At 51.8% G+C, this 286,782-nt stretch overlaps 3 protein-coding genes, 2 long non-coding RNA genes and 2 pseudogenes across 25 annotated transcripts; 5 read left to right on the top strand and 2 right to left on the bottom strand.

The window, feature by feature from the left end:
- Nucleotides 1-66,080: 66,080 nt before the first annotated feature.
- Nucleotides 66,081-67,684, top strand: LOC140711760 (uncharacterized). Its single transcript, XR_012093052.1, has 2 exons — nucleotides 66,081-66,385; nucleotides 67,565-67,684. It is a non-coding gene; the product is annotated as an uncharacterized lncRNA (long non-coding RNA).
- A 5,226-nt stretch (nucleotides 67,685-72,910) lies between these two features.
- LOC140711634 (uncharacterized) lies at nucleotides 72,911-80,008 on the top strand. The gene is given in 6 exon segments (XM_073014944.1): nucleotides 72,911-73,315; nucleotides 74,461-74,609; nucleotides 75,584-75,755; nucleotides 77,076-77,691; nucleotides 77,694-77,881; nucleotides 77,883-80,008. Coding segments are annotated over 6 exon segments (1,650 nt in total). The 3' UTR covers nucleotides 78,003-80,008.
- An 8,581-nt stretch (nucleotides 80,009-88,589) lies between these two features.
- BANP (BTG3 associated nuclear protein) lies at nucleotides 88,590-216,113 on the bottom strand. Of its 19 annotated transcripts, none has more exons than XM_038008163.2 (14): nucleotides 215,997-216,113; nucleotides 190,422-190,578; nucleotides 184,105-184,196; nucleotides 180,961-181,160; nucleotides 163,619-163,735; nucleotides 161,762-161,937; nucleotides 148,935-149,174; nucleotides 139,828-139,995; nucleotides 134,606-134,742; nucleotides 132,460-132,531; nucleotides 129,788-129,826; nucleotides 99,456-99,521; nucleotides 93,147-93,290; nucleotides 88,590-88,772 (listed from the first exon to the last, which is right to left on the bottom strand). In XM_038008163.2, exons 2-14 carry the CDS (start codon nucleotides 190,507-190,509, stop codon nucleotides 88,701-88,703), a joined length of 1,611 nt encoding a protein of 536 aa, XP_037864091.1. In that variant the 5' UTR covers nucleotides 190,510-190,578; nucleotides 215,997-216,113; the 3' UTR covers nucleotides 88,590-88,700. The 19 variants fall into 19 exon arrangements, with proteins under 19 accessions (XP_037864091.1, XP_037864085.1, XP_037864086.1 ...); XM_038008157.2 differs by lacking the exon at nucleotides 215,997-216,113 and adding an exon at nucleotides 215,231-215,966; XM_038008158.2 differs by lacking the exon at nucleotides 215,997-216,113 and adding an exon at nucleotides 215,289-215,966.
- On the bottom strand, nucleotides 93,300-95,296 carry LOC140711724 (uncharacterized; annotated as a pseudogene).
- A 74-nt stretch (nucleotides 216,114-216,187) lies between the features above and the next one.
- LOC140711716 (uncharacterized) lies at nucleotides 216,188-218,161 on the top strand. Its single transcript, XR_012093010.1, has 2 exons — nucleotides 216,188-216,759; nucleotides 217,995-218,161. It is a non-coding gene; the product is annotated as an uncharacterized lncRNA (long non-coding RNA).
- A 2,215-nt stretch (nucleotides 218,162-220,376) lies between these two features.
- LOC103233440 (small EDRK-rich factor 1 pseudogene) lies at nucleotides 220,377-223,076 on the top strand (annotated as a pseudogene).
- Nucleotides 223,077-224,445: 1,369 nt separating this feature from the next.
- On the top strand, nucleotides 224,446-278,995 carry CA5A (carbonic anhydrase 5A). Of its 3 annotated transcripts, none has more exons than XM_038008179.2 (7): nucleotides 224,446-224,584; nucleotides 233,148-233,345; nucleotides 254,935-255,053; nucleotides 258,476-258,571; nucleotides 259,025-259,087; nucleotides 269,312-269,466; nucleotides 278,498-278,995. In XM_038008179.2, the coding sequence occupies exons 1-7, from the start codon at nucleotides 224,446-224,448 to the stop codon at nucleotides 278,865-278,867; spliced, it is 1,140 nt and encodes a 379-aa protein (XP_037864107.2). In that variant the 3' UTR covers nucleotides 278,868-278,995. The 3 variants fall into 3 exon arrangements, with proteins under 3 accessions (XP_037864107.2, XP_007992511.2, XP_072871730.1); XM_007994320.3 differs by lacking the exon at nucleotides 278,498-278,995 and adding an exon at nucleotides 273,376-273,632 and having other exon boundaries at nucleotides 269,312-269,467; XM_073015629.1 differs by lacking the exons at nucleotides 224,446-224,584; nucleotides 233,148-233,345; nucleotides 278,498-278,995 and adding exons at nucleotides 238,024-238,592; nucleotides 273,376-273,632 and having other exon boundaries at nucleotides 269,312-269,467.
- Nucleotides 278,996-286,782: the final 7,787 nt, after the last annotated feature.

The raw sequence follows: 286,782 nt of genomic DNA, 5'->3' as shown, positions 1-286,782 counted from the left end.
TTAAGAATGTGATTATTTTTGTGTGTGTGTATCTGAAACCAAGATTGTGAGCCTGATACTCTTTGCATGTGTCATCCTGGCAGAAAGGTAGGGTTCCTGCTTCAGGAGCTTTCTGAGATGCAGCAGGGCAGGCTGGGCCTGGGGTGGCACCGTCAGGAGCAAGTTCTCACACTGAGCTCCTGGGGTGCAATCTCTGAAACATGCTCCACACAACTCCAGGTGTTCCTAGGCAAGTGCCTGGGGGCAGCGATCACTTCGCATTCTCAACATGCTCCTGGAACAGGTCGCAGATGGACCACCACTACCTGGGGTGGAGCTGGGGCTGGAACAGACCAAGGCACTTGGCATTATTTCAGGGATTCCCGAACCTCACTCACACGTGCACCCTCATGACTTGTGCCAAATCTCCATCATGCCTACCTCGTTAAATGCCTTCCTTGGTAAATGCCTACCTTGTTATTCATTTAACGTATTTCTTTAAAATTAGTTTGTCTCTTGAATTTAGATAAATGTATGTTTAAAAGACATTTGTGGCCAGGCGCGGTGGCTCACACCTGTAATCCCAGCACTTTGGGAGGCCGAGGCGGGCGGATCACGAGGTCAGGAGATCGAGACCATCCTGGCTAACATGGTGAAACCCCATCTCTACTAAAAATACAAGAAACTAGCCGGGCGTAGTGGCGGCGCCTGTAGTCCCAGCTACTCGGGAGGCTGAGGCAGGAGAATGGCGTGAACCCGGGAGGCGGAGCTTGCAGTGAGTGGAGATCACGTGGCTGCACTCCAGCCTGGGTGACAGAGCGAGACTCCGTCTCAAAAAAAAAAAAAAAAAAAAAAAGACATTTATACTCCTACCACGCTGAACTCCTAGAGGCTGTCCTGGGGTGAGTGTTGAACTATGACGCACTTCCCCTCCTGTGCCTGGACCCCAGCTTTCGCAGCAGCCTGGGGAAGTGCCACTGTCCCCGCTACCCCTGGCACTGGCTGTGGAGCGGCAACACTTGTTCACAGTGTGGGGAAGGTCAGTTAGCACAGCCCCCAGGGAGGACAGTAGGCAGGTTCCTCAAAACATGAAAAATAAAACCGCCATATGATCCTGCAATCCCATCAGCGGGTACCTATGCAAAGGAAAGGAAATCGGTACATCATCGAGACGTGTTGGCCCTGCTCACAACAGCCAAGAAAGGAACCATCCCAAGGGTTGCTCGGCAGATGAGCAGACAAGCAGGGCGTGGGGTAGACATAACAGAGCACGCTACAGCCTTTAAAAAGAAGGCAGTCCTGTCATCTGTGAGGACGTGGAGGAGGCTGGAGGACGTCATGCCAAATGAAATAAGCCAGGTGCAGAAAGACAAACACTGCACCATCTCACTTACATGTGGAATCTAAAAAAGTTGAACTCACGGAAGCAGAGAGTAGAGCTGTGGTTGCTGGGGCTGGGAAGAGGAAGGCAACGGAGAGGTGTCCATCAATGAGTGAGAACTGTCAGTTGTACAGTGAATATGTCCTGGGGATCTAATGCACAGCCTGACTCTAGTTCAGAATAATCGATTGTGTATGTGAAATTTGAGAAGAGCAGGTCCTAAGCGTTCTCACCACGCACAAAGGTCACTGTGGGGCGATGGATGTGACAATTAGTTGGATTGCGGTAATCATTTGGCAGTGTATACGCACACCAAAGCTTCACATTGCATGCCTTAAGTCTATTCAATTTCCATTTGTCAAATATAACTCTTTAGATAAAGGTGGAAAAGAAACACAGTGATAGGAAGTGAGGCTGAGAGAGGTTAAGTGACTCACCCACAGTCACATAGCCAGTCAGCAGCCACAAGTGGGACTCAGGTGCTCTGTCCTCCTCCAGCCTGTGCTCTCTGCACCACGCCCCCCATAAATGCATCCTAAAAACAGCAGCTGAAGTCCATGGAAGGTATACAACATCACTAGTCACTAGGGAAATACATCTCGGAACCCCAGCCAGGTGCCACTGCACCCCACTGGCAGGGACAACCCCAGAGAGACTGGTGGGCCCATGTGCCAGAGGCTGATGAGCCACGGGAACCCTCATGCACCACTGGTGGGAACGTGGCACGGCCATTCTGGAGAAGGGTTTGTTCAACATGCACACGCCAAAGTCCTTAAAAACATTCCTGGAACACTGGCTGGGTGCTGGGACAGAGGGAAAGACTGCCAACGTGAGCACGAAGGACCTGGGCACAAAGGCACACAGCAACTCTGTGTCCAATCGGCAGACCCGGAATCAGTCCAAACGTCCTTCGGCAGGTGGATTGACCACCACAGCTGGTGCCTCTAAACCCCAGGCTCAACTTAGGACTAAGAAGGATGGAGACAGGCTGCAACCTGGATTGCCAAACGCGCTGTGGTAGGTGAAAAGTTGCGTACTGGAGAACTCCACCTCCATGATGTTCTGGAACAGGCAAAATTGTCTCCAGGACAGAAATCAGAGGGGACTGCCAGAGGCTGGTTCAGGGGAGGGGCTGACTCCCAGGGCACGAGGGAGTCTGGGGGAGTGACAGAGCATCCTGCACCTCCGTTTCCATGTTGGTCACACAACTGTACACATTCACCAAAACTCAGAGAGCAGCAATTGAAACTGTGGATTTTACCGACGTAGATTACATACCAGCAAACCTGACTTCAGCAACAACAACAGGTACATTCTCCTGCACCAACGTCACCTCATCCCTCTGCCACGTGGCAGTCATGCGTGAGCTGGGCCCTATCCTCCTCCCCACGCTCTTCACGGCTGCCCCTCCCACCCACAGCTGCACATACTTCTGGCCTGTCCCCTGGTGTCCCAGGGACCCTAACACTCTGTCCCCTGACCTGAATGTTCGTCCTGTGCCCCTCCCCACATCCTTCCAGATGGCATCCTCCCTACCACACACGAGGAGGCCCCCTCCTGCCCTTTCAGATTCTAATTCTTATTTTTTGTAGAGGTGGGGTCTCACTGTGTTGTCCAGGCTGGTCTCAAACTCCTAGGCTCAAGCGATCCTCATGCCTTGGCCCCCCAAAGCTCTGGGATTACAGGCGCAGCCACCACAAAGCCCAGCCTCAGAGTCTTACTTTTCTGCTTAGCTGTCAGCTCCCATGTTGCTCTGCAGAAGGCCTCCCACGGTGCCATTTGCTAATCCCTGAAGCCCAGCCCTCGTCCCGGCGCTTGCCAAATGGCAGGTGTGCAATACAAATGATTGAAGAAGCCGGTGAATGAATGGACAGATAAACAGACTGTTCTGGAGAGGAGATGTGGACAAAACGACTTCTCTAAGCCCCGTTCTTTGGCAGGAGAAAAGAGACTATTAAAAAGAAAGAAGTTGCCCGGACACCTCTTGAACCCGCACAGGGTCACAGTCACACATGAGCGACCCCGCACAAGGTGACAATCACACATGAGTGACCCCGCACAAGGTCACAATCACACATGAGCGAGCCACACAAGGTCACAATCGCACATGAGCGAGCCACACAAGGTCACAATCGCACATGAGCGAGCCACACAAGGTCACAATCGCACATGAGCGACCCCACACAAGGTCACAATCGCACATAAGCGAGCCCAGACCCACAGTGGGCAGGTGGCAGGGAGGCCACGGAATTCCCAGCTCAAGGCTGTTGTCAACCTAGAAAACATGTGGGGAAAAAAACCCAGTTAAGTTTGCCTCGATTCCAGCATCTTTCCCAACTGCCTGGCTTTGCTCAGCCTCAAATCAGCAGAAAATGTTTGGCCAAGTTCAGTACCCCTCAGACACCCACACTCGGAGTTTCGGACCAAACTTCAGTCTTTTGAAGTTGAGGTCCTATTAACACTTGGCTCAAAACTAGAGAGATGGTAAGAGGCTTATAAAAAGATTTGAAAGGCTACCCCGGCGCCAATTAGCTCTTACAAAACTGTGTTTTGATGAACGGAGTGTAAATGAATCAGGGACACATGGCTCACGTCTCCCTGGAAACGCACATGGGGTTCATCGCGAAGCGGGCGGAGGGGGACCCGCCGGCCAAACCGCATGACAGGTCGTGCCAGATTCCAAATGTGTGGTGGGGGGGGCCGTGTTCAAGACACCTGGCTGACATCAAAACACTGCTGGATTCTTCCTTCCTTGACGCCAACATTATTCTCATTAAAACCTAATCAGATCATGTGCTGTAAGGAGCGGTTCGTCCTGGGAAGCCGTGCAGAGAATCCCTCTGTTACACAACAGCCACTCTTCCAGCAGCCAGAGGCGGGGGCTTGGTGGCCACACCCACCCCCCATTTGCAGCTCTGCCCCGGATGGGCGCCCCCATGACCGGAGAAATGAGGAAATGCCGCAGAATGGCTCCTGAGACGGACTCAGGGCTCCCCTGGGGCTAGGTCTCTGGGTCCTGCCCTCCCTCACCTGGAAACCTCCCCACCACATCCCTAACCAGGGCCAGGGCAGGAGGTGGCAACTTGCAGGCGTCCAGTGCGGGAGGGAAACCTAATGTGTCACTCGGCGGGCTGGGGGCAGCGGCGGTCAAGCAGCAGCCTGGACACCGCGGTGTGGGTGCCAGGTGGACACGGTTGGTATCAGCAACCAGCTGCCGAAGTCAAGGAGATTCTTCTTGCAATGCGGGGACCCATCTGGCCAATGGCAGGCGTGAAAAACAAACCTGTGAGCTGGGCGTGGGAGCTCACGCCTGTAATCCCAGCACTTTGAGAGGCCAAAGTGGGCGGATCACCTGAGGTCAGGAGTTCAAGACCATCCTGGCCAACATGGTGAAACTCCGTCCCTACTAAAAATACAAAAAAATTAGCCAGGCGTAGTGGTATGTACCTGTAATTCCAGCTACTCAGGAGACTGAGGCAGGATAATCACTTGAACCCAGGAGGCAGAGGTTACAGTGAGCCAAGAACGCACCACTGTACTCCAGCCTGGACAACAGGCTCAAAAAAAAAAAAAAAAGAATAAACCTGCAGTTTTCCAGAGAACAGGGAGTTGCACCTGAAGACCACAGCATGGATTCCGCCTGAGTGTCCTGCCTACCAGCACCTGCCACCCCTCGCCAGCCCCTACAGTTGCAAGAGAAAACTCCTAAAAATCACACATATAAGCTGGGCACAGTGGCTCACGCCTGTAACCCCATCACTTTGGGAGGCCAAGACGGGCGGATCACGAGGCCAGGAGATCAAGACCATCCTGACTAACACGGTGAAACCCCGTCTCTACTAAAAATACAAAAATTAACTGGGCGAGGTGGCGGGTGCCTGTAGTCACAGCTACACGGGAGGCTGAGGCAGGAGAATCGCGTGAACCCGGGAGGCGGAGCTTGCGGTGAGTGGAGATCGCGCCACCGCACTCCAGCCTGGGCGACAGAGTGAGACTCCGTCTCAAAAAAAAAAAATCACACATATAGAAATGATTTTACAGATATAATGCTATCTGTTATCAATGCTATGGATTTAGATATATATTATATATTTACATATTTTATATACATTTATACATATTTTTTATATGTGTGTGTATTTATGATTCTGATTCTCTGGAGAACCCTGATCCATGGAGTAGGAAAGGCGTGTCGGTTCCGAAACCCAGCCCTTGAAAAACGCCCTACCCAGTGGTGCTATCCATGGGTGGTTTCCAATGCAGACTCTGGCTTATATGCAGTTCTGGGACTAAAAAATCTATTTTTGATGAAACAGTCAGGACAATGGTTGCCTCAAGGGGTGGAGGAGGGACACGGATGGCCGGGAAGAACGGAGAGGGAACTTCCTGGGGTGGGAACAGTTCCACGTCTTGACTGGGGAGGGTGCTGAGCGGCGCTCACATTTGCCAAAACTTAGTGAACTGCACATCTAAGGCTTGTGCATTTCACCTCATGGAAGTTTCACTTAAAACATAAACAACGATTGCACTCTAGTTAATGAAATTGAGCTAAAAGTGTTTAGAGTGAATCATGCTTGTGTCCGCAGTTGTTTTCTGAAATGGATCCAAAAATAAGATGGATGGAGGGAGGGAAAGAGGGAGGGAGGCAGGAATGGAGATTTGATCAAAGTGAGTGTAGTTCACTGTTAATGGAATTTAGGTGGTGGGTTTGTGGGTGTTGACTGCAAAATTATTTCAACTTTACTGTATGTTTGAACTTCTTCATAATAAAATGCTGGAAAACAGAATGAATGCAGGCTCTGGGCCAGCCTGTCTGTCATGAATCTCGCTCCTCACGCAGTGACCATGGGAGGCGGGTCGGCCGCCTCACTGGCGTGTGCCTCAGTGGCCCCAGGGTGCGTGACAATAGTGCCCGCTTCTGGGGTTGTGCAAGGGTTTCAAAGTTAAAAAACACTACTCAGCCTTAAAAGGGAAGGAGATTCTGACACACCCCACGTGGATGAGTCTCAGGGGCTTTGTAATGACTGAAATAAGCCAGGCACCAAAAGACAAATGCCGCAGGATCCCACTTACACGAGGCTCCTGGAGGCATCAGACTCAGAGATGGAAAGGAGGCGGCGGGGCCGGGCTGGGGCAGGGAAAGCAGGGAGTTGGGGTTTAGTGGGGACACAGTTTCAGTTTGGAATCAAATAAGTGCAGGAGATGGATTCTGGTGAGGGTTGCACAGCATAAAGAAAGTACTGAGTCCCACGGAACTGTACCTTAAAAGTGGTTAAGATGGTATGTCTTATGTTACCACAATTTAAAAATTGGAAAAAAGTTAGTGTGCTGAAGCCCTGGCCCGCAGAGAGGGCGCAGCAGTCCCCAGAGATTTTTACCAGCTGTTTCATGCCCGAGAGCCCAGGAGCCCAGAGGCTGAGCAAGGCCTCAGACAGCAGAGCCCTGCGTTCCCACAGATTCTGGAAGTTGAGCCCGAGTGGGCCCTCCTGAAATGGTGCCTGGGAGAGAGCAGCAGACCCCCACAGCAATGTCCTCCTTCAACGGCCTTTCACAGCCACCGGGGACACCAGGTTGAAGGCACGGAGACTGGGAGGCACCAGAGAAGCCTCAGCTCCCTGGGGCGGCGTGAGTCGGGCGTTGGGAGCCAGGGCAGGCAGCACACGCTCTTCACGGGGAGGCAACAGGCAGCCTTTTGGGGAGGTGACTCCAGGGAAGTGCACATGGTGCCAGACAGGCCCTGCTGGGTGCCCTGAGCCAACTCACAGGAGCCCTGCTGCCTCTGCCTTTGGGTGAGGCCACTCTCGTTTGAACACAACTGAAAGCCACCCAGGGGATGAAAGGCACACTTGCCCACCGTGACCCTCCCTGCCGTCCCTTGGGACCGTTGGCATGGTGGGGCACACCACCTGCGGGGGGATAAAAGACACATGAGCCCACGATGGCCCTCCCTCCCTCAGGACCGTAGCATGGCGGGGCACACCACCGCCACCTGGCCCTGAGCCAATCTGGAAAGCACGCTTGGTGTAGACTGTGATCCTGCCCCCCAGAAAGTGTCCCTTGCTGGTCCTGCCTCCAGTGGACTCATGCACTGTTCAGTCACAGGGGATACTGTAGACCCACCGCCCAGAAATCCAAAGCCCAGCTGCTTCCCTGTGGGGGTTTAAGGGCTTTATTCTGACCTCATCCCGCTTTCTCACCCACTGCCCTGATGGCCAGGCCCTGTGATCCCCACTGGCAGAGTCATAAAGCACCATGAAATCAGCCAACGAAGACATTGTGCTGTCATGAACCAGAACCCATGCCAAACATAGAAAAGGAAAAAACTCAGAGTATCAAGAGTACCCTCCTCAACAACGAAGTTCAGGCCACATACCCACCCCATCTGTCCATCCACCCACACATTCGTCTGCCCATCCAAACATCTATCTACTCATCCAAGAATCTGGCCACCCATCTATCCATCCATCCACGCATCCATTCATCCACTTACCTACCTATCCATCCATCCATCCATCTGTACATCTACCATCCCTGCATCCATCCACCCATCCATTCACTCACCCATCTGTAATTCATCCACCCATCCATTCATCCATCTACCCATCCACATATCTGCCCACCTATCTACCCAACTATTCATCCACTTATCCCCTCATCTACTCACACACTCATCCATTCATCCATCCACCCACTCATCCATCCATCCATTCATCCATCCATCCATCCACCCACCCACCCATCCATCCATCCATCCATCCACCCATCCATCCATCCATCCATCCACCCATCCATCCATCCACCCATCCATCTACCCAACTATTCATCCACTTACTCTATTCATCCACCCACCCACCAATCCATACATTCATCCATACACCCACTCATCCATTCATCCATCCATCCATTCATCCATCTACCCATCCACATATCTGCCCACCCATCTACCCAACTATTCATCCACTCACCTGACTCATCCACCCACTCATTCATCTATCCATCCATTCATCCACCCATCCATTCATCCACTTACCTACCTATCCATCCACTCATCCATCTGTACAGCTACCATCCCTGCATCAATCCACCCATCCACTTTTCCACTTACCCACCCTTTCATGCATCTGTTCACCCATCCATTCACTCACCCATCCATCATTCATCCACCCATCCATTCATCCATCTGCCTATCCACATATCTGCCAACCCATCTACCCAACTATTCATCCATCCATCCATCCATCTACCCATCCACATATCTGCCCATCCATCTACCCTACTATTCATCCACTTACCCACTCATCTACCCATTTACCCATGCATCCATCCATCCATACATCCTTCCTTCCTTCTATTCGTCCATCCTTCTATCTATCCATCCACCCATCCATTCATCCATCTACCCATCTATTCATCCACTCACGCCATTCATCCATCCACCCACCCACCCATTCATTCATCCATCAACCCATTCATCCATCCATTCATCCATCCATCTATCCATCCACCCACCCATTCATCCAGCCACCCACCCACCCACCCATTCATTCATCCATCAACCCATTCATCCATCCATCTATCCACCCACCCACCCATTCATCCAGCCACCCACCCACCCACCCATCCATTCATCCAGTCACCCATCTATCCACACATCCATCTACCCTTTCATCCACCCACCCATCCATCCAACACCTACTTCCTCACCCACTGTCCATCCATCCAACTTTAAAGGGCCTTCTTTGGCTATACTCTTGCTACATGCTGAGTTTACAAAGTTCTAATACCTGGCTTAGAGTAGGCACTAAGGATTTTTTGGATAGCTGAATTGAGTGAATAATTAACACAAAAATAATTAAGATATCATTTGTACCTTTCAGAAGAAAGCGCAACAAAAGTGAACAAAATAATAATCATGCCACAAATGTGATGTACGACACACTGCCAGGGTGTCAGTGGAACCTGTCAAGCAAACCAAGACACTGAGAATAAAAGGGGGGAGGGGCACTAAAAAGAATTGTTAAGATAAATGCTTTTTTGAAATGCCTATTTATTTTCTGACATTTTTATGTATTTATTTTTATTGGCAGACTTATAAAACGGTTCTATTTAAAATCTACTGTCAAAAATAAATTATTTCAATAGATCTGTATATTGAAGCAAAATGTTTTTAAAAAATCCTTTGTACTGATTACACTTAAAAAACAAGCAGAATGGCCAGGCGCGGTGACTCACATCTGTAATCCCAGCACTTTGGGAGGCTGAGGCAGGCGGATCACGAGGTCAGGAGATCAAGACCATCCTGGCTAACACGGTGAAACCTTGTCTCTACTAAAAATACAAAAAAATCAACCGGGTGCAGTGGTGAGCACCTGTAGTCCCAGCTACTCGGGAGGCCGAGGCAGGTGAATGGTGCGAACCCATGAGGCGGAGCTTGCAGTGAGCCAAGATCGCACCACTGCACTCCAGCCTGGGTGACAAAGCAAGACTCCGTCTCAAAAAACAAAAACAAAAACAAAACAAACAAACAAAAAAACAAGCAGAATAATTATTCTTGCTACATATTTACAAACTTCATTTCAGTCTTCAAGCATTTCTGGCTCTAACACTATGTCATTGGTGTGGTTTTTTGTTTGTTTGTTTGAAGAATATCTTTTTTCATTATTTATTACTTTTATTTTTTCATAAAATATCCTCCAATTTTTTTTTCAATGTTGTATTTTGTGATGGATAAATTAAAATCTGTTGACAGTTTTGACTCTACTCTGTAGTGTGAAATATTTTATTGAAAAAATACCCTTCCTACAAGTCTGAGAGACCCAGGAAACTCAGGGCAAGTCGGCTAAATGGAGGATTTTCTCAGCTCTCATGTTTCCATGTGGAGATGTGTGGCTCTTTCAGCCTGGCTATTTGTGTACGTACCATCTTTTTGTCTCCATTCAGAGAACTTTTCACAAACAAAAAAAATTGGACGAATCTTCATGCAAAACTCTTCCAAAAAGTTGTCTCTATTTATGATTCTTTCCAATGTTTCACTAAATTTAAATGCTCTAAAATCATAGGCTGTCTCAACGGCATTCCATTTGAGTCCAGAATATAAATACATCCAACTTAAAAATGTGGACTCCATCAGAAGACTGTTGCCCAAGTGCAGGACATTCCACAGTGAAACTGGAACATTGCACGCCAAGTCCATCAGCCACGCAAGCTCACGTCATCTGGCTTCCTCAGCTGTCCCTCGGTTTGCAACGAAACATTTATCTCAGCTTCTTTTCTTTCCTTGAGCTAGTTTTTGTTTTGTTTTGTTTTTTTCTTTTACAAAACTGGTGTTTTCTGGCACAACGTTCATTGAATAATTGCAAGCTTCTCATGAAGTCCAAATAAAATGCAACCAAAATTTACAGAGCACTCACGTAAGAAAAGGTTCGATGCCATCATGAGCCACTTTGATTTACAGAGGCGAGGACGTTTTCTCTAAATGCTGACAGGTGACAGGCAACAAACAGAAAGCGCTGACTGAGCTGACGTTTGTTTCGTGTTTCCATTCAGCGTCAGTTTTCTCACACACATGCTGTGGTCTGGTCACTCTGCACCCACTGAAACCTCCGCTTTCCACTGTATTGGGGTAAGAGTCTGATGAGCACAGGCCTGCAGACAGCACCATCAGTTCCAAGCACGTTTCTGCCCCACAGGTCGTCGCCATTTAGGGAGAATGTTGTTTTTACCGTGATATTATGCTCCACCAGAATTGGTATTTGTATTATCACTGCAAAGATAAATCAATGTACCTTTAAGGCTGGACTTTTCAATGGAATTAATAAAGGCATTTTTTTTTTTTCAGCCAGGCTGGAGTGCAGTGGCGCGATCTTGGCTCATTGCAACCTCTGCCTCCCAGGTTCAAGTGATTCTCCTGCCTCAGCCTCTTGAGTAACTGGGATTATAGGTGCCTGCCACTGGCTGATTTTTGTATTTTTAGCACCTGGTTAATTTTGGTATTATTGGTAGAGACAGGGTTTCACCATGTTGGCCAGGCTGGTCTTGAACTCCTGACCTCAAATGATCCGTCCACCTCCGCCTCCCAAAGTGCTGGGATTACAGGCATGAGCCACCACACCTGGCCTTTAAAACCCTTTTTATTTCCTGTGCTGCTCACTGTTCCTGCCCACTGGCAGCTGGGTGGCTCAGTGCATCCCTCAGGCCGCCGGGTGGGAAAAGGTGCAATGTCGGGGGCCGGGCAGCAGGTGCCACACCTCTGCCACCACCATTGGGAGGCACGGCGGTGCCCCAACCCCACCAACAGCGGGAGGCACAGTGGTGCCCCAACCCCTTGTTCTGGACCCACCTGATGCCCCAGAGGGAAGATTTTAGCTAAGTTGTTGTGAAAAGCGTTGAGAAAAGGGAAAGGGTTGGTAGCTCCTCTCAGGCCTCACCAGGCCTCTGCCCATGGCCCACACGCCTCCCGCCTCCACAGGAAAGACTGCGATGGAGCCAGGAGCACAAGGTCAGAGTGCAAAGTGCGCAGGCAGCACCCCCTGCTCCCCAAGCACGTTCCAGTGCAGTGACCAACAGCAATGCCGCGTTAAAAATGCCGCTCTCGGACAGATGCCGGCCCTAACAAGGAAACCAGCATCTCTTGCTGTCAGCAGTGAGCAGTCACTTCAAAAATAAAATGGTTTAAAAACCTGTTACATTCTAGAGAGATCATCTTGCCCACCAAAGTCTCCGGACCTGATATTTGCTGTCTCTTTGCTCCAAAGGGAGATTGGCAAGCGACAGCCGTGGCTCCTTGGCCCCAGACCCGGTCTCCTTCCTTGTTGCAATCACAGGATTCGGAAGAAATGGCACGGGGGTCAGCACCCTTCCGTGGGTTCTGTGTGACTGATGAAGGCTGCATGGGTAGAATCATCCATATAGGATAGCAGAAAAGCCGGCAGAATTCACATTTCAGGAAACTGAGTCAGAAAAAGGGAAAATAAGCTACCCAAGGTGATCCAGGCAGCCTTGGGCCCAAATACCAGCCGCCTCCCTCTGCCATCAGACAGGCTGCCAGTTCAGATGGGGGAGGCAGCTTTTCTGCAGGATTCTCCCCCGAGCCTGTGCTGTCTCCTCACAGCCCTCACTCTCTCATCCCTCGGGGGCCATCCTCACTCTGTGGGATGACAGCCTCACTGGCCACCGCCGGTGACAAGGTACAGAGATGGCTGCCCATGTGTCTGTGAAGACGAGAAAGTTGTTGCATGACGGGAGGTGAGAAACAGCCCCGAGAATGCGGCAAATAATTTTAAATTATAGGAAAAGCGTTAATATAAACACTTAGAGGCTTTGAAGTAACGCAGCTCTGTTTCAAAGGAAAATGCAAAGTCAGAAAAGGAGGCTCAGCTGTTGTTTCTGTTTCAAGAAGCTGATTTAGAGACGAGAACACGTGGAGGGGCTGCCCCTTCCCACCCCTCTCTCCGTACGCCGCGCTCCACACTCACCCACCCGGGCCTGCCCTTCCCAGATCCCTGAAGCGTTTCCATGCACCACACGGACACGAGATCCACAGAGCCGTGGACTGTCCCCCAGGACTCTGAGAAGATGGGAGCAGATGGACCCGTGAGCCGTGGCGCAGAACAGACGGCTCCTCTGGGCGCTGCACACTGCACGGGACACACACAGGCACCATCGCTCGTGATCTTTTCCACAGTCTGCAGTGCCCTGAGACCACATGGGCAACCTCGAGGAAAACAAGGGTGCAGGGGAAAGAGCTCATGCAGACAGGCGCTGCCCAGCAGGACCAGGCCACTGGGAGGGAGGGCAGCAGCGGGAGTTGAGCAGAGGGGCTTCTGCCTGATTCTGGGGAGCCGGACTGCATTCCAGAGGATGGAAGAAGCCAGCAAGCCTTTCTCTGCCGGTGAGGGATGTGCTCAGATGCTGGGAAAACCACCGAGAGGCAGAGGGTTGGTGCCTTTAGTGCGCAGGGCTCCCACGCAGTTCCCTTCATTTCCACGTGAGTGCTGAGGTTTGCATGAAATTAGGGACGGGCCTCCAGCTCCTCCAAGGCCATCTCAAGCTGGGTGGGGCAGGGGGCAGCCTAGCGAGCAGCCGGGTTGTGGGCCCCCACCTGCTGGGGAGTCCCGAGATGTAGCCTGGACACTCTGAGGCTGGAGCACGTACAGGAGCACAGTGAGTCTGAGTTCTCCCAGAGGAGGACGGTGAGAGTGGCCCACACAGGCCTGTGAGCATCTGTGACCAGGGCGGTGAGAGTGACCTGCACGGCCGTGTGAGCACCCGTGACCAGGGCGGTGAGAGTGACCTGCACGGCCATGTGAGCATCCGTGACCAGGGCGGTGAGAGTGGCCTGCACGGCCGTGTGAGCATCCGTGACCAGGGCAGTGAGAGGGGCCCGCACAGCCGTGTGAGCACCCATGACCAGGGCAGTGGTAAGAAATCATCTCATAGGCCACAAGTTCTGTATGAACTGACCCCCGCCAGAGGAAGCCCCTCTGGCCCAGCACATGTGCACCTGGGGAGCCGAGGTCCCTGCCCCAGCGAGGTCCGGGGAAGGAGGATGGAGGAAGGCCCCAGGAAGTCTGGAACCACAACTCGATTCTAGGCCCCAGGAGTTGGAAAGGAGTCTTCCTGCAGAGCTCTGCGCCCCGCACCACCCAGTGCCCCCCAGACCCCAGTCCTGTCTGTGCTCTGACTCGGCCTCATTTCCTGCCATGGAGGGCGGGAGCTGCTGTCCACAGGCCACAGATCCACTTTAGAAGAGAGTAGTGGAGCTCCCCAGCAGAGGGGCCGCGGCGGCCACGTTCTCCCACCTCTTCCCCTGAAGTTTCCAGGCTCACGGTCCTGCCCTGCCAACAGCGGGCTTCAGCCAGGTTGTCTAGCCCGGAGTCCTGACCAAGAGGCTGCCAGGGACAGCAGAGATGAGGCCAGGCTTCTGCACAGAAGCAGGCACGTGCCCAAGTTCAAGGTATGGCAGGTGGTGCTTCCACTGTCGGAGTCCGAGGCCCCCAGCCTGAGCTCTCCCACCCTCCCCATGGGGTCCACAGCACCCCCAGATGGCAGGATGTGGCCTTGCAGCTCTGGATGGGTGGGGTTGCAACCCGGACACCCTTGCCATGGCCTGCCCCGGGGTCTCCCCATGCCCCCACCCCACTCTCCAGCAGCCAGAGCACAGAGCCTCAGCTTTGTCACAGCTGCCCACGCTCCCCAGCCTCCCAGCCCCTACCTCCCACCTCCCGCCTCCCTGCTGTGTGGCCCAGAGGCTGCCTCTAACCAGGGTTCTCACGGTGGGGCCCCAGCAGCAGCACGCCGGGGGACTTGCCAGAAGTGCACATTGTCAGGTCCCACCCTGGACCCTGAGTCTGTAGGGCTCAGGCAAGCAATAAGGCATCCCCTGGGGGGCGGCGGAAACTCCGACAGCAGCCCCCCGGAGCATCCCAGCAGCAGGACCTGACCACACTGCCGGCCCAGGTGGCCTTGGCCTTCAGCAAAGCACTTAGTCTCAGAGCCTCGTGTGTCATCCAGGCCTCAGAGCTGCCTCTCAGGGACAGGAGAGGATGAGGTGCCTGTGAACCCCAATGCAAGATCGCTGGTCATTCAGCAGAGACCCAGGCGTTTTCACCAGGTGCCTTCACCAGGTGCCAGCACTTTGCATGGACATGGCACCCAGCAGTGGCGAGGATGGCATGGTCACATCAAAATGACACACAAGCAGCCCCGACACGGAGCCCTTGACCCAGACTCGGGATGGGGTCTTGGGGAAGGCATCTGGGGCCCAGGAGGCCACCAGGAGTGGAAAGCTGGGCATTTCTTCACCAGCCCCACATCCAACCAAATAAACTTTCCTGAGAGAGTCTATCTGCTATGGCACTTCCAGCCCCTGAGAGGGTCTGTCATGGTGCAGTGGATGAGAACAGGTTTGGGGACCTTGGGAGGGGTTGGAGGAGAGAGGGGTGCTGTCCCACCCTCGCCATGGCTGGCAGACAAGGTTTGCTGCCCTCTGAGCTGCAGTGACATGGAGGAGAGCCCTCACCAGGACACGGCTCAAACTGTCTGCATGCGATTTTGCACAGGAGGTGGAATTGGTGCAAATGGATTCCTGGAATAGGAGAGAGGCTCAGAGTCCGGGCCTCCCTGAGGTGCGTCTTATATGGAAGAAAGTGAGTCCTGCGCCTGAGGCTGTAGGGCTCCACTGAGTCCAGCAGGCACTGAGTGTTCAGGGAGAAAGGACACTGAGACAGCAGGCCTTCCTGAGAGGGCCTGTGCGGGGGGCGGCGGGGGTGTCAGCTTCAGACCCGAGAGAGCAACGAGTGCGTGTCCCTCAGTGGCACCGGCTGCCTGTGTGCCCTGGTGCTTGTGAGTGATAGGTGCAGAGCCTCCAGGACACAGGAGCCCCACAGAGGGGCGGGACATCCCTGCATCATCTGCATGGGTCATGGGGGCCCAGTGAGGAAACCCAGGCGCTGAGGCCCATCTAGAGACGACTGTTGGGGCTGTGTTTTCTTAGAGGCTTTGTTACCAAGGACGTTTTGTTCCAAATCCCTGCCCCTCACCTGAGATCATCATCCATCTCTGTGAAAAGGCAGAATAATTATTTCCATCCCCGCTGGCCAGGTTGGGTGTTCGTGGGCCAGGCTGTTGTTGGCATGGCAACAAGACAGGGCTTGGAGTGGTGAAGCCTCTGCCTGCACACCCAGCTGGGTCATGCTGCTTGCTCCCCACCAGCGAGCCCCCAGCAGCACTTCAAGTCCCTCCGGGAGAGAACATCCCTGTCCTTCCTCCTCACCTTGTCATCACCTGGTACTCTAGGGGTCTGTGGGATGCCAGGGCATAGATAAGACACCCCTCCTGTGGATTACTTCATTCAACCCTTGTAATAGCAATATGATGCAGGTATTAACTTTTATCCTGATTGCAAAGATATAAATCCAACGCTTCAACCTCTCACATGTAGGTTCAATTGATTTTCAACAAAGGCACCAAGACTATTCAATGCAGAAAGAATAGTCTTCAACAAACAGTGCCAGGACACCTGGATATCCATGTCCAATAGGATGGAGCTGAACCCCTACCTCACACCATACACAGAAATGGACTCACAGTAGATCAAGGGTAAATGTAAGAGGTAAGACTATAAAATCCTTAGAAGAAAGCAAAGGTATTAATCTTTATCACCCTGGGTCAGGCAATGGTTTCTTATATACGACACCAAAAGCACCACAAGAAAAGAACAAATAAATAAACTGGGTCAAAATTAAAACTTCTGTGCAAAGGATATCATCAAGAAAGTGAAAAGACACACAATGGTAGAAACTACTTGCAAATTACACATCTGATAAGGAACTTGTATCTGGACTATATAAAGTACCTCTACAACTCAATAATAAAAAGACAGATAACCTAATTAATATGTGGGCAAAAGAACTAAATAGGCATTTTTCCAAAGCAGATACACAATGGCCAGCAAGCACATGGAAAGGTGCTGAGTGTCATCAGCCACCAGGGAAGTGCAAGTCACAATCATGCAAGAGGCAACTCACACCTACGAGTACAGCCGTGAGAAGAAAGCAGACAGCAGTGAGTGCTGATGAGAACATGGCGATGATGGGGCCCTCGTGCACTGCTAGTGGGAACATCATGGTGCAGCTTCTCAAGTTAAACACAGAGTCACCCTGCAATGCAGCAATTCCATTCCTCCGTGCACACCCAAGAACCGAAAGCCGACGCCCACATAGAAACTGACGCACCAGTGTTTGCAGCAGCATTATTTGTAATGGCCAAAAAGTGAAAATGACCTAAGTTCCCACCAAATTCATGCATAAACTGTGGTCCATCCACACCATGGAATATGATTCAGCCACACAAAGGAATGGGGTTCTGGTCCATGCTGCAACACAGATGAACCTTGAGAATGCCATTCGGAGTGAAAGGGCCAGAGCAGAGGCCACGTCGTTTGTGATCCCGGTTCTGTGAAACATCCTGAACAGGCAAATCCACAGAGGCAGAAACCAGGGGACTGGTTGCCGAGGGCTGGGGGATGAGAGGATGGGAGTGGCTGCTCAATGGGGACAGAGTTTCCTTTTGGGGCAACAAGAATGATCGAAAATTGATTTGGTGCTGTCTGCACACCTGTGTCTATAACCAATCATCACTGACTTGTACACTTTAAAAAGCTGAATTGTATGGCAGGAAAATTATGCCTCAATAAAGCCGTCATTCAAAACAGTGGAGGTTCAGTGGGGTCAACAGGTGGCTACGCGCACACCAATGGCAGAAGCAGGATTGAACTCAGCCCTGTGGGCCGGCACTTGCAGCTGGGCTCCAAGGCCCACTCTGGACTTGGAGGCTCTGCGTCTGTGTCCCCAGCTCTGCATCTCCTCATCTGTCCTCATCTGTGCCAGCCTAGCCCCGTGCCCTGTGGAATGCGATCTGTGAACCAGCAGCATCGTGGTGCCCAGGTCTGCTGGTGATGCAGAATCTCCAGCCCCGCCTGGACCTGTGGACGGGATCTGCATTTTGTCTGCCGCACAGGTGGCTCATGTCCGCATTAAAGCGTGGGTTGAACCCTGCCACCCACACCCCACTGCCCAGAAGCACTTGCCAGCTGTTCCTGGATGTGGATGAGTCACATGAGTCGCCAGCTTAGTGAGGAAAAAAGCCCACCATCTGGAGTAAGAAGACCCAGGCTCAGATCCCGGCCGTGCCACTCCCGTGCACCTGTGTGTCCCCATAAGCAAAGGTCAACCTCACCCTGTGGCGGGCAGGTGCATCCTTCTACCCACTTGGGAAAAATCCTCAGGGCAATGGGTAAAGTCTACCTTATTTTCCAGCCACTTTTTTTTTTTTTTCCAAAACACCAGGTAGCATCACTGACACCAAGGTGTTAGCATCAGAAGAGACAACGGAGACTCTTCTAGACCAGCCCACTGCTTTACACATGAAGAAATTCAGGGAGTAGCTGGGGTTAGGGTGCTCAGTGTGGAGCCCGGCACCACCGCAGGCCCCCTGCATGGTGGTGCAGCCATTCGGCCCCTTTACCTGGGTCCCAGGGTTGCAGAGAGAACTAGATTGGGCTGGAAATGGTACACCTCGTCCAGCCCGTGCTGGGCACTGTGCACACCCCCAGCCCCGCCGACCTGCCAGGGGCAGCAGGAGTTCAGAAAGAAATATCCTGTCGTGGGAGGGAACCCTCACGCCTCCGCCATCCTGCTGTCGTGGGAGGGAACCCTCACGCCTCCCCCATCCTGCTGTCATGGGAGGGAACCCTCACGCCTCCCCCCATCCAGTACAGAGCGTCACCACAGCAGCAGACGCCAGCCGGAGCCAGGGTGCTGGGGGCGCGCCCCGCCGGAGCCCTTCATGGCCAGCAAGGCGGAGGAGGCGGCGTTTGGAGCAGATCCCCTTGACAGAAACTTGCCCCGGCTCCAAAACCATTAATGCAAATGCAAATGGTTGAAGTCGGAGAAATCATTAGACGGCTGTTTGTGTCAGAAACACAAAGCGAATCACTGGGGCTGTGGCCTCCCTGGCAGCTCTGCAGTCCTTTTGACCCTTGCCGTCCCAGAAAGGGACAGTTTCTCTGGAAATGAAGAGAGGGAAGTGATTTAGCAACTGCTATGTAATGCTTACATTTGAAAAAAAAAAAAAAAAAAATCCATCCAGAGGCCCAGGTAGAGGCAAATGGTTTTTTCCAATTAGCACAGATGTAGGGATAAAGCACTGCACAGCGGGCCTGTGGACACCGGGACTCTGTCAGGGCTGGCACAGGGGCGCCCAACAGAAGACCCAGCCAGGGACAGATTTCACGGAGAGGCATCCAGTGGGCCAGGCAGACATCAGCAGCACGGATCCGGGACCGCGGGGGCAGCAAAAATCCACAGCTGCCAAGGCCCCGGCCCCAGCCCCGGCCAGCACCATGGAGGGAAAAGCAGCTACGCTCCCCCAGCACCAGAAGAACCCCTGCAGAGGAGTGTTGGAGACCTATGGAAACCAGAGCGTGCCTGTGGGCTGCTCACGGCCGCCCACGACTTTTCCAACGCCAAAGCCCATCTCAGAGGGCCATGCACTAGCGCCAGGGCAAGGCGGGGCCTGGTGCAGAATCTTAGCCAAATGGTGATTTTTTTCAACACATTTAAAATGAAATCTTCCTTTCGCTACAGTTCTCAGAATTGTTTTTGCATCCACAGCCTGAGACGCCTGCCCTCCTCCGCCCGCGGCCTCACCTCCAGCCCATCTTCTCCAAAGCCAGCTCTCTCCATGGGGCTTGCCCCACACCCTGCCCCTGAGAGCTGAGAAGCAGCGTTTCCATCTCTTCTATGTCAGAAGGGGGTGTCTATTGCTGGTGTGAGAACATCAGCTCCTCCCCAGAAACATCTTTTATGCAAGTATTTATTTATCAGAAAAGGGTTTTCTGAGTTTCTGGGTTCCCATGACTTTGTTGCTCAGAGCAATTCTGCACTTTTGCTGTGATGGATGCGGGGATGTCCTTACTAAGGTGCCTTAAAAATTGTTCGAGGCTTCCTGCCAAAGCCTGGGCTCGGGTTCTCAGAAGCTGTAGCTTGCAATTCAGAAGTGGCCAGAATGAGGATCCTTCTCAACCAGCAGGGTGGGTTACAGGGAACACTTACTGCAGCAGCCAACTGAGGGTGCACACAAGTATTGTTTGATTTTAAAAGAATGATTACGATACTAATGGTGCCTACCAATCCACACGGAAGACACTAGAAGCGGTGTGTGATGTACACTATTATATCAACAGCAAAGGACTGCAGCAGACGCCACCTTGGCAGGGGTCTCACCCAGAGCCCTGCGCATCTGTGGACTTTTCGACAATTGCTTACAGGTGAGCACCACAAAGTGAAATTGGTTGGAAGCAGGAGAGTCTGCGGCCATTTCTGACCCGTCGTTCCATCGGGACACTCATTCCCTGACACGCAGCCGCCCAGCGCTCCCCAGCTTCTGTGTTTTAAGCTGTGGCTGAGTCACCGAACACATCAGGCTGGCTGACCACGTGGACGCTCCCGGCTGACCACGGCCTGAGTCCGTGTGATCTGGGGTTGTCCCGGCTGACAGTTGAGGCCTGGATGAAGCCCGTCTGCTTCATGAAGCCCATGTGACATTGGGCACCAGCCCCCGGGCGGCCCCTGAGGGTTCCTATTTCAAAAGAATAACACTTTCTTTGCAGAGGGCCTGCCCTTGGACTGAGCCGGCGGAGTAGCTCGCGGAGGTCCCAGAAAGCTGCCCCCTGCGAGGCTTCACCTGGACGGGCACTGGCCCTGCGGTCGCGTGTTGCTTCTGTGCCATTTTCATTAGCGAGTCGTAAATGACACACAAGCACTCTCCTCTTGGACGTTTTAGGACGATACTTTTAAACTCCATGGCTCCAAACCCCTTCCTGGGGCCTGAGGAGTTCAAACCCCTGCCTCTACCCTCAGTTTCCGCAGCGTGTCAACTCACAACAGTGAGAGATGAATGACGTGGCACAGAATTCCACAGCCCGCCTCCTGGAACCCCACGGCGCTTCTGCGGCCGGGCCGGTCTCACGTGCTTCTTTAGAGGCTGCTTCCTCAAAATGAGCACGCTCCCCACCCCGCATCCTGAGTGCTGCCTCCCAAAGGCCTGAAAGTTGAACCTGGAAAGCCCAAAGTTCCCAAATCGGCCCCACCCAGTCCTGGTGCTTCCTGTTCACGGCACTTTTCCCAGGCAGGCAGGATTTTCACTGTGGGGTCCGAAGACCACCTGCAGCCAGTCGCCTGAAGGGCTGATTCACAATGCAGATTCCTGGGCACTGTTCCAGACAGAGTCCACCCAGAGGAGGGGGAGCTGCTATTTGCTGTCAGCAACCCTCCAGATGACCCTAACACCCCCCTAAACATAGAGGCAACTCAGAGGGCAAGTCTAGATTTGACCCAGATGCTATGGATTGCCCTTCGAAATATTTATACAAAAAACAAAAAACAGTTCTAACTGAATCGGGAGAGGAAAATGCCCCTAAATTGATTTTTGTAGCACATTTTGTAGTTTATTTGTTTGGTTTTTTGTTTGTTTTTTGAGACGGAGCCTCACCCTGTCACCCAGGCCGGAGTGCAGCGGTGCAATCTCGGTTCACTGCAACCTCCGCCTCCCGGGTTCAAGCAATTCTCCTGCCTCAGCCTCCTGAGTAGCTGGGATTACAGACATTTACCACTACACCCAGCTAATTTTTGTATTTTTAAAGTAGATACGGGGTTTCACCATGTTGGCCAGGCTGGTCACGAACTCCTGATCTCAGGTGATCCACCCGCCTCGGCCTCCCAAAGTGCTGGGATTATAGGCATGAGCCACCGCACCCAACCAACAAATGTTTTTTGAACCCAGTGATGTGCTGCGGGGCTGTGCCCCTACCTGACAGAGGTAGGCAACACCTGGCCAGCTCTATGGGGAGCACAGCAAAACCGAAGGATGGCAATGCCTATCTACCTGGAGAGGAGAGGCATGTGAGCAGGGCTTTGAAGACTAAGTAGGAGTTCACTGGGGACAAAGGAGTTTATAGACCAGTTCCACAGCCTGTTTTCTGAGGAGAAACCTGAAAGTGAAAGAGGGAAAGAGAGCCTGCCCAGCACGGGTCGGGGTAAAGCTGCATCATCCATGTCTCCGGGAGCTGCTGGGGGTGCAGGGAGTTCTTCAGTGGTGAGACCACCTAACAAATCAGTCCCCTTGCTACTTTTGGACTAAGTGCAAGACTAACCCACTGCTTACTAAATTCCACTCCCCAAGCCGGAGCCCTGCAAAGGGTGTCAGCAGAAGCAGAAAGGGTTGTTCGGGGATGTGCCCATCTCTGCACTCAGGCTGCGGTTGCACGGAGACGGGGCGGGAGAGGTGGGGGCCGACAAATGGCCTCTGCCAGGACACAGACACCGGCTCGACAGATAAGGGGCGGCTGGACGGCTTTGGTCTTTTCCATGAAAATGAATCCGTGGAAATCTCCCCCACCCAGCACACACCAGGGGAATTATCTCTGGCTGAGCGAAGGCCGGAGAGCCCACAGAGGTCTCCCATGTGGCCTGTGCACATCTCTTTCCAGCAATAGCACAAAGAAGCGGGCCTGGCTGCTGTCCTTCAAGGAGAACGTTCCACAATATCAGCTGATGTGGTACCAGGAGACCTTGTGTGACCTTGGAGGAAAGACTGTGAGCTCAGCTTCTGACTCTGAACAATGACAAATGAACCAGGCCCAGCCCCTCCTGACCCCGGGGAGCACAGGTGGCTTTGATTTAATAAATGGGGCAGGCACAAAGACAGCCAGAAGGGCCTGACCTCACCCTTGAGGACGTGCTACAGCGGCCCGCAGCGAGGGTCCCTGCCACCCAGCCACGGCCAGAGCACCTGCCACGTGCCAGGCACTATCTGAGTCCTGAGGACCCTGCAGTGTGTCCCACACACGACTCCCCCCGGCACACGAGGTCATGGCCACACAAGGGGATGCTCTGCTCCATGCTGGACTCAGGCCAACGGCCCAGTGAGAACAGAGTTGGCCCCAGCACGGCGCCTCCCACCAGCCCAGCCCCAGAGCGATGACAGCCTCACCGCCACCAAGGCAGGGTGGCGGCAGAAGGCCGAGGCAGGGTTGCCAAGCCCAGAGGGAGGAGCCCATCCAAGTCCCGGATCCGCTGACAGCTCCTGGACGGGCGTTTGCCTCAGGGACACCAGTGACCTGGGAGCTCAGGGTCCCCGGAGAAAGGGTCCCGTGAGCTCTAAGGAGCTGAGATTCAGAGACACTGGTGCCACAGCCAGGCTTCTGCATTGCCCCTCTGGCCAGTTCTGCCCCACAGGAGACCGCCTCCCTTAGGACTCATGATTAAAGAAACCCCCCCACCAAGTGGGATGCTGGCAGGAGGCACAGTGCCGGGGCCAACTCTACTCTCGTTGGGCCGTTGGCGTGTGTCTGGCATGGAGCAGGACATCCTCTTGTGTGGCTGGACCATGTGCAGAACACACTGCAGGCCCCATGGGGGTGGTGGACCTGGGAACGAGGCCCCGAGGGAGTCTCTGAAAGAGCAAAACACCGCCCGCCTCTGCCCCTCAGAGGGGCAAGTTGGTGAGTGAACACACATTGATCTATGGGAGGAACTGGGGGAAAGCCCCATTGCAGGCTGCAGAGCGGGGTACAAAGACGGGTGACCACCAGCGTACACACGACGAAGGAAGCCGCAATCACTGCCGCCTGGAGGCTGCAGAGCGGGGTGCCAAGACGGGTGACCGCCAGCGTACACACGACGAAAGAAGCCGCAATCGCTGCCGCCTGGAGGCTGCAGAGCGGGGTGCCAAGACAGGGGACCGCCAGCGTACACACAACGACAAAGGAAGCAGCAATGGCTGCTGCCTGGGGACGCCAGGCTGTGATTTCTCTTCGACACTCAGATTTCCTCCACGTGGGATATTCTCTGAGCTCAGCCACCTGGTCAGCTGCACATGGGCTGTGGAGGGCAGGAAGCCCGTGATGACCGGGAGGCCAGTGTGCATCCAACACCCTCACAGTCTAAGGGCTATGTGGGAATGGCCCAGGGCTGAGCAAGCAGCTGCCCGGGGACTCCCTAGCTGGCAGGGGGCACAGCGTCCTGTGACCACACCACACCCAGCAGGTGTTCTGTGCACCAGCCTCGAGGCCCCCACCTCCTGCAACTCAGAGGCCCCTCCCTGAGAGTGAAAGCAGCCTGGCCTCTCCTCCCAGCACCGACCAGAACCTCTCCCGGCTCCCACCCACAGTCCTGGGGGCTGGGATTCCATTGGCCTGAATTCGCAGCCCTGGACCCCAGCAGGTGCGCCCCACCCAAGAGCTTCCCGTGTCTCCCGCTGCTGCCAGAAGATGGCCACAGTCTCCATGGCTAAAACAACACAGACAGACTTTGACTCTGGAGGTCAGAGGTCGATGTGGGACTCCAGTCTCCCTGGGCTACGGCGAGGGCGTGGGTGGGCTGGCTGCTCCCGGAGGCTCCAGGGGAGACTCTTCCCCGCATTTCCAGCTTCCGAGGCCCTCGCATCCCTTGGCTCGTGGCCCCTCCTCCTCCATCAGAGCCAGCTGCGTGGCAGCTGCAGTCTCTCTGTGGCTTCATCTGCCTTGCTCTTCCAAGGACTTGAGAGGACAGGGAATCCAGGGTCCTCTCCCTGGAAAGGGAGCCTCAGTCACATCTGCAAAGTCTCTTTTGCCACGTCAGGGCATATGTTTGCAGGGTTCAGGGATCAGGACATGGGTGCCTCTGGGGCCATTATTCGGCCGACCCGTCCTGACGTGCGGACAGTTTCTCCAAGATTGGGACACCCCCAGGAGGCCACCCACGCTGTACCGTGGTGGAAGCCCCACTGTCCTCTCTTCCAGTGTGCTCTTCCGGCCCCTTCAGCCTCAGTCCACCCGTTGGTCACGTTCAGCCCAGGGGTCCCTTCCATCCTGGCAGCCCGGTGAGTGCCTTGGAGTCCTGCAGGACCTTCAGACAGCGGCCCCTTCTCTCAGGTGCAAATGGATCTCATGGGCTGGAAACCACCGTTGTGCTGTCTGGAAGGCCAGGGAGAGGCGTAAGGAATCCCCCCTACAAATGCGCAGCACACAGGAGCAGCCGTCCCCAGGGCAGAGGCCGGAGATGGCAGGAGAGAAGAGCTGTCCCCATCCCTGGGGTCCCTGCTTCGGGCCCTGGCCACCAGATTCTTTCTCAGGAGCCCAGAAAAACCCATGGGGGCTGAGACTGGTGGGGAACGGCTGCTCTCCCCGGGCCTCACCTTAGCTCCGTGCTGCGCCTGGGGGCAGGAGGCCCGGGTCCACAGGGAGGAAGGCTCCACCCACGGCTGCTGCGGCAGGTGGCATGGCTGTCCAGTCACCCGGGCCCGGGTGGGTCGTGGTGCTGCTGGTGCATGGATGCCTGAGCAGCCTGGACTGTGCCCAAGGAGCTGGTGGTTCCAGGATTACAGGCAGCAAGGAGGGGTGCACAGCCAGGGCGAGCAGGCCGGCCCTGCGCCAGGCGCCGTGTGGAGGGAGGCTGCTGTTCCTGTTCTCAAGTCCAGAAAACACAAAGCGGCTCAATCTCCCAACGCGGGACTGCAAGGCCGGCTGGGAAAATTCCAGCTTCTCGGCTGCTTCCCAGAGGCCAGACCGCTGGGTCCTGGTCTGAAGGCCCCGTCAGGACACTCACCACTCATCACTCCACGTCTGCCACCCACTGCCCTCATGGCCTCGGGTGGCTCTGGCAGCGGGGGGAGCCCGTCTGTCTCCCAAGCATCCTTCTGCAGAGCAGTTGCCCAGCACTGGGGGCTGGGGCAGCACCCTAAGCCTGCAGTGAGGGGGCAAGAGGTCCCCTGGGATCGGGAGTGAGGAGAACGTGAAAGCCCAGCCAGGACCCAACACCCGGCTCTGGTCTTCACTGGGCCCCTGGGGAGCCGGAGAGGGAAGCTCTTGCCAGAAGCAATTAGAAGACATTTGGAAGACCAGATCTGGCAGCAGAGCCGCTGCCCTGGGCCCATCGCAGGCGCCTCTGCACCAACAGCGGCAAACCCAACAGGGCAGCTCGGCCTGGTGAACAGCGGCCAAGCACGAGGCTCGCGGGGGCTGGATGGCAAAGCTAGTGCTGTGGGATTCCAATGCATGAGTTTGAGAAAGGCATCCGGGATTTGCCACCAATAGCCCAGTGGGAGGGGACGTGGGGGGAGCAGAGACAGCACGAGGGGCTGTGGTGGTGTGGCTGAGCCCCAGGTGGCATGCATTCATTATGTGTGTGTGTTTGAAGTGCTCCAAAATAATTGCTTTCAAAATGCTAGTTGGTTGACTGCAAAGCTATTTCCTTGAACATGACGCATCACCCTTCCCTGGGACTTAAGGTCACTTCAGGTTTAAAGATTTCTTTTTTTTTTTAACCGTTAAATAGGCAACAATGGGCCAGGTGCAGTGGATCATGCCTGTTTGGGAAGCCGAGGTGGGCGGATCACTTGAGGTCAGGAGTTCGAGACCAGCCTGGCCAACATGGTGAAACCCTGTCTCTACTAAAAATACAAGAATTAGCTGGATGTGACGGTGGGAGCCTATAATCCCAGCTACTCAGGAGGCTGAGGCATGAGAATTGCATGAGCCTGGGACGTGGAGGTTGCAGTGAGCCGAGATCACACCACTGCACTCCAGCCGGGGCAAAGAGCGAGACTCCGTCTCAAAAAAAAAAGGCAAAAACAAGGCGCATAACTTCCCAAGATAAGAGACTCTAGAATATGGACATGTCTAGAAAACAAGGTGAAAACAGCTACAAAGCCCAACATGTTGAACTTCTAACTTCACTCTCTGAGGCTGAAAAGCAAGGGTAGAGCTTCACCTTCTCCTTAGAGTTCAGGATTTCGCTGGGCCACACGGGTGATGACAGAAAGAACAAATGTCTTAAAGAGGCTTTGGAATCAAAGGCAAAAAATTAACCTAAAACATTTCAAATGCAGCACGCACTGTGACTATGACCTCATCTGTCCTTGAAAATAGAAATAGAAAAATGTGCCTCAAAGAGCAAGAAAAATCTTTAAATGTCACGTGTCACGGGCTGGGGTGGCGGGAGGGACGTGATGTCCTCTGTCCTCTCCACCAGGGCAGAGGCAGCCGGCGTTAATCACACCGGCCGCTTATCTCCACGCTGCCTCCTGATAGGACGTGAGACAGCTGCGCTGACGCCAGGCAGAGTCCGATTTTATTCTGGTTACGGCATCTCGTGGCCAACACTGTACATGGTTCTTGAAGTTAGGCATGTCCCGATCAACAAACAGATGCAGTAGTGCCTGGCAGCTCTGCGGGGACCAGAGAGATGACCCCGCCCTCCCCAGCACACCTTTGGCCTTGCTGTGGCCTCTGTCCTGCCAGCTGCTCACTGCCATCGGCTGGACCAAGCCTCTGCTCTGCTCCAGGATGGCCTGGATGTACCTCCTCCATCCCCTCCGCTGGGGTGTGAGACCACTTCCCACTCCTGTCTCCCCAGCAGGAGGGTTCTGCCTCTGACCCTGTGCCGTTTCCCCTGCGCCTGGCATGTGGCAGGCCCTCGTAAACACTGGCGATGGGCGGGAGGAAGGGCGCATGGGAGGCCCAGAGCCAGGGGTTCTTGGTGGCCTTGAGAAGAGGAAGGCAGCGAACACAGGGAAATAGCGGCGGGTCCTTGGTCTGGCGCTGCTGGCTGCCAGCCAGGCAGACAAGTGAAGATGCAGGAGACACAGAGCTGGTGCATGGCCTGGGCCGCCACAGGGAGGGTGCAGGCGGGAGCCACTCGGAGGACACAGCCAGCTGGGACAGCTCCCCTCAGGGAGGACGTGGGTGGGGACCGCTCAGAGGACACATCCAGCTGGGACAGCTCCCCCCAGGCTGTGGCTTGTTCACGGCGTTCCCTTAATTAGAGCAAACGTGTGTGATGTTTCTGACAAGCTGTCATCATTTAACAGCAAGAGACAGACGTCAGACACGAAGGCAGTATTTTCACCACGTCTGACACGTGTCAGCCCTGGGCCTGGGCCACCTCCTGGCTTTTTTCTCCCACTGCGGGGAGACGCATGGCCGTGGGCCATGCGTGGCGGGGAGCAGAGGCCCACGGGTGGGGGTGATCCCCACTTCCAGTTCCAGGCTGGTGGTTGCATCTTAGGGGGAAGGAGTTGGAGGGCATCTGTGTCCCACCAGCAACATGGAACACGACCTTGGCGCTCCACCCCGCTCTGGGCAGTGCCTCCTTAAGGCTGGAGACGGCCGTGAGTGCGTTAAGCACATTAACCTATTCCATCTTCATGGTGTCATACAGGTTGGAACTGCTAAAATCTCCACTGACACAGGGGGAAACTGAGGCACAAAACAATCAAGCACTTGCCCCGATCCCATGACTGAAGAAGCCCCAGGTGGGCGTCCTGTGGGCGGGCTGCTGCGCCCCCACCCCCCAGGGCTTCTCCAGGTGAGGATTTGGTGAGTGCTCACCAGGTGTTGGTGAAGTGCCTGGGGCTCTGTCTCAGGCTGTCTCCTCCCATCCCAATCACAGGCCGGTAAGGTGGGGATTCCCACCCCCAGTTTTCAGGCAGAGAAACTGAGATCTCTGCTTGCCTTTATTCCTGAGACTCTGACTCTGCCGCAGGGGCGCTCCCTGAGGGGCCCTGTGCGGGGAGGGTAACAATGCCATTCGTCCCACCCTCATGGGCCATGCTGGTCACAGGCTGCAGGTCCAGGTGAGGCTGGGGATTAAAGCTAGCACACAGGTGTGACCCACATCAGGGACCCTCGGGTGGGATCCTAGTAACGCAGCTACCGCCGGCTGACTCCCCACAGTTGTGAGCTGCTGAGCCTCCCCAAGCCTCAGTTTCCTCCTCTGTAAAATGGGGTGGTGACAACGTGTGCTTTGTAGACCGGGCAATAGAGTTCGACCCCCAGGGCCACACCTGGCACATCACACGTGCTCGGTAAACAGAAGGAGTTTTTCCAGCTCCTGAGACTTGAGGCTCACGCTGAGCTCTGTGCTATTGATCAGGACCCGCTCAGTCCTGAGGCTGGAGTGCAGTGCTTGAGGCTCACACTGGGCTCTGCACTGTTGATAAGGACCCACTTAGGCATCCCTCTGGGCTTCTCAAAGGGCTTCCTATCTATTTCCACCTTCGAGCCTCAGGGTAACGCTCGGAGGATTCTGGCCTGCCAACATCATCTGCCCAGCCTGGATGGCAGGGCCAGGGCCAGGGTCAGGGGGCAAAAAGGTTTCAGATCCACTTTTCACAGCATATGAAGTTCCTTGGGGCTCTGAGCCTCTTGGCCAGGCTCAATCCCAGCTTCCGGCCCGTGGGATGAAGAGCAATCTCCGCTCTGACCCTTGTCACAATTCTCAGGGTCTCCAAAACACCCTCTCATTTCACTCTTCATTTCTAGTCCTGAAAACTTTCCCAGTCTTTCTTACAAGCTTGTCTATGAATTTAAAATGTTACATGTTATATTTCCCCCAGCATGTCTATGTGTTTACAGTGTGAGAGGGTCCCCCCGTCAGCACAGCCTAGCGTTTCACCGGAGGCCTCCCTCTAGCATTTTCCAGGCAGCCAAATGGTGAATAGCCATGCTTATGCTGCTTATTTCTTTTTCTTGTCTTATTCCTTTGGCAGATACAACATGGAAAAGCAGCAGCAAGACCGACACCCTTGTTTTGCTACTGACTTTAGTGGAAATGCTTTAAATGTGTTTCCGTTAGGAATACTATCCTATGCAAGTTTACGAAGTTAAGAAGGCTGCTTTTTATTTCTAGTTTACTGAAATCAGGAAGAGGTGACTTTGGTCACATGGCATTTTGAATGGATTTAGAGGTTAATCTGGTGATGGTTTGTTACGTTCCTTTGCAGAGCCAACCTTGCATGACTGCAAATGTCCCTTTTACTTAGACACTGCCACATAACGTTTACTAATATTGTGTCTAGCTGCAGATTCCTTTTAAAAAGATTACTTTTCTACTATTCAATCAGGCTTATGTAGAAGGAAGATGAAAATTAGGGGGTTTATGTGTTGTTATTCCAAGAGGTAAGGAAGCTGGGGCTATGACTGTGTAATCATCCCATGACAACCCGCTGGACACTCCCAGGCAGGCACATTCCCTGCCAAGACTTTGGTGTGGCATTTGGGAAAGTGGGGTGAGGGCAGGGGAGGGGCCAATCCCAGCGCTAGGACATGGTTTAAACAGGATTGTGATTAGAAGACAAACAACAGTGAACTCTTGCCAGTGAGTAATGATTCGCCAAGTACTACAAAATTATGGCCAAGTGTGGAATAGTAAAGTCCCTGCTCTTGGATGCCAAAAGAGTCCATGGAACATTTTAGGATGGTTGATAGTTTCAACACACCTTGATAGTTTGTGTGCGTGATTCCAAGGTTCTGCTGTCCAATGTCACAGACACTGAGCAAGATGGGCACTCCCTTGGACCAGGAGTGGTGTTGATGAAAACAAGGAATGCTCTGTGACGGAGACCATGCCAGCTCCTCTCCAGGCTCTGCTGTTGCCTTAACCCAGCTCTATGGTCTTGGGTAAGACAGCGCCCCTAGAGCTTTCCAACCTCGTCTTGTTCTTCCCACCCTCTGTCTCCCTGGGCTAGCCATGGTCTCCCAGCCAAATCTGCAAACCCAGGGCTCTGCACCTCACATTGCTCCCTGAGCCTTGAACATGCCTCGTATCAAACATCTTTCTCCTCCTCAGTTGTAAAGAAGTTCTTCCTCTAAAGACTACAATAACTCCCTGGCTGTGTTTCCCTTGCCTCTTGCAATGAGCTACCATGGCTCATAGCGTAGTTATATACACACAGTTACATGCACACATAGTGGTATGCATACAGAGCTGTGCACACCCCATGGTGGTATGCACGCATAGCTGTATTCATGCACAGATGTATGTATGTGTAGCTGTACACATGCATGGTGGTATGCACACATAGCTGACACATGTGGTTGCATGCATGTGTGGAGGTATGCACACATGGTCATATGTGCACATAGCCATATACATGCATGATTTCATGCATGCATAGCTGCACACACACAGTTGCATGTGCATATAGCTGTCACACTTTTGGTTGTATGCACACATGACTATATGTACACATGGTGGTATGCACACATGACTGTTTACAGCTATACATGGCTATATGCATGCATAGCTGTACACAGGCATGGTTGTATGTATGCATAGCTGTATGCACACATGGTCTACACACATATGGTTTTACATACCTATGGCTCCATGCGTGTGTGGTGGTATACATGCATAGCTGTGTGCACACATGGTCTACACACACATGGTTTTACACACATACGGCTCTATGCGTGTGTGGTGGTATACATGCATAGCTGTGTGCACACATGGTCTACACACACATGGTTTTACACACATACGGCTCTATGCGTGTGGTGGTATACATGCATAGCTGTGTGCACACATGGTCTACACATACATGGTTTTACACACATACGGCTCTATGCGTGTGGTGGTATACATGCATAGCTGTGTGCACGTGTATTTGTATGCTCACATAGCCGTATGCACATATGGTTGTATGCACGCATGGCTATCTGCACACACAGCTGAACGTGCACATGACTGTATGCATGCATAGTTACATACATGCATGTCTGCCCAAGGATGCTGAAATCTTTGAGTGTGGAGGACAGAACTTACCTTTGCATCCTCCCCCCCGGTGGCCAGGCTCAGTACAAAGCCCTCCACAGTCATCACTCAGGTACAGACTGCACCAACCCAAGCACTCACCCAGTGCCCTGCTCTGTACTGGGCACGCTCAGTATGTGAGAATCATCTAATCTTCCCCACAAGGAAGGCAGAGCTGGCAGGACGGCAACTGGGGACAGACTCGTAATAGGCACGAGGAGATCTCTGGATGAGATGAGCCATCAGATGTCCGTCGTTCAGGCTCCAGGCCTCCTCTTTGACTAATTAGCAAAATGTCAACTGGTCTCCATGGGCAGGGCCCACGCTGCATCTGCTAGCTAGGTTTATTTGTGAAGGACACACAATACGGCAGGTGCTGCCGAGCAGGAGCGCACAACTCATTCATCTAAATGTTCAACCCAGCCTGGGGCTACGAACAGCCAGAAATAGACCCTGCTGCCGCCATCTGGACCCAGCCTCCTGGCCAAGCTGGAGACGGCTGCGGCACGCCATCCTCAAAGCTCCGAACAGCTGCATGCCTTGAACGTGCCTCTGCTTTATCCCAGCAATCTGAGTTTACAAAATGAGAATCACAGTAGTGAGAAGGATATCTGTGCCTGTAGGGTGGGCTGGATGGGATGAGGAGGAGGAGAGCAGGAGCCAGGCTAGAAGACAACACCAGAGGTGGCTCTACTCCTCGCAGCCTCCCCAGCGCAGAGGAACCTGACTTAACAGCAGTGGTTTGCATTTCATAACGCCTCTGGCACTGCTGTCCAGCTGCACTTTCTTAGGTCCAGGGACTAGGACGTGGATGACTGGGTGACCTTTGTCCAGCTGAACACATAGAATAAAACACGGCCGGCCGGGCGCAGTGGCTCACACCTGCAATCCCAGCACTTTGGGAGGCCGAGGTGGGTGGATCACAAGGTCAGGAGATCAAGACCGTCCTGGCTAACACGGTGAAACCCCATCTGTACTAAAATATACAAAAAATTAGCCGGGTGTGGTGGCGGGCACCTGTAGTCCCAGCTACTTGGGAGGCTGAGGCAGCAGAATGGTGTGAACCCGGGGGCAGAGCTTGCAGTGAGCCGAGATCGTGCCACTGCACTCTAGCCTGGGTGACAGAGCGAGACTCCGTCAAAAAAAAAAAAAAAAAAAAAGAATAAAACACGGCCAGCTTCACAGTGAGATCCCTGAAGACAGATCTGTGCCTGTGGATCACAGGTCCCAGCGCCAAGCCAGGGTTGCTGAGGAACCGAATGCCCAGGAATGAGGGGCCCCGGGTGTGGGTGCTCCCCCCGGTGTGAGTGCTCCCCTGGGCATTGGTGCTCCTCACCAACAGCTAACGTGCGCGGCCTTCCTCTGCACCAGTCAAGGTGACACGAACACCCCAAGTTTTCACCCCTCAGGCACCCATGAGACGGCCCCTGCCCGGGAAGCAACCTCGGGCTGGCACTGTTGGCCCAGACTGACCCTGGCCAACCCCGTCCCTCTGGAGTCAGCCCCATCTGGCGGCATCACTGACAACAGAGTCAACCAGCCCCAAATTCTCCCCAACAGATGACTTCTTAGTGAGCCTGGAATTCCAAACACTGAGCAGCAGAACAAAGCAGACGACAAATGATGTGTGCCAGAGAGGATTCCTCAGGGGAGACTGGGCTCGGCCAAGAGGCCTTATGAGATAAAGGAGGGGAGAAATGAGGACACTAAAGATTTACGGAGATGATTCCTCTGTAGCCCTGCCCCACGGAATGCTCGGGTCCCCAGGCCAATAGCCTTCCATTCCAGACACCAGCAGGGAGTGCCTATTCTTCCCAGGTGGTCAGGAGCCCCTGCTGCCCGAGGCCTCACGCTGGCTGTATGGGCGAGGCACGCACATGGAGGTGGACTGATCCCAGTCCAGGAGCTGCCTGCAGGGAGGAGCAGCCTAGGGACTTTCTTTTGGAAGAAGATGAAAACTCTGATGAAATGAATCAGTCAACAGAGAGAAAAATGGCAGTGGGTATACAGCAAGGAGTCAATATCCTCCATATAGAAAGAGCTCTTATAAATCAATAAGAAAAGACAAATCCATTTAAAATTTTAAAATAATATACACTGGCAATCAGCCAAAGAAAAAATGCAAACAGCTGTCAATCCTAACTCACAATCAATGACAGCTGCTTGCTTGAGGCACAGGCCACCCGCCAGGTGGCAGGGATTTACAAGCATGGCAACGCCCTGCTGTCAGGGTGAGAGGGGCAGGCACACCCACACGGGATCGGCAAATGGAAATGGATGCCTGCTTTTTAGGAGCTACTTGTACATCGGCCTGGATTTTAAATGTGCTTATTCTTGATTCTGTAATTCCACTTCCAGGAATTTATTCTAAATAATTAATAGATGCATATGCAAAGATGGATAAGTGAAGACATGCATTGCAACATGGTTCGTTGCAGAAAATAACTACACGGAATGATCTAGACCCATGCATAAGGGGTTTGTGAAATGGATGGTGGTGCATCCACGTAGACCTCTGTCCTCCTCACCGTGTCCCCAGCTCCCACCACATGGTTCCAGCACACAGCACATGGTTTGTAAACATTTGCCCAAAGAGTGAGTACAACAGTACACCGTGCAGCCGCGAAAAGGAATAAAGCAGTGTGTCCCGACGTGGAAGGATGGCCACAAAATACCACTGGCTGGAAAAAGTGGCTATAAAGCTAAATGCGAAGGGCAGCCCATTTAGATAACAATACATTCAGGAAGATGATACTCTAAACCTAATGACTGGGATCACTATGATGATTCCATTCATTCATTCATTCATTTGTTCATTCATTCATTTATTGATTCATTCATTTATTCATTCATTCATTTATTCATTCATTCATTTATTGAGATGGAGCCTTGCTCTGTCGCCCAGGCTGGAGTGCGGTGGCGTGATCTCAGTTCACTGCAACCTCCACGTCCTGGGGGGTTCGAGTGATTCTCCTGCCTCAGCCTCTCGAGTAGCTGGCATGACAGGTGCCTGCCACCATGCTCAGCTAATTTTTTGTATTTTTAGTAGAGATGGGGTTTCACTTTGTTGGCCAGGCTGGTCTCAAACTCCTGACTTCAGGTGATCCACTCGCCTTGGCCTCTCACAGTGCTGGGATTACAGGCATGAGCCACCGTGCCTGGCTGATGTTTCCATTTTTATGCATAATGTACAGTCAGAAAGCCAGGTCAAGGTATTTCCAATATTCAAAACACAAGAATTATATAACTTTAATATCCTATGAATGTTAAGTTAGTTAATTAATTTAATAATTATTTAATTTTATTTCTATTTATTTTATTTAGTTCTAATTTATTATTTTATTAATTTATTTATTAATTTATTGAGTTATTAAAATTATTGAATAATTTGTTGCTTGAATGGTTGAATTAATTTATTGTTTAAATCTGTTGGTTTTATTTACTTTTAATAATAAATGTAATACACAAATTATTAAATTAAATCTTCCTGTGAGAATCTGCGTCTGGCCTGGACTCAGAGCCCCGGGCGGGGTCTGTCATTCCCACTGTCTGTGTGAGCTGCAGTTTCCTCAGCCATTCCCTGACAGGCCCCAGGGGCTGCTTGACAGGGAGGGCTGAAAAGCAAAGATGTAATCCTGTATGCAAAAGACGTTCTCCAGCTGCCAAGCGCTGGGAACATGCAGGATCGCCAGCAGTAATGATTTGACCACAGGAATCATCAGAAGTAACCCTGTATTCTTAGGCTATCAGAAACAATACCAAGGACGAGGGCGGAAGGAGCCCTGGCAGGGCCCCGTCTCAGTGCCCGCCTTCCGCGTGAGGTGCTGTGGCCAGTGCGCTGAAATAATGCCAAGGACGAGGGCGGAAGGAGCCCTGGCAGGGCCCGTCTCAGTGCCCGCCTTCCGCGTGAGGTGCTGTGGCTGGTGCGCTGCAGCACAGCTGGTGGGTGATGCTGATCGCAGGCTGCACTCTGCCTCAAAACCAAGCTACACAAGCAGGGCGGCCCCCCGGCACCCACCTCAGTGTGTGGTGACCCTCCCATGGGAGCTGCCCACGGGTCTCCTTGCACCCCTCCCAGCGTGCCCACCGCTCCTGTGCCTACCTGGAGTGGCATGCCTTGGCTCTGTGAGCCCTTCACCTGTGGCAGTCAGCTTGGGGGTCCACAGTGCTGCCCAAGGCAGCTGCTCTGTGCAGGACCCTCAGCTGACCTGTTTATGTCCAAATTCGCTTCACCCTCCTGTAATTGATGCTTCACCTCTGACTTCACTAAAGAGGAAGTGTGGGCTGACACGGCGGACGGCCACTGCCCCAGGACACTCAGCCACATGCACGGCCACCAGGCCCAGGACAGCCGCACTTAGGTCTCCGTTTAGTTTGAAAACTTGAATCCGCTCTCGTAAGATGAAAGTTTGTCACCACTGAGAGCACAGGAAAGAATGTGACATGGATTATTTAAACAATTCTGAAAATGTTTTGCTGATGGTAGCAGAGCTGGGGCCAGCGTGTGTCTCCAAGACCCCAGGTTGTGTGAGTTCAGATGAGTTTGTGACATTGGACGGCCACGTCTTATTGGGAAAGACTCAGTCTCTCAAGCCACATGGAGTTGGAGAGATGGGGCCAGTCCCAGATCCAAGCCCCGCCCCCCGACTACGCGGCATGCCCTGGGTGGGCTGAGCACCCAGGAGGGAGCGATGGGGACGATGGAGCTGCAGCCTCTCTTCTGGGCAGCCAGTCGCCACGGGAAGCCAAAGGCCAGGGCATGGGGAGGAAAGAGAGAGCGTCGGTCCCCGAGCACCTAATGACTGGGATCACTTCCTGGGTGCAGGAAGGTGGGGGGTCAGGGGCCGAAAGCAACCTCCCCTTCCTGGGCAGGGGTGGGGACTGGTGCTGTGGCATGACCCCGAGTGCAGCCTGAGCCAGCTGAAGTCATCAGTACGGCCAGGGCCACAGACGGCGACGTCCAACACATGGGGAGGAGAGCGTCCATGAAGCATCAGAACTCCAGGCCGTAATTCAAAGCAGATGGAGAGGCCAGGAGTGCCATCCCACCACTGCCCAGCTTCCCACGGGCGGAGCACCGCTGCCCTGTCCTCAGCAGCCCCGGAGATGCGCCGGCCGGGCAGGAGTCATTAGGAGCTGGCAAGGCAGCATCCCACCCACAGCAGGCAGGTGGGTGCGGGCCGCTGGGGGCCCCAAGCCACCCACCAGAGGGGAATTCCCCACAGGAGGTCACAGAGCTGATCCCAAAGCCCAGCCGTGTCCCAGGGAAGCATCTAGGCAACAGCCAAACCCGTCCCTGACCCCACCCCTGGAAAGAGTGTCCACCAAAGACATGCAGTGGATGCCGTGCGGCCAGGTCAGCTCCTGCCTTCTGTGAGCGGCCCCTGCACCGGCACGTGGGGTCCAGGATCGCCTCAGCCTGCCTCGCCTCGCCAGCTCTGTGAAGTTAACAGGACACCCAAGCCCGAGGGGCATTCGGTGTTTTTTTCAGAACTGGGGAGAGATAAGACCTTCTCTGCCTATGAGAAGCCTGGGGAAGGGGTGGTTTAGGAGAAGTCCTGGGCCCCTGGGAGGGGAACGCTGAGAGGTTCTAACAGGCCCCTGGGAGGGGAACGCCGAGCGATCCTAACAGCCATCCCATCTGCATCCAGACAGGGGTCATGAGGGCTTAGGCGACACGTCAGGCTTTGTTTTGTTTTGCCTTCTTTTGTTTTGTTTTTCATTTTTTTCAACAGTCTCTGGCTGAGAAAAGCAGTCCCTTTTGAAATTTATTCAACGGGGTGTGATTCTGCGCGTTATTCAACATGGAATGGCCCAGACAGCCAGTTCTGCCGCACGTTTGTTTTGAAAATGCCAGTTGGTTCCAAAGCAATTGATTTGTAGGAGACGATCTGAACACAGTGCAAATTTGTTTTTGCCTTTGTTCAATTTCACCAGAAATGCCAGGCAAATGCCGCTGCTGCCCGCTGTGGAACCGAGCCACGTAGGAACAGGAGAAGCACACGCCCCTCGCACCCCCTGCCCCTGGCTGCTCGGGCACCTTGTCCTCATCAGGGCACGACATCCGCCTGTCTCTGCCGACACCCCACGGCCACTTCATACCCACCCTCCGCCGGGCCTTCCCACGTGCCCGCCATCCCAGGCAGTGTCACTTCCCAGCGCCGGTGCTGTGTCGAGACCAGCCTAGGCAACATCTGCATTGCCGTCTTTGTGTGTCTGAACCACTGAATGTGTGGGAGGCTATGCTGCCGTTTTTATTAGGTGCTTCTCCCTTTTTTTTTTTTTTTTTTTTTTTTTTTGAGACAGAGTTTCACTCTTATGGCATAGGCTGGAGTGCAATGGCACAATTTCGGCTCACTGCAAGCTCCGCCTCCCGGGTTCAAGTGATTCTCCTACCTCAGCCTCCCCAGTAGCTAGGACTACAGAGGCCTGCCACCACGCCCGGCTAATTTTTGTATTGTTAGTAGAGACAGGGTTTCACCATATTGGCCAGGCTGGTCTCGAACTCCTGACCTCAGGTGATCCACCCACCTTGGCCTCCACTCCCTTTATAACCTGGTGCTGGTGAAGTCCTTGAGTGCTGCACCCTTGGCTTCCCTTCCCCACACGCCCTGTGGTTTTTAACTGTGCCGCTCTGCCCGCGTGGTGGTTTCCAGGAAAGCAGATGTCACATTTCGGCAGAACCGACTATGCCTGCTGTGTCCGGCGTGTGGTTTGTCCAGAGCATACAGCGAGACCTCTCTGAAGACCCCCAGATGGCCTCGACCCCGGCTTTTGAGGGAGGGCTGGACAGCTCCGCCTCCCACTTCCCACGCACGCACCCCAATGCTGCAAGCTGGCATCTGGGAGGCTTGGCGTCCGGGTTAGAGACAAACAGCGCCCGAAGGTAACGGTCCTCGAGCCCGACTCCGTTGACCCCCGCATTCGGTTTAGTCCTCTTAATGCAGATCTAGAAATGTTTTTCACTGAAGAGAAAGCTACAGAAACCGCTCCCACTGCAGGACCAGGATTTGATCACAAGCAACAAAAGCTGAGTCTGAAACTGGTAACTCTTCCAAACCAAAGACCAAAGCATGCCAGGATTCCCTCAGAGGGGCTTCGGTGGCTGGTGCGGCAATAGCTTCCTTTTTCTTTTTTTCTTTTTTAGACAGAGTCTCGCTCTGTTGCCCAGGCTGCTGAAGTGCAATGGCGCGATCATGGCTCATTGCAGCCTTGATCTGGACTCAAGTGATCCTCCCACTTCAACCCTCCTGAGTAGCTGAGACTGCAGGCGTGCGCCACCACACCTGGCCAGTTTTTTGCATTCTTAGTAGGGATGGGGTCTCCCATGTTGCCTAGGCTGATCTCAAAATCTTGGGCTCAAGCAACCCTGCTGCCTCAGCCTCCCAAAGTGCTGGGATTATAGGCATGAGCCACCACACCCAGGCAGCTTCCATTTAGCAAAAATATATTTAACAAGAATAACCTATTGAAAATACATTTAACAAATAACTTATTGAATTCCAAGCACTGTGTTGAAAGAGGGCAGGACTCCAGATAAAGAAACAGATATTTGCATAAATCAATGCTGTGCAACGTAGAGCTTGTCGCAATAAAAAACTGTATGTGCAAAGTACAGAAGCAGAGGATGATGAGTTCTGTCTTCACAGCTCACAGATTCCAAGTAAGAACAGAGGCAGTGGCAAGATTCACTGAGGGCCTGCTGCCCACCAGACCCCGCCGAGAGCCTGCCGTGATGGCTTACCAGAGGCCGAGACAACCCCAAGGCTAACCCCACTTGAAGATGAGGAGTCTGAGGCTCACGTTAATTTGGTACCTTGCAAGGCGCAGAGGCAGAGCTGGGGAACTCATCTCTCTGACCTAGAGCTCATGGGGATGAGCTCCAGTTGGAATGAATGAGTCAGGTACTTTTTGATAGTCGGGGTTTAACGTTTTATCACTGTATTACCGAGTGTTTATCTTAACTCATTTTACATACTCTTCTCCACTTAATGCTGTATCTATAAGCACAGTACCATCATTCAGAGGAAACGTGTGTATTTCACACCTTCGTAGCGTGGTGCCGTTTCCAGTCATTGAAGGTTCTCTCCATTCTTGGTCATTCCTGTGAGCCAGGAGCTTTCTCAGCAGGGGCAGATGCTGGCGAGGGGAGTGCCTGCCCTGCGCTCTGCTCTGCCCACCTGCCTGCCCGCCAGATCCTCCCAGCCCAGGTGAGCAGAGCCCCCGGGATGCTCTGTCTGGACTGTCCCAGGAAGCTTAGCAGAGGCCTGGAGGGGCTGGTAGGGCCCCAGCTCTTGCCCAGCCAGCTTGGGGAACCCATAGCCTAGAGGGGTTTACGCGACCAGTGCGTCATGGGGAGCAGGCTCAGGGGCAAAGGGAGACCTGGGTCTGGAGGAGAAGCCCCTGCCTCTGCTGGAGGGGGTCTCTTGTCTGAGCTGTGGGCTTTCACACCCACAAAGGGAGTGCCCACACCTTTGCTTAGGAGTTCAGGTCCTTTCAGGTGGAGAAACCTCTAAGCAATGTGCGAAGTGTTCTGAACCACAATGGCGCCACTTCATGGAGGATTGATTGTATTTGAGGGTAGGAGGGTGAGAACAGCAAAAAATAATAATAATAATTCAACCAGTTGGTTATTAATGAACATCATTTTCATGTTTTTAAAAGTATATCATGGAATTCAATGTAAAACTTCAAGAGATGCCATCCTTGGAGAGGGCCGCACCAGCCTGTGCCCCAAGTTACCCAGGGGCACCCCCTACTTCTCCTGACGGCCCCCTGAGAAAGGCCTGCATTCGGGGCGATGTGGCCTTCAGGGGCTCAACCTTTGGCCTCGAGAGGGGCCACCCATCCTCAGCAGCTCTGGCATCTGTGCTGATGTCGTCTCGCCGTCTGGGTCACCCAACAGCTGCCATCCTCTGCCCTTCTCCCAGAGCCCAGGGAATAAAGGTCTCACTCCCACAGAACTCACACAAACCAGAGGCCAGTGGGCTGAGACCTAAATGGGTGCACAGCCCCTCCTGTGCAGAACCCTTGGCCTACACTCACTGCCGTGGCCACTGGCACAGGCAAGCCTCGTGCCTATGTGTCCCGGAGCTTGGTTCTGGGGAGGCGCTTTGGGAATAAACTCTGATCTTCAGTGTTGGGCTGCTCCTGTAAAGTCTCCCTTATTCTGAGGTGAGGAAATAGCAAAACCCTCTGGAAATGTGGAGTAGGTGTTGCTTCAAGAAACAGAGTTTTCCTTCTAAACACAGTTCTTGTTGTCACCAAATCCAACCTTCTTCATCTCAAATACAGAATTCAGATGGAAAGGAGGCCACCCCACCCTCAGCCCAGTGCTCAACTCACACAGCGGCTCCCAAGGTAGAGGGGAGACAGGGCATCCCCAGGCCCTCCCTGCCGCCTCTAGCACTGGTGGGGCTCATCACACCAGCCTTTCCACTCTCAACAAATGATTTCGCCGTATCTGAATACCACCCTCCTCCTCCCGCCCCGGAATGCTGTTCACTTCTTATCTTTCTTTAAACAGATTTGCTCATAAGCTGCAATGCACGTATTGAGAAATCAACCTTGATATTGCTACTGTGAAAGAAAAATCAGAATCGACCAACCAAATAGAAAGTCACCATAAAAACGAAAGCAATGAAATCAAGGTGATAATATTCTATTCTAGCGAGATCCTGGAAGCCAGATGGATTCGTTGCTGAATTCTATTAGACATTTAAGGAAGAGAATGATGTCAAACTCATACAAACTTCTTCAGAAAGTGAAGGAGGAGGGACTGTTTTCTCATCTCTGTTATGAGGCCTGTGACATGGACAACACTGGAAGGAACCTGCAGGCGAAAGCAGAGCAAGGCCCTCGTGAGCACGGCAACATTCTTCAACGAAAATGAGCAAATCCATCCCAGAAAACATGAAAATGGGCTGGGCACGGTGGCTGACGCCTATAATCCCAGCACTTTGGGAGGCCAAGGTGGGCGGATCACCTGAGGTCAGGAGTTCGGGACCAAACTGGCCAACATGGTGAAACCCTGTCTCTACTAAAAATACAAATTTTAGCTGGGCATGGTGGTGCTCGGGAGGCTGAGGCAGGAGAATCGCTTGAACCCAGGGGGCGGAGGGTGCAGTGAGCCGAGACTGTGCCACTGCACTCCAGCCTGGGTGACAGAGCAAGACTTTGTCTCAAAAAAACAAAAAACAAAAAACAAAAAAACATGAAAATAACATATTATCACCAAGTGAGATTCATCCCAAAAATACAGAGTTGGCATTCAAAAATCAGTCAACGCAATTCACTACGTAAGCAAAATAAGGAGAAAAACAATAAGATCATTGCAGAAGATTCAGTAAAGGCTTTAGCAAAACTCAGCATCCAGTTATGATTAAAAGCTCCAAGCACAACTGAGATAGAAAATAACTTCCTCAACTGATAAAGAACATCTCTGTAGAGTCTAGAGCTAACATCATCCTTAATGGTGAAATACAAGACGTTCCCCCCAAGGCCGGGACGTCTCCACATATCCCTTCTATCTCACATTGTACTAGGTTCCAACCAGTACAGTAAAGACAGAAACAAACAATAAAAAGCATGCAAGAGAGGAAGAAGTAAAACTGTTTTATCTACAGACAATGCAAATCTCTACTTGGATAATCCCAAGGAATTTTTTTTTTTTTTTTGAGATAGAGTCTCGCCCTGTTGCCTAGGCTAAAGTGCAATGGTGCAATCTTGGCTCACTGCAACCTCTGCCTCCCAGGTTCAAGCGATTCTCCTGTCTCAACCTCTCTAGTGGGATTACAGGCACCCACTACCACTCCCGGCTAATTTTGTGTATTTTAGTAGAGACGGAGTTTCACCATGTTGCCCAGGCTAGTCTCAAACTCCCAAGCTCAGGCATTCCACACGCCTCTGCCTTCCAAAGTGCTAGGATTACAGACATAAGCCACCGCACCCAGCCAGAATTTTTTAAAAACTTACTAGAACTAGAACTAAGCAGGGTCTCAGAATAAAGGCCAGTATGCAAATATTAATGATATTTCTGTCTATAAGCACAAGCAATTGCAAATTTTAATTTTTAAAAAATACCATTTGCAAAAAATTAAAATACCATTTACAAGTGAATCATGAAGTTCTTAGGGGTAAATTTAACAAAATATGAGCTAGTATACCCTGATTTGTCTTCAGGTCATATAAATCCTTCACCTTTCACAAAGTATGAGCTAGACCTGATAGTGAAAACTCTAAAATGCTGCTGCGAGAAATTAAAGGAGATCTAAATAAAAAGAGAGGCAAACTATGTTCATGGATTGGACTATTGGACAGAGCTAAGATGGCAACTCTTCCCAAATCGGTCAGTAGATTTAACTCATTCCAGTCAAAGCCATGCAGGCTGTTTTTGTAGAACCCGACATGCTGATGCTAAAATTTATATGGCTACATAGAATGACTTAGGGAGGATTCCCTCTTTCTCCATCTTTTGGAATAGTTTCAGTAGGATTGGTACCAATTCTTCTTTGAATGTCTGAAATACAAAGGATCTATAATAGCTAAAATAATTTTGAAAAGAAGAACAAATTTAAAAGACTTACTATCTTAAGATATAGTATAAAACCATGATAAGACAGCATGCCGGTGTAAAGATACATGTGTAGATCAATGAAAGAAGTCCAGAAATAGACCCACATGTAAATGGTCAATTTTCAACAAAATGCAAAAGCAATTCTGTGAGGAAAGAACATTCTTGTTAACCAATGGTGCTGGCACAACTGCAAATCCATATGGAAAAATATGAACCCCAACCCTTACCTCACAGCACACACAAATTATCTTGAAATGAAGCATAGATCTAATTATAAAAGCTTAATCTAGAAAACTTCTGGAAGCAAACACAGGAAAAATTATTCATGACCCTGGGATAGACACATATTTCTTGGATCGGACACAAAAAGCATTAAAAAAAGACTGATAAATTTAACATCAAAAATTTCTATTCTTGGCCAGGTGCGGTGGCTCACACCTGTAATCCCAGCACTTTCAGAGGCCGAGGCAGGCAGATCACCTGAGGTCAGGAGTTCGAGACCAGCCTGACCAACATGGAGAAACCCTGTCTCTACCAAAAATACAAAAGAAGCCAAGTGTGGTGACACACGCCTGTCATCCCAGCTACTCGGGACGCTGAGGCAGGAGAATCGTTTGAACCCGGGAGGCAGAGGTTGCAGTGAGCCAAGATCGCACCATTGCACTCCAGCCTGGGCAATAAGAGCAAAACTCTGTCTCAAAAACAAACAAACAAACAAAAAAACTTCTATTCTTCAAAACACATGATTAAGAAATGAAAAGGCCAGTCAGCCTGGGCATGGTGGCTCATGCCTGTTATCCCAGCATTTTGGGAAGCTGAGGCTGGTGGATTGCCTGAGCCCGATTCAAGCCCAGCATGGGGAACACGGTGAGGCCCTGTCTCCACAAAAACTACAAACCTTAGCAGGGTGTGGTGGCAGGTGTCTGAAGTCCCAGCTACTCGGGAGGCTGAGGTGGGAGGATCGCTTGAGCCCAGAAGGTGGAGGCTGCGGTGAGCCATGATCTCACCACTGCACTCCAGCGTGGGCGACACAGTGAGGCCCTGCCTCAAAAAATAAATAAAATAAAAATAAAAAGCAAGTCACAGAGTGGGAGAAAACTTTGGCCAAACAGATACCTGATAAAGGACTTGCATCCAGACCACAATCAAAAGCTTTTGAAACTCAGCACAAACATCCCCATAAAAAAGAGTGAAATTGGCCGGGCGTGTCGGCTCATGCCTGTAATCCCAGCACTTTGGGAGGCCGAGGCAGGCGGATCACTTGAGGTCGGGAGTTCGAGACCAGCCTGACCAACATGGAGAAACCCCGTCTCTACTAAAAATACAAAATTAGCTGGGTGTGGTGGTGCATGCCTGTAATCCAAGCTACTTAGGAGGCTGAGGCAGGAGAATCGCCTGAACCTGGGAAGTGGAGGTTGTGGTGAGCCGAGACCGCGCCATTGCACTCCAGCCTGGGTGACAAGAGTGAAAATCTGTCTAAAAAAAAAAAAGAGTAAAATATCTGAATAGACACTTCATCAAAAATTGCAAAGAGGTATAGGAAAAGATTCTCAAAATCATTAGTCACTAGAAAATGAAAAATAAATTAGAAAAACAAAAAATAAAACCATAATATGCCACCCACCCCTACATCTATCAGATGGAACAATCCCTTTGGCAAAGGTTTGGTGTTGCTGATACAGTCATACATATACTCATCACGTGGCCCAGCAATTCTTCTCCTGGGCCCTCACCCAAGAGAAATGCAAACCCAGGCACACACCGAGACTTGCTGTTAATATCCACGGCAGTTTATTCCAAACAACAGCCCGAAATGGAAAACAACCCAAATCTTCATCGATAGGCGCACATGCAAACAAACTGTAGTGCATCCACAAATGAAGCACTACTCAACAATAAAAGGAATGACCTTCTGAGAGGCAACACCACGTGGAGAAACCTCGATACTCCGCTGGGTGAAAGAACAGACACACAGCCAGTGCATGCTGCCCCACTTCACGGACACGAAACCCTGGAAAACCCTGTGTCATCCAAGTGAGGGAGGCAGATGGGTTGGGGCATAGATGGGGTGGAGTGGGGCCTTTCCAGGTGACGGGTAGTCTCAGCGTGGTGCTGGCTATGTGAGTGCAAAATGTGTCCGCACTTACCAGCACGTGCCATTGAAACCACTAAAATCATTTAGCAAAATACATCAATAAATGTGATAGCCAACAAAGAGGCAATTTGAGTATCAAAAATACAACAACTGCAGCCGGACCCAGTGGCAGGCACCTGTAGTCTCAGCTGCTCGGGAGGCTGAGGCAGGAGGATCACTGGAACCCAGGAGGATGAGGCTGCAGTGAGCTATGATTGCACCACTGCACACCAGCCTGGGGGACAAAGTGAGATGCCATCTCTAAAATATATATTTATATATACACACATATATACACACATAGAGTTAAGCATATATACACATATATTATATACACACAAATATACACAGAGCTAAGAATATACACATAAAGTATATATATGTACACACACATAAAACTGTGGTAGACTAAAGCATACAAATATGTGTACAAATCCTCCAGCTCCTGACCAAACTGACTGTGTTTGCCTTTTGGAGGTCACCGGCTCACACAGGGTAAATGCTGACCTCTCCATGTTATTGACCAAGTATCCAAGTGGCCGCCGTGGCCGTAGCGAGTGACAGAGTGAGATGTGAGTGGCCGCTGTGACCACAGAGAGTGACAGAGTGTCTACACTGTTTATTTGGCTTCTGTGGAAGTTTGGCAAAAGGGAGAGGAATCACTTTGGTGAGAGGACAGGGATGCACCATCTCTGTACGTGTTACCACGAGCCTCTGTTCTAGTGGCCAGTGAGTAAAAAAGAAGCATATTTTGACAAATAAATTCCTAATAATAAACAGTACACTTCAGCAAACCCGAGACCTAGTAGGCAAAAGTCTTTGCACAGTTACATCAGAACTGCGCAGTGTGGCCTGCAACCGCTGGGCCAATTTAGGATTAGGAAGTCAGGGCTTAAAAGTTACTGAACAACACACAAAATGATGTATGATTCCTTAGGTCATTGGAATAAGTTATAGATCAGCTTAAATAAGTATGGAATTTTACCTACTCAACTCTCGCAGCGGCCCAGGGCTGGATTTCAGCCTGGGAGCCGGGGTTGTGACGTGACAGCCAGACTTTAAGGGTGCATCTGGCCAAGGCTGAGCTCCCTTCAAGGTCAATTTTGTTTCTTTGCGAACAATGTTGTTCTGGAAGTTCACTGAGCCAGCCCCTCCGATGGCCAGAATCGATATTGAAATGTTTGGCCCATGACATGGCACTGGCGACAGCGGCTTAGTTTCTCCCTTTAACTCTCTGAGTATGTGTTTTTTTGTTTGGTTGGTTTTTGTTTTGAGATTTAATAATAGGGTGAACTCCTTGGAGGAATTGGACAAGGACCGAAGTCAGTGTAAGGAGAGTGCCAAGTGCAGTGCCTGCCCCCTGGCACCCCACCCCACCGTGCACGGTACATAGTGGGTGCCTCGTGCCACCACAGCGAAGGAGAGGGTGCAAAACACCCCGCACCTGTGGTGAGGCCTTTCCAGAACCTCACCCAATGCCAGCGGCCAAGAATGGCCCCAGGGCTGAGGGCCAAGAAACCACACAGCCTCCCACCCTCGGCTGAGGCCAGGCAGCGCCAGTGGACACAGCCAGCCCAGGCTCACGCCTGGATTCTAACTGCCCTCAACACGGGCGTCTCCTCCAGAATTCATGCAAGACGCCTTCAACAAGCTCCGTCCTCCAAGTTCCATTTTCCAGCCAGCGTTCTCAGGGCTCGGGCCTTCCGCCATGCTGGGAGCTGCTACGTGTCCTGACGTGTCCCAGAGCAGTGAGGCCCGGCCGGGAGCCGCAGTCACTCAGGCGCTCTGGTGGGTCTGGACGCTCCGTGGACAGGGCGGCTCTGTCCCTGGGTCGGGGCTGTCGCCTCCCTGCTGTGGCCTGCTGTGGAGCTCAGGCTGCAGGTCCAGCATCTGGCAGCCCGCAACCGCCCAGTCCAGGTGACCTTCCCAGTAACACCGCCCACACCCTCCAGCTGCCTGTGTTCTCCGAGGTGGGGCACGCCATCTCGCTTTCCCAGCCCTCTGGCTAATGCGTCCCGCCGGCCCGATGACATCACTCCGGGAAATGAGCGCCAAGCTCCGATGGAGGAATTAGTTTTATCATCTGCCATTTCTGAACGCACATGCGGCAAAGGCAGGGGCCTGGGCCTCCTGCACCGACCCCAGAGAAAGCAAGTGTCCCGAGGCTTTGCTGAGGCAGGCAGCGGCTCTCCTGGGCCCAGGGCTGCCCCGGAAAATTGCTCTCCTCCTCAGCAACCACGGGGCAGTTCTGCACTCCCTGGAAGCGGGGAAGCTGGAGAATGGCTGAGAGGCGATGCCTCCCCCTCCACGGGACACGTCCACCCACCCTGGCCCCAGCACACTCTCCCCAGCGCGGCCTCCACCCTCCCAGGTAGACTTGGGGGCCTCTTGATTGCATGTGGTTCCCCATCCCATTCTTCTCAGACGAGAGTGCTCTCCTCACAGCATGCACGGCGGCGGCAGACAGACCCAACGCCAGGACCCCACAGACCAGGATTCCACAGATGGCTCTCGCTTTGCAAATGTGGTCCAGCCGAACCATCCTGTCCCAAACAGTGGGCAGGATAGGAACCAGATGTCCCCATCTCTTCCCTAACCCCACTCCCTACAACACGTTTCCAGTTAACCAACACCAGGCTTCAGGGAGACGGGCAAAACCTTATCAGTCAGCCCTCGACTTCCCAGCAGAGAACCAGGAGAGGCAGCCGCCTGGGAACGGCCCCATCCCACACACCCAAAGCTGGGCCGGCTGGCATCCGCCCAAACGGCTGGGCCCGGTGGGGGACAGTTTCCGGCACCTGTGTCTCCATCGCCTCTACCCCACCCTCTGCGTAAAACATATCCAGGCTGCCGGCCCCGGGGCCCACCAGCAGTGTGGTTAATCAGCACACGTGGAGTGAGGCATCTGATGGAAACTTTGGTATTTGGTTGCTTCGAACAATTGGCTTGGAAGGAAAATTGGTGACCGAGAAGAAGGCTGAGTTGCTCCCAGCAGTGCAAGGTTATTCTCATCAGGATCACTTAATAATGACAAAAGCCCGGCACAGATGGGCCCTGAAGGTGCACCACAGGCTGAGGACCTGGCACAGATGGGCCCTGAAGGTGCACCACAGGCTGAGGACGGCCGGGGCTTCCGCACTGAGGGACATGGCCTTAAGGAAGAGTGTGGGGATGAAGCAAGGGAGGGAGATAAACCTACAGGAGATCATGAAACAGTGAATTTCAGACCCATTCCCAGGGCACCCAGAGCTAACCATGAGACCGCCTCGGCTGATACAAAGAAGCCTCTAGAAGACATTTCTTCACTCACTCTCTTTCTTTTCAAGCTCACAACTCCTCGAGGACTGGACAAACTTTATTTTCATTCCACAGATGGCAAAACAAGCCCAAGAGTTACGAGTGTCAGGGAAAATTGCAAAAGACTTTGAAACGAGCAAAAACAAACAGTGACTCAGTTCCTGCCTAGCGCCCTGCCTCTCACTGTCTTGGGGCTATTTTACAACTTCGTAAATTCTAGAAAAGTGAGAGCAACAGAAACACAGTGAACGGCATCTCCATGGACGGCAGCCGATGACCGCCTGGGGGTAAAGCAGCTCTGCATCTATTTGCAAACTCATCTCAGCATTCCTTATTGCTTAGCCGTGCGGTTCTCCGGAATTCTCTTCCAAATGCCGGAAACGTCTTACTGGTGCCTGCATTAGTTAATGAGTCAGATAAAATCATTGACATGTATGTATTCTGTATTTGTGAGTCAGAATTGTATCTTCTTTTAAAAGCAGTCCTTTGACACCAGGGCCACTCTGCTAAGGAAGCCGAAGAGTGGGGAATCTGAGCCTAGATCAGTGCACTCTGAAGGGAAGAAAAGAGGAAGATGGGCCTCCAGGAGCATCCAGGGCGCGCCTGACCCCCGCGCGCCATCATCCTCCTTCTGCAGAGGCGGAGGCGACAGTTGAGCTGACACAGAAAGCAGAGAGTCAGCCCAAATGGTGGACGTTGCTCCCATGGTTCTCTGGGCCCATAGTGGGCAGGACCAGGTCGAGCGGCTGAGACACTTGTGCCTCCTTTGCTGACACCGGCCCCATCCAAAGGGCTCCCATCCTCAGGGTGGGGCTGTGGAGAGCCCATGAAGAAACTCAAAAGGCTCCACCAAAACATTGTGAAGAATTCTAAACAGAACTTAGAAGAAATGTACAGACTTTAAAAGCTGTGAGGCAAGATTTCAATGAAAAGATGGGAGCCAGGTGTGGTGGCTCGCGCCTGTAATCCCAGCACTGTGGGAGGCCGAGGCAGGTGGATCACCTGAGGTCAGGAGTTCGAGACCAGCCTGGCCAACATGGAAAAACCCCGTCTCTACTAAAAATACAAAAAATTAGCCAGGTGTGGTGGCAGGCGTCTGTAGTCCCAGCCACTGGGGAGGCTGAGGCAGGAGAATGGCTTAAACCCAGGAGGCGGAGGTTGCAGTGAGCTGAGATTGCACCACTGCACTCCAGCCTGGGTGACAGAGCAAGACTCTGTCTCAAAAAACAAGCAAATAAAATCAGTGTGGCGCCTCCCCTCGCACTCCTCCTCCTGCTCTGCTGACGGGTGCTGTGTGCGGAGCTTCCCTTTGCCGGAGCTGCCGCTAATGACACGGCAGCCTCCCGCCTTCACATGGCTTCCCTCACAGTCGCTCCGACAGGTCCACCTCCCAGGTCACTCGCACATGACGACTGGGACTCCGAGAAGCTGGGTCCCAGCAAGAGTGCAGCAGCGTCAAGCCTTTCCCCAGGAAAAGCCCCTCTTCCACGGTCCCTGAAGACACGTGGCACTTCCACACGTGTGAACTGGCCTGAGCCTCAGAGCCCCAGCCCTCCCCGAGGTCTTCTAGGCAGTCAGTGGTTGAGTATTCAGAGACCTGAATTGTCTCTCCAAGTAAAAAAAGATCAAAGGGACAAAATAGGAATTTGCAGTGATTTTTTCATTTTTTTCTTTTTGTAAAAAACTTTTATTTTTGAAATAATTATAGATGCACAGGAAATTGCAGAGAAAGGCAGAGAGAGCCGCACACATCTGTCCTGGCTCTCACGCATCCCCAGCCTCACATACCCCCAGCTCTCACACATCCCCGGCTCTTGCACATCCCCAGCTCTCACACACCCCCAACTCTCACATGTCCCTGGCTCACATGCATCCCCAGCCCTCAGGCGTCCCCGGCCCTCACGCGTCCCCGGCCCTCACACGTCCCTGGCTCTCACACGCCCCTGGTTCTCACATGTCCCCGGCCCTCATGTGTCCCTGGCTCTCACTCCCACCCAGCCACACCCTTCAGAGCATCAGGTGTGCCAACACAGCAGCATGCCAGGCCATCAGCCTGGCATGACCCACAGGGCCCATTGAGATTCTCGCAGCTCTGCGTGCCCTGGTGTGTGTGTGTGTGTGTGTGTGTGAGTGTGTGTGCACGCACTTTGGGCAAGGCCATTTTCTCACACGTGTAGATTCGTGTAACTGCCGCCACCACCAAAGCACTAACGGTTCCCCTCATCACAGGCTGCTTCCAGCTGCCCCCTGCGGCTCCTCCTCCCCCCCACCCCCCATCCCCAGCCCTGGCAAACCACCGACATGTTTTCCGTCTCTGCTTTGATTATGCCGGTTACACAAACAGCATCATGGCATGTAGAGCCTCTTTGAGGTCGGCTTTTCCCACTCGGCAGAATTCTCTGGAGATGGTCCGAGTTGCTGTGTGCAGCTGGTCTGTTTGTTTTCACGGCTGAGTAGCGTTCCCCGGTGCGGCCCTGCGTGTGTCCACTGAAGGCGGCTTGCGTCGTCTCCACGTTCTGCCTGTTACAAATACAGCTGCACAGTTTTTGGCATGAAGATATATCTTCCTTTCTTTGGAATAAACGCCCCAAGAGTGTCATTGCGGGGTTGTACGTTAGTTGGGTGTTTAGTTTTGGGTAAAACCGTCAAGCTGGTGTTTAGAGTGGCCATGCCATGTGCATTCCTGCCAGCAATGGAGGTCCAGGCCCCGTGCCTACACTGCGGCATCACCGGTTCTGTGCTGGCCGCCCTGACGGGGGTGCGGCAATCTCTGCCTGTGGTCTCAGTGCATTTCCCGACGGCTGCGGGCGAGGGGCACCTGCCACGTCCTGATCTGCCGTCTGCATCCTCTTCAATGAAGAGCACCCCCACGTCTTGCCCATGCTCCTATCAGCTTGTTTTTTCACGGTTGAATTTTAAGAGTTCTCTACACAGTCTGGACCCCAGGGCTCTAGTCGGGCGTGTGTGTTTGTGAATATTTTCTCCTGCTCTGCAGCTTCTCTTTCCATCCCCATCACAGAGCCTTTCCCAGAGCGCACACTTTCCACTTGAGATGGGGAGGCCACCCTGGATGACCACGTATCCTTACACAAGAGAGACAGGGGACGCGAGCGGTTTGCCTCCAAAGATGAAGAGGCCAGTGAGGACAGAGGCAGAGATGGGAGCGAAGCGGCCACAAGCCCAGGAATGCCTGGAGTGCCCGGGAGCTGGGAGAGGCTGGAAGGGCCCAGAGTCCCCGGTGGGAGTACGGCTGGAAGGGCCCACCCCAGAGCCTCTGGAGGGAGTACGGCTCGGCTGGCCTCTTAATTTCCCTTCTGGCCTCCAGAACTAGAGCTAGGAAGTCCAGGAACACACAGGGCTCCCGAAGCCACAGGACTCTGGCACTTTTCTCTCTCTACTCCACCATCCTGGATGGTGAGTATCTTTAGTGGAGCCCATGGCCATCCCAGATAAACCAGGGTCACCTCAGGAGTTGTGTACACCACACAAAGCTGACATGAGCTGGAGGTGCACAGCGGTGACCCCGAGCTTCCCTGGAGGAGCAACCTTGGCTGATCAGCCAGGACACGTGAGTGTCACATATGTACTTGTCTTCCTAAAGCTTTTTATAATGTGTTTTTCTGATTATGAAAATAATATATATCTATGATATATATATCTAGATATAGATATCTACATATATATAATATATATTATTTATTATATTATATTGATATATAATATATAGATATATATTTAATATATATCTAGATATATTTAATATATATTTATATCTAGATATATTTGTATAATATATATTTATATCTAGATATATTTCTATAATACATAATAGATATATATCTATATCTATTATAGATAATAGATACATATCTATATTATAGAAAATAGATACATATCTATATATCTATTATATATAGCTATAGATATTTAATATATATTATATAGATATATATTTAATATATATCTATTATATATAGATATATGTAGATAAATCAGAAACGACAGCAATGCATAAAATAATCCAGCCCCTTGAAAATAAACACAGTGGCTGGTTTTGGTGTGCTTCCTGCCACGTTTCCCCTTTGCACATTGAGGTTTGGTTTAAGTATTAATTAAATGGAATCACACCCTGAACGCACAGAGCCCGGCACAGAAGAGCAGGCTGCAGGGTTAAGACAGGCTGGGCAGGGGCGGAACCAGCTGCGTTTTCTCACAGAGCCACCGTTCACTGCCCTGCGACCTGGAGGGTTGGTGGCTGTTTTTTAAGTCACCTCTGGGTTCTGTTTCCCCCACCCCAGAGACATCATCTCCACCAGAGGCCACGGCAAGAGAATGGTGGCTAAAGTTTTTTACAGACTGATAAGACATTTTCCCCCCGGCCTGTTTCCAGTGTCCACTTCCTCCCAAAGCAATGGCGCCCCAGAATTCTCAGTGTGGCGGCCACAAGGAACCAGGCTTGCTGGGCTTGTAGGTGGAGAGGGGAGGCACCTCGTCCCCAACAACCCCTCTGACCTCCCTGCCCCTCTGTGGGCCCAGCAAGCAGACTCACCACACACATGGCAGCGTCTAGGGGCCAGGCCTGCCCTCACCAGGCTGCAGAGAGGCTCAGACAGGGTCCCTGACGCCCAGGGCAACATTCGCAGAAGCTGGAGGCACAGAGGAGAAGGCGGCACCAGAACCACGGCTCCGTCTACCCTGGCTCACGGGCTGGTAAGTCAGCTGGGCGCTGCGCGTTCCCTGATCCATTCTCCCCTGAGACCCCCGCGGTGTGGCCCCTGTCATTCCCCACCCCAGAGACCCCCACAGTGAGTCTGGTCCCTGTCCTTCTCCCCCGAGACCCCCACAGTGAGTGTGGCCCTTATCGTTCTCCCCATTCACAGGTGGGCAGACTTAGGCACAGTGAGGTGGAGGGACTTGCAAAGGCCATGAAGCTGTGGGTTGGGGGCAGGACTGGCCATGGGGTGGGGGAGCCCCTTCCTTAGCCACCCGTGGTGCTCACCGGACATCATGGGACCACAGGACCTCCCATCGCACAGCCCACAGTCCTGCCCAGTGCAACCCTGACAGGAGCCGGGTGTCCCGTCCCATAGCACTCTCAGTGCAGCAAGAACTTTCCTCACACCCGGGAGTTTCTCCACTCTCTAGACCACACGGTGAACTTTTCAAAGCAAGAGGCTGCATGTGTATCTGATCTCCCTGCAGCCTGCACCGGGGGTGTCAAACCAGCTGTGTCAGGGAAATTAAGCAGAAGGGATGCACATCTCACAGCCAGGGTCCTGCGCTGCCTATCCTCGAGGGGCCACTTGTAACCCATTTAAGACAGGCCAGACGTGACCTACAACAGACTGTTTGGCTGCGAGAGCCTTTGTGCTTTCACCACAGTCTACGGAGGTAACTGAGACCCAAAAAGTGTGGTCTTGCCCATGCTTCCCTCGGGGAGGTAAACTGTTCCTCCCCGAGCCGGGCTTCAGCCACAGGTCCTCACGTCCTGCGTCCACAGGGCAGGATCCCTGCTCAGCAGGCTCTCCTGCCACCAGACGTCAAAGCGCCAGAAGCCATGAAAACTCGCCAGCTGGAAAAGCCGCCCATTACCCACGCACCTACAGTGAACTCACTTTCAACAAAGGTGCCAAGAATGTACATGGGGGAAAGTACAGTCTCTTCCGTAACCGGTGCTGGGAAGACTGGCTACGCGTCGCAGAGGAGTGAAACGAGACCCCTAGCTCTCGCCACATGCAAACATCAAACCAAAATGGATTAAAGTCTGGAATCCAAGACCTCAAACTATGAAACTACTATAAGAAAACACTGGGGAAAATCTCTAGGACATTGGCCTGGGCAAACGCTTCTCAAGCAATGCCCTCACACACAGGCAACCAAGGCAAATACCGACAAGTGGGGCCACCCCGAGTTAAAAAGCTTCTGCACAGCAAAGGAAGCAAGCCAGAGTCAAGAGACAGCCCAAAGAATGGGAGGAAATATTTTCAGACTACTCACCTGACAAGGGATTCATAACCAGAACATATACCGAGCTCAAACAACTCTATAGGAAAGCATCTAATCATCTGGTTAAAAATGGGCAAAAGATCTAAATAGACGTTTCTCAAAGGAGACACACAAATGGCAAACAGGCGTCTGAAAAGGAGCTCAACATCATTGATCATCAGAGAAGTGCCCATCAAAACTACCATGAGCTATCATCTCACTCCGGTTAAAATGGCCTTTATCCAAAAGACAGACAATCACAGATGCTGGCGAGGACGTGGGGAAAAGGGAGCCCTCGTACCCCGTTGGTGGGAATGTAAATTAATACGGCCACTCTGGAGAACAGTTTGGTGGTTCCCCAAAAAGCTAAAAATTGAGCTACCATAGGATCCAGTAATCCCACTGCTGGGTATGGACCCAAAAGAAAGGAATCAGTCTATCAAAGAGATGCCTGCAGTCCTGTGTTTACTGAACTCCTGACCTCAAGGGATCCGCCCACCTCAGCCTCCCAGAGTGCTGGGACTCAGGCGTGAGCCTCCGCGCCCGGCCGGCATGCCTATGTTCACTGCAGCACTGTTCACAGTAGCAAGATTTGGAAGTAACCTAAGTGCCCATCAACAGACGAACAGATAAAGAAAATGTGGCACATACACGACGGAGAACTATTCAGCCACGAAAAACAACGGGATCCTGTCATTCGAACAATGCGGATGGAACTGGAGGTCATTATGCTAAGTGATATAATCAAGGGATGGAAAGAAAAAACAACACGTTTTCACTTATTCGTGGGAGCTAAAACTCAAAACAATTGAACTCATGGACATAGAGAGTGGAAGGAGGGTTACCCGAGGCTGGGAAGGGGAGTGGGGGCTCGGTGGGAGGCGGTGGTTAATAGAAGAAATGAATAAGACCTATTATTTGATAGTGCCACAGGGTGAGCACAGCCAACAATAATTTGATTGTGCATTTTAAAATAACTAAAACAACTGGCTTGTTTGTAACAGAAAGGATAAATGCTTGAGGGGATGGAGACCCCATTCTCTCTGATGCGATTATTATGCATTGCATGCTTGTGTCAAAATACCTCATGTACCCCGTGAACATATGGGGTACCCACAAAAATGTCTTTAAAAAACAGCCCATTGCAGACTGGCCGCTGCGGGGAGAGGTTTTAGTTCAAAAGCCCTTCCTCACGCTGGCCACTTCGAAAGTGGCGTCACAGCCCTGTTGCTGCAGGAAATGGTTTGACGTGGGGCGGTGCGGGAGGGGCCCTGACAGTGGGGTTTGGGAAGCCCCATCCGGCCCCGGTACCTGGGGGCTGAAGACAAGCAAGGGGCCTTCAACACTGACTGCAACCGGTCTGGGTTGCAGCATCCTCATCTGTGAAGGGGGCTGGACCACAGGCTTCCTGAGCTTCCCTGCCACGGACACTGCGCCACGCAGGCCCGGGGCTGCAGTTTCTAAGGTTTCCCAGCGCCTGTCCAGAGGCCCCACGGAGCTCAGCTGCAGACATGTGTCTCCAGCGCGGCTACGCCCGGCCGAGCTGCACCTGCTGCCTGGGGCCCCTCGTGGAAATCCTTCTGCTAGAGCCCACCAGCACCTGCCCAACCCGCACAGCACTCCCTGGGTTGGAGGCCGTTTTTCTCCCCTCCCCACCTTCGATGGAAAAGGCGATTTTTTGTCTAGAGAAGGCACTTTAAGATGAGTGGTTCTGAATGACCATGATTCTGACCTGCAGGACGGCAGTCCACGCTGGGAGGACATCTCTCCGATACGGTTCACGCTGAGGCAGAGGGGCCTGGAGTCAGGAGGCTGCACCAGGGCTGGGGAAGCTACTTACACCATGTGGATGCGGAGGAACAGGAGAGGGGCCTTGGGTGTTACGTACAGACCCTGTAAGCAAACTGAATTGGAACGACCAGGCATTCGGTGACACCTGGGAGAGCCAGCCCCGGCCAGAGAAGACGGACGGAGACCGTGGCAGGCCAGGCGGCAACCAGCTCAGTGCGGCGTGAGCCAGAGTGGGCTCTCCAAGCGGGCCGGGCCGGCAGCGGTACCACCTGCAACTAGTCAGCAACGTGGAGCCTCAGGGCCCGCCCCAGGCTCCTGAATCACAAGCCCAGGAGGCGGCTCCCGGGGATCTGAACTCGCCTTCCAGGGGGTTCTGATGGGTACTGGCGTGGGGCGGCCTCGGCCTGGGTGATTTCGGGAGAGCCAGTTGGACTCATGACTCTGAAGCGGCTTCCAACTCTAAAGTGTCAATGATTTCACGCCTTTGTTTTCCTCAGAGTATTTGCATTCTATACGTGAGGAGTGAGGGGAAAAGCAGGCACGAATGGTGAGTCAGGCGTTCCGGTGCTCGGTTCCGGGTGCTAGGCCTCGGCACGCCCCTGTTGAGCCTCCCCACAGAGCTGCTGGCACATGGCGCTGGCCTCCCCTGGACCAGGTGGTCTTGGGGAGTGGGGGCAAGAAGCTATGGTGCCTATGATGACCTACCCTCAGCAAACACACGTGTGGCCCCCAATACAGTGGGCAAGGCCCCGAAAGAGGGTGAGTGCCAGGAAAGGAGGCCAACACCCTACAGTGTCACCACCACCTGCTTTCAGGGAAGTCACGCCAAAGTGACGACCCTGGAGCTGAGAGTTCTCCAGGGAAACAGAGGTGGGGAGAAGATCCTAGGACATCAGCAACTCAACCCCCAAAGATCCTCACCCCCAGAAGCCCCTGTCACCACGGCTTTGTGCAACGCGACAGCCTGTTTCTTCAGGATGGAAAGAGCAGTTGAATTCCAGGCAGCAACCCCAGAGCCCCGTCTTCTGCCTGCACCCTGGAGACGCTGGGCGTGGCCACAGAGTCTCAGTCCAGAATCGAGATGTGCTGCACCAGCAGCCAGCCCCGGATGCGCTGGCCCACGGGAACGGCCAGGGCCACAGTGCCATGGTGCAGGGCTCACCGGAAGACGTGCTGTGGCATGGCGGCTGTGGTCCCGGATCCTGCCCATCTGCGGACATCTCCATAAACACTCTTCAAATGTGGAATGCTCCATGCTCCTGCGACCCCAGGACTGCACCATGCCTCCAAGCCACCTGCAGTCTCTGGCTTTTCGGAGTCCAGAACCCCCCACCACTTCACGGGGAGGGGCACATGGGGTCCACGGTCTGCACGCCTCACGGGCTTTTGCTCCGGGGGCTGGCACTTACTGCTGCTGCTGCTGCTGCTGCTGATGCCACGGGGTTTGGAAATGCTCCGTGCACAGCCACACAGGCTCCATCCCTACTCGAATTTCACAGATGAGGAGAGCAAGGCGGGGGGCGAAAGCCACTGGTCCAAAGACGGCGCCAGCACCAGACCCAGCACTGGGGAAATGCAGGCCTCAGGCTGTGATGACCTACGTGCCCATCTCAGGCCAGGAGAATCTGCTTTCCCCAGACACTGGAGGAGCCTCAGCGACAGCTGCCCCCGCCCCTGCCCACGTGGCCACATGGCAGCATGCGGCCGCACTGTTCCCGCCTGGGCCTTTGTCCTGGTCCCGATGGAGTGACACCTCCTCTCTGCACAATGTGCACCTCTGTCCCCACGTCCCCACAGACGTGCACCTCCGTCCCCACGTCCCCACAGACGTGCACCTCCGTCCCCACGTCCCCACAGACGTGCACCTCCGTCCCCACGTCCCCACAGACGTGCACCTCCGTTCTCCCAGTGAGTCGTTCTCCCAGTGAGTTTCCTTGAATCATAATCGAGCCGAAACCCCAAAGCTTCGCGTGTGGAGCCGCGTGACAATGGAGGGCGACGCTAAGTGCCCACGCACAGAGGCCCCTGCACACACATGCCTGTTTCTGTTCCTGCTAACATGTGTCATGCTCTCTTCATGCAGCTCAGGTTAAACAGGGAAGAACCGGAATTACCTTCCCTTCCTCTGAGTGAGGATCCATGAAGCCACTCAGGTGTGGATCACTGCACCCTATTCATTTTCCAAGCTTCCTCTGCCCCAGCCTCTCCCGTCTTCCCCATCTCAGCCCAGCCCAGGTGGCACAGGAGGTGAGGCGCCCGTTGCTCAGATGTAACTGATGCTGGGCGGATGGCCAACCCAGGCTCCACAGCTCTGCCGGAGCAGAGCCCAGCGAGTCTCCCAGACCACGGTGGCACGTGCCGGCGGGGACAGGAGAGGGAGAGCCCCAGAGCCGGGGTCTCTTCTGCCTCCTTCCCCCCGGCCAGCAGGCGCAGAGGTGGGCTGGGGGTCTGCAGCCTCTCACCCACCAGAAGTGAGTGTAGGCTGAGGATGGGCAACAGGAGGGTGCTTCCCAAAGAAGGAAATGGCCTCATTTCTTCAAAGAGAAGGGGACAAAAATCTTGGAGAAAGTATTCTCTTGTCTACCCTGCATCCACCTCCAAATGACATACAGATCACACGGAGGAGCTCAGACCCCAGGGTCAGCGAGGCCTGCGTGCAGGGCATGGGAGGGTACTTCAGTCCTCAGCCATCGCCAGGCTCCTGGGCTGCCGTGACGTCACAAACCGAGGGCCTTAAAACTCGGCGTGGAGGCCGGAGCCCAACGTGGGCCCTGTGGGGACAAAGCCAAGGGCTGCAGGGCTGTGAGCTACCGAGGGTAATTCCTGCCTCTGCAAAGTCTGCAGCTCAGGTGTGCCCTGACTTGTGGCCGCTTCCCTGTAATCTCTGCCTCCACATCTGTGTCCCAGGGCCGTGGCTTCTGCGTGGGCCGAATCCTCCTCTGCCTCCTCTTTAAAAGGACCCTGCCATTATGTTGGGCCCAGCTGGATCATCTGGGAAGACCTAGCCTCGTGACCCTCAGCCACCAGCAGTGCTGTGCACGGCAGTGACATGGGCAGTTTCTGGGTCCCCACCCAGATCTCACCTCGAATTTAATCCCCATGATCCTCACGTGTGGAGGGAGAGCCCGGTGGGAGGTGACTGAATCACAGGGCAGTTCCTCCATGCTGTTCTCGTGGTAGTGAGCGAGTTCTCGTGAGAGCTGATGGTTTTATGAGGCTCTCCCACCTTTGCTCGGCATTGCTTCTTGCTGCTGCCTTGTGAAGAAGGTCCTTGCTTCTTCTTTGCCTTCTGCCATGATTGTCAGTTTCCTGAGGCCTCCCCAGGCATGCTGAATTGTGAGTCAATTAAACCTCTTTCCTTTATAAATTACCCCGTCTTGGACAGTTCTTCATAGCAGTGTGAAAATGGGCTAATCCAAGCCGGGCGTGGTGGCTCACACCTGTAATCCCAGCACTCTGGGGGACTGAGGCAGGAGGATGACAAGGTCAGGAGATGGAGACCATCCTGGCTAACACGGTGAAACCCCATCTCTATGAAAAATACAAAAAATCAGCTGGGCATGGTGGCGGGCACCTGTAGTCCCAGCTACTGGGGAGGCTGAGGCAGGAGAATGGCATGAACTCAGGAGGTGGAGCTTGCAGTGAGCCGAGATGGTGCCACTGCACTCCAGCCTGGGCGACAGAGCAAGACTCCATCTCAAAAAAAAAAAAAGAAAAAGAAAATGGGCTAATCCAGGCATCAAGCACAGGTTCTGGGGATCAGGGCATTTATTTAGGGGAGTCTTTTCCAGCTGGCCACGGTCAGCTTGTCTGAAGCCTGGGACAGTCGTGGCACCTCCTGCACAGGCCTGAGAGGGCCGAGGCACAGAGACCCCCGCCCGCCTGCCAGCACGCCCCAAAGGCAGAACTCGTGACCCTCGCTGCTGTTACTTGGTTATTACGATGGCTCTTCCCCCAATGAGGCTGAGCTGGCCATGGTGAGGGCCCAGTTTCTAGGATCTAGAGGGGTCTGTTTCTACCGAAAATCACCCTGGAGAGGCTGGCGTTGCTGCTGCCCTCCCTGAAGATAGTCAGTGGGATTCCCACCTGGGTGCGATGACTTCAGCTAAATTCTCCTCCTGGCCTGTGTGGCAGTGTGAGGTGGTGGCTGAGCTGAGCTCCATCCCGTGGCATCCCAGGCTGGTGGCCAGCAGCATCCATGCCCAGAGTGTGGTGCCACCCCCACCCCAGCCTGCACCTGAATGCCGTCACTGGGACCAAGAGCAGCCATGGCCCACCCAGCCTGCCTTGGCTCCCGTGGTGCAGAATAAACAGGGAAGCGTCTGTCAAGGCCACAGTGGGGGCTGCTCCGGGTACAGTGTCGTGGGAAAGCCCCTGGTTGGCCCAGACCCGTGGACACAGGCAGCCTGCTCCTTTCTGTTCACGTTTGCTGTCTGAATCGTTTTTTAAAGGGAAAAACCTAAACTTTCAAAAGAAACACATTAGGCAGGAGGCTGCAAAAATAAATAAGGTGACACCAAAAGAAAGTTCTAGAACACAAGAGTACACAGGGTCTCCTCTGCTAGACAGCCAATCTCATCTGCGGGAGTTTATCGTACGGCCTCGCGGATGGAGAAAATTTCCTTCAGGAATCCCTGTGCCGAGCGCCGTAGGTAAATCACGAGCAGGGAGAGGTGGGTGCAGGAGCTGCACGGAGGAAGAGGAGGGGCCGTCACGGCCCTGCAACACACTGACTCCAGGGAGTGGGGGCACGGGTGGAGGTGCCTGCTGGCTCCCAACCACACTGTCTCCCTCTGCAGGAACCCGGCTACCCAAGAAGGACACATGCTGTGCTGGGCCAGATGTTGCAGGTGTGGCAGGGCAATGGGGTCTGGTTTTTAAACCCTCCACTCTTCAGAGGTGGCTGACCTGAGAGGCAGCTCCTCCCAGACTCCCTGAAAGCAGCTTGCTGGGCCCACGCCAAGACCCAGTCAGCCCACAGCTTGCAACTGTGATGGACCCTCCCGGGCCAGGCCAGCCATCAACACACGAGGGGGTGTGAGCGCTTGCTTCCTAGGTGTGCCCACCCTGACTTCTGGAATCCAGGGACTTCTCCCACCCAACCAAATCTGTACCAGATGCCACCACATAGCACACATGCTGTTAACCCCCTACCCAGTCGTGGCAGACATCATCAATCAACCACCGAGCTCCCACCAGGGCTTCTGAGTCTTTACAACTTAGCACTCAGGCTTTCAGCTCTTCATCCATTCCCGATTATGCTTATTTACTAATCCTGCCTGGGGTCGCTGGGCTCACTGTGTCCCCCTGGGCCCTTTGAAAATACTGTCTGTGGTCAAGCACGGTGGCTCACACCATAATCCCAGCACTTTGGGAGGCCGAGGCAGGTGGATTGCCTGAGGTCAGGAGTTCAAGACCAGCCTGGCCAACACAGTGAAACTCCATCACTATTAAAAATACAAAAATTAGCCAGACTTGGTCACAGGCACCTGTAGTCCTAGCTACCTGGGAGACTGAGACAGGAGAATCACTTGAACCTGGGAGGCAGAGGTTGCAGCGAGCCAAGATTGTGCCACTGCACTCCAGCCTGGGCAACAAGAGCGAAACTCTGTCTCAAAAAAAAAAAAAAAAAAAGGAAAAAGAAAAGAAAATGCTGTATGTGTTATAGAGGCCTTTATAGTGTTGAGGATCAAAATTCCTCTTTCCTTTTTTTGAGACAGGGTCTCACTGTGTTGCCCTGGTTGGAGTGCAGTGGCACCATCATAGCTCTCACTGCAGCCTTGACCTCCACAGCTCAAGTGTTCCTCCCGCCTCAGCTTCCCAACTAGCTGGGACTATACACATGTATCACCACACCTGGCTAATTTTTTTAAATTGTTTCTTGTAGAGATAGGGTCTCACTATGTTGCCCAGGCTGGTCTCAAACTCCTGGGCTCAAGTGATCCTCCTGCCTCAGCCTCTCAAAGTGCTGAGATTACAGGCATGAGCCACTGCTGTGCCTGGCCAAAATTCCCCCTAATACTCAAGTACTCTCCAGGAAAAAAATAACCAGAGGTCCACATACTTATAGTGAAACGCAGGCCTGAAGGAAGTCTAGCTGGAGGCCTCCAGGTGTAGGAGAAAGGGAGGGATGGGGAGCACATTTTGTCAGGCTGTGGGGACAGGCAGAAAACGAGATCACAGAAGGGTAGCAGCGTCCACACTGGCTGGAGCCAGTGAAACTGAAGTTTCTAACCGTTCTTTAGGAATCTTCGTAGGCTCAGACAAGAACACCTGAGCTGTCATCTGGGGTGGTGCTGGCTACATGGACGGGCCCCCAGAATGTGATGCTGAGCGAGGGAGACACTCCCAAAGGGCCACACGTTGTGTGACCTGCGCATGGGACAGGACCAGAGCTGACAACTCCTGGACTGAAGCAGAGTGTGGCTGGCGGGGCCGGCAAGAGGCTGGGGGCTTCTGTCTGGGGTAATGAAAGTTTCTGAGTTGATAGGGGTCGTGGGAACTCATCTCTAAATGTTCTAAACGGAATTGCACTTTAACAGGTGAACGGTGTGGTACGTGAAGTGTCTCTCAATAAATCCCTTGTGTTTTGTTGTTGTTGTTGTTTGTTTGTTTTTTTAAGATACCATCCGGGAGGCAGATGACGTCCCCATCGGACAGTTCTGGTGCAGGCGAGGCCCGGAAGCTTCATGGCCAGGTGGCCCCTGGCCAGTGTCTTAACCTCTCTGAGGTCCCATTTCTTCAGCCGTGAAGGGTTAAACACTGTTTGCCTTGCTGGGCTTTGGCAAGGAGTGAAAACCACCCTATAAACTACCTGTGGCAGAGCAGACGCAGCCAACTCCCGTTCCTCACACAGCAGCCCTGGCGACGGTCACACGCACTGCAGCTAAGAGTGACGCGCACACTGACCCTCCTCGTGCCACGGAGGATTATTCCACCGTCCCCACCCAGCCTCGTCCCAAGGCTTCCGCCGGGTGAGAAGATGATCTGATTCACGCAGGAGAAATTCAACTAGGAACCCCCATTCTCCCGATACCCCCAGGGATTAGGGAGGGGGGCTTTGGGGAGGACAAGGAGGGCAGGCCCCCAAACTTGAGCGGTGACAGCACCAGCCAGGAGCCCCAGCACCGGGTCTTCACACTGGTCCCGTGGGCGAGTGGCTGGAAGCATTTCTGAGTTTCTGAGCCAAGGAACACTGGGCAGCCCCAGCAGGTGGAGAGCTCAGGCCAGCTTGGTGTGAAGGACAGAGAGCAGAGCCTCCAGTGCCCAGCCTTTGAGATCTCATGGCCCATGGACTGCTGTGGGGACAAACAGGACCAAAGCCAAAAGGTGGCCAGGAAGCTCTGCGTCCCTGAGGCAGCACACTGGGCGAGAGGCCCTGCCAATGTTTTTAACCAAAAAGCCACCGACAGCCTCTGTCCTGTTCCTGCTCTACCCAGGGGAGGGGAGCAGGGGAGGGACTGGGAGGGGCATCCACCAGAAACCAGCCACTGCAGTGGACGCACGAAGACAGCTGTAGCAACTGATGACGATCCCATTCTTGGCGCTGAAGGATCGCATAACATTACCATCGGGCACCACATAAAACACGAGAACAAAACTTCTATCCACATCTAAAGGGTTGGAGGAGATCCATGCCTGTCCTTGAAGAGTCTTTGAACACCCTCATCTTGGGACACCCTTTCCAGAGAAACCAAAGCCATGAGCACACACATTCTGCCACGTGTCACCACAGAGGCTCCACAGACACAAGACCAAGGGGCCAGGTCCTGGTGGATGGAGGCAGGGAGGCAGCGATCAGGGGCCCCGCAGCAGATGCTTTGGTAGCAAGTGACATCTACCCCCATCTACCCCCACCTACCCCCGCCTACCCCCGCCTACCCCATCTACCCCCGCCTACCCCATCTACCCCCACCTACCCCCGCCTACCCCCGCCTACCCCATCTACCCCCACATACCCCCATCTACTGCCATCTACCCCCACCTACCCCCATCTACCCCCGCCTACCCCCACCTACCCCCACATACCCCCACCTACCCCCACCTACCCCTAACTACCCCCATCTATCCCGGGCTCTTTCACAGCCCAATCCAAGTACTGGGTCTGCAAAGAAACTCTCCTTGAAGTCAGGAAGGACGAAGAGGGCCGTCGGTACCTTGTGATTTAGCCCCTGGACCGCTGTGAGGACAGATGGGACCAAAGCCGAAGGGTGGCCAGGAAGCTCTGCGTCCCTAAGCCACCACACGGGGCGAGAGGCCCTGCCCATGTTCTTTTGTTTGTTTTTGTTTGTTTTGTTTTTTGAGACAAAGTCTCACTCTTGGAGTGCAATGGCACGATCTCAGCTCACTGCAACCTCCACCTCCCAGGTTCAAGTGATTCTCCTGCCTCAGTCTCCCGAGTAGCTGGGATTACAGGCACCTGCCACCACACCCAGCTAATTTTTGTGTTTTTTAGTAGAGATGGAGTTTCACCACGTTGGCCAGGCTGCTCTACGAACTCCTGACCTCAGGTGATCCACCCGCCTCGGCCTCCCAAAGTGCTGGGATTACAGGCGTGAGCTACCACACCTGGCCGAGGCCCTATGTTTTTAACTAAAAAGCCACCGACGCCCTCTGTCCTGTTCCTGCTCAGGACACTGGAAGGCGTGACAAATCGCCATCACATGGGAATTCCACAGCAATATCTTAGATCACACCGGATTTCTGCACAAAGCGTAAAGACACTGGGCGGGGTCAGGGGGCAGAGGGAAGTCACTTCTGAGGCCGGCCTTTTGCTAAACTCAGCCATTTTTCTTCCCTGTTCTGTCGCTTAAGTCCCCTCCTGCAGTTTACAATCCTGACCTGCCACCCTCACCAGGATCACGACGGAGCCAAGACGCACCGGCGGCCGACCTCCCGGTGTGACGGCTTTCTGGTTATGTCTGCACGTCACAGAGGAGCCTTCTAAAGGAGTTTCAGGAAGTTTATGTTTGGAAGCCGTGATTATCACTTTCGTTCATGGCCCAGCTTTATAATGGGAAACAGACACCTCACAGAAGTGCCAGGAAGGGGTCTGCTTTGAAACGTGTTCAGATAAAAGGATTGAGGAGAGCCTAGTGCTTACAAATATCGTAAAGACATTTCATTATTGACGGTGCCTGCCTCACACTCACTGTGGACTTGCAAGCCCCAAACTCATCCTGCCCCTGGATGGCCGGGGCCCCCAGCCCTTCCGCCTCCATACTTTGTTTTTCTTTCCTTAAACAAAAAAAAAAAAAAAAAAAAAAAAAAAGCTGTAATGAGATGCACAATTAACAACATGTTTAGCTAACTGAGTCTGTCCACGGCATATCCCAACCCAGGCGCTGAGAGGTAAGTCTGTCACCTGGAGCGTGCCACAAAAAGGAGAAAAGGCAAAGTCAGCAGCTAATAGAAATCGTGACTCGGGGAGGACGCCCCTACCCACGTCAGATCAAAGACACAGACAGACTCTTCCCACCACATGAATTCGCCTCTGAGCTCTTGGCATTGGGTTCAGCACTCTGTACTATCAACTGGAAAGCAAAAGGCTTTGTTTTGCCTGAAAGACGTTCCCAGATGGCACATTCCCCTGCGTGCACCCCCTCGTTTGCGAGTCTGAAGGCATCGTGATCAACACCATGGTCAATCCAGATGGCCCAATCGCGTTGAATCCGGCCTGCGTGAAAACACTTCACTTCTGACCTCCTTGACACCAGCGCCCAGAGCCGCCCCAGACGCCGCACACTGCACTTACCCTGGAGCGAGCGGGCGTGACTGCCGGCGCTCATCCCCTGTGGCATGTGGCTGCAGAGGGACAGCTGCCCCGTGTCCGGCTCCACGCCCCAGGTGCCCGCAGCGGCAGCAGTGCGTTGGGGCTGTGTCTCCGCGCACTGGCTGGCTCTGGGCTGGGAAGTTTCAAGCATTCCCTTCTCCCCCTTCACACACTTAACCCTACCTTGTCTGGTCAAGAGGGATCCAGACAAAATCAACCTTCTGCGTCAAGAGCTGCGTCCGGCTGCCTCAGAGGCACAGAGTCTGTTCCCAGCCCCACCTGGCTTTCACCATAAACTAGAACGAGCGGCCAAGGCCCAGGACGCTGTGGCTTTGCAAGGGTGAGCGGCTTTTTCCTAACCCACTGGGCTTTTTTCCTCCCAGGCGGCAGAGGGGTGCACCTGCTCCAAGGAATTTGGGATGTCCAGCCCTCTGGTCTCTGGGGGGGTCACCCTCGGTGGGTGCTTCCCCTAGAGATTTTAACACTCAGACCCCACTCCAGGCTCAGCAAGGGGCACTGGTTGGGGGGGATTCCAGCCCACTCCTCAATTCTCTATGGGGACCCTCGGACAGCCTTGGTGCTTTCAGATCTCTGGTTTCCTCGTTCGTAGGAGATAAACAGCACCCAAAACTGAGCTGCCACCGAGGCAGGCTACTGCCGGGGGGGTGCAGGTGCATCAGTGACCCTGCCTGCCTTCCCCTGAGCCCCGAGTCGCCGTTCCATCCACTTAAGGCATCCTGGGCTCTCATGAGCTTCCATGGAAACCAAGTCACAGGAATTTAATCATGGCCAAAATTTAGCCCATAAATAGCTATTGAGCGGCTTCATGCCGGATGAGGCGATGTGATGGCGGGTGCAGGAGGAGGCATGGGCACGTGCCCTGAGGGCAGCAGCACACCTTGTGTTCTCAATTAGATCTGGACGGCAGATTTGCAGCACCTTTTCCCGCTTTCTACTTTCCTGTATTTTTGAAGTTTGCTACAATGAGCATACATTGCCTTTATAATGAGAAAACAGACATTTAAAAAACGTTTCAGAAGCCCGTCCTGACCGCCTCCTCATTTTCCCCAGACCTGCTTCCTTGGAAAGACCCTTCCATTGCTTCCACACTGCTGTTTTCACACTTGCCTTTCGACAGGCACCTCCCACAACCCGAGCGCCCCAGTTTCACACTCACCTTCTGACGGGCACCTCCCACGGCCCGAGCGCCCCAGCAGCCCCCTTTGCTCCCCTGAAGCAGGTGTGGCCAGTGAGGCTCCGGGAGGGAGATGTGCCCGTCTTTATGGGGCCTCCGGCCTGCGTTCCCCGCACCTACACAAAAACTGACTCTCGCTTCCAGGAAGCTTCTAGAAAGGGCCCCAGCACTGTGGTCAGAACACAGAATCCCAGCACACCAGTTGGTGCACCCTCAGCCACCCCTAAGTGAGGGGTCTGGCAGGGTCCACCTGGGTGACGCCCTACCCCTTCAAAGCCCCAGGCTGCCGGGGCACCATCCCATTCTTTTGGGGACTTCGTACAGGTCGTTGACTCCAGGAGGGCAGGAACAGCACCCGACTGGGAGTCTGCAAGTGTGTGGGGTATGACATTCATCTCACATGCACAGAGCACACCATGAGTAAAGAATTCTCATCCTCTGGTATTTCTCTTCCTGTTTTTTAAATTAAGGTGAAACTTACTGCACATAAAATTAAGGTTTTAGACTATGACACAGTAGGTGGCATGAGGCGCATGCTGTACTATGCCTTCCGTTTACTTCCAAAGTCTTTTCATCATCCCCAAAGACCACCCAATGACTGCCCATCCCCGCTAGCTCCGGACAACCACCCATGGGCCCCCGTCTGCTCTGCCATGTCACAGGGATGAAGCTGGCCACATGTGGCCCTCGCCTCTGGCTTCTTCCAGTTTCATGACATTCTCCAGGCTGGCCCACACCGCAGCATGGATGAAGCCCTCACTCCTCTGTGGCTGAGTCTTACTCCTCGGTGGGGAGAGACCTCATGTTAGGTAAGCAGGCATCAGTCCATCCAAGGACATCTGGGTTGACTCCACCTTTTGGCCATTGGGGGAACTGTAGAGATAGAAGTGCCATTTTCACCCCAACCCACAGTGCTCCCTCTGAAGTCTGAGTTGGAACCACCTACCTCTCAACGGGTCCAGATGGCCCTATTCCTCCAGCATTTCCAAGAACATGCCTGGCGCACATTGTCACCTAGTCTCAATCCCATGGAGGGACCCTGGAGTTGCTTCTAATCATTGTTCAATGTCTACCCTCTCTGTGCATGGCTCAGGAAGAAGGTGGGGTGGGGAAGAGAGATCTCTGAGTGATCAGGTTGTCATGGGGGCTCCGGACGCTGCTTCCAGTGTTGGTCGACGTTGGTGGATTCCAAGTTCTAGAGCCTCTGTCGGCTCAGATGAAATATCTGAAGTTGGCACAAATGCAGCCATCCTCAGGTGGGACCCCATCACCCTCAGGAAATCCCGGGCATCTCTGGGCAGCAGGAAGCTGGGCAGGTCCATCACCCTCAGGAAAGCCAGGGCATCTAGCCAGGAGCTAGACAGCATCACCCTCAGGAAAGCCAGAGGGTCTGGGCAGCACGGAGCTGGACAAGTCCATCACTCTCAGGAAAGCCAGGGGGTCTGGGCAGCAGGGAGCTGGGCGGGTCCCATCACCTTTGGGAAAGCCGGGGCACCTTTGGGCAGCAGGGAGCTGGGCGAGTGCATCACCTTCAGGAAATCCAGGGAGTCTGGGCAGCAGGGAGCTGGGCGGGTGCATCACCCTCAGGAAAGCCAGGGGATCTGGGCAGCAGGGAGCTGGGCGGGTGCATCACCCTCAGGAAAGCCAGGGGATCTGGGCAGCAGGGAGCTGGGTGGGTGGATCACCCTCAGGAAAGCCAGGGAGTCTGGGCAGCAGGGAGCTGGGTAGGTGCATCACCCTCAGGAAAGCCAGGGTGTCTGGGCAGCAGGGAGCTGGGTGGGTGCATCACCCTCAGGAAAGCCAGGGTGTCTTTGGGCAGCAGGGAGAGTCCCCCGTCATCCTGTGGACATCCTGTGGACATCTGTCATTTGTGCAGAAGCCTTGATGTAAGATAGAAGCAACATTTCCTGGAAGTTTCTTACAAACTTAAACCAAGGACAGAGGGTCCCAGAGGAACTGAGGGCTTTGCTGTCCACTTTAAGTGGAGGGAATTCTTTTTCATTCCTTTATCATCACTAAAAGTTGGATTTCAGAGCAAGTACTCAAGCACATGGAGGAAGATGAGGGAGGGAAGATGGGAGGAGGGTGAGGAAATATGGGCATCTGGTTCCTTGGCTGTGCACTCAGGGGACCCTGGGGGACCACCTGCTTAACAGGCAGATGCCTCTGTGTGTCGCCGTCAAAGTGAGGTTGTGGCTGAGCCCGGTTAACACTCGGGGCACCCATGCACGGCTGGAGCCTGTGCAGTCTCTTGGTGACAGCAGTGACCACATGGCGTCCTCCTGCAGGGACCATGTGGCTGGCTTTTATTCTCTCTATCCTTGGGTGGAAAGAGGAGGAAGAAGCGATGAGTCCTGGCCTTCTACCTTCAAGTAGGTCAGAAATGTTTTCATAAGATAAAAGTTACAACTGAAAGAAACAGCAGGTCTGGGCGTAAAAACCCTGTGTTTTCAGCCTCGAGTGTGTGTGGGAGAGCGGGAGCTCAGGATGTCTCTCCTGGGGGCCATGAAGCAGGAAGAAAGGGCTGTGGGGCCAACGCCAGCTCCACTTTACATCCGGGTGCTGGGGCTGCCACAGCAAAGTGCCACAAACTGGGGGGTCCATGTGACAGAAATTCGCCCTCTCCCTCACTGGAGGCCAAGTCTTAGATCCAGTTGTTCCAGGGCTGTGCACCCTCTGAGGGCCCCAAGGAGGCCCCTTCCTGCCTCCCCCAGCTCCCAGCGGCTCCCGGGGTGGGGTGAGGTGGGCAGCCACGTGTTCAGAGCTCCCAGGTGTCTCCAGGGCTCCACCAAGGCTGACACCCTGGTTGGCACTAGGACTCTGATTAGGATTTTGGACAAAGCATTTCCTCCACGGGCAGACACAGAGCACACCCCTGGGTAATAGCATGCCCAACTTTTTAGAAGAGTCACCAGTCAAACACTGGCCGTCCAAGTGAGAATCAGTGAGATTGCAAAGTGGTTGTCATTAGTGAGGGTGTCAGATGGCCTGGTGTGTTTAAGTAACCAAAAGCAAGTCCTTCTGATACCTTGCATGTTGGAGGGGATATTCCAGTGCTGGTTAGAATTAAAACCCAAAGCAGGTCATTGATTCTGATGGGAGTGCCCTGGCCCTAGGATCATTAAGAAGGGTTTCAGGGAGGAAAAACAGATGATATTGTCTGTCCCTGGTCCAAATTCATGGTGCATCCCCACTTCCATAGGAATTCCATGCAGGTCTTTTATATGCTGCTATATTTCATATCTGTTGCTGTGCTGCTACACACTCCAAAACTTAATGGCTTAGAGAGCAAAAAATCACTTTTTATCTCTCACAGACTATTAGCCAAGAAAGTGGGAAGTGCTCAGCAGGGTGGTGGCTGCATCACCTGAAGGCTCAACTGGGGCTGGTGGCTCCCTCACGAGGCAGGTGGGCTGGCACTGGCTGTTGGCTGAGGGCCCCAGTTACTCTCTGGGGCCTGCCTGAGTGTCCTCACCGCATGGTGGCTGGCTTCTTCTAGAGTGAGTGAGCCAACAGGCCAAGTGAAGGCTGCAATGCCATTATAATCCAGCCTCAAGGGGAAGTCACACGTTGACCACCACTGTACTCTATGCTGACCACATAGACCAGCCCTGCTGTGTGGGAGGGGAGCACCCATAGACAAATACAGGAGTTGGGGGGTCACTGGGGCCATCTGGGAGGCTTGCCACCATCACCCGTCCTGTTCCCTAAATGACCTGCATCCCCAGGTTTCCTATTCTCAGCATTATGTGCCACCTTGAGGGGCTGGGAATGAGAAAAAGTATTATTTTCAGACAGAAAGCATCTCTTTTATATTTAACAGCCCTTCCTTTAGTTTATCTCTTCCCTCTCTTTATTTAAAAGTAGCAAGAGGCCAGGTGTAGTGGCTTATGCCTGTAATCCCAACAGTTTGGGAGGCTGAGGCAGGTGGATTGCTTGAACCCAGAAGTTTGGGACCAGCCTGGGCAACATGGCAAAACCCCATCTCTATTTTATAATATTACTGTTTTTAAAAAATGAATAAATAAAATAAAATAAAGTGCAAGATATGCTACCCTCAGTGCCCTCCTTACAAAGCTTGCTAGCTTGATCATTCAGCTTGTTGAGCCACTTTCCACATTACTGCAGGCCATGGTCTTGCTGATAGAATAAGAGTGCCTATTTCTGGTGGGGTTTGACTGAGCATTCTTGCCTGAAGTCTCCTGAAGCTGTAGTCTTGCATTAGCTGGAGTTGCAGTCTCATTTGAAGGCCTGACTAGGGCTGGAGGAGCCACTTCCCAGGTCACTCCATCACACACTGGCCAGTGGTGCTGCTGGCCAGAACTCAGTTCTCTCCAAATGGACCCTGTCATGAGGCCACTTGAATATACAGCATGGTGGCTGGCTCCCCTCAGAGTGGATGACCTGAGAGACCAACACAGAAGCTGTGGTGCCTTGTACAGCTCAGTCACAGAAGTCACACGCTGTCAGCTCTGCCATGTTCCATGGGTCACATGCATCAGCCCTGAGTCAATGTAGGAAGATGATAAACCCCAGGAGGTATGGGTCAGTGGGTTCATCTTGGAGGCCACAGAGCTGTCCCAGCGCTGTCCCAGAGGGGGATTCAGTGACAGGGCCAAAGGGATTCCAATGACTCAACCCGAGAATGACCAGATTAGACAGGACTGATCAGGCTAAGATGATGAAAGGCCAGCTGACATGACACATGGGACAGGCCCCGGACAGAGCCCCTGGATTGAAGTCTCCACCCCAGCACTTCCCACCTGGGGTTTGGGCTTCATCCATCGGCAAGGCAGAGATGATAGCGAAACCCAGCCTTCCTCCCACCTGTGTGCGGGATGATCAAAGGAGCAAACAGAAAAAAAACAGGAAAGTGCCAAAGAGTCACATGATTATCATTTATTTTTGTTACTAGAATGATAAATCCCTTTAAAAATAAACAGCTTTCTTGGATATAATTAACATACTATACATTTCACCTGTGTGAAGTGCACAGTTCACTAGTCTTCAGTCTATTCAGAGTTGTGTGACCATCATCATTATAGAATAAGGTCTAATTGATGCTTAAGAGCTGACGACGATGATGATGATGATGGAGACAGAGTTTGCTCTGTCCACCAGGCTGGAGTGCAATGGTGCTATCGTAGCTTACTGCAGTGTCCACCTCCTGGGCTCAAGTGATCCTCCTGCCTTAGCCTTCCGAGGACTCCAGGCATGAGCCACCACACCCGGCAGATTTTTTTTTTTTTTTTTAGTAGAGGTGAAGATTTGCTATGTGGCCCAGGACTCAAACTTCTGTGCTCAAGCGATCCTCCTGCCTTGGCCTCCCAAAGTGCTGGGCTTATTTTTAGACCATAATGAAAAGTTTCAGTTGATGTTACAGGAAGTGAGCCAGGGAACGCTTTACCCCCAGGCTCTAGGAACCATCAAGGTCAAGCTAGAAAAGGGCATCGGCAAGAAGGGGTGTCTGCAGGCGTTAGGGCTGAGCTCTCTGTACAGAGAGAATTCCGCTGTGTGGAGCAGCTGCACTCCCTTAGGGGTGGCTGGGTATGAGGGCTATGGCCTGTCCTCGAGGGTCCCACCTCTTCCCCAACTCCCCGGCATCCTAGTCAAGATTCAGGGGATGGGACTTCCCCTGGAAACCTGGAAAGCAGGGAGCACCGACTGCCCATGGACACCGGGAAGGAGGGAGCGTTGCCGCCCGTGGTCCCTGAGGAGGGAGCGTTGCTGCCCGTGGACCCTGAGAAGGAGGGAGCGTTGCCGCCCGTGGTCCCTGAGAAGGAGGGAGCATTGCCACCCGTGGACACTGGGAAGGAGGGAGCGTTGCCACCCGTGGACCCTGAGAAGGAGGGAGCGTTGCCGCCCGTGGACGCCTGGAAGGAGGGAGCGTTGCCGCCCGTGGTCCCTGAGGAGGGAGCGTTGCCGCCCGTGGACCCTGAGAAGGAGGGAGCGTTGCCGCCCGTGGACCCTGAGAAGGAGGGAGCATTGCCACCCGTGGACACTGGGAAGGAGGGAGCGTTGCCGCCCGTGGACGCCAGGAAGGAGGGAGCGTTGCTGCCCGTGGTCCCTGGCTGCGTGCCCTACCCTTGGCTCCTCCACCCAAGAGGGAAGTCGAAGCTGTTTTTCCAAAGCTCTTTCTCCCCCACCTCCCCCAGCTTCCCTCTAAGAGTTCCTGCTGGTGTCCTCCGCCCCCAGTCCACCATCCAGGAGCCAAGAATTCGTGGCAGACCCCGAGCACAGCTCGCCAAATCATTCGCTCATTGTTAGACATCTGGGGTTTTCAACTGTTTGTTTTCATAAAGGACACTCTAAATGCCCCTGGGCAGCGGCTCCTCTGGAGCTCCAGTCCGAGAACCTCGGGTGTGAAATTCTGTTCTCAGCTCCACCCCTGCCCAGGCTGCTCTACCATCCCACGAGAGGCTGCAGTTGGAAGCCCCTTGACACCCCGGCCTCCATGGGTGTGAGCATCCCCAGCACCCAGACCTCGGCTTCTCGGTACCGTGTTCCATTCAAAGTGGCCAGGACTCCTGGGAGAAATGGCCAGCTCCAGTCTGGGAAGGGAAAACACCAGAGGCTTGTAGGAGATCGCCACCCTCCGGGGCTACGAGTCCGTGCCCGAGCACTCAGGAGCCTGCTCGATGTGGGGCGTGGGGGGTGGCAGCCAAGGGTGCCAGGAGATGGCCTGGGGCACAAGCAGCCCTACAGCTCAGTCTCAGACAAGCAGCTGGAAGCCTGGCGGTGCATGGACTTCCCACGACTTTAAAGGATGCCCCACAGAACATGGATTAATCATCATAGAGAGAAAGGACAACGTTGCAGGGGAGCCTGCAGACACAGCATCAATAAAACCGTCGGTGTTCATGTCACCAGAGACAGTCCAGGTGAGATTTTACACCCCCCGCCAGGACACCCGCGGAGCGCAGCCTCACCCACTGCTGTCCCTGCCCACCCAGGATCTCATCACCAGGAATCGAGAGGCAGACCCAGCCGAGGGTATCCTGCAAAGCAGCCCGAGTGCCCACAGCGTGGAGGGGCCAGGAGCCAGAACAGGCTGACAGAGATGGAGGAGAGAGGGCGGCTTGGAGCAGGGCGTGACGCCCGCAGATTCCCCTCTCAGAACCTCGTGGGGACAATGGCCGGGCGGCAGTGCGGCCTCGCATGGACCTGTCCATTCCCGGATTCTGACGGTGCTGAGGGCTTTCGAATGTCCTTGTGTGCAGGAAACACAACCCAAAGAGCTGGCTGTGTGGACCGCAGTGCAGCCCCCCACGGGCCTCTCCCAGCCTGAGCGGCGCCCTCCTGGCCACTGTCCACTGCTGCCTGAGACCCTGCCCCAGCAGAAGGCACAGGCTGGGGCGGGCCTGCAAGAGTGAACCAGGTTGGCGAGGAGGGGCCTCCCAGGGCCGAGGCATCTGAGCAGTGAAAATAGGTTTAGAAACTTAGAAACCTTTAAACCTATAGACTTAGAAACTTAGAAGCTTAGAAACTTAGAGACTTAGAAATTTATAGACTTAGAAGCTCAGAGACTTAGAGACTTAGAAACTTAGAAGTTTAGAAAAGCCACACCAGGTGGCTATCTAAAAGCACCCACCCAACGACCAGGTGGCCATCTAAAGCACCCGCCTGATGTCCGTGTGGCTATCTAAAACACCCACCCATATTCCTGGAACTCAAACAGAAGAACAAGTCCGGGAAATACCCCGCGCGGGTTCAAACCAGGTTCAAACCAACCAATTAAAGTAAGACATCTCGCTCAGGCCATAACCTGCTCCAATCATCTTGCGCCTCAAGCTTTGTAAAATTTTGTGGTTTTTTGCCTTTATAAACTGTCTGTAACAAGCATTCGGGGTCCTGTGGCCAACTTCGGACATAGGACCCTAGCGCGCTAGCAATAAATCTCTCCACTGTGACTTCCGTGTCGAGTGGTCTCTCGCGACGACCCCTGCCCAGGAAGGAATCTAAAAACTAGGTTCCTACAGCAGCACCCTGCAGGACGGGCAGGCCCCTCATGCCCCAGGCACCCGCACGGGGCCTGCGATCTCATGCATTCGAATGGTACTGCATGGGCCAGTGTGTCCCGGGGGATCCTGTCGGGTGCCCTCCTCAGCTCTTCCACCTTCCACAGTAAGTACTTCGACAGTACGGCTCATGGTCACCCCAAGTCCCCGAGAAGGAAAGAGAGCGATGCCATGGAGATGGGAGGCCAGTCCTGTGAAGGGCACCATAGTCCTGGGCACCACCTCTCCTGGGGAATGGGGGCTTGGGCACCTTCTTCTCCTCCTTCCTCCCTTCCTCCTCCCTTTGACTTGCACCCCCAAAATGACAGTATCACCCCCTCCCCAGTTGCAACAACCCCAAACATTCGGACATTGATTTGTGTTTCCTGCATGGGGGCAGAAACCCTCCTGTTCCAGAACCGCCGGGCCCCCACATTCCCCCACGGGCAGGGACCCATCTCACTCCCCCGACCCCCAGTAGCCCACAAGGCTCTGGCCCCCACCCCCATGGCTGCTTGGTGAAATGACAGCCCTGCTCTGCTGGGAGCCGGGAAAGAGGAAGGGGCTGGGGAAGGGAGTCCAGCTTGGGAGCCCTGTGAGCCCCTCTAGGAACCTGGCCCTGGCTGGAGAGAGAAGCACTGGGATGAAACACACTCTATTCACAGGGGCACAGGATTGCCATCTGCAGTGCTTGTGCTAAACTCTAGCAACGAGCAGATGCAGGCTTTCCTCGCTGGGTCAGCAGCCCGGGGCCTGGAATCAGCTACGCCCACTGCGCTGAGATCAGCTTTGAAAAGCCCCCATTGCAGACCTGCGGCAAAGGGGCAAAGGCCAGGGGAAGCTGGAAGCTATGCTAAGGCTGCTCTGCCGTGATCAGCCCGGCCTGGGGCGCCCTGGGGGATTCCTGAACTGCCTCCTAGACCCCTCCCCCACCCCCAGTATGAGGCCCTCCCTCAGGCATGCCTGGGCTGTGGAGGCGGAGAGCCTGGGACTGCACGGAGAAGCCGTGCCCTGCGCCCACTCGGCCTGGCCGGGAGCCCGGGACCTGTGTGGTCACACCCGGAGGGCCTCACCGGCAGCGGCGGGGGCAGACTCTGTGGGGGCACCCCCTCCTCCAGCAGGGCTGGCCCCAGTGGGGTGGGAGCATGTGGTGGAGGGCATGACCTCTAGGAGAAGTTTGGCTGGAGCAGCCCTGGGGGGCAGCCAACTGCCGGGCAGGGTCTCCGGTGGCCCATTTCCCATGACAGGTGGCCTGGCCGGGAGGGAAGCACAGTTTCCACCACCTGAGCCCAGCTCCCAACTCCGGGCGTTCAGATGGGCTCGTGGCCACCAGGCTGTTGGGTCCGAGGCGGCAGCCGGCAGGGTCTGAAGGCCACCGAAAGGGAAACGTGCCCCAACTCAGACCCCCTGGCCATGGGCAGGCGGCCTCGGCTCACTCCTCTACTCTGGGTCCTTTGCCCGCAGTGACACCTCCGCACCCAGCACCTTCCTGTGTAAGAAGTCAGGGAGTTCGAGACGAGATCGAGGCTGATCTGGGCCTTGTGTGGCTCCTGCTCATAGGATCCTGGGGGCCGTTTCAGGAAGAGCCTCAGGACATGGAGAATGCTCAGTATCCCGGCTGCCCCGCCAGGCAAGAGGTGGAGGGAATCCAGGGGGCGTGGTCCTCACCCACTGTCAGCGCTGGCAGACCCCAACACTCATCCCCCAGCCCCAGGCACACAACCTGCGCTGCCGCCCCTCTCCCAGCCCTGCTGCCCCTCTCCAGGCCCTGCTGCAGTGGGTGTGTTTGGTGCTGCTGGGGTGGGGTCAGGGGCCAGATCCCATCATGAATTTGACAGAAAAGGAAATGGGCTCCGAGAGCAGGTGAGGCTCAGCCAGGGCCCCGCAGCTCTCACCCAAGGGCTGAACTCCAACCTTCCCAGCCCGGCTCTGTTTCCCGAGCTGTGGAAAATGCCTCTGTCCACCCGGCATGGCTGGGTAGTGCCTGCTTCCCCCACACCAGCCACAGGCCAGCTCCCCAGTCCTCTGCGGGAGGGTTGCTGGTCTCTGTTAAAAACCCCCCGGGTGACTTGCATGCCGCCAGGACCTGTGCCCCCGGGAGACACTCTGGGGAGGGGTCACCACAAGGAAACCTCAGTCCAAGCTGCCCAGCCAAGGCCGGGCATGGCTGTGCCAGCACAGGAAGGCAGGGAGGGGTCTCCAGGGCAGGCAGCTCTCCCCTCGGCCCAGTCCCCTGTGTGAAGTGCTCAGCCCAGGCAGGAACGTGCTTCCCCCTCAGCCTCCTCCAAGCCGCTGCAGGTCCCGCTGGTTCCCCAAATGACTCCTGTCCTGAGCCGTGGGCTCCTGACCACGCACCTACCTTGCACGGCCTGAACAAGAGTCTGCGCCAGGGACCCCGCTCGGGAGGGGCACCGAGGAAGCCAAGGGCCCACACAGGTGAGGGGGTCTCGTGTCTGAGCTCACCCAGCCCAGGCTCAGCAGCAGCCTCAGAATTTCCTGGCATCTGCTTGCCTGTGTTGCAACCCAAGTGGGGTGTGCGCGCCGCCTGAGAGAGAAAACACTCGGGGAGGATTATGTAAGCGCTTTCCTCCCCAGCACAGGGCTGTCTTGGGCACATCAAGACCAGACCATGTGCAAAAGCACTTCGGGAGAGTGGCAGGAGCCGAGCTGTCTGGGAGGGATTAACCCCTTCCGGGATGCTGGTGGCTCGTCCTGGGGAACGTGGGACTGGTCAGGATTGCAGCACGCGGAGGGGTGGAGTGTGAATGTGGAGGCACCGGTGCTGTGTGATTTCCCACAAGTTGTCTAACCTCTCTGTGCCTTCATTGCCTGACTCAGCTGTTTCCAATGCAGCTGATTTTAACAGCACCTGTTTCATGAGGCCACAGCCAGGATTCTGGAAGGCAAAGCACAGAAAGCCCTCAATGCAGTTTGAGGCTCCAGGCAAGGCTCAGCTGACAGTAGCTGAAAACAGCAGTTCCAGCCACAGAGTCACCCACCCTGCCCACCACAGAACGAACAAGGATTTCCAACTTTGCTCGGATTTGTGGTGACCACTGGGTTTGGACTTTAGGAAAAGCTCATTTGCCTTTGGGCAGAAGCGACCGGAGCTGGGGTCACCTGAGGTGGGGGCAGGAACCTCTCGTTGGCTGATGCGGGAGCTGGGGAGGGGCCGTCTGTGTGGGGCAGCTCTGGACACAAACCTGTCGATACCTGTGAAACCTGTCAGGCTGAACCACCGTCCAGCAAGCGAAGAGACCACACTGGACCACGGTGCAGTCACTTGGCCAGCTCCCCTCCCCGGGTCCCCATAGCCCTCATGTGTGTCCCAACTCCGAGCAGGTGGCCGACAGTGCACCCTGACAAGGCACGCGTGTACCATCGGGAACACCTGCTTCTTTAAAGTGACCGGATGGTGCCCAGGACCACAAGAACCAGCCTCACAGCAGGGTGCCCAGCCTCCTTCTCCCTCCGCTGTTAACATTTTTGCCAAGATTCCAAAAATGAAGCTGCAGCTGAAAATAATTTCTTTTTCTTCTATAGCCCAAATGAATGATGGTGTAGAGATTTTCCCATCATGAGAACTGTGGGCTCCATTTGTAGTAGGCCCAGGGGGTGACATGTCTGAGGTTGGGGTGCCTTGGGGCCAGAGCCCAGAGGAGAACCCACGTTGGTGTTCTAGTAACGTGAACCCTCATAAGATCTTCAGGACAGCAGAGGCAGCAGAGACGCCGGTGGGCAGGGAGAGCCGGCCCAGCCAGCCCCTCAGGAATGAGGTTCAGTCCTATTCTAGCTCAAAGTGATAAACCTCATCTCAGACGGCTGCTTGTGACTCCAGGAGACCACCAGGCCCCGGTGACAGCCAGAGCGGTACCCAGTATATCAATCCTGCCCACCTGCCTGGCGTGGCTGGGAGACGCGGCCGGGTGCTCTCCGTCTCTCCCTCCCTCTTTCACTGCTCCCTGAAGGCAGCATCTAAAGAGGCTGAGGCTGTCCTGTTGCCGCCCTGACCTCTGGGGAGAAGCCCGCAGTTCTGATTACGGACCTCAGATGGGGAAGCGCACAGGAGGCCTCGGGTGGCCAGGCTATGCTGCTTCTCCCTGGATGGGCAGAGCTGGCACATAGGAGGCACTTCACAGGTGACTAAGGAGGCACAGACCCGAGGCCTGGGGGACTGCAGTGTCCCGTGGATCCCAGCTGCGGCTATCAGGCCCACGGGTGGGAGAGCCAAGGGAGGGGCTCAGCTGGGCAATGGGATGAGAGCGGTCGGGGACACTGCTGGGAACTCCCTTCACTGCAAGGCCAACAATGTGCGTAAGCGAACAGGGCGGGAGAGCTGCGTGTGGCCTCAGGCAGTCACTCGGCCTCTCCGCCCGTTTTCCTGGTCTGTAACATGGACCGAAATGCCCGCCCCGTGGTGTTCTTTGGGCAGTTTCTATAAATGCTTGGCCCAGCCTCCCCAGCACATGGCTGCTATCTGGGGTACTGTTCTGTTATTTTCATCCCTGCCCCTGCTGTTTGCTTAGACTTCCCCTGACTCCAGTGAAATCAGCCTCCACAGGCATTTCGTCAGCCCCTTGTTCATCCACAACACGGCTAGGCAGGTGTGCTCAGGAGGTCTGAGGCTTTTTTTTTTTTTTTTTTTTGAGACGGAGTCTCGCTCTATCGCCCAGGCTGGAGTGCCGGGGCCGGATCTCAGCTCACTGCAAGCTCTGCCTACCGGGTTCACGCCATTCTCCTGCCTCAGCCTCCTGAGTAGCTGGAACTACAGGCGCCGCCACCTCGCCCGGCTAGTTTTTTGTATTTTTCAGTAGAGACGGGGTTTCACCGTGTTAGCCAGGATGGTCTAGATCTCCTGACCTCGTGATCCGCTCGTCTCGGCCTCCCAAAGTGCTGGGATTACAGGCTTGAGCCACCGCGCCCAACCGGTCTGAGGCTTTAATGGACTTTAAATGTATGTCCCTACAGGAAACAGGTTTCTGTACAGCCCGAGAGCAGCCAGGTTCGGGGCTTGAGGGGCAAAGATCCTAAGGATGCTGGAGCCAGGGATGGGGCTGTGGTCACGGGGCTGTGGGGGAGCGGGGAAGGAGCGCCCACCCTGTCAGGACCTCCCACAGCCGAGTCCACTGGGAAGCCAGCCTGCAGGGCCCGGGGTGGGGGCACAGGGAGGCCACCCAGCAACACAGGGGCGACCCGGAAGTGGACAGAGAACCCCAGCGGCTCTATCACAAGGCCACACACGTGACACGCATCTCCCAGGACCGGGACTCCGGCTCTTGGAGGGCCACTTACAGAAAGGAGCCCTCTCCTTACACACAGTTTGCTACCCTCAGTTTCACCGCTGTGCCAAAGTTCAAAATCAGGACGGATTTCCTCCCCGCGCCGTGTGTAGAAATGCCTGGTGTTCTTTTTTTTTTTTTTTTTTTGAGACGGAGTCTCGCTCTGTAGCCCGGGCTGGAGTGCAGTGGCCGGATCTCAGCTCACTGCAAGCTCCGCCTCCCAGGTTTAGGCCATTCTCCTGCCTCAGCCTCCCGAGTAGCTGGGACTACAGGCGCCGCCACCTCGCCCGGCTAATTTTTTGTATTTTTTAGTAGAGACGGGGTTTCACCGTGTTAACCAGGATGGTCTCGATCTCCTGACCTGGTGATCCACCCATCTCGGCCTCCCAAAGTGCTGCGATTACAGGCTTGAGCCACCGCGCCCGGCCTGCCTGGTGTTCTTTAAACGTGTGATGTCGTTTCCCCACTGGGTGACTGGTCTCGGTTTTGCCATCATACTCACGGCTGCTGGATCCTGATGGCCTCAGATCAAACTCCCCGGCGAAGATGGGCTGGGCAATCTGTCATCCATGGCGAGCCTTCGAGCCGGATGCAGCCAAGGTCTAGTCTGACTCCAGGACCAGAGATGGAGGGGAGCTTGTCACAGCCCCCATGCCATTCTGCTGAGAGGCACCCCTGCCCGGTGCCAGGCCGACGTCCACACCTTCCTGCTGTTCCCACCAGCTGAGCTGACCCACTTTCCATGGCCATCTGCCGCCAAGCACCCAGAGAGCTTGCTCTCACCCATCTTCCTGCGGCCCAGCTGCTGGGGGAGCCAGGAGGACACCCGCCCATGTGGGGGAGCAGAGGGAGGCGAGCGCAGGGTGGTGGGGAAGTGGATGTGGCTGAGGTGCCTGTAGGGTTTCTTTTGATTGCTCTGGCTGCTGAACAGGGAGGCGTCCCCATCAGCGGAGTGGAGGTGGGGAGGCGATGCACAGGTTCAAGGCAAAGGGAAGGGAAGTGGGGCTGCCAGGCGGAATGAAGAGGTCGCCTGGAAGCCTGTGGTTTCACAGCAAAAATGCAACCAGGTGTGTGCTGCTTCTCCAGATCTCAGGTCCAGGGCAGGCGAAGGTTCATCTCATCTCAGTTTGGGGCTTTGTCTAGATGAGTCCTCGGAGGTGCGAAGGGGTGAGGGTGTGTCCATGCAGAGGGGAGCCGTGGGTCTGGGCCCCTGGCCCCGCTGAAGGGGAGCCAGCTACAGGGGAGACGGCAGGGCAGGGGTCAGCGCAATGTGCTCTGCAGTCCAAAGATGCGGGACGGGGCTCCCTTAATTTAGGTCTTCTTTAACCTCTTTCAGTAAAGTTTTATGATTTTTTTTCCCATAAACACTTTTCGCATCTTTAACGAGTTATTTCTTGACATTTCTATGTCTTAAAGCTTTTTGAACGGTGGCTTTTTAAAGTTTCCTTTTCGCATGACCGCTGATGACAGAAACGCAATGACACCTTGTATATTGACTTTGATTGATCCCCAAAAACATGCTGACGTCTCTTAATAGTTCTGATATTTATCCCTGGGAAATATTTTAGGTTATCTTTGGAAATTGCTTGGAGTTTTCTAGAACACAGTGACATCACCTGCGAATAGCGAGTTTTGTCTTTTCGTTTCCACAGTGTGCCTCTGGCTTGTTTTCTTTTTTCTCTGCTCCCAAGACCTCCACACAGCTGAACAGAAGCTGTGAGAACGGCACCCAGCCCCGCTCCCGACGTTGGGGACGCGTGCTGTGGCCGCAAGGCTTCTGTGGAATCTCTTGATCGAGTCAAGGGAATTCCCTTTTTTATTTTCTAGAATTCCTTTTTTTTTTTTGGAGACAGAGTCTCACTCTGTCACCCAGGCTGGAGTGCAGTGGCACGATCTCGGTTGATTGCAACCTCCACCTCCCAGATTCCAGTGATTCTCCTGCCTCAGCCTCCCAAGTAGCTGGGATTACAGGCACGCACCACATGCTTTGCTAATTTTTGTATTTTTAGTAGAGACGGTATTTTGCCATATTGGCCAGGATGGTCTCAAACTACTGACCTCAAGTGATCCGCCTGCCTCGGCCACATTTTCTTTATCCAGTCTCTCACTGATGGGCATTTCGGTTGGTTCCATGCCTTTGCTATTGTGAATAGTGCTGCAATAGACATACGCGTGCACGTAAATTAGTTCAGCCATTGTGGAAGACACGTGTCAGTTCCTCAAAGATCTAGAACCAGAAATACCATTTGATCCACCAATCCCGTTACTGGGTATATACCCAAAGGAATATAAATCATTCTATTATAAACATGGCAATTTCCACAAAAATCTCTGCTTGGATTTTCACTGAAATTGCAGTGAATGTACCATTTAAAGAAAAATGATCATCTTTATGATATTGAGGCTTGCATTCACCAACAGGCTACATGCCACCTCCATTTTTTTTGTTGTTGTTTTTTTTTGTTTTTTAGGTTTTCTTCACTTTCCTAATATTTTATAGCTTTCTATCCCAGACATCTTTTGTTAGATTTGTTTCTACATAGTTTAAATTTCTTAGTGTCTCTAATAACATTTGTAAGTGATTATTACTGTTTGTTTCTGGAATTTAGAAATATAATTAGTTTTTTGTATGTTGGCCTTGTGGGCAGGAATCTTGTAAATTCACTTATTAACGGTTTGCTTGTGAGTTCCTTTGGATTTTCTTCACATATAACCATATCACCTGCAAATACTGACAGTTTCGTTTCTCATTTTAAAGCCTTTTAAGCCTTTTTTTTTTTTTTTTTTTTTTTTTTTTTTTTTTTTTTTGAGACAGAGTTTCACTCTTGTTGCCCAGGCTGGAGTGCAATGGCACCATCTCGGCTCACCACAACCTCTGCCTCCTGGGTTCAAGTGATTCTCCTGCCTCAGCCTCCCGAGTAGCTGGGATTACAGGCATGTGCTACCACGCCCAGCTAATTTTGTGTTTTTAGTAGAGACGGGATTTCTCCATGTTGCTCAGGCTGGTCTTGAACTCCCAACCTCAGGTGATCCACCTGCCTCAGCCTCCCAAAGTGCTGGGATTACAGGCATGAGCCACTGCACCTGGCCCTTTTAAGCCTCTTTTCTTGCCTTGGTGTGCTAGCGCATTGTGGTGAGGGGCAGCCATCTTTGTCTGTTACATCTCAGGGAGTGGCGGGGGGTGGTGGGGGCAGCTCTCCGCTTTCCACCCTTGAATAGGCTGCTTGTTGTAGATTTCTATAGATACCTTTGATCAAATTAAGGAAGGTCCTTTCTATTCCTGGTTTGCTAAAGGTTCTCTTAACCCATTTCTGCCTGAGGTCGCCTACTGCTTGGCAATGAGCTCGAGCAGTAGGATATAAAGAACTCCCACATGCTTGGCGTTCCAATAATGGAACACTAGGCATAGTTCATCATGAATGGGTGTTGAAGTTTACAAATTACTTTTCTGCATTTATTAAGATAACCATATAGTTTACCTCTTTTGTTAGTGTGATGTAATACATTGACTTTTAAAATAGTATACCAACTTTTAAAATAGTATACCAACTTTGCATTCCTGGACCTAACTTGATCATGATAGATCATTAATGTCACTGGATCAGGGTTATTTATATTTTGTTTAGGGTTGCTTAGGATGTTCAAGAGAGACACTGGCCTGGAGTTTCTTTTTTTCTTTGAAACATCCTTGTTGGATTTTGGTGTCAGGGTTATGTTGCCTCATAAAACAAGATGAGAAATGAGAGTCTGGTGTTTTTTGTTTTTTTCGTAACAGTGAGATGCTGAGCCTGGAGTTCTTCTTTGTGGCAAGATACAGGTAAGATTTCCGAAAGACAGGAGCTAGTAAGATGTTCCGTTTCTTCTTGTAGCAGTTTTTTTCCCAGTAATTTGTCAATTGCATCTAACGTTTCCAACTGACTTTTGAGACAGTCTCAAGTTTTTATGTCTGAAGGGTTCGTAGATTCTGACATTGTAATTTGTCCCTGCTCTCTTTTCTCTGACTAGTGTACCAGGGCTTTCTCAAGTGTACCAGTCTTCTCAAAGAATCCTATTTGGTTTTGTTGGTTGTATCTACCCTACGTTTTGTGCCTCATTTCATTAATTTTTCCTTGTCTTTAAGCTTTTTTTTTTTTTTTTTCCTTGAGACGGAGTCTCGCTCTGTCACCCAGGCTGGAGTGCAGTGGCTGGATCTCAGCTCACTGCAAGCTCCGCCTCCCAGGTTCATGCCATTCTCCTGCCTCAGCCTCCCGAGTAGCTGGGACTACAGGCGCCCGCCACCTCGCCCGGCTAGTTTTTTTGTATTTTTGAACTAGAGGCAGGGTTTCACTGTGTTAGCCAGGATGGTCTCAATCTCCTGACCTCATGATCCGCCCGTCTCGGCCTCCCAAAGTGCTGAGATTACAAGGTTGAGCCACCGCACCCGGCCGTCTTTAAGCTTTTCTCTAACACAACTGTCGATAGTCCCCAAGTTTTGATCAACTTGCATTTGTCCTTCAATTACAAATACCTTCACATATCCAGTTTTCTTTCTTATCTGACCTACGAGTTACGTAAATGTTTGTTATTTAATTCCCAAACATTCAGGGATTTTCTACTTTTCTTCTCATTAATTTTTGCCTTAATTCAATTTGGTCACAAAACACATTCTGCAAGCTGCCATCCTGTGGTGTTGAGGTGGATTCACATTCTAGTGGTGGCAATTTGGAGAAGAGCGTGTTCCCTGAGGTTGTTGGGTGTGACATTCCTCACACGAGGCTTGGATCTAGGTGTTCATCATCTTGCTGCAGTACCTTGCATCTCTACAAACGTTTTCCATGCCTTGTTTCTGAAGTGTTTGTCATAGTGAATTCCAGGACTTAAAACTGCACGATCCTTGCTGGGCACAGTGGCACACGCCTGTAATCCCAGCTACTCAGAAGGCTGAGGTGGGAGAATCACCTGAACCCAGGAGGCAGAGGCTGCAGTGAGCTGAGATCGCACCACTGCACTCCAGCCTGGGCAACAAGTGCAAAACTCGGTCTCAAAACAAACAAACAAACAAACAAACAAAAACACAAGGCTGCGCGTGGTGGCTCATGCCTGTAATCCCAGCACTTTGGGAGGCCAACGCAGGTGGATCACGAGGTCAAGAGACTGAGACCATCCTGGCCAACATGGTGAAACCCCATCTCTACTAAAAATACAAAAATTAGCTGGGCGTGGTGGCGTGTGCCTGTAATTCCAGCTACTCGGGAGGCTGAGGTGGGAGAATCACTTGAACCCGGGAGGCAGAGGTTGCAGTGAGCCGAGATCATACCACTGCACTCCAGCCTGGGAGACAAGAGTGAAAACTCCATCTCTAAATAAATAAATAAATAATTGCACAGTCCTTCCAGCCTTTTTCTGCAGGGCAATACAGGGGCTTTAAAACAATTCACCTCCCTTCGTCCATGGCCCAAGTTACACAGTAATGTTTTCCAGTATTTTGTTTTTAAAGTTTCAATGAAACAATTTATGTATATTATTCTCTTTGTCCACCGCTCCATCTTACTCCAGGCACCTACCCTGGATTCATATTCCTGCTCTTGAAGAATATTCCTAACAATTCCCTGTAAAGAAGGTGCCATCAGAAATGATTTTTTTTTTTTTTGACAGGGTCTTTTCCTGTCACCCAGGCTGGAGTACAGTGGCATAATCATAGCTCACTTCAGCTCAACTTCTTGGGCTCAAGCGATACTCATGCTTCAGGAACTCAAGTAGCTGGGACCACAGGTGCGTGCCACCACACCCAGCTCATTGTTTTTGTATTGTTTTGTAGAGATGGAGTCTCACTATATTGCCCAGTCTGGTCTCTAACTCCTGGGCTCAAGCAATCCTCCCACCTCAGCCTCCCAAAGCGCTGGGCTTATAGGCGTGAGCCAGCACACCTGGCCTCAATTTTTGTTTATAAATTTTTGTTTATATACCACCTAATTCTTTATTTTTGTAATTTTGAGAAAATTTATATGCCAACAAATTCACCCTTTTAAGTGAAGGATTCAGTGACTTTCAGTGTAGGGTTGTGCACACGTCACCACTAATTCCACAACATTCTAATCACCCAAAAAGAAACCCCCTGCCCATTCGCAGTCACTTCCAATCCTGCCTCACCCCAGTCCCTGGCAAGCACAAATCGCTCTCTCTGCAATTGTCTTTTCAGGACATTTCATATCAATGGAATCAAACAGTAAGTGGTCCTCTGCACATGGCTTCACTCAGCATAGCTCCTCCGAGTGCTGGCCGGGCTGCAGCACGCATCCGTGCTCCATTCCTTCGCGTGGCTGGATTGACGTCCCATTCTTTGGACAGTCGGCTTTGTTTCTCCCTTCATCTGCTGATGGAAACCCAGGTTGCGTCTACCCTGTGGCTGAAGGAGCCATGCTGCTAGGCACATCTAAGCATAGGCGCACGTGTGAGCAGCTGTCTTGAGGGCTCCGGGGTGGATCCTACAAGTGGAACTGCTGGGTCAGCTGGTAGCGTGTCACCAGCATCTTCAACAACAGGTTCACTGAAGACCCAGCCCCAGACCGAGAGCTCTCTCCTCTGCGCCAGTGGCTCCCCCTCCACTCAGCACCCAGTGGGTGCCCACGCCTGCTGCCTTGCTTTCATCCCATCACAGGCATCTGTCCTTTCTCTCTGGCTGCTGTCAAAATGATCTTTGCCTGTGATACTTGCGTGTGTCGAAGCAGAGACTGATGTTCGTTTCTCCTGCTTGGGGTTCTGTTCTACTTCCTGAATCCCTGCAATGCGTCTTCCTTCTGTTTTCTCTATTCTCTCCTCTGGGATTCCAGTCAGATGTGTGTGGATTTCACATTCTACACCCCGCCTCCCAGCTGGTCCCTTCTGTCTCCTGGAGAGCGGCCACGCTCCGGTGACCTCCCGGGAGGCCTCGCCCGGCTCCTTGTGGAGGCCATCTTCGGAGGCGGCCCCCCAGCAATGGAGACACAGAACCCAAGAGCGCAGCCCCCCTTTCGAGAGCAGCTCACCCTAGACCCTCACCCCCAAGGGGACCCAGTCCAGGATCCTGACAGGGTGGGGCAGGCTGGAGCCACGACCGTCTGGATGGCAACACGGAACTCCTCCCAGAGAAAGCACAGAGAAGCCCTGCTCTAAGTCGGCGAAACTGGCACCACGCAGGCTCTTCCCAAGCCCCCAATGCATCCGCTGTAACGGTGTGGGCGGAGCAGGCCAGGCCCGGCTGGGCACCAGGGATGCAAACTGCCTCTGGCACTTCTATTTGCAGGTATTTTCTCTGCCTTAAAAAAATTTGTAGGTAGTAGGGTCTGCCCCTGTGGCTGCAACTTTCTCTAAGGACCCCAGGACTGTGCCTTCTGGAGCTGGCGGCGCTCTGTGGTTTACGAGAACAAGACGTTCCGTAGCTGTGTCCTAAACCACGTTTCCCCTCGACAGCTCCCACGCCACGGAAACAGAACTCGGACTGTCCCGGGGTGCCCACACCTACTGTCTGCACAGTGGAGAGGGTAGCAGTGTGGCCTGAAGCCCAGCAAGCCCAGCCCCCCAGGAACAGGCACTCTCTGGCGAACTGTCTCGCAGGAGGAAAAGCGTAAGGCTGTTGTGGTCATAAATACATTTTATTTAATTAGAAATGCATAATTACAGTGTTTGAGAGCATTTCCCCTAGAAAAGTAGGTCAGCAATACCCCATCGGAACCGAGAGCTGGCTTTGCAAACACCTGCCTCATGACACTGAACAGAGCACACAGCAAAGGGCTCCTGTCTCATGACAGTGGACAGAGCACACAGCAAAGGGCTCCTGCTACTCCCCTGGGATTTTTTTTTTCAAATTTTCTTTTTTGTTATAAACACCATAGCAAATTAAAAAAAGCTGTTTAAACAGAAAAATATCATAGTTCTTGATTTCCCGCGCATACGCGACGCTCTCCGCACTGTGCCTCCCCTCCGTCCTCCGACACCAACAGCGTGACTCAAACGAAAGGTCTCCGGCTGGGGGCGGCGGCGGCTGCTCTTTCAGTTGATAGGGCGCTCTTCCCCGCGGAGGCAGCAGCCTTCAGACGCACTTCAGCAGAATCCGTGCAGCCGCTGCCTGTGCTGAGGCCGAGAGAGCAGGGCGCATGGGGGCCGGGCCATGGGCGGAGCCAGCGAGGGGCTCCTGGTGCCGGGCGTTCCTGGAGCCGCGGGCACCGCTCACTGGATCTGGATGGCCCCGTGCTCGAGCTGCATCTCCGGCTGTAGCGTGGGCTGCAGGGCCTCGGCCGTCTGCAAAAGGGAGAAAGGAGGAACTTTCTAGGAAAATACCCAGCACTGCATGGCCAGGGGGTGTCATGAACAGCCAGCAACATTCAGGCAGAATCAGAAAGAGCACACAGGAGCGCGAAGGTGCCCTGACCACCCCAAGGCTCACCCGGCTTGGTACAGAACGCCTCTCTCCCAGCGGAAGGAAGTGCCCACAGGGCAGCTCCGGCCCATCCAGGCCCCGGCCCGCCCCCCACATGGCCTCGGCCACCCCGGCCGGTGTGGCAGCTGCTCCTGCCTCTCCACCCGGAACCCACCGCCTCACTGGGAAGTAACCCGAAAGTAGAGAACATCCTGGTCCTCCCTAAGATATTTCCCTGAAGCTTCAGGGACCATTTTGCCTTCCTATAAACACTGTCCCAACGTTTCAACAAAGGATTTTCGGGGCAGCTATGTTTCTTCCCTCAAAGTTAAATGTAAGGTCTGGTCAATGAGTTATAGATATTAAAAGGACTTAAGTACACAATCACAGCTTTATCTTAAAATGAGTTAAAGGCGGTTGGGTGCGGTGGCTCATGCCTATAATCCCAGGACTTTGGGAGGCTGAGGCGGGTGAATCACTTGAGGTCAGGAGTTCAAGACTAGCCTGGCCAATACAGTTAAACCTCATCTCTACAATAAATACAAAAATTAGCCAGGTGTGGTAGTGCACACCTGTAGTCCCAGCTGCTAGGGAAGCTGAGGCAGGAGAATCGCTTGAACCCAAGAGGCAGAGGCTGCAATGAGTTGAGATTGACCACTGCACTCCAGCCTGGGCAACAGAGCCAGACTCCGTCTCAAAAATAAATAAATAAATAAATAAAAGTAAAGGAAAAATATATAATCTTGGAATAAGTCACTCATCCTCCAGCTCAGCCACACAGAACATGCCCCAAGTGGAGGAGCTCACTCTAGGGCTTCCATGTACACTCCCAGAAGCTTCAGCTGGAGGGCACACAAACGAAGAGCCAGGAGAAGCCACGAGCCCACGGCCAACCCCACGGGAGGAAGACACCTGGTGACTTCTACTATAGTTAAGGTCCTGCTTCATTTTATTTTATTTTTTAAGAGATAGGGTCTTGCTCTGTTGCCCAGGCTGGAGTGCAGTGGTACAAACACAGCTCACAGCTGCCTCGACCTCATGGGCCCAAGTGATCCTCCCACCTCAGCCTCCCAAGTAGGTGGGACCACCAGTGCGCACCCCCATGCCTGGCTAAATTTTTTTGAGATGGAGTCTCACTCTGTCACCCAGGCTGGAGCACAGTGGTGCAATCTTGGCTCACCGCAACCTCCGCCTCCCAGGTTCAAGCGATTCTGCTGCCTCAGCCTCCCAAGCAGCTGGGATTACAGGCACCTGCCACCATGCCTGGCTTATTTTTGTATTTTTAGTAGAGATGGGGTTTCACCAGGTTGAGCAGGCTGGTCTCGAACTCCTGACCTCAGGTGATTGGCCTGCCTCAGCCTCCCAAAATGCTAGGATTACAGGCATGAGCCACTGTGCTTGGTCCCAGCTAATTTTTTTATGTTTTGTAGAGATGGGGGTCTCGCTACATTGCCCAGGCTGATCTTGAAGTCCTGGGCTCAAGCAACATCCCTGCCTCAGCCTCCCAAAGCACTGGGATTACAGGCATGAACCACCACATCTGGTCTAGGTTGTGCTTTTTCAAGACAAATGTCAAATGACACTCGATACACTGTTTCCTGGATGGAGGAAGAGCCTTCCAGGATAGGATGAGGGGTCAGTGCAGGGACTGTCTCCTGAGAGCCCGGCCACAGCTGGGAAGGCCTAATGGGAAGGGCGAGCCTGAGCTGGAATGGAGGAACCACACCAGGGCCCGGGGGTGGGTGGCTACAGGCCACAGGAGGCTGGGGTAGGGGGGGCCACTGCCTGGGATGCAACGCTCCTTCCCCTGGACAGCTGGAAAGGCAGCTAGGGACCAGGGTGGGTGAGGACAGTGGGGCACAGGTCTGGGCTGGCTGGGAGGGACTCACTTGCCCTCCAAGGATGGTGGCCAGACCCATGTTCCAGGCAGAGGCTGGTGGAGGCACTGCCCCTGCTACAGATGGTTCAGGGAGCCTATGACACCCGCAGGCCACCCTGCATTAAGACAAGTGTCTTCCCTGCAAATAGCACCCCCCTACCCTTCCAATCCACTGCTCCAGGGAACAGGCCCCACTCTCTACTTTGAGGATTGGCCACCCCCACAGGCCAGCGACCTGCCTTCCCTCCTAAGGGAACCCCATCTTCTCAGAGCCAGGCCCTCACAGCCGAGCCACAGGTTTTCCTAGAATTAGCTCATGTGTGTGACCCTGCTCTGACCAACGGAAGATGCCAGGCCATTCCCGAGCGTTGCTGGGGTAGGGGCTTCATGTGGATAAGGAGGCTCAACCAGAAACACGTCTCTGTTGGGTGCAGTCACGCCTGCAGGGTCACCATGAAGGCCTTCGGTCACTTCCCAGTGGGGCAGAGCTAGCCTGAGGACAAGCTGAGATGGTAAGGCAGAGAGCTGTGCAGCTGGTGACAAGCTACCGCACCCTGCAGCTGCCTGGCCTCGGATAGGCAAACCTGCTCACCACCAAGTCCAACCACACTGGGGTTTTCTGCAGGGAAAGCGGCCCGTTAAGCACACTGTCTTCCTTCGCTGTTACGACGGATCCTAATTAAATCATTCACCTGGGGCCTGCCAGGGAGAGCATGGTGACAGAGAAAGCTTACAGGAAGCTAGGGGTGTAAACACCAACCATGGGACACAGGTTTCTTCAATTGTGAAATCTGGAAATGACCAGAAACTTATAATGCAGCAGCAGCTCTCAGGCATGGCCCCCACATCTAGATTCCCAGGCGCGGACCTCACTGCCCTCCTGCAGCGCTCCTGTCTGGAACAGCACGAGGGGCCGCCAGGCGTCCTCAGCATGGGCTGACCACGCCTGGCTGTTCTTCACGGGCAGGTCAAGGTTCACACCACATAAAATAAGCGCTGCGCAACGAGTTTGCCTTCACCATCCCACCCACCCCCCACCTCCCGCCTGCCCATTCTGTGCCCATGACCCTCACGTGCTTCCAGCCCATCTCCAGTGGGGTCAGTGACAGTGTAGAACCAAACACCATGCAGAGTACAAGGCATGCCCGTGCGGGGGCCACCACACCCATGGGCACAGAGTACAGGGCGTGCCCGTGCGGGGGCCACCACACCCATAGGCACGGCAGGAAGGCTCAGGCTGGAGGAGGGGCCAAGCCTTCTACAGGACACGGGCCCTTAAACTCTGGGCCCACAGGTGCCGTGCTGTGAAGAAGATGTGACTGTCAGGTGAGCACTGACACCGTTGCGTGGCTGCTGTGGCTGAGGGGCTGCAGAACTGCCCAGCCGGGCGACCTGCACACCCTGGTGAGCGTGGGCTCTACTGAGCCCAATTCTTCGGCAAGCGCCTCCTGAGGAGGACTCCACTCCTCCTGAGGGCTGATGGGCACACCTACCCTCAGCAGCGCCTGGGGAGCAGGGAAAGGCTGCTCAGACATCTAGGATTTTAATTCTAAGCATTGAAGATGGATGGCATCAAGACACAGGTGGATCACCAGTGCTGGGTCCACAGGAAGGAGAGGAACAGACCCAGAGACAGCAGCCAGAATGTTCCCAAAGGGCTGGGCAGCAGTCAACCACCCAGCTGGAGGTAGAACAAGGAAAAGGTCCCGGTTGGGCACGTTCCCAAACCAGGTGGCACGGAGGCTGCGGGACCAAGCCTGCTCCGGGACACAGGGCCGCCTTCCGCCTCCTATGTTCAGAGCGAACAGCCCATGGCATCACGGGCTCTTGTCTGGGCCTCGGCCACCCTGGGGATGTCAGCACAGCCGCACCCTCAGGCGCTTCCGCCTGCGAGGTCTGGAGATGCTGGCCATGAGCCTACCAGGCCATCCACAGAGCACAGCAGACCTGCACTTTGTTTCGGCGGACGCCAGGGTCATGATGGCCCAAGGTGCTGGCTCTGCCCCAAGCTGAGGCCTTCGACAAGGGGCAGGGAGCTCTGGCGCTGACAGGGCCCGCATGCTCCCCAGCCCACAGGAAAGGGCTCCGTGGAGGGAGCACAGGGCAGAGCTTCACTTCTGCCCCTGAATTGACAAACATTTCCACAGGACAGTCTCCAGAATCAGTTGAAATTTAGAACTGGGGCAGGATCTACCTTCTCACCTTCACATTCATGGTGCGTGGGAGACGTGGAACCCTCAGATGGGCATCCGTGTCCGATCACATGCCCTCCGCACGGGAGGAGTCACGAGAAAGCCCTGGGGCCACGTGTGCCTGGTGGCAGCGGCAGGCGGCCGTGCCATCACTTCAGTGTCCCAGCGCGGGGCCCCAGACTCACCTGCGCCCCGGCTGTGTGGTCGCTCACTGGCGCCAGCTGCACGTACTGAACCTGGATGTCGCTGCCCTGGAGCGGCGATCCATCCACGCCCGCTGCCGCGGGGTCCGAGGAGGCCACGGCGATCAGCTGTGCGCCCTGCAGCACCTGGAGAGACACAGTCCCGTCAGTGGCATGGCCCACAACCCACGCGGCTCCGCAGACTGCACACCCTGAGCGGCAGGGACACGGCCTCAGGGCCACACCGAGGACTCTGTGGCACATCCTGTCTCCCCATCACTCTCGAGTCGCGTCAGATCCAGGGAGAGTGCCACTGAGTCTCTGCTGGATCTGTAACTCCCCCTCAAGCACCTACAGAGCGGACAAAAGGGGAAAAAAAAAAGCAAGGCAGAGCTTCCAGAGAGAGAGCAAAAGCCAATGCCACAGGGCCTCCTGGAAAAATCCCAACGGCAACCATGAAGAGCACAGGCTCCCAGAGCGCCAGTCAGGGCTCAGACCCAAGCCAGGACCATGAGGGAGGCTGAGACCCAAACCCTCCCCATTCCCAAGGCAGAGTCACCTCAAGGCCTCAGGGAGAGCAAAGGAGCTGCTAGTGGGCACTGAGAACTCAGGAGAAGCTCGCAGGAAAGGGAGGCCCAGTTCCAAGAGGGGCGGAAGTGACTCCTGGTGGCAGAGTCCCGCTGGCCCTCCCGACCTTGTACCGCCTCCCAGAGTGTGGGATAAGAATGAGGGACAGGTGAGGGGCCCCTGGGTGGGTTCTGGTGACCCTATCGCCTGTGAGCACCTACACCCACTTCCCACTCAATCCACCGGGTGCTCCAACAGTCAGGCAGGCAGCTCCGGGGTCAAGAGGGCCCAGGCAGGCAGGTGGGCGGCCCCAGCTCTGAGGCACTCAACATGGGCCGTGGGGTCTTCACTTGAGGCTGCGTCCCACTATGGGAGGGCCAGGAGACGCACCCCACAACTTCCACACAGAACCGCACTCTACGCACTGAGAGTCTCACTGGTGGCCCTGGGAAGAGCAGCAGCCCCTGTCCCAGGGCGCCCCACCCCACGGAGCCTGGCCACAGTGGCCCTCCCGTGGGACCTGCCCTGGATGACAGCAGCACTGCACAGAGCAAGCATGGCCCCTGCAAACACACTGCAGAGTCAGCCCCAGACCAGGGATTTCACCTACAAGTGCTTTAAAGACTAGACTTCACCTACATGTGCTTTTAAAAATAGTTACGTTTCTAAGCAAAGTTCACCTGCAATGCTAGAAGAGAAGCCTTTTAAAGACACAAAGTATAGTTTACTCTACACTGAGGCTAGCAAAGTACGGCGCCCAGATCAAACCTGCTGGCTGCTTTTGTACAGCTGTGAGCTGAGAATGGCTTTTAAATGATTTTTAATGACAGAAAAAAATGCAAAAAAAATTGTGTGCCACACGACAATTCTAGGAACCTCCATCTTCAGTGGGCATCTACAGGCCTGCAGGCCCGAGACCAGGTGTGCCCCCCAAAGCTGAAAACCCATCCCCTCTGTCCCTTTACAGACAAGCCTGGCAACCCTGCCAGCCACCACCTGCGAGCACACCAGCCTCGGGGGACCAGCCTCGGGGGATCAGCCTCAGGGTACCAGCCGAGCCAGCAGAATGAACCCAAGGAGCGTCAACCTTCTGCCTCGGGATTTTGTTCTCTCAAACAGATGCTATACTAGAAGGAATATGGCCAGAGTCAGAACGTCCTGCTGGACTGTGGGGTTTCTTTACCCGACGGTCCCTACTGCAGAGGCCTCTGAGTCCAGGTGTCGGACGCGGGCCCGGCGCGGTCCCGGGGATTAATTCATTGTGCAGCTGGCCCTTCAGCACCACAAGGGTTAGAGGCACTGACCCCTTGTGCAGCTGAAGTCACGTACAGCCTCTGACTCCCCAGAACTTAACTACTAATAGCCCGTTGACCAGTGGCCCTACCGAGAGCAGTCAGTGAGCAGGTATTTCATGTGCTGTGGTGCGTACCATCTACTGTATTCCTCTAATAGAGTAAGTGAGGAAAAATGTGGTATTCAGAAAGGCACAGGCAGGAGGAAATACGGCTGCTATTCATTAAGCAGAAGTGGGTCTTTATTAAGCGGAAGTGAATTGTCACCCAGGCCTTCATCCTCACTGTCCGCATGCTGACTGGGGCTGGGGGGAAGAGGAGGAACAGGAGGGGCTGGCCTTGCTCTCTCAGGGCAGCAGAGGCAGGAGAGAGAGAGGAGGTGGAAGAGGAGGCAGGCATGCTCAGTATAATTTTTATTGAAAAAAAATCCACGTATAAGTGGATCCTCATAGTTCAAACCCACATTGTTCAAGGGTGAACTGTAGTCTTCTTCCAAGGAACAAACGTTAGTCTTTTGGTGATGGACAGAAAGAGCAGAGCATTGTGAAGTACGTGCATTGACATCAGAACGCTGACAAAGGAGCTACTGGCCCTTGGGTCCAGGTGCCATTTACAGATGAGAAAGTGAGACCTGGGCAGGGGTAGGGGCAGTTTAGGGGCTGGACTTCCATCACACAGCAGGTGGGGGCAGAGGCCATACAGAAGCACCTGGGTTCCCGAGGTCCCACAGCGACAGCACGCCATTCGGAACCCAGCCTGACGACAAGCACACTGAGGTTTCTGGACGCTGTTTCACAGGACGGGGCAAGCCCACTGGAGCGCCATGCATCTGGGCCTGGGGCCGCAGCTGGGCTGGGTGCAGGGACAGGGTTAGGAGAGGGAGCAAGTCCCTATCAGCCGCAGAGACTGTGACTCAGACCATGAGGCTGGGGATGAGTGCCTAGGGAGGTGGAGCCCCTGGAGAGAGAACCTTCTTCCCGAGGAAGGAAGGGAGAGCAGACGTTCCTGCCAATGTGCAAACCCACCAGTAACTTTTCAGTGATGCCTGGGAATAGGCCGGGCAAGGCTGCACTTGGAAAGGGGGCAGGGGAGGAGCTCTGTACTCAGTTCCACCATGCACTAAGGCAGTCGCTCTGTCCTGGGTGGATCCACAGCCACCCACGTTCCTGCCCCAGACCTGGGCTGGTGCCCACTGGAGGAGGCAGCCAGCACCTGCACTGGTGGGCTCTTCTGTGAGGACCTACCAAACTGCATTTCCCACTCATCACAGCACAGGCCCCGAGAAAGTTCCAGAAAAAATATCCTCAGGGGCTGTCCCAGAGGTGTCTCAGGGCTGTGAATAAAGCAAGCTGCCTGAACCAGTGTTTCTCAACTATTCCTACCAGGCTGAGGCCTTGAAAACTCCTGACCTGCAGGAAACAGTCTGCCCGGCGCAGGGACTTGACTGGTAACTCCCAAGCGTCCACCTATCTGCCTGCCCTCCACGACAGCAGGGGGACCCTGGCGCAAGCCCAAGGTTCACGCCAACCAGGAGACCACCAGAAAAGCCAAGCCTTGGGCGAGCAGCAAAGGAGCACACGGCAAACCCGCGCCTCCTCCATCCCCAGCTCTCGGGAGCCTGTGCCACAGCCGGAGCTCTGCAGGGGCCACAGGTGGGACGAGTGCACGACGCTTTCCACTTCGGACACCTCTGTCGGACACCCAGCTCTAAACCACGTGTGAAAACGGAAACGAAGTGCGTGGCCACACGCAGAATGGTGCCACTCCAAGCACCTCCTCATCACATACGTGGCATGTCACAGACTGACGACAAGCAGGCAGACAACGGGGGGAGGGCACGTCTGTTGGGGATGGAGGGGGTACTGACACATTGGATGCTACAGGGAGGCCTCGAGCGACATGTAACTGTGGGAAAGCAAGGTTCAGCTGGGAACATTGCCAGGGTCCCCTCATCTCAGGGTGTAACCAGGCAGGAAGGACGGAGTGGGGAGTTTGACAGGTTGGGTGGAGACCTGGGGTTTACCCTGGGGTGGAGCAGGGCGAGGTCAGTGACACGGCGGAGGACCAGGACTGGGGCAGCTGGCCGTCCAGGGCAGGGATGGCTGGAGCATGGCAGGGTGAGTGCTGTGAGGCGCAGGGAGGGGCGGGCACTGGGGAGCAGCTCTGAATGGGAGCAGCAGCAGCTGACCCCTTAGATTTTGAAATACTGCCAAGGAAATATAGGACTCTGAAACTCTGGCATAAAATACCCACAAAGCATCTCAAATCAGGTTTGAGCAGTGGCAGTGCAACAAGTGCACTGGTGGGGCTGTCCTAGAGCCCCTCAGGACACAGCCCCTGGGTCCCGTCTTTGGCGGGGGGGCGGCGGCACACAGCAGGGCACAGGGTCACAGCCTGGTTCCAGCTCGAGTCTCCTCCCTGAGGGAGGCCCCGGCGCAGATGTGGTGTAGGTGGGAACCACCCAGCATTGGGCAAGACACCTGGGCGACATTGGCCGGGGGCTGAGAGGCCAAACAGCTGTGACGCCCCACACCCAGCCCAGCAACTCTGGCCCCCTCGGCCCCATGAGACCAGCCACACAGGCCAGTTGGCCACTCTACTGGCATCAAAGCAAAGAACACACTGAGTGGCAGGGGGCACAGAGCTGCAGAGGGTTAAAGGTCAGCGGTCTCAGCTTCCCCCACACAGCTAGGCCCTAGGACCCTGCCACGTGCTGTGTGCCCAACACCAATTAATAAAACAGTGAGTGTGCGTTCCTACAACTGGGTTTCCAGGCGAGTACAAAACTCAGCAGAGAATTTGCCTGGTACCTCCATCCAAAAATGTCTAGGTCGTTGTGGCAACGTGCCCCAGCCGACGGCTCTGACCTCTGACCTCTGACCCAGCCTCGCACAGCCACTGACAGCACCGCTGCCTCCCCTCCGCCCTGGAAGACCCTCAAGTCTCCCAAGGGAGTAAGAGGGAGCACCAGCACCACTGGGAGCGGCGTTTTGAAGGCTAATGGCAAAGACCCACACAGGCAACGTAGGCAAGGTTTGGCACCTTTCGGGGGGGAAAAACTGAACAAAATGATTCAATGTTTTGAGTTTTTCAAGAATCTATCAACAGAAATTTCTAGTTTCATCCTTGATCTATGGAGTAGGATCTTCTCATTTCTGCCTCAAAACTACATTTTTCCTGGCAATGTGGTTTTAGTTTACGTGAACACAGCTCAGCTGAAAATAAACACAATTTTAGGAAAAAGGAGCAGGAGGCACTTGTTTTTGGGAACAGAGGCCACAGTGTCAGAGACCGAGTCGAAGCTGGGTTCCTTTGAGCACCTCCTGGCTGTGGGCATGGCCGAGGCCCTTCACCAGGCAGCCAGGCCCACAGCGCCCAGCAATCCACAAGGCAGCACCAGTGCCACAGAGAGAAATGACACCGAACTCCCAAGTTTCACTCAAAGGAAAATTACCGCCTGCTGGTAATGTCAGCCTTGGGGGTGAGGAATGTTCCCTGGACATTTACTTCTCGTTCATACATTGATTGGGCAGTTCAGTTCCACATTCGTGAACCTCATCTCAGAGTCTAAAAGCTGTGTACTCTGAGCGACCCTCCGGCAGGGGGCCCTTTTGTGAGGAAAGGCTCTTTTGAGTCCTTGGTGCTCTAAGGAACGTGTCTGGAAGAAGCCCCATCTGCCCCGAGGCCACCTCGCATGGTCACAGCTCGCCCTGCACCTGCTGCAGTAGCGGGACGGCGGAGGCTGCTCGGACACTGTCCCAGGCGTGCAGAAGTCGCAGGCACAGGCGTACACCCTCTCCCGCTCCCGTCCCCACCAAGAACCCTAAGCTGGGCAGTGGGCCCAGGAGGGACAGGAAGGAGGTAGAAGGCAAGCATGGCGGGGGGTCCTCCCAGAGTGGAGCTGCTCTGCTGGCGACACCGTGGGGCTGGGATCCTGCGGGCTTCCCGGGATTGGGGTGCCCTTCCATACCTCGCTTTGTTTGTGCTCTAGCTGAGCAAGCATGCAAGCTGGTCCTGCCCACCAGCCCAGTTCTCCTGAATAAAAACAAAAGCAAAGCCGGTCCCTGTTCTCCTCCCTCCTAGGTTGACCAGTTCAGCCTGAGGGAACCATCGCCACGGTGCTATCAATTTTCTGAACAAAAGATGGTGAGAAATCCTTCCCCCCAGTTCCTGTCATGTCTTCAGAAAGCACCTGCAAGCGCATCTCACCCCAGCTGGCTGTGCTAGTAGAGCTACCCACCCCACAAAGACACCCAGGTCCCAATCCCTGGGCCCTGTGGTATGACTTTACATGGGCAAAGGGACCTCACAGATGTGGCTCAGCTGATCACCCTCACGTGGTGAGATGACCCTGGATGGCCAGGTGGGCCCAGTGTCATCACGGGGGTCTTTAAAAGCAGAGGCTCCTCCCAGCCGCAGAGGGTGGGGGAGATGGGATGTACAAAGGACTCACCTGGCCACTGCTGGCTTTGAAGACGGATGGGGCCAGGAGGCAGGGGATGCGGGTGGCCTCTAGAAGCTGGAAAAGGCAAGAAAACGAATTTTCCCCTGGAGCCTCCAGAAGGACCAACCCTGCCTTGCTTTCAGCCCACTGAGCCCCAGGATGGGCTTCTGCCCTCCGACAAAGCCATGGGGTCTGCGGTCGTTTGTTACGGCAGCCACAGGAGCCTCCAGCCAGGTCCCCAAAGGGCTCTTTATTAAAACATCAAATTCCCAAACAGTAAAAACAACAGAAACAAAAGGCCTGGCAGTCTGTGCCTTCAGGGCGGGCTGGCAGCTGCAAGGAGAGCAACCATTCTTTTCCATTAGAAAGAGTTTGCACTGTAGGAGTTTTTAAAAGCCAAAACAAAAATTGGAGGAGAAAAAAAATGAACCGTCCTCTGACTCGTGTTCCCCTGGTGGCCACTGAGCTCTAGCTGCTTCCCAGGGCCTCCTAACAGCCTGAGGGCCATGGCCCTCAGAAGCTGAAGGTGGGGTCCTGGCTGTCTCCTGGACACTCCTGTCCAGCCGGAGAAGTGCCCTGGGGGCAAGAGAGGCAGCATCCCCACCCGCATGCAGGTACCAGGCTCCCATCTAGCACTGCCAGCCATGGGGGCCTCCATGGGAGTCTCTGTGTCTGGCAAAAGCATCATTGTTTTTTAAGGTAGGAAGGCATGTCCGGGAGGGGTCCCCAGGCCTCCTCAGTGAGTGCCACATGGTACCACACAGGCGCCCAGCCTGGCGATGCCCTCTCCTCGGCAAACCCGAGTGGAGGAAAGTCAAGGGGACACATGGCCAACCCAATTCTGGCCTGGACACCTGGCTGCTTCCTAGGAGCATCTGTCCATGGGAGGCAGGTGAGCTGTTTTGCTCATTCAAGGCCCACTCATTTCCCGAACCCTAAGTGAATGGGCACATCTGTCCTCCAAACAAAAGCCACTCTCCCAGGTCCATGATGCCACCATTGCTTCCAAGGGTGCTAAGGGAGATGAAGCCACTGTCCCTGACCACAGGTAACCACAGGGCAAGGGTGCAATGGACGCACAGGGCAGTGGGAGAGCCGCCATGGAGGCAGGCCCCGCTGTGGACACACACCTGCCTCACCATCCACCACCACGCTGTCCACCCGCTCCACTCTCCCCCTGCTCCCCTGCACCTCTCAAGCCCCCGATACCTCCTGCCCCACCCTCGCGCTCTGTTGCCTCTGAAGAGAGCCCCCCGACCCTGGTCCCCCAGTGCCAGTGCCTGCTTGTGGTTGGCCCCCATGAGAACACGAGTTCCAGGGCAGTAACAAGGTCTATGCCTTCGTTCCTCACAAAAGCCCCAGTAACTCTTTCTTCAAATCTTACGTGTACATTAAGTGTTTCGCTCATTTCTGAAAAACTTATCAAGACAAAATCAACACAGAAACATTTGAAAGTCACGACTTTTCAAATGCATTCCCAGTTGAGAACATTTTCTACTTTTATTTCCATTTACCACTTGGGTATGCCTACCTTCATTGTTATTGTAAAGCTGCAAAGTTAGATTCTGAGGTTTCTGACACTGTAATTCTTCCAGTGTAATGAGCTGCACAGATTGTGTGAAAAGTCAGTCACTGGCAATGCTGGCAGGAACACCATCACTGTCAGGATGCCATGACGTGCCTTCCACAGCCAGAGGACGGCAGAACCGTCTTGGAAACCAGCAACACGGTTTCCCAAGTCTCATTAAGAACAGCTGTGATCTGATCTTAAACTCATCTATCAAGGGATCTTTTAAAACGTAAAGTGATTACAAAACCCACACAGGAGCTTGTGCACAGAAGGCAAGATGAGAAATGACCAGCGGTCACCCCACCGAGGGGCTGAGGGTCCTGGCTGGGAGGGGACTCACTTTCTCTATGGACCTGGTGGATTGTTCATATTTTTGCCATATGTGGATTTCATAATGAAACACTGAATTCCTATTAACTAAGCAAGGACGCCAAGCCGGGCCATGTGGAAGGGCAGGGAGAACCACGACAACACAACTCCTCCTTCCGGGACCAGCGCCCAGGCCAGGGTAGAAAGCGTCCACGTCGGGGAGGGGAGGGCCAAGAGGCGAGAGCCGAGGCACTGGGCCTGGAAACAAGGGAACCGGGGTCAGGGGCAGATACTGAAGGGCAATGCCGTGAAACGCGCAGAAATGAAGGCACGGTGCACCCTGAGAACAGTCATGCAGAAGGCGGCGGTGCGCCCTCCGTGTGGCTGCGCTGCTGCAGGCTGAGGGCACCTCCATGCACTGCACAGCCTCTTAAAACACATGGGAGGCTGAGATACAATTGCTGATTTGGACTTGATTTTAAATTGGTAAAGAGTAAAACTCAGGGGTCAGATCTTAAATGTGAAGCAGCAAAAATGAGGTCGTGCCAGGGACCCCGCAGAATGCTGCACACCCCAAGGTAAGTGCCCTGGATCCGTGGAGTCGATCCTGCTGCTGGGAGGACGGAGCCCCGCGACGAAAGGAACCCCAAGTCTGATGCAGGCCTTCAGGGGTAGAGCAAGCCGGGCTGAATTCCCACTTGGTGCCCAACAATGAACGTTTAATGCCTTCTTCCCTCTCCCTGCCGGCTTTATGTCTGAAGCCCGGCCCCGGTCTGAGGCATTTCCGAACCAGCTCTGGAATGCAGAAACCGCTCACGGGAACGGACAGTGTCCTGGCTCCCAGGCTCCAGTGACGCCGGCCTGCGGCTGAACTTCAAGCGGACTTCCCAAAGGGCAGCACTTCATCATCTCGAGAGAGGCTTGGGGACAGGGCTGGAGACACGTGCTACTTTCCCAGCTCCATTCAGAGGGTTTTCCCCTGAACATTTCTGAAACGGAGCCGGCTGTTTTCAGATAAAAGAAAGTGGCAGAAGGTAGGAATGGGAGCAGCCGACTGAGGGAATCCCGGCCTAAAAGCACTGCATTTTGAGCACACACATCTGGTTTCCTCTATCTACTGAGAATGCAGAAATTCTGTGTAATACGTAACTGAGATCATGCTAAACTGGTGTAACTCTAAGGTCAATGCAAGAAGCCCAAGGACTTCTCAGTACTATTTAGATACAAAATCCTGAATCTAACCAAGAATCCACTCAGGCGCAACGCAAAACCAAACCAAAGAACCCTACCCCCCATGCACTTAAAGGATATACTCTGAACACTGCTGAAGTGTGTGGACAGAAACAAAGATGAAACCACTAATCCATAGGTATGCTGGAAAAGCCAAGAAGTCCTTTGTGTTTGTCATTCAGCTTTGAATCCAACTTGTTAAGGTATGAGGGAAATCTAGATGTTCATTTCAAAAGTAGCTTCCTCATACTAGAAAAATGAGGTGCTCAGGCCGGGCGTGGTGGCTCATGCCTGTAATCCCAGCACTTTGGGAGGCCGAGGTGGGTGGATCCCCTGAGGTTGGGAGTTCGAGACCAGTCTGACCAACATGGAGAAACCCCATCTCTACTAAAAATACAAAATCAGCCAGGCGTGGAGGCGCGTGTCTGTAATCCCAGCTACTAGAGAGTCTGAGGCAGGAGAATTGCTTGAACCCGGGAGGCAGAGGTGGCAGTGAGCTGAGATCGCGCCATTGCACTCCAGCCTGGGCAACAAGAGCAAAAATTCTGTCTCAAAAAAAAAAAAAAAGAAAAGAAAAAAAAAACACGAGGTGCTCAGAGAAAGAGGCTCATCCCAGTGATGCCCCCAACTGGCCTAAAATCTTTCTCCTATGTCCCTACAGCAAATGCCAAAAGGTCACATCATCATTCTTAAGCCTTTAAACCCACTGATGGGAATACTAATACGTGTCCTTAAATTCCATTTCTAATGCTTTTCACAAACCAAATCCCCCATTAGTGGATGGTCAGAAACAGCACACACCGCAGGTCACAAACCAAATCCCCCATTAGTGGATGGTCAGAAACAGCACACACGGCAGGCCAGCGCAAGCAAATGCAGACACCCGTTCCTCCTCCAGAACAAGAAACAGCATATAGAGGCTTCCTGCAGACCTCAGGGTTTAAGTCAGTTGATCCAGCGTTTTAGAAAATCATCCTTCAGGCCAAAAAGGCTAAGTTTCGACGCTAACAGGCTAACAGCTATAAGCCAGATTTACAGCCCGGAAGATGGCAAGATGCCCCAGGGGACCCCACAGTCACACAAAGGTGCCTCCTGGCAAGCGGCACACACGGCAGTCCCCACGCATGGCAGTCCCCACGCACGGCAGTCCCCACTGGGCACGGCAGTCCCCACGTACGGCAGTCCCCACGCACGGCAGCCCCCACGCACAGCAGTCTCCATGGTGCTCTGCAGCTGGCTCCAGCGGTTCAGCATGAACCTCAAGCACAGCCTTGGTAGAAGGCAAAACAAAGGCTAAAAACTCAAAGGAAGGGAAGTGGAGGCCTGCGGGTGCTTGCCGCCCACCCCACCCTTCCAGCAGGGCGGTGCTCCTGGGAGTGACCTTAACCATGTGTGTGTCTTGGGGTCTTCAGACTGACTGGGGCAGGGTGGGGGACACTTAAGAACACAACCAACGTCAACCCCGAGGCCTGTGGCACTCCCCATGGACCACAGGTCTCTGGCTTCTGGATGGTGAGAGGGAGGGTGGGTGGGCAGGGGATGAGGAAGAGCGGGAAGAAAGTAAGGATGTATCTGCATGACGCGTGCACAAGCCTCCCATCGCCATGGTGTTGCTCAGGCGTCCCCAGGAAAGGGAGAGGGGCAGGTCAGGGAACCCGGTCGGGCTGCCATCCAATTTCACACCTCGAGGGCTGAGAGGCCAGCCCAGAGCTGACGGTGAGAAGAGCCTCTCCCTCCCAGCAGAAAGAGGCCACCTCCGCGTGCCTCCCCGCACCCGCCAGATGGCACCGTTCTCGTGGCTCTGGTCATTTCTTTAACTTGGAAAACTTACTGTACGGCACAAAAAATACGTTTGAAGCCACTGTGATAGGGCAAAAGAAAGAACTTCTAAAAACACGTGACCCAGCGTTCCCGTTAAGCTCACTTCAGTCGGAAGCCTCCGCACAGGACCACTCGCGTGTCCAATGTCAGCTGCTCTCCCTCCTAATTGTGATGGAAAAACGCGGCTTTTAAACACAGGGTGGGCCAGCCTTCCCAATCTCAGCCCCACACTGCCCATCCGAGTGGAGGAATGACAAGCAGGCCAGACCAGGCTAGGCTGGGGAGACCCAGAGAGACCCCTCGTCAGGTGGGCTCTGCCCGGAGGGCAATGCATGGTGGTCTCTGCACACACTGCAAACTGTGTTATGCTTAGAAACACAAGGCCTCGCCACTTGTGCCGACAGGTGGTCGCTATGCACTGGTGGCTAACAGCACCTCTGTACACTTCTCACACGAGCCGCTCACACGTCGGCACCTTCGGCCGCAGCAGACCATCCCTCACTTGGGTAAGTCAGAGCACCCACCATCTGCAGAGGAAGGCCCAGAGACGGACGGCTGGGCCAAGCCAGTCTCACCACACGCTACACAGAGAACCCCGCCATGTGCCAACCTCAGCCCTCCTGGGGTGTGTGTGTGCAGGTCTGGGGGCTGAATGTGAGCCTTCCCCACCAGGCTATGGCTCCAGGTGACTCCACCCCAATGGCAGGTCTCAAATGCACCTGACCTAGGCGCATTCAGTGGGGTGTCCATGACCGTGCGATCTCACACAGGGAGCAGAGGAGGGGGCCTGGCGTGTGTCATGTCTGACAGTGAGGTTGGTAGGGCCCTGACGGGACGCAAGGAGTAGCACACGTCTCTGTCGGGAAGCCCCAAAGCACCCAGAACCCCACCAAACTCACATCTTCCTGCAAAAAGCTTCCTCCGTGTTGTTGAGCCAGGGCTCAGCACACGCCTGCAGGAACGTGGGGCTGAGGCGAGGCAGCGGCCATCATTCTGCCGAAGATGGTACGGGGATATCTGGGGAGGGTCCTGTGGCCTGAACCATGTCCCTTGAAAAGCAGCTCTCAAGAACTTCTGGTACCTGTGAACTTGGGCTTAACTGAAAACGGAGTCTCTGCAGACGTGAGTTACAGTGAGGCCACGCTGGGCTCAGGTGGGCCCTACCCCAGTGACAGGGGCCTTATGAAAAGAGGCAGATCTGAACACAGAGAAGCAGAAAAGGGGCAGAGATTGGAGCCGTGTGGCCTCAAGCCCAGAGCAGCAAGCACTGTTTGGGAAGGGCGTGCCCCCTCGCCACAGCTTCACACACCTCCTCCACCCTACCCCGCCCCACCCACCGCCCCGCCCTTACAGCAGAGCCTCCAGAAGCAGCCCCTGCCCACACCTCCTGACATGGGGCTTCTGGAATTGTGAGGGAATGGACTTCTGTCATTTCTAAGCCCTGGGGTGGGGCTCATAGCCCAGGCCCAGTCTGCCCACTTCCAGGTCCTCAGCGGGAATGCGGTAACCCCACGCCCCTTGGCCACCTGGTGTTCTGTTGCCAAGGCTTCTGGTCTATGGCTTCCTGAGAACATCCTGAGTGCCCCCTCCTCCCATGTGTGGCTCCCCGCAGCAAGCTCAGAGGGGAGTGCCCCCTGCCCTCATAAAGGGGAATCTGAAGACCTCCCAGCTGCCCTAGACACCCTCTCCCACTCCTCCCTTGCAGGGCGGGAGCAGGTCTACGGGAAGCACAGCTGCAGCAGCTTGACGCTGCCATGGATCCTAATAGAAGAGCTGCTAACATTCAGAAACAACGAGCATAGATGGCTTAAAAAGCCAAACTTAAAAAGGCATGGTGACTCACGCCTATAATCCCGGCACTTTGGGAGGCCAAGGCTGGCAAATCACTGGAGGTCAGGATTTCGAGACCAGCCTGGCCAACATGGCAACACCCCGTCTCTACTAAAAAAAAAAAAAAAAAAAAAGACAAAAATTAGCCGGGCATGGTGGTGTGTGTCTGTGATCCCAGCTACTTGGAGGATGAGGCAGGAGAAACGCTTAAACCTGGGAGGCGGAGGTTGCAGTGAGCCTAGATTGTGCCACTGGCCTGGGTGACAGAGAGAGGTGACAGAGAGAGACTCTGTCTCGAAAAACAAACAATCAAAAGCCAAACTCCAATTTCCAACTCAGAAGAACCTGCCTTTCTTCAGAAGGACTGCTAAGTAGCCTGACCCAGCTGTGAAGGACTGAGACATCCGTCCTCTACACGCAAGGGGCTGTGGCGTTCACCCAACTCAGCACAAGCAGGGGCAGCTCTGAGGTTTGGGCCCCAACCCACCCTCTGGGAAGGAGCGCAGCCTCGGGGCACTCTCTCTATCTGAGGCAAAATCCCAGAAAACGCCACATTTAGGCAAGAGCTATGGTGAGAGACACATGGAAACTGAATAGCCAAAAATGTTTTCAGGCCTAAATCCCCTTTCTACACGCACAGCAAGGTGCTCCACCCCAGCATCTCAGCAACCTTGAGGCACCACGGGAGTAGCATGTGATCAACACTGTGTGTACAACGGGCCCCAGGACCACGCCATCCTCATGGCCCGACAGAGCAGGATTCATGTCGGTTCTCCTGGAACCATCAGAACTCTGGCTGCCCAAGGACGCATGTCACACATGTGGCTGATAAACCTCTCCTCTCACAGGACTCGGCAGGGAAGCCAGGCAGAGCCTTCTGCCCCACAGTGAGGGGCTCCCTCTGGCATCTCACCGAGTGCCTGCCTGGGGTCTAAGCTGCTCCCCAGGCCCCGGGTGTGGAGGAGGCACAGACAGAGGCCCTACCACAGGTATGCACAGCACCCCAGGGCTGGCTGAGAAAATACATGTGGGCCCATGACCCCTTCCCCTTCCTCTTCCTGCCGGGGCTCCTGTGCTCACGCACCTGTGGGAGCGCTCGGTTTTGGATGACGTGGTTCTCCTGGCTGCAGTCATGGCTACCTGCGAGAATCTCACAGGCCAATCTCCAGGGAGGTGTCCAGGCTCTGCAGCGGGTTTAATGCACCACCTCCCGTTTTCCGCAGAAACCCCAAGCTGCATCCTCAGCCCCACAGGCGGAGAGCGCTGGCCTCCCTTCCTGTTAGAATTCCATGTGGTGTCTTCAGCCACTCACGTTGGGAAAGAAAAGCTTGGTTTAAATGTGACAATTGCTTATCTTTACTCAGTTTGTTCTTGGCAAGTAATTTTGAGGTCAGCAAGTGGCCATTATCAAATCAATACCAAGAGTCAGAAACCCCTGCAAATGTTTTTCAGGTTAAAAATATTTCTCCGAACTTTCTCCACGTGAAAAACACCTAAGCAGCAACAATGACAGCTCAGCCAAGAGCAGGCGCCTCTGGGAGGAGCTGGCGGGGAAGTGGCTGCGCCCGTGACCTGCGTCCGGACGGTGCTGCTTTCAAGCCATTACTTTCTTACACTTGCATGAAAAACAAGAAACCAAAAGGAACTCTCCGTGAGAAAGACGGGGTGGGGAGCAGACTTCATCATGGTGATTCCAGTCAGAAACAGCCACAGTCCAGAGAGAGCTCAAGCTAAAGTAGTCACGCACGGACACATCTGAACTGAGCTTATTTTGTAAAATGCCGTAGTGAAGACTGTAATCACTCATACTGAAACCAAGGCGTTGGCTTTCTCGTCCCACACAGAACTGTGAGGGGAATTCCTGCAGGTGATGCCAGTCATGAGCTGCCCTCCACAAACACCCTGGACACTGCCCTGGCCCCGCAGGCCCTGGCTGAGCGAGGTTCATGTCCTCCCTCGACAGGAAGGAGAGTGTCGGCCAGCCTTCCCTGCTCTCCTCGCACTGTGGCCCACAAACCCACCGCCTGCTGCCTGACCCTGAGGGCATCGACACAGGGAGGGCGCAGCGCTCCCCTCCTCAGTCTTCAGATGACAGGAAAGAGAGTAGGACACTGACTGCACAGTCACAGTGCCCCCCTTCCTGCAGCAGCACGGCCCTGGGCTCGGCAGGGTCACACAGCGGCAGCAGCATGGTCCCGAGTAGGGCTTCAGAGCGGGGCGGACCGGGCCTGGGGCTCTCACCCCTGCCGTCCACTCCCATGTGGTCCCAGCACTGACCCAAACACGCCAGGCTCCCCTGCCAAGTGAGCACACTGAGCACCTCGTGAGCTGGGTGAGGAAAGCCGTGGGAGTTAACATGGGGCTGCTAGGGCTGGTGACCACATCGCAAGGCCAGCGTTTGGGCCAGCGGGAGACCTGCGGGGCCTCGCCCAGGTGAGGCCCAGCACCCTGAAGGCAGATGTGAAGGAGACCTGCAGTTGCCCCACACAGGCCCTGACAGTGGAAGCCTGGGGAAGGTGGGGAGCAAGCGCTCACATGTAAAAGTGAATCTTAGACATGTGAGTAGGGAGGGCACAGCCCTGCATGGACAACACGGCCCTCTGGTGTGTGTCCTGCTGGGCACCAGGCCTAGAGTCCACCATGGACAGCACGGCACTCCGGTGTGTGTCCTGCTGGGTGCCAGGCCTAGAGTCCACCGACCGGCTGCAGTCTCCGATCACATCCTAACAGCTCAGTTGTCAGCCCTATGGATGCACTGCTCAGCCTAACATGAGCAGGTGCAGGGACCACAGTGGGTTTGCTAGGAGGACCCAGGTGCTGGGTGGTTGGCATGGAGGTTATCCTGTGGTGTTATTAATAGCTCCAATTTGGGGCCAGGTGCAGTGGCTCACGCCTGTGATTCCGACTCTTTGGGAGGCCGAGGTAGGCGGATCACTTGAAGTTAGGAGTTCGAGACCAGCCTGGCCAACGTGGTGAAAATCCGTCTCTACTAAACATGCAAAAATTAGCCAGGCATGGCCGGGCGCAGTGGCTCACGCCTGTAATCCCAGCACTTTGGGAGGCTCAGGTGGGTAGATCACGAGGTCAGGAGATCAAGACCATCCTGGCTAACATGGTGAAACCCCATCTCTACTAAAAATACAAAAAAATTAGCTGGGCGTGGTGGTGGGCACCTGTAGTCCCAGCCACTCAGGAGGCTAAAGCAGGAGAATGGCAGAGCTTGCAGTGAGCCAAGATTGTGCCACTGCACTCCAGCCTGGGTGACAGAGCGAGACTCTGTCTTAAGCAAGCAAGCAAACAAAAAAGCTCCAATTCTGCCAGTGGGGAAACGGAGTCCCGTTAATGGGGCTAACTTATGGGCCCAAGATTGGAGAGCTGGCGAGAACAAAGCAGAAGAGGCTTCCAGTGCAGTTCTCCCCAGCTTCCCCCAGACCAGCCCATCGCACACGCTGCCTGTGGCAGCCAGAGCTGTTCCCTGTCCAGGACAGAAACCTTAGGAAAAGGGGAAGAATGGCAACAGAGTGGCACATGTCTCTAAGAAACTTCAAAAGCTTCACTGGACTTTAAAACAAGATTTCCCTGTAAAACAGCGAGGAGAATTATTTAGCCAAAACCCTGCTACTTCAGCTTGTGTGATGAAAGGAACGTGGCTTCAAGGCTGTGACTCCACTTCTGTTCTGCTCCTGGCTGCCCACCTGCGCATCACTCACGTTTCCCTGTGGCTATACTCCAGCACCCCTGGCGGTGCTGCTGGGAGCTCAGGTCCAGCAGAACGTCTTCCCGGGAGCCAGACTCAGACTCGCCAACCAGTTCCCCTGCTAAGCGGACTTTTCAGGAGCCCAGCTTTCTCCTCCCTACAGCAGCAGCCCTTCCTCAACAACCCAGGTGCTGCGTCTCCTTCACTCTCAGAACCTACTGAGGACCAGGTGTGGCCTCCTGAGGTTTCCGTGCTTCTGGCTTCGTCACACCCGCCTTGCCTCCCCCAGCTGCATCCCTACTCTTCTTAAGGTCATGCTCTGCCACCAGCAGGAGCACGGTCCTCAGCACTGCGGTACAGGGGTTCTGACCAGGCAACATCGCTGATCCACACCGGGCGTGAGGGATACCACTGCAGGAGCAGCTGCCAAAAGCAGGAGCAGCGGCTCAGGGGCCGACCAGGAGGGAGAAGGAAAAGCCGGCAGGGGCCCCTTTGTGGGCTTTTCGTTGATCTGACTTTGGGAGTCAACGTAAACAATGCCCTGAACGTTATAAATAAGAGATTGTCTACACATGAAAATAATTCCTAGGTTATTTTTCTACCCTTGATGCATATTTTATGTGCAGAGCTAATTATGCAATGCAGCCAAGAGCAGCCATGGGTCCAAGCTGCTTCTTCATCACAGCCTCCCAGTCCCATGGTCTCGGATACCACAGGCTCCCTGCAAACCCTGGGTAGGACACACATGTTTCATCCGGGGCTGTGACTCCTTAGAGAAAATGGAAACAACGATGGTGGTGGGTTTTATTAAAACTTTGCCAAGTTCCCCTGTACTGCCTCTGTGAGAGGAAACAGCCCGTCCAGTGGTCAGAGTGAAGAGGAATCCCTCTGAAGCTCTGTCTGTGGATCAGAAATGGCCCCTGTGCTAGAGTCGCTTAGGAAGCCACAGCACTGCCGTGGAGCTGGGCCCTGCTGCGGACCAAGCCACACTTCTACACTTAAGGCCTTACAGGGCCCGGGGGGGAGCTCGGTCGACAAAGGCGCCTGACATCAGCACGTCCCGGCCCTGCCCGCCGTCCTCCTTGGGCCCACCCGCGTGAAACCCGACAAATCACAAGCTCCCGTTTGAGGAAGAAAAGGATCTTTGTTCGCACTGTCCTTCAGTTTCCCAAAGGCCAGTGAATCAAAAAACATAAGCTTCTCTTTCAGGCATCTCAACACACTCTTAGCACCAGCTTTAACGTTTTAACCAGGCACCGGCACAGTCCTGCATCTACAATTTCTAGATGAAAGATTCCTCGTAAATACACAATGAATTTAACAGCCACTCAGCGGTTCACTCTCAGAGTGAAAAAACGGTAGGAAATTATATTACGCTTGAACCCTTTCTTCCCCTGTGTAACTCCACCGTTTCATAGTTTAAGGGGACAGGAGTGTGACTTCAATCAGGCTCCCTGGCCCACACCAAGCCTTGGCCCCTGGCTTGTCAGAACACAGGCGACCACTCGCTGCCCCGCACTGAACTGTCCAGAAAGCGCTCCCTGCGTGCCCCGCACCTCCTCACTGCGGGCATCCGGCCAGCACCACTCGCCCTGGAGTCCAGGGTGCGGGGACAGGGCCAGCGAGAGTCACTGCACGCCCCCGCTGCCCAGACGCCCTCGCCATCTCTCCTACTTGTCAGATGTCAGATTGTCTCGCACGGTGCCACGACTTCCCTTCTGGGATGTAAGAATCAGGACCCAAACACTGCCAACATGAAGGGTGTGAAGAACATTCTTCCAATTTTACACAACGTGGGCCAGAGTGCGTGCATTTTGCAAGAGGGAAAAGCCGGGGCCTAAACAGAATCAGCATAAAGCGACCTGAGGGGTGTTTTCCACTCCTTGTTTCTGGATTCTGACGACGTGAACATGTGGAGGGGACCCGAAGAGTCTCCAGGGCATCCCCCTGGAGAAGGCCACCATCCTTCCTCCAGAGGCCAGGAATCCTGGTGCAGCAGTAACGCCCGGGTTTCCTTTCGTCAGCAGCTGTTCTGGTAGCCTTCCAGCAGATAATTCTTGGGGCAAAAGGGTCCTTTACACACCCATTAGCTGCCCTGCACAGAGGCACCCACAGCAACAGGCGCGCCAGGCAAGCTCCTGGGTACTGGCCTACACCCCACACTGAAGCGTCCCACACCAGCTGTGTGAAGTCGCTAAACCCCCACAACGCGGCAGGCCTGCCCACCAGAAAAGGCAGACACGGTTCAACAACGGTGACAGAAAAGTCTCAGAACACCCAAAGAATCACCAAAACTACCTTATTCAGAAAAACGTCTCACATTTGGATCCTACCAAAAGGATACATAAAATTATTCAGAAGTCACACTTTTTCTGCTTATTGAGTTAGAGCTTTAAATCAGTACTGTTCTGTATGTTTTCATGATTAAAGATCTGGTGAACATAAGCCATAGTTTTAAATGGCTCAAACGAGAGTATTTCCAAATATTTTGTATTCATTCACTCGACGATCACTCAGCACTGCCAAGTACACCACACCGGGTATGAGGAGGAACAGAAATGGATACTGCCAAGTACACCACACTGGGCATGAGGAGGAACAGAAATGGATAAAATTTGTGTTTTACATTATTTAAACTCTTTTACTTAACCTTTTAAAAATATACTTGAAAATGGTAAAATTAATCAAAAACAATCTTCGAATCATCAGGCCTGCCACCACTTCTGATGTCACAGAGTCTGATGTGGGGCTAAACAAAAGGGCCAGGGGTGCAGGGGCCAGCGTGAAGCGTGGCCAGAGCAGCGGGAGCATCTCAGGGATTGTGATAAAGACACTTCCACTTCAGCTAACAGCGAGCCCTTCAAAGGCACATTGTTTCAACTGAGTAAAACACTGAAAATGTACATTTCAGTCATCATTTCATCTATGTTCTCTCTTTAAAAAAAAAAAAAAAAAGAGGGAGAGCGAGAATACGCTTTCCAGCCAAACACTTTGTCCAGCTTGTCCTGGGCCCTTGCCTGACTTAAAGATTCTTCTATGCTGCAACCACAGACAGTGTCCCAAGAAATTCAACAGGACAAAAATGATAGCCCTCAGAACAGTACACCTATTTCACTGACTAGTCGTCACTCAAGCCTGAAACTACCTTCCTTGCTGCTGCCAAAACAGACCAAGCAGCTAAGGAGCAGAGAGTCCCTGCAGTTCCGCAGCCACTCCGCGCTCTCAGAACACTCTGCTGCATACGACAAGCCTGTTATGGGGCCACAAGGACCCCTTCAGTGTCAGAGCCACAGGCAGAAGACACCACGGTCTCCCTTTGTAAGTCAGGGCCCCGCCTCCCCAGACAGGGCAAGGAACCTGAAGAGCCGGCTGTTCAGGTGGGCCTGAGCCCCCCAGCAAGGCAGCAGGAGGCATACGGGCAGCTCCACACCTTTCCTAGGCGGTTTCTTGGGACTAGTCAACACCAAACTCACTCCACTTCTGACCTTTTATGGTTTAAATTACATTTCCCACCATTTCTGGTAGGGAAGGCTTTTCTGTAAGAGATTAATTCCCTGAACCACTGACAGTCTCCAAGATTTCTGCTTGTGTTTTGGCATGCGATGCAGGAATATATTTTCTTGATGGGAGCATTTTTATTAAAAGCGACACAGGGTGAGTGTCTAGGAAAGCAAGATGATCCTCCCTCTGTGACAAGCCATTTAGAGTGGCCTAAAGCCTCCTAGAAATACAAGAGGCCATTTTTCAGCTACAGATAAAGACACCGGCACACTCACACTCCTCCTCCTCGCTCTCTCCAAAAAAATCCTACACATAAAATGTTGGACATTTCCCATGTCTTCTAATCTTTTTCCCAGCTGGGTCTAGAAGGCCTTATTTCATGGAAAAAGATTCTGAAGGCCTCTGAAACTTACTCTTAAGCAAAGTATCAGGAGGAACACAAATGCCAAAGGTGGGAGAGAAGGTGAAAAGCTTCAAGGTCACCAAATCTGCTGTCAGCTGAACCCTGGTCAAGTCATCACACATGTACGCAGTGGGAAGGCCCTGGACCTGTCACTGCTTTGCTAACTATGTATGTGTCATGTGTACGTACACACATTCAATTATTCAGGGTGTGTGTGGGGAGGGGGTGGGTGGGTGTACACATTAGAGATGGGTTTACCAGAACATACACAAAATACCTCCTAGCTTTTCCAGGGATTTCATTGTTTAGCCTATAAACGTATATAAGCTCTCTTTGTGCAAATCTTAGATAACATTAGCTATATCTATTAAAAAAAAAAAAAAGGCAAAAAAGGGCAAAAAAAATCCCAGTATAAAAATATACATGTACTAGAAACAGTACTAAATAATTTCATGATTCACGATCTAAGCAGCATGATTAATACTCAAGCCTTGAAAAGTTTCCCATGTGACTGAAAATCTTCCAAATACAGAGAAAGAATTGACCCAGATTTGAACATCTCAATAGATATAATATCCCCTACGAACAGAGTTCGGTACTAACTGTGCAAAACATACTGCACATTGGATTCAATCTGCAGAATCCAAATTCAACACTGTGAAGTTTTGTCCTGAAGCAACACTGAGGACCTTCCATTTCTATCACACCTAAGCCACTACTCAAGGCCCACATAGGAAGGCCAGAAGCCATGCCCACTGACCCTCCATAAAAATTCCTGAGCTGGGCAAAGGAGGCACTGTCATTTTAATCTCAACAGGGAGAGGGAGAGAGGCCAAAAACAAGACAGATTAGAACACAACTCAGGATAATCAGGAAATTAACTTGACTCCTTGACAGTGCTGGTGCTGCTGATGGCTGTGATAGCCCTGGGAGTGGTGGTGGTGACAGGGACGATGGCGGCAGAGGTCATGCTTGTGATAGATGAGTTGTTGTTGGTAGTGGTGGTGAGGATGAGGGGCATAATGGCAGTGGTTGTTAGGGTGGTTGTGCTGATGATGATGTTGATGGAGATGACAGTAGAGGTGGTGGTGGTAGTAGTTGTTAAGGTGGTTGCACTGATGATGATGATACAGTGGTGGAGGTGGTGGTAGTGTTTGTCAGAGTGGTTGTGTCGATGATGATGATGGAGATGATAGTGGTGGAGGTGGAGGTCGTTCTGTTGGTGATGATGGTGGAGATGGTGGTGGTGAAGGTGGTTGTGTTGGTGGTGATGATGGAGATGACAGTGGTGGAGGTGGGGGTGGCAGTGGTTGTTAGGGTGGTTGTGTTGGTGGTGATGATGGAGATGACAGTGGTGGAGATGGTGGTAGTGGTTGTTAGGGTGACTGTGTTGGTGATGATGATGTTGGAGATGACAGTGGTGGAGGTAGTGGTTAAGGTGGTTGTGTTGGTGATGGAGATCATAGTGAAGGAGGTGGTGGTGGTAGTGGTTGTCAGGGTGACTGTGCTGGTGATAATGATGGAGATGGTAGTGGTAGAGGTGGTTGTGCTGGTGATGATGGAGATGACAGCGGGAAAGGTGGTGGTGGTAGTGGTTGTTAGGGTGGTTGTGTTGCTGGTGATGATGATGGAGATGACAGTGGTGAAGGTGGTGGTGGTAGTGGTTGTTAAGGTGGTTGTGTTGGTGGTAATGATGGAGATGATAATGGTAAAGGTGGTGGTGGTAGTGGTTAGGGTGGTTGTATTGGTGATGATGATGGAGATGATAATGGTAAAGGTGGTGGTGGTAGTGGTTAGGGTGGTTGGGTTGGTGATGATGATGGAGATGATAGTGGTTGAAGTGGTGGTGACAGCAGTTGTTAGGGTGGTTGTGATGATGGTGATGATGGTGGCAATTATGATAATGGTGAGGATGATGGAGATGACAGTGGTGGAGGTGGTAGAGGTGGTTGTGTTGGCAGTGGTGGTAGGTGGAGGTGATGATGATGGTAGAGCTCTGGGGGAACTGCAGGCAATGTTCAGGAATCATGAGAGTTGAGTTCCGGATGTATCCCTGACTTTAACTCCCTGAACGGTCCTGGAAAAGCTCCTGTCTACTGTCCTCATCTCCAAAGTAAGAGTAGCACTCAACCTAGTCACTGAACTCAATCTCACTTCTCTTCAGAAATACACGACAGGTAAAGATACAGGAGAAAGCAAGTCTCCAACTTCAGAGAGGGGCCCCTGAGTTAATGCAGGCAGAGCGCTACCTTGTGACGATGCTTTCGAAGGTATATTTCAGCTTTCTAAGGATAACTTGGATACGCCAGGGAATGTCCATAAGCTGCCATTTGAGCTGAAGTGACCTCTGATGTATCTTTCTTGTGTTTTGTTTTGATTTTCTTTAGTAACAATTTAGTAGTAACTAGAACAACACACACACCAGCATCTGTCCAGGAATGGGTGCCTGTCCTTGGCTGTTAGAGTGCCCAGTGAGAAAAACTCCAGATACGGTGCTCCAAGAGGTATTTGAGGTCAGCTAGTAGCAGCTACCAATTCCAGAAACACACTGATTTGGAGTATTATTTCTTGGTCATGTGAGGAAATGTTTAGGTCTTCACTTTATTTTCTTAAACTCCTCAAATAAATGCGATGAATGGAAATCAAACGATACCTCAGAAATTGTATAAACCTGGAATTTTTAAATCTAGATTTTTTAATGTAGGAAACAAAGCTCTAAGTCTATTTAGCAGTTATTATTTAATGATGCATAATTATAAAAATGTACTTATCTGCCGAGCTGCCCCCAACAAAGCACACAATTAATAAATCAAGAGAAATCCTGAATTTCTCTCCGTGGATTTTTATGCCAGGTGGGTGGGCTGCTGTCTTCCTGAGATCACAACACTGGAGGTGACAGACCAGCCCCACAGCCTGCAGCTGTGGCAGGGAAAGGCACCTGAGAGAGGGAAGCGCGGCTCACCGCATCAGTGTCTGCGTGGGAACACATCACCTTCCGCACCGCAGCAGTGCCTGGGAATGGCCGCACTTCCCGTGTGCCTACTGTGCGTGGGGCACCGAGGCCGAGCCCCAGGGAGGCATGGGCTCCTGCAAAGCCCATGATTTCTACACGCTCACTGCGTGCTGGGCACGGATCCTGCCCTTAAGGGGCTCCACGTCTACACATGTAGGGCAGCGACAGGCCCTGAAAGGTGCTGCACCCCACCCATGCCCTACAGGCCACCCCACACCTCAGTCTTTTCAAATTCAAGATTCTGGCATGGATATTTTGCCCCATCCCTCAAGGGAAGCGCAGTTTCCAGAGAGGTTCGAGGGGTCTGCAGCCTCAGCCCTAAACCACCAGGGAGTCCCCATCCTGGGAGCCTTGATCTCATGCTGTGAGGCCGCCCAACTACACGGGGGCTGCAGTTGACAGCCTGGCTGTGGCAGCAAGAGATCACGGGAGCAAGAGTGACTGCTCAACTGGCTGTGCAGGACAACTCTCGTCTTTAGTGTTCTACAGAGTTCTGGGATGTCTGCAACCTACCAGCAAGCAGTGGAAAAACAGCAGGTTGGGTGTGGTGGCTCATACCCATAATCCCAGCATTTTGGGAGGCCGAGGCAGGCGGATCGCTTGAGCTCAGGAGTTCGAGACCAGCCTGTGCAACAGGGCAAAACCCCGTCTCTATAAAAATTAAAAAATTAGCAGACTGTGGTGGTGCGCACCTGTAGTCCCAGCTACTCGGGAGGCTGAGGTGGGAGGACCGCTTGAACCTGGAGGCAGAGGCTGCAGTGAGCCGTGATTGCGCCACTGCACTCCAGTCTTGACAACAGAGACTCTGTCTCCAAAAATAAAAAATTAAAATTAAAATTAAAAAACAGCAAATACACACTTATCCAAATGATGGGTTTCTGAGTGCAGATGCTCTTACACAATCTCGGCTCACTCGTGCCTGGAGACTCCTGTGGCTGCAACACCACTTAGGCCGCTGGCAGTTCAAGATGCTCAACACAACCATTAACAAGTGTGTGTCTTAAAGAGGCACAGCTATTAGTTTAAAAACCATCTTGTCAGGCTAGGCGTGGTGGCTCATGCCTGTAACCTCAGAACTTTGGGAGGCCAAGGCAGGTGGATCCCTTAAGCCAGGAGTTTGAGACCAGCCTGGGCAACATGGCAAAATCCTGTCTCTACAAAAAATACAAAAATCAGCTAGGTGTGGTAGCACGAGCCTGTGGTCCCAGCCACCGGGAGGCTGAGGTGGGAGGATCGCCTAAGTCCGGGAGGCAGAGACTACAGTGAGCCAAGATCACACCACCGCACTCCAGCCTAGGGAACGGGGTGAGACTAATGTCTCATCGATTAGATGGATGGATGGATGGATGGATGGATGGATGGATGGATGGATGGATAGATGGATGGATGGATGGACAGATAGACAGATAGATACACAGATAGATGCACAGATAGATGCAGACAGACAGCCAGCATCTTGGCTATGTTTAGCTGCATCTGTCCCTGTTAATCTTCGCTGACACGTCAGGAATAAGATCGGAGGACAAGGATTCCCACCCTTGTGAACGTGACTGAAAAGCTCACCAGCCGGCCACGCCCACACCAGCTCTTTCCTGAAGAGGGTTCTTAACTGGAAGAATATCATACTATACTCCAATTAGAACACCACATTTCCTATACTGTATGCAATCTAAATCCCCAAGAAAACAATTATCTGTAAAGAAATCAGACGGAGGAGGAAACGCTTTTCCTTCTGGCACACTGAAACGTGTTAGAGATGTATGGTGTTCACTGGATGCCGTGTGGCTAGGGCGGCGTGTCACTGAGCGTGTGGCCACAGCATTCTCCATTCTCGGAGTGCCTGAGCCCAGCCATCTCCCCCGTGACTCCACCTGAAAAACCCTATGAAGAGCTGTGGTGTTTATGAGAGATACTGGTTTTGTCCCTGGTTCCTGGCTCGTAACTCCCACAGCCCTGGTTCGTCTCTTGTTACGATGCCAGGTGTGTGGGCCTCAGGGGCAGGCTCTCACCTTCTCTCACCCTCCTTTCACTCTTAACGATCCCCTGCTTGCTGACTGTGGGTCTTAAGACCCTCCCACGAGAGGGTCCCGCCCTAGACCCTGGGGAAGGAATGCTGATGTCACGAAGTTTCCATAAAAACTTAAGGCGGTGGGGTTCGGCGAGCTTCCAGGCAGCTGAACACGGGGGAGGTCCTGGAGAGTGGTGCCCAGGGAGGGCCTGGAAGCTCCATACCCCTTCCCCCATACCTCGCCTGACACATCTCCACATCTATAGCCTATGTAGTATCCTTTATGATAATAAACACAGTAAATAAATGTGCTTCCCTGAGCTCTGCAAGCCACTCCAGCAAATTAATCAAACCCAAAGACGGGTCGTGGGAAGCCCAACCTGAAGCAGGTCAGCCAGGAGTCCCAAGGCCCGAACTTGCGACTGGTGTGGTTGGGGGCAGTCCCGGGGCCTGAGTCCTTGACCCGAGGGATCCGACGCTCTCTCCATGTCGGAACTGAATTAGAGGACACCCAGCTGGTGTCCACTGCTTGCTGTGTCCAGAAAAAAACCCACGTTTGATCCCTGTAGTCTTTTTGTGTGTTAACGATGGTCACAGTGTGAGAGCAGAGGAAAGATGTGGTCCGCAGAGCCTTCCCGACATGAGGGTCCAGTGTGCCGCACAGTCTCAAAGACCCCGCACCCCACACCTGACGAAGACACTGACTTCAGCACCTTCAATTTTGAGGTCAGAAACTATGCTGAGCCCCGATTCAATACCCAGAACACTGTTGGAAACCACCTCCTTTCTTTAATCTGTGTGAGCGCCGATTCAATGCCAGGAACACTGTTAGAATCGATGTCCTTTCTTCTGGCGCCTTCTTTCCTCCATTACTGAAATCCAACCTCCCATATGGTGTCTGCGCTTTATTTAATTCTACAATTGTGCTGCAATCTCTCCTCAATGAGACAGATTAGTTATTTCTCCAAATGATTAGATACTTCTGGAAAATTATTTTTAGTTGGCTAAGTCTTCGATCACATCAAATTAATCAGAACCATAGCAAATGTACCTCTTGCTATTTAAACTCTGATAACTAACTATCCCCTATATGATATACCAAAATTCTGCTCATATTTCACTGTCCAAATTGAAAAACTGTTTTGACAAAGTCACGGCCAGCTGCTGAAGCAACACGAGTCAGAGGACCCGACCCAGCAGGCCTTGGTGGTCTTTGAGCAGGCCCTGCGTGTCCCATTACCCATCAGCTTTCCTGCCTTCCCCAGGGGACAGCCCCCTAAGTCCCAGCATTTGCTTCGGCCAAGCCCTTGCGGACCCTGTTAATCAGGGTTAAATTTAGACAGAATCTTCAAAATTTTTTCATGACAGTACATAGTCATAGCAGTGTAAAAAGAAAGCACAGTCACACCCAATATTTGGGTGCATTATTGCCAAGTACACCAAACATAGGAAGGAGCCCACTATGTACTGCGTCCCTAGCTCACTGGTATTTTAAATCCTCTGAGGACCTGAACATGGTCTGCAGGAGTGGTCTGCGCTCTGTGGAGAGAACGGCTGTTCTGGGTGACTAGTAGGAGTACACTAGGGTTGTTCCCACTGAGAACATCAGACTCCAGTGAGGCCCAGCGCCCTGAATTACTGCCCTCCTGCACATGTTCGGGGAAAGCCTGGATTAGAATAAGGACAACACCCACAGCCATCCCAGCTCACACCCATGGGCACTGATCACTGATCTTTGAGTTCCAATGAGGGCTGAAAGAACAGACATGCGCCATGTTGCATTCTACCAAGCCTGACTGACGCACACCCAAGCGAGGGGCCAAACGGCTTCCTGGTACGGGGGAAGGAGCAAGGCCCATTCACTGACATGCATGAAAATGCTGCCTTGACTGAGACTCTCACTACCTAACGGAGATGTGGGGAGAAACTGGCAGTGTTCACTAAGGAACTAGGGCAAGCATTCTTGGCCCTTCCCCACCCTGGTGGTATCTTACTTTGGGCCCTTCCCCACCCTGGTGTTCTGTGTTACGTGACGCGCATCAAGCCTAAACTCCCGGCAGCCCTGGGAACTCCGGTTTGGGATTTTAAACAACACAAACAATGCCACCTCCCACCCAGGACCGCATGAGCTCACGGCTCCCTAAGATCACCAAAACACGTTCATGTGATATGGTTTTTTTTTTTTTTTTTTTTTTTTTTTGAGACGGAGTCTCGCTCTCTCGCCCAGGCTGGAGTGCAGTGGTGCGATCTCGGCTCACTGCAAGCTCCGCCTCCTGGGTTCACACCATTCTCCTGCCTCAGCCTCACGAGTAGCTGGGACTACAGAAGCCCGCCACCGTGCCCGGCTAATTTTTTGATTTTTTTTATAGAGATGGGGTTTCACCGTTAGCCAGGATGGTCTCAATCCCCTGACCTTGTGATCTGCCTGCCTCAGCCTCCTAAAGTGCTGGGATTACAGGCGTGAGCCACCGCGCCCGGCCAACGTGATGCGGATTTTAAAGAACACAAACACAACACAGTGAAACCTCGTCTCTACTAAAAATACAAAAATTAGCTGGGCGTGGTGGCGGGCGCCTATAATCCCAGCTACTCAGGAGGCCGAGGCAGGAGAACTGCTTGAACCTGGGAGGCGGAGGTTGCAGTGAGCTGAGATTGCACCACTGCACTCCAGCCTGGGCAATAGAGCAAGACTCCATCTCAAAACAAACAAAAAAATAATTAAAAACATTTAAAAAAAAAAACAAAAAACCATAAATGCCGACTCCTACCCAAGACTGCACGAGCTCACAGCTCCCTACGATCACTAGAGCACGTCCATGTTACGTTCAGTGTTTCTTTACCAAATCGTTCCATTCACATGAAAGAATGAATTTTGTAGTCCAGATTGCTTTACAGTGACGAGATTCAGATGATCTGCTTTAAAAGGTTCAGTCCTGGTGATCATTTTCACATGAGAATACTTCCTAGTTAATTAACTAATGCTTTGAGTATGCAGTTTTAAAACAGTATCTCTAAAAACACACACACACACATTCACACATGCAAAAGGCAGAAGTGAAAGGCCGACCTCCGCATCAGGAGGCTCGAAGGGCCACAGTCCAGTGATGTCACTCAAATGAGCAGCTGTTACTCCTTGCACGTGTACAGGGTAAAGCTTCTGTATGCAGACCACAGCCCACCTACTCACCACCTGGGCACCAGTGCTTGTGTGGTCAGTTTTTGAGGATTTGCACTGCCCCTCCCTGAGTGCTGGAGTGTGGACGGCACTCGCCAAGGGCAGCCCAGAGGCTGGTGAGTGCCAGGTGGACCATGTGCGCCCAGCAAAGCCCACCAACTTCCTAAGCAGGTGTTACTGCCACCCCACTGCGGTGAAGAGGGCACTGAAGCATGAGGAAGCGACACTGCTGCATCCCAAGATGACAGACACTGAGGGAGCAGCCGCCCTGAGACTGGGACCTGTGGCGACTCTCCCACTCCCTACCCATCCAGTTCTCTCCCAAAAGATCTGCCAACCACAGCCAGGCCCTCATCTGTGGCCAAGAAGAGTATCTGAGGAGGCAGCCTCAGGGAGAAGAAAGGTGCTGTGGTCAGGATGGCACCACCTCCAATTCTCCACTCTACTCACAGGCTCCCCCACCTCTGGCTGGTTTGAGTGCCCAGCATAGCAGGGCTGTGTGGGGAGCAAGGGGAGCGCTTCTCTTCCGGGAATGAACGAGGGAGTCAGGCATGTTATATCCGACAGGTGCTGCAGGGGCAAGAAAGGTCCTTTCTGTTGCTGGAAGAGGCTGGGCTCTGGCCCCCAAGGGCTGCTCCCGCTGAGGTCCCTTGGTACAGCCCAGCTGCAACTGAAGCCTTCCTTTGGCTCCGGCCTCTTCTGCAAAAAACACTCAAATGCACACACGGACAACTCTGTCAGAGGCTTGTGGATGGCATGGAGGGGCGTGGCCAGCCACGGCAAACATCAAGCCGTCTTCTGTCCCATACCCACCAAATGACCAACAGAAGGCCAACCACACCAAAAACCTGACTGCAGTTCTCAGGGATACTTCATTCTAATGCCCAAGTGATACAGATAATCCTAATTTTCCTGATCTAGACGAAAAGCCCTGAGAAGCACGCTAAAAATTTTTTTTAACTAGCACGTTTATAATCATTTTTCTTAAACTTGAATGTGATTTGTTTAAAAAGCTTCCCAATTCAAGAAAATCTTTCGATTTATCAAAATATGAGAGGAAGAATATTAATATTTGCAGTGTAAACTTTATATAGTTGTAAGTTTTTAAAAAGTACTTAATTACACAGGTGCAGTGGTGCATTCCTATAGTCCCAGCTACTCAGTTACAACTCAGAACTACAAGCTCTTAAGAAAGACACATTAACGATCATCTATTCCAGTATTTTTCAAAGTATAGGTTGCAAAATCAATGCAATATCTCATAGCCAGTTTTCAGAGACAAAAAGGAAGAGAAACAGAAAACAGAATAAAAAATATTAGTGCAATCAGCACACAGTAATACTGTTCTGTGGACCTGTTCTGACCATGTAAGTGCACACACGTGAGCAAGGGAGGAGGGCTCTGGAACCAAAATGGAAAGCTGCCTTCTCGCTGTGGCCTGTTGTACTGTGGACCTGTTCTGACTGTGGGTGCACACGCACGAGCGAGAGAGGAGGGTTCTAGAACTCTAATGGAATGCTGCTTCCCGCTGTGGCTTGTGCAGACGCTAGCAGAGTCCAGCCACGCGGCCTGCGTGCACTCATCACTCCCGAGGCAGGCAGCATCCACTGCAGAATGAGAGTTGGCCTTTACAGGGAGTCTGCCCAGGTCATGCAGCACTGGCTCAGGGTACCCATGGCAGCAAGGCAGCTGCACCAAGATGCAGGTATGACCAACCAGTGGTTCCCCTGCCAGCCTCCTGAAGTGGCCAACTGGTCTATCCACCTTATGCAAAAGTTCCCATGACCTCATAAAAAAGTCATCAATTTTCATTTAAAATGCACTCAAAAATAAAGTCATCCACCTCCCTGCAAACTTCAATCCTTATGGCTCTTAATTTTTAAGGGCTTTTTTTGTTTTTCAGAATCTTCTGAAAATCAGCACCAAATTAAAGATTCTATTATCCTTACCACTAACTGAAACTTGAAATTCCTTAGACAAGAAATTATTTCACACTCCTGGCATACATACACTCTGAACGCACTCTCCCCGTCTATGAATCGCTGGCACACCAGACTGCCTCTCCCACCTCCAGGGAATTTCAGGGAATTCCAGATGCCCCCGATTCTGGTCTAATTTACTATACAAGGCCTGTCCTCTATTCCAACCAATTCTGCAATCCCTTAACCACATGGGCAATAACACCTCCACCTACATCATTCCGAATTGCTACTATGATATCCTTATTTGATCTTCACGCCCAGGGCAGCAAATGATTAATTTCAAACACGCACTGAGCAACAAAGCCAACACTACGGGGATCGTCCAGTAGAGGAAAATGCTGCCCGGATGCCTCGCACCCCCAGTGAGGGAGGGACAAAAGAAATCAACACATTGTTATCAGCTTACGAAAGAGCCGTTTCTCCAGAACTCCACTCTCAACGAAGAAGCACCCAGAACACAGCCACAAACGCATCTAAACAGCCAAAGGCCCAGGCTCAGCTCCACGCTGCTCACATGAAGGAGCTACCCACGCCTGGAGCCATGACCAGAACCAGCCACTGCATCTTCATTTCACTTCCAGCAGCAGTGGCTGTTTGGCTTCCCCGGCAGCAGATTAGGTGCACAATGAGGAATGACGAGGACTGGGCAGTGTGCGGGAGGCGAGGAGGGCAGCACATGTCCACACACACGGGGCTCCGCTCTACAAAGCCCGAGATGGAGACTCTCGTTAGGCACCTCCCACAGTGACCGGAATGCTCGTTCTTATGTAAAGTTGTTATTCAGGAGGGAAGAAAATACACAACCTTTGAAACCACCTGAAGTGGTTCAAAAGAATTTTTTTAATATTTTAATTTTTTGAAAAAAACATTGAATTGTACACTTTATTTATTTTGAGACAGGTCTTGCTCTGTTGCCCAGGCGTGAATGCAGTGGCACAGTCATGGCTCACTGTAGCCTGGGCCTCCTGGGCTCAAGCGATCCTTCTGCCTCAGCCTCATGAGTAGCTTGGGACTACAGGCACACACTACCAGACCTGGCTAATTTTTTTTTTTTTTCCTGTAGAAGCAGGGTCTCACTATGTTGCCCAGCCTTGCATCAAACTCCTAGGCTCAAGTAATCCTCCCACCTCGGCCTCCCCAAAGTACTGGGATTACAGGTGTAAGCCAGCACAAAACAATTTTTTTTTTTAAAGATTCAGCTGCAATTTCAATGTCAGTGTTCTAAGGAATCCCTTCACCTCCTCTTCCCTCTCCCAGCCAGCGATGCTGGAACACTGGGGCATGACATCATGTGCACCTAGAGGTCAAAATGAACAATAAAGACAGAGAAAGGACTGGAGTGGAAACTGGAAACTGGTCATCACAGCTGGGCAGCTGGCAGAGCAGAGGCCACAGGGGCCCAGAGCTGGGAGGAAATGAGTGCTCCTGGAGGGGAGGCTGAGACACAGCGCCGGAGGGCACAGCTCGGGGAGGAGGAAGCGGGCACCATGCAGCCAGTGCGTCCCCATACCTGCGCACCCGCCACCATCCCCTGAACCTCATCTTCCCAAATGGCTCTTTATGAAGCCTCTGATGCTCTGCCAATCTTTCCAAACCTCTTGCCCACATTTGGGAGGCACTGTCCGCTACTGCTACCCCCAACACTGGTCACAGGAGGCTGAGCACTGGGGGCTCCATCCAACCTCGCTGGACCTGGGTGACTTGCACAGGCAGTCACCCTCCCTGTGGCTGTGCCATCCGCTGTCCTGAGGCCTTGGTGCAGGTGGCTCTCCAGATTCCTACTATGTCTCTCATCCTCCTACTGCGTCTCCCACCCTCCTACTGCGTCTCCCACCCTCCTACTGCGTCTCCCACCCTCCTACTGCGTCTCCCACCCTCCTACTGCGTCTCCCACCCTCCTACTGCGTCTCCCACCCTCCTACTGCGTCTCCCACCCTCCTACTGCGTCTCCCACCCTCCTACTGCGTCTCCCACCCTCCTACTGCGTCTCTCACCCTCCTACTGTGTCTCAGGCTCTGTGGTTCCTGTGCACTCTCAGTGTGCCCAACAGGGCCTGAAATGGACTCTAATCAGTATTCCTTAGTATAGGGTCACGCTCACCTGCACAGCACCTGTCAGCAGACGGCCTCAGCCAGGGGAGCTCTCCCAGAGTCAACGAACAGCTGTGAGTCCCACCCTGCCTGCAACCCAGCACCAGATGGGGCATTCCATCTCTCAGCAAGGAAGAAAAGCAGGGCCGCTGTGGACATGAAACTGACCACATGGCTTCAAATCATGCAATTCTTCATGTTTTCTATTCAGACAGCAAATGGCAACTGTGGGATGTGACTAGAATCTCTCAATATTTAATTTGAAGAAAACATGACTCAAAAAGGATGGCCCCCTGGCAGCCGGAGCCACAGGGTCACACCAACGCAGCACAATGGCGCTTCCCAGCACCACAGCCACCAGGGCCCTCCTGGAACTGAGGCTGCTGCTGGCTGCAGACTCGGCCTCAAACCCACCACCCCAGCAGCAATCCACAAGCACGGCGCACATTCCTCCCTCCATGGAACAAAGAACGGAGGCTATTTTCACAGAAGCTGTCCACTGATTCAGAAAATAATCAATTAACTGCAAGAAGGAACAGCAACAATCATCTCAGAAGTGGAACAGGAGGAAAACAGCAACAAGCGTGAGCCCAGCACAAGGAAAGGGGGCGGGGTGCAGGATGTGGGGCACGGGGTGCAGGGCGCAGGACATAGGGCGCAGACCCCGGCTCCAGGATGGAAAACGAATGGCCAGAAGAGGGAAGGCCTGGTCACCCTCCCAAGAGGATTTCTAGCTGCTCTGTCAGATTCTGAGTCTGTTCCAAAATAACCATTCTTAAATGACAGTTGAAACTAGGGAATCAGATGGGACTACTAAGCTAATCCTCAGTGATCTAGGAACTTAAAGCAGCCGCATCCATTTCTTAGTGTTCTCTTACTCCAGCTGGGGTGCTGTTCCTTGTCTTCCCTCAGCTCCCTGGAGCGAGCGTGGGCTGCAGGGTCTCCCGTCAATCAAGCCAGTGCTCACAACCAGGGCAGGCCAAGGGCCTCCGGGACAAGATGGGGAGCTGAAAGGGCCTCCGGGACAGGACGGGGAGCTGAGCCACCTGCAGTGTCACACGAAGGACGCTTCTGAGGTCAAGTCTGGCTGGAGAAGAGAGAGCCTTAGACCCACGTGCACTATCCTCCTGTGGGCACAGGGGCGGGGAGGAGAGCGAACGGGCTGTGTGACCCCCCACACGGCTCGGGGCTTCTTAGCCCAGTAGACAACATGGAGGTGAGTGGGCTTCTCTGTGCTTTTTGAAACATCCTTCTGTCTCCCAAATGTGTGGCCAGTACGGAGGACGAAGCCTGCATGAGCAGGGTGAAGCTCTGCAGGAATGAGAACTCGCCAAATGATGGAAAAAGAAAGAAATTCCACAAATGGAAGATGAGGGGTTTGCTACACAGATTTACCAGAAAAGGCAGCTTCAGATAACACAACGGTTTCCTTAAATCATACACCAGTTTCCTTCCAAAGAGAAGCAGGGGCCATGTACTGAGATTCTGCCTGCTACCCTGAGTGGTAGCACTGGCCTCTCCTGAAGCTGTCTTTGATTTGAGGTCCCACAAATGCAACTGATAATAGGAATCAGGAGGTGGGAAGAACATAGGAGAGTTCATAAGGGGAAAAAAAACCAGGTGATTTATAAATTATTATTCGTTTCACATAAAAAGTGGTAGTACGGCAGCTTTACACATTCTGCAGTGAGGCCTCTTAGAGTGGGGACTTGGAGGGGCCACGGCAGATACGGGAATGAGCAGCAGTTGAGACCCTGCTCGCAGTGCAAAGGCATGTGGGGCAGCAGCAGTGACGGAGGAACAAGAGACACCAGAACAGAGCCTTGTTCAGAGGATTCCAGACAGCAACTCCTCCAACACCAGCCCTGAGTCCTTCCTGAACTCAGATCTGTGCTGGAGTCAATGGGCCTCCACGCCTGCTGAGAAAAGCTAGAATCTCTGTCCTCACAACAGAGTTGGGAGGATTCTGTCTACAATCATAAACAGAAGCACTGCAGTAATACAGTGTAAAAAGCCTGGTCCTATCTTTAAAATTCCAAGTGGATTTTGTTCAGAGGCAGAGAAAGGAACAAGGGAATATCGAAGGTGACATGCCTTACAAAAATTTTCCTAGGAGTTAAAGTCCAGCAGCGTTTTAACTATGATACAGTTCCACTACCAGCATAACCATAAACCACTATGTTGCACAAAACTAAGACGGACCACCGGCTGGGAGTCCTGTCCTCTGCTGCCCCAGTGACTGTGAGAACCACGGGGGAGAAAGGCACGGAGAACCAACCTGCACTGCACTGACCACAGCCTCACTACCCCAGCGGAATGAGCGCAAAGCCACAAGTGTGGATTTAAAAACTGCGCATTCCTTTGGCTCTTCTCCAAAGCGGCAATTGCATACTTACAGACGAGCGACGCTGCAGGACTGCCTGAGAAAACCTCATGCTGATCTTTAAGAAGAAACTTTCCAACTAAGAAACACTGACATAAACCAGTTCTGGAGGGTCTGCAGCCCTTCTCCCAAGGGGCCTCTGAGGGGTCAAGGGAAAGCCCACGGGACGCACGTGCCCTTCTGTCCCTGTCATCTGTGAGGCGCCTCGCTCCAGGGGTGCCCTGGGCTCAGTCGGGTCAGAGATCCGCAGGGCCTGGCCTTGGCAAAGGGAACGCACGCAGGTTCCTCAAAGGACAGTGCGCTGTGGTTTTGAAAAATGAGTACAATCTTTCGACACAGTGAGCTCTGTGTTTATGGTTCTCACCGCCAACCTCCCAGGTTCTGTTTTACGAAATGGGAAGATCACCCAGACTCTTCAATAATGATCCAGAGGTGACAGCCGTCTCCTGAATAGAAAAGGTCTTCACCAGGACCTGGGAACACACAGCCTCAAAACCTCCAGCGAGTTTACTGTGTCCTGCACAGCAATGCCCTCCCCAGGACCCGCACGGTCAGGGCACATCATTTTGTAAAGACAACTCGTACCAACGAGTTGGTCAACGAATGGTCACTCTTTTTGTCAAGGATTAGAAAGCAAGCAAGTTTGTGAGTTTGACGGCAATACACAGGAGTGAAACTACCTTTTCCTACCAAAGCTACCTACTCAAACACGACCACCACCAACATCCACACGCGTGTGCAGAAAATAACCATCTGCACGGGGTAGGGTTTGGGGTCAGAGGGGAGGGCACATTTCCGCCAGAATGCAAAAGCTACCAAAATCCTACGGAGCACCAGATGTGACCCCCAAGCCCCACCCTCCCCCTTCCAGGCCTGTGCATTGCCATGGTGAGGAAAGCCAGTCCTGCTCTGGGGCTCACACTGAGAGGCCTTTGCACCCTCGCTTCCTCCTGTGGCAGCCCCCATTCCTTGGCAGCACAATGGCCTGTATGTGACGGGGGGCTGTGGCACTCACCTGACCATCCGCCCCCTCCCATGAGAGCCCCACCCCTCAGCAGCGCAATGTCCACGTGTGTGGAGACCAGGGCACTCACCTGACCGTCCCACCCTGTCCCGTGAGAGCCCCACCCCTCAGCAGCGCAATGCCCACGTGTGTGGAGACCAGGGCACACACCTGACCATCCCACCCTGTCCCGTGAGAGCCCCACCCCTCAGCAGCGCAATGCCTGTGTATATGTGTAAGGACTGGGGTCGCTCACCTGACCGCCCCACCCCGTCCTGTGAGAGCCCCACCCCTCAGCAGCGCAACTCCAGCACTGGGACACTCACCTGACCATCCTGCCCCACGTGATGGATCTGGAGGTTGCCCTGCAAAGAATGAGAGGAGGAGACAGTCATGAGCAGAAACACGCCAAGACACCCGTAGACTCGGCAAACACGCCAAGACACATCACAGGCCATTTGAGAATAACAAGAAAAACACTGGTTCTAAAAATTCAAACTCTAGTAGCAACAAAAGCTCCAAAATAAAATATTTAGATTTTTAGGTACTATTTATTATCTTAAAGATGAACAAACAACTCAAAAAGCACCGTACCCATTCCCCTACCCTGACCCCAAATGAAAATGTCATTTTGGCTTCATTTTTTATTTTGAAAGAATTTGACTCACAAAAAGTACAGAAAGTAGCAGAGAGAGGTCCTATGTGTGTGCCACCCAGCTTCCCCCAGTGAGGACGCTTTGCTGAGCTGTGTGGCATCACCATGCCACGACATGGGCCGCACACGAGGAACCAGCTCACTCAACCACAGAGCTACCAAGAGCTCTCCAGCTAGAAACTTGCTTTCATTTGTTGTGAAAAGGAACTGTTTTAAGTCTGTCAGACCCTGCTAAATGTTTACTTGCAGATATCCTGTTTTAACAAAATAATTTTAAATGAATTAAAATTATTCATTTTAATTCATTTAAATGAATGAATGAATTCACGGTATGAATTCACGGTAAGGAGACTGCATACTGTCACTTATCACAAAGCCATCGTTAGCATTATCAGCAATTTCTAACTTACTGCATTCAATTCCTAATGAAAACAAAAGACAATCACCTATACAAGATGGATTCAGTTTTGAAAACTGAAAAGAGGAAAAACTAATAATAAAAAATTGCAATTCTAGTAGTCAAGATTTTTTAGCATAAACTATAAAAAGTAAATGTGTGTTTTTTCTTTTGCTGCTGTTTCAATTTTCCTTCATTTCCAATGACTCTAAGGAAATTAAGCATTCCGACGGACTGCATGGACTTCCAGGTATTCAAGAACTCTGGCTGAGCTCTCTGACAGTGAGCTTAGCCTCCAGCCCCCACTTGTCTGTGCCTTGAGAAGCAAACCTTCCCCTGCCCCTCAAAGGCAGCTCCTGCACTGGTAGGTGCTGCTGGGATCCTGCACCTCGCAGCCGCTCAGGCCCCCGACTCCTGCACCTGACCTCACTGAGCTGACTGGTGCTATCTCCCGGCATCTCCACAGAGACGGTCCCTGACCCACCCACAGACACAGAACCAGGCCCTGCTCCTTCCTGGACACTCTGGCCTCCTGGGACCGTCCCCCACCTGCCCCCCACCCCGGTGCTTCCTTCCATCCATCCATCTGACCACATGTTTCTTAGTGACCTGGTCATCTTGCTGTGTGGATGAGCCCACTCATTCCCAGTCGCTCACGGCCCCCACAAGAATTCGTTCCTCCCCTTTCACCTCATCCTGATTCCACCCTCGGAATGCTTATGCATGTGCTCCTCTCTCAGGATAACCCACTGGGAACTGCTGGTGTCCAAATTAAAGCCACCGCCAGCAGACACGTCTGAGTCCCTGGTGCTCCTCATGCCACGGCATGCATGTGTCCACAGTCTTGCTCATGGGCACTTGGGCAGGAGCCTCTGCGCCCACCGTGAATCTCCGAAGGCAGGGCTTCTCTCCCCTCCGCTTCCTGACAGCACCTGCACACAGCACGAGCTCCCGGGAGGCCTCGCATGCTAACATCTCCATGAGTCCCCTCGACCTCAGCATCCGAGCTTCCTAGACTCTGCTGCTGGTGTGTGCGGGGAAATCTGAGATCTTTGTAACGACACACTATCGTGCACCGAACACAACGCTGGTGCTATTGTCACGATCTAGAAACAGCCATGTTCCTCATCCCCCAGAGCGCACTACAGTCACTCAGTACAACACGTGTGTGCTGCTTAGTGCCCTGCGCCTGCTGCTGCCCGTGCTGTAGGAAACAGCCCAGAGTCAAAGGACAGTCACCAGCCACCCAGGAGACAGTCCTGCTGTGGCATGCAAACACGGAGCACCACAACCGGCCAGCCTCGGCTTTCCAAGAACTCAGACTGCCACTCCTGCCTTCACATTCCAGACCCCAACAGCAGCTGAGCCCACACTTCTGAGTGCACGGCCAGGCAGAGCTCCAGAAACTGAGACAGCTGAGATAACCACAGACCCGGCAGGTGCGTCAAGGGCTATTCCCAGCTCTCAGGACCGGCAGCATTACCTCATGGGATTTCCCACCGTCCCATGAAATCAGCACTAATCCCACAGAGGCCACGAGGAAGCTGGGGCCACATGGCAGGTGAGGGGGTATGTCAGGTCACCTGTGCAGGGGTAGACCACACCTCAGCCACACTGGGGGCCTCCCCTGGCAAGAAGGACAGGGCCAGACAGGGAGAGAAGGGTACTCCGAGGGCACTTCCAGCCAGGAGCAGAAACATCAACCCAGGAGATCTTTACCAAGACAGACCAGAAGCTGTGGAGACCAATAGACGGGAGGGGAGGCAGTGAGGCCACAGAGACTGCAGGCCCGCCACGTGCATCCTGGAAGCAGAGTCCTGAAGCCCTTGCCCACGTTTCCCGTCCTCTGGGGCTCCCAGCTGCCCTCGCACTGTGACACCGATGAAGGTCAAGAGCATGCGGGCACCGTGCCTGCAGGGACAGTGCTGCAGCAAGAGGTGACTCACCTCGCTGTCCTGCGTGATCTGGACTTGCTCCCCCTGCGGCACCTGGGCGATGTGGAGGTGTCCCTGTGGGATCCGCAGCAAGAGAAGACACCAAGAAGCATCAGAAGAAAATCAAAAGCAAAGGAAACAAAAAACATCTTCCGGAATGTTTGTTCTTATCTGTTTATAATTCAAAAAGATAACTGAATCCTGAATAGTGCAATATGGTCTGTGGTCACCTCTTTAAATTAAGCTTTTGGTTCACAGCAGTCCCCCTCATCCATGAGGGTTTTGTTTCAAGAAGCGCCCCTCCCCCCACTATGTGGACACCAGAAACCGTGGATGGTGCTGAACCCCGTATATGCTATGCTTTCTCCTGCCCATACGTGCCACACAGCTTGGACATGCTGGACAAAGGAAGGACTCACGTCCCGGATGGGACAGAGCAGGACGACCAGATTTCATCATACTACTACCCAGAAGAATATGCAATCTGAAACTTACAAATTGTTTATTTCTGGAATTTCTCATCTAATATTTTCAGATCACAGTTGACCATGGGTAATTAAAACCTGGGAAAGTGGAGGCATGGGTAAGGCGGGGCTACTGTGTAATATACACACAACATCTTCCAGTACTTCACAAAGGAGCAATAGGTCCCAGGAAAGATATTTACATCTTTAAATGTTACTAACAAGTAAATTTTAAAATCTGCCTGACACATAGAAAAGAGGGGAAACAGAAAATCAGAATGACACCTCTTTCCAAATGATCCATTCAGCTCTCTGGGAATGCTGGGAGGCTACGCATGGAGCTTGTGGCTGGAGCAGGGGAGCTATTCACGTGCCTACACTCACAACAGGGCAGGCAACGTTTTTCAAATCAAAGAAACACTCATATGACTATTTAAACAGTTTAAGTAAACACTAATAAATGTGATTCAAAAAAAAAGTCAAAGAATCCAATGTTTATACATACAGGCAGACAAATAATTCCTATAAACCTATAAATGAAATGAATACTCCTTATCTTATTTGAAATTATCTCTTAGTCAAAATGGATCTTAAACTCCTGTAGAATGTTCTATGTAAGCCTTACGGCAAAGTTATCCACTCTGGAACTCTTTCGCGGAACTTCTTACTAACAAGATGAGAGGAACTGTCGCTGTCAATGTCAAACAAATTAATAAGCTTATTAAATAAGATTCACTATTCATAACTGTCTCATCTCCTTTGGAAGAGGAAGGGTCATGCCCCCTCTAAAAGCCCCAGAATTTTCTGGAAGCCTTCCCTCTTCCAGACAGCGTGCTGAAGCCACACTGAGATGACAGCCATGCTCCACTCTCAATAGCGAAGGACTTTGTTTCCAGGAGAAAGTCCGGGCGACACGGAGGCACACAATGACCTCTGTCTTCAGAGGTCCCAAGAGTGCTGGTGCCACTAAAGACATCAGCGATGTCTACTGGTACATGTAAAATTTCTAGTCACCCAGCAAAGCTTCCAGAAAAGTCTTCCTTCCTTCTCAGCCACCCCCTACTCTTACGCCACATAATCCAGGAGGTGTCTGTAGAGGGACTTCACCCGGGAGTCAGCCCCAAGCTCATCAGGCTGACCACAGTTTGGGCCACAAAACCCCAACAGAGAACTCTGCACGGGCAAGGCAGGACATTGACTCACTGCTGGGGCAGTGCCCGCCCAACCTAGGTGTGCTGAGTAACTCCAAGGCAAATGCTGATGGGAACAATGACCTCAAGCTTTTGCCACTGATCCTAGAAGGAAATGACTCTTTCCCTCAGTGAGAGGGTGCCTGCACTTCTGAACTGAGAAATATTTCTGATGCTTCCCAGGAGCACGAGCTGGGACAGGCACCACTGCACGGCCTGACCCTCGGAGTTGACTGCCCGCCTGCCTGCTGGCAGGACTGAGGTGAGCTGGGCGCCCGCCCCACCATGTGCTTCAACCCCTAGGCTCTGCAGCAGCCGCCCCCACCTGTGAAATGTTAAGAGTGCCTGGCTATGATGACCTCTACTTTAAATGGGGACCTTGTGTCTCCTCCCAAGCTATCACTGTGCTTCCGAAACAGCGGAACCGGTGGAAGCCGCCATGGCCCTGCCGTGGCCTGCCCTGCAGCCCCCTTTCCCAAGGTGCGAGGTGGAGAGGGTACGTACTACTTGCACCTGTCCGTCTTCTCCGATCTGGTGGATCTGCACCTGCTGAGCGTTGGCCAGCGCGTAGTGCAGGGCCTGCGGCTGCGGCTGTGGCTGCGGGAGCTCGCTGGCGGGAGGTGGGGTGCTCATCATCGGCTCTGTGGGGGCGACAGGTGTGAACAGGGTGAACGAGAAGTTTCTTAGGCATTGCCTCTTGCGGCATGTGTGCACCCCTGTCCCTCCCTCTTGACTCCCACAGCAGAGAAGAGGAAATGCTTCATTTTTCCTCGACTCGCTGCGTCTCCACTCTTCTGCAGAGATCGCTACGAGTGAGTCTTAGGAACTGAGGCTTCCAACATGGAATGCAGAAGGGCCTGAGAGTGGAGTGATGTTGCTGTGACAAAACCCCTTCCAGTCCCAACTTCTTTAAATGAATAAAGTTCTTCAAGTGGACATTAAAAGCTGTTTCAGGCTGGCAATATTTGTCCATGGGTAATTAAACTAATAGGACAAAAGCCTCATCCATACACTTAAAGGTACATTTCCGACAAATTTTACTTGCTGTGTTTAGTCAAAATGAGATACATTTGCTTTGAGGTACTGTGTATTAATTTTCACTGTAATGATGTCTCAATCTTAATTTTCTTAAACACTTAGAATATTAAGAGCGCAGAAAAACTTTTTAATTTTCAATGTATACATGTAGCTTTGTTGCAGAGAATTATAATAACTAATTTAAAAAAACTTTTAAGCATAAAAATGTAGTAAGAAGGGTCGGGCACAGTGGCTCACACCTGTAATCCCAGCACTTTGTGAGGCCAAGGCAGGCAGATCACCTGAGGTCAGGAGTTCAAGACCAGCCTACCCAACATGGTAAAACCCCATCTCCACTAAAAATACAAAAATTAGCCAAGTGCGGTGGCATGCACCTGTAGTCCCAGCTACTTGGGAAGCTGAGGTAGAAGAATCACTTGAACCTGGGAGTCGGAGGTTTCAGTGAGGCAAGATCACACCATTACACTTAGCTCCAGGCAACAGAGCGAGGGGGAGGGGGAGGGGAGAAAAGAAAAACTTTCCATGTATTTTTTACCAATAGCTAATGGTAGGTATTAAATTGCCATAGTACATAGATTCCACTGAAAGCATTTTTTAAAGTAACAATAAAATGTTGTTTTTTTGTTTTTTGTTTTTTGTTTTTTTTTTGAGACAGTCTCGCTCTGTCACCCAGGCTGGAGTGCAGTGGCGTGATCTTGGCTCACTGCAACCTCTGCCTCCTGGGTTCAAGCGATTCTCTTGCCTCAGCCTTCCAAGTAGTTGGGATTACAGCCACCCACTACCAGGCCCAGCTAAGTTTTTTGTATTTTTTGTAGAGAAGGGATTTCACCAGGTTGGCCAGGCTGGTTTAAAACTCCTGACCTCAAATGATCCACCTGCCTCAGCCTCCCAAAGTGTTGGGATGACAGATATGAGCCACTGTGCCGAGTCACATAATAAAATATTGATACTTGCAATATGCTAGAAATTGCCCGGCTACACTAAATCAGAATCTGAATTTCATGAGATTCGAAGGTGGTCCTCCTGCATGTTGAACGTGGAGAGCTTGGCTCCAGCCAAAGACCCTGACTCCACCTGAGCACCTCCAGATGTGGGTCATGTCCCAAAGCAACCACCCCCAGGCAGTGCTGCACGATCCACAGTGCGTTCCTGTCTGCCTGAGCAGTTACAGAGCACTCAGCACCATAGGTCCTCCAGCAAGCCTTGTGGACCCCAGGAAGAAAATGACGAAATCCCAGTTGGGCTGAAGCCCACCTCCGCGGACCTGCTGTTCCTCCACTGACCCTCTCAGCACCTACAAAACCAGCCTAATTCTTCACTGATGCGCTGCTTCTCCAGGCATCTAACCATTATGAAACCTTGTGAAATCTCAATTTCTAACTGTTTCCCCAAAGACAACGGTTTCCAGCCCACTGCCACCTTGACAGTCCCTGGAGAGCTCCTCCCAGCGGCTCCAAAATGCCCCACTAGGGCCACAGGGCAGACAAGCTAAGAATGGGTGTGCTCTAGAGTGCACCTTCCAACCGCACAGGCTCCGAGGAAGGTCCTGCACACCGGCGCAGCCAGGAAAACACTCTGCTTCCACGCTGCTCCACCACCGTCTACTCCTGTGCAAATGCTTTCAGTCTACATTTCCAGCTATGAAATTTCAGCTCATTAAATTTACCCTTTCAAGATTTTAGTATCCTAATGACGCAGGCCAACATATCTGGCAGTCGTCAGGTTATATAACAACCACTTCTTGCTCACTAAGGTCCTGGCAAGTAATTTAACTTGGGTTTTGATTCCCCATTGGATGAAACAGACTGCTAACCTTACCAAGTGCACGTACCCGAAACACATGGCAGGCAAGCCTGGAAACCACTCTCCTCGCTTTTCAAGTGTAGGAGTTCCCTACGGTTCTTTCTGATGTCTTCTATTTCTCTCCTTGCTATGTTCCCTTTTTCCTTTAAATTCTTGAATGTAATTTTAATAAATTTCAATGTCCCGGTCAGTTAATAACAGCCAGGGTCCCTTCCTATATTTAATAAATTTCAATGTCCTGGTCAGTTAATTCCAGACAGGGTCCCTTCCTATCTTCTGATTTTCTGATCACAGGTCACAATTTCCTGCTTCCTGGTACTTTTGACAGGATATTGGAGATGGTGAATTTTACTTTGTTGGGTGTCTAGGTTTTGTTGTCTTTCTTTTAAAAGTGTTGTTACTTGTGGTTCAGTGTGATCTTTCTCAGGCTGTTTTAAGCTCCGCCTTTACTCTGGGATAGGTTAGCCGCCGGTGGGCGTGACCTGCTAGTGCAGTGACTGATCACTGAGCATTCTCCGCTCCGGCTGCTGCAAATCCAATCGCCACCCAGCCTGGTGTGAGCTTAGGAACCATTCAGCTCATGCCTGCCTTGGAATCCCCCAAACAACCAAGGAGGCCCCAGTGTAACCCTCTGCTCTTAAGAACTTGACTGCAATTTTAGCTGCCTCAGTCTCTCTCAACTCCAACCCACCTCCTCCACGTGGTGATGCAGCTGTGCTCTGCCTGGCATCCCCCATCCCTCCTCTCGTGTTCCCTCTCTCAGGATCACGGTCCTGTGCTGCTGCTTGTCTAACGTCTTAGGACAGCCGATTCACAGATTTTTCTCCAGATTTCGATGGCAAGAGATTTCAATCTGGTTCCTGCTACTATGTCTGACTAAAGTCAGAAATCTCCTCTCCTTGACAATTTTTTTTTTTTTTTTTTTTTTTTTTTGAGACGGAGTCTTGCTCTGTAGCCCAGGCTAGAGTGCAGTGGTGTGATCTCAGCTCACTGCAAGCTCCGCCTCCCGGGTTCACGCCATTCTCCTGCCTCAGCCTCCTGGGTCGCCGGGACTACAGGCACCTGCCACCAAGCCTGGCTAATTATTTTGGCATTTTCAGTAGACACAGGGTTTCACCATGTTAGCCAGGATGGTCTTGATCTCCTGGTGATCTGCCCGCCTCAGCCTCTCAAAGTGTTGGGATTACAGGCGTGAGCCACTGCGCCTGGCTCTTTTTTGTTTTTGTTTTTTTTTTTTGAGATGGAGTCTCGCTCTGTCACCCAGGCTGGAGTGCAGTGGTACAATCTCAGCTCACTGCAACCTTCGCCTCCTGAGTTCAAGTGATTCTCCTGCCTCAGCCTCCCAAGTAGCTGGGATTACAGGCATGCACCACCACACCCGGCTAATTTTTGTATTTTTAGTAGAGACGGGGTTTCACAATGTTGTCCAGGGTGGTCTCGAACTGCTAACCTCAGGTGATCAGTTCACCTCAGCCTCCCAAAGTGCTGGGACTACAGGCATAAGCCACCACACCCGGCCCCTCTGACTTTTAAACAACATTTGTTAAAACTATAAAACAAATGCAGTGCTTGTTGGAATTAACTGAGAAACTACAACGAAAGACAAAGAGACAAATAAAAATTATCCTACTACCTAGAGACAGGCACTATACAAATGATCACACACAAATGTTTACTCACCTTCCACATACACCTATGTATCTGCAAGAAAAAATGGTCTCATACCATAAGTCTAGTTCTCACACTCACTCTCTGCCTAGCTATGAATATTCAAGAGCAGAATTCAAGTCGTGAGCAATATTCCTCCAGCCCCATTTCAACAGCCACAGGTCACGCTGCTACATGGTATTTCAGTGAATGCCGTGAACCCATCCCCCAGGACTGCTACCTCTCTAAAGTCCCAAGGCAGAATTCCTCATTGTAGTAGAAAGGCCTAGAATAGAAGAGCTTCTTCAACACAGGTCACTCAAGAAAGCGCTGCTTTAGGGACACAACTTGTGTGGCCCACTGCAGCCAGCCACCTCCCATCCTGGAGCCCCTGGGCAGCAGCTGAGGCTGAGTATCTGATAACTACCAAAACAGCCCGGGAAAACCACTTCCTTAAGTCCGGTTCAGAAAGAGACCACGGGAGAACTCCAGGTGATCTGGTCTGTAACTTGCAGGACCCTCCAGAACAAAGGGTTCTGGCCCACAAAGACTCCACTGAACAGGAGAGCTGGCCCTGCCCACGGCTGCCCTCGCATCCTGACCCCAACCCCAATCAGAGCTCAAGTTCCAAGAGCCGCTGCCAATGCAGCTACCGTGGGGAGCTTTAAAAGAATAGTTTTCATTCAAATACTTATTAAAATATTTTGAGATGTCTTGGGTGAAAGGCAATATCAAGTCACATTGTCATTCCTAGTGAAAATTCTCCCAAGGAGAAACAATCCCCCCAGCGATGCTTGAGAGGCAACTGCAAGAGAAATGCTTCCATTATCTTGTGGATAAATCCAACTAAGGCCATGAACTCAAAGTAAAAATAAAGCACAATTCAGAATCCACCCCACCCCTTACCCGGAGTCCCCAGGCAAATTGTGAGAATACAATGTCCGGCAGCCACACGCAAAGGCCTCGGCCTCCTTGCCCCCATCCACAAGACATCCAGGAGGTGCAACAGGCCCTGTGTGAGGAGCCTGGAGCAGGCCTGAGGCTGTCTGTGTGAAGTGCGCACAGGGCCAGGCACAGGTCCTGCGGCTCCACTGCTCCTTGTGCACCACACAAGCCTCTGGCCTCAGCTCCTGGCAACTGCTAGAGCCTCTGGCCGCACTCCGGCTGCCCCTAAAAATGCCACCAGGCCAGCTGCCCTAAGCAGGCGAGGGCGGCCTCTCCTGTGGCACGAGGCCTACCTGAGGGGCAGTAGGAAGATGAGTTCGGCGTTCTCCGCGAGAAGCTCTTGACTGCCAGGCTCTGGCCCCGCTGTTTGCGCCGCCACGCCGTGCGACACTTGGAGTCAATGCTCTGCTTGATTCGGTACCAGTCGGATTCCGTGATGCCAAATTTATAGAAAAGGTGACCTGGAAGGACACATCCAAGGAAAAGCGGTGAGGCCTGCTCAGGATGGCCATCAGGAGCTGCCTGGCTGCAGAGCCGGGGCCCGCTGAAGAGGCCTCACCCAGGCACCCCAGCCAGCCAGGCTGGCCCCATCTTCCTGCAAGGGTCCGGAAAGGCCCACTGCACAGAAGGCACTCAGCTGGCCCACAGGCGGGGCTCCCCATAAGATACAAATGACCCCTAAGGGGTCATGACATGCTCTTTCCACTTGTTTAACTTCTCGATCCCTCTGACTTAGTCTGCCCACACCAGCTGCACACTTGGGGCTCTCACAAGATTCCCAGACCGTACACGCTCCAACTTCCCTCTGCCCTGAACTCACAGCAGAACCTAAGGTCCTGCATGCGCAGAGGATGAGATCAGGGACCTCAACAATTGAACCAGAACTTGTCAGTCCTCTGCTTACTCACGCCTGCTCGGCCACTGCCCTCCCTTCCTTCATGTCTTGGCTCCACCATCCCTCTGGATAACCACCCAGCCCTCCCGCCCTCCCGCCCTCCTGGGCTCCCACCCTCCTCCCACTTGTTTTGTCAGAGCACTGACCACCTTCCAGTGTTTGGAGAATTCATGTATGTAGTTTGCACTGTTCCCCTCACAAACACAGTTTGGAGAATTCACGTGTGTATTGTTACTCTGTCCCCCTCATAAACACAGGGGCCTTTGTTGTGTCCACCCATGAGGGTCAGGCACCCAGAACGTTCTCGCGCGCAGTGGCTGCTCCCATGTAAACAGTGATTACGACAGACTGTAAGACACCCTCCCATGGCTGCTCAAGACTGGGGCTTGCTTACGTCATTCCCGACACCTCTCTCTTATGCCTTCTCAACCAGAGCACAACCTCCTCACTGGCAGGGCCTGTGTCCTCACCCCTGGAGTCCCTACACCACAAGCCGAGTGGGCACAACCTACTCTCACTGTGGGGCCAAAGCCAAGTGCAACGTCTTCCCGGGGCTCACCGTGCACACAGCAGAGAACAGTCCTGGGACCCCCAGTTCTCTACAACCCGCACTACAGAGAGCTCTCAGCATGCCCTGAGTAGCATTCAGAGGTGCCCTGTATTCAACAAGGAGAAAACTGAGGATCCAAAGGCCACAGCGGAGCAGGTGACAGGATGGAGCCAGCACCCCGCTGCATGCCCAGTCACTTCCCACTAGGCCACAGGACCCCTTCCCTGTAGTGATGACGAATGTGGGAATCATGGGAAGGGCTCTTCAACACACTGGCCTCTCTAGCTGGCTCATGCAACTTCACTAATTTACAGGAAAATACACGGATGGAATCCAAAATTGTAGTAATAAGATGAAGCTGAAAAGTGTCCTGTTTCAACTACCAAGAGCCTCAAGTCTGGACTCTACTGCCCAAACCCTAAAAATCTGTTCCCACTGAGACTCTACTGCCCGAACCCTAAAAATCTGTTCCCACTGAGACTCTACTGCCCGAACCCTAAAAATCTGTTCCCACTGAGACGCTACTGCCCAAACCCTAAAAATCTGTTCCCACTGAGACTCTACTGCCCAAACCCTAAAAATCTGTTCCCACTGAGACTCTACTGCCCAAACCCTAAAAATCTGTTCCCACTGAGACTCTACTGCCCAAACCCTAAAAATCTGTTCCCACTGAGACTCTACTGCCCGAACCCTAAAAATCTGTTCCCACTGAGACTAAAATGGTAGAAACAATCGAAAAAGAGGAAGAAGCGTTTGGGTTTTTTTTAAGTACTCTACTAGGTATCAAAAGTCCCTCGGGTTTTGGAAATATGCCTCTTGACTTTTTTATCAGTGGATACTTGAGACACGTTTGACTCTTTGTATAATAACAACCAACCTGTCTGTGCTATAGACAAAAAGAAACCAGCTAGGAGGGTGGGATTTGTAGGATCAGAGGGAAGAATAACCTAAAGTCGTTTTGGCAGCACGTTTCTATCCTCATGCATAAAAGAAATCATACGTGAAGCAGCAGCTCTTTGGCTTCCAATTTTCGGGTCATCTCTAAAATAATCAGAGTCACCCTCAAATCTTGGCTGGGTGACAGAGACGCCTCAGGAAGCCCCAGGCTGAGCAGCTTTAGTGACTCACAGAGGAAGCCAGCCACTGGCTGTGGTCATGGGAGAACCCAACCATTAAAATCACAATGAAATCCTTACAGGAGAGCCCAGCTACTGCCAGAGGTTGCACCATAGTTACCGTAAAACCCAGCTTTCAAACTCCACTTCAACAGTTTCAGGAGAGCCCAACTACAGACTTCAGATACAAAGCAGCCCAGCTGCTGCCACCAGGAGACAAGAAAAGAAACAGCCATCCCACCAGCAGGACAATGTCTTTGGAGCACGAGTCGATAAAAAGAAACGTCCCCAGAACCGCCCTCCTGTTACCCTCCCACCTTCACACTCCAGGAGAAAACTTCCATATACCTCAAAGGATTAATGAGTCCATATGAAATTTAAAAACAGGTTAGTAACAGGAAAGAAAATATACCTAAAACACCCAGGTGTACATGTAAGAGAAATGAGTAAAAACATTAACATTTAAATTCAACTTTGTAAAAATCAAGTTGCCAGTTCAAACCCTTACTCATACCTTTTAAATAAAAAAATACATATTCATCTAGTTACCCGCCACCGAGTTTCCATCGTCCTCAGACATCAAATTACCTAATTCCTTCTGATCCGTGCTCCAGGCTTCAGCCGGGGCAAATGCCCCCTGCTGGCCACCAAGGAGATCCAGAGAACAGACCAGCCGCCCAGGCACTGCTTGCAGAGCACGGTAGGTGAGGAGGGGGAGGATCTGAACATGCATAGATGGGTGCAGGCGTCACCTGAAGACGCCACTGGACAGCAGCTGGGGCAAGCGCCTGCTTCTGGGCAGCCCTTGGGGCTCTGAGGGTCTGTGAGGGGCTCAGATTCCTTTACCTTTTGTGACAGCACTGAACAGCTGCACTTAACAGAGGGAGCAGGAAAAATCCTATCATGATGGGATCAAAAGATCACCTTGAATTTAACTGTCATTTTCCACTTAAAGCATTTGATCTCATGTTATTTGATGGACTTTTTTTTTAAAAGCCTCATTAAGTTCCTAGGAATGTCACTACCTTCACTTTGGTTTTAAGGCAAAAGCCAGAAAAAGGAGAAGTGATGTGTCCAAGTCCAATTACTAGTTAGTACTAAGCACTGGCCTTAAAATGCAAGCTTTCTGGGCCCACCCAGGTGGAGAGGCAGCGGCTCTCACTGGATCCTGAGAACCCATGAGAGGCACTCGGGGAGGTGGGAAGAACACGCACAGCCCCGCACACGTGCCTCTGCTATCCTGAGCTCCCTCGGCCCAAGGCACCCGCAGCCCCTGCTGCCAGGAGGCCTAGTCGGACTTCGATCGAGGCAGAAGTCTCCCCCGCAGCAGTGACCAAGACACAACAACAGAAGTGCTTGGCATCCAGCTGCTGAGGCTCATGGGATCCCCACAGCGCGGCATTACCCGGGAGCAGAACACCCTGTCTGGCCTCAGTCCCTGCTTTCCCCAGCATATCCCCACACCACGCCCATCGAGGCCCCTCGAGGCCGAGACAGGCTTGCCTTCCAGGCTCAGCCAGGCAGCATCCCTGCCACTACCCACACCTCTATATTCCTGATGAGCTGTCCTGCAGTTCCCAAAGAGCTGAAGAGTCCCCATTACACCATTAGCTGCCTTCCCACTTTCCAGAACCCCTGTTACTGACTCTGGTGGTTCAAATCATAAACCGATTCCCAGCTTTCCATCTGTGGGGCCATGAGCGGCACTGTGGGAAGCGAGATGAGAGAGCCAGGAGGGCTAGTAATCTTGCGCCTCGGTGGGTGGCATGGGGCTTTATCAATCACAAAGGAATGAAGAGCACCACCCCGCTAGTGCAATCTCAAGTGCAAGGGAAGGCAGCACAAAACTGAGTGCCAACAATTGATTTCTTGAAATTACAGACTCGACGTGATAGCGCTGCCTAGAAAAACAAAGGGCGTCTCGAAGCCTCTGCCCGATGGAAGCCAGCTGACACGCTCCCTCCCGGGGGAAGCACACGCAGCCCACACCCCGCGCACCTCACATGTCCAGCCTCCAGGCCAAGCTGACCGCCTTCTCCAAGCCTGCTGACTCACTCCTTTATGAGAAAAAACGATACAGTGACACCTGTCCTCAGTCTGTTAGCAACAGAACCCCTCACAGCCACCTGCAGGACCACCTCCAGGTCACAGCATGTGGGTCAGCTGCTGCTGAGGAGGCGGCTCCGCTCACTTTTCTGCCTGCAGCCCACACTGACCACACCTTCCTCCCAGCTCTCAGTCACCGTGAGGCGCTCAATGTCCCACGACAAACACCCACCCCTGCGTGGAGTCCACATTCTGCCCTTAAGGACACATACAGGGCAGCCTCACCATTTCACCTCACAGAGAACCTGGAGAAGAGACAGCACTTGACCACCCGTGTCCCCACAAAACTCATGTCCTGGTCCAGGACCCTGGAATGTGACCTGAAGGGGAACTAGGGTCTCTGCAGATGTGATTCCTTAGGTTGCAAGGAGGTCATCCTACAGGAGAGGGGGCTCCAAATACAGTGACTGTCCTCGTAAGGAGAGGGACACAGAGGGAGACACGGGGAAGATAGTCATGGGGGACGCAGGCCGAGATCGGAGGGATGTGGCCACCACCAGAAACTGGGAGAGGGAAAGGGCCTTCAGAGGCAGCGTGGCCCTGCCCACACCTTCATCCCAGGCATCTGGCCTCCAGACCTGCGCAGTGTTCCATGCCAGCCAGACTGTGAGCTTTGTTCCAGCGGCCACAGGAACCTGAGGTACCCTGCAAGACAAAACGGGGCCAGGACCACCTGCTCTTGGAGTGAATGATCTGAAAAGAACTACAATCATCTGACAGGTCAACCTTGAATGTACAACTTTTTACCCTGTGCAAGTGAATCTGGTCTCTCCGTAACTGCTAGGAGGTCTCGTGGAGATGCGCCATCCACAGTAGCATTCTTTAGATCACACGAGATCGGGTGTCTTCAGGGTGGCACGGCCGTAGACAGCATCTTTTAGAAAAGCCTTCAGATCCGGGGTCACCGGCTTGGATGCGCAGTCCAAGCAGAGGCGTACGTGAGCCGTGGATAGAAATCCTCAGAACTAACCCAATTTCTCTTCACAGAGAAAAGAGGCGAATGCTGCTGTCCTAAGAGCACATTCCTTAGGAAAATGCCCCAAGGTTTTCCAAGTTGCAATAACATGCAACTTTTGCATAAAACACAAATTTGGTTAGCTGCCCAAATTTGGGGGGTTCACCAAACCTTGGGAACCCTAAGAAAGGCAATACCCCAAAAAGCAATAACCTCCCTCTTTCAATAACTTCATTTCGAAAAGGTGGTAGAGACATTACCTACTGTGTGTTTCAAAATATAGACTTTTTTCTCCAGGAAAAGAAAGAAAATCTTTCTGCTGACAAATAAGGAGAAACTTAAATCAAAATCTTCTCCCTCGTGAGCTGCCTGGGTTGAGTGAGGACAGCCGCAGGCCTGACTGCTGAGGCTACAGGTGTCACCGTGGGCTCTGAAGCAACGCAGAGAGTGAGGTGGGCGATGCGGCCGATTCCGCTCCTGCCGCTGTCCAAGCTGGGGCCTGGGAGGTTTGGTCCACACACTTATTTGATTTGTTTTGGTTTTCTGAGCAACAATCAGCAATAAGAATGAAACTGGGCCACAGAGAGAAAAGGTAAAGCAATGCTTTTAACATTTCAACAATTCCATCTAAGCATGAACAACACAGGTACGCCTGGCCAGAGGTGGAGGGAGAAGGAAGGGCTCCTGTTCCAATCTCCCTCCGGATTTCACCCCAGAGGAAGGAAGCCCGGCAAGTGTCACCCGCCGCCCTCAAGGGCTGGTGTGAGGGAGGGTCGTGCTCTCTCAGCCCACACAGCAAGGTTCCTCTCCATTTGGACGCCAGAGGAGCTGGACACAGGGAGGCACAGCAAGGGCCTATGGTCACACAGGCCACAATTATAGACGCCAAAAACACACACAAGCCCACCACGTGGGCTTCACATAAACACAACTGTCTGTGGAAATCAGAAGTGTATGACGGGAGGTGGTACCCACTACACAGAATGGGCCATCTCCCACGACCCACAGCGATGACTGAACTCTCGAGTTCCTGTGAAGCCAAGCCTTGCCCACGTCTCCAGAATCCCCGCACCCCGGGCACTCCTGTTCCACAGCACAGCCCAGTCCACACCCAGCAGTTGCTCCAGGCCCCTCCACATGGCCCTGAGGACAGGCCAGCCTTCCTCACGCGAAGTCACCCCAAGGTCAGCCCCACCATGACCCTCCCAGAGCTCTGCTCAAGAGACCAGAATTCACCGGGCATCTCCAAGGGGCCGGGCGCTGTAAGCGAGCCCAGGAGCCACGCCCCGGAGGGACTTCCAGCAGAATGACAGTGCTAGCGGACGCCCCTGCCAGGGGACCATGCTCCAGAGCCCAGCTCAGAGCCTGGGGAGGCAGGGCATGGGCCCCAAGCCATAGCAACCTGGTGAACACAGCCAGTGACCTCAGCTGTCTGGGGGACAGCCCCGAAGCCAGCGGGCCCAGGGGAGGGTGGTGGCCCATGCCAGGTTCCCACTCCCCTCTCCGGCTTCTGAACCCCCATCGAGGTTGGCAGCACTTCCCAAGCCAGGAGAAGCTCGGCAGGGAAGGTCAGCTCACAGCCATCACACACAGGAGCCGGGGCCTGCCCCATTCTGCCCCACACAGGGCCTTCCACCGCCCCACATGGGCTTCCTGAGTACACACACAGCCACCCCACCGCCATGGGCTCTGCTCTGAGTATTGCCCTGCCACGTCCCTGTCACCTCGCTGGAACATTCCCTGTGCCCGACTAAAAAAAGACCAATCGCAGCCAATGCCCTGAAAGCCCAGAATCCTTAGCCTGACAATCCAAGGCACCGTCTCCAAGGCAGAGCAGCCGGCCTCTAGCCTCACATCTGAGGCCCCTGTCATCTTCCTGGAGGAGCAGGGACTCCTCACCTGGGAAGAGGGCCCAGCCCAGAAAGCCACTGCCCCACACAGCACAGCACGCTCATCCCACATGCCACCATCCTCTCTGAAGAGTACCCGCTCCTCTGTCCAGGCTGCGCCTCCAACTCATAGCCCAGACTGACACTGCAGCGACACCCCACAATGCCACCTCTCAGGTTACAGACTCTTCTATCTACCTGACTGCACACTCTGCTGTCAGGGCCATTTCTCACTCATCTATACATCTCAGCACACTCTACACTGTGATCCACACACCAAGCACCGCACAAAGCAACCTCCGGCTTTCAAGCTGGAAGCACATCACGTGGTCAGGGCGCAGATGTGTGCTCTTGGCCACGCCATGCCCTAAAGCAGAGGGTAGAGAGGGCGGTGGGCCTGTTGCCCGCCTCTGAAGGCAGTGTCCTGCTGGAGCACAGCCACGGCCATGCACTGACACCTCGTTTGTGGCTGCTTTCAGAGCTGAGCAGTTGAAGAGAGACCCCAGGACCTGCAAAGCCTGAAACATCTGCCACGTGGCCCTTCAGAACAAGGCTGCGAGTGACCCTGTCCCATGACCCTCTGATCCTTGTGACCTGCTTTACTCCACCGCTGAGAAGCTGTGAGGAGGCCCCACATGTGGTCTCCCAGGCAGTTATCTGAGACAACCCTCAGGGTCCAGGACGGGCGTCCGCCAGTGTCTGACAGCTGGGGCACACGCCTGGACCAAGACGTGGCACATGGGAAGATGCCATGACCTGCTCACACGTGTGTGTGTGGGACCTGGCTCCACCTCTCAGCAGCTTCCAGGAAAACCTGCAGTCAGCACGACCCCCTCAGTCTTACTTAGACCCCATTTTCACAGCAGCTACTGAACAGCCGAGCCCTTCCCCTCCTCACTGCTCCTGACAGAGGCTCATGGGCCACACCACGCTTCCCAGAGGAGCAAGGCTCTTTCCTGCTGAACAGTGGCCCCTGCACAGTGAGACCCTGGACACCCCCTGCACGGTGAGATCCCGGACACCCCCTGCACAGTGAGATCCTGGACACCGAGTGCTCTGCCTCGCTTGCCTTGTTGCGAGATCAGATTTACATTTCACGCTCCCCTGTGGCAACTCTCTAGAGCCCGGATGGCCGGAGGCAGCGCCGCTGCACCCTCCCACACCTTCCCGCCAGGGGCCTCGTGTCTCTCGTGTTTGCTGCTGCTTCACTTTACTTCTTCGTCAGAAGCCAGCAGGACAGCTTCTGAAGCAGACGGGCTCTGTGGAGCAAATGGACCATGTATGCTGGCAAGGAGGACCTGAGCGCCCACCAAACACCACTGAAGGGCAGCACCACCATCGCCACCTGGAGCAAGCCCTGCTCTTCAGAAGGGAGGGAACGTCACAGGCTGGCTGGGCACGAAAATCAGGCTTTGGAGCTCTCCTGGCTCCCGTCACAGCCAGGTCAGCACAGAGGCCCTGGCACGGCTGCTGAGACCCAGCCCTCGAGGCAGGCAGCACTCCACCCGCTGCGGAGAGGTTCAGGAGGGCCTGGGTCAGCACGACCAGGATGGCAGGGAAGGCCCTGGCTCTCCTCCTCCTCTCCCTTCCTCAAGAGTGGCCTACAGGCAGGAGGCGAGGAGTTTTTTACCCTTTAAGGGTACATAGTAGGTATCTATATTATGGGGTGTATGAGCTATTTTGGTATAGGCATGCCAGGCGCAGTGAGCCCATCAGGGTCAACCAGGCGTCCATCCCCTCGAGCACTGATCCTCGGGCTGGGATTTCAAACTGCTTGGAGAAACGCAGCCCTGGGCCGGTACTCCTGATGCCAGCGTCCTCAGCGATGACATGTGGGTCCTGACTCAGCTCCCTGCACACCCCAGTCCCCCAAGGCGGGGCCCGACTTACACCGGATGCCATAGATGGTGAGCGGGTCCAGCTGCTTCTTCCCGTGCTTGCCCTGCCCCGAGAGGTTGGACACGGCCTGCACCTCGCGGTGAAAGAGGTAGTCCAGCAGCGTGAGCGCCATCTTCTCAGCTGTGCGGCAGTTGGTGCTGATGTGCAGCATGTCGGAGGGGATGATGGCGCAGCGCACCCGCATCTCAGGGTTGTTCTCGTCGCCCAGCCAGGTGCCATTGGGGTAATCCTCTGAAAAAGAGAAGACAGGGTCCTCAGATGGCCAAGGCTCAAATAAGCTCACACTCAGGACAGCAGAGTGTTCTGCTCAGACACACCCAGGAAAGGTGCTCCGCGCAGGGCTGGGCAGATCCCTCCTGACTTGTGCTGCAGTCACCAAGAGCGCTGGAGCCTCCGACTGCTGCCGAGAAGAACTGACGAGGAACAGGAATGATCCCACCACCCCCAGAAGCGGCCGAGGTGTCCTTCCATCCATTTCACATGGATGAAGGTGGCAGGCAGGCCGTGTCCTGGCAATCCTCCTTGCTCTGCACTGAAGGCTGGCCCCTCAGAGCTGAGCCCTCCCTGCTAACTCAGTGAAGAAAGCAGATCGCAGTGCACCTAGCGCCCCCGCATCTGAACCTCCCGGGACGGCCCTGCCTGCTGCTCGCAGGCTGGTGGGTGTGTGTCCAGTAGCAGGAGCCTCTGCAGCGCCCAGGGGGAGCACAAGGCCCAAGTTCGTCCTCAGGTCTGGAAGAGCTGACATCAAACAAACTCTGGTCTCAAACACCAGGTTCTCTTCACAGCCCCAGCAGGGTAAAAAGCTTTAAAAAAATTAAAATGTCAATGTTTGCCCACATCTGGAAGGAGACCACTTGGCACATCTGTCTCTGGGACAACGGAGAGCCACTGCTCCTTCCTGGGTTTAGAGGACTCTGCACTGAGAAGAGGCTGTTGGGCCCTCACCATGGTCCAAAGAGCACGCTCTACCGCTCCCTCCACACTGTTGAGGGTCGGCCCGGCCCGGTATGAGAAAATGGCTCTGTGTGGGACATGTGGAGCTCCAAGGGGCTCTGCGCTCCTCCCCATAGAGTCCCGGCCACCACAGTGTTCTGGGCCACTGCCCTTTCATGCTCTGTGAGCCTCACGCCTCCCCGCTGGGCAGCTCCGCAGTGAGCCTGGGGTCTGTGCACCACACCTGCTCTGACCTCCTGCCCAGAGCACTGGAATTCCTTCCCCTTCTTGTAGCCAAATTTCCTTCCCTGCCACAGACGTCCCTTAACCACGTGGAACACACCCCTTGTGATCTTGTGACCCCAAAGGTTACTAAAAACAGAAGGAGAAAGCCAAGGCTGCGTCTGGAGGCAGGGGCGGGGGACACCAGAGCAGCAGGGCCAGGTGCCTGTGGGGCTGCGGGGCCTTGGAACCTGAGCGCCAACAGTCACACACTCTGCTCATCCTGGACCTGGGACCCCAGCAATACCGATATCCTCGCACACAGGTGGTCCCTGCCCCAGCCACCTGCAGAGCATCTGGAACCTTCCCTGGGGCCCCTCACGCCTCACTGCCAGCCATGCTCTCCCACTGGCCAGCCACTCACACCAAGAAAGACGCAGAGGTAAGGGACTCCAGTGTCAGCAGCCGGCTTGCCTCGCCCCCGTGCACACGATGCCAGTCCTTGCCTCTGCACAGAGTGTAAGTCACAGCATGCCCCGGAAGCCAGCATTCTCAGGGCAGTTAAAGTGCGGTCGCCCAGACCAGCGCATTCAGGTGTGGGAACGCGCCATGTTCTCCACTGTCAGTGAGGCCACAGCAAGGACCCATGGACAGGCCCATGTTCTGCACGGAGGAGACAGGGTGGCCAGGCACCTGGAGTGGCCTGAGCTTGCCTGCAAAGCACACTCCTGTGAAGATGGAGTGGGACTTCCCACCTGGCTGCCCAGGCAGTGACGCCCACCAGCCCCTCTATACCTCTCTGCCTCCCTCCCTCCCAAGCATGGGCTCTCAGCTTCCTAGCTGACCCTTCACAAGTCACTGGTCTTCTCTGAACCACAGACTCCTTCTCTGTGTAACGGCGTCTCCGGGTTGTCCTCAGGTTGACCAAGTACAGTATGTGAAAGGCTTGGTGGCTTGTCAAACTCCCTGTTCAAAGCCTCCCCGTGTGACAGAAGAAAGCTCCACACAGGATCATAAATGGGAAAACTCGCCCTCCTGCTTGGAAGCTCAGCAGCTTCCCAAACAATCTCTTCTGACCCTGAAGTTGAACCAAAGTGAGGCTGCAAGAGTCTCCCCACCCCCGGCATGTCCTCCCCTGTGGAAGGGTGGAAACCTGAATACCTCCCACGAGGGGCCGGGACCTAGGAGGAACCCCACGCTATGCCGGAGTCTCCGAGGCCCAGGGCTGGCTACAGTCATGCCACCCTGGGCATCACTGCCTCAGAACATCTGGGAGGTTTATTCTGAAATGTTCCAATATTGACTTTCCGGCTCCTACAAGGGCAGCCAGCCCTGCCTACTGGGCCAGGAAGCCTGGAGCACAGCCAAGAAGCTGGTGGCTGCCGGGTGCTCCTAGTGTGCACAGTTCCCTCCACAGGGAGCCTTTCCCATTCCCTGAAACATAAGATTTCCATGAAATACCAGAGCAGGGCTGGTCACCCTGTCCTCACAAACACACACTGTCACGGGCAGGGCAGTGTGGCTGGGCTCCTGGCTGTAGCTAAGGATAGAAAACCGCTCTAATGTTTGGAATTCAGGACAGAGATGAGGAAGAAGCATCGATGCTCAGAGGTGGTTCGGAAGTACAGGGATGCTGCTAGGAACACATGCTCAGACGTGCATTTTTTCAGAACATCCATCAGTCAGCCACTATTACTTTTCACCTCTATATGAGGAGCGAAATGGAAACATGTGACCTCAAGACCAATGGATGGAGTCTCATGGCAGGGGCTGTCTAGAGGCCACAGTTAGAAAGCTAAGAGAATCCAACCTCCGGGTATTTTATGAGTTTATCTACAAATCCTATGGGACACCCAAGTGCCTGGCACTGGGTCTAAAGTTCGGCATCTAAGCCCGTGCTCAGGGTCACAGGCCAATGCCACTGAACACAGCAGTGCAGTCCTGGCCAGCAGCAGTCCAGTCAGGAAGCCACGGGGAGGGGAAGGGCGGCACAGAGGGGGCCTGGGAGCCAAGGCAGCAGTGGCCCAGCCTCTGAGATCCAAAGCCACATGCTGCCCACACCAGGGCTAGAGATGGTCATGGACTCCATGGGACTGACGATTTAAATGGGAATCTGCAGGAGAAACCCAAGATGTGGGAGGACGGCAGCCAAGGCAGCTCTGGAGCACTGGCGCCTGCACCACGCATTTCCCAGCGCCACGTGCTTCTCCCACACGGACGGGAGGCCCCAGACACAGCTCCCCGCTTGTGCTGACCTTAGACCATGCCACAGATTTCCTGGTCAGATCTAACCTAAGGGGCTGAATCCTTCCCTGTGTCTGTCCTTGTGAAGGGAGGATTTTCTTAAATGTTCTGCCTTGGGGCCTGGGCAAGAGGCAGAGATTTGCTTGTGGCCCCTGGTGGCTGGGAAGCAGAGGCCGCGCAGGCCCAGCTGGCGAACGGGAACTGTCCCACTGCACGGTCTCCCTGACTCCTGCACCCGGGCTGGGCTCAAGCCAGGGCGACACCCTCAGATGCCATCCAGCGTGAACTGGGGCCGCGGGAATCAGCCTCGATCCCACATAGATGCTGTTCAACATGGGCTCCCAGCCCAGGCCAGCCAGGCCTCCTGGCAGCGCCAGTACAGAGCCCCAGGTAAAGGAGCACGAAAAGAGTGAAAGCCGTTGAGGCACCGGAGGAGCACCTGAGTACCTGAGTCCCTGCACAGCAGCCTCCTGGTAGCTCCTGGAGCGCAAGACCTCGGCCCTGCTCCTCCTGACTCCCAAGTGCCAAGGACAGTGGCCTGCAAGCGAACAGGGAGACAGGCAGGGGTACAGCTGACCTCAGACGAGAACGGGTGACCCCAAGCAGGCAAGAGGGAAGGAGCCACCCAGGGTAAGAACTCCAGAGAACATTCCAGAGTGGGGAGCAGCACCGGCCTGGGCCAGGAGAGGCCACGTGCTCCAGGAAGGTAAGACAACCAGTGTGGCCAGAGCAGGGAACGTAGGGCAGCAGAGGGACAGGGAAGGGTGGAGAACCAAGCAAGGCCCAGTCACCCAGGCAGCGAGCAGCGTGGTCCAAGCTGAACTGGCACGGGCAGAGGGGACTGGCAGAGGGGATGGGCAGAGGGGATGGGCAGAGGGCATGAGCTGAGGGGGCACAGGCAGAGGGCACAAGCTGAGGAGGCACGGGCAGAGGGCACGGGCAGAGGGAGCACAGACAGAGGGGATGGGCAGAGGGAGCATGGGCAGAGGGGACAGGCAGAGGGCACGAGCTGAGGGGGCACGGGCAGAGGGGACAGGCAGCTGATTACAGGGCTGCTCAGTAATCCAAGAACGGCCGAGGACCTGGGGTCAGCAGGGCTCACAATGAGACCCACTGTCTTTAAACTTCCCAGCGTTCCCAGCACTGAGGTTCATTTAACGGGAACTCTGGGTAGATGAGGGTGGTCTCAGTGACACCAAGCATCTCTGGACTTAGGACCTGGAGATCCCAAACACAGGACCCGAGGCAGGCAGCAGGAAGGGCAGCAGCATCCCATGCCATCGGCCTCCCCGACCATCACCCACCCACACCAGGATGTGGGCCATGCAGGGCCAGTGCGAGGACGGCATGGGGACGGTGGGCAGGGGCTCTCAGCCGTAGCCACCAAGCTACTAAAGATCCTGAAGCCTCTCTCAGGAACTGACAGTGCTGAAACACACTCAGCTGAGCTCTCTGTGGTGAGATAATATTTTTAAAGTAAACACTGGACAAGAGTTCAGAGTTGTTTTTCAAGCAGTGAGTCGAAATCATGTCAAAGTGTCACTGAGACCCTCCAGGAGGGATGACGTGGGCTCTCCATGCCCAGACCAAGAATCTCCCTGACTTAGGGGGACAGCCGGCTCCTGGGGGGGCTGCCACCTGCCACCTCTGTCCTCCCCAGGCTCCCACCTCAAGACAATGTCAGGGCAGCCACTGAGCTCATCCCCTCGCAGGCTCAGGCTCCACCGAGGGCTGGTGTGCAAACGTCCAGACCCAGTGCACCCAAGGATGGCTGCGCCCTCCATCCCACACGGAGCTGCCCCAGCTCTGGGTGGCTCCTCCTGCATCGCAGGTCACAACGAGCCCTCCCTCCACAACCACTGGCCTCATCCAGGCCTCAACACTTCTTCATGGCCTTTTTTCAGCACTGCAGCAGACTCTGACTCTAGACTCTGCCTCCACCAGAGTTACCCAAAGGCCACCTGGCCTGTCCTCCCAGGAATCTCCTGCCTCGAGCGTCCAGCAGGACCCAGCTTGTGCCGGCCTCTCTGTGTTGGCGGCTCACACCTCCACGCCCTGTGCTTCCTGCTCAGCATAGCCACATTATCAGTGCTGACCCACCCGTCTACTGGTTCCCATCTACACCTGTGTCCACGGATTTCCTATTGACAACATCACTCCCACTGCACTCCTCTAAGTGCTAGAGATTTTCAGGCATGTTCTCAGACCAGCAGCATCAGCAGTGACGGGGAACTTGCTGAAAATGCTCATTCTCAGGCCCCACCAATCAGAGGCTGTGGGGTGGGCCCTGTTTAGCAAGGAGGTTCTGAGGTAAGCGGGTTCTGACCTGTGTGAGGAGGGCCCCATGGGTGGAGAGAGACCATGAAGGACACCACTCCAGGCAGGCTTCCCGCCTCCTGCACAGGAGAGCACAAAGGCCCGCTGAGCTCTGACGGGTTCGGGCAGCGGTCTAAGGACTAGGCAGGGGGCAGGCCCACGTCCCACCGCACTGAGGGAGGGCCCGTCCTGTCAGGCAAGCTCCTGAATCCACACCTCCACCACTTCAGAGGCCTCATTTCCTCAGTCCTCACAGTAACTCCAGCAGCTGAGCCAGTCCACGATCCATCTCACAGGAGAAGTGCTCAGACGTCTGCAGAAATGAATGACCCTGATAGAGGTCGCAGGCCAAGTGAGAGGCAGACTGGGAAAGGAGGCAAACGCTCTAAGCCATGAGAAGCCCCTGCCTGCTAACGACCAGTGATTCACACATTTCCAGTGTCTCTTCCTAGAAAGCTGCCGATCCTCAAAGACTCCAAATTTAAATGAGGCCTTTTCTGCACTGACATGGAAGGCACTGTCTCATATCTGCTTCCTGATATAATCTGCTGGATTACTGGACTTTTATATATTCAGAATTCCCTACTGGGGGTAAAAAGGGAAACAAAACAATGATTTAAAAATCCCAGCCTGGAATCTGTACTGTCAGACCACAGTGAACAGTTATTAATTTATCCTTTTTTCTTAGTCAGTCTACAGAAAGGAATTAACCAATAATTGAAATAGTCTTTTTAAGATCCCTCTCTCTCCTACTTTCACTTGAATGCTGACTTCCCAAGAGCAGATGAAACAATTCCGATAAATGTTAGTCTGTGTGTTGTCCAAGACCGAAGCCCTAACTTCACATGAACACCCTAGGAAGTACAGTTCCATGGTCATTTTTCAGGCGATGGCTCAATATTCCTGTCCCTGGGATTCCACACGTTAGTCCCCTGTAGTCACAGAGGTAACAAATGCTGGATTTTCGTCTCCGGCAGGACAGTGAACAAATCAGAAGACCATCCTTTACAAGTCACTGGACTGCAGGGTTGTTCAAAGCCTTAGAGCGTGGTGTTAATTTCCACAACACAACCAACTCCACGACAATTCAGCTCAAGGTCAGCCTCACCATCTCCAGGTAAGTCTTCAGATTCAAGTTAGATATGCCATCCCTGTCAAAAATTAATTTTCAACTGGCTTTTGCAAACACTTACTCAAGCTGTTTATGAATTTCAAAAGCAACTCTGCATAATGGTTCCAACAATGGATAACACAGAGCAAACCCACGTAGAATTCAAACCTAAAGGCAGCCCAGGCTGCATGGTTACACACATTACAGCTCAAAATGCTTCCGGAGCCAGGACATGATTAACCGTAACTGTCAATAATTCATCTCTCCTATTCAAGGTGGAGAATAAGAATTCTATGTGGAATGCATGAGACATTCTATCTGTTGGGCTCCTCATCATTATTTGCCCCACAAGAAAATACAATGTGTTGGGGTATGCCAGGATCCTGGGGGATAGGGACACCCCATAAAGGTAAGGCCACATTTGTCCCAAACACGCCAACTCTGGCCATCTACTGGCTAGATGTCTACGATGTCACATACGGATACTTCAAAAGAACCTCCATTCCCATCAGGTACTAGTGGATGCTTAATGAATATGTGGGACGGGAAAAGGGGAGCAGAAAGATTAAAAGGGGAGGGGAGGGGAAGAGTGGAGGTGTCCTGAACAGCAGAAAGTCCACACGCCTGGAGGACAACTATGAAAACCAGGTGGGCTCCTGATAGGGTGGCCTCGCTCTAAAATCAGGAACTTTATGATTATGTGACATCGTATTTGAGAATTTTAGACATCTGTAACACTGACATTCCACAAACTACACATTACAGAGACTTCAGTTTAGAAATGGAACACTGTACCATTTTCTTTCAAAATGCTTTTTTGGTGTGGGCTGCTTTTATTTTGCTTTTTTTTGAGTGCGCTGTTTTCCATCAATAATTCTATTGTAAAGATTTTGCCTATAACGCTTAAACATCTGTTAAAGTGAAAAATAATTTAACCCTGAGTTAAAAGGATCCTGCGCCTCCGGGTCACGCAGAGAACCCGAATCCAGCACCAGTCGGCGCCCAAGCTCTGGAGAGTTGAGCACCTCTAGCGCCTGAGAAGTCTGCTCTCCAAGCGTCTGGTCTCACAGGGCAGGGATGGGAAGCAGTCTTTCCGGGTGGAGGAGGTGGTGGGGAGGAGTCTGGGTGAACTCCTGACTGCTCGGCACCAACACAGTCATGGGTCAAGACTGCTCCCGACACCTCCATCCTGGGACACAGGCTGTGCATCCAGAAACTCAACCCAAGCTGCTGAGACACCATCAACCCCACTCACTTCCCCAGACTGCCCTTCTGGCCGCTCTGTGGCACTCAGAGCCACGACTGTTCTCACGCTGCTGTCTCCTGCTTCCCTTGGTTTTACTGTGGTCACTCATCTCTCTGCAGCCCTATTCTTATTAGCAATCACCTCAGGACTGCCATGAAAAAGTGTTTCCCTGTTACCTCACACATACAGCACTTATGTTAAAACCACATTAAGATGAACTCTGTAAATAAATGTTTGAGGAATGTAGCTAAATGTTCTTCTTTCCATGTGCACGGATGGCATCCCACGGACTGCAAGGTCTGTGAATCTGACCACACAGCACAGCATGGCTACGTAGCTACACATTCTCTTTTCCACGTGCATGGCTGACATTCGTGGACTGTGAGGTCTGTGAATCTGCACAGCACAGCGTGGCTACATGTTCTTATTTCCACGTGCGTGGCTGACGTTCCATGGATGGCGTGCCAGCAGCAGCTGAAGGACGGCCGCAGCTGACAGCTCTCACAGCTGCCCAACTCGCCCAGCTGTGCCTCACCTGCCTTCACCAGCATCACCAAGGGCTACCATGTAAGTCATTCTACTGACTGGGATGTCCATGGGACCAACTCCCGGCAATAATTCAACTAGAATTCAATGACAGTCCTTCCCCACTGAAATTAAGTACCTAACATTTTACGTGTAGGATTTTGTAGGAATTAGCAAATGCATACACAGCAGGAATGCATTTTTGTAGGAATCAGCAAATGCATACACAGCAGGAATTTAAACTCTTGATTAAGAACCTAACTAAATCCCTTAATGGACAAACAGATCCCACTCTAGGTCCATTTTAGCTCAACTTGTTTCTCTAACTCAGCCGGCAGCTTAGTCATTGAACGATGGCGCCCCACACACTTTCAAGTACAAAACAAAGCTATGAGCACACTAAGACCAAAACTACTGACAAAAGGCAAGCACAAGAACGAAGACACAGTCTACTGTTCCCTGCTTTCAACAGTCAGGAGCTACCGTCCTTCTTATTCCAATGAGACACGGTCTATTGTTCCCTGTTTTCAATAGTCAGGAGCTACCGTTCTTCTTATTCCAATGAGACACAGTCTACTGTTCCCTGCTTTCAACAGTCAGGAGCTACCTTCCTTCTTATTCCAATGAGACACAGTCTACTGTTTCCTGGTTTCAACAGTCAGGAGCTACTGTCCTTCTTATTCTAATGAGACACGGTCTACTGTTCCCTGCTTTCAACAGTCAGGAGCTACCGTCCTTCTTATTCCAATGAGACACAGTCTACTGTTCCCTGCTTTCAACAGTCAGGAGCTACCGTCCTTATTCCAATGAGACACAGTCTATTGTTCCCTGCTTTCAATAGCTGGGAGTTACCGTCCTTCTTATTCCAGTGGAGTGTCTGTCATGACAAACAGAATTACCTAAGTGAAAAAAACTAGAATAAAATGACATGGTATCTTTGCAGTATAATAAACTGATTCCAAATTTGATATAAAACAGCATGTCAATTCACACAAGCCATTTGGAATTCTTAAGAAATAACTGTTTTGAAATCTGTGGTTCTCTAAGACTTAAGGCACTTAAATACTTAAACAAGAAGCTAAGAACAATCTGTCTCCTGCGGCTCCTGTCTCTTATCAGAGCCTAAAACAACTAAACAGAGAGACAAGCGCACCCCCCTTTAGCACTTCCCATATTCCTAATGCTTTCCCTCGTAGAAACTCACTGATTCACCGCCTGCCCAGGTGCTCTGGGACAGAGGGGCACAGGCAGGAAGCTGCTGGCCCCATTCTCGGCACATTCGCACCGCCATGGAAATGCTGAAGAGATGACACCACTACGGGTTGAGAGTAAATCTGACATCAGAGACATTAATGGATTGGCTATTTTTCCAACATTTACATAGACAGCAATCATTTAAAGATGACTTCCTCTGGGTGTCATTTTCACCAAGCCACGATGCCAAATAAGGCAGCTCAAGCAGATATTTTCATAACACCGACCCCACGAGGATAGACATTCCCAAGGACAGAGTCAGTGAAAGAGATTTATTACAAGAAATGTTTCCTCCTAATGGGATGAGAAAACAGAATGGCTCGGGATGATGACCTCCCCTTCAAAACGAAGTCAAGTTGAAGATGAGAAAAGTTCTGCAACTCACCCCAATCCTAACAACCTGTGTTGTACAACAAAATTATGTTTGATGAGGACAATCAGTGGCAAAAACGGCTATAAAGTCTGCTCAGAGCCTTTGCTAAAGAAAAATGTCTTACACAAAACATCAAAAGAACTTAAAAACTCAGACACAAAGAAAATTTGTATTTTTCCTTATAGATACAGATTAATATTAAGCAGACTCCAAATTTGATATCTTCTCATAAGTTCATTTAGATTTTTTTGTTTTTATGACCCTGGACTCCCCAGAACTACTAAGTTTTTTTTTTCTTTTTTTGCCTCAGCTAACACAGTTTAAATCAAACAAACATCAGGCCTGAAAGGGGTGGCCAGATCTATATGGGGATTTACACAAAACCCACATCGAAAAATAATTAATTACAACAATTAGTCTGTCGTTTCTGCAATGTGATTTTCAATTTCCATGAAAATGAAATCAGGAGCACCCCTCCGTTCCTCAAATTCAATGTGTGAAAAACTCCACTGCCCTGACCCTGCAATTCCTCCATACACAAAACCCGCACGTCAATGTTCACAGCAGCATTCAGCAACAGCAGCATTCCTGACAACAGCCAAAAAGTGCAAACAACCCAGATGTCCATCAACTGATGATGGATCAACAGAATGTGGGCCATCCATACCTTGGCATATCACGCAGCCATGAAAAGGAACAAATGCTGGGGCAAAAGCTACAATGTGGGTGACGCTACAGGATTCCATTTAGAGTCAAGGTCCACAATAGGCATATCCACAAGGACGGAGATGAGTTGGGTGCCGGGACTGGAGGCTGGGAGAACGGAAAGTGACTGTTGATGGACACAGGACTTCTTCTGGGTGTAATAAAAAATACTCTAGAATTAGTCTGAAGTGATGACTGTACAACCTTGTGAATGTACTAAAAACCACTGAGACGTATGCTTTAAAATGGTCAATTTTATGGTATATAAATTAGATCTCAACTGGGAAAAAAAAAAAAAAAGATCAACTCAACCTCTCTTTCTCTCTTCCCGCCATTCTGCCATCTGAATCCTAGCAATCTGTATTAGGTAAAAGTCAATTTTTGTGGAAAACATTGTTTTCAATGTTTCAGATAAGGTAATGAGTCTTCCTAACAGGAAAACCTTTGTTCAGTAGACAAATCAACATCGAGTTGCTAGGAAAAATCAACAACTCAGACGCAGAAGCAGAAAAAACTGGAGATCTTCCTAGTAAGTAAGGAAAACACATGCTTTACAACTCCACGCACAAAGCTAAGTCTGTTTGGTTCTCTCTTTTCTCCTCACTGTAGTAACTGACAGTCATCTGGTCACTTACGGATGAAGGGCACACAGAGGCTCTCCGGGGAAGAGGGCTCTGAAAGGCACACTGGGCAGGCCGAGGGCCAGGCGGGAGGGCGCCTCAGAGCCCTGCAGGAGAGAAGCCCCCGCTAGGAGTCCAAGTAGGACAAAGAGGGTCACATCCTTCTAGATCTCAGAGGAAACGGGCAGTGCATCATGGACCCCGTGGAAGCTGTGTCCTGCCTCTGCATCCTCCAGCCCAGCAATCTGCCTCTGAGAGCCCATGTCCAGACACGGATCCAAGAGACATGAAAAGACAGCAGGCCAATGCTAGTTTCAATAATGAAAGCTTACAGGGAGCCATCCCTGGAAAGCATCCAGACCTGATGAAATAAGCAAAACTGGCTAAAAGCGACTCTGTCCATCTGCACTAACATGGAAAGATTTCTACTGTGCAGGGGAAAGAAGTGAGTTATAAAATCTTATGAAATGTGCACAAAAAAAAACCCAAAGGTTTAGAGATCTCAGAATGGTGGAATCACAAGTTATTTTCCCTTTATTCTTCATTTTTATACTGTATTACTTTTTTTTTTTTTTTTTTTTTGAGACGGAGTCTCTGTCACCCAGGCTGGAGTGCAGTGGTGCAATCTCAGCTCACTGTAACCTCTGCTACCTGGGTTTAAGCAATTCTCCCGCCTCAGCCTCCCAAGTAGCTGGGATCACAGGCACCTGTCACCATGCCCGACTAATTTTTGTAGTTTTAGTAGAGATGGGGTTTCACCATCTTGGCCAGGCTGGTCTTGAACTCCTGACCTCATGATCCACTTGCCTCAGTCTCCCAAAGTGCTGGGATTACAGGCGTGAGCCACTGTGCTTGTCCTATACTGTATCACTTTTTTTTTTTTTTTTTTTTTTGGAGACAGAGTTTTGCTGTATTGCCCAGGCTGGAGTGCAATGGCACGATCTCAGCTCACTGCAACCTCCACGATTCTCCTGCCTCAGCCTCCCAAGTAGCTGGGATTACAGGCACCTGCCACCACGCCTGGTTAATTTTGTATTTTCAGTAGAGACAGGATTTCTCCATGTTGGTCAGGCTGGTCTTGAACTCCCAACTTCAGGTGATCCACCTGCCTCAGCCTCCCAAAGTGCTGGGATTACAGGTGTGAGCCACCGCACCCGGCCACTGTATCACTTTTTTAAAAAACAACTAAATTAATTTCTAAAAAGCAAAACAAACAAACAAAAATCCTACTGCTGCTCTGGCCAAGGAAAGAAGACGCCTGGGACGCACCTTCTGAGTTCAGGGTGATGAGGGTGACGTTGCTCCCAATGCTCTGGCTGCCCGCCTGTCCACAGCTGGACACCGAGTCGCTGGCCTCCGAGCCGCTCTCCCCGTCTTCATGGTGGCTGTCTTCTTGGCCCGGCACCTTCACCACAATGGTGTTCTGCCGACGCCCAGGCACAGCGCTGAACGGGAAAAAAACACACCAACCCAGTGTGGTAAGAGCCACAGGCAGCACGCGAAGGTCAGTGCTTTCCTTATCACAACATCTAACTCTGCATGGACCAGTGGATCACACAGCCTTCCCAGACCGCTCTCTCTACCAAGATTAATAGCAACTCCATAGGAGAAAATGGCCCGGGGCTAAACGAAACTGTATAAAATAAAACTTAACCATTTAAAGAAAATATTTGTATCACAAAAGAAGTAAAATCGTAACTCACTGGGACTCAGGCCTAGTATGCTGCCTTCTGAGTTCAGCAGTCAACCTATAAAATGCTGGTAAGAGTCTTTTTTCAGGAGAGGTTAAAGGAAAGACTAAATCAGAAGACTGTGCCCAGAGGCCTGGGTCAATTCGATCCATGCTGCTGGGCGTGCTGGAGATGGCTCCACCTCTGCAAAGCAAGCAGCACTCCCAAGTATGCCCACAGGCAAAAAAACCCTGAAGGGGCTTAAAAAACCCACTGAGATCCCATCGGAGCTGCCATCAACCCAAGGGCTGCTGATGTGGAAAGACAGAACACCGCTAGCAAAGCAGGGCAAGGCCAGCTCCACAAGTGCTCAAAAAAAAGATGATTTAGAGACTTACTACTTCCCTTTTTTAATGACCCTTTCAACATCCCCTACCGTGGACTGCTATGCACCAGAAGAGAAAGGACCACAATTTCTCTATTTGCAAAGTCAAAAAAAAGGGGTGCTGAAAACACTGGCCGCACCCAGAGGAGGTCGCACTCTGCACTTTCTGGCCTGGGTTCTCCAGGGCGCTGTCCATGCTAAACCTGATCTCAACACTGGCTATCTGCCTGGTTGACCTCAGCGCAAAGCCCCCGAGGCACAGCTGACCCTGGCACCTCCTCACCACCCACTGCCAACTCCTCTCCCTTCACCCCACGTATCAGACCCTCGTGACCACAGCTGCGGCCCTGGAGAACTGAGCTAAGACAATACGGAAAGGGGACGAAGCTGGAGGAGGAGCAATCCACAAAGGAGACTGAGAGAAAAAGCAAATAGAACTTTGTGAAGACACAGATGGGAAAGAAAAAGCAACAGCATCCTCAGGGGTTCACGCAGCCCTAAGGGGCACTCCTGGGGACAGCAGGGCCCGGATGCCAGCCAGAGGCCACTGCACAGCCTTCCCCTCACACAGGGCAGGGATGGCGTCTTCTGTCCACTCCCACCTCTGACCCAAGTTCCGTTCAAAATGTCTCAAGAGAAAAAGGCATAAGAAAAAAGTCATAAACTCAACATGCCTGCACCACTTAGCAACCGTGGGAGAGGGTATCTGTTTGCCTGACACACTCTGCACAGACAGACAGACGTGAGGACCACTGAGCTAGGTGGGAGGATGAATGCTTTCACTGACTGCTGTGAGGATACAGAGCCAGCCCCCTCCACAACCCCAGCCAGCACGAGACACAGAAGTCCCCGGCAGCAGCTGCCCCCTGGTGTGGCTGGACTCAGCACTCAGCATCACCCAGCCTGCCCTCCCCGACCTCAGAGAGCTGGGGCGGTGCCTGCCAAGCTCAACCCTGTGACCACAAAGATGAAGTGCGTGCTGGACTGTGCCCTGGCTTGGGGACGTTGACTTATTCTCACGGGACTCCTCACAGTGGCAGGGAAAGGTGGGGTTGGTGCCGTGCTACTGACTTGCTAATGACATTTTCCAGGGAATCCGGTGCCCTGTTGCTCAAGGGGTCTTCCATCTTGGCTACAATGGCGTTCTGCCGATCATTGTTGAGTATTACTGTAGTCTGGGGGACGACGCTAGGGAACAAAAGAATCACAAAGAAAAAGAAGGCCTTAAAACAACAACATTCATGGTAAGAGCACATAAGAGTCATTCAACACAGTCCACTCCCAGGGACCCGCAGTGAGGGGGAGGCCTAAGAGTCATTCAACACAGTCCACTCCCAGGGACCCGTCCTGAGTGGGGAGGAGCCCCAAACGCTAAGGAAGAATAAACTGGAGATGAGGTTTTTAACAGTGTAACTTTCCTAATTGCTGGTGCTCCGTGTTCCGTCTGCACAACTGGATAGCTCAGAGCAGCTGGGCTGAGGATGCTGAGCGTGTGACACAGAATAGACTGCGACCACACCAGCTGTTATCACGCCCAGTTTTCTAAAGCTTCTGGGGTGACACACTTGCATGAAAACTGGCTTGACATTTTCAGTCACTCCATCCCAACTAATTCCTATGGTACAGATCTAACGTTCGTAACCATGTAAGTGTTAGTATCATTCCAAAATGGTAGCACCCTAGAAAGAAAGGGGCAAACATCACACTGAATTGGGATGGAAGGACACACGTGCTGCCTCCAGGTTCTGCAGGAACATGTTGAGCCACAACCAAAGGGCTCAGGGTTCTGCTTTGAAGGAAACAATTCTACCAAAGAACAAACCACAGCCCAGAAACCACCAAACCTGGTGCCACCCTGGAGGAAGCACTAGTGTGTTCAGACAGGCGGCAGCTAACACAGCTTCATCTCAAAGTGCAGACTCACCCACAGATTTCAATTGTGCGTTTTTAAGCCTTAGCACTTCCTGGTCACAAGGGATATCTAAGGTACACTTTGTTGTGGAAGGGTGGGGAGAGAAGGAACTAGCACTTGAAATACAAAGTGGTTATCATCTGAGAATAAAACACCGTTCTTGAACTTCACTCTCCAAAAACCAACTTGGGAAGCCTGCCTTTCTGTGATTTGCACACAGGAAAATCCAGCCTAGTGTCCCTGTAACTGTCCCCACATTGAGTGCAAGCACAGCGCCATGCCATGCCCAAGTAAATCACGGGACCACAAGGTTTTTTCCCTAAAATAAAGGCATAATCAACTGCATTTCATTCAAAAATACTATTTTTAAAATTTGTCTACTTGTTATTGGTGACACCTAAAGTTAACACAACAAAACCTGATAAATGACCTATAGATCGGGTATGAAAAGCAGCCCAGGTGGCTGCTGGCTTGGTCACCACAGTCACCTACAGGCTGCAACAGTCCTATGCTCCTCAGAGATGGGGAACTGGAGAGGTCACCTGGCCTGCACGAGCTTGGTATGTTCCCCAAGAGGAGGCTATGGAATGCTGGTGCCCTCGGGATCCTAGGCTCACAGCATGTGGGAAGGCTGGTGTCCCGGGATCCTAGGCTCACAGCATGTGGGAAGGCTGGTGTCCCGGGACCCTAGGCTCACAGCATGTGGGAAGGCTGGTGTCCCGGGATCCTAGGCTCACAGCATGTGGGAAGGCTGGTGTCCCGGGATCCTAGGCTCACAGCATGTGGGAAGGCTGGTGTCCCGGGACCCTAGGCTCACAGCATGTGGGAAGGCTGGTGTCCCGGGATCCTAGGCTCACAGCATGTGGGAAGGCTGGTGTCCCGGGATCCTAGGCTCACAGCATGTGGGAAGGCTGGTGTCCCGGGATCCTAGGCTCACAGCATGTGGGAAGGCTGGTGTCCCGGGATCCTAGGCTCACAGCATGTGGGAAGGCTGGTGTCCCGGGATCCTAGGCTCACAGCATGTGGGAAGGCTGGTGCCCCCGGGATCCTAGGCTCACAGCATGTGGGAAGGCTGGTGCCCCCGGGATCCTAGGCTCACAGTATGTCCATACACACATTCATTTTCTCTCTCCCCTCATGAGCAACTGAAGAAGGACGGTGCTGCTGAGTGGCCAACAGTCCCCTAATGACTCTTCACAGTGGCCACTGGCACATTAATGGTCTGAGAAGAAAGTTTAACAGAGTAAAATGTATTCAGGCCACCATTTGGCAAGGTCATTTGACCAAATATACCTTTTTTCCCTTGAAGATCCTTATTAAGGTGAAGGAAATCATGTTCTAAGGCAACCAGCTCCCAGCTGGAATAATGTGCCCCTCGGGTGCCCCTCGGCTTTCTGGGGGGCTCGTGGATGCAGACAGCTCTCAGCAACGCAGTCTCCAGATCCCCACCTTCCAGAACGTCCTGTTTCCTAAAGAGGACTCTCCGTGAGCATCTCGATGTGTGTGTTCCCTTCCACGAAGCCCTTTTCCCACCTAAAAAACCACCTCTGCTCTGAGCACACTGGACGCGCCATCCACCTAGGGCGCAGACCCCAGGAGCCAGCACAGGCCACCTGAACACTGGCATGGTGGTGACAAAACCAGCGCCTCGCCGGCTGACTGCAAAGCCCTCAGTAAGTCAGCTGGGTTGCAATCCTTTGCTTTCAACAAAACAGATGGAGATCATCAAAAACAGTTTCTGAGGACGGACCACTGAGACCCCTGGCACATAACTCAAGGAAGCTGAGGACTCCTTCCTCTCCCACATATTACTGGTGTGACTCGAGTTTCCCAGTACCCTAGAGCTACAAAAACCAAAAACAGCAGAACCAACGTGGAATCCTGTCTCATCTAAGCAGTCAAACATAATCAATCATCCATCGATACAATAATTAACCAAAAAGCCCCATCTAACTACTCAAAAATATATTCCCAGTATTTTATTATCAAGAATTAGTTCTAAGTGGGTGACACAGTCACGCTGTTTTGTTCAACCATTGTAGTAGGAATTCAATCCAGAAGGGGTTTTTTTTAGCCCTTAGGGCCTTATGGTTAGGAACACAAACTTTTTCAGCTTCAATTTACATCCCTGTTTCTGTTGCCCAGGCATGCGACAGCCATGCTGACAGGATGAAATTCTGTGAGGGAAATGAAAAGGAAAGCAAAGTTCAAAGAACAGAAAGTGATAGAATATTCGACTGCCAAAAGCTTACTGGAGAGACGTTCAAAATGCATCATGATATTTACATTATAATGGAAAAATTTTTTAAAAAAAAACCAGTTTTGTTTTTAATGATCAAGATTATAATGTGCTGTAAAAGTAATTTATTTTAATGTTTAAAAAACACCAGAAACTACATGCTTTCAACTAATGCAATTTAAATCAACCTCAAATTGCACAAAAGAATACATTTTTTTAAAATTATGGAACAGTAAGGAGAATGAAGGCCCTATCTAAGGACTGATGTGGAAAAAGTGCCACAACAATACTAAGCGACAAAAAACACAGGTAAGTACAGACACGCATGTGTGTGCATTGAAATGTGTCTGTAAGGATAGTCAAGAAACTGAGAAGCAGGTCACTGAGCCTCATGAGACGGGCCCTGCAGCATCTTCACAGCACAGACAGCAGCCCACGCAGAGAAGCTATTAACCTGCTCAAGGCCACACAGCCAGTGAATGGCAAAATCAGGTCTGAGGCCAAAGTCCTCCTGTGACAGGAGCTGCCATTCCTAACCAAAACCACTCTGACCCACAGCCCTCAGCCTTTCATCTGTTTTGCCATCTCCTCACTACGCTTTAGTTTTCCATGTGGCCTTCCCCTGTACAGGGTCCTTCTGCTCATCCAGTGGTGTCTCCCAAAGTCCCTAGAAGAATGCACAGGACATGGCTGAAGACTGTTCAGGACACGGAGGAATTCCAGAGTGAGCCTCCCATTTGAGTAAAATGTCTCTCGATCCGCTGGTTCACATACTGCTGCTCTGCATGCTGAAAGCAAAGACTGAGAATCCCCACCCAGAGCAGAACCCACCGAGCAGGATGCCAAAAGGCAGCCTAGAATGTTCTCATCCACTGTGCAGGGTCAGTTCTGAATTCCACCAGGAGGTGCTAAACTAAAGGTGACTTAAAGTCTGAGGGCTGACTGGCGGGAGCCGGCAGCCACCATGAGACCCAGCCCGGAGTGGGCACTCGGGGACCCACCAGGAAGTGACAGTCTTCATTCTGCTGAGCTCGAGGAGTACTGAGTACTTCGTGTACATGTCTCGCTCCCAGCCATCCTGGCTATTTTACCCGCTTTACCATGAAGACACTGATGCTCAGAAAGATTAGGATCTGTCCCAGGTCTCACCACTTACCGGTGACAGAACCCGTGTTCAAAACTAAGTATTTCTCAGCATCTTTTAGTCACCTGCTGGACAACAACGGCAATGATCCTATTTCAACTAATGCCACAACTCACCCTTTCATTGTTTGAGTTTTTTAACTGTTTTACTTTGATGGATTTAAAACAAAACCTCTTCAGCCAGGCGCGGTGGCTCTCACCTATAATCCCAACACTTTGGGAAGCTGAGGCAGGCAGATGGCTTGAGCCCAGGAGTCCAAGACCAGCCTGGGCAACACGGTGAGACCCCATTTCTACAAATAAAACAAAATAAAATCTTCCACTCTGAAAGCTGTCATGGCAAACATTTTCCACGCTAAGCTTATAAAGTGGCCTTCCACTTCTCTTCTGCTTCAGGGAACCACCTCATCTCGGAGCCCTAAGCACCTGCTCCACACTCTAGGCAACTGGCAGGGCGGCCCCTGCTGCTCGTGGACCACACAAAATGGAGCACATGTGAACAGACATCAAGAGGCTTTGTTCAAGTACACACAAAACAAGCCACCAAAATAAGACATAACATTAAAAATCTTGAGAAATGCAAGATTTAAACTATTTTCACAAATTTGTGTTTGCCATGTTTTATTACAAAAGGAAATGAAAACTAAGTTATTCTGAAGCAGAGACTTGAAAACCTATGCAATGGTTCAGAGACAATGACACGGGAAGGAGGAGGAGAGCAACGCTGAGGACCAGAGCCCAGCCAGCACCCGGACGAGGGCCCAGCAACGCTGAGGATCAGAGCCCAGCTGGCACCCAGATAAGGGCCCCGTAACACTCAGGACCAGCGCCCCGCCAGCACCCAGGACGAGGGCCCAGCCAGCACTTCAGAGCAGCAGAACATCTGACCCATGCAGCCAATGAGCAGAACCCGAGAGCCCTCGCGGCAGAGGTTAGCATCGGAAGCCAGCTCCAACTAACTGGCTCAGGCCGCTGAGACGCCGGGTGGGTCCCGGTCTGAGACTGGGGCTAGGCTCCATGAAAGCTGTCGAATGCGGAAATGACGAGGCGAGAGAGTCACCTGATCTGCAGCAGTGACTCCAGACACCACCGTGGGTGCCTGCTGGACACACACCTCTGCCTGGGCACAAATGATCACAGGACGAAGAAGAGACACAACTCTGTTCTCCACCTAACCCTCAACTCACACAGAGATGCCGAGAGGACAATCTGAGGAGAAAGCAAGCACCAACCCTCCAAAGATGAGTTGAAACAACTTTCAAACGTCCCAGGGCCAAACCTGCTAAATATGTGCCTAACACATCTGCACTGAATACTCAGCAACTGAGAAGCCCATCCTGGGCACCGCGGGACCCCCAGCCTCCAGGGGCTCCCGCTCCAGCTCACCGCGCGAACAAGGCCGGGCATGCTGCTTCCCCTCGGCGCCCCGCTGAGCCCAAGATCTTGACCCAGAGCTCATTACCTGCCAAGTCCAGTCACCGACCACTCCCATTCACGCCGCAACATCCGGCTGTTTTTCACGGCAGGGAGAGGAAGAACTTCACCGGGATATCTGACGTATATTCGGAAAAAAACAAGCCTTTGTCTCCTTCCCACCGAGTGCAGCCTCACCACGTGACACGCTGCCGCCATGGGTAGGCATCCCTTTTATAATTCAAAGTAATTATTATCAAGTGCAGGTTAGAAAAGCTGATATTAGTTTTCTAATTTTTATGAATTATCTCAAGGAAAAATATTTCAACAACAGCAAGGTAAAAAGAATTCAGTAATTTTTTGCTTTCTACTTATTAAGAAAAAATGGACAGATTTCTTTTAAACTCCAGTACCTGTTCCCAAAGAACATTTTCTCCCACGGACGTTTATGCTCCTACATAACACACAAGGACCAGGGCCAAACAAAAGAAGACACTGGTTTGATGTAATGTGCTTACAAAAAGAGGAGCTGCTCAGAGCTTCAGCAGGAGGAAAAGCAGGCCCCCCGAAGCCCCCCAGGCCAGGGCAGCCCACAGCCCACTTCCCTTGCCGTCAGGGCCTGTCCCAGGAGTCCCCGCACATCCAGACTGCATTTCCCAAGCCTCTTCTGTGCACACACAGCCCTGTGGCCCGACTCCACCCATGGACTCTAACAGGCGAGAGGTGTGTCACTTCCAGGACACAGGTTTTAACAACAGGATGCACCTTTTCACATCTCTCCCCTTCCCAGGCTGAGGACCCCAAGGCCACAGGGTGAGCACACGGTAGAAGGCTCAGGCATCAAAGGCACCCGGGGCAGTTGTGGGAGGATGAGAATCGCCCAAACTGCCCCCTGAACAAGCAAGATGCACCCTCCCACCACGCTAATCACAAGTCCAGGGGACCCTCTACTGCCATGGCTCATGTCACCCAATCAATACCGTCAGCATTCAGACTAATCAAACATTTACTAAAGTATTATTTCTACTGCTTGCAGGTTCCAGGGGTATTTTATTTTATTTTATTTTATTTTATTTTATTTTTATACACGGGGTCTCCCTGTGTTGCCCAGGCTGGTCTTCAATTCCTGGTCTCAAGTGATCCTCCCACCTCAGTCTCCTGAGTTGCTGGGATTACAGGCCTAAGCCACTGCACCATGCTAAAGATTAAAAACTCATAAAAACATGATCTAACAAAAAATACCCAGGGGTAAAAATAAATTGGCATTAAAATTTTCTTCCTAATATCTAACGAAATAAGCAAAACAGAACATAAAGCCAACTCTCCAAATAACCACTGCACCAGAGAAATGGGAGTAACCTTTAAAAAGTCACTGCTAAAGAAAGAAGCTTCTAGCTTCTGGCAATCAATCGGCTTTGAGAGGCTCCAGATCGAATTCCTCACGCTGCTCTCCCCAAGGAGCCATGCTTGCGCACTGACAAAGATCTGTGACTTCAACTCAACAATCCCAAATCAGAAGGGCGAGCAGGTCAAGGACGTGTATGTTTTCTTCCTTTTTCCTAGAAGCTACAGAAATGACTACTAGTGAGAGAGGGAAGCAGTGTCAGAACTGACTCCACAGAAGTCAGCATGCTGCAGCGACACAGGATGGGGGGTTCCTAGGCAACATGTTTGGGTGAAAAGCCACCCAGGACCCTTCGCATGCTCGGAGGACACCGCGCACCGCATCCCGGTCTCTAACGCCAGGGCCCTCCGAGCGCCGCATCCTGGTCTCTAACATCATTTTTCAATTCACAGAGAAACAGCTGATTCTAGGCTGGGAAAGGCACTCACAATGAGCCGGGAGAAGCATTTGGTAGCGCTGTGCAAGTAAAAAGTGCTCAGGCCAGGCATGGTGGCTCACATCTGTAATCCCAGTACTTTGGGAGGCCAAGGCAGGTGGATCACCTGAGGTCAGGAGTTCAAGACCAGCCTGGCCAACATGGTGAAACCCCATTTCTAATATAAACACAAAATTAGCTAGGTGTGGTGGCAAGGCCTGTAATCCCAGCTACTTGGGAGGCTGAGGCAGGAGAATTGCTTGAACCCAGAAGGCAGAGGTTACAGTAAGAGATCGCCCCACTGCACTCCAGCCTGGGCAATAAGAGCAAAACTCTGTCTCAAAAGAAAAAAAAAAAGAAAAAACACTAACGATGAAACACCTACAATGAAGAGGGAATGGAGGGAATGTCAGGAGGCCCAGGAGCCAACTGACAAGCTGCCAGTGGCCAAAGCTGGAAGGATGTGAGCACCAGAATGAAGCAGAACTGGATTCTAACCCACAGTGTAAAGTACATCTCCACGAGCAGACGTTGATGGAAACACATGAGTGAATAAATGAATCAATGGGAAAGAAGAGACAAGCCTCCCGGGTGGACTAACAACAGTATCTGTGACACTCCACCCTCAAGGAGGTGGCACACTACTCTCCACTCCACAACCGGGTGACGGGCATAGCAGCTTCCTTCCAAAGTGCAGGATGAAAGTGGCAAGAGTCACCTGACTGTGGAAGATGCTGAAGAGCACACCGCAGCCAGGGGATCCGCATCAGCATCAAGCACTGAGTCCTGCTGATGGTGCTGGCCGGGACAGGATGTGACGAGAAGGACTTCACCTCCGTGTCCTTCCTCCCCAAACCCCGTGACCCCAGTCTAGTCAGGAGACAAATTCCAACAGAGGCACATCCTACAAAATACCCGACCCAAAGATCCTCAAAAAGTTGCCAAAAACAAGGAAGTGTGAGAAACGGTCACAGATCAGAGGAGCCCAGGGAGGCTTGGCAACGGAGCATCCCATGGACCCACAGACATGAAAACATACAGTGGGTACCAGGAGGAACAGTGTGTGGTGTTTCTATATTTATTAGAAACACCTATATTTATTAAAATAATCGAATTTATTATTAAAAACCTAGGCTTCACTGGCAAATTCTATCAAATTTTTAAAAAGAAATAAAAATCTCACAGAAACATTTTCAGAAAATAGACAATGAGCGGCAGCTTCCCAGCTCCGTTGCTGAGGTCAGCATTATCCTGATAACAAAACAAAGACATGGTAAAAAAAAAAAAAAAAAAAAAAAAGAAAAAAGAAAACTGCAGACTAACACATCCCACAAACACAGACGCAAAAACTCTTCATTAAATATTAGAAAACTGATCGGCCAGGCGCAGTGACTCACGCCTGTAATCCCAACACTTTAGGAGGCCGAGGTGGGTGAATCACAAGGTCAGGAGATCGAGACCATCCTGGCTAACATGGTGAAACCCTGTCTCTACTAAAAATACAAAAAATTAGCTGGGCGCGGTGGCGGGTGCCTGTAGTCCCAGCTGCTCGGGAGGCTGAGGCAGGAGAATGGTGTGAGCCCAGGAGATGGAGCTTACAGTTTTTATATATATATATAAACTGATCCATATAGCAAAAGCAGAATACACGGAGATCAAGTCAGGTTTATGATAATAGAAATGCAAGGTTCGGTTAGCATTCGAAATCGGCGTAACTCACTTTAACAAAAGAATCAAAAAGGAACACCATACCATCAGCTCGGGAAGATACAGAAAAGGCATGTGAAAATCCAACGTCCATTCGTTCATGCGAAAAACTCCCATGAAACAAAGAACAGAAGGAAACTTCTTCAACCTGATAAAGAGCATCTGGGAAAAACGTACAGGTAACAACAGACTTAATGGTGAAAGGCTGGATGCTTTCACTCAAAGATCAGGAATAAGGCAAAAATATTGTTATAAAGAAAATACACTGAAATAAAGATCATGTCCAGCACATTAAAGGAAGGGAAGGTATAGAAATTCTATAGGAAGAAGCAAAACTCTATTTAAAGGCAACATAATTATGTATATTTTTAAAAAATCCTACAGAAAATATAAAACAAGTTCATTTAGAAATGGCACAGGATAAAGGTCAGTAAAGAAAAATCTATTGTACTACTATATCCTGCCAATGAACAGCTGGATACTGAAATGTAAAATACAATACCATTTATGATAGCATCTGTAAGTATGAAGGACTCAGAGATAAATGTAATGAAATATGTACAGGAGTTGAACACTGAAAACTGTATAAGACTGCTAAGATAAATTAAAGACCTGCATAAATGGAGAGACATACCATGTTCATGAATCAGAATACTCAATATTGTTAAGTTGGCAATTCCCCCAAACTGATCTACAGATTCAATACAATCCCAATGAGTTATGAGTTATTCTAAAACTAGAGAAGTGCTCCAAATTATTAGAATGTGCATTATCATTACAACATTTAAATTTATGTTTCTCATTGGTCTGGTTATTAGACCGCATCTCTAAAACATACAATTATGTGAATAATTCCGGAAGTTGTATGTATGTAAACTGTATGTTTTCTTTGGCTAGTACTCAGTCCGAGCATGTAGAAGGTATCACAATTAGGTCACCAAAAATATGCAGCTGTGCAAGGTACTCTAGTCCAGTCAGGAAAAGAAATCACATGTACACGAAATTAAATGCAAGCAACCAAAAATTAATTATTAAATAAGAAAATGATTAAACAAAACCATCTTAGCTGAGACCAGACCATTTCTTCACAATTCAAGCAGCTCTCCCTTGAGTTTGTCAGATTCTAAAGCCTATGAAATGCTATAATTTTGACTGGGAATGTCAATGACCCAAAACTGAAAAGACTGGTTGACCCTGGCCAAGAACTCTGGTGCTCCCATGCCAGAACAGAGACGCTCAGAACGAGGCCTAGCTCTACACACCACCACAACAGCCTTTCCACGAGTATCTATCAACACAAAAGATAAAGGACCCTCTAGGAAACAAAACAAAATAAAAGACCCTCTAGGAAATGAAACAGAGAATCAGCAGCCAGCATACTAGAGGGAATTAAAATCATTCCTTAAACAAATATTTCAATTCTCCACAGGTCAACAGTCAGTTCTGAGGAAAAGAACAATTTCTCCCCCATTGAGTCTTACATGACCCATCTCTGGAAGACATACTTTAAAAGAAATCACACTTTTAAAAATTTCCAGAACTTAGTATTATACAGAAGAAGCCTATGGTTTATAATTGTTGTAAAATTGTAGAAACAGGCTAGTTCTTAATTCTTTAACATTCTTAAAGATAAACATCTATGACTTTAAAAAGCAGATTTTTAAAATCTATTTTTTAATTAAAATAAACTAAAATAAAATTAGCTTGTTTTTATTTTTAAAAATAATTTTGCGAGCCCGTCAGTATGTTCAGTTAAAAAAAACAAAGCAGAAAATCCTGGGCTGTGAGCTGCAGTCTGAGCTGCCCAGCAGCCAACTCCACAGGTGTGCTGGGCACACAGAGCCCTGTCACCCGCCCTGTGTCCTGGATGTGCACAGCCACACGGGCCTGCATCCCCTGACGGGCAACACTCCATGCTCTGCTGCATCTTATTCACACCTCTGTCCCTGTCCAGCTTGGAAGTACAGACAAAGGATGCTAACATTTACTTGTATAAGTGTGAACATGTGCGTGCCCTGGATCCCTGCAGGCCATGTGACATAATGCCCCAACTGACCTGTCCACACTAGCATTCAAAGGACAGGCCCAAACATCTTTAAAGTTAAAACCTCAGGCTGCTACACCAAAATTACAATGAAGCAAAATTCTGCACACCTGCAGGAAGAAAATAAGCACCTACCTACAAAAATTAAAAGACCATTTTTCTTGTCCCCAAGTGGATGATGGCTGTTGGATGAGGCCCATCCAGGTGACTCACATTTTTATTACAATGATTCAACTTTAGCTTCAAATAAAAAGGGCTTTTTATTTCCTTTGTTCTCGAAGTTATTTAAAGAATCTCATTCCGGTGTAGAACCCAAAAATCTGGATCCAAAATGCCAAGTGAGGCAAGCGGTACTCCACTGCCTTTTTGTGTTCCAGAGAGTAAAAGGAAAAACTCATCAGCTCTCAGCACCGATAGCACAGACTGGTGCAAGTCAGTTTTAATGAGAAATAACCCACAGGTGGGGTGGATTTCCACACACAGACAGGGGGCCTCAGTGACGCCCCTGCTGCTGCAAGGCTGTGCCCGCCCTTGAAGGTTGGGCTGGCTCTGAGCAGATGCAGCCGCTCTAAACAGAAGGGCAAGTGACACTGCAGGGGGCACCTTCTCGCCCTTTCTCGGGGGGCCTCATCACAACTCAAAGCCCCTTAAGCTGTCTGCATCTGTGCTGTAAGATTACACTCGGACTTCCCAGCTAATCTCTCACAGCAAGGAGTGAGCCCTGGGAACCCTGGGCTATTTTAACAGCATATGATTTGGATATAATACTATCTGTGACTCACATACTCCTAATCTTCATTTAAAATACCTGAGTCCCGGCCGGGGGGGGGTGGCTCACACCTGTAATCCCAGCACTTTGGGAGGCCAAGGCGGGCGGATCACGAGGTCAGGAGTTCGAGACCAGCCTGGCCAACATGGTAAAACCCCATTTCTAATTTAAAAAAAAAAAAAAAAAAAAGCCAGGCGTGGTGGCGTGCGCCTGTAATCCCAGCTACTCAGGAGGCTGAGGCAGGAGAATCACTTGAACCCAGGAGGCAAAGGTTGCAGCGAGCCAAGATGATGCCATTGCACTCCAGCCTGGGCAACACAGTGAGACTCCCATCTCAAAATATCATGAGCCAGGCGCGGTGGCTCAAGCCTGTAATCCCAGCACTTTGGGAGGCCGAGGCGGGTGGATCACGAGGTCAGGAGTTCGAGACCAGCCTGGCCAACATGGTAAAACCCCATTTCTAATTTAAAAAAAAAAAAATTTAGCCAGGCGTGGTGGCATGTACCTGTAATCCCAGCTACTCAGGAGGCTGAGGCAGGAGAATCGCTTGAACCCAGGAGGCAGAGGTTGCAGCGAGCCGAGATCATGCCCATTGCACTCCAGCCTGGGCGACACAGTGAGACTCCCATCTCAAAATACCATGGGCCAGGCGGGGTGGCTCAAGCCTGTAATCCCAGCACTTTGGGAGGCCGAGACGGGCAGATCACGAGGTCAGGAGATCGAGACCATCCTGGCTAACACGGTGAAACCCCATCTCTACTAAAAAATACAAAAAATTAGCTGGGCGAGGTGACGGGCGCCTGTAGTCCCAGGTACTCAGGAGGCTGAGGCAGGAGAATGGCCTAAACCTGGGAGGCGGAGCTTGCAGTGAGCTGAGATCCGGCCACTGCACTCCAGCCTGGGCGACAGAGCGAGACTCCGTCTCAAAAAATATATATATATATATCTGAGTCCCAAAATAAATAATCCATAGAAGCACCTTATTATTTGGAATGCTAACCTATTTTTAACTTTGTTTGGAGACTTTTCCTTTTCAAAGTTCCACTGCCCACATTTTAGACAGACAATTCTCATTCACTCATATGTGTTTACAAATTAGTAACTTTCTAATTTAAACATACTTTTTTTCATTGACATAATGGGATTAAGTTCTTATCTGCTACTTCTCTCCCACAATTTTCTGTCAACAGCTCTCAACTATTGGCAATTTTTATTTCTAATTTTCAGGACTTACATGGAAAGATACCAGCCTGGCCAACATGGCAAAACCCCATCTCTATCAAAAAATACAAAACTTAGCCAGGCACAGTAGCATGCACCTATAGTTCCAGCTACTCGGGAGGCTGAGGTGGGAGAATCGCTTGAACCCGGGAGGGAGAGATTGCAGTGAGCCGAGATTGCACCACTGTACTCCAGCCTGCATGACAGAGTGAGACTATCTTTTAAAAAGAACTTATATGGAAAGAAATGCCAGACTTAATAACACCCTTTTTGTTTTTGTTTTTTTTTGTTTTTTTGTTTTGTTTTTTTTTTTGAGTTAGGGCCTCGCTCAGCCTGGAGTGCAGTGGCACAGTCATAGCTCACCGTAGTCTCACCCTCCCAGGCTCAAGCAATCCTCCCACCTCAGCCTCCTAAGGGATTATAGGCGGTGCCACTGTGCCAAGCTAATTTTTATATTTTTTTGTAGAGATGGGAGTCTCACTATGTTGCCCACGCTGGTCTGGAACTCCTGGGTTCAAGTGATCCTTCCATCTTGGCCTTCCAAAGTGCTGGAATTATAGGTGTGAGCCATCGCACCCAGCCTCCTTCTTTAAAAGTCATTCAAATATACCACATTTAAAACTTTCCACCAGGCATGGTGGCTCACGCCTGTAATCCCAGCACTTTGGGAGGCCAAGGAGGGTGGATCACCTAAGGTCAGGAGTTCAAGATCAGCCTGGCTAACGTGGTGAAACCCTGTCTCTTCTAAAATTACAAAAATTAGGCAGGCAGTGTGGTGCATGCCTGTAATCCCAGCTACTTGGGAGGCTGAGGCAGGAGAATTGCTTGAACCTGGGAAGCAGAGGTTGCAGTGAGCCAAGATCACACCACTGCACTCCAGCCTGGGTGACAGAGCAGAGTCTCAAAAAAAAAAGGAAACCATTCCTCCATTTTCTTGTGATTTTGCATAGGATATATTTTAAATAGGATTTTAAATAGAATATATTTTTATCCTATTTAAAGCTATGAGAAAATAGAAGAATGATTCTTCTATTAATCTTAATTTTTACAAATAATGGTTTTATTAGCAATATTAATAACCCCCATGCTGATATACAAAAAATATATTCTACAATAGGTTGATTTTGCCTTGCCAATACCGTGCTTTCAAACCAGAAGATCTCACACATCTGGGTTAACTGGATTGTGCATCTGAGTCAGTATTAGGCAACGTTACTCTTATTTCACTGCTTGTTGACACACAGAGAGAAGCACGGGGGATTTCTGCCATGGCAGGTCTGTGGCTAAAACGCAGAGAGAAGCACGGGGGATCTCTGCCATGGCAGGTCTGTGGCTAACATCCGCCCCATGGATGTGTTTTCGTGAGCACAGACACTGCTACCCTCAGAAAGCAGGAGGATCCTGGGCTGGAGCAGCCCCAGAGGAGCTCCAGGTCCTCTTCCTCTCAGCTTTTTTTTTTTCTTTTTTTTTTTTTTTTGAGACGGAGTCTCGCTCTGTCGCCCAGGCTGGAGTGCAGTGGCTGGATCTCAGCTCACTGCAAGCTCCGCCTCCCGGGTTTACGCCATTCTCCTGCCTCAGCCTCCCGAGTACCTGGGACTACAGGTGCCGCCACCTCGCCCGGCTAGTTTTTTGTATTTTTTAGTAAAGACGGGGTTTCACCGTGTTAGCCAGGATGGTCTCGATCTCCTGACCTCGTGATCCGCCCGTCTCGGCCTCCCAAAGTGCTGGGATTACAGGCTTGAGCCACCGCGCCCGGCCCCCTCATCTTCTTTTTAAAGATGAGGAAACTAGAAACTCAGATGGAAATGAATGCGTCACTTGGCCAAGGTCACCCCAGTGTCCGTCAGGGCAACTGTACCAGCCAGAGGCCTGAGCTCCACCCCATGCAGATGGAATCCAAACAAGGCACCCTCAAGGCCAACCCACGACGGAAAAGACACTCCAGCCTTTGGAGTTCTTCACACAGGAACTTCTCTCCCCATCACACATCGTCAGTGGTGGAATCTAACCTTGATTTTGTCAACACTTTTCCCAGGTGGTGATAATGACCTGCCCAGCACTGGCACAAAGTGACAAGTGACACGTGATGGCCAGCCATCCTCCGGCACACAAGGCTCTGGGGACAGGAGAGGTTTGTTCATCCTTGTGTTTAATTCCTTAGAACAATGGTTCTCGATACAGCCCAGGGGTGCTTTGAGATCCCGTGGGACATATTTGGTGGTCAAGATCCAGAGAGTACTGGAATTTGGCAGGCAGAGGTAAGGGAGGTTGAGACGCCCTTCAATGAGTGAGACAGTCTCACCCAACAAAAACTCTCCACGCACAAGACTTACAATGAACCAGAACTTCACGAGTGGAAAACAGGCTTCTAACTCTCTGAACTCAGAAACTTACTCTATTCAACATTTACACACAAAACATTTTTGCACGGTCTTACTATGACTTGAATTTTCCATGAATTCAACTATTACATAAGTCTAGAAAAATTTATAGTTTGCTTTATTTGAAAGTTCATTAGCAACTGCTCACTATTCTGTAACATTCCATCACCAGCTGGGGGCTGAACTCCCAGTGTCACACCTGGGTTCGTCTGCAGGGACCACCCCCCAAACACCAGGACGCAACACACCAGGTGGGACGTCTGGCTTTTTCACGGCCGACCATCACCATGTTGAAAAGTGTTGTCTTATCACACAATACTATCACATTTATTCTCTATAGCTAGGGCAGTCTATTAATTTTAAGTTATAAATTACATTTTCTTTTTTCTTTTTTGAGACGTAAGTTATATTTTCTAAACACTGCATTTTAGAGTAAGAGGACATTACCCCAAAAAACTATCCTTTAAAAAAAGGCATTGCGTCCAACAGCTTTGCACAGCTGACCTGAGAGCCCAACAGCATCCCTGCACAGAGGACACGGTAAACAAACTCCTGCTGGGGGGGAAACGCGAGTGACAGCATATGTGCAGGGTGAAGGCCCCGTCTCAGAGGAGCACACGAACGCTCCCCACCTCCCGCCCGCGAACTGAAATGCCAATTCCACCGCCAGCAGCGGAGCTTGGAGGGCGGGGTAGCGTTTCCAAAACCCCCGGCACGCCTGAGAGTTCCAACAGGCACCAATGCTTCAGCTAGCACAGCAGCCATCATCTGGAGCTGCCCCCAGACAAGCCAGGACAGCCAGCTACCTCAGTACTAGGGTATGTTCATGAACATCCCACGCCCAGCCAGCCAAGGAGCCCCTGCTCTCCCTTCCCACACTCCCTGGCAAGGTCCACAAAGCACCTAACCCAGCGCCAGCCGCCAGCACACATGGGCGGCAAGGTCACAACAGTCTCTCCAGGCTTGCTGCGGCTCCCATTCCTCGGCATCCACATGTCCTCCCCGGCCCCACCGCTGCCATTCCATCATTCTCTCTCCTCCCAGACACACCGGGCAGAAGGCTGCGGCCAGACCAGGGAACCTGAAGAGAGCGCTCAGTCAAAAGGCCCCTCGTCAAGCACAAAGCCATGCCGTGTCCACGGCCTTAAGCAGGACTTCTTTCTGGCCAGGTGTGGGGAAGGCTAGCAAAGCCAGAGCCTGAGCTTCAGCACAAGTTGCCAGCTGGAGCATCTGACAAGAAGCCTTGGATGAGTGGACACCAAGCAGCTCTGAGACTTTCTAAGACATTATAAAGGTTCTACTCAAGCAGTTCACAAACTACCACACAGCTTTCCAAGATTAGACTCTACCTTTTAAAAATAAGCAAAATAAAAACTGCAAGCTTGAACGGAAAGTTTGGTATAGTCATGTGAAATGTATAAACACCACATATGAAGAAAAACGTATCTAAAGACTAGCCAGGTAGAGTAGGAAAAAGGAAAGAAGCACATATACATCTTCTAAGATTGGGTGGGTTCGTTCCAAAGAAAAGGTGCATGCGTCTGCTTTTTGTGGAAAGGACACGTGAGGATGACTTCAGGTCGTCCTGGCAGGAGGCCACATGTTCGGTTTCGGTCTAACTAAACTCAGCTTTAGACAGAGACTGCTAAGGCAGACACCGCGCATCTCCAGCAAACTGAGCTACTAAGCTGCGGGCCTGGGCCAGGAGGTGACCCGCTTCTCCCCAAGTGACCTGAAGGCCCCGGCACCCTGGTCTGTTCTTACCATCGCACTTTGTTGCACGTCTGGGTTGCCCCAAGAGGGGAGCCGGCCACCATGGGAACCTGGATGGGGCTGTGCTGCTTGTTCGTGACCAGATCCAGCTTTTCCTCTAAGGATTTACAAGTGGCCTCCAGGGCCTGCAACTTGGCTTCAATGCTATCCAGCCGCAAGCAGATTGTCTGGTTGATGGAATACAGGAATGACTAGAAGTGAAAAAAGACCGGCTTTAGGAAGGGTCTCCTGAACTGTAAGAAGACAACCCCAAGAAACACCGAACAGCTATTTCCTGATCTCAACTCCATCTATTCGGACAGGACAATCTCCACACTGGAACTGGCTCGTTAGCTACGAGCCAGAAGCATGAGAGTAACGAGTTCCCACTTTACACACGAGTCACACGTCCTGTTTGAAATGTGATGATTTCATCATGCTTTCACTTCTATGTGCAGTTGCAATTCTTAGTTAAGTCCACTTAATTTTTTAAAAGTATGTACTTTAATATGTTATTATAAATCAGTAAATTGACACAAAAACTAGTCAAATCTTCTCAACAATAAAAACAGATTACACCTAACATCAAAACAGCGTAAAAGCCACAGGCCATGCACATTCACATCACACCCCGCTGCCTAATCGGAAATGGTGACTGGATCCCGTGGCCCTGACGGATTCGGTCCTGAGGCTCCCGTGGGGCTCCTGAGCGGCAAGCTCGCCACCTAGTGGTCGGCAAAGCCGGGCTCCACGTCTGACCTTTCCGGCCGAGTCTCCTCCGGATCCCTAACTCCAAGTAACCACTGTGAGCAGTGGTGTGTCAGACTCCAAACCCAAGAAACAGAGAAACATACAACGCAGAAAGGGAAGAAGTTCATTTCCCCAACTGCCGTCCCCACCAGGAGCCGCCAGGACCACATGTGGAAACCTGTTAATCACGCAGGAATTCACTGGGCAAAAGAGACACCCTCCACCAGGTCTCACTGGCAGACAGAAGGACACTCCTTCGGGGCTAGGGAGGGGCAAGTCAGGCGAGTGCCCACCAGCCCTGCTTAGTAGTCAGGAAGGCTGGCACCTGCCTTAAGAATCAATAGCTGAAAATACCACAGAATTTGTGTTTCGTCTTTTCTCTCTCCTTTTCTGCCCATGTAAAGAGTGTGGGGCCCAAGGTGCACACATCAGAAGGAAGAGGGAGGTAGGCGCGGGAGAGCAGGGGCGGCACTGCGGAAGCCACTGAGAGCTGGCTGTGGAGCTTGCACGCAGGGGAGCGGGAGGCCGGCCCACACTCACAGGGGAGCAGGAGGCCGGCCCCCTGGAGCTGGAACGGCTTTCCCACTAACTGCGGCTGACCTACAGGACTGCTTACGCCCACTCTCCTTTCTGATCTAAAGGGAACCTGCAGAATATCAAAATTACAGTGATATCAAACATCATGTAAGCTGGCATGGAAACCTGGTGTACATAGTGGCAGGGACAGCACTGCAGGAGGGAAAATCCACATACTGCCCAACAACTCACCTTTTCTCAGGTCACCACCTCTCCTGGCAACATTCACCACTAGGCGCTGATATAGACAGGAGCTAAAGAAACCAAGTGAAATTCACCCTCCCTGACTGACTACTCTCTGTTGGAATGACACTGAAGGCCCGTGTGACAGAGGGAAGGAGCCTCGGTGTCAGGTGGACCCAAGCCCACGGATGACACTCAGTCAGCTTACCTACAAATGAGCACGGTCCATGGCATGACAAACATGCGTCGTCTTGAAAAGCAACAATGGGTGGCTGAATCCCTGAATGGCCACTGACAACCCCACTATTTTCACCAACTGGAGAACATCAAATGTTCAGCTCTCAAATTCTTTGAACAGTGCGCCCACATTATTTTAATTCTGAACTACAAATGATTCTGCCTGGGGTTTGGGGGAAAATCACTCTTATATGCTAATAAAACAACCTAGAGCCACACATGACTCTACGCAGGTCGCATTCAACCGGAGGCCCAACCTCTTCTCAACAGTGGGACAAGGACAAAGGCAGGGCCGCTTCCATGCCCACTTTATATATTTCCTGTGCTGGGCGTAACAGGTGTGTCTTCTGCGATAAAATTACAACTGTATTTATTTAGGGGATGAAAACGCAGTGTTTACTAACAGAGCCACATCCTATCGACTGGTTGGAAATGGGCATTTTACTGTGAACTTATTTTTAAGTTTTTCATACACATTTACACTGCTTCTCCTTGTTAACAAAACAAATTAAATATGACCAAGTAGAAACCCTGTGTAGGTAGAGGAATTACATGAAAAGTGACTTTGGTTTTGTGTTGCTCTCGTAAACTTCTCACACGTGCTGGTATTTACCTCTGTGACTCTGCAAACACTGGAACCAATCAAGCAAATTCAAAGATCCAAAAATAATTAACAGAACGAGCGGTTCTGAAGAACCCCATCTAGTAAACTTTAGAATCTAAGTGACTTAAATGGCAGACACAGAAGTCATTCATCACTGGTAGAAAGTTCACTTTCCTTCCACCCAAAATGGGCCTGCAGGTGTGTGGGAAGATGCCTCCTTCAGCAGTATCTCAAGGTAAACAATTCTTACTCTTCGTGCTCTTCAAGAGAAAAAAATGGCTCACACTCTTCTGTAGTGGGCTGCCTGGTGATAATGGCCACATCCTAAAATGTACATCCACATCCTAACCGCTAGAACCTACCCATGTGGTCTCTTTGGAAACTGTGCAGATGTAATTTAGATGTAATTTAGAAACTCTTTGGGTCTGTGCAGATGTAATTTAGTCAATGAGATCAACCTGGATTAGGGTGGGCCTTAAATTCAATGGCAAGTCCTTACTAGAGGAAGAAGGGGAAACAGTCACAGACACACAAAGGCGGCAGCAACATGAAGTGGAAGGTAGAGGCTGGAAGGAGCCCCACAAGGTGAGGGAGGCCCAGAGCCACTAGAAGCTGGAAGAGGCAGGAAGGATCCACCTTCTAGAACCTTTGGAGGGAGCCAGAGCCTGCCCGCATCTTGGTTTTGATCTCTGGCCTCCACCGCTGAGAGGCTACATTTTTAGGCCATCCCGTTGATGGTGATTTGTTACAGCAGCCCTTGAAATCTGCAGTGCACTACACATTACAGAACACAGTCAGATTTTTACCTTTATAGACGGATCCTGGCAATTGATTTCTAGTCGCTGGCGTTTCAAAGCAGGTTCGTCTTCATCTGTCACTACATGATTCTCCAAAACAACTGAAATCGGTGACAGAGAAAAAAATGTTTAACATGAAAAGTTTTACAGAATTATTTTAACATTAAGATAGTAAACAACGCTGACACCTTAAGGTTGAATGAGAAATAGCAGACCCTATTTCATATTTTGCCTTTTTAAACTTATTCTCAGTCAGGCAGAAAATAGGATAACTCCTTAATCCCAAGAAAAGCCCAGACACTGGGCAATTAATGTGCCACTGAGTCAATCCTAACTCCAAATCTGCAAGCTTCTGACTCAATGCTCTATGGGGCTGCCCTGTTTGGTTTGATAAAACCCAGTCGATAATAATGATTTCTTCCCCACTTTAAAATAAAGTTGTATCTGTTGGTCACCTCATTCCAAACTCAAAGCCACTCTAACTGCAGGTCCAGAACTGAAAGGGGAAAAACAACACTGAATATCACATCATCATAGGTGCTAATAATCAAAACAGTCTCAACCTGAACACACTAAGCGACAGAACCCCAACCCTCCCAGCACAGCTGAGACCAGCTGCCCCCATCATACAGCCAGCCTCAGGTGATCACCACAGCTTCCCACAGGATAAGCAACTCGGCCCCAGCTCAGGGCGGCCACAGTCCGGTCCCAACCTCCTTCCTTTTGTCTAAAATTGACTACAAAAACAAAGTCAAAGATAACCTCAAAATCAAAGACCAAAATCGGCCACAACTGCCTCATCTCTGCAAACCATGTCTGTCTGTCACCCTTCTAGTCCTCTCTTTTCCTTTGACCTAATCAATTTTTAAAAATTTACATATTTGCAGTTATAGACAGAAGTTTAAAAGGTCAACAGTTCTTGCTAAAGATTGTAGATTGTGCCGTGAGTGTTTTTTTCTTCTCATTTCCTTGCCTGAAATGACAGTGTGAAGTGTCTAGTGCATTCCCACCGTGCTCTATTCTACACGCTCACACATCAAGATAAACAAACGGCACACATGTGGGAGGCGCGAGACCACCTACCTCATCAACAGGTTTGTCTGCAGCCTTCCTCTTCACTGAGCAACAAACATGGACTCTGGGTTAATATTAATCTTTCTTTTTTGTTTGTTTGTTTTGTTTGTTTTTGTTTTTTAAGAGATGAGGTCTTGCTATGTCACCCAGGCTGGACTCAAACTCCTGTACTCAAGGGACCCTCCACCTCAGCCCCTGAGTAGCTGGAACTATCCAGGTTATAATATTAATAGCTTTCAGTTTTTAACAGTAATACCAGTGTGTGACTATTTACAAAAATGAATGCCAGTATATACGAATAGATGCTATATACATGCATACATATGAGCATGCTTACTGTAACGCTCCTGGTAGAAAAAAATCAGAAATCTGAATGAGGCCACTGGGAATACCCTAGAGCACATGCACACCTTTGGCACACCATCTGCTTTCAAGGCACCCACGTCACAGCCAAGCAGGATGACCTCACTGTGGCCAGATGACACCCGCCCCACTCTGCTGGTGTGGACTGTGCCCCAGCCCTTCCCATACTACCAACCCTCCAGCCGTCTCCACCAGGGAAATCTAAGCACCTTCTGTCCAGCCCCACTCAAATGCCACCTTGTTCGGGAAGCCATTCCTGGAAGAGCCTCAGCTCACACCTGTTTATACTTTTATACTGTGGCACCAACGAGGTGACAGCACCCACCCCAGAGCAGACCACCCTCCCAGCACCTTACACGCAAGGCTGCCCACGGATGTGGGTGAAGCACTCCTGGCTGGCATTCAGATTCTCCAGGTGCTAGAGGAAAGCCAAGTGCACAGGCCTCTCTGGTCCCTGCCTCCACCTCCACCAAAGCAACTCCCCGCGGAATTACATAGATTGACATTCCGAAGAAGATCTTAACAGGAAAACAAAAAGAATGTCCATACCTTTAAGCCTGTACACACTAGATGATTCCGCTCAAAACTCTGAAACGTAAAGATGCAGAATTGTCCCACAGTTCTAACAGGAACCTCTCACAGGTCCTAGGCAAAAGCAGTCAAATCTGATCTACCCAGTGGGAAATTATCCAAAGCCAAGGACTACTGTCAGCTCACAAGCAGCACATGGCCCTGCCTTCGGCCTCAGGACTCCGCAGACGCAGGGAGCGCGTCAACCATCACCACCTAAGCCTTTGCAGATGAATTCTCACGTAATGAAACTTTTCAAACTCCATGCCCGCAAGTGCCTGTGGTTAGTCAAAGGTTCTCAGGACCTCAGTCAAAGGCTCTTTACTCTCACTGGAAACTGGTCATCACACCAGGCCTGGAAGAACAGAGAGAGACCCTTGCACTTATTACTCTAACTTTTTAGTTTGTTGAGAAGAAAACAAGTCCAGAAAGGTTACGGGACTTCTCTGGGGTCACACAGCTAGTTTCGTCATGAGTGCAGCAGACAGGCATGCAGTAACTCCAGCAATGACTCCACAGGTAATGGGACAGCAAGTGACATTTATTTTCTTCTTTGTACTTTGCTGCTTTTCGTATGTGTTGCTTTTTATAATTTTGTATGCATTACTTTTAGAATTAAAATAACTCCTTGTTCATTTTTAAAATATCACCATCAGGCTGGGTGCAGTGGCTCACGCCTATAATCCCAGCACTTTGGGAGGCCGAGGTGAGTGGATCACCTGAGGTCAGGAGTTCGAGACCAGCCCTGTCTCTACTGAAAATACAAAAATTAGCCAGTCATGGTGGCAGGCGCCTGTAATCCCAGCTACTCGGGAGGCTGAGGCAGGAGAATCGCTTGAATCCAGGAGACAGAGGTTGCAGTGAGCCAAGATCATGCCACTGTACTCCAGCCTGGCGACACAGCAAAACTCTGTCTTAAATAAACAAATAAATAAATAAAGACATCACAATCAACTGCAATGACAGGCCTTATGCAAGTCACAATTTTTGCATTCAGACAGGTAGAGGTAGCACAAGCCATGGTCGGTACACATCAGGTCAGATGATCCTAGAAGTCTTTCTTTTAAATAAAAATAAGGAGAAATTGGAAAGACATACACGTCAACAATTTAAAAGCTGCTACAACCAGTAGGATTATGGGAAATTTTTATTTCTTCTACTTTCTTGACTATCGTGTTAAACTTTATTAGATGTATACTTTCGAGATGAGGAAAGTACTTTAAACCCACAATGAATGCAAACATGCATGACACACCAAGGTACCTGCAGCCACGCACACCTTCTCCTGGGTCCAGACTGCAGGCTTTGTACTGGGCAGGCCAAGGAGCTCTGCGCACAGTAGGCTTTTAACAAATACTCAAGAAATCATAGTTCTCAGGCATTTAAGGAACAGAGATGGAACAAAATCAAGATTCGAAATTATTTCTCTAAGCTTTTTTTGGGCCACAGTCTACAAAGAGAGATTTATTGGGGAAGTAGGCTGTCAGAACTTTAATGGTTCTGAAATCACCGGAAATTATGTAACTGGAACAGTTTTCTTTTACAAGATTACAGTGTATGTTTTCTAAAGAAACTGTCATTTGCCTTCTAAACTAGAAACAGGGATTTGTAAAATAATGTGCAGTGATCGTGTGGAAAACTAACCAACAGCACTCCCGAAATGCTGTCTTCATGTTCCCCTGGGACTGCTCACCTCACCCCAAAACTATTTCTATTGCCTTCCCCTTCCAGACTACAACTAGTCTCCACATGTAGTTTTCTCGACTAACAGAGCAAACAGATCATAGGAACGGACATCAGACTTCCTTATGAGAGTTCTGAAAATTCTCTCTTCTGGAGGAATAAATTGTCAGCCTTTCGATTCGAACATTCCTGAAAGAATAACCAAGCAACCGAAACACTCAGTGACTTAACTGTGGTGGGCTTGTCACTTCAAACTTAACAGAACAATAAAACACATACCACTTTACAGAAAAAAAAAAAAAAAAAGAAGAAGAAGAAGAAATCTCTTTAAAACAATAAGTGTGGACAAAGTGTTTTCACAGATGAAGAGATGAAGTTCCTGAAATTTAAGGTTTCATTTCTCAAGGGTCTCCTTTAAACAAGTCTATTATTTCAAAGTAGACATGTGCCTTTAACATCATTTTTAAAAATTACCAGCCTTAGCAAAGGTGTAGAAAAAAACGTGTTCTCAAGCACCGTCAGTGGAAGAATTAATAAAACATTTCTAGAGAACCTCTCAGTGTCTTAACAAAATTTTAAACACACGTAGCAATTTTACTTCTGGGAACTTCTCTATTTGCCAAGATACATATGCAAGGATCTTCCCTATAGGGTTGTGTATAAAGCAAAAATCAGACAGACTATGCCAGGAGCCCCCTGGAAGGGAAAAGTCAACTGTGGAGGGGGCACCTGTGAATGAATTCTGCGGAGCTGCTAACAGAGCAGACTTACACACACATCATGGTAAGGATCCACGACACCGCACACAGGGGATTACACACACATCATGGTAAGGATCCATGACGCCGCACACAGGGATTACACACACATCATAGAAAGGATCCACGACGCCGCACACAGGGGATTACACACACATCATGGTAAGGGTCCATGACGCCGCACACAGGGATTACACACACATCATGGTAAGGATCCATGACGCCGCACACAGGGATTACACACACATCATGGTAAGGATTCACAATGCCGCACACAGGGATTACACACGCATCATGGTAAGGATTCACAATGCCGCACACAGGGATTACACACACATCATGGTAAGGGTCCACGACGCCGCACACAGGGGATTACACACACATCATGGTAAGGATTCACAATGCCGCACACAGGGATTACACACACATCATGGTAAGGATTCACAATGCCGCACACAGGGATTACACACACATCATGGTAAGGATTCACAATGCCGCACACAGGGGATTACACACACATCATGGTAAGGGTCCACGACACCGCACACAGGGATTACACACACATCATGGTAAGGATTCACAATGCCGCACACAGGGATTACACACACATCATGGTAAGGATTCACAATGCCGCACACAGGAGATTACACACACATCATGGTAAGGATCCACGATGCCGCACACAGGGATTACACACACATCATGGTAAGGGTCCACGACGCCGCACACAGGGATTACACACACATCATGGTAAGGGTCCACGACGCCGCACACAGGGGATTACACACACATCATGGTAAGGATCCACAATGCCGCACACAGGGGATTACACACACATCATGGTAAGGATCCACAATGCCGCACACAGGGGATTACACACACATCATGGTAAGGGTCCACGACGCCGCACACAGGGGATTACACACACATCATGGTAAGGATCCACAATGCCGCACACAGGGGATTACACACACATCATGGTAAGGGTCCACGACGCCGCACACAGGGGATTACACACACATCATGGTAAGGATCCACAACGCTGCACACAGGGATTACACACACATCATGGTAAGGATCCACGACGCTGCACACAGGGGATTACACACACATCATGGTAAGGGTCCACGACGCCGCACACAGGGGATTACACACACATCATGGTAAGGGTCCACAATGCCGCACACAGGGGATTACACACACATCATGGTAAGGATCCACGATGCCGCACACAGGGGATTACACACACATCATGGTAAGGGTCCACGACGCCGCACACAGGGGATTACACACACATCATGGTAAGGGTCCACAATGCCGCACACAGGGGATTACACACACATCATGGTAAGGATCCACGATGCCGCACACAGGGGATTACACACACATCATGGTAAGGGTCCACAATGCCGCACACAGGGATTACACACACATCATGGTAAGGGTCCATGATGCCGCACACAGGGATTACACACACATCATGGTAAGGATCCATGACGCTGCACACAGGGATTACACACACATCATGGTAGGGATCCACGACGCCGCACACAGGGGATTACACACACATCATGGTAAGGGTCCATGACGCCGCACACAGGGATGGGGCAGGGGAGAGGGTGTAGAACACACACATACACCCGAGCAGCAGGAGCAGAGACAGCCCTCGAGACAAAGTGTCACAGGGGCCCCCTCCAGAAGGGACCTGGGGCTGAGGCTGCAGGGGCGAGGGAAGGGAGGGGCCGACAGTGTTCACCTCTCTAGGATTCAAACTTTTTCATATACAGCATGCATTACTTTGACTTCTGCTTAAAGAAAAGAAAATAACTGCAGCAGCTTTTGGTTTTTTAAGAATAATGAGAATAATATTTCACCTACTGTCCCACAGCTCTGTACCTGGGTGGTCAGGGCTCAGGTCTTCCACTGCAATCTGAACCACATCTGCCAGGTCGTGTTCAGACATCATCCAGAGCACAGGAGAGTGGCCGGTCAACACGCAAGAGTTCAACTCGAAGAGGGGCTGGCTTTTGGTCACCTACCAAACAGAAGCAAAGGAGGAGGAGAGGACATTAACCATCGCCACATGTGAAATGATGAAAACCACGAGCCGTGCACATGTATGCAAGAGGCCGAGAATGTCTGTGGATTTTTACATGCAGGGTTCTTCTTGCCTCAAACCACCAAAAGGTAAGTTTCTTTGAAAATTAACAAATAGTTGAAAACGCCACCCACTGCCTCATTCCTTAACCACTGGACAAGACACCCAGGGCGTCTCCATTTCCACTGCATTCCTCATGCCCTTCCAAAGCCACCTTCCCAACACCGGCTTGGAAACATCCTCTCCCCCAGCTCAAGTCTCCAGTGGGGCCTGACCGCCTACAGCAAACGTCCTGTCACTTCCTGCTCCCGTGGGGCCTCAGCCCTGCTACACTCACCACACCCCAGCAGCAGCATCCCACCCACACCACACCACTGGTCTCCATGGTGATATACCATCTCTCCTCCCAAACCCCTCCCACTGACCCCACTGGTCTCCATGGTGATATACCATCTCTCCTCCCAAACCCCTCCCACTGACCCCACTGGTCTCCATGGTGATACACCATCTCTCCTCCCAAACCCCTCCCACTGACCCCACTGGTCTCCATGGTGATACACCATCTCTCCTCCCAAACCCCTCCCACTGACCCCACTGGTCTCCATGGTGATATGCCATCTCTCCTCCCAAACCCCTCCCACTGACCCCACTGGTCTCCATGGTGATATGCCATCTCTCCTCCCACACCCCTCCCACTGACCCCACTGGTCTCCATGGTGATATGCCATCTCTCCTCCCACACCCCTCCCACTGACCCCACTGGTCTCCATGGTGATATACCATCTCTCCTCCCACACCCCTCCCACTGACCCCACTGGTCTCCATGGTGATATACCATCTCTCCTCCCAAACCCCTCGCACTGACCCCACTGGTCTCCATGGTGATATACCATCTCTCCTCCCAAACCCCTCCCACTGACCCCACTGGTCTCCATGGTGATACGTCATCTCTCCTCCCAAATCTCTCCCAACAGCACGCTTCCATCTAGACTATAACCCATACTCCGTTTCTGCTACCCCACAGGCGTGGCGGAGTGGCAGCACCTCTGTTCTGCTTTCTTTCTGCTCTCAGGTTCTGTCCTGAACCCAAGCAGCATCGTGCCACCATGACCAAGGGGGAACCATCTGTCCTGTCCACAACTGTGCTGTCCAGGGTGGGGCTATCCCCAAGCCTGGCACAGTGTCTGAAACACAGTCAGGGGCTTTCCTCCAGCTCCTGTGACATTCCGATTAGGCCTCAAGAGAACTTATTTTCCAAAGTAAAAATGAGGCTGCATCATTCAAACTACGGTCTATGGACACACAGATCCAAATACAGGACTGCAAAATAGGATGTCATTGAAATGAGGAATGAATGTGACCATAATATTTTTTTATCAGATTATGCTTTATATTTTAATGATTGACACATAAATGGTATCAGCATAACTGTTTTCCCTGAACTACACTATACACTTCTTAAGGGCAGAAACCCTGTGCCCAGCTCTGTACAGCACAGCTCCTTTCATCAGGAAGAGTCCATTCACTGTCCCGAACCACAACCCCCATCGCAGAAGGAAAAGTGGGGTTTTCAGGTCACATGGTTTCAACTCTTGAGTCTATTCACAACTTCTGGGTTTTTTTTTTTTTGAGATAGAGTCTCACTCTGTCGCCCAGGCTGGAGTGCAGTGGTGCTATCTTCACTCACTGCAAGCTCTGCCTCCTGGGTTCACACAATTCTCCTGCCTTAGCCTCCCGAGTAGCCGGGACTACAGGCGCCCACCACCGCGCCCGGCTAATTTTTGTATTTTCAGTAGAGCGGGGTTTCACCATGTTAGCCAGGGTGGTCTCGATCTTCCGAACTCGTGATCCACCCATCTCGGCCTCCCAAAGTGCTGGGATTACAGGTGTGAGCCACCGCGCCCGGCCACAACTTTTGTTAATGGACGAGTCCCAACAGGAATGAAATTACAAAAGCAGGCCTCACACATGTTCTTAAATCCAATGAAAAATGCAGTTCCTCCTCTCCTTTGTCTAGGTTTAAATTTTACAGCTTAAATGGCAACAGCTCTAGAATTTCTTTTTTCTTTTCTTTTTTTTTTTTTTTTGAGATGGAGTTTTGCTCTTGTTGCCCAGGCTGGAGTGCAATGGCACGATCTCGGCTTACCGCAACCTCCACCTCCTGGGTTCAAGTGATTTGCCTGCCTCAGCTTCCTGAATAACTGTGATTACAGGCATGCACCACCACACCCAGCTAACTTTGTATTTTTAGTAGAGACGGGGGTTCTCCATGTTGGTCAGGCTAGTCTTGAACTCCCGAGCTCAGGTGATCCGCCTGCCTCAGCCTCCCAAGGTGCTGGGATTACAGGTGTGAGTCACTGCACCTTGCCTCAGCTCTAGAATTTCTTGGGGATAACAATTCGTGGAAGAAGGAGCCAAGTGCTGTCTTAAATCTTCCTTTATTAGTAAAAGCAATATTTTTCATAAATGTGTGATCAAATACAAGATCCATAAAATAACAAAGGTATTTTTATTCCCACCTTATAACTTTACACAAGATTAGATGAACTGAGGAAACATAAATTAATTGTCCTTAACAAAAAAAAGAGCTAATGACAAATAACTGGAGGGGGAGACACAAAGCCTCAGAGGGACCAGCACTGAACCTCTAAAAAGTCCAGCTGAGAAAGACGGAATAAGACAGATGTTTAATCTCCCTAAATCCTCCCGTACAGACACACGGAGCTCCAAGGATAGCAAAACCAAAATCCAGGTCAACACCGCCAACAGAATGAGGTTACAGGATATTCCTCAAGAACCCCAAACACAAGCAGATGGGGACACTGGAAGCCATAAGGTCAGCATGGCACACGGGCGTAGGATGGAGGAAGTAGAGGGAAGCAGGAGCCGGGCTGAGAGCAGCAGCTGCCGGATCCACCAGGAGACCCACACAGAGGCCTGCAGGGCTGACCCAGAGGCCCAAGTGTTCTGGACCCCAAGCCCTCTCAAAACTCATTATCCAAAGCTCCCTTTTAGGCCAAACACATTGAAAAGAAACGGCCTGGAATTGAACACAAAATGTGCAGGGCATGGAAACTAGAGACCAAGGAACATGAAAGCTAATGAAAGGTGGGAGAGCCTAGAGAGCTGAGAAAATAAGTTGCTGCATTTTTTTTTTTTTTTTTTTTGTGAGACGGAGTCTCACTCTGTCGCCCAGGCCAGAGTGCAGTGGCCGGATCTCAGCTCACTGCAAGCTCCGCCTCCCGGGCTCACGCCATTCTCCTGCCTCAGCCTCCGGAGTAGCTGGGACTACAGGCGCCCGCCACCTCGCCCGGCTAGTTTTTTGTATTTTTTAGTAGAGACAGGGTTTCACCGGGTTAGCCAGGATGGTCTCGATCTCCTGAACTCGTGATTCGCCTGTCTCGGCCTCCCAACGTGCTGGGATTACAGGCTTGAGCCACCGCGCCCGGCCAGTTGCTGCATTTTTAAAACTTTCAAAAAACAACACAGGAAAGAACCCCAAAACACTGAAATTAGAGAAACGATTCTAAACCAAGCCTCCCTTCTGAGCATTCAGAAAAGAAAAAGTCATATAAAAATGAGCAACAGAAAGTACTGAGGCCAAATATCATGCAAAAATAACATATTTCTTAAAAGAATAAGAAGCAAAATAACATCACTGCAGACAATGAAAACATTCTAGAAACGTATGTCCCCCAAAAAGATGAAAACTAAAAAAAAAAAAAAAAAAATCCTGATAATTAAAAACAAACTGAAATACACTAAACACATAACATACCATTAACCAGAAACCAGCATTAGAAAAACTCAGAAACAAGGTACTAGAACTCAGAATATATTAGAAACAAAAGAAAAAATAACTTCAGAAATGAAGCCTAAACTACAAGAACCTTAGAACAAATAAACACAATGGTGCCTTAAGAAAAACAAAATGACAAAATTTTCAAGAATAAAAAAGAAATGAAAGAGATGAAAAAAGCTCAAAAAAAAGTAGCACATAAGACAGAAAAAGAAGACCCAACATATGTATAATAGGAGATGCTAAAGATGAAAACTGGCCAGGCATGGTGGCTCACTCCTGTAATCCCAATACTTTGGGAGGCTGAGGCAGGAGGATTATTTGAGGTCAGTAATTCAAGATCAGCCTGGACATGCACTGAGGCCCTGCCTCTGCAACATATTTTTAAAATTAACTAGGTACAGTGGCACGTGCCTGTGGTCCCAGCTACTCAGGAGGCTGAGGCGGGAAAGTCACTTGAGTCTGGGAGGGCAAGGCTGACTCCACCCTGGACAACAGACCGAGACCCTGTCTTGAAAACAGGTGAAAACTAAAGCAGTGAAATGGAATACTAAAAACTGTAATTCAAGAAAACTCTCCAGAAAACAGGAGGGGGGGGCACTTGAAACTACGCATTAAAAGGATACACTGGCCGGGCACGGTGGCTCAAGCCTGTAATCCCAGCACTTTGGGAGGCCGAGACGGACGGATCACGAGGTCAGGAGATCAAGACCATCCTGGCTAACATGGTGAAACCCCCGTCTCTACTAAAAAATACAAAAAACTAGCCGGGCGAGGTGGCGGGCGCCTGTAGTCCCAGCTACTCGGGAGGCTGAGCCAGAAGAATGGCATGAACCTGGGAGGCGGAGCTTGCAGTGAGCTGAGATCGCGCCACTGCACTCCAGCCCCGGCGACAGAGCGAGACTCCGTCTCAAAAAAAAAAAAAAAAAAAAAAAGGATACACCACAACCTAGGGGAAAAAAACAAAAACAGAACCACCAACACCAAGATCCAGCCCAACAAAAACATTTAAAGAAAAATTCCTTTAGCCATCCAAGCAAAAGATTAGGTGACTTATAATGGAAAGAAAATTAGATTATCAAACTCCAACAGAAAAAAGGATTAGCATATTTAAGACACACAAGGAAAGAAATGTGAGCCAAAAATTTTATATCCAGAAAAAATTACTTTAAAGTATAAAGTATAAAAAAAGTATAAAGGCAGCATCCAGTCCTCAGAGGACAATATTCCCAAAATCCCCTCCTGAAGGCACTAGCAACAAACAAGCTTCGGAAAACCAAACCACTGGAGAGGCGTCAAGAAGAGCGGCTGGCGGAGCGCCCTGTCTCTAGACGGACCTGAGACAGAGGAGATGAAGGAGCAGTACGCAAGGCTATGTGCTAAATGCAGACACAAGGTAACTGCTTGAAACTGGGAGGAACTGGGAGTACATATAAAAAACAAATGTAACAACTTTCAAAAAGTAACAAAAACCAATGTTACAATGTTCATTCAGTGGCCATAGGAAGTGGTAGAGTTCTTTCTTTTTTTTTTTTTTTTTTTTTTTTTTAAGATAAAAGTCTCACTCTGTTGCCCAGGCTGGAGTGCAGGGGCAGGATCTCAGCTCACGGAAACCTCCGCCTCCCGGGTTCAAGCGATTCTCCAGCCTCAGCCTCCTGAATAGCTGTGATTATAGGTGCCCAACAGCACACCTGGCTACTTTTTGTATTTTTTTTTTTTTTTTGAGACGGACTCTCGCTCTGTCGCCCAGGCTGGAGTGCAGTGGCCGGATCTCAGCTCACTGCAAGCTCCGCCTCCTGGGTTCACGCCATTCTCCTGCCTCAGCCTCCGGAGTAGCTGGGACTACAGGCGCCCGCCACCTCGCCCGGCTACTTTTTTTGTAGTTTTAGTAGAGACGGGGTTTCACCGTGTTAGCCAGGATGGTCTCGATCTGCTGACCTCGTGATCCGCCCGTCTCGGCCTCCCAAAGTGCTGGGATTACAGGCTTGAGCCACCGCGCCCGGCCTACTTTTTGTATTTTAGTAGAGACGGGGTTTCACTATGTGGCCAGGGTGGTCTCAAACTCCCAACCTCAGGTGATCCGCCTACCTCGGCCTCCCAAGCACTGGGAGGGATCCAGCACTGGGAGGGATCCGCCCACATCCCTCCCAGTGCTGGGATGACAGGCGTGAGCCACCGTGCCTGGCCGGTAGAGTTGTTTCTGAGAACGCCTTGCCTTGTGTGCAATTCTGTCATCCCTGATGCCCTTGTGAACAAGGAAAAGCAGACTATCAACAATGGTAACAACTTTACTGGGCTGAAAGGGAAATATTTTTAAATTCATGAGCTCATAATATTATTAAGCCTTTAATTTTTTAATGGTAATAAAAAAATCAAGCATTTATTCTGCCTTTCTATACAAATCATATCACTGAAAAACCAAATCATAAGCAACAGAATGTTTCTCTGTATGAAAGTATTCCAACAAAAGAACAATCATCATTTTGCAATCCCTGATAAATCAAGAATCTAGGTAACAGAGGCGGCTGTGACCATCAGAAGCAGAAACACACACACTACCCTGCCTCCTTAATGACGAATTCAACACCATCTATGTGGGAGGTTCCCCTACCAAACTAACAAACAAAAATGCTCAATCTAATTAAGCTTCTAGAATCCTAACACTTCCTAAGTAACAGGAAATACAGAGGCCAGAAGAACATGCTAAACTACACCACAGAAATGGAAATAGGAAAATCAAAATCAAAACTAGGAAACTCGGCCAGGCATAGTGGCTCACATCTGTCATCCCAGCACTTTGGGAGGTCAAGGCGGGTGGACCACCTGAGGTCAGGAGTTCAAGACCAGCCTGGCCAACATGGTGAAACCCTGTCTCTACTAAAAACACAAAAATTAGCAGGGCGTGGTGGCACAAACCTGTAATCCCAGCTACTAGGGAGGCTGAGAAAGGAGAATTGCTTAAACCTAGGAGGCGGAGGTTGCAGTGAGCCAAGATCACACCACTGCACTCCAGCCTGGGCAACAGAGCGAGACTCTGTCAAAAAAAAAAAAAAAAAAAAAATCAACCTAATCAAAAATAAGCATAAGGAAATGAAAATGAAATTCCAGAAAAACAAGTTATGTAAAGATAGTCAGGCCGGGCATGGTGGCTCACGCCTATAATCCAGCACTGTGGGAGGCCAAGGTGGGCGGATCACGAGGTCAGGAGTTCGAGACCAGCCTGGCCAACATGGTGAAACCCCATCTCTACTAAAGATACAAAAAATTAGACAGGAGTGGCAGCGCGCACTTGTAGTCCTAGCTACTCGGGAGGCTGAGGCAGGAGAATTGCTTGAACCGTGGAGGCAGAGGTTGCAGTGAGCTGAGATCACACCACTGCACTCCAGACTAGGTGAGAGGGTGAGACTTCGTCTCAAAAAAAAGAAAAAAAAAAAGATAGTCAATCTGTTGTGTAATTTTTTTAAAAAAATTTAAATAAGACACCATTTTTCACCAATCAGACTGGCAAAAATCACAAAGTATGATACACTTAGCCAGAAGATATCAGAAAACATGGCTGTTGCACTTTTGCTGGGGGTGTAAATGAGTACAACCTCTTTGAAGGGCAATAGCTATCAAAACGCTAAATGGCCACTGCCCTTAACCTGGTCATGCCCCACACAGCATTCAGCCAGCACATACATTCACATATGTGTGCAAAGACCTACATACAAAAAAAAAAAAAACAAACAACCCATAACAAAACAACTTAAGGCATTGTTTTTAGCAGCAAAAGAATGGATGTCAGCATTGCACAGCTAAGGATGAATATACCACGCACATCTTCAGGAGTCAACAAGAGCCCCTGAGAAGCAGCTCCCAAGGTGCAGGATCCCGTGAATATCAACGGGGCAGGGCAGTGTGGACGAGGGCAGTGCAGACGACATGCTTTATTTTTAAGAAGTATGTTAGATATGCACAGAGTATTTCTGGGTTAAGATATACAAGACCGACAACAGCCTGGGACACGGGTGAAAAGGAAATTATTTTTCACTTTTCATCCTTTAATAATGTTTCCATTTTTATCATGTGCATTTATCACCTTTTCAAAAAGAAAAAGAAGTATACTTCTAAAACAGGATCGGACAGGAAAATATGCAGATCTAAGCTGTGGGGGTAGGGACCATTCCAACTCCACCTACGCACGCTCACGTTCTTCAAACACTGGTGCTAGGATCAACACTGGGGTCGTGCTCAGCCTTCGGAGCTGCTCCAGGGAAGCAGAAGCCACACGGCCTGACTGAGGTGCCCTGGCAGGTGCAACTAGCGTGAAATTTACGTGGTGACGCTACACCTGTGTCCTCTGAAGAGGACCTTTCAGCTCAGAGTCACTGGTAGTCAGCTTGAAGATCAAAGCTACATGTCACCAATACAGCCGCCTTTTTTCCAAATTAAGAACCAGAAGCAAAGATTATTAAAGGGATAAAACTAAACCTTTTTTTTTTTTGTGAGACAGAGTTTCACTCTTGTTGCCCAGGCTGGGGTGCAAGGGCAAGATCTCGGCTCACCGCAACCTCTGCCTCCTGGGTTCAAGCAATTCTCCTGCCTCAGTCTCCTGAGTAGCTGGGACTACAGGCACACGCCACCATGCCTGGCTAATTTTGTATTTTTAGTAGAGACAGGGTTTCACCACGTTGATCAGGCTGGTCTCGAACTCCCAGCCTCAGGTGAGTCGCCCACCTTGGCCTCCCAAAGTGCTGGGATTATAGGGATGAGCCACCGCACCCTGCCAACTAAACTTCTTAATGAAACCAGTAGTCCTCAGTCAAAAACCACACAACCAACCTTGGCATTGGTGCATTTAAAACATTTTGGGGTCACAGATTGCTTTCAGAACCTTAAAAAAATAAAAAAGAAAAAAAAAAAACACTACAGAACCTTTTCGGGCCAGGTGCGGTGACTCACGCCTGTAATCCCAGCACTCTGGGAGGCCAAGGTGGGCAGATCACCTGAGGTCGGAGTTCGAGACCAGCCTGACCAACATGGTGAACCTATCTCTACTAAAAATACAAAAAAAAAAAAGAAAAAAAAGGCCAGGCGCTGTGGCTCACATCTGTAATCCCAGCACTTTGGGGGACTGAGGCAGGCAGATCATGAGGTCAAGAGTTCAAGACCAGCCTGACCAACATGGTGAAATCCTGTCTCTACTAAAAATACAAAAATTAGCTGGGTGTGATGGCGCACTCCTGTAATCCCAGCTACTCGGGAGGCCAAGCCAGGAGAATCACTTGAACCCAGGAGGCAGAGGTTGCAGTGAGCCGGGATCGTGCCCCTGCACTCCAGCCTCGGCGACAGAGCGAGAGCCGTCTCAAAAAAACCAAAACAAAAACCAAAAAAAATAAAATAAAAATAAAATAAAATAAAATGTACAATTATATTATTATTGCCAGCCGAGTGCAGTGGCTTACATCTGTAATCCCAGCACTTTGGGAGGAGGAGGTGGGCGGATCACCTGAGGTCAGAGTTGGAGAGCAGCCTGGCTAACATAGTGAAACCCCATCTCTACTTAAAATACAAAAAAAAAAAAAAAAAAAAAGAACCTTTTCCAGGAAAAAGTACAGACAGACAAAACTTTGCAAAGTTTCAGAGGCTCCCCTAATCCCAGAGACTCCTGGCTGCTGGTGCCAGTAACTGCTCTCCCCAGAGCTCAGGGAAGAGCCCTTGACATCTAGGTGTGCGGGGCATCAGACACGGACTTCCCTTGCCAGCCTGTCCCACAGCAGGCTGTGACACAAGCCTGGAAGTGGCACACAGAAGCCCCCGGGGAAACCTCCTTCAGGGGCCCTGGCCTCTGGCCTTGTCCCTTCTTCCTTGCTCCTCCTCCCACTGGTGCCAGGCATGGAAAGAGACAGCAGGAGCTGGCACCGAGGAGCAAAGCCCTGGAAGGAAGGAGCCCAGGCCCCTCCCATCCAGGAAGCTGCCACACAGGCCCAGGCTGTCTGCCTCGGACTTCCTCAAAGCAAAGGAAAATAACCAACCACCTGGTTCAAAACAGGGTATTCTGGAGCCCACCACATGCAGCCAGACTAAACCCAAGGATATGCCCTGAGGCACTTCCACAAACGTTTGGCCCTGGGTCCCCAGAGTCCAGGTTAAATTCCTGCCTCCCTTAAGGGGTTGGTGGAAATAGCTTTAAATGTCCAATTCAAGCTTTTTCCTAGTTTCTAAAAGCTCTGCAAGTAGCTTCAGAAAATACTCTGCATTCACCATAAAATCCTGAATCCTAACCTCTTCCAAATGAGGACACCACACACTATTCAAGTTGTTTACTCAGAACGCCTCTGTTGCCAGGATCAAGAGTCATTTAAAATTCTGCTAACAGTAAAGATTTCAATAGAAAAAACTAGGGCAACAAGCCCAAGAAAACTGGAACACAGCAATGCCTGTGGTTGCTATTTTGGCAAATTAAATTTGCCATTTCTCAGAAGTCCTGGGGATAGTCCAGTCTTAATACAATAAAACAGCTGGACTGAGACTAATGCTCAAGCAAGCCTCTTACTGTGACGACTATTCAGAACCCTACCAAGTCCACCAAAAGGTGCAGGGCTCAGGGCACATATGGAAAAGCAGGGCCTACAGCCCAGAGTAACACCGTGAATGTCCAGTAGAACAGAAGTGGTGAAGAATCCATGCCCACCCAGACTGCCAGACTCCACACATTCATTCATATGGATGAGACTGATTTAATCACGTGAAACAAAATGGAAAGATCTCCAGAATATGACAGCGACAGGAAGGCACCCAAGTGGAAAGTTGCACAGCAGTGCAGACAATATGATCCCAATTCTGCTTCCTAAACATGGTGTCCACCACGTGTGGTCATCTGTCCATGTGTGCAAACACGTACAAGACGGTCCGGGATGACGAACAGCAAACCTCAGGCTACCCAGAGCAGGGACGCTCCAACCGCGCGAGCCTCACTCTCCTGGCCACTCCACCCTCCTGGACTACTGAGCTTTCCATAGGCCTTATTTATTTATTACCTGTGAAACTGTTTCTAAAACAAAGTGATGTGTCTACAGACAAGGTCAATGACATCAAATCCTGATAAACTTTACAGAACCACCTTTAACCCGGCCTTAAATCCACCTCTCAGCCACCAAGGCATGGGGATCCACACAGCCGGGCAGGGATAGGGAGAGAATCCACAGCCAATCAACCTCAGGTGTGCCTGATGCCACGAGCCCCACCCAGCCTGCCCAGCCCTGCCCAGCCCTGCCAACTCTCCCTGCTCCTGGACCCTCTGCGCCTCAGGCTCAGTGAGTGATCCTGCTCTCCTCCTTCTCAGTTCCCAAGAACGCTCCTCGGGCATGTGCCCCGCACCCAGTCAGCACCCCCGCCTTGGTCCCTCAGCATCACCCTCACACACCCTTCCCCCACCACGTTGCCTGCCGCCCTCCTTCCCGGCCCTCTTTCCTGCCCCTCCAGCCGCAGCCCCATTTCTCTGTTCCTTTTCAGATAAAATTCCTTAGAAGCCCCCCCGCCTGTACTTGCGGTCTCCATTTTCGGTGCTCACATCCACTCAAGATCCCCCGCTTCGGGTTGTCACTCAGTTACTCCCCCAAAACTGCTCCAGCCCAAATGCTGCCCATACTCTCCCCACCACATGGCCTGAGCGGCTCATTCTAGCTCCTCCCCACGCTGTCCTCCCTGCCTGGCCCCCACTCCTCTACTCTCTCTGCTGGTTCCACATCCACTTCCTAACTTGAGGATACCCAGGGCACGGCCCTGGGACCTCTGCTCAGTCAGCACTGACCCAGCGGCTCATCAGCCTGTGGCTTCAGATACATCTCCATGCCAATGGCGCATACAGCTCAGACCTCGCACGTGAACTCCAAGCCACACAGCACACCACCTACTAGGCGTCTCCCCTAGGGGGTCGTCTCCATTCTAACACGTCCAAACTGACCTCCTGGCACCCACCCCAAACCAACCTGTTTCTCCCACACTTTCCACCTCAATTTAAAGCAACACCCACTTCCCAGATGCTCAGGCCAAAACTTCAGTCCTCCTGGGTTCTCCTCTCCCTCACCCTGATCCGGCCTCATCTTCCCAGCCCAGCACTCCCAACCTAGACCCAGGCCAGCCCCTCAGACCTGGCTCACATGCAGCCATCTCACTGTCACCTGTACCTCTGCTGTGATCACGATAAAGAGCGCTTCAAGGCATCACATAAAAACACATGCCAGGCTACGTCCCTTATCTACTCCAAGCCCTCCGAGGGTTTCCCATCTCACGGGCCCTCTGCAGCCCCTCCGGCTCTCCTCCCCGCCACATTCGGCCCCTGCATTTGGGCCTCCGAACCGTGCTTCTCAGGAACACACCCAGCTCGGGGCCCTACCACGGGGCTGGCCGCCCCTGCACGCCTCCTGGACGCCTCGGCAACACTGATGTGCACAACAGCCTTTCCTGCTCTACTGTCTGACTTACTACACATCTGAAAGGTTTCTCTTAGTGTCTCCTGCTAGAAAGTGAGCTTCACGAGGGCAAAAATCGGCATGGCTGTGTTCACGGCCAGGCACGGGCCCGGCCCGCACCACACCCAGTGAATACGTCTGTGATGAGTCCAGTGAAAACGCACCACCGACGTCATTCCCCAGTGCACAATGATGAATGTCAGAAATTCTATTTAAAAACCAAGGATTAAGGTTTTCAAAGTGTGTTGTGACCATGTCCTGATTTCAGTGAGGACTGTGCTATAATTAAGTGACAAATCTAACTGCTCAGTTCATGAACGTGGAATCAGTGTGACTGACACATCTGACAGTGCCCATCCACTGTCAGCAAAGGCTAACGGCAGCTGGTCATTCGGTGAAACACACAGCTACAAAGGTATTGAATTTTGCTATTACTATTTCAAAAATATTGGACACCCATAAAACAAAACCGCAAAGCCATTAGAAGAGGAATAAAAGGAAACCCACTGTAACTGGGCATAAAACTTGGCTTTAACAGTAAAAGTTAAAAAATAAACTGCTATAGATTATCAGTATCACATGAAAAACAGCGGAAAGGAAAGTCAAGCAAGGCTCCCTGTGTTCAACACCGGGGCCTCCTTCAACACCAGGATCTCCGCCGCTGTCTAAGCCGCATCACAGGCATCATTAGGGGGTCTTACAACGTAACGGGTTTGTTCCCATCAGTACTTTTAGAGCAGACATTCTTCATAGAGCTGTTTCTTCTATCAAGCCTTCAGAAAAGCCCTAAGGCTGCATCTGACTTGGACGCAGTTATTTCCACAGGAAGTGGAACAATATAGCCCAGATGTGTCACCTCCCAGAGCGGGGCTCTGACGTGGCGTGAATCACAGTACCTGCCGCCATCAGATCCATGCAGAGCGGCCAGTCTAAAAAGATGCATTCCACAGCCACAGATACTCCTCACATGTCTTAAAGGGACCTACCTCACTTTATGGATGACAAAAATATGAACTGAGTATATTCCCTGCTGGCAAAAAGTAAGCACAGGGCCTGGCCTGCACTGCACTCAGGAACTGAGTGGGGAACACCCAGGAACATGCACGAGTGAGGTGCAATCCTAAACAGTCACAGTGCCTGCGACCAGGGAGAGAAGCCGCCTGAGACAGTCAAGTGACAGGAGGGACCACAGCCACCAAGCTCCCAGCCCGTCCCCAGCTCGTCCTACCGCCCTTCTCCTCGGATGGCTTCCGTGTGGAGACTCCCAGGCCACCTGAGTTGGAATGGCAAGTCCGTAGAGCCATAAAAATTAGGACAGGAACTCCCTAAGACTAAGCAGTACCTGGTAAAAAGCTAAATCTCCAGAAACGAGGAAAGTGCCAAGAAATTAATCATTCCTTTAGTCAAATCCTCTTGGGATGTAAGTCTAGAAACAAAGAAATAATGAGAAAGGCAGGATGAACTGACACGAAGAAGTCAATTTTTATTAAACCGAGATATGTGAAAAAGTCTCAGCTTACTTCTTTTGCCCTAAATCCGTCTGAAGTGGAACGTACAAGAATGAGATGGGAAACAACAGGAAAGAAGACTGGAAATGACCGATTAGATACTAGGTAAGCAGGAAATCAGAAAGAAACAAGAACACTTCTCCCGACGGCTTCCACTTATTCTTGGCATCATTCAGGCAACACGGCTTTTTCTTTAAGACGGCCCTCCAAACGTGTGCTTGCGGGGGAAAGGGGAGAAAAATTCAAATTTGTGAGTGAGTGGTCAAATTCCAAACCTGAACATATTAGCATGCATAATTTCACCTGAGCATGCATAATTTCTAGGGATACATCTTAAGAAACGTGTAGGCTCTAAGGCAGTAGTTCTGACTTTCCGGCCTCAGGGTCTTCTTCACCATCCTAAAGCTACTGAGGGTCCCGAAGAGCTTGTACTTGTATAAATTATACTTATCAATATTTGCCATATTTGAAATTATAACAAAAAATGTTTGAATATTTGTTAATTCATTTAAAAATCATACAAATCAACACATTACATATCAACGCTGCCTTAGTCCATTTTCTATTGCTATAACTGAATATCTGAGACTGGTAATTTATTACATAAAGGAAAGAAAAGTTTTTGTTTTTTTTTTTTTTTTGAGATCAAGTCTCGATCTGCAGCCCAGACTGGAGTGCAATGGCATTGGCATGATCTCAGCTCACTGCAACCTCCACCTCCCGGGTTCAAGTGGTTCTCCCACCTCAGCCTCCAGAGTAGCTGGGATTACAGGCGCACGTGACTGCACCAGGTTAATTTTTTGTATTTTTAGTAGAGACACAGTTTCACCATGTTGGTCAGGCTGGTCTTGAACTCCCGACCTCAGCTAATACGCCCGCCTCGTCCTCCCAAACTGCTGGGATTACAGGCATGAGCCACTGTGCCCGGCCTAAGAAATGTATTTCTTATAGTTCAGGAGGCTGGGAAGTCCAAAATCCAGGGGCCCCATCTGGGGGTACCTTCCTGCTGGTGGGGATACAAGAGACACCCAAACTGGCTTTTATTACAGACCCCCTCTCATGATCACTAACCTACCACAAGAAGAGCCCACTAGTCTATAAATGCACTAACGCATTCCTGAGGGCTGAGCCCCCGTGATCCAATCACCTCTTAACAGACCCACCTCTTAATACTGTGACACTGGGGATCAACTTTGAACACGAGTTTGAAAGAGGACAAACATTCATAGTATATACAAAACAAGTCTTATGAAAAATAACTATAGCTTCGAAAGAACAACAACAAAACCTTAGTGAGAAGAGGGACATTGTTTTACATTTTTACAAATCTCTAATGCCCGGCTTAATTGAAAACAACTAGAGTTTCCGATCTGCTTCCACTTGTGGTCTGCTGTGATACATTGTTTTGGTCGACGCAGATGACAAAAATGCAGCTTTGCCAGGCAAAGTGGCTCATGCCTGTAATCCCAGCACTTTGGGAGGCCCGGGGGACAGATTCTGTGAGTCCAGGAGTTTGAAACCAACCTGGGCAACATGGCAAAACCCTGTCTCTACAAAAAGTACAAAAAAAATAAAATAAAATGCAGCCTCACAGGGAGATGCAGTTAGACAAGCGAAAAGTATTTTAACAGCCTCTTCAGATAATTGTGGAGATTCTTCTTTAACAGCACACCAAAACGCAACAAGTGTGTTTTATTTTTCCTTAAAGGCTGTTTGCAATGTGGAATCTGAACTGTATCCATGAGCTTCTGAACTTTATGGCTTTAAAATCCATTGGCTTGACTTGTACTGTAAACGGATCTTTTACCCAGGCACGATCCTGCATCAATCGTCTGGAAAATGCTGGTTCACCGAATTAGGCAGCTCTTGCAAATGTTCAGTCTCTAATATCCAAAGCATACAGTTCGTCAGCACTAGCAATGGCATCCTCTTTACTGGGCGCTCTCGGGCTCACGGTGGCAGAGACAAACTTTCCAAAATTCCAACTTTACCTGACAGCTCAAACTTTACCACTGGCAACAAACACTCTTAGTTGACTTCTTTGAGGTGACAGGCTAACTTCATTCATTTAGTAAGAGACGTCAATAATTTGTCAATTATTCTTTTACAGTGTTGCATGAAAAAAGCAGCTAGTTCAACTAGCAACTCAAATAATCCCGCAACAATCACCAACTTCAAAATACAACGAAAGTGCTTTCCGTGGACTTTCCGTTTTATCAGAGCAGAATCACTGATTTCGTGACACAGCTCACCTGCTGAGTCGGCCGGGCATGCCCAACGCTGTGCCGGGAACTGCAGTCAGGCATCTTGTCAACAACAGGAGAAACTGGGCTACTCCCTACGCTCTCTCTGCCACATATGTACACATCTCAAACTGTTCCAAAATAAAGGTTTGCAAATAAGTACGTCTTTAGGATAAAAATAGCAAAACCCTCCCAATACACGATGTGATCTACCTGCTACGACCAAATCCTTGCCTGCCAAACTCTTCAAGCATGTTCCAAACCCTCCCCTAAGCCCATCCTCAAGTGCGGTCTCTTCCCACTTGCTGCTGAATCCCAAACAAGCCATCTAGATCCAGATCCACCGTCAGACTGAAATTCATCTCCCAGGTGTCAGACACGAGCCCTACGGGCAAGCTCCTGGCTGCGTGGGCACCTGCACTCGGCAAGTGTTTCACACCTCCCCTTCTTGCAGCCATCCTCATGGTCCGCAGGGCCTCTGCCCTGCTTCAGAAGCCCCCAGAAGGTGGGCAGGGGTTTTGGCTGGTGTGCATGAGGGCCAGCCCCCAGTGAAGGTGCCCCTGGGGACCATCTCCCAGGGCAGGGGTAGGAAGTGCCAGGGACACCTGTCACCCCCAGGTCTTCATCTCCTGCCTTGACCTCTCACCGGCACTTTCTTCAGTCCAGGGTTTAAACCCCGTCTAGGCCATAGTCATTCAGATCAGTCACCCAGCACTTCCACAGCTGAACCCTCGTCACTTCCGTTATCTTTCTCCTCAAGAATACCACCAGAAGTCCCACCAGGGCACCTCCCTGTGGCCGTGCCCTCATCACCCTGCTCTCGTCTCGTCTCGCCCTTCCACATCCCGAGGCTTCTCCCTCCCTGACTCCCCCTCGGCCCACCCCCTCACCTGGGACCTGGCCTCTCACCAAGTACCCTGACACCCATGGCTCTGAAGGGAGGCACCGCCCCTCTGCCACACACACTCCGATCTGGCCGGCTCTGTCCCCCAATGCTCTGTGCATCCCTCCCAAAACCACACGGGCTGCAGCAGGAAGACCATGGCTGCCAAGCCCTCCTGTGGCTGAGGCCAGCGCTGCTCCCCCACAGGGCCTCCTCCCCAGAGAGCCTGCTAGTACCAAGCCTGGTCAGTCACCTCCCTCGCAGGCAGCCTCACACCTCAGCTCCTCTGTGCAGGGCCCAGGCCTCTCCCCATTCAGCCACTGCCTCGCTACACAACCTCGTCTTATTCCTTCCCAGGGCAAACACACTCTACGTCAGGGGGTGGCACGCAACGGCCCACAACCCAGCCCAGCTCTCCACCTGCTTCTATGCAGCCTGTGAGCCAGGAATGGGTTTTACATTTCAAAACAGAAAAATAACAAAAGAACAACATTTCATGATGAGAAAATTACATAAAACTCAAATGTCAGTGGCCACAAATAAGGTGCCTGCTTTTCAGCACGACAGCAGAGTGAGCGGCTTCACAGCGGCACGAGACATCCCACGCCCCACATGGCCGGAAACACACTCTAACCCCTCGCAGAAAAGCGTGCCGTCCCGTTCTGGGCCTTTGGGATCCATCGGTGAACTCCACAAAGATCTCCACCCTTGTGGTCATGCATGGTACACCCAGTCCCCGGCGTACGTGCGAACATCATGCTGAGGCTGCTCCCCTCACTCCCAAGGAGCCTCGAGGTTCTCCCTCCCCCATGAGAATTCTCTCTGCAAAGGATGGATCCTGAAGCCTCCAAGAATTCTGGGCCTTCCCCTCTGCAAATGCTGCTGGGCTTTGAGTTTGTGCCGCTGAGCTCACTGGTGGGTTTTCTACTGCGAGGTTATTAGTCTGATTACCACAGATTAAAATGAACTTGGATGAGAGGCCACATGTTCAATTACAGCCAGCCCTAAGCCAGTGGCTTAAAGGGAATAGCTCTGGTTTGTTTTTTCTTGAGACAGGGTCTCACTCTGCTACCCAGGCAGGAGTGCAGTGGCACAATCATGGCTCACTGCAGCCCTGCAGCCTCCAATTCCTGGGCTCAAGTGATCCTCCAGCTTCCGCCTTCCAAAGCACTGGGATTACAAGCATAAGCCACCATGCCTGGCCCAGTGAATGGTCTTTTAAAAAATACTTTATACAGTACATCCAGAGTTACTCAAATTCAGTCAAATGCTGTGCGTAACCATCTGCTAGTAGACACACATCACAGAAGAGTGGTTTCCACGCTCTCGACTGGGGCTACGATAAGTTCATACACTCATCACTGCAAGTTTCCTGAGTCGATACCTACCCCTTAGCCACTCCGAGTCACGCTCCTTTTTATCCAAGACATGCTCCTTTTTATCCAGTATTCTTTTTTTTTTTTTTTTTTTTTTTTTTTTTTGAGACGGAGTCTCGCTGTGTCACCCAGGCTGGAGTGCAGTGGCGCGATCTCGGCTCACTGCAAGCTCCGCCTCCCGGGTTCACGCCATTCTCCTGCCTCAGCCTCCAAGTAGCTGGGACTACAGGCGCCCGCCACCACGCCCGGCTAGTTTTTTGTATTTTTAGTAGAGACGGGGTTTCACCATGTTAGCCAGGATGGTCTCGATCTCCTGACCTCGTGATCCACCCGCCTCGGCCTCCCAAAGTGCTGGGATTACAGGCTTGAGCCACCGCGCCCGTATTCTTAATGCTGGCCATGGCCCACTCAATTGATTTGGGTTCAGACCCAAAGTTTGAAAAATAATGCACTCAAATAAGACCAGTGCCAGTTTCTAGGGACTCAGTTCAAGAACATGAGGGCACGTGGCACAAGTGACCAAGGACCACCACCTAACATGACCTACACCACAAACAGGAGAACCAGAAATTATAAGACAACGGCCAATTATTGCAAACTGTGTTTGCCCACTGACAGCCACAACAACTGTTAGCTGGGAAACAGGGCACCCAGCCTTCTGTGTCAGATTCAGTCTAAAAACAAATAGGGTGTGAACTTTTTGAATCTTAGGGAAGCATTCCAGCACAAAATGCAGGCTGGCAGTGGCGACACTCTGCTCAGGGACCCAACCCCAGCTCCCACCGACACAAGAGCTGAGCTCATGTGAGGATAGGCGTTGGCAGTGGTTGTCCGCACCCTGGCCACCACCACCCACGGAGCTTGCAGCGTGCCATGATGACAGTAGGGACCGTGGCCCAATTCCCCCCTGCCGCGTCTTCTGGTGAACGGTGATGGCGTTCTGCCACATTTACGGGAAGTGCATTCACACCAGCAAGGAAATGCCAAGCACGCACCAAGTTCTCCCTCCCGGCTCCACGCAAACACGTTTCTACTTTCAGAAAGATTAAGTTCTGCCTCCAGAGAGTTGATGACTTTTCATCTCGAGGGAAAAGGAAAATCACTACAGGCCACAACGGCCTTCTCTCAGACACAGAAGGCAACTGGTTATTAGCGAAAGGTTTGTCAGCGCAGGGCCCTGCTGCGGGCCTCCGTGGGCTTGGCTCAAAACTGCCCCAGGTCGCCTGACAGGACTCCACACCAGCCCACCCGGTCCACACAGGATCTGGACTCGACGACGACAGAACGTGGACACAGACGAGCAGAGGGGAGGTGACCATGGCCAATATCCGCCCCCGCTCCATTCTGCCCAGCTTTCCCAGGTGTTTCACTGCAGCCTCCTCTCCACGTATCCTTCCACAGCTCCCACGTTGTAAGCTGGTAACCTGTGGGTTCCGACTGGAGCACTGCGGCATCCTCCACCACCACTGACCCCCTCCCCAGAGAGACACCTCACGTGGGAGCAGCGAGTCCTAGAGCCTACTCCACCATGGATGGTGACGATCCAAAACGTTTCATCAAATTGGACGGTTCTTGACTGAGTGTAGTCGCGAAAGAGGCAGATCGGCTCTTTCACAACAGGAATCAAGTTCATGTGACCTCACAGTATCTCGGCCCACCATCTGCTGGCAGCTTAGGAGTTAACACTTCCTGCACATTTTAACCAAAGACACTCACAGGCTCCTGTCACGGAGGCCCCGGGGTGCTCCTCTCTGAGACTTATGGCACCCGGGAGAGGGGGCTTCTGGGACGCACTTCACCCCCTGCATGGGGGTCAGGATGGAGGATCGGGGAGAGTGTTTCTCTACTCCTTGAGGATGGAGGCATCCTGTCTTCCAAAGGGGCGGGCAGAGTAGAGTCTTGTACAACAGACAAAGGGGAGTCCCAGGCGAGCCCACCGGGACATGCAGACGCAGAAACCTGAGCTTGCCCATGATTACAACCAAAGCAGGCAGCTCTGCGGCTGGGAAGGCCGTGTGCCAATCGCTGGCCCCATTCTTCTCCTGCCGGGGCTGATGGGCCCCAGGTGCAGCTGACGAACAAAACAAGCATAGCTTTTTCAGAGCAAACTGCAACAGTGCAATTCCACCCAATAATGTTTTCAACTTCCTGAAACTCCTTCCCACAGCCCCCAAAGTTCCGGATGGTTCAGAGCACTTCTGCTGACCAAGCCAAATGATGTCATCCTTTCACCGCCATCACCCGTGTGAAGAGAAAACAGAGATGTTTATCTACCTCAGGCACAGGCAGGGCTTTCCAAAGCTTTCATCTCAGACATTCTCACTGAGACCCTCGAATTCACTTTCCCCCAAAGTCTTTCCTTCCAAATGAGGAAATGTTTAGTTTCTCTAGATTTCAGTGGCTAAACTGGTCCTGTGAGTTACACGGACATTTTCAAGTCAGCCTTGCAACGCCATGTCATGTAAATCACTTAATCGTTTTTGGGATTTGTACAGTATCAATGAAGACAACGAGGAATCCAAAGGCTAACAAGCGTGACGGGAGCTACAAGACCACTGAGGCCCACCGCCCAGCACCTGTGCCTGGAGCCCCCAAGCCCCTACTCTTTCACCTCCCTCAAGGCTGAGGGAGGCCCTTCCGTGTGGACCACGGTGCACACATCATCTAGCCACCTGCCTGCAAGAAATTCTAAGCCTCCCTGTCTTTCAAGACCCGGACACTTTTGAGAGGCACTGGCAAGGACTGTGGTGGGCATCCCCCGGTTTGGGTGCAGCATTTTCTCATGATGAGACTGCATTTCTGGCAACACTGCCAGAGAAGTGGTGTGTCTCGCTGGGTCCTTGGTGCCAACATCTTATGACTGATGGTGTTACCCTGATCACTTGCTTCACACAATATCTGCTGGGTTTTTCCACCAAGAGGCTACAATTTTATTTCTCCCTTTGTGATGTATATCCTGGGGGAGATACTTTGTGACTATGTAAATATCACAGACAGAAGGACATTAAGTGTGGGGTCCTAGAGGGGATCCCAAAACAGCAAGAGGACACTGGTGCAAAACCGAAGTTCGAATAAGGTCTGTCATTTAGGCAATAATGCTGTGAACTTTCTGGTATTTATATGGATGCCTGGTTACATAAGATGTCAACATTAGGGGAAGCGGATGAAGAGAACAGGAAGCTCAGTGAAATATTTTTTCCATCTTTTCTGTAAAGTCAAAAACTACCTGAAAATTAAAAGCTAACCAAGCTGCAGTCTGATTCTGCATGAGAACTTGGGTGGGGTCTGAAAAGTCTGTGTTTCTCACCAATACCCAAGTGACACATGGATGCTGCTGGCCCCTGGACCACTCTGCTAGCAAGGCTCTGGCAGACAGAAGACAGAGCCCACCTCACTACTCACAGCTTCCCAGTGACAGTCAGCTACCAGGCAGCAAGATCATGCTCCCAGTACGCTCGCCACTGCTTCACTGCAGGCCCTCCTGGAAACCAGCAGGGCAGACCGCCCGCTTGGCACACTGACCCAGCGAGGAGCCAAAGTCAGGGTCTCTGCTACCACACGGGTCTGCCAGGCCTTGCCCAGGTACGCTGGCAGCCCTCCAAGGCCACAGGGCCAGAGCCACCAGCCCACGCCGCAATTCGCAGGCGGCTGTGGAACAGTGGCTTGGCACCTCATCCCATCAACTGTGGGCAATTACCAAGGCCACGAGGCAGCGGGAAGGCGGGGTGAATAGAACGGGCTTTCAAACTGCTGCTCAAGGGGAGTGACTGGCCACACAGGTGACGTCCTCCCACCCCATTAGCATCATCTTTAATAGAGTGTTATAAACCCACAAGAACGAACACACTCCTGACAGATGCAGAGAACCCAATCAGGGTAAAGGGAAAGCACCGGGGGCACAGGCGTGGCGCTCCAGGCCTCACAGAGCCCTGCGGACAGGCCAAACCCGCACCTGCCAAGTCGGTCCCGCACAGGAGAGCGAACTCCCCCACGGCCAGCAAAGGGGCTTCTCAAAGAAGCGGAGCAGCCCAGAGAAAGTATCTGCAAGTTGGCGCTCCAGGTCCCACAGTGACAGGCTCCCAATCATCCGAGGGAAAACTGGACTCTTTCAAAAGCACCCCACAGTCCCGGGGCTCTCCGCCAGCCTCCTCCTGCCTCAGACAACAGTAAATATCAGTATTTGAGGAGGACTTGCCATACAAAGCAAGAAGCCAACACTCTTTTTTAAGTGACATTAGTGGAAATAAGAAATCAGAACAAAGAAGAACTGGAAAGAATCCTTATTAGTTTCCCTAGAGTCATGGAGATGAGGCATTTCTAAAACAATAAGCTACTGTGAAAAAGGAACAAGACAAATACATGCTTGGAAATTAAAAATTTGATTGTGAAGACATATTAAAGCCCTCTCCCAGAAATAAGAATAAACAAGACACAGAAGGAAGGATAAAGACGCAACTCCAGGGGTCCATCTAGAACGTCCATCACAAACTAACAGGAACTCCTAAGACAGAAGAGCAGAGCTGGAGAGGAAGAACTTCTCAGACAGAACAAGGGAACTTCCCAGAGCTGAAGGACAAGGCACCAGAGTCAAAGAGTCCCCGGAGTAGGAATCCACACACCTCAGCACACGGTAAAATGTCATTAACACCAAAGAGAGGATCCAAGAGCGTTCAGGGAGGGAGAAGGGTCTCCAGGGAGGAACAGCACCTGCCAGAGCGTCCTGTGGAAATGAACAAAGCCAAGATGAAAACATTCCTGAACACACCCAGCCGTAGAAGAAAGGAAAGTATCAGGTTGGCTGGTCTGCAGGCTAAAGAATAACCCATCCAGATGAGAAAAAGGTTAGGGGCTGAAGGAGGAAGGGGACCTGACACTATCCTTGAGATCATTTAAAACAATGTAAGGAGTCGATGGGAACAGAAAGTGCCAAGAGAAAAGCCATGACTAACAGAAAAAAAACATGCTGTACAGGAAGGCAAACACTCAATTTGTCTGTGAAGAGAACAGTATTTACACAGGCCTGACACAGACAGTCCAGGGGATAGAAGAGATGGGATATGACAGAAGGGCTCCATCACCCCATCGTAACAGAAAGTCAAGGCTGTGTAAAACCAAGTAGCAGCTGAGAACCAGGTGCAGTCACTCACACTTGTATTAACGGCTACTAAGGAGGCTGAGGATCACTTGAGCTCAGGAGTTCAAGTACAGCCTGGCCAACATCTGGGGATCCTATCTCAGGAAAAAAATGAAAAAGATCAGCTTACTTAGAGCTATGGAGAATGACCTAAAGAAACCACTCAAGATGTAAACCTCTTTGAAGAATGGGGCTGAGAGGTGGGGCAGGGGACCACTGCTTTTCACTGTAAGTCTTTCACTGATGTTCCTATTGTATACATTATATTAATTAAAATACTAAATATACAGGCTTCAAACAGACTGAATTTGAACCCTGGCTCTGTACATCTGAGCAAGTCCCTTAGTGCCTGCCGGCCCGGCCACCTCATCTACAAAGTTGGGGCAGCCTCTGCCTCCCGGGTCATGGTGAAGCACCCGAGATGTTGAGCTGCCCCCACACAGCGTGGAATCACAAATGCACGCTCTTTTTAAAAAAGATTAAAGCCCCAGCCTGGGCAACAAGTGAAACCCCCTCTAAAATACAAAAATACAAAAATTAGCCAGGGGTGGTGGTGTCTGTGGTCCCAGCTACTCGGGAGGCTGCGGTGGGAGGATCACTTGAGCCAGGGAGGCCGAGGCTGCAGTGAGCCAAGATCACCACACTGCATTCCAGCCTCGGGGACAGAGTGAAACCCTATCTCCAAAAAATAAAACTACTAAAGCCAGTGATGACAGAATCCAACACCGCAAGAATATATTCTTATTTTAATTGCCAGACACAGGAAGTGGACCTACATACAGAATTTTACCGCGTTTTGGTGTTTTCTTCTAGCACTGGATATTTGCGAGCTGCGTGTTAAATGACCAGATCCAGTTTTTCTTTGCTATTTCCTGAGTTTACTCAGAACCACTCACTACTCCAAGTTATTTTTCTGTCCCCCAAGAACTTCCAGCTGAAAGTGGCCCCTACGACTGCCTCCTCTTATTATTTACTATAGTTCTGCCATCGCCATCAGGACCTGCAGTACATTCCCGGGCAGAACAGGCAACTCCAAACAGGGCAATTACCTGTTCCACATCAACCACTGTGTGACCCGCGCCCTCCCCGGTCAGGGTGCAAGCTCGCTACCCTTCAAAGCCCACACTCGCTTCACTTGCTCACAGTTCTTCAGGGATGAAGTATTTCTCCAATAGCAAGGCAACCCCTACCATCTCATCAGTGAAAAACATCAGTCCTCTATCAAGGTACTCTCTCCAATTTGCTCACACAGTGTGGATGGAATGTCATCTACTTTCTGCATCCTAGCGGGGGAAAAAAAAAACGGCCACCTTTCTTAAGGACTAGATCACAGAAATCGCACAAACGTGCTGGGGAGGGGACACCCCGAAGTCCTCGTTCATCGGGGCCCCTAGGGGGACGGGCTGGGGTCCTCGCCGGGGTCGGCGGTCGCCCCGGGATCGTCCCTTCCGCTGCCTCGCCAGACTTGCATGTGCGAGTCCCGGGCTATGGGGCTCCAGTCCACAGCCACGGAGGAGGCACAAAAACGGTGCCTGTCGCTCCTGGCTGGCTGGCAGGAGCGACCCCTTGGGAGACTCGGTCCCCAGAGGAGCCCGGGCGCGGTTCTAGGCCTTTCCAGTCTCCCCGCCGTGGCCCCGGGTCCTTCCCGCGGGGCTAGGCCCGGGGCAGAGGTCGGGAGCGCGAGGCCCCCGGGCCGGGCTGGGGCAGCCGCGGCACAACGGACGCCGGCCGGGGGTGCGGAAGCGAGGAAGCGGAGCCCCTCTTCCGGGGCGCGGCCGGGGACGGGGAGTGGGGCCTGGGGGGCGCTCGCCCGGCCCGGACGGTTGGAGGCGGCGGGGCTGCGGCGCGGGCGGCCCGGCGGGCGGGAGGAGGAGGGAGGAGGGAGATCTCGCTCTCGCTCTCGCCCCGCGGGAAGGGGGAGGCGGAGGCGCGACCGGCTGCGGGAGCTGCAATTACCGTGTGGGCTGCGGAATTCTCGTGGTGTTTGTCGGGGAGCTGCGATAATGGCGTCCGTCCTCGCGAGAGAAGCCGCCGCTCTGCGCAGGCGCCGCGAGCCCCTCCCCGCGACGCTCTGCCCCCGCCCTCCGCGCAGGCTCAACGGGCGCGCGGGGCCGGGGGCGGGGCTGGGGCGAGGCCCCCCTGCGGGCAGCGAGGCCAGCTGCGCGCGCTTTTCCCGCTCGGCCTCCCGGTGAGCATGCGCAGGCAGCCTTCTTCCGCGACGTTACCGGCTTCCCAGGGCTTTTTCCCCCAGTTTTTCGCCCACGCCCGTGGCCTGCCTGAGAAAAATCACCTCAGTGGACGGTGTGAGGAATTTGCATCTTCTTTGAGACGGAATGAATAGGCATTAGCTCCCTCAACGACTACACCTCCCAGGGTGCCCTGCGCAAGCGGGGAGCCATGCATTCGGGGACTCGTAGTCCCTTCGTCTGGGCCATGCCTGCCGGGACTTGTAGTCTCTCCGGACCCCGGTCGTCCGTCCTGTCCCCGCACCAAGGCTTGCTGGGACTTGTAGTTACAATGTCTCAGGTGGGCTGTGCGCCCCCAGCGGGTCCTGCCTGCTGCTGCGGCGGATCCTGCCCTGAGGTTCCGGAGCGCTTGGTGGCGTTTTCCCAGACATAAGTGGTCAGGGGTCCCCAGCGTCTGTCCAGAGGTGCCTGAGTGGACACGCGCGGGAGTTAGCACGCGCAGCAGTGACCATGGTCTTAGATATGTCCTACAGGTAACACGTAATATAAATAAGTGATGGCGGCCGGGCACGGTGGCTCACGCCAGTAATCCCAGCCCTTTGGGAGGCCGAGGCGGGCGGATCACCTGAGGTAGAGGTTCGAGACCAGCCTGGCCAACATGGCGAAACCCCCCCTCTCTACTAAAAATACAAAAATTATGCCTGGTCTGGTGGCGCGCACCTTGTAATCCCAACTACTCAGGAGGCTGAGGCAGGAGAATCGCTTGAGCCCGGGAGTCGGAGGTTGCCGTGAGCCGAGATCGCGCCCCTGCACTCCAGTCTGGCGACGGAGCGAGACTCTGTCTCAAAAAAAAAAAAAAAAAAAAAGTGATGGCGTGAATGTGCACACGTTATCATTTATGTAGAATAAATGTGCATTTGTGGGTAATCATCGGAAAAAATTCCCAAACTATAGGGCAATTCCCAGAAATGTCATTTCTGGTTATCTCCCGCTGCTTATCTAGAATTACCTTGCCTTTCATTTTCTTCTTTATACTCCTTCTGTTTTCTGAATTATTTGCAATGAGCAAGAATGCCTTTGATCTCCCGAACACGGGGCAAGGGAGCTATTTTCACTGGGAAAAACAAAATGCTGTACCTTGAATTTGCTGCCCAGCTCCCTTTTGCCAATAATAAAAACAGGATTCGGCGCAGTCATGGGCTCTGCGACCTTGGGCAACCTTACTGAGTTAGTCTCCTCTAGAATTAGGCTCAGAGGTTCCCCTGAGGCCGGTGGCTGGGTTACTTCGCAGTAAAAATGACTTACAAACACTCCAAGGAGGACCCTTGACAGAATGGCAGCACTGGGACAGGTGTCGATCTGAAGATGGGACTTGTCCTTTTTCAACATGAAGATTGGCTCCAAAGAGATTAGAAAAATTGCCCAGCGAGGCCACAGGGCTGGAGAGAGGCACAAGCCGAGTTTGCAATACAGAACACCTTGCTTAGAGTGTGGAGTCCACTCACATGGAGGGAAAGGGTGCATGCGGGAGCTGCCACGGAATATTCCCTCCAGCAGTGGAGACATGTTCTAGGCAGACACGCCTTTTGTCTCCACCTCCACCTCAATCACGGCTGCATTCAAATATTAATACTTGACCATGTAAGAATTCTTAGCATCCATGCCTGAATATCTGGCTTGAAAACAGACCAACTTAAGGTGATGTTGTTCATGTTATTTCACAACATCCCCGAGTCCGTGTCTGGAGCTTCCTTTTCCCTATCCGCAGGCCTTGTGCAATGCTGGGCCCAGCGTCATGAACAGGTGTGAGTGGACGAGAGAAGGAACCTGTGGGCAAAGGTGAATCTATCTGTGACCATCCAACAAGCTACAGTGAGATTTGTTGAAGGCCACTGCTGACTAGGTCATGATCAGAAATGAAGCCAATCAAAACAAGATTGTGCCTATGCTGCAGTTGTTGATTGTTTTGTTTTGTTTTCTTTTGTTTGCATCAGGGTCTTGCTCTGTCATCCAGGCTGGAGTGTAGTGGTGCAATCATAGTTCACTGCAGCCTCCACCTCTCCGGCTTAAGTGAGCTTCCCATCTGAGCCTCCGGAGTAGCCGGGACTACAGGCACGTACCACCATCATTGCCTAATTTTTTTGTTTTTTGTAGAGTTAGAGGTCTCAATACGTTGTCCAGGCTGAACTCCTGGACTCAAGCGATCCTCCTGCTTTAGCCTCCCAAAATGTTAGGGTTACAGGCATGAACTACTACACTTTTTTGTTTTTGATGGTTTTAATTTAGTTTTTATTTTGCTGCTCTGGAAGCTAAAATAGAGGAAGACACTGTTCAATATTGGCATGTAGTTGATTCACTGTAATTTTTTTTAAATGAAGTAGCTAGTCATCAGCAAAGACCGCTGTCTATAGTGAAGGTTCACTTACTCGCCAGTCGTTACAAGGATCCGATCTGGTCCCCTGGAGTTAATGAAGTTACAGTCACATTAGTGAGGGCGTTATAAGAGGAGCGGGAAGTTCGCTCTGGCCTGTGTGGCACCAGATATGGGGGCCACTTAACATGTGTGTGCACTAGGCCATTCGTAAAGGTCACAGAGGTCCTTTCGTCAACACCTCGAAACGCCCACGTCAAGAAAACCCTGAAACCTTCCGACGGTTCCTCTCTCTGAAAATGTCACCAGGGTGGAGAAAGAGAAATTATCCACGTTGCACTCAGCGGCCCAGGAAAAGCCTAGGAGGCCGAGTGGGATGCTGGAACGCTGAGCCTGGCCGCCCTTAAGTGCGAGGACTTGCAGTTTGCCCGGCCAGGGCTTAGAGTCTGAGCCTTCCCTTGGCAAGTTGCTGAGGCTCTCAGGCCTCGGCTTCCCACTCTGGGAACTGGTGTTCAGATCTCACAGCTCACAGGGATATTGGGAGGGGTCCATGGCATGGAGGTGACGAAGCGTTTAGTAGAGGGTCTGATCCCAGATGTGCTCATGTTACCACGGGCTGAGTGGCCACGAGCCGGGCACATTTCACTGTAATCCCTATTCTTTGTGAAGAACAGGAAGATAAGAGTGGTTGAGTGATACACCTGGGGTCACACAGCCGTTGTGGGGGTAGAGACGAGAGGAGGCAGGTGCTGAGATGCGGCAGCAAAGGTAGTGAAGGTGCAACCGCATCCTCGTCAGCGAGGAAGGGGTGTTGTCTTGCTCCTGCGGCAACCGGGAAGACTTCACAAAGTTTGGGGCCAGAGTGGGTAGGATCAGATTTGTGTTTTGAAAAGTCCATCTGGCCGGGCGCGGTGGCTCAAGCCTGTAATCCCAGCACTTTGGGAGGCCGAGACGGGCGGATCACGAGGTCAGGAGATCGAGACCATCCTGGCTAACACGGTGAAACCCCGTCTCTACTAAAAATACAAAAAACTAGCCGGGCGAGGTGGGCGCCTGTAGTCCCAGCTACTCGGGAGGCTGAGGCAGGAGAATGGCGTGAACCCGGGAGGCGGAGCTTGCAGTGAGCTGAGATCCGGCCACTGCACTCCAGCCCGGGCTACAGAGCAAGACTCCGTCTCAAAAAAAAAAAAAGAAAAGTCCATCTGGCGGCCAGGCGCGGTGGCTCACACCTGTGATCCTAGCACTTTGGGAGGCCGAGGCGGGCAGATCACCTGAGGTCGGGAGTACGCAACCAGCCCAACCAACATGGTGACACCCCGTCTCTACTAAACATGCAAAATTAGCTGAGTGTGGTGGCGCATGGCTGTCATCCCAGCTACTCGGGAGGCTAAGGCAGGAGAATCGCTTGAACCCGGGAGGTGGAGGTTGCGGTGAGCCAAGATCACACCACTGCACTCCAGCCTGGGCAACGAGAGCGAGACTCTGTCTCAAAAAAAGAAAAGAAAAGCGCGTGTGGCTGGAGCGCTGGAAGAGGAGTGCGGGGAGGGAATATATTATCCTGCGTGGATTTGGGGAGAGCAGTGGAGAACGCTGTGGCAGGCTCCAAGTAAGAGACGGAAAGAGACAGAGGCTCGCTGCAGGGGGTTGCAGTGCGGACGGGATGAAGAGAAATGGACAGATTGGAGAGGTTCCACAGGGTGAAATCCACAGGACTTGCCCATGAGCCCAGTGCTGGGGACGGCCAAAGGAGAGGGGGTGCCCAGGTGCCATACTGGACGGTGGACGCACAGCTCCTGGAGGTGAGAGACCAGACGTCAGGGCCACCGCCCATGGTCGTGGGGACTGTCCCTGAAAACACATCTTTGCAATTGTTCCTCGTGGGGGGCTCCTTCTGTAATTCGTCCTCCACTCTCCCCGTCCCCCCCCCCCCACTTTACCACTTCATGCAGGGGCACCGTAAGGGTTTGAAGGTCTCACTGGAAGAGGTCAGCTTTGGGGTGAACTGGAGCCCTGAAAGGAGACCCCACTGGGAAACATGATGATCCAGGGGTGACAGGAGGGGGTGGCCATCAGCACCACTCAGCCCCACCTGGCATGGATCCCACCTGCTCCAGGGACAGGCCACACACTCTGGGCTGTCGAGAGAGACCAGGACCCTACCCAGTCACTGCTGTGTGGATACGGTGCCCTCTGAAACTTGGGAAACAACCTAAGCTTCCTGTACCTTCCTCCCTTGTAAAGTGGGTCAGCGAGGCTCAAATATGGGGGCCACTTACCTGTGTGTGCGCTAGGCCATTTGTAAAGGTCACAGAGGCCCTTACTGTCTGCGTAGTAACATGCATTTGAGAGAGAGAGAGAGAGACTGGCCTTGCTTCGGCCTAGCACTTTGACTGATTTGTTTTGTCCAGACAAACATACGGCCAAGCAGCCTTCATGGTCGGTTCTCAATCTGGGCTGATATGAGACCCTCTGAAAACACCCAAGCCTGCCCCTCCAGGACTGGGGCCAGGTTCACCGGCTCCAGAAACCCCCAGGAGTCCACTGCACAGACTCCCTCATCTCTGTCTCTGACTCTCTCTCTCTGATTCTCTCTCCACCCCGCCCTTCCCATCTTTGGGCTTGGTTTTTCCCCATTTTTTTTTAGGCGGAGTCTCGCTGTGTCACCCAGGCTGGAGTACAGTGGCACGATCTCGGCTCACTGCCACCTCCGCCTCCCAGGTTCAAGCGATTCTCCTTCCTCAGCCTCCCGAGTTGCTGGGATTACAGGCGCCTGCCACCAAGTCTGGCTATCATTTTTGTATTTTTTTAGCAGAGACGGGGTTTCACCACATTGGCCAGGCTGGTCTCGAACTCCTGGGCTCAAGTGATTCTCCCACCTTGGCATCCCAAAGTGCCGGGATTATAGGCGTGAACCACCTTGCCTGGCTAGTTTTTCTCCATTCTTGAGCAGGATCTCGCGAAGGGGTCCCAGCAACTACAGACAGGTTTTTCCAGTTCAGCCATTCCCTGGGAGAGGGAGGACCTCTTTCCTCATCGTTCCAGCAAGACTCCCGGGGCGGCGCTTAACTGGCCAGCCTGTGGACCCGGCGATGACCATCACTCCGAGTGGCCAGTCCTGAGACACGTCCGGGGGAAGGATCAGCCTGGTCCAGCCTCGTGGAGGGCGGGTGGGGAGGGCTGGTCTCCCAGAGCAAACCCAGCAGCTGCCAGGGAGAAGAGCTGGGTGTGTGCAAGCAGAAACAGCATCGGTCGCCAGCGGGGTCCCCCAGGGCTCTCCTCTTGCCCACGTGAATGCTGACGTCAGCACCGACGTTCTGTCGGGCGGCAGCTCTGTCCTCCTGTCTGAGAATGGGAGCAGCCGTTGATGCGAACTCCCCAGGAGAGGCTGCGTATGGTGCAATTAATCCAGGTCGCCCAAGCCAGACAGCTGATTAGCATCTCAACAGGGGCTACTGGGCGTTCGAGCCCTTATTAATGAGAAGTTGCTGCTATGAAGCAGGTGGGGGAAACAGGTGTACAAATCCATGCAATCAGTAAAAACCCATAAAAAATCCAGTGGCAGTGACAGTAGCCCAGAGTGCCAGGGAGCCCTTGGTTTTTCAACTCGCTGTCTTCCAGGCTCTGTCGGTGGTCGGCATGGCCCGTGGAAATCAACGAGAACTTGCCCGCCAGAAAACACGAAGAAAACCCAGGAAATTAGCAAGGGAAGAAGAAAAGAGGATAGCTTGACCACCTCTCAGAGAAAGCAGGGGGACTCTGAAATCATGCAACAAAACAGAAGACAGCTAATGAGAAATCCATGCAGACAAGAGAAAAGTGATAACTGGCTATTTGGAAAACCTGGGTGCTCCTGCCTGCTGGGTGTATCGTAAGCCCTAAGAGGAAGATTTTGTAGAGTGAACAGTCATTACATATAACTTATCCTTTAAAAAGATTTTAAACTTTACCTTTCAGATTGACTTAGTGCCATGTTTTAGAAGCATTCTTCAAAGAATAAAACACAAACCATGAAGAAAAAAAAAAAAGCCCAGTGGCTCAGCAAAAGAAATTACTGTGAACAAAACTTGTGCAGAAACTTTCGTGTGTTTTCAAGGATTTTGTCCAATGCAAGTTTTTCCTATTTGATTTTTTCACCTAAAATAGCATTTTTTCATGGACAGTGTATCATTTTGAGATCATGGAGTACTGTGGAGAGCAATCAGTGCATTTATAAATGACTTTCAATTTCTGGCTGGGCGCAGTGGCTCACGCCTATAATCCCAGCACTTTGGGAGGCCGAGGCGGGCAGGTCACCTGAGGTCGGGAGTTCACGACCAGACTGACCAACATGGAGAAACCCTGTCTCTACTGAAAATATAAAATTAGCCAGGCGTGGTGGCTCATGCCTGTAATCCCAGCTACTCGGGAGGCTGAGGCAGGAGAATCACTTGAACCCAGGAGAAGGAGGTTGCAGTGAGCCGAGATCGCACCACTGTACTCTAGCCTGGGCAACAAGAGCTAAATTCTGTCTCAAAAAAAAAAAAAAAAAGAAAAAAAAAGAAATGACTTTCAATTTCTATCACATGAGAATAAAGCCCTATTTCAAAAAGTGATGCAGAGAAATTTGAGGGTTCTCAGAGAATGGTAGGCTCCAGGCTTCTCTCACTCACTCCAGTAAAAAGCTTTTCACACACACTTGCCATGAACATGCATATATGTAAATTCATATCTGTGTGTTACGTACTAATGTAGTGTGTGCTCTACGGAACATATGAAAAATAGAAAATCTTAACAGGTGAGAAAAAAATAGGAATAGAAATTTCAATCTTCTGCACGTGGAAGGGTTATCCAGGTTCACAGGGTCCATTTTAGAAAAAATCAGTTAAAGAAGGTTTGACTTAAACATTTTGGGTTCAAATATGAAGAATGTCTGTAAACAGACAGAAAGGAGCAGTTTCTTGATCTCCTACCTTCTAATTTAAGAAATGAAGGCCGGGCGCGGTGGCTCACGCCTGTAATCCCAGCACTTTGGGAGACCGAGGCAGGCGGATCACGAGGTCAGGAGATCGAGACCATCCTGGCTAACACGGTAAAACCCCGTCACTACCAAAAAATACAAAAAACCAGCCGGGTGAGGTGGCGGCGCCTGTAGGCCCAGCTACTCGGGAGGCTGAGGCAGGAGAATGGCGGGAACCCGGGAGGCGGAGCTTGCAGTGAGCTGAGATCCGGCCACTGCGCTCCAGCCTGGGCAACAGAGCAAGACTCCGTCTCAAAAAAAAAAAAAAAAAGGATGAATGAAATTGCACCTATTTTGTGGCAAGCAAGTGCTCTGTGACTTCAGGTGCCCTGGTGGGTGGACAGAAGCTGACTCCTCCCCCAACCCGTCCACCCAGCAACACTTTGGCCAGTCCCATCCCTGTACGTCTGAGCCTGCCAGTCCCTCCTCACGTGCACACCATGGCTTTGTGTCTGCTATTGAGTGTCCCGGAGCCCCAAACCACAGGGCCAACACCACCAAAGAAACAGGGACTCTGCTCTCATCTGCTCGCCCCTGCCCCCCGCGTAATCCCCTGGTGCTCACACAGCCCCACCGTAAAGTTTTTCTAGCTCCCTGGCAGACTTGTGCTGCTGTTTGCCAGATCAAAGCCCAGTGACCTGAGTGGCCTGTCCCCAGCAGAGGCCACTTGTCCCTGTGGACCCATCCCGTTGGGAAAGGCATGGGTTGAACTTTAACCATTAGGCTCAGGGGTTGGGATGAGTTTCTACAAAAAGAGGTGGGTACATGCCAGTCCACAGTGGTCCTGATCAAAGTGAGGACAGCAGGGAACATCACCCTCTTCAGATTGGAGTCAGTGGGAACAGACCCAAGATGTCAGGGAGGAACGCTTGGAAGACCTCAGTTTTCTCCTTGGTGGAGCGGATGTGGGCCCCCCTCTGGAGCCGTCCAACAAGGCCAGAGCGATGGTGTTCTCAGCATTCCTGTGCACGGCAAACCAGCACTAACACTTGTAAGTAGAGCCTCAAATTTCCCAAGATGCAACTGGATCCTTGTCTTAGCTGATGGGGTCTTTCGAGACGGGAGAGGAGAGACCGTCCAAGCCAGATAGGTTCAGATTTCCACTCTGTTTCTTTTTTTTTTTTTCTTTTTTCTTTTTTTTTTTTTTGAGACAGAGTCTTGCTCTGTGGCCCAGGCTGGAGTGTAGTGGCATAATCTCAGCTCACTGCAACCTCCCCCTCCCGGCTTCAAGCAATTATCCTGCCTCAGCCTCCTGAGTAGCTGGGACTACAGGCGCCCGGCACCACGCCCGGCTAATTTTTTGTATTTTTCGTGGAGATGGGGTTTCACCATGTTAGCCAGGCTGGTCTCAAACCCCTGACCTCGTGATCCGCCTGTCTCGGCCTCCCAAAGTGCTGGGATTACAGGCTTGAGCCACCGCGCCCAGCCCTCTTTTTTCTTTTTTTGATGAAGTTTTGCTCTTTTGCCCAGGCTGGAGTGCAATGTCACGATCTCGACTCACTGCAACCTCTGCCCCCAGATTCAAGTGGTTCTCCTGCCTCAGCCTCCCAAGTAACTGGGACTACAGGCACCCGCCACCGCACCCGGCTAATTTTTTGTATTTTGGTAGAGACAGGGTTTCACCATGTTGGCCAGGCTGGTCTCGAACTCCTGACCTCAGGTGATCCACCCACCTCGGCCTCCCAAAGTGCTAGTATTGCAAGCATGAGCCACCGTGCCCGACCACACTCTGTTTCTCTTGTATTTGGTGACCTTGAGTGAATCATTTAGCCTCCGTTTCAGGGATCCTGGGGAGGGTGAGATGCTGGGAGCAGGCGGGTAGTCCGTGTTCCCACAGGACATACTGGCATGACTCACCATCCAGACCCGGCGGAATGGTCTGCGCTAACCAGTCACGATCACTCCTAAACTTTTCGGCAAAGAATGCTTTCAAGCAAACCTGTAACAAATAAACCACTCAGCCAGCTGTGCCAAGAAACTGCCCCGTGCCAGCCCCTCCTGGCTGCATGGTCAGTCCCTTGTGGCCTCGGACGAGGCCCTTCCTCTTTCTGGGTCTCAGGTGCTTCCTCTGCAGAATGAGAGCCTGCTTTGGCAGCTGCCAAGTTCTCTTCTAACTCAGATCTTCCACACGTTCCGTGTTTGGGCCATCCAAAGAGGATGGGCTTAGGAGCCGGACCCCAGGCATGCGGTGCTACTGACGCTGGCCGAGGTGGAACCTCGGCAAGCCTTCACCCCCGAGCCTCCATGTCCTCATCTCGAGATGGGGGTGGCCAGACTTTCCAGGGCCATGGAAGGATGACATGATGCATGTAGAAAGCCTGGCCCGCTCCAGATTCTCAGTGAGCTGCACTCATTCCCTCTGTTGGAGTCCACACCTGTGGACTGGAGTGCAGTGGTGCATTTCGGCTCACTGTGGCCTCTGCCTCCTGGGTTCAAGCGATCCTCTTGACTCACCCTCCCAAGTAGCTGGGACTACAGGTGTGCACCACCACTCCCAACTAATTTTTATATTTTTAGTAGAGATGGGATTTCACCATGTCAGCCGGGCTAGTCTCAAACTCCTGACCTCAAGTGATCTACCTGCCTTGGCCTCCCAAAGTGCTGGGATTACAGGCATGAGCCACCACGCCCGCCCCCGTCTTTTATTCTTAATGACCGTTAAGAGTGCTAGGCTGCCTAGATTGGAATCTTGACCCCACTGCCCTACGGCTGTTGCCCCTCTGTGACTTTTCCTTTTTTTTTTTTTTTTTTTTTTTGAGACTAATTTCAGGCTTGTTGCCCAGGCTGGAGTGCAATGGTGCGATCTCCAGCTCACTGCAACCTCCGCCTCCTGGGTTCAAGCGATTCTCCTGCCTCAGCCTCCCAAGTAGCTGGGATTACAGGCATGTGCCACCACACCTGGCTAATTTTGTATTTTTAGTAGAGACAGGGTTTCTCCATGTTGGTCAGGGTGGTCTTGAACTCCCAGCCTCAGGTGATCCACCTGCCTTGACCTCCCAAAGTGCTGGGATTGCAGGCGTGAGCCACTGTGCCTGGCTGTCCCCTCTGTGACTTCTTAACTTCCCCCAGCCTTGGTTTTGTTGTCTGTAACAGGGGGTTGATAATGGTGCTCACTGCACAGTGTCGTTGGGAGAAGGGTCCAAGGTGGGACCTGCAAAGGCTGGGGACAGCACATGGCTCCAGGAAGCCCTCGCTAGATGCCAGCTGCTGCTGTTGCTAACAAAGGCAGAGGTGGGCGCTGTGTGTCTATTTAAGCATTGCCCTGTCAGTGGGTAGCAGGTAGCATCCCATTTCTTACTATGGCAACATGTCCTCTTACATCTTGTGCTAGAGAGAGTCATATTCTGTATTAGCACCTAAATCCATTTACCCCGTGGTCCTCAATCTGTTCCCAGTGAACAGAGGGCTCTGCCAAATCATTTCAGAGTTCCACAAAGAGCAGAGTATTCTGCCAAGCGGGGAAGATTGGAACATCGCAAGGAATTCATCCTTCTATGTTGCTATCTTATTTATGGGCATTCTGAAGGTTATTTCATTTGGGAAAAGAATATTGCTACTAAAAATGATTGAAAAATCACTGGTGGTTTGGCCTTGAGAGAAAAGTCAAAGAGTTACGAAACGTTCAGTGATAATTTTAGAATCAGGCATGGGGGCTCACGCCTGTAATCCCAGCACTACTTTGGGAGGCTGATGTGGGAGGATGGCTCAAGGCCAGGAGATCAAGATCAGCAAGAACAAAGGCAAAACAGCAAGAACCCATCTCTTTAAAAAAAAAAAAAAATTTAAAAATTAACTGGACATGGTGGCACTCACCTGTCATCCCAGCTACTCGGGAGGCTGAGGTAGGAGGATCACTGATCCCAGGAATTGGAGGCTGCAGTGAGTCCTGATCAGGCCACTGCACTCCAGCCTGGGTTACACACCAAGACCCTAAGAAAAAAAAATAATAATTTTAAGGATCATTTAATCATGTTTTCCAGTCACGTTTCAGGGTGTGCACTGGCAGTGCCCATCTATTCCTAAGTGTGTGATCAGCAACATTACACTGGTAACTTTAAATTGGCCATGGTGAAAGTATTTACACCACAGTAATTGGCAAACACTAGAAATCAAAGATTCTAATTTCCTGGGAGAATGGCTTATTAAACCCCAACCAGCACACTGCTGCACATTCTTGGACATTTTACTGGGTATTTCCTGCTTAGGTGTGTGTAAGTCTTCTTGGGTTTGGCTCCCCCCGGCTGAGTGTGGCTGGTCTGGGCTCCCCACTCTGGGTGGATCCAGGCCTGCTCGCTGCATCTCTCATCCTCCCTCCGCAGCCACCTGAGGCCTGTTCTTCTCACAGCGGAGGGCGGGCACTCACAGGGCGAGGCCAGTGGTGCCCGTGTATTCCAAGCTACTGCTCACGTCACGTCTGCTCATGTCCTGGTGGTCAAAGCAGGTCACCAGGTGGCCAAGCCTAGTGACAACAGGGGAGGGGATGGCTCCTCCCATGGAGGTTAAGGGGGAAGGAATTGGAGATTTGCTGAACCATTGTCAAACCTGGAGACTGAGAATGCATCGGGGAGAGAGGGTCTCCTTCCGGGCTGCCCCCATGTGAATTAGGAGCAAACACTGGTCCCCTGGGTCTTTGATTCCATGTTCCCAGCACCTGGGCCAGGGCTTGACCCATAGGAGCACCTCTGTAAATATTCGTTGACTGATTGAAAAAGAGGATAACGTTTGTATTACCTCCCATCGGAGCCCTAGTTGCATTAGCATAGAACCCAGGTTGCTGTGCACCGGGATCGGCTGTGCGGAGATTGGAAGCCGATTCAGCATTCAGGTGGCGTCGCCTCCATGCAGGTGGCAATGACCGCCATCCCTTTGTTGGGTGACACACACAGAGTTCAACGCGGGTGTTTCATTGTTGGTGGGCCCGTTGGTGCAGCTCAGCAAACAGAACCTAAAAATACCCGCTCTTCCCGCGTCCTGCGTCTCTGTGAGCCGGGGAAGCCTGCGTCTCCTGCCTAGATGAGCGTCTCCTCTGTGGCCTCCGTGGCTTTTGGGTTCTGTCTACACTCAGGTCTGTGCCACTGTGTTAAACGCCCCTTGCCCAGCAGGGAGGAACGGAGGCAGCGGCCGTGGGACGGTGGTAGAGTGCGCTGCATCCTGCTTCCCGTTGGATGCAAGGGAGATTTGTGAGGCGTCAAAGGGGCTTTTTTTTATTTATTTATTTTTTTTAGATGGAGTCTCCCTCTTGTTGCTCAGGCTGGGGTGCAATAGCGCAATCTCGACTCACTGCAACCTCCACCTCCTGGGTTCAAGGGATTCTCCTGCCTCAGCCTCCCAAGTAACTGAGTAGCTGGGATTACAGGCGTGCACCACCACACCCGGCCTCTCCAAAGAGGGGCTCTTAGGAGAGAGCCCGCCGGCTCCCGCGTCCGTAGTCGTCCATCACGTGAGAGAGAACAGAACGCATCTGCAGGACGCTCCAGGGCCCACCGTTTCCGGGCGCCAGCTTAGTCCCGGCTTTCGAGCACTTAGCGAGTTACGTGTGTGACCGGGCTGTAAAGCAGGGGCAGGAAAATGCATCTTCCCTGTCTATAACACGTGGGAAGGCATTCCAGGCCTTCCCCGGTGCCAGCGAGCTTATCTTCTCAGCAAAGCTGCTGTGATTCTACTCCCTTATTCTCCTTCCTGCAGATGAAGAAACTGAGACTGGGGGAAGGTGGTGAATAACATGCCAGGTAATTGGGAGAGTGAGTGGGGAGAGCCGGAGTTTTGGCCCACAGATGTGTCTTCCCCACTGCACAATGAGTAAAACTTTAAAAATTACTTGGCAAGGCCAGGTGCAGTGGCTTATGCCTGTAATCCCAGCACTTTGGGAGGGAGGCTGAGGCAGGTGGATCACCTGAAGTCAGGAGTTCTAGACCAGCCTGGCCAACATGGTGAAACCCCGTCTTTACTAAAAATACAAAAATTAGCCAGGCGTGGTGGCAGGCGCCTGTAATCCCAGCACTTTGGGAGGCCGAGGCGGGCGGATCATGAGGTCAGGATATTGAGACTGTCTTAGCCAACGTGGTGAAACCCCGTCTCTACTAAAAGTACAAAAATTCCCCAGACATGGTAGTGCGTGCCTGTAACCCCAGCTACTTGGGAGGCTGAGGTAGGAGAATCACTTGAACCAGGGTTTCACAGTGTTAGCCAAGATGGTCTCGATCTCCTGAACTCGTGATCCTCCCACCTCGGCCTCCCAAAGTGCTGAGATTACAGGCGTGACCCACCACGCCCAGCACTTTTTAACTTAAACATGTATTATACATTCTACTGACCTCTGATGGTTTACTTATTAAATAAGTTTAAAAATTTTTCAAGTTCATTAAAGAACAAAACACAGCAATGTGCTAACCATTCGACTCGGCTGGAGAAGCATTTCCAACAGGGCTATACATCCTTTTTTTTTTTTTTTTGAGACTGAATTTGCTTTTGTCATCCAGCCTGGAGTGCAATGGCACCATCTCTGCTCGCTGCAATCTCCGCCTCCCAGGTTCAAGTCATTCTCCTGCCTCAGCCTCCCAGGTAGCTGGGATTACAGGCATGAGCCACTGCACCTGGCTAATTTTTGCATTACTAGTAGAGACAGGGTTTTAGCATGTTGGCCAAGTTGGTCTCAAACTCCTGACCTCAGGTGATCCACCCACCTCGGCTTCCCAAAGTACTAGGATTATAGGCGTGAGCCACCACGCCTAGCCAGAGCTATCCATCTTTATCCTTGTTTTCTAGACTTCTGCTGGGCACACCCTTTGACCCAACAATTCTGTGGTTAGGAGTTTGTAAGAAGAAAATAATTCAGACGGCCGGCGTGGTGGCTCAAGCCTGTAATCCCAGCACTTTGGGAGGCCAAGACAGGAGGATCACGAGGTCAGGAGATCGAGACCATCCTGGCTAACCCGGTGAAACCCCGTCTCTACCAAAAAATACAAAAAACTAGCTGGGCGAGGCGGTAGGCGCCTGTACTCCCAGCTACTCAGGAGCCTGAGGCAGGAGAATGGCGTGAACCCGGTAGGCGGAGCTTGCAGTGAGTTGAGATCTGGCCACTGCACTCCAGCCTGGGCGACAGAGCCAGACTCCGTTTCAAAAAAAAAAAAAAAGAAGAAGAAAATAATTCAGATGAGAATACAGAGAAAGAACAGCAACTTTGTCACAGCTTTAACTGCAAGAAGTTGGAAATAACCTAAATATCATCACCAAATAATGGATTTTAAACATTGTGTCATAATTGTACAATGTAAATGTATCGCCATTAAAAAGATTTGTATATATATTTTTTATTGACAAAATGAGTTCACAATGTTAAATGAAAAAAGGCAATTTACAAGATAATATACACAGTAAAAACCTTGTTCATTAAAATAAAAAATCCTCGCCTGGTGTGGTGGTACACACCTCTAATCCCAGCACTTTGGGAGATGCCTGACTCACTTTGGGAGAGGCAGGAGAATCGCTTGAGGCCAGGAGTTTGAGACCAGCCTGGGCAACATAGTGGGACCTTGTCTCTACAAAAAATAAAAAAGTTAGCCAGGCATGGTGGTGTTTACCTGTAGTCCCAGCTGCTCGGGAGGCTGAGGTGGGAGGATCACTTCAGCCTAGGTGTTGGAGGCTGTGGTGACTGGCACCACTGCACTCCAGCCTGGGCAGCACAGTGAAACCTGATCTCAAAAAAAGACTATTCCAGGGCCGGGCGCGGTGGCTCAAGCCTATATTCCCAGCACTTTGGGAGGCCGAGATGGGCGGATCACGAAGTCAGGAGATCAAGACCATCCTGGCTAACCCGGTGAAACCCCATCTCTAGTAAAAAATACAAAAAACTAGCCAGGCGTGGTGGTGCGCGCCTGTAGTCCCAGCTACTTGGGAGGCTGAGGCAGGAGAATGGCGTAAACCCGGGAGGCGGAGCTTGCAGTGAGCCGAGATCCGGCCACTGCACTCCAGGCTGGGCGACACAGCGAGACTCCATCTCAAAAAAAAAAAAAAAAGGCCGGGCGCAGTGGCGCAAGCCTGTAATCCCAGCACTTTGGGAGGCCGAGACGGGCGGATCACGAGGTCAGGAGATCGAGACCATCCTGGCTAACACAGTGAAACCCCGTCTCTACTAAAAAATACAAAAAACTAGCCGGGCGAGGTGGCGGCCCTGTAGTCCCAGCTACTCGGGAGGCTGAGGCAGGAGAATGGTGTGAACCCGGGGGGCGGAGCTTGCAGTGAGCCGAGATCGCGCCACTGCACTCCAACCTGGGCGACAGAGCGAGACTCCGTCTCCAAAAAAAAAAAAAAAAAAAAAAAAAAAATTATTCCATTTAATCCCCTTTAAGAACCTGAGCTGGTTTAGCTCAGGCCTGTGAAGGTGAGGACAGGAGCCACAGGGCACGCCAGGCCTCTGGGGTGACGTCCCCAGACAAGGGGACTCTGTAGACTCTGTATTTGGAAGCTGCTCTCAGGTTTCGAGAGCAGGATATCCCAAGGAGCCTTCAGACCCTGTCTCTTAAGGAAAAAAAAAAAAGAAAAATCCAGCTGTCTTCGAATAAGGCTATTGCACAGAGAATAGGCGGGGCAGACACACACCGTGGGGTGCAATCATGGAGAGCTGCTGCTTCACGCATAAACTTTTCTGCTTTTTTTTTTGGAGACAGAGTTTCTGTCACCCAGGCTAGAGTGCAGTGGTGTGATCTCGGCTCACTGCAACCTCCACCTGGGTTCAAGCTGTTCTCCTGCCTCAGCCTCCCAAGTAGCTGGAATTACAGGCACCCACCACCACGCCCAGCTAATTTTATATTTTCAGTAAAGATGGGGTTTCACCATGTTGGTCAGGCTGGTTTCAAACTCCTGACCTCAGATGGCCCGCCCACCTCACCTCCCAAAGTGGTGGGATTACAGGCGTGTGCCACTGTTCCTCGCCTCTCAACTGTTTTTGATTAGTGGCTCTTACTTTAAAAAGGACAATCGAAGCAGTTTGCAACGAGCCTCGAGGAACTGGGCAGAGGGGCTGCCACTCTGCTGAATTTTCTCCCCGCTGAGGTTTCATTTCCTCCTTGCCAGAGGGCTTGGAGGGTGAGACTTCCAAAGCAGCTCCAGTTTCCATAGGACCCATTAGGTGGGATTCCTGTGAGGAGGAAGGGAGGTTTCAAACCCTTCCGGAGAGACAAGAGCCCCACAGCACTCAGCCTGCCTTCCGGACAGGGCCCTCCTCCGTCCACCTGCCCTCCCCAAGGTCTCTCCGTACTTCTCCTGGCCACTCTGTGACGACAGCAACACAGAAGTCAAAAACCCATCAACGCAGGCGGCACAGGCTGAGAGGGAGTTGCTTCCGGGTGGGAAAGAGAGTCCCCAGGTGGTGCGGAAAAGAGAGGAGAAGGCGAACACCCTGTGGGCGCATGTCCAGCTGCCCAGGGGCCCCCACGTGCCAGTTTCCCGTGAACCGAGACCTGTGGGGTCTCGTGCGGCCGGGTTTCTGCCCTGTCCGTCCAAAACACAGGATGAAGCTGATGCCTCACTCAGGGTCTCCTTCTCTCTCCCCGCAGTGCACCCACTCTGGACGGGCCCAGTCTCTGTGCCAGGGGGCACCCGGCAGTCTCCCATCAACATCCAGTGGAGGGACAGCATCTACGACTCCCGGCTAAAGCCACTCAGGGTCTCCTATGACGCAGTATCCTGCCTGTACGTCTGGAACACTGGCTACCTCTTCCAGGTGGAATTTGACGATGTCACCGAGGCATCAGGCAAGTGCCAGCTGGGGCTCGAGGGCTTTCTCCTCTCCCGTTGTTCTGGGAGCAGGATCGGGGCCTTCGCGGAGTAGAGGGAGGAGAGCAGGAAGGTGCTGCTTTCCTTGTGCTGCTGGGGCAGGGACAGAGACTCGCTTGGGGAAGGACACACCCGGGGGATGGTGCGAAGGTTCTCGAGGGGACCGGAGCCTGGTGCTCACTTTACAGATGAGAATGCCGCCAGCACCTGCATGCACACAGGTGCACCTAGCAAGGAAAAACCCCTTCCCGCAGGGCTCGCTCTGCAGGGGTTGGGAGAGACAAGCTAATTGAAATGCGAACACTTTGCACGTTGGAAGAGGAACTCAGAATGGGGTGGAGGACAGAAGGCAGTGGTGGCTGTGACGCCCACACTGGCCTTGATAATCTAGGCAGAGGCCTGCAAGGAAGATGGGCCCACAGCAGGGCAGGGGTGTCGGGAGCCTGGAAATGAGATCACTGCGGGCTTGAGCAGGCGGTGACCTGGCCGACCTTTATTTTATTTATTGAGACAGAGTCTTGCTCTGTCCTTCAGGATGGAGTGTGTGGTGCGATCTCAGCTCGCTGCAATCTCTGTCTCCTGGGTTCAAGTGATTCTTCTGCCTCAACCTCCCGAGTAGCTGGGATTACAAGTGGCTGCCAGCACGCCTGGCTAATTTTTGTGTTTTTAGCAGAAACGGGATTTCGCCATGTTGGTCAGGCTACTCTCAAACTCCTGACCTCAGGTGATCTGCCCACCTTGGCCTCCCAAAGTGCTGGGATTACAGACATGAGCCACCACGCCCAGCCCTGGCTGACCTTTTAAATGGACCCCCCCGCTGCTGTGAAGGACAGACTGAGGCGGCGCCTGGAGGGGAGCAGTGGTTAAACAGGAGGCGGTCCGGGGAGATGCAGGTGGGAGACGGTGGTGGAGGAACAGGGTGGGCTGGGAGGTGACCTGAGAGGTCCTGGAAGTCACCAAGCCCTTACTGGGTTCCAGCGCTTGACCAAGGGCTTCTGCTTCTTCTCATCAAACCTTTACCATGATTCTCGGAAGTTCCAGGCGGATGCTCTGCAGTTTGAGAAGGTTCTCTCTATGCCTATTATGTTTGCATTTTTATCAGGGTGGCTGTCAGGTCCTACCTGGTGTTTTCCCAGCACCAGCTGGTGGCACTGTAAGCCGCCTTCATGCCGAACACCTGCTCTCCCTCCTGCTGTGAGCCTGGCATTGGGCCACGTGCTGGGTATCAGGTGCCTATGTGAACAGCTCCCAATAAACCCTTGGGCACTGAGTCGCTAGTGAGCTGCCCTGGTACAGAACACGTCACACGTGTTGTCGCTGCTGGTTTAAGGGAGAATTAAGTCTGTCCTGTGTGTCTCCCCTGGTGAGGACTCCAGAAGCTCCTGCCTGGAGTCCTCCAGATACAGCCCAGGCACCTCTTCGCGTGGCTGATCTCGCTCTGCATCCTTTTGCTGAATGTAGCTTAGCTCTGAGGGTGGCTCTGTGCTAGACCTGGTGACTCTTCCTGGGGAATCATCAAACCCGGGGGCCCCGATGCAGCCGCAGCCCCACGTCCTCTCCAGCAGGCATCCCATCTGCCTCCTCCCGGGTGTGTCCCACATGCCTGGGGATCTTACTTTGAGCCAATACCCAGCCCTCAGTTGCTGGAGCATCAGGCACCCGGCTAATGTCCTTACCAAGACCTCACGCAGTGGGGAGCAGGAGGCCCCAGGGGAATCCTGATACTACTAGGAGGAGGAAGGTATGTGGATGGACCCCCTTTAAAAGCACTGCCAGGCTGGGCGAGCTGGCTCATGCCTGTAATCCCAGCACTTTGGGAAGCCGAGGTGTGTGGATCACCTGAGGTCAGAAATTCAAGACCAGCCTGGCCAACATGGTGAAACCCCGTCTCTACTAAAAATACAAAAATTAGCTGGTGGCACACAGCTGAGGTTCCAGTTACTGGAGGGGCTGAGGCAGTAGAATCGCTTGAACCCAGGAGGTGGAGTTCGCAGTGAGCAGAGACTGAGCCACTGCACTCCAGCTTGGGCAACAGAGCGAGACTCCATCTCATAAAAAAAAAAAAAAAAAAAAAAGCGCTGCCATCCATGAATAGCAGCATGGCACAAAACAGAAGCCACTAGAGAGAGTATTGTGGGATGCTCATTTTATGTAAGAAGAAATGGAGGCTCAGAGAAGGGGCAACTGCCAAGGGTGAGTGACCCAGTGCGAGGAGCTGGCTTCCGTTCTGACTGCAGGTTCTAGCCCGTCACCAACTCACTTCTCGCCAAGGGCTTCACTTGCACAACTGCAGTCTTTCAACGGTCGTGGGAGACACAAACCAGTCCCCATTTTACAGATACGAAAAAGGAGGCTTGGGGAACTCCTTGGTCAGAGGCCACAGAGGCCTCCCAATGGGACTCTGTGCTCTGCAAAGAAGGGAATCTGGGGACCGGGCACCCTTAAAGAATCTGCATCCAATATCCATAAAAATCCAGCAGGAGGCCACCAGGAGCTGAGCTCCACGCAGAGAGGAAGCACCAGCACCCTGGGTGAGTGAGGCCAAGGTCACAGTCGGTCCCCAGGAGAGCCGGCAGCTGGCCCAGGGCCCAGATGGGCCTCTGGCTCAAGCCCAGCAGAGGCTGTGTCCAGTAGGCCTTGAGGTCTGCGCGGGAGGCCCGTCCCTCACCCCCCAGGGCAAGAACAAGAACTGTTGACAGTGGAGCAGGGACATCTCTGCGGTGCTTTAAAGGCACACTTGTTATTTTTTGTTTAGCTAGTGGCAGCATGTGTGCCTTGGAATCTAGATGTTTCTGTATTCCCAAGGGAACCCAGGCTCAGGTTTTAGGCTGGAAAACAAGAAAACCGCAGATGGTAATTATCCCCCAGGATCACAAGTCAAAGCCTGCTTTAGGTCAAGAATCTCCACCTTCGTGCCTGTCTGTGTGGCACACCCTCTCCAGGAACAGCCTCGCAACTTTCCCTGGGACCTCCCCTTCCCCACCGCACCTGGTCCTGGCGAGGATATTCACATCAGTGAATAAAATGCTAATTTTAGTGGGGGGCTGACAGACAGTTCTCACACATCAGTGTGCCTCAACATTTGGAGAGTGTGTTAGAGCACACACTCCTGTTAGAGCACACGCTCCTGTCAGCCCAGCCCGGCGGCTCACACCTGTAACCCCAGCACTGTGATAGGCCAAGGCGGGAGGGTCACGAGACTGCATCTCTACAAAAATAAAAATAAAAAAAATTAGTCGGACGTGGTGGTGCATGCCTGTGGTCCCAGTTACTCAGGAGGCTGAGGCAGGAGGCTTAAGCCCAAGAGGTTGAGGCTGCAGTAACCTGGGATTGTGCCACTTAACTCCAGCCTGGGCAACACAGCGAGATTCTGTCTCTCAAAACACACACACACACAAAAGAACACAACCTGTGCTTCCTCTAGACATTCTGACTTGGCAGGTGCAAGGCAGAGCCAAGAATCTCATGCCAGCAGGCTCCCAGGTGCCGCTGATCCCGATAGTCCGTGGTTTTGTAAGGGCATCTGCTGTGTTGCTGGCTCGGCCTCCATCCTCCTGCCTCCTGGGTCCAACGTTCTTGTTTTCCTTGGGAGCCCATCCCCGACTCCCATTCATGGGGGTCCAGAGACAGGAGTGGGTGGGGACCTGGGCGTGGCCTCTCAGAACATCCTTGTCACTGGCTGCAGCAATTGGGCCAGGCATGGGCATGTGACTCAAGACCAGCCAATGAGATCCAAGGAGTTTTTTTTTCCTAGGACGTATTTAAAGAGATTATTTCCGTGGCTGGGCAAAAGTCAGCTGTGCCCCACAGCAGGTGAGGGCCCTCCTGAGAAAGTGTCCACATGGGAGGACAAAGCCAAGAAGGGGAGAAATCAAGGCCCAAGCCAATTTCAGGGCATCTGAATGTAGCTGTACCTGAAGCCCAGTTAACCCCTGTACTAATAAGCCTCTTTTTAAAATCAGTTTAAGTTCCTATCACTTGCTTCCAAGAGTCCTGATACAAGCAAACAAATAAAAGTGGCCAGGTGCGGTGGCTCATGCCTGTAATCCCAACACTTTGGGAGGCTGAGGCAGGTGGATTGCTTGAGGTCAGGAGTTCGAGACCAGCCTGGCCAACATGGTGAAACCCCATCTCTACTAAAAAATACAAAAATTGACCGGGCATAGTGGCTTACGCCTGTAATCCCAGCACTTTGGGAGGCCGAGGCGGGTGGATCACCTGAGGTCAGGAGATCGAAATCAGTCTGACCAACAGGGAGAAACCCCATCTTTACTAAAAATACAAAAGTAGCCAGGCGTGGTGGTGCATGCCTGTAATCCCAGCTACTCGGAAGGCTGAGGCAGGAGAATTGCTTGAACCTGGTAGGCGGAGGTTGCAGTGAGCCGAGATTGTGCCTTCGCACTCCAGCCTGGGTGACAAGAGTGAAACCTGGTCTCAAAAAAAAGTAAAAATACAAAAATTAGCTGGATGTGGTGGCAAGCACCTGTAATCCCAGCTACTGGGGAGGCTGAGGCAGGAGAATCGCTTGAACCTGGGAGGTGAACGTTGTGAGTCGAGATCACGCCACTGCACTCTAGCCTGAGCGACAAAGTGAGACTTAGTCTCAAAAAAAAATAAAATAAAAGTGACTAAATTGGCCAGGCGCAGTAGCTCACGCCTGTAATCCCAGCACTTTGGGAGGCAGAGGCGGGTGGATCACCTGAGGTCAGGAGTTCGAGGCCAGCCTGGCCAATATGGGTAAACCCTGTCTCTACTAAAAATACAAAAATTAGCCGAGTGTGGTGGTGCACACCTGTAGTCCCAGCTACTGGGGAGGCTGAGGCAGGAGAATTGCTTGGACCCAGGAGGCGGAGGTTGCAGTGAGCTGAGATCGCACCACTGCACTCCAGCCTGGGCGACAGAGTGAGACATTGTCTCAAAAACAAACAAACAAACAAACAAACAAAAAACAGTGACTAAACTGAGAACAAAGAAATGGAAAGGAGAGAGCAGGAGGATCATCAGTTTTAATCCTTTTACTGTGTGCTCAAATGTAATTTGGCTGCAGGTGGGGTCTATGCAGACCCCGGGCGAGGGGCGAGTTGGCTATGGCCTATTTAACTCCACCTGTGCCGACTGCAGTTCAGCCTTGTCCTCACTCTGTGAGTCAGCCTTGTCCTCACTCCATGAGTCAGCCTTGTCCTCGGGGAAGCTGGGCCTGGTGCACCTTTCAGAAGTGGTCCCAGGTAAGCCCAGCCCTCCTGAGTCCATGGGTGGGGAATGCTGGTACAGGCCTAGCAGCTGGCTTTCCGGGGCTGGGTGGAGGGACAAAAGCGTTGATGTGTGGTGTTCGCCACTTTCCGTGGTGCAAACACTCCTGCACGGCTGAGTTCAAGATTCCAAGGTACAGTCACTGATGGTGGAGTTGAGAAGAGATTTGCACAGTCAGCTCCAGAGTCAGCATGAGCCATCTCCCACTCGCCACTGCCCCCTGCCTTCCTCCCTCTTGTCCCTGCAGCCTGGGATCTCACTGCTGCTCTCCAAGTGAGGAATTCCATGAAGACTTCTTAAGACTTCTTTTTGGTTGTACCTGGCAGAACCCCACCTCAAACTGGCATAAGCAAAGAAGAGGGAGATTTGCCAGCTCCAATCCTAAAGAGTCTGGGCTGCAACCGGGTGCAGGGGTCGATGACTGCCAGGGCTCTGAGTGCTCCCCCAGTCTCTGCTTTCCTCTGAGTGCTCCCCAGGCTCCTCTTTCCTCTGAGTGCTCCCCAGGCTCCGCTTTCCTCCGAGTGCTCCTCCAGGCTCCCCTTTTCTCACAGTGCTTCCCCAGGCTCCGCTTTCCTCCGAGTGCTACCCCAGGCTCCCCTTTTCTCGGAGTGCTCCCCCAGGCTCTGCTTTCCTCCGAGTGCTCCCCCAGGCCCTGCTTTCCTCTGAATGCTCCCCCAGGCTCTACTTTCCTCTGAGGGCTCCCCCAGGATCTGCTTTCCCCAGGGGACACTCATGGGGGTTCCCCGATGGGGTGAAGGCGGCCACCCGAGACTGTGACTTGGCCTCCAGTGGAGCGATATCTCCTCTTTCCCGGCAGTTCCAGCCACCATCCCAGGGCTGATTCTCAGGGGCCCGGCTTTGGCCGCTTGTCTGGCCAGCCCGAGGGTGACCCTGCCTGGAGCAAGGTGTGTTCGGAGAGTGGAGAGCAGCACTCCCGCAGGACAGCCGAGGATGCTGTTCCCAGAGTGAGGATGGGGCGCCCTCCTCACTGGACGTGCACCCTTGCTGTGGACCCCAAGCTGACCTCGGCCCCTCCCTGACTCGGTAGCTCTCAGGTCCAAGGCCACTGCCGCTGTCTGTCTCCCAGGGTCAGCCTCTGACCTTGTCCCGACCTCACTTTTGGCTTCTGCACGGGCTTCACATCTGCTCAAAGGATCTCGCCCCTCCCTGCCACAGACCAAAAGAAGGATCCGGTGTCTCTCCCAGGCCATGGAAATGAGCCGGGTCATCCCTCCCTTGGCTCCCGTCCACACGGGCCAATCTGGTTTCACTTTATTTGTCATTTTCTCCGAAACCCAGTTTCCTTTTTCTTTCTCAGCTTCACGTGCTCCCGGTCCCTTCCGCATCTCTGCAGCCGATTTTTCCAGGTTCTCGGTCCTCTGCTTCGCAGATTTTCTGTCCTCTTTGTTCACCCGGATTGGTAATCAGGAGCCTCCAGGGACAGAGGGAATGAGAACCTCAGATGAAGGACAGGTAGGGCTAGAGAAAGGTTTTCAGAGAGAAACAGAGAAGAATAAGACGAAAACACAGCAAGCCCTGGGTGGAAGGAGGGGCAGTGCCGGTGAGAGGAAAGGAAGGGAGCAGACAACTGTGCACAGACAGGCTCTGGAGGCCTGGACCGCACCGTGGCAGGGCCAGAAACAAAGCAAAATAAATGGAGAGGCCAAGGAAATTTCCGTCTGCGGACACTGCCAGCAGTTTTCCTAGGAGCTGGGGGTGCCAGCACTTGGAGCGAGCACAGGCCAAGGACGATGAGTAACAGAGGTGGCGGCAAAGGCTCTTTCCAGGGAATGTGTATGGCCTTGAAGGCCAAGGAGGAAAAGCTGTGGGGGACAGGGGGCGGGGAGGAGCAAAGCGGGTGGAGGAAGGAAGGGGGAGAGGAGAGGTGCCAGTCACAGAGGAAAACAGCAGCCGGATCCACGTGCTGCCACGCTGTGCCTGTCCCACCTCGAGTGCTCTCACAGAGCTCAGCTCATTCCCTAAAGGTGCGGGAGGGCCCTGCTCATTGGGCAGGGCTGTGTAAAGTGCTTGGCACCGTTCTGGGAGAATTAAGCATTTAGTAGGTGATAGCTTCCTTCAAAATCAATCCAAACGAGGCCTGAGAGCCCGGGGTTGGGGGGTGGGTGCCTGCTGGGCTGTCCCCGTGAGAGGAGCAGGCTCTAGAAACATTTTGACTCCTCTGGTGGGACACAAATTGGCAGCTCCAAGATGAGAGGCAGGGGAAGATGAATTCCTTGGAGGGGAATCCTGGCACTGTCAGGACTGGGACTGTGGCTGTGCGGTTCAAGGACGACCCCTGGACTGAGATCAAAGGATGTGACCATCATGATTATACCCTGGGAAAGTTATTTGTCATTGCAAATTCATAAACTGGCAGTCTAGTTCCTAAAACGACTACGTGTGTGCATGTGTGTGTTCATGTGTGTTTGTGTGTGTGTTCCTGTGCATGTGTGCATGGGTGTTTGTGTACGTGTGTGCACGTGTGCACTGTGTAAGCACGTGTGTATACATGTGTGCATGTGTGTTCGTGTGTGCACACATGTGTGTTTTCATCTCCATTCTATATGTAGCTCCTGTTCCTCCCCTCAGGCCTAGGTGTGAATATTTTGGGGGAAGTTTGGTAGAAGTCAGTGTCCAGTCTCTCTACAGATGTTTTCTCTGCTTTTTTGGTCCTCGAGACTGAAAAATGAAAATGTACCAAACAGCTTCCAAAGTTCACCTGTTAGAGATTCAGCCACCGGGGAGCCACTGTTCCTGTTCTTGCTCAATTCCAATTCCAAATTCCCAGGCAGTGTCTCTGATTGGCCCAGCCCTACACTAATTAGGAGCGGGACTGAGGAAGGGGCTCCGATTGGTCCAGCATGGTTTGAGTGCCATCCCTGTCCAATCAACTGTGGCCAGGGGTGGGATCATGTTGGACGAAATGTCAGGCAGTGGAGCCACTATTGTTATCATTTGGATCCAAAAGCCCATTTCTAATCGTCGAGCTTCCCAGATGCTTCCCAGGTGCACGGCGACCCCTATGTGCTGTGTGGTCTTTTATAGGGACAAAGGATCAATCAAGACAGGGAAACCCCTGATCCCAAGGAGCTTGTGTTCTTGTGGGATAAGAAAATTAGTAAACATTAATTAGCAAATAGGTACTTCTCTATGCAAGTTTACAGAAAAATAAACAAATATGTACCTAAGAAAGAAGATGGTTTTGGATAGCAATAAGTGCTATGATGAAAATGAAACCAGGTGATGGGCCGGAGATGACTCCACTGAGGGAGGTTGTGAGCATTACACAACATGGTCAGAAAAGACCCCGCTGGACCCAAGTCCCGGCTGGTAAGAAAGTGTCAGCTTCTTGACCGTGTGGAGAAGCATTCCCGCATCACCGTTTTAAAATACGAGCATCCTAAATATTACACAAACCATACTGATGCTAAATATTTGGGATCTACACTAAAAATGTGTTGCTTTCTTTGCAATTCAAACTTACCTGGGCATCCTGTGTCTTCTCTGAGGACTCTTCTCTAACTGTGAAGCTGCAAGTCCAAGGCCTGGGCAGAAACAAGCCTGGCAGGTTCAGGGAACAGGCAGAGTGGCTGAGTGTAGGAGAGTGTGGAGGGAGTGGACTGAGGATGCCGAGAGGGCTTATGCCAGCGGGTCAGTCTTTGTGGTAATATTCACAAGCCAGGGAAGTAATTTTTTTTTTTTTTTTTTTTTTTTTTTTTTTTTTGAGATGAAGCCTTGCTCTGTGGCCCAAGCTGAAGCACAGTGGTGTGATCTCAGCTCACTGCAGCCTCCACCTCCCGGATTCAAATGACTCCTGCCTCAGCCTCCCAAGTAGCTGGGATTACAGGCATCTGCCACCATGCCCAGCTAATTTTTGTATTTTTAGTAGAGACAGGGTTTTGCCGTGTTGGCCAGGCTGGTCTTGAACTCCTAAGCTCAGGTGATCCGCCCACCTCAGCCTCCCAAAGTGTTGGGATTACAGGTGTGAGCCACCGTGACCCGCCTAGGGATGTAATTTAGCAAGTAGCTGTTTTATATGGTTTGTCTGTGTCCCCAGCAAATCTCATCTTGAATTATAGCAGTTCCCCCATACTGTTCTCGTGGTAGTGATTAAATCTCACAAGATCTGATGGGATTTTTATTTGTTTGTTTGTTTGTTGTTAATTTGTTTTTTGAGACAGAGTCTCGCTCTGTTGCCCAGGCTGGAGTGCAGTGGTGTGATCTCGGCTCACTGCAACCTCTGCCTCCCGGGTACAAGCAATTCTCTCGCCTCAGCCTCCTGAGTAGCTGGGATTACAGGTGTGTGCTACCATGCCTGGCTAATTTTTGTATTTTTAGTAGAGACGGGGTTTCACCATGTGGGCCAGGCTAGTCTTGAACTCCTGACCTCAAGCTATCTACCCACCTCAGCCTCCCAAAATGCCAGGATTACAGGTGTGAGCCACTGCACCCTGCCAATCTGATTTTTTTTTTTTTTTTTGAGACGGAGTCTCGCTGTGTCGCCCAGGCTGGAGTGCAGTGGTGCAATCTCAGCTCACTGCAAGCTCCGCCTCCCGGGTTCACGCCATTCTCCTGCCTCAGCCTCCCGAGTAACCCCTTTCTCTTGGTTCTCACTCTCTCTGACCTGCCGCCATGCAAGACATGACTTTTGCCTTCTGCCATGATTGTGAGGCCTCCCCAGCCACGTGGGACTGTGAGTCCATTCAACCTCTTTTTCTTTGTAAATATCCTAGTCTCCGGTATGGCTTTATCAGCAACATGAAAACAGACTAATACACTGTTGTTACTTATTAAATGTTACTGGCTTATTTTGAAACAAAAAGAAAAGCTTACCAAATACATGTGGTTATGGGAAGGGACCAGAAAGTTACACTGGGAGTGAAAATATCAGTAATTACGTTTACTGGGTGGTGATGGCATAAACAATAGTTTTTCCTTTTTTTTTTTTTTTTTTTTTTTTTTGAGACAGGATCTTGCTCTGTCGCCCAGGCTGCAGTCAGTGGTGCAATCACAGCCCACTGCAGCCTCGACTTCCTGAGCTCAATTGATCCTCCCAGCTCAGCCTCTTGAGTAGCTGTGTCTACAGGTGTGAGCCACCAAAAAAAAAAAATTTATTTTTGACACAGGATCTGGCCCTGTTGCCCAGGCTGACATGCATCTGGGCTCACTGCAAGCTTCTCCTGAGCTCAAACCATCCTCTCACCTTAGCCTCCCGAGTAGCTGGGACTACAAGCTCACTCCACCACGCCCGGCCCCGTTTTTCCTCGGTAAATGTCCTTCTACAGTACTGTGGGTACGTCACTTTTTCAATATGAAGTTTTCTTTGGAAGTTTATAAATCCAGTTTGAGCCTTGGAGGAAAGCAGTCAGTGATAGAAATGTTGTGACTCTGAGTGAGTTTGGTGGAGTTTCGAATTGTAGATTGTTTCCCAGGGACCGCTGCAGACACAAAGCCCTGACTGCAGGACCCTGGGTGACAAAAGTGATCAAAGGCGACTGTGGTCGGACGTGCGCTGCAGTGCGAGTTGAGGTTTCATCGAGCCTCGTTCAGTGGCTCCCGGGGCAGTTGTGTGGATGAAGAGGGCCATGTCTGTGAAGCGCTCAGGATGGAGCTGGTGGTGGGGCGGCCACGCTGGCCACGTCGCTCACACCCCGCACCTGTCACCTCGGTGCCTGCGTTTTCCTTGGCTCCTCTGTGGATTAATTCTCGTTCTGAAGACAAGGGAGGCCGAGGTTTCATCTCAGCTCTGTTCCCGGCTCATTGCTGCACTTCCTGTGCCCGTCCCCTCCACTGACAAGGGGAATGAGACCCCTACCTAGGGAAACACTCTGGGGACGGTGGCCCGAGACTCCATACCAGCCCCTTCCACGCCCAGCCGCCAGCCACGCTGAGGTCCTGACCACCTTGTGGACCGCCCGGTCCTCCAGCCCCACACCCACCCCCGCGTCCTCCCTCCTGCTCTTCCCTGGTTCCCTTGTGTTGCTCTGTGCCAGTAGCTGAGCCCCCGTGCCCACCCACTGCAACTGCACCTTCCCTCCCTCCTGGCTTCCCCACTGCGTTGCTCCCCTGCAGGGGCCAGTGAGTGGCCCTAGCTGTGTTCAGACGGCTCTGTGCCTCCTCCTCCCACCCCAGTTCCTCAGCCTTGGAGACAGACGGGGGTGCCGCGGGGCTGAACGTCACTCCAATCTCGTGGGGCTGTGGGTCCACATCTGCACCTGCTGCGTGGTTAGCACCCACTGAGCGTCTGGGTCAATTTGCCGTCGTCCCACCCCTCAGTGCCATGGGCGGTTGCCTGACGAAACGCTGCACTTAATAGAAATCACTGTGGACGCAGGAGATAGACGGTGATGAGCTCAGGACCAGCTGGCAACCCCATCAGGTGGTGATGCCCACTGTGGTCACCCGTGACTTCCTCTCACCACTGCTCAGAACTCCTGCAAAGCCACAGACAACAAATGGACATTTCTGCTCCATACGAGAAGCTCCTATTGTAAATCTGTGACATGGCTGCCATTTTCTCTCAGCAAATATTGAGCAAACCCTGACTGTGCCAGGTGATGTGCTGGGTCCAAAAACCTTCCCAGAAGCAGCCCTGGCACTCACGGAGATCCAGCTAGGAAGTCCAGGAAAAGGTCACTGGGGAGAAAAACGAAGTCAAGCATAGTGGATGAACGCGCTGCCGTAGCTCCCCACGCCTCTCGTGGTGGATGTCACTTACGCTTCCTGGTGCCCTTCCAGATGACCCCTCATGGGCCACTACACATGGCTGCACCTGGCAAGAGCAAACAAGGATGATCTACTCACCAAGCCTGCAAGGCTGGTGTGCAGGACGGGCCAGCTATGCTTCCCAGGTGTGTGCAAAACCAGGGACGAGTCAGTCATTGGGAGGGTGAGGTGCTAGGGCAGTGTGGGGTGGAGGAGGAGCGAGGGGAGCTGAGTGTGGACTCTTTGTATTGGAGAGGAAGGGAGGGCCATGGTGCAGAGAAAGAACAGAGATTTCAAAGGAGCTACGGTGGAGACCCACGGAAGAGGAATGCTGAGGTTTTTCTGTCTGAAATGCTGAACAGACTCTAGCACACGCAGAACAGCCCGCCACAGCGAGCTGCAGGATTCTCCTGGGCTTTTAACAGTGGTCTTGCAAAAAAAATTAGCTGGGCATAGTGGTCCCAGCTACTCAGGAGGCAGACAGGGGAGGATGGCTTGCGCCCAGGAGGTTGAGACTGCAGGAGCCATGATCGCACCACTGTACTCCAGCCTGGGTGACAGAATGAGACCCTGTCTCAAAAAAAAAAAAAAAAAAAAAAAGACTGGAACATTCAAAACCTGTTGATGAGCCAGGCGAGGTGGCTCACACCTATAATTCCAGCACTTTGGAAGGCCAAGGCAGGGGGATCACCTGAGGTCAGGAGTTTGAGACCAGCCTGGTCAACATGGCGAAACCCTGTCTCTACTAAATACACAAAAATTAGCCAGTTGTAGTGGTGCATGCCTGTAATCCCAGCTACACGGGAGGCTGAGGCAGGAGAATTGCTTGAAACTAGGAGGCAGTGAGCCAAGATTGTACCACTGCATCCAGCCTGGGTGACAGAGCGAGACTCTGTCTCAAAAAAATAAAACAAAACAAAACAAAAAAACCCTGTTGGGGTTTGTTGGCAAAGGCCCCCCTTCCTTTCACCACCACTAGCACCAACCCCGTTGCCCCTCCAATCCCATCTCCCGCTGCCCCCGACAGCGTCTCTGCCGGCTGGTGCTTCCAGCTATTCTGTCGTGGTGGCTGCTGTCACCAGGGTCCTTTCCACTGGTCGTCCCTTTCTGCCCACAACCGCCATTATCTTCACCTGACAAACAGAAAATCTCATCTTCAGGGCTGAAATGCCGCTTCCATAGGGGCATCCTCAGCAAGTTTAGGGCCCCAAAGCCTGCGCCTTCACCTCCCAGACACACAGCTTTTTGTCTCCACCACCATCTGCCCCTCCTGGATTCCAAGCTCTGCAAGGGCAAGTCTGAGCCCACAGCCTCCTCCCTCTGTGCCCCATGCTGGGCGTGGTGCCTGGCACACGGGAGAAACTCAGTGGATGTTGTCGGATGAATGAGGGATTTTTCTTCTTTTGTGCTTGCATGGCTGGCAAAGCCCCTTCTCATGGACATGAGAAGACAAGTCTTCTCAAGACATATTTATCTTTCGACGTCTTTACATGCAGGTCTTACCTTGAGACTCATGGTATCTGTTTCTGGGGACTGCGGATCTCTGCCATGGTGAGATGATGGCGATGGCAATGATGATAGCGATTTGATTTTATTTTACTGTTTATTTATTTATTGAGATGGAATCTCACTCTGTCGCCCAGGCTGGAGTGCAGTGACGCGATCTCAGCTCACTGCAACCTCCACCTCCCGGGTTCAAGCAATTCTCTCACCTCCACCTCCCAAGTAGCTGGGACTACAGTCGCATGCCACCACACCCGGCTAATTTTTGTATTTTTAGTAGAGATGGGGTTTCACCATGTTGCCCAGGCTGGTCTCAAGCGTCTGACCTCAAGTGACTGCTCACCTCAGCCTCCCAAAGTGCTGGGATTCCAGGCGTGAGCTACCGCGCGTGGGTGATAATAGTAATTTTAATAATAACAATAACACCAGTCATAATAAAAGTAAGTGGCGATCATTATTTGAGCTCTCACTGCATGCCAGGGACTATTAGGGAGGTACTTTGTAAGCATCACGGTACTCAGTCCTTGCCATGGGCCCCTGAAGTAGGCATCATTATCCTTTTACAAACGTCTAGTCTGGGCCACAGACCTATAAAACAACTTGCAAAGCCCCACCGTGTGAAGCCAGGATTGGAGCCCGCGTTTGCCTGGCTTTCAGACGAGTGCCAATATGTGATGGTCTCAGAGGCTAACTTCCAGGGAGCAGTCTAGGTTCTGTCGTCACGGAGTTCTGTGCGCAGGGGCTTGAGTGGCTGTGGCCCCTGCCTGCCTGGGGAGGTGGCACACAGAAGCCCTCAGCCGTCACCCTTTACAGCTTGGGAGCCTGCATCACCTCCCAGAATGGCACCGGAAACAGGCTGGTCCCTTGCAGCATCGTGTTATTTGAAGTTACAAGAAATTAGAACATCTCAAACTTCTCTTGTACTAATTTTAAGCCTTCAAACAACCCGTGCCTGCCAAAAGCCTGCTTATCTTGGTAAAAGCCCGGAACTACAAATAGATGGCTATTAACAGCATCTGTTGTAATAGCAGAGACAATATTCTCTGGGGCCAGCATGTCACAGCCTGGAGCCGGCCCCAAATGTCATCTGTTATTATGTTTGCAGGGTCTGGCACGCGCTGAGGCAATCATTCAATTATATCTCCATAAGCCGGTTCTGACGCACCTGCTTGCATAGGACACTGAGGCAACAGTGGCCAGTGCTGCCCGGTGGACCAGCCCTGCTGATAGCAGAGTCTGGGGGATGGGGGCTGGCAGCTTAAAGACCCCTTTTTGTGAATGGGGCTTGCCCTTTTTTTTTTTTTTTTTTTTTTTAAATTAAGGAGAATACCCTGACATTGTATTGTCATTATAAAAAGTCACTGTAGGCTGGGTACAGTGGCTCATGCTTGTAATCCCAGGACTTTGGGAGGCTGAGGCGGCAGATCATTTGAGGTCAAGAGTTCAAGACCTCTTGACTCTTGGCCAACATGGTGAAATCCCATCTCTACTAAAAATACAAAAATTAGCTGGGCATGCTGGTGGGTGCCCATAATCCCAGCTACTCGGGAGGCAGAGGTGAGAGAATCACTTGAACTCAGGAGGCGGAGGTTGCAGTGAGCCAAGATCTGGTCATTGCACTCCAGCCTAGGTGACAGAGCGAGGCTCATCTCAAAACAAAAACAAAAACAAAAATTAGCCGGGTTTGGTAACACACGTCTGTAGTCCCAGCAAGTCAGGAGGCTGAGGCAGGAGAATCACTGGAACTTGGGAGGCAGAGGTTGCTGTGAGCTGAGAGCACACCACTGCACTCCAGCCTGGGTGACAGAGTGAGACTCCACCTAAAAAATAAAGGTCACTTTGAGATTATTTTATCCAGGTCTGCAGCCTTAAATTGGGTCCCTAAGTTTACTGGCAAGGCAAGTAGCAGAGTTTGGCCTGAGCTCTGCTCCAAAAGCTGAGGGCCTGGACCATCAGACCTGGGTGAGGTTGCCGGCTAAACTGGGGCAGGTGACCGAACCTCTCTGCGTCTCAATTTCCTCATCTCAAAGTTGGGCTCACAGGACCTGCTCTGTAGGGCCGTTGTGAGGAGTTCATCCTGGTGGGAACATAAAGTTACCTAGGAACATAAAGTTACCTGTTCCTGCAATGCCCAGCAGGAACAGGTGTCCAGTGAACACCAGCTCCTCTGCCACACTCCTGGCACGCACCAAGCCTTCCCCATCACCACAAGGACATGAGCTCATGGACAGGATGTGTGGTGCCCGGGACACGCCAGAACCTGGCCAGCGAGAGCCTTTGCCCTGTAATCCGCTGTTTCACCCCATGAAGGCTTCAGTGGCTTCCAGTTGGTTGGTTTTGTTTGTTTGCTTGTTTGTTTTAGAGTGCTTCCTTTACTTCAAGCGCTGTGCTAAGGACTTCGTATTTCCCATGTGACTTAACGGTAATAACAATCCTATGGTGGGGGTTCAAGGATCATCCTCACTTTACAGATGGGGAAACTGAGGCTAGGAGGGGTGCAAAAGCTGGACCTAGAGCACACAGTTTGGGAGCGGTGGCCCCAGCCTCTGAACGTGCATGCGTCCAACTCCAGACCCCATTCCTGACCCCATGCTGTGTTGTCTACAGGAAGAGCAACGAAACACAGCTTTCCAGTTTTTCAAGAAAGATGCTTGGCATTTTGCTAGTGGGCGGCCTTCGCCGGGCAGGTCTAATTTTGGAATTTACAGTGGGATTTAAAATTTGCAGTGAGATTCTCTGTTTCACTTTGAAAGAGGCTCAAGGTGTGTGAATTCCACACTAGACTGATGCTGAAGAGGCTCCTGTGGAATCCATACCCGCTGCATTTTCAATGAAAAGGCCGAGCTTTTCCTTCCGCCTCTGAAATGCGCGCGCCCTGCGCGGGCCACGTGGCCGGGTGCCGGGTGTCTCTCCACCGACCTGCCACCAGGGGCCGCTCCAGCCCAGCCCGAGTTTTCCATCGGCCCCTGCACCTGCTGTTCCCGAAAACGCAGCGGCCTAGCCTTCCTCTGCAGTTACCCTCTTAGAAGAATGAACGTTTGGCTTCCCTCCTTATTTGCGTATCACAGAGCCAGTGAGGCACAGTAGCCTTTTTGGGTTTTCCCCTGAGCGTGCTTGGTCCCCGGTCCAGGGTGGCCGCCGTTTCAAGCAAGTCCCTTGTTCAGGTACAGGCGTGCAGATGCCCCGAGCCAGCCTGAGGAGGGGCCGCGTGTTCCAAGGGCTTCATGGTTCCCCTCGGGGGCAGATTGGAAAGGGCTGACTTATCTTACTCCAATGGGTAGAGAGGCGGGAGATCCAGCCCATCAGAGGCTGCTGCAGTAAAGAATTCTGGGACAGGTTGGGCACAGTGGCTCACGCCTGTAATCCCAGCACTTTGTGAAGCCAAGGTGGGTGGATAATGAGGTCAAGAGATCAAGACCATCGTGGGCAACATGGTGAAACCCCATCTCTACTAAAAATACAAAAAAAAAAAAAACAAAAAAAACAACCGACTGTGATGCTGGTGCCTGTAATCCCAGCTACTTGGGAGGCTGAGGCAGGATAATCACTTGAACCCAGGAGGCGGAGGTTGCAGTGAGCCGAGATCACGCCACTGCATTCCAGTCTGGGCGACAGAGTAAGACTCTGTCTCAAAAAAAAAAAAAAAAAGACTTCTGGGACAGCTCGGGGTCAGGAAGGGTGAGGAGATGCCCGTGGGCTCCAGCCCTGCTGGGAAAGTGGCCTTTGGAAAGTCTTCTAGCCCTAGAGTTAGCATAGTACCTTACCCTGCAAAGGCTCAGGACGCACAAGTCCCTTCTGGTCCCAGCAGCTCCCGTTCCTGGCCCTCGTTCGTTGGCCACAGTCTGGAGGCTGACTTTTCTACTAGGTTTTGTGGGTGGGGGTCTGGCAGGCATCCAGCTGTCAGTGGACTTATGCAGTTGGTGTCGCTCTCTTTGGGACCCTATTTATGAACCTACGTAGAACCCTAGGGTGCTTGAACTGGGACCGAGAGAAATGTGTAGTAACTCACTTTACACAGATGAGGCTGCAGAGCCCCCAAACGGTGTGCAATGCACAATCACCATCACTGCCATCATCAGACATAATTTTACAAAATGCTTCCTGCCTTGTCTCCATTTATCCTGCCTGCTCTTCTCATTTTACAGGTAGAGAGGCTTAGGCTCAGAGAGGCTAAGCTACTTGCCCAGGGTCACACAGCAAGTTAGAAGCAGAGCTAAGTTGCAAATCCAGGTCTTTAACTATTTCTATGTTCCGTGGACTTTCCTAGAAATCCCCAGCGGTTCCCAAGCTGCCGTGGGAAAGGCTCGATTCCACTGCAACACACACAGCTGCTTACCAACCGAGTGATTCAATGAATAAATCAATGAACTGACTAATCCCATTCGTTCCTGTATTCATTCATCCCATGAGGGTTCATTGTGTGCCTTCAATGACCCTTTCCTGCACTAAGTCCTGTTGATACAGTGATGGTCCAGATGGGAACAGCCTCTTTTCTTGTTTGTTTTTGTTTTTGTTTCGAGATGGAGTTTCACTCTTGTTGCCCAGGTTAGAGTGCAGTGGCATGATCTCAGCTCACTGCAACCTCCGCCTCCGAGGTTCAAGCAATTGTCCTGCCTCAATCTCCCAAGTAGCTGGGATTACAGGCACCTGCCACCACGCCTGGCTAATTTTTTGTATTTTTAGTAGAGATGGGGTTTCACCATGTTGGTCAGGCTGGTCTTGAACTCCTGACCTTGGGTGATCTGCCCACCTTGGCCTCCCAAAGTGCTGGGATTTACCGGCATGAGCCACCATGCCCAGCCTAGAAACAGCTTCTGTCCTAAGAGTGCAACTGGGTGGGACTTAACTCAGAGTCTTACAAATGGCATCTACCAGGTTGGGTCCAGTCTAATTTGTCCATGAAGCATCCATCATCCCTGCCTTCTAGGCATTTCTATTCTAGAAGAGATGATACAGACATGCATGAATTTCCACACAGTAAACTCGTCATGAGTGAACCCATCCCAAGAGCGAGGCAGACCCCCTGGCAGGCTCCACCCTCAGCCACCAATCAATGCACTTTGGTGCCCCTGGGGCTGGTCGGCTACAAACCCCCTTTCCACCTCAGACACAGGCTGAGGCAGAAGCGAGCACAGAGCTCACCATGCTTGCATTTTGTGGTTCTGTAAGTTCCTTAGATTGTGTTTTGGAGGCTAGGCTCAGTGGCTTACACCTGTAATCCCAGCACTTTGGGAGGCTGAGGCAGGCTGATCACCTGAGGTCAGGAGTTTAAGATGAGCCTGGCCAACAGGGGGAAACCCCGTCTCTACTAAAAATACAAAAAAGAAAAAGAAAAAAAAGCCAGGCTTTGGTGGCAGGCGCCTTAATCCCAGCTACTCTGGAGGCTGAGGCAGGAGAATCTCTTGAACCCAGGAGGCAGAAGTTGTAGGGAGCCGAGATCAGACTCCTGCACTCTAGCCTGGGCAACAGAGCAAGACTCAGTCTCCAAAAAAAAAAAAGGATTGTGTTTTGTGCTTTGAAGGACAAAGTGGAAAAGGCGTGGGTTTTGATGTCAAACATGGATTTGAATCCTGGTTCCCACTGGCATACCTCAGGGACTGCTGGCAACCTGCTTAACCTCTCCCTGGAAATTAAAATACAACAGAAAACCACAAAGGCCAATTGACTCTTATACTCTTCCCTCTCAAAAAAAAAAAAAAAAAAAACTCATCTCTCTTGTAATTTCAAAGCTAGAAAATCACCACGAAACTCTTGCGATGTGGCCCAGCAGGGAGGTTTTCCTCGTGCCTCGGCTTCCCTACCTCTCCCTCTCATTCACAGCACTGTGGGCCACCATAGAATAAGACCTGGTTGTTAGCAACAAAGTGTTTTTTTGTTTTGTTTTTGAGATAGAGTCTCACTCTATCGCCCAGTCTGGAGTACATTGGTGCGATCTCGGCTCACTGCAACCTCCACCTCCCGGGTTCAAGCGATTCTCCTGCCTCAGCCTCCCAAGTAGCTTGGATTACAGGCACCCACCACCTCATCTCTACTAAAAATACGGTGAATTTTTTGTATTTTTAGTAGAGATGAGGTTAAAAAAATTGAGATGTAATTTATCTGTGCATATTTAAGCAGACTAGAAGACTCGCTCATAATGGTAGAATTCTAAAACTAGGTGTGACTCCAAGGTTGCTCCAGACCAACACTGAGATTTTGAGTGAAGAGGGGCAGTGAGCAACTCTGTGGCTTGGTCCACCACTTGCCTAGCCCCTGATGGGACCAGAGCCGAATCCATTTTCCATTTTCCAGTTTACACCTTGGTGTATCCAACTATGAGTACTTTTTTTTTTTTTTTCTTTTTTTTTTTTGAGACTGAGTCTCACTCTGTTGTCCAGGCTGGAGTGCAGTGGCGCGATCTCAACTCACTGCAACCTCCACCTCCCAGGTTCAAGCGATTCTCCTGCCTCAGCCTCCTGAGTAGCTAGGATTGCAGGCACCCGCCACCACGCCCAGCTAATTTTTGTATTTTTAGTAGAGACGGGGGTTCACCATGTTGGCCAGGCTGGTCTCGAACTCCTGACCTCAAGTGATCCGCCCGCCTCGACTCCCCAAAATGCTGGGATTACAGGTGTGAGCCACCACGTCCAATCCAACTATATATACTTTTGGTGTCAGGAAACCACCAGGAGTCAGCAGTGTCAAGTTCCCCAAGGCATTCATCACATGCTCAGTGCTTTCCTGGCTTTTGCCACAGCAGGAGGTGGCATGAGCAAGGTGGGTGAGACGAGGCTCCTCCACAGCTATGGGAGGCACTCGGGCCACCCGGAATTCGTGACCAGCGCTCTAGCTCCGCCAGTGCCTTCCAGCCTTGCCCAGCCATCCCAGGAGCATACTGTGCTCCTTTCAATGAAAACAACGTGTGGAACAGGTACCACATTTGTAGCAGTTGTTGATGGAAATCTGTTAGTGACAAAGTGCTTAGACACAGGAGAAGCCACCCACATCAGAACCCCCCTGGGGAACTCATTAAAAGGCAGACTCCCAGCACTACCTGGTCCTGGGGACAGCAGCCATGACTCTGCAGGGCAGAGCCTGAGGCCTCGGTGAGCAATGCTCATGGCTGAGTCCCTCATGTCAGGCAAACCAAGCTCCTGGGAGGCCACACCTGGCACTGTGCCATGGAGAAGGGCACCCCGAGGCCTGCAGGTGGAGAGTGCTGACTCCAAGGTCAGTGTTTAGGGTGACTTAGGAAGGAAGGAGTGTTTCAATAAAAGCTGGCCCTGTGGTGAACCTAGATTAAGCAGGGACTGCCAGAGATCAGGACTGATGCTATAGCTCAGGGTCTGCTTATTTAAAAACCTCACGCAGGTGCAGTGGTCACACCTGTAATCCCGGTACTTTGGGAGGCAGAGGCGGGTGGATCACCTGAGGACAGGAGTTCGAGACCAGCCTGGCTAACATGGTGAAACCCCATCTCTACTTAAAATGCAAAAATTAGCTGGGCGTGGTGCCACATGCCTATAATCCCAGCTACTTGGGAGGCTGGGGCAGGAGAATCGCTGGAACCTGGAGGTAGAGGTTGCAGTGAGCCGAGATTGTGCCATTGTACTCCAGCCTGGGCAACAGAGTGAGATTCTGTCTCAAAATAAAATAAAATAAAACAAAACAAAAACCTTGCTCACTATGTGTTATTTTACAACATTATTTGGTGATAGGATTTAAGCTGCTTTTAAAAAATATTTGGAAGACATCTTTTTTTTTTTTTTTTTTTTAATTGAAGTCTGGAAATCTTATAGGACAGGCAGGCATCTCAGAAACATTCTTTACTGATTTCTGTCTGCAAGGAATTGAGGCCCCCACCACCACCCAGTGGCAGCACTGGGACCCTGCCCTCATTCGGCATTTACTGTGAACCTCTGGGGCCGGCACTGGGCTGGTGGTGGGGCAGAGTGAATGGGACAGACAGAGCCCACCTTTCACGGAGCCCACCTTGGCTTGTCACGTCAACCATATAGCAACCCCTTGTGAGTGAGCTTATACAATCCTAACGTAGACAATGCCTCAGGTAACACCACAGCTCAACAAACAGACAAAATGACACACACGTCTTGCTGCCTTTATTTCCAGGAATTAGTGGTGGGCCCTTGGAAAACCACTACAGACTGAAGCAATTTCACTTCCACTGGGGAGCAGTGAACGAGGCGGGCTCGGAGCACACAGTGGACGGCCACGCGTACCCCGCCGAGGTTTGTAGATGTGGCTTAACGGCACGTATCTATACACTTTCTATGTCTCTGGCTGTATGGTGGGGAGTGAACAAGCCATGCCCGCTGCTCAGGTGTGAAGGATCTCCTGGGACCTGGGACTGTCAGTGCTCAAACCAGAATAGTCGGCCACCCCACCCATTTACTCACCCTGCTCTTATGACGAAGGCACTGTAAGCACTCTCATTCAACGCAAGAAGAGACTGAGGTTCTGAATGGTTATGGAACTTGCCAAAGTCAGACAGCTGGGATTCAAGGTCAGAGCCTGAGCTCTTTGCCGTGCTTCACTCAGCTGTGTGCTTGCAGCTGTAGGGACTAGCAGATCCACAAGGCCCTCTGCTGAGAAGCTGAACATCTTTGCACATCTTTGCAGTAGAGATCATCTTCTTTTGTTTGTTTGGTTTTTGTTTTCTGTGGTTTTTTTGAAACAGGGTTCACTCTGTCACCCAGGCTGGAGTGCATTGGTGCCATCTTGGCTCACCACAACTTCCGTCTCCCAGGCTCAAGCCATTCTCCTGCCTCAGCCTCCTGAGTAGCTGGGATTACAGGGGCGCGCCACCAGGCCCTGCTAATTTTTGTATTTTTAGCAGAGATGGGGTTTCGCCATGTTGGCCAGTCTGGTCTCAAACTCCTGACCTCAAGTGATCCACCTGCCTCAGCCTCCCAAGGTGCTGGGATAACAGGCGTGAGCCACAGCGCTGGCCGAGATCATCTTCTTAAAGCAGTCTTATTTTCAACGTTCCAAAGTGGGAGTCAGTAGAGAAAATGAGTGTGGATCAATGTTGGGAATTAGTTTTTGTAGTTTTTTTGCGTGATAAAAACCACCATTTTGGTGATGCCTTATAGATTTCCCCAAATATTTTATTATGAAATTTTTGCAACATACAAAAAAATGAAAAGAAATGAACGAGAAGAATCCACGCGTTTGACGTCTCAGTCCTGTGATGATCATTTTTGCCATATTCACTTTATCACACCTCTGCTCATCCGCCCACCTGACTTTTTGATGCTTTTTCCAAGTTGAGGACTCTTTCTGTTTTTTGAACTTGTTGTTATGAAAGTAACACTGCAGCCGGGCGCGGTGGCTCAAGCCTGTAATCCCAGCACTTTGGGAGGCCGAGACGGGCGGATCACGAGGTCAGGAGATCGAGACTATCCTGGCTAACACGGTAAAACCCCGTCTCTATTAAGAAATACAAAAAAAAAAAAAAAAAACTAGCTGGGCGAGGTGGCGGGCACCTGTAGTCCCAGCTACTCGGGAGGCTGAGGCCGGAGAATGGCGTGAACCCGGGAGGCGGAGCTTGCAGTGAGCTGAGATCCGGCCACTGCACTCCAGCCTGGGCGACAGAGCGAGACTCCGTCTCAAAAAAAAAAAAAAAAAAAAAAAAAAGAAAGTAACACTGCAGTTAATATGGAACTAGAGTCCACCCAAACCAGAAAATGAAAATTGCTTTTAACCACACACCCAGAGGTGACCTTGGGACGTTTTCTAAATAAGAAGTGATATCTATTGTCATAATTATACACATATTTATATATAGTTCCAAGAACGAGTGCAACAATGGCTTCTGTGTGTTTCTCTTCATTTAACAACATGCCTTTTATTTTAGTATGTCTATCTGCAACTTTGTTTTTGATGAACAGATATTTATTTATTTATTTATTTATTTTTGAAACTGAGTCTCACTCTGTCGCTCAGACTGGAGTACAGTGGTGCGATCTCGGCTCACTACAACCTCTGCCGCCCAGGTTCAAGTGATTCTCCTGCCTCAGCTTCCCGAGTAGCTGGGATTACAGGCGCCTGCCACCGTGCCTGGCTAATTTTTGTAGTTTTAGTAGAGATGGGGTTTCACCATCTTGGCCAGGCTGGCCTTGAACTCCTGACCTCACGATCCACCTGCCTCGGCCTCCCAAAGTGCTGGAATTACAGGTGTGAACCACCGCACCCGGCCGATGAACAGATATTTTAAAGGAGGAAGGTTGTTGCAGTGTATTCCTAGAGAAAGGAGACCAGTGAGCTTGGTCCCTCAGGGACCTCCCTGACTCGGGCTGAGCAAGGGCTGGGGGCCCCTATCCTGGCTGAGTGTCTGGCCCATGCTGCACTGTGTGGTTTCCTGGGGGGGAGGGGGGTCTACGGTGGGGCCTCAGGTGTGGCATTCCAGGTGAGCCACAGGTAGCAGGAAGAGCCCACACCTACCTTCACTGGCCCAGATGCATCTGGAAGCACGTGAAGCTGCTGGCATCCAGGTGCTGTGTGGTTCTCACTGGCCCCAATGCCCTCCACGGGGCCCCTGGTCCCAGAGTCCCAGCAGTGTGGGGAATGGTGGACAAGAAGCCCAACGGCTTGCTGTGCCCCATCCTGGTGGACTTGGGGCTTGGAGCACCCATTATAAAAGGCTGCCCCACATCCCCTGTGCTTATAAGGAAACATGGACAGGTGCCCAGGCCCCTTCTAGGCAAGACCACGCTCTCACCACAGGAACGCCCAGCCGGGGAACTGGACCCAGATCACAGTTCTGCCTCTTGCTTGCCAGCAACTCAGAAAGCCCCTTCCCCAGCCTGTGCTGACCCCGATTTAAATCCCTGTCACCTGGCCAATTTGGACACAGAGACTGGAACACGATTCCAGATCCATGTTTCCACCACAGGAAAACCAAAGGCGGAGTGTCAAATGCAGACATGGATGAGGGTCAAGGTCAAGTGCCTTGACATCAAGAAAATGCAATATTTGGGACATATTTACACTACAAAGTTATTCACTGCTTATCTGAAATTCAAACTTAACTGGAGGCCTCTGGTTTTGTTTTTTTGTTTTCCAAGATGGAGTCTCACTCTGTTGCCCAGGCTGGAGTGCAGTGGCGTCATCTCGGCTCACTGCAACCTCCGCCCCTCAGGTTCAAGTGATTATCCTACCTCAGCCTCCTGAGTAGCTGGGATTACAGGCACCTACCACCATGCCCAGCTAATCTTTGTTTTTGTTTTGTTTTGTTTTGTTTCGTTTGAGATGGAGTCTCGCTCTGTCACCCAAGCTGGAGTGCAGTGGCACGATCTCGGCTCACTGCAAGCTCCGCCTCCTGGGTTCATGCTATACTCCTGCCTCAGCTTCCCAAGTAACTGGGACTACAGGTATCCACCACTGCGCCCAGCTATATATATATATATATATATATTTTGTAGTTTTAGTAGAAACGGGGTTTCACCATGTTAGCCAGGATGGTCTCAATGATCCTGACCTTGTGATCCGCCCACCTCGGCCTCCCAAAGTGCTGGGATTACAGGCATGAGCCACCGCGCCCAGCCCTTTCATTATGATTAAGTGGACACATAGGGCAGCCATTCAGAAAGGGAAGTCACCGTCTTACTTCTTGCTGATCGATTTAAGTTCTCTTTCCACTGTGTTTCAGCTGCATTTAGTTCACTGGAATTCTGTGAAATACCAAAATTACAAGGAAGCTGTCATGGGAGAGAATGGCTTGGCCGTGATAGGTGTGTTTTTAAAGGTAATCGCTTGCTGTGGTGTAGCTCTCCTAATGAAAAAAGTAGTGATCCATCATTAGGATTGCTTTTTTTTTTTTTGAGATAGAATCTCGCTGTGTCACACGGCTGGAGTGTAGTGGCACGGTCTCGGCTCGTAGCAAGCTCCACCTCCTGGGTTCAAGTGATTCTCCTGCCTCAGCCTCCCCAGTAGCTGGGACTATGGGAGTGTGCCACCACACCCAGCTAATTTTTATATTTTCAATAGAGACAGGGTTTCACCATATTGGGCAGGCTGGTCTCGATCTCCTGACCTTAGATGATCTGCCCACCTCGACCTCCCAAAGTGCTAGGATCACAGGCGTGAGCCAACGTGCCTGGCCAAGGATTGCTTTTAAACTGTGGTGTATTTACAGTGGGTTGAGCTTCCTCCCCATCCACTGCCTTTTCAGCTAACACCTCTTGTGTCTGCCACGCAGCTCGGGGCCCATCATCAGACGCTGCAGAGGCTGGTGAACATCTTGCCGGAAATAAAACACAAGGTAAGCTGCATATTTGAAATCAGCAGGCCAGGCGCGGTGGCTCACGCCTGTAATCCCAACACTTTGGGAGGCTGAGGCGGGTGGATCACTTGAGGTCGGGATTTTGAGACTAATCTGACCAACATGGAGAAACCCTGTCTCCACTAAAAATACAAAATTAGCCGGGCGTGGTGGCACATGCCTGCAATCCCAGCTACTCAGGAGTCTGAGGTAACAGAATCGTTTGAATCCAGAAGTGGAGGTTGCAGTGAGCTGAGATCGCGCCATTGCACTCCAGCCTGGGCAACAAGAGTGAAACCCCGTCTCAAAAAAAAAAGAGAAAAAAAAAGAAATCAGCATCATGTGACAAGCAAAATTGTTTAGTGCAGCGATTCATTTACAAGGAAAAAGAAACAGCGCAATGGAAAGAGTCTCACCGAGGGGCCGTGATTCCAGTTCTGGAAACATGATTCCACGGGGCTGATGCTCGAGTGTCCACAGCTGGCTCTCTCTCTGACTTCGAATGCGTCACCACTGCTCTGGGACCCTGTTTCTTGCTTCATAAAATAAGGGTGTTGGGCTCGATAGAAGTTCCCAAAATTCAGCCATGCAGGCAGGATCCTGAAAACGTTTGACATATCTGCCTGCCAATGGGACTACTCTCTACTGAATATTTTTCTTTCTTTCTTTCTTTCTTTTTTTGAGGAGTCTCCCTCTGTTACCCAGACTGGAGTGCAGTGGTGTGAGCTCGGCTGACTGCAACCTCTGCCTCCCGGTTTCAAGCAATTCTCCTGTCTCAGCCTCGCACGTAGCTGGGACTCCAGGTGTGTGCCACCACACCCGACTAATTTTTGTATTTTTTAGTAGAGATGGGGTTTCACCGTGTTGGCCAGGCTGATCTCAAACTGCTGACCTCAGGTAATCCACCCACCTTGGCCTTCCAAAGTGCTGGGATTACAGGTATGAGCCACCGCATCCCGTCTAATATTTTTCTTTAAATTGATTAGCTCGAAAAATGTTTAGCCTTGTTCTGGGTGATGATATTCACTAATGATAAAATTTGTTTTAAAACATATTGAAACAAATCCCTAAGTGATAACATACGAATGTTGACCCGTGTACCACCCAGCACTCTCCTTGGGAAGGAACTTAAAACAGTCCCTATCCGACCCCCAGCCCAAGGGCAGAGAGAAACCTGCCCAAACCACAGCTCTCCGTCCATCTCTCCGTGCACTTCCCTGCATCCAGCACAGCTCGAAAAGATGGCTGGGACAAGAATGTTGCGTTTCTCCAAGATCAGCTGAGAAAAGGCTTTGAGGGAGAAGGGGAAATTCCAAAGAAATGTAGTTTATTTATTCAGCAGCAAACAAAAGAATTCCAGGGCGGAGGGAGTCAACGCAAGCCTCAGATGTGCGGACGGATGAGGCTTCAACCTGTGTTAACAATGGTGCGGGCTGGTGCAATTGGAGCTGGGGCCAGCCCTTCCTCGTGGTTCAAGGAGCCTTTTGATCTGTGCGTGGCGTTCGCCTTGATGCTGGCTTTGGGGCGGCCTCCTGGGACTGGGACAAGATCACCCCCTGCCGCCCCATCTGCCTGCTCAGGAACTCCACAAGGCCACGGCTCTGAGAGCTCTGACGCCCCATCCTCTTCCTCTGCGCGGCTCCACAGCCAGAGGAAACCTGGCCGGGGGATGTTTTCCCCGCCAGCAGCCACATCCCACTCCAGGTGGTCCCACCTCTTGATGGGAAAGAAAAGAGTTGGCTGTGAAGGACCCTTTACCCAAAGGCTGTGTTCCTCCCGGGGAAGGTTCTGGAGCATTTCTTCCCCATGGGGTAAGTCAGAATTTTTTAGGCAAACCGCAGGGGAGGGATGATGCCAGGGACAAGGGAGGAAGTGCCATCGGGGACTCAGCTCTGGTCCTGATGCTGATCTCTGGGCTCATCTCCTCAGCTGAAAATAAAGAGTTAGACTGTTTATTTTATTTTATTTTTTTAGACTGAGTCTCTCTCTGTCGCCTAGGCTAGAGTGCAGTGGCGCAATCTCGGCTCACTGCAACCTCCGCCTTCCAGGTTCAAACGATTCTCCTGCCTCAATCTCCCAAGTAGCTGGAAGTACCAGTGCCCACCACCACGCCTGCCTAATTTTTGTATTTTTAGTAGAGACGGGGTTTCACCATGTTGGACAGGCTGGTCTTGAACTCCTGACTTCAAGTGAGTCGCCTGCCTTGGCCTCCCAAATTGCTGGGATTACAGGCATGAACCACCGCACCTGGCCGAGTTAGACCCTTGATAAATTAAAAGACCTTAAGAGGCTGGGTGCCCTGGCTCACGCCTGTAATCGCAACACTTTGGGAGGCCAAGGCAGGCAGACTACCTTAGGTCAGGAGTTTCAGAGCAGCCTGGCCAACTTGGTGAAAGCCCATCTCTACTAAAAACACAAAAATTAGCCAGACATGGTGGCGGGTGCCTGTAATCTCAGCTACTTGGGAGGCGGAGGCAGGAGAATTGCTTGAATCTGGGAGGTGCAGGTTGCAGTGAGCCGAGATTGTGCCACTGCACTCCAGGCTGAGTGACACAGCGAGACTCGTCTCAAAAAAAAAAAGACCTTAGGAGGTAAAAGGACCAGCCTTGGGGGAAAGAGTCTTGCTTCATGGGCCAGGGAGTGGGAAGAGACTTGAACAACCCTCTTGTCTAGAGGCTCCTAGCCTAGGACTTCTGGGAGCTTCTCCCATAGCACAGTATATCAGAGAGCCCTACCATTAGACTCCCGGGTCCAGAGCCCTGATCCACCACTGCTGAGCTGTGCACCTCTGAGCCTCAGCTTCCTCACCTGTGAAATGGAGATATTAAACATCCACAGTAGCCCAGGCATGGTGGCTCACACCTGTAATACCAGCACTTAGGGAGGCCGAGGTGGGCAGATCACCTGAGGTCAGGAGTTCAAGACCAGCCTGGCCAACATGGCAAAACCCCATCTCTGCTAAAAATACAAAAATTAGCTGGGCATGGTGGCACGTGCCTGTAATCCCAGCTACTCAGGAGGCTGAGGCAGGATAATTGCTTGAACCTGGGAGACGGAGGTTGCAGTGAGCCAAGATGGCACCACTACACTCCAGCCTGGGCGACAGCTAGAGAATCCATCTCAAAAAAAAAAAAAAAAAAAAAAAAAAATCCACACTAGAGAAGCATTCTTACAATGTAATAGAACAAGGATCATGTCTGGTTCTTGGTTAAACGTGCAGTTGAGTTCAAGGCCCAGCTGTGGCCAGCACTCACACACACACACCTGCTGTGGAATACACAGGCTGCTGCTGCCCGTCACGAAACGAAAATCCACCAGCCCGATCACTGAGGTTAAAATCGCTTTTTGTTGCTACGGGTGCTTTCAGTCAGCTGATTCCCAGAGAGAGCTATCACCTTTCGGGAGTCCATGAAACTTTAGAATGATGGCCTTGTGATGGAAAATGCTAGAAGTGTAGTTGAATCTAACTCCTTATTGGAGGGCAGTGCAGGGCAGGACGGGGCTGTGGTGGCCTCAGGCTCAAGGGCAAATGGTCTTGGCTTCAAATCCCAGGTCTGCCACTCACCCGCAAGAACTCAGCAGTCCTCACCCAGGGATGGGCTCACTGCAGCTTCTGGGCTGCTTTCCTGGTTTCCTGCAGTTAAGGAACAAACTGTCCTGAACTAGGGCAGGAAAGACCAGAGTCACGTAGTCCCCATCATCTCTCCTGGTTCCAGGCTGGTCTGGGCCCTGCTGTGGGACTGACTCGGCAGGGACCCTCCAGGAATCCCTGCCATGGTTGTTCCCTGGGGACCCAGCTGGCATCTACGCAGTGCTCAGGGCTCCAAGGGTGCATTTCCAGAGAGTCAGATGGACATCTTTTCTGCCCCGGCTTCCAGAGTCACAAAGCACTGCTCCTGCGGCATCCTGTTCGCCACTCCTGCCAGAGGCACCTGCCCAGGCTCAGGGCAAGGGGACATCACCCCACACCTTGGTGGGAGGGGTTCAAAGAAACGACAGCCCTCCACATAAATTATCACACTGAATCTTCCAATCACTCCGTGGGGCAGGGCCTGTGATTCATCTCTGTTCCACACACAGGGAAACCAAAGCTCAGAAAGGCAAAGAAGGCCTTGCCCTGGGCACACCGCTGGCAGATGAAGAGCCCGTTTTTAAACCCAGGAAGTGGGTTCATGCAGCCTGAACTCGCAACCGTCCCAGCGCCCACCTCCCACATTCAGTCAGAACTCAGGCTGAGCTCCAGCCCCTGCTGCACATTTCTGAGCTTTTCAGCAGCTTAGAGGGAAACACGGGCGGAGTCTGTAACCAAAACCACATCAGGCGCTGCCGGGAAGCCCGGACCCCCCACTCCCAGTGCCATCTCATCTGCACAGGCCCCTACCAGTGCCGACCTGTCACTGTGCACTCAGCTCCCAGCGTGCAGGCACAGCCCCAGTGTGGCCACGGTGACCCTAAGCAGACAATCCCAGAATGGAGACCTCGAGGCTTCACCTTTGACCCTCTTTCCGTTGCCAGAAGTTTTGGCCAAAACTGCCCACAGAGGGTCCCCACCCTCCATGCCTGGACAAGCTGCAAGCTCCTCAGGCTGCTGGGGAACCCCTCGTCCCTGCCTTCGCAAGAGTCAGGGCTGTAGGGGAATTGGCTGCCTTGTGGAGCTGGAAACAGCCCACCAGGTCCAGGGGATCCAGGGAACGGCTCTATGCCCTTGTGGAGGCTCTTTCAGTTTTGCAGCAGCAGGGGCAGCACCTACTGAGCCCCACGCCCGTGTGGCAGGCAATGACAGAGGCCCGTTACAGCCACCATGCGCCCATCATACACCTGGGGAAACCGAGGCTCTAAGAGGACAAGGCAAGGGTGGAGTTACGCTGGGTGGGGCTTGACACTCATAAGATGTGGGGTCCTGTCTAAGAGAAAGAAGACAAAAAGACAAAACAAGGAATAGGGCGGGCGCGGTGGCTCATGCCTATAATTCCAGCACTTTGGGAGGCTGAGTCAGGCAGATCACCTGAGGTCGGGAGTTTGAGACCAGCTGACCAACACAGAGAAACCCCATCTCTACTAAAAATACAAAATTAGCCAGGCGTAGTGGCGTATGCCTGTGATCCCAGCTACTCGGGAGGCTAAGGCAGAAGAATCACTTGAACCCGGGAGGCGGAGGTTGTGGTGAGCCGAGATCGTGCCATTGCACTCCATCCTGGGCAACAAAAGCGAAACCCCATCTCAAAAAAATAAATAAATAAAAGAAAAGTGGAACAAGTCACCGACCCACTTCCGCCAGCAAAGGCTGTGGTTCTTTCCACGGGTAGCTCCTCCATCCGTGCTCAGATAATAGATGTGATGGTCTCAGGCTCATTGGTGTGCTCACCAGTGTCCCATTCTAGCCGTCTGGGCTCACCGCACGCATAAAGGAAGGGCCCTGACTTGCTTTGGGGACCCGGGGGAGAGCAGCTTTCTGTAACCACGTAGCAGCGCCAGCCCTCATGCACCTGAGAGACAGGACAGGAGCTCCTAGGATGATGACGCAACACACAGGCATCCTCTTCCCAGCCCAAGACTAGAAAGCTTAACTGGCAAGAAACCTGCATGCAGCGGAATGGCTGGGGCCTGCCGCTCCCCCGACTGATTCCTGCAGCCCTGGGGAGGGAGGGAAGAGCCCGCACCTCGGAACGGGCCAGGCCTCAGTGGCCCTGACTGGCAACGTGGCTTTGGGCAAGTTGTTTATATCTGTCTGTCTGTCTTTATCAGTAAACTAGAATACTTCTCGAAGGGTTGTTCTGAAGATTTGAAGTAGTTGCTCAGAAAGTGACTGGCAATCTATGCCCTGGGAGTGAGGATGTGTGGCAGGCAGGAGGAGACGGACATCTCAGGACACACCCACCTGTTACCCATGTGCATAGACCGACACCTCACTACATACCCACCTGTTACCCATGTGCACAGACCGACGTCTCTCTGCACCCCACCTGTTACCCATGTGCACAGACCATCTCACTGCACACCCACCTGTTATTCATGTGCACAGACCGACGTCTCTCTGCACCCCACCTGTTACCCATGTGCACAGACCATCTCACTGCACACCTGCCTGTTATTCATGTGCACAGACTGACGTGTCACTGCACACCCACCTGTTACCCATGCACATAGACCGGCGTCTCACTGCACACCCACCTGTTACCCATGTGCACAAGCAGCCTGCTCCTTCGCAGCCCAGCTAGACCGTGCAATGGGATGTTATTTGGCAGTCAGAAAGGACACAGCTCTAACTCACGCTGTGGTGTGGGTGAGCCTCAAAAGCACCATGCTAAGTGAGAGACGCAAGACACAAATGTTTCACATGTTACATGACTCAGTTCCTGTGAAACCCACAGAGACAGAAGCAGCAGGGCGGGGGTGGGGACGAGAGTTAAAAAGTACCAAGCTTCCTCCTTGAGGTGTTGAAAATGTTCTAAAATTGACTTGGGATGGCTGCACAACCATGAATATACCCAAAACCATAGAACTGTACACTTCGATTTTTATGTACTTACTTTAAGAAAGGATCTCACTTTGTCACCCAGGCTAGAGTGCAGTGACATGATCACAGCTCACTGCAGCCTCGACCTCCTGGGCTCAAGCCATCCTCCCACCTCAGCCTCCTAGCTACCTGGGACCACAGGCATGCGCCACCACACCTGGCTAGTTTTTGTATTTTCTGTAGAGTCAGGGTCTTGTTATGTTGCTCAGGCTAGTCTCAAACTCCTGGCCTCAAGCAGTCCTCCCACCTCGGCCTCCCAAAGTGCTGGGATTACAGGCATGAGACGTTGTGCCCAACCAGGTTGTACACTTTAGATGGGAGAGTTGCATGGTATGTGAATTCTATCACAATAATGCTGTGGGTTTTATTGCTGTTGTTGTAGTTGTTTGAGACAGAGTCTCTCTCTGTCGCCCAGGCTGGAGTGCAGCGGCGCAGTCTTGGCTCACTGCAACCTCTGCTTCCTGTGCTAAAGCAATTCTTCTGCCTCAGCCTACCAAGTAGCTGTGATTACAGGCACCTGCCACCATGCCCGGCTAATTTTTGTATTTTTAGTAGAGACGGGGTTTTGCCATGTTGGTCAAGCTGGTCTCGACTCCTGACCTCAGATGATCCGCCCGCCTTGGCCTCCCAAAGTGCTGGGATTAGAGGCATAAGCCACTGCGTCCAGCCTATAATGCTGTTTTTAAAAAATTAGCTGGATGGCCGGACGCGGTGGCTCAAGCCTGTAATCCCAGCACTTTGGGAGGCTGAGGCGGGTGGATCACGAGGTCAGGAGATCGAGACCATCCTGGCTAACATTGTGAAACCCCATCTCTACTAAAAATACAAAAAACTAGCTGGGCATGGTGGCGGGCGCCTGTAGTCCCAGCTACTCGGAGGCTGAGGCGGGAGAATGGCGTGAACCCAGGAGGTGGAGCTTGCAGTGAGCCGAGATCGCGCCACTGTACTCCAGCCTGGGCGACACAGCGAGACTCCGTCTCAAAAAAAAAAAAAAAAAAAAAATTAGCTGGATAATTACAAACGTGAACACGTGTGCCCAGAACTGATACATGTGTCTGTCGGCATGGACACTCCTGGGCTTCCTTCTGGTAGCTCAGCCACCTCTCCCGACCCTGACCCTCACTGCTTGATGTTAGGAGACAAGCCCGAGGCATCTGGGTTGCCGGCTTCCACCTCGGAAGGCCGGGGCCCAGCAAAGTCAATGTGCTGTGGTTGAGCAGGGAGGCCGTCTTCCTTGCGGACAGAGACCTCTGTCACTTCCGGCTGGACCCTTGTCCCACAGCCAGGGGCAGGTGCAGAGTTGTGCTTGTTTGGGTTGGGACACTGATGAGGGCTGTGTTGCGGCCAGGCCCAACCACCATGAGCCGAGATCACACCACAGCACTCCAGCCTGGAAGACAGAGTGAGACTCTGCCTCAAAATAAATAAACAAATAAATAAATAATAAATAGAACTACCCTATGATTCAGCAATCACACACTTCTGGGTATATATCCAAAAGAGCTGGCTGGGCACAGTGGCTTATGCCTGTAATCCCAATATTTTGAGAGGCCAAGGCAGGAGGATCAACTGAGCCCAGGACTTGGAGAACATCCTGGGCAAGATGGCAAGACCCCCTGGCTACAAACAGTTAATTTTAAACCCTGGTGTGGTGTCGTAGCTACTTGGGAAGCTGAGGCAGGAGGATCGCTTGAGCCCAGGAATTAGTGCCTGCAGTGAGCTCTGATGGCGTCACTGCACTCCCGTCTGGGTGACAAAGTAAGACCCCGACTCTTTTTTTTTTTTAGTTTTTTTTTTTTGGCCGTAAGTGTATTCAATGCAAAATAATCCTCTCTAATTTTACTGAGGTGACTGGCCACATCCACGAGCAAATCCGCCTCTAAACTGGAATTCGGTTGCTGACCCAGCCCCAGCCTCGGCTTTCTTGTCGGCACCAGGAGCACAGCGCTCCGTCTGTAGGTATCTCTGTCGGCTTCCCCTCTTGTGAGTCTTGCAGGTCAGTCACCCTCCAGACCTTTAGACCGAGGCCTGCCAGTCTCTGGATGGCTGCAGCGCAGGGTGGCAGGCACAGTTTTTGGGGACAGATGAAGGTAATCATGGAGACACTGGATACCCTCATTGGTAAGGTAGCAGTAGAAATGTCTTCAGGTAGGCCGGGTGCTCATGCCTGTAATCCTAGCACTTTGGGAGGCCAAGGTGGGTGGATCACGAGGTCAGGAGATCGAGACCATCCTGGCTAACATGGTGAAACCCCGTCTCTACGCAAAATATAAAAAATTAGCCAGTCGCAATGGCAAGCGGATGTAGACCCAGCTACTCGGGAGGCTGAGGCAGAAGAATGGTGTGAACCCAGGAGGCAGAGCTTGCAGTGAACCGAGATCACACCACTGCACTCCAGCCTGGGTGACAGAGCGAGACTCTGTCTCAAAAGAGAAACAACAACAACAACAACAACAATGCAGGGACTCCTGACACATACTCCAATGTGGATAAACCTGAAGGACATTATGCCCAGTGAAATAAGCCAGACACAGAAGACAAAATACCATAGGATCACACCCACATCAGGTCCCCAGAACAGTTTGAGTTTGGGATGATGGAAAAGTTCTGGAGACAGACAGTGGACATGGTGGCACCACAATGTGACTGCATTTCACGCCATCGAAATTTACACTTCAAAATGGTTAAGATGGGCCAGGGTCGGTAGCTCATGCCTGTCATCCCAGCACTGTGGGAGGCTGAGGCGGGTGAATCACCTGAGGTCAGGAGTTCAAAAACCAGCCTGACCAACATGAAGAAACCCCATCTCTACTAAAACTACAAAGTTAGCAAGTGTGGTGGTGGGCACCTGTAATCCCAGCTACTCAGGAGGCTGAGGCAGGAGAATCACTTGAACCTGGGAGGCAGAAGTTGCAGTCAGACAGGATGGTGCCATTGCACTCCAGCCTGGGCAACAAGAGCAAAATTCCATCTCAAAAAAAAAAAAAAAAAAAGGTTAAGATGGTAAATTTTATGTATATTTTATCACAATAAAAAGTAATAATTTTTGCAGCCAAAGTATGCAAAAAGAAATGGCTTTATTTTTATCTTTATTATTTATTTATTTATTTATTATTATTATTATTATCATTATTATTATTATTATTTGAGACAGAGTCTTACTCTGTTGCCCAGGCTGTAGCGCAGTGTGGCGTGATCTCCGCTCACTGCAACATCTGCCTCCCTGGTTCAAGTGATTCTCCTGCCTCAGTCTCCTGAGTAGCTGGGATTACAGGCGCCCACCACCACATCTGTATAATTTTTGTATTTTTCCTAGAGACAGGGTTTCACCATGTTGACCAGGCTGGTCTCGAACTCCTGACCTTAAGTAATCCACCCGCCTCGGCCTCCCAAAGTGCTGAGATTACAGGTGCGAGCTACTGCTCCCCGCCAAGAAATGACTTCAAAAGGAAAAATGTAAGCACCAGCGTAAGCTGGTGTAAAGTAATGTAATTCCCAGCAATGTAAGTTGGCAGGAATCCTTGCTCTGTATAGAAGGGTCATATTTTCTCATCACTGCTTCCAAGTGTGACAGCAGTGGCCTCGTGGCCTTATCTCAGGGAAAGCACTTCCTTCCAAGTGCCGTGAAGGCCTCACATGCTGAGATAAGATGGAAGCTCCTAGTCTTGCCTGAGGACTGACATGGCCTGTGCTTCTCGGTCTCTCAGGACGCGCGGGCGGCCGTGGGCCCCTTCGACCCCTCCAGTCTGCTGCCTGCCTGCCGGGATTACTGGACCTACGCGGGCTCGCTCACCACCCCGCCGCTGACCGAGTCGGTCACCTGGATCATCCAGAAGGAGCCCGTTGAAGTGGCCCCAAGCCAGGTGAGGTGTGCCCATAACTGGCATGATGGCACTTCATGGAAGGTGTCTCTCTTGCTTGGCAGCGTCACTAAGATACTGCATAAGAGCGTTATGGAGTTATATTCTTTCATGCCTTTGGGGCACTCTTACATAAGAAAAAATTTCCAATCAAAGCAGGAGCTTGTTGAGATTGGACAGCGGTTCCAATGATCACAGCGAGCATGCTCTGAGCAGCGCCCTGATCTATCGCACACAAACACAAGGCATTCATGGGAGCTGTCCCAGGGTCTGCAGAGTTTTTGTTTTCTTCCTTTTTCTTTTTCTTTTTTTTTTTTTTTTTGAGACAGAGTCTTGCTCTGTCGCCCAGGCTGGAGTGCAGTGGTACAATCTCGACTCACTACAACCTCCACCTCCTGGGTTCAAGCAATTCTCCTGCCTCAGCCTCCCGAGTTGCTGAGATTACAGGCGCATACCACCACACCCGGCCAGTTTTTGTATTTTTAGTAGAGACGCAGTTTCCCCATGTTGGCCAGGCTGGTCTTGAACTCCTGACCTCAGGTGATCCTCCCACCTTGGCCTCCCAAAGTGCTGGGATTCCAGGCATGAGCCACCGAGCCCGGCCTTCTTTTTTTTTGAGATGGAGTCTCGCTCTGTCGCCCAGGCTGGAGTGCAGTGGCACATTCTCGGCTCACTGCCAGCTCCACCTCTCGGGTTCGTGCCATTCTCCTGCCTCAGCCTCCTGAGTAGCTGGGACTACAGGCGCCCACCACCATGCCTGGCTAATTTTTTCTATTTTTTAGTAGAGACGGGTTTTCACCATGTTAGCCAGGATGATCTTGATCTCCTGACCTCGTGATCCGCCCACCTTGGCCTCCCAAAGTGCTGGGATTACAGGCGTGAGCCACCGCGTCCAGCCCTCCTTTTTCTTATCTAAATAGTTTCATTGCTTTTTTTCCCGAAAATTAGTTAATAATACTTGTATACATTTTTTAAAGTTATACTGTTGGGCTGGGTGTGATGGCTCACGCCTATAATCTTAGCACTTTAGGAGGCCGAGGCAGGCAGATCACTTTAGGCCAGGAGTTCGAGACCAGACTGACCAACATGGTGAAACCCCGTGTCTACTAAAAATACAAAATTAGCCAGGCGTGGTGGTGCATGCCTGTAATATCAGCAACTTGGGAGGCTGGGGCAAGAGAATAACCTGAAGCTGGGAGGTGGAGGCTGCAGTGAGCCAAGATCGCACCACTGCACTCCAGCCTGGGCAACAAGAGCAAAACTCTATCTCAAATAAATAAATAAATAAATAAAAATACAAAAATTAGCCAGGATTGGTGGCATGCGCCTGTAGTCCCAGCTACTTGGGAGGCTGAAGTAGGAGAATCACTTGAACCTGGAAGGCGAAGGTTGCAGTGAGCTGAGATCGCACCACTGCACTCCAACTTGGGCGACAGAGTGAGACTCCTTGTCTCAAAAAAAAAAAAACCAAAAAAAATAAATGAAAGTTTATACCATCATTTTTTTCTGGAGATATTACGAATCTGTAACAATCCTGTCTGTCCAAGGCAGTTTAGAACCACAAGTGTGCTGCCTATATGCCCCGCCCCCACCCGGCAGACGTTTCTCAGCAGTCGCAGCAGGACTTAGCATCTCTGGTTCATCTCTTTCTGAGGGCTCCAGGTGAGGGTCTTTCAGTCTCCTGGGTCTGCGAAAATATTCTCTTGTTTACTCATTACGGCGTGATGTCATTTGCACTTGGAGATGTGGGATGCAGAATATCTGCCTGCCTCCGAAGCAGAGCCGTCGGACATGGGGAAGGCTTTGGTTGAAGGTGGCCCCTTGTCAGCAAGACCCTTATGCCACTCAACAAGCATATATGTGACGAGTGCCCATTCTGGGTCTGTGCCACCAGGAGAGGGTGGGAGGGGGGCAGATGTGGAGGGGTGGCACAGGAACAGGGCATTCGTCTCAGAACACTGCGGTCTGGCAGGAAAGTAGAAGCAAAGCCAATAGTATTAAGCCAGGGTGGCCGGTGTCATGTAAAAATGCAGGGCAGGAGCCCCTTATCCTGAGCAGGGGAGCTAGGGAGGCAGGGTACACATGTCCTGGGAGGCGGGGAGTTTTCCAGGGGAGGAGAAAGGCTGCCTCTCTGAGACAGTCAACAAATGTGCAGACCACAAATGTGGATGAGCACACCGTGGTCAGGGCCCAGGAGACCACGTGCACCGTGCACAGCACAACTCTAGGGGGCACGTGATCATCACGCAGGGTTAACTGGCTCAGTACGCTGTCAGCATGTAGACATAATCTCACTTCTGAATTTAATTGAATGCGTGAGTTACCTCACAGAGTTCATAAGTATATTTTGTGAATAAGTGAGATGATACATAAAAAGTCTTTTTTTTTTTCCTTCGGAGATGGAGTTTCCCTCTTATTGCCCAGGTTGAAGTGCAATGGCATGATCTCAGCTCACCACAACCTCCGCCTCCTGGGTTCAAGTGATTCTCCTGCCTCAGCCTCCCAAGTAGCTGGCATTACAGGCATGCCCCACCACACCTAGCTAATTTTATATTTTTAGTAGAGACAGAGTTTCTCCATGTTGGCCAGACTGGTCTCAAACTCCTGACCTCAGGTGATTCACCCACCTCAGCCTCCCAAAGTGCTGGGGTTACAGGCGTGAGGCACTGTGCCCAGTCATAAAAAGTAGTCTTTTAGTTCCTTGAGTGAAAAGTAAATTCAAATGTTACTTTAGCATTTATATTATATGTGTCAGTTATCTATTGCTGTGTAACAAATAGCTCCAAAACATAGTGACTTCAGAAAACAATCATTTGGGCCAGGTGCAGTGGCTCATGCTTGTAATCCCAGCACTTTGGGGTATGAGGCGGGTGGAACACCTGAGGTTAGGAGTTCAAGACCAGCCTGACCAACATGGGGAAACCCTGTCTCTACTAAAAATACAAAATTAGGCCGGGTGTGGTGGCTCACACCTATAATCCTAGTACTTTGGTAGGCTAAGGCAGGCAGATAACCTGAGGTCAGGAGTTTGAGAGCAGTCTGATCAACATGGAGAAGCCCCATCTCTGCTAAAAATACAAAATTAGCCGAGCATGGTGGCGCATGTCTGTAATCCCAGTTACTCGGGAGGCTGAGGCAGGAGAATTGCTTGAACCTGGGAGGCGGAGGTTGCTGTGAGCCAAGATCACACCATTGCACTCCAGCCTGGGCAACAAAGGCGAAACTCCATCTCAAAAAAAAAAAAAAAATTAGCAGGGCAAGGTGGCTCATGCCTATAATCCCAACTACTCAGGAGGCTGAGGCAGGAGAATAGCTTGAACCCAGGAGGCAGAGGTTGCAGTGAGCTGAGATCTCGCCAAAGGCACTCCAGCCTGGGAAACAAGAACAAAACACTGTGTCAAACAACAACAACAACAACAACAACAACAACAAACCAATCATTTATTTTCTCCCACAGTTTCCATGGGTTGTGAATTTGGGTGGCTCTGGCTTACCATCTTTCATGAGTTGTAGCCCAATGTCAGCTGGGACTGTAGTTATCTGAAAGCTCAACTAGGGCTACAGGATTCATTTCCAAGGTTGGCCCTCTCAAGTGACTGGCAAGTTGGTGCTGGCAGTTGGCTGGGAGCCTCAGTTCCTCTCCCCATGGGCCTCTCCTCAGGGCTGCTTGCGTACCCTCCCAATATGGCGACCAGCTTCCCCCCAGAGCAAGTGATCCTAAAGACCAAGCAGAAGTGGCAATGCCTTTTATAACCTGGCCCTGCATACACCGTCCCTTACACTATATTTACTGGTCATTTCGGGCAATCCTGATTCAGCATGAGAGGGGACCATACAAGGCCTGAGGGACACCCAGGGGCTGGCTCACTCTGCACTCATACCAAGCTCACCCTGGCTTCCCTCTATTCCAGCTCTCTGCATTTCGTACTCTCCTGTTTTCTGCACTTGGTGAAGAGGAGAAGATGATGGTGAATAACTATCGCCCTCTTCAACCCCTGACGAACCGGAAGGTCTGGGCATCCTTCCAGACCGCTAATGAGGGCACAAGATCCTTGAGACGTTAGGTCCACATGAATAGCAGAACTGACTTTGAAAGAAGGAAGCGTTGTTTCCCAGGTTTCACAATGTGATTGTACGTGGCTTCTGAAATTAAAAAGAAAGAATGGGATTATTGCTTTAGTTGATACACTTTTCAGCTGCAAGTGAAAGAAAGATGTATAAGTGCCACGGGGAACATAACGCTGGATGGAAGTGTGTGTCATGGCACCCAAGGCAGGTGCAGGGTGCTTAGTTTCACTGCAACAAAGTACCACAAACTTGGTGGCTTAAAACAACAGAGATTGATTCTCTTATGGTTCAGTGAGCCAGAAGCCTGACACCAAGGCGTCCGCACGGCTGCTTCCTTCTGAGGCTCTAGGGGAGGATCCTTTTCCTTGCCTTTACAGCTTCTGCCTCCTCCTTGTGAGAACTCCTGGCTGGGCACGGTGCCTCACGACTGTAATCCCCGCACTTTGGGAGGCCAAGGCGGGTAGATCATGAGGTCAGGAGATCGAGACCATCCTGGCCAATATGGTGAACCCTTGTCTCTACTAAAAACACAAAAATTAGCTGGGTGTGGTGGTGCACATCTGTAGTCCCAGCTATGTGGGAGGCTGAGGCAGGAGAATCGCTTGAACCCGGGAGGCGGAGGTTGCAGTGAGCTAAGATCATGCCACTGCACTCCAGCCTGGGTGACAGAGTGAGACTCCATCTCAAAAAATAAATAAATAAATAAAAATTAAAAGCTATAGTAATTAAGATAATGTGGTACCTGTCAGAGAAGGACAAATCAACCAATGAAAAAGATAGCGTGTCTAGAAGCTTCCACACATTAGTGATCCCTGAGTCATGCTGTAGGGAATGGATGGGCTTTTCTGTGAACAGTTTTGGATAATTTAGATATCTATCTATCTACTGATTGATTGACCAATTCATCTGTCGATCCACGGGGTCTCACTGTGTTGCCCAGATTGGTCTTGAACTCCTGGGCTCCAACAGTTCTCCTGCCTTGACTTCCCAAAGTGCTGGGATTACAGGCATAAGTCACCCCACCCAGCCAACTGGATATCCAAATGGGGAACCATGAATCTTTTTTCTCACCATACCTCACACCCCTACCTCACAGCACACACAAAAATTAATTTCTGACTGATCATAGATCTAAACAGGAAAAGTAAAACAAAGCTCCTAAAAAATAACATAGGAGCTGGGCATGATGGCTCGCACCTGTAAACCCAGCGCTTTGGGAGGCCGAGGCGGTTGGATCACCTGAGGTCGGGAGTTCCAGACCAGCCTGACCAACATGGAGAAACCATGTCTCTACTAAAAATACAGAAGTAGCTGGGTGTGGTGGCATATGCCTGTAATCCCAGCTTCTCGGGAGGCTGAGGCAGGAGAATTACTTAAACCTGGGAGGCAGAGGTTGCAGTGAGCCAAGATCGCGCCATTGCACTCCAGCCTGGGCAACAAGAGCGAAACTTCATCTGAAAAAAAAAAAAAAAAGACTTGATCCAGAACTCAATGATGGGTCTGAGCGTGGCTTTTCTGTCTTTCTTTCATGATGTTGTCTCTCTCTTGGCAAACTCATTCCTTTAATGGAAAGAGAGCTACCACTGGTGCCAGGACGGTTTCCATTAATTTATATAACATTTATTGAGCGCCAATTATGTGGCAGGCTCTATTCTAGACTCTGGAGATGGAGCCTAGACTGCCTCAGGTCTGAAGAGCCTTTGCCTGCGGAGCTCACACTCTGATGAAAGGAGGTAGACAATGATGCATAAACACAGAAAGTCTGGGGTGGCAAGTCACAGGGAGAGGACATGGCTGGGTGGGGAGGTCTCTTCTACAGGGGCCATTTGGGCAGAGACCGAGGGAGGAGTGAACCACATGGCTACATGAGGGCAGAAAATTCCAGGTAGAAGCTGGAGGCAGGAGTGCCCTTCGGATGTTCAAGGTACAGCCAGAGGGTGAGGGCAGCCAAATGCAGGGGTGAGGAGAGAGGCATGGGAGGCAAGGGTGGTTACTGGGGCACCACAGGCTGGGTGGAGACTTTGGAGCTGTGGCTGGGTTCTGAGCAAAGGGCATTTTTAGTGGGGAGGCTGGGTTTGGTTGTGCTGCTAGAGAGTTTTCCAAAGTGGTCCTTCCTGTCCTTGCCACTGGGTCACTGTGTGCATTCTGGAGGGTGTCCCAGGTGTCTCCTGCGGATTTCATTTACATTTCCCTAATGATTAACCATGATGAGCATTTTGTGCAGATTCATTGGTCATCTGCATCTCCTCTTTCACCAGATACCTACTTGAGATATTTGCCCATTTTTCTCTTGGGCTGTCTGTGGTTTTCTTACTGATTTTTTAGTTCTTTATATATTCCAGTTATAAGGCCTTTGCCCATTTTACAAATCTCTTCTCCCACTCTGGGGCTGCCTTTCACTCTTTTTTTTTTTTTTAGACGGAGTCTCGCTCTGTCACCTGGGCTGGAGTCACTGCAACCTTCACCTCCCGGGTTCAGGCGATTCTGCTGCCTCAGCCTCACAAGTAGCTGGGATTACAGGCGTGCGCCACCAGGCCTGGCTAATTTTGTATTTTTAGTAGAGATGGGGTTTCTCCATGTTGGTCTCGAACTCCCGACCTCCAGTGATCCGCCCGCCTCGTCCTCCCAAAGTGCTGGGATTACTGGCAGGAGTCACCGCGCCCGGCCCGGATCAAGCTTATACCAATGGCTGCAGCTGATCAGTTTCGCAAGCCAACAGGTGCCCTTTCTTGTAAGCCAGTTTGGGTTTCTTTTTACCTGTTACTTGCTTGGAAAAAAATCTGAATCAGTACAGTGTTTTTCTTTTCCTTTTTTTAGACAGAGTCTCTCTCTGTTGCCCAGGCTGGAGTGCAATGTCACAATCTCGGCTCACTGCAACCTCTGCCTCCCGGGTTCAAGTGATTCTCCTGCCTCAACCTCCCAAGTAGCTGGGATTACAGGTGCCCATCACCACGCACAGCTAATTTTTTTTTTTCAGTAGTGATGGAGTTCACCATATTGGCCAGGCTGGTCTCGAACTCCTGACCTCAGGTGATCTGCCTACCTTGGCCTCCCAAAGTGCTGGGATTACAGGGATGAGCCACCGAGCCTGGCCCAGTATTTTTGTTTTCATAGCATTAAAAAATCTTCCCGCCAGAAGAGAGAAAGTTTTGCAATCAACCTAAACATATTATCTTCCAACGTTACCTTACAGCCAGATAAGCACAGAAAACAGATGCTAATCTGTTTCCGAAGGAAACAGGGGAGATAAAGAATAAATGATAAGTAGATTAGGTCAAGTGTGGCGACTCATGCCTGTAATCCTGGCACTTTGGGAGGCTGAGGCGGGTGGATCACGAGGTCAGGAGTTCAAGACCAGCCTGGCCGATATGGTGAAACCCCCTTCTCTACTAAAAAAATACAAAAAATTAACCGGGCGTGGTGGCACGTACCTGTAGTCCCAGCTACTTGGGAAACTGAGTCAGGGAGAAATGCTTGAACCCTGGAGGTAGAGGTTGCAGCGAGCTGAGATTGCGCCACTGCACTGCAGCTTGGGTAACAGAGTGAGACTCCATCTCAAAAAAAAAAAAAACCTCAGGCTGGGCATGGTGGCTCACGCCTGCAATCCCAGCACTTTGGGAGGTGGGCAGATCATGAAGTCAGGAGTTTGAGATGAGCCTGGTCAATATTGTGAAACCCCATCTCTACTAAAAACACAAAGAAAAATTAGCCCGACGTGGTGGCACACACCTATAATCCCAGCTACTGTGGAGGCTGAGGCCGGAGAATTGCTTGAACCTGGGAGGCAGAGGTTGCAGTGAGCCAAGATGGTGGCCACCGCACTCCAGCCTGGGGGACAGAGCGAGACTCTGTCTCAAAAAGAAAAAATAATAATAATAAAATACAAAAACTAGCCAGAAATCTCTTGAACCTGGGAGGTGGAGGTTGCAGTGAGCTGAGATTGTGCCACTGCCCTCTAGCCTGGGCAACAGAGTGAGACTCCATCCCCTGCCCCCACCAAATTAAAATTTCTGGCTCTTTATAGGAGGTCACATTTGGTGGTGATGCTGGGTGAAAGAGGGTTGGGTGGAAGGAATCAAAGTGGAAGTGGGACAGCACCAAGCTGGGAAACGGGCACGTTTCAGTTCTGCCTCTAAGCTGATGCTCCTGACTTAGAATCCATCGATCAAGAGGAGTTTGCTGAAGGATAGGGTTTATGGCTGCCTCGCCCGCTCCTGAACCAGGCCCGGGGTGAAGTGTGTTGTGCGCATTCAGCAGCTCCAGTCCCGCTGTGGGTCGTACTGACCTGCTGGGCCCAGCGCACGCCCCAGAAGCTCGCAGTGCCATTGGTCTGGGGAACGGTGTTTTAGGAAGCTCCCAAAGTGACAGGATGGTGTCACCGGGCATAAGGGCCACGGCACTCCCAATGAGTTGTGACAAGGTCTACAAAATCATCCCTAGTTTTTAATAAGGAAACTGGAATAAGGCTCACTTGAGAAGTTGAGAAACTTGTCGCTGACCCCCAGGCCAAGGGATAGGCAGCATTTTACTCTTGCCTTCTCTGATGTGTGCAATTAGTCAAGGAAAAAGTGCAGCAAAGAGAGAAAGTCCTGAACTTTAACACCCAGGAGAAAGCTTATCCTACAACGCTGGGCAGTTCACGCTGATGGAAGCAGTGGCCAGAGGAAGGCCCTTGCCTGAGCTTCCTGCAGCAGTATGAGAACAGCCTGCTTCTCTGGTGGGGAAGGGGTGACACAGTCAATGGAGGGGGTGGTCTCTGAATCTGGAGCTTGGGATGGGGGCAGAGAGCAGCTATACAGCCATTCTCCATGGACCGCCCATTTCCATGGGGACTTGAGGACACAGAAAAGTCCAAGAGGCCAGAGGGGCCCTGGGCTCCAGTTCTACCTGCCCCACGTTGACATCGTGTCCAACAAGACACCAAGAGAAGCAGGGATGACTGACCTTCATTTTCCATATCGACACGGGGGGCCTCTGCGTGCACGAACATCTTTGTCTCCTGAAAAATGGCCTTTGTCAGTTATTTTTAAAAACTGGTGTTAATCCTGAGATGTGGAGATACTCCTGGGAAGCCAACCGAGCCTGGACACACGGAGATGAAACCACAAACACACCCAGAGGAAAAGACATTGATTCCAACCCTCAAAGCAACGGGACAAAAAACAAACAGGAGGCTTCCCTCCCGCCCCAGGGACAGCGGCCAATGTCGGCGGCTCTGCGGGACAGACTCTCCCTGGGACCAGATTGCAACTTCCGATTATATTATAGAATTTCTGGCCCAACTTTTAAGGTTCGAGGCTTCCTCCCTTTGCTTTTATGTTATTTTCTCGTTTAATAAAGATACGCGTGTGTGAGAAGCATCGCCTGTTCCCAGCCACCGCCTCCTCCTCCCCGGCTTCCTCCCCGTCCCCAGCACGTCCTCCCATTGACCTTCCAGAGAACCAAGCTCAATTCAGAGCAGGCCATGTGCCCAGCTAAATCCCCTCAGCCTTGCCCCGTTGGGACAGAATTCACATTCTTGTCCCCCCGCCCCCGTCCTCTCCTGGCAGCCCACTCTGTGCCGACCAGGATATCGGCCCCTCCCACCCCAGGGCCCTCGTGGCTATTCTGATGGGCCTGAGGGCACCCTTCCCCACTGGCCCTACACCACCTGCTCGACACCTGCTCCTCCTGTTCCCTCAGCCTGAACTGAGCCCCCAGATGGCACCTGGCACACAGCGGTGCCCAGCAGTAATGGGGCTGTCATTTTTTGACACTTGTCTGTCCTGCTGAAAGGTGGGCTGTCCGTGCATTGCTGCGTCCCCAACTCTGTGCCCACCAACCCCTCCACACACGTTGGAAAGAAAGTCTGAGGGTAGAAGCCAGGCATTCGGCCGGCCCCGGGAGCACAGTTCTGCAGTGATGGCAATGCCAGCAGCTCAGGGTCCTCCACCTGCTGGCTCCGGGAGCACAGTTCTGAATGAGGATGACAGCAGTAGCTTGGGGTCCTCCACCCACCAGCCCCGGGAGCACAGTTCTGCAGTGATGGCAATGCCAGCGGCTCAGGGTCTTCTACCCACTGGCCCCCAGGAGGCGGGCACAGGTGTCTCCCTGTTTCACAGAGCAGGAAACTGAGACTTCGAAAGCTGAGCTGAGTCACTCGCCTGGTGCCACATTAATCAGCAAGTGGTAGAGGTGAGATTTGAACCCAGGACCCTTCAATTCTAGGCCTGAACTGCTTTTAGTTTTTGGATGTAAAGTTCACACATAGCATAACATTAACCGTTAGTAATTTAAACACGTACAGATCCGTGGTGGTCACTCCCAGTGTTGGGCAACCATCCCTATCATCTAGTTCCAAGACATTTCATCACCCCAAAAAGAGATCCCATCCACTCAGCCCTCATTCTCCATCGCCCCTGCCCCCAGCCCTAAGCAGCCACGAATCTCGTCCGTCTCTCTGGATCCACCTATCCTGGACATTCGTGCACTCGGAATCATACAATGCATGGTCACTGACCCTTTCACGCAGCCCAGTGTTTTCAGGGGTCCTGCACATTGCAGTGCTTCTTCCTGTGTGCGGCTGAATGACGCTCCAAGGGATGGCAGACTACGCTGGGTTTATCCATCATCCACGGATGGACAGGCCTGAACTCTGACCCCGACTTCTACTGTTGCTTCCATGTCATCTTTTTTTTTTTTTTTTCCAAGACGGGTCTCGCTCTGTTGCCTAGGCTGGAGTGCAGTGGCGTGATCTCAGCTCACTGCAGCCTCAACCTTCCCAAGCTCAGGTGATCCTCCTACCTCAGCCTCCCCAGCAACTGGGACGACAGGTGCACCACCACCACAACAGGTTAATTTTTGTATTTTTTTTGTAGAGATGGGGTCCCTCTGTTGTCCAGGCTGGTCTTGAACTCCTGGGCTCAAGAGGTCCTCCCACTTTGGTCTCCCAAAGGGCTGGCATTACAGGCGTGAGCCACAGCACCCGACCTCCAAGTCATCTTTGACACACAGAGCACGTCCGAGAGCAGCAACAAGAGTAACTTTGGGGCCAAAGCTGAGAAGTGGGGCGGAGCCCTTCCTGGTGGCCGGTCGTCAGTACGGCGCCTGAAACGCACACAAAGTCTATTTTTATTTTATCTAGTTGAACCTAAGCAAAAAATCTGGCCCTGCAATCTCTAACCTTGCTTCTAGCTGTTACTGAGCAATCGCAGAGCTTCGGATTTTACTTGCAGGCATGGCCACTGTTTACCATTCCCCCATACGAACTTCAGAAGCTAGAAGGATTCGGTGAAGGAAAGTCATGAGTGCCTTTTCTCTAACCAGAACGGTGGATGTTTCCAGTGAAGAGGCAATGAGGCTTTCAAGGTGCCACCAGGAGCAGCTGAAATGAAGTTCTCTTTTTTTTTTTTTTTTTTTTTTAGACAGAGTCTCACTCTGTTGCCCAGGCTGGAATGCAGTGGCACGATCTTGCCTCACTGCAACCTCTGCCTCCCGGGTTCAAGCAATTCACCTGCCTTAGCCTCCCGAGTAGCTGGGATTATAGGCACCTACCACTGAACCCGGCTAATTTTTGTATTTTTAGTAGAGACGGGGTTTCACCATGTTGGCCAGGCTGGTCTTGAACTCCTGACCTTGTGATCCACCCACCTCAGCCTCCCAAAGTGCTGGGATTACAGGCGTGAGCCACCGCCCCCGGCCAAAGTTCTCTTTTAACTGGGAGAATTCACATGCTTATGAATCTGGCTGCCTATGGAAGTGGCACCGTCATTGTGGCCATCAGCATTGCCACGAGGATTAAAGGCCCGCCCTGGGTCTGAAGCCAGGCTTGGCCACTTACTGAACTGCCCTTTTTCTCCAACCATAAATGAGGACTAACTACGGTTGCTACAAAAATTAAATGGCATAGAAAGTGTGAAAGGAACATAAATCCTGGGACCCCACACTCGCTAACCAAAGGGAAAAGTGAAGCTAGCGACTGTGTCATGGGGACCGACCTCCTGTTTCGGTTCTGAATTATTGAGGAACAAATAACTACAAAGATGAAAAGATTGGCTGGGCTTGGTGGCTCACACATGTAATCCCAGCACTTTGGGAGGCCGAGGCGGGTGGATCACTTGAGGTTAGCAATTCCAGACCCGCCTGGCCAACATAATGAAACCCCATCCCTACTGAAACTACAAAACTTAGCCGGTGTGGTGGCAGGTGCCTGTAATCCCAGCTACTTGGGAGACTGAGGCAGGAGAATCACTTGAATCTGGGAGGTGGAGCTTGCAGTGAGCCGAGATCGACACACTACACTCCAGCTTGGCGACAAAGTGAGACTCCATCTCAAAAAAAAAAAAAAAAAAAGATGAAAAGCTACATACCTCCCTCACATTTTGCCCATAAGGAAATTCCTTGTGGGCTTCAAGATCTTCACCCTAAAGCGCTTCTGTTAAAGTTCACCCTGGCAATGTGAACTGATGGCTTATCTTCACATGTGCTGGGACGAGGGGCAGAACTGAGTTGTCCCTCCACCTACCTGAGGCAAATGCATATCTCATTGTTTCCGCTGCCCTGTCTTCGGTATCTTATGTAAAACCGCAGAGTCACTGAACCAGACGAAAATGTGAATTTTCCTCCACCCCCTCACATGAAAATTGTGTATTTCCCAATATCCTGCCCTTCCCCCTTTCAATATTGAAGCCCTCAAAATCATCTTCGGATAAAGGCACAGACCAGTCTCCCAGGTGCGCGTCCCTAATGTTGGCATTTAAACCTAAAATGATGGAGACTTGCCTCAGTCATCTTCCGTGACTGGCAAGAGTCTTTAAGGCCTGGCCCAGGCCGAACACTTACTGAGTGGCTGCCCTACACACCTATCTACCAGGAAACAGAACGGAATTTCTAGTTGTACTCAGGGCAGCCCCACCTTGTCAAGCATGCTGACAGGGAAAGCTAACCTCTGAGCATAGCAAAAGCATGGCTTTCAAAAACAAACCTCTGGAAGAAGCAAGGACCCTTGCTATGTTAAAAGATGCAGACATTTCTCCCCTACAACTGAGAACCAGCCGGGCAGGGGCCTCATAGGTGTGAGGAAGCCCCAGCAAGCCTGACTTCAATTGAGGGTTGTGAAGCCAGCAAATCTGAGCCTCAGTTAATTTAGAAAGTGTATTTTGCCAAGGTTGAGGGCACGCCCGTGACACAGGCTCGGGAAGTCCTGACCACATGGGCCCAAACTGGTTGGGATACATTTTAAGGAGACATGAGATACCAATCAAGTACATTTTTAAAAAGGCGGGACAACTCAAAGTGGGAGGGGGGCTTCCAGGCTAGAGGTAAATTTAAACATTTTCTTCTTTTTTTTTTGAGACAGAGTTTTGTTCTTCCACCCAGGTTGGAGTGCAGTGGCATGATCTTGGCTCACTGCAACATCCACCTTCCACTTTCAAGTGATTCTCTTGCCTCAGCCTCCCAAGTAGCTGGGATTACAGGCACCTGCCACCATGCCCGGCTAATTTTTGTATTTTGAGTAGAGATGGGGTTTCACCACGTTGGCCGGGCTGGTCTTGAACTCATGACCTCACGATCCGCCCGCCTCGGCCTCCCAAAGTTCCCAAAATGCTGGGATTATGGGTGTCAGCCATCGTGCCTGGTCAATTTAAACATATTCTGGTTGACAATTGGTTGAGTTTGTCTAAAGACCTGGATCTTCGCTGGGCGCAGTGGCTCATGCCTGTAATCCCCGCACTTTGGGAGGCCGAGCTGGGTGGGTCACCTGAGGTCAGGAGTTCCAGACCAGCCTGGCCAACATAGTGGAACCCGGCCTCTACTAAAACTACAAAAATTAGCTGGGCGTGGTGGCGGGCGCCTGTAATCTCAGCTACTTGGGAGGCTGAGGCAGAAGAATCACTTGATCACGGGAGGCCGAGGTAGGAGAATCACTTGATCCTGAGAGGCGGAGGTTGCAGTGAGCCAGATCGTGCCATTGCACTCCAGCCAGGGCGACAGAGCGAGACTCTGTCTCAAAAAAAAAAAAAAAAAAGGAAAGAAAAACACAAAAGACCTGGGATCAGTAGTAAGGAATGTTTGGGGGCCAGGCACAGTGGCTCACGCCTGTAATCCCAGCACTCTGGGAGGCCGAGGCAGGCAGATCATGAGGTCAGGAGATAGAGACCATCCTGGCTAACACCGTGAAACCCCGTCTCTACTAAAAATACAAAAAATTAGCCGGGCTTGGTGGCACATACCTATAGTCCCAGATACTCGGGAGGCTGAGGCAGGAGAATCGCTTGAACCCAGGAGGCAGAGGTTGCAGCGAGTCGAGATCACTCCACTGCACTCCAACCTGGGTGACAAGCAAGACTCTTGTCTCAAAAAAAAAAAAAAAAGGAATGTTTGGGTTGCAGTGAGGCTGTGGAGATGAAAGTTGTATCATGCAGATGAAGCTTTTAGCTAGCAGGCTTCAAAGAGAACAGGCTGTAAAATGTTAATCTTTAAGTCTAATAGACTTAAGTCAACACAGACTTTAAGTCTGTGTTGGTGTTAGTGCTGGAGAGGTCTCTGACCCCCACTTCCCTTCCTGGCCCGAACCAGTCTTTCAGGTTAAATTTTAAGAGCCCTGGCGGAGGAGGAAATCTGTTTAGATGGCTGGAGCATCCCTTAGAATTTTATTTTTGGTTTATAGGGTTTACCAGGTAAGTCGTTTTCCCAGGAAAAAGAATGAGTTGAAAGGAAGAGCAAGGATCCGCTCAGGCCCTCACTCCTGCATTTTGCTGAGATGAAAACCACAATCCCTGCACTGGGAGACTCGCCTCACAATCTGAAAAGGAAGGATTGTCCCCCAGGTTCCCTCTCCTCGCCCTGCGGCCTTGCTGCTCCCCTGCAGCTGCTCCAAATGACAGAATAATGACAGGTTCGCCTAGTGAGGGAGGGTGGCCTGCTCAACTCCACGCTGGCGCTCTGAGCGGGACGGAAGAAGACTCATCTCATTTATGCTGCAAACGGCCTTAAGAAGGACCTGAAGGGGACGGCACACAGTGGCTCATGCCTGTAATCCCAGCACTTTGGGAGGCCGAGGCGGGCGGATCACGAGGTCAGGAGATCAAGACCATCTGGGCTAACATGGTGAAACCCCGTCTCTACTAAAAATACAAAAAACAAAAACAAAAAAATTAGCCGAGCGTGGTGGCAAGCGCCTGTAGTCCCAGCTATTTGGGAGGCTGAGGCAGGAGAATCGCTTGAACCCGGGAGACGGAGGTTAGAGTGAGCTGAGATCATGCCACTGCACTCCAGCCTGGGCTATAGAGCGAGACTCTGGCTCAAAAAAACAAAAACCAAAAAAACAAAAAACAAAAAAAACACGTCATGATCGTTACCGGTGACATACACTTTGTTCCACCATGTGGATGTACAGTGTTTACCAAAACAAATCTGCTGGACATTTGGCTTATTTCCAATATTGGCTATTATTATTCTTTTGAGACAGGGTCTCACACTGTCACCCAGAGTGGAGTGCAGTGGCATCATCACAGCTCACTGCAGCCTCAATTCATGAGCTCATGCCATCCTCCCACTTCAGCCTCCTGAGTAGCTGGGACTACAGGCACACACCACCACACCCAGCTAATCTTTTTTATTTTTGGGAGAGACAAGGTCTTGCTACGTTGCCCAGGCTGGTCTTGTACTCCTGAACGAAGCAATCCTCCCACCTTGGCTTCCGCAGGTGCTGGGATTATAGGCGTGAGCCACCACACACCCGGCACTGGCTATTATCTCTTAAAGCTATAGGAAACAACTGTGGAGCCAAAACACAGCATATATTCTTTTTTCTTTTTCTTTTTCTTTTTTTTTTTTGAGATGGAGTCTCCAAGTCTCACTTTGTCGCCAGGCTGGAATGCAGTGGCATGGTCTTAACTCACTGAAACCTCCGCTTCTTGGATTCAAGCAATTCTCCTGCCTCAGCCTCCCAAGTAGCTGGGATTACAGGCATGTGCCATCATGCCTGGCTAATAACACAGCATATATTCTTATTTCCTTAGAGAAATCCCAAAAGTGGAATTGCTGAGTCAAAGGGAATTAGGCTTTTGACAGACACTCCCAAATTTCCCTCTATAGAAAGTACTCTCCCATCAGCTGCGTGTGGTGGCTCACGTCTGTAATCCCAGCACTTTGGGAGGCCAAGGTGGGCGGATCACAAGGTCAGGAGTTTGAGAGCAGCCTGACCAACATGGTGAAACCCTGTCTCCACTAAAAATACAAAAATTAGCTGGGTGTGGTGGCGCGTGCCTGTAATCCCAGCTACTCAGGAGGCTGAGGCAGGAGAATCGCTTGAACCTGGGAGGTGGAGGTTGCAGTGAGTCGAGATTGCGCCACTGCACTCCAGCCTGGGCAACAGAGTGAGTCTCCATTTCAAAAAAAAGAAAAGAAAGTATTCTCCCAACCAGCTCAAGTGAGAGTGACACAACTTTTTTTTCTTTTTTTTTTTCTTTTTTTTTTTATCCTCTGAAAATACACAACTTTTGATAAATTACTGACTGAAGCTGAAAAGACCACGGTGCTGCTGACGATGGGCTGAATCGTCCGTAAAAAACAAAACGCTGCCAAATGTGTCCACCAGATGGCACTCTTTGCTAAGATTATAGAGTTGTAGCTTTCAGGTGAAGGCGGTTCAGGACTTCAGATTGCATCAGAAAGTCTGAGATGAGTAAATTCGCTGCATAAATCTAGGATGTTGCCATATGAAAACCAAGTAAAAACTGACAGAGGTGGCGTAATAGCTGTGTAACTTGAAAACGCTCATGGCTGTTGTCACCCTTCCTGCTCAAGGGCTCCAGCATTTGCCAGGAGCCTGGCTCTGGGGGCAGCAACCATGATTTGCACCAACTGCACAGGACCCCTCTGTGCCTCTGGGGCCCCCTGCACCTCCCTTATTAATTCTCACTCACCCTGGGCTCTCAGCTCCAGACACCACCTCAGAAAAGTCTATCTGGACCTGCCAGGTCCCTGTCGCTGGCTCACTTGGCCCCCTGTCGTGTCTTTGGCTTATCATGGTTGTAATTCTATGCTTTGGGGTACGACTGTTGGTTGTCCTTCTTGTTGCTCAGAGAAGAATGGCAGAATGATTAAAAGTACCATATAAGTTCAGAGTCAAAAGGACAGCTCCCAGGCCACTTGCTGGCCAGACAAGAGAGGTAACCCTACTTACTAAGCCTCAGCTTCCTTATCTCCAAAATGGTTCTAATTGGCACCTACCCTATTGCATAAGATGCTGCCTAGGGGAGGACTTA

The sequence above is a fragment of the Chlorocebus sabaeus genome, chromosome 5, assembly GCF_047675955.1.
Source record: "Chlorocebus sabaeus isolate Y175 chromosome 5, mChlSab1.0.hap1, whole genome shotgun sequence".
Classification (NCBI taxonomy): Eukaryota; Metazoa; Chordata; class Mammalia; order Primates; family Cercopithecidae; genus Chlorocebus; species Chlorocebus sabaeus.
The sequence above is the reverse complement of the archived record's forward strand: the minus strand, read 5'-3'. Positions and strand labels throughout refer to the sequence as shown.

Bases quoted from the DNA above. Each gene is read 5' to 3' on its own strand.
- BANP (XM_073015636.1), bottom strand. From the start codon at position 210,360: ATGCCGCAGTGCTCCAGTCGGAACCCACAGGTTACCAGCTTACAACGT. The intron at 161,938-180,960 runs GTAAGAACAGAC...TTTCCCGTTCAG, and splicing joins ACGTGCAACAAAGTGCGATG to CGCTGTGCCTGGGCGTCGGC. The intron at 88,773-93,146 runs GTGAGTCTGGGG...TCCCTTTTGCAG, and splicing joins ACCACACAGCCGGGGCGCAG to ACGGCCGAGGCCCTGCAGCC.
- CA5A (XM_038008179.2), top strand. From the start codon at position 224,446: ATGTCAGGGAGGAACGCTTGGAAGACCTCAGTTTTCTCCTTGGTGGAG. The intron at 233,346-254,934 runs GCAAGTGCCAGC...CTTTATTTCCAG, and splicing joins CGATGTCACCGAGGCATCAG to GAATTAGTGGTGGGCCCTTG. The intron at 255,054-258,475 runs GTTTGTAGATGT...ACTGTGTTTCAG, and splicing joins GCCACGCGTACCCCGCCGAG to CTGCATTTAGTTCACTGGAA.